General features: G+C 45.8%; 2 protein-coding genes and 1 non-coding gene across 11 annotated transcripts in view; 1 reads left to right on the forward strand and 2 right to left on the reverse strand.

Annotated features, from left to right (window-relative positions):
- The window catches only part of Slc8a3 (solute carrier family 8 member A3), a 134,601-nt gene extending 96,351 nt beyond the window's left edge, over positions 1-38,250 (forward strand). For 2 of the 6 annotated variants that reach the window (XM_021228772.2, XM_040742816.1), the window contains exons 3-8: positions 19,613-19,719; positions 26,649-26,666; positions 31,040-31,164; positions 31,893-31,992; positions 33,595-33,870; positions 36,301-38,250. In XM_021228772.2, the coding sequence (XP_021084431.1) occupies positions 19,613-19,719; positions 26,649-26,666; positions 31,040-31,164; positions 31,893-31,992; positions 33,595-33,870; positions 36,301-36,677 (1,003 nt within the window). In that variant the 3' untranslated portion in view covers positions 36,678-38,250. Of the gene's footprint in view, positions 1-19,612; positions 19,720-21,976; positions 22,081-26,648; positions 26,667-31,039; positions 31,165-31,892; positions 31,993-33,594; positions 33,871-36,300 lie in introns of all 6 variants that reach the window. The other 4 variants (XM_021228773.2, XM_013115416.3, XM_005072713.4 and 1 more) reach the window with 4 other exon arrangements.
- LOC121139617 lies at positions 13,548-13,669 on the reverse strand. Its single transcript, XR_005876527.1, has one exon. It is a non-coding gene; the product is annotated as a small nucleolar RNA SNORA40 (small nucleolar RNA).
- An 11,420-nt stretch (positions 38,251-49,670) lies between the features above and the next one.
- Smoc1 (SPARC related modular calcium binding 1) lies at positions 49,671-209,919 on the reverse strand. 4 transcript variants are annotated; one of them, XM_005072718.4, is made up of 13 exons: positions 209,547-209,919; positions 127,964-128,129; positions 126,756-126,868; positions 99,761-99,860; positions 97,220-97,267; positions 83,377-83,466; positions 81,391-81,471; positions 68,131-68,323; positions 67,514-67,596; positions 65,441-65,546; positions 55,789-56,033; positions 52,026-52,079; positions 49,671-51,555 (listed from the first exon to the last, which is right to left on the reverse strand). In XM_005072718.4, exons 1-13 carry the CDS (start codon positions 209,640-209,642, stop codon positions 51,539-51,541), a joined length of 1,392 nt encoding a protein of 463 aa, XP_005072775.1. In that variant the 5' UTR covers positions 209,643-209,919; the 3' UTR covers positions 49,671-51,538. The 4 variants fall into 4 exon arrangements, with proteins under 4 accessions (XP_005072775.1, XP_012970882.1, XP_040598751.1 ...); XM_013115428.3 differs by having other exon boundaries at positions 83,377-83,433; positions 209,547-209,917; XM_040742817.1 differs by lacking the exon at positions 209,547-209,919 and adding an exon at positions 183,720-183,739.
- Between the last annotated feature and the right edge of the window lie 51,552 nt (positions 209,920-261,471).

The raw sequence follows: 261,471 nt of genomic DNA on the forward strand, positions 1-261,471 counted from the left end.
AGGGACTGAGGGCCCAGGGTCTTTAGTCATCTTGGGTACCAGCATCACCTGGGGTGCTGTCAGGAAGACTGTGAGCCAGGCAACCAAGTCATTACTGACCAAGAAGTGACTCAGAAGAGAGCGGCAGGAAGCAGCAGGACAGGGCTTCATCAGCTGAAGGGGAGAGAGCCATTAAAGAAGGACAGAGCCATTCCCAGCTGCCACAGCTCTGAGAGGTTTGCTTCAGAGCAACACTTAGGAAGGAAACATAAGAACTCATAAGGGGGAGGGGAGCAGATTCTGACTTCCACAGGAAGCCTACCTAGAGGAATTGCGTTCCTAGGGCATGTTGAGCTAAGAGGTCTGTTAATTCTCAGAACACCAGTGTCTCACAGCTTGCCCCACACCACCTTCTGCTGTGGCCATGGGGACCATCTCCACCGTCCGCTTTCTGGTTGTCTTGATTCAACATCACACCAGTCACAATCTTCTCCCACCATTCATCTCACCTCCATAAATACCCCATACTCCTAAGGACCACCTTTCTCAGTTCTTCCAAAATGTTTTAATGTCTACCCGTTGATGGCTCTTTCCACTGACCACATACTTCCCACAGCATCTGCCTGTTCTCCATCAAGGCCTGCCTGTCATGCAGCTGTGTAGCGATCTCTTGAAGGACAGGGGATCCAACTTATACTCGTAAGTTTCTAGCCCATCCCTTCCCTATATAGTTAGGTACAACATGAGTAACTGGGATGCTAGTAAGCTATTTTTCCATTTGGCAGGGGCAAAATTCAGGTTTGTGCATGTGCGTTACAGAGTAGAAATAGCAGATGGGACATGGAGTTCAAACTCTGAAAAGCAAAAGCATGAGGTAGAAGGTGCTGACATTTCCTCTGGATTCTTGTAGAAATTGCTTTGTTTCAGTTTCCTAAGAACTGAAATTGCAAGGGGAAACCTAAGTGTTCTTCCTGTACATCCAGAAAGGAGAATTGAATATTTGACCAGGAGTAGCTTCTTAAGACAAGAAAGGGGGAAAACAGCTCCTGAGATACTTTTTTACAGAAAAACAATAAAAATAAGTGAAGATAAGTGAGATCAAATATCAAGTGTATAAACCTGTTGGACCCAAACTCCAAGGGCCACTGATAGGCAATGCTTATATGACTCCCTGCCCATCAATAGATAACAGCATAAACTTTTAGTCAATGTTCTAAAAATCTGGGGAGATGGGTGAGAGTTGTACAGCAGCCCAAGAGTCTCCTCAGAAAGGCTATAGTTCTCAGAGCCATCTGCCTTTCTGTCCCCTCCCTATTCTTCTCTATTCTTCATATTTAACTGTTTTTCTTTTCCTGTTTTTATGAGGGTTATCTTTTGTTTGTTTTGTTTTGTTTTAAGACATGGTTTCTCTGTGCAACAGCTCTGGCTGTCCTGGAACTCTCTTTGTAGACCAGACTTGCCTCGAACTCACAGAGATCTACCTGCCTCTGCCTCCTGAGTGCTGGGATTAAAGAAGGGCACCACCACTGCCTGGCTATGATGGTTATTTTAATGACACTCTTAACAGACTTTGGCCAGGAAAATTGAAGTTTAAGAATTATCCTAAATTATTTTCCCCTTTGAGCAAATGTTTTAAAATATGTTAGATAGTTGGAGGTATTCAGAGTTTTTCTGATTCTTTGGATACTCACAAGACAGTAAAGTCTGTGTTTTGAGTAGTGGAACATGGTGGTCTAAAGCCCCTAGGTACAGTCAGTTGCAGCCTTTGGAGCTGCAAGGGGCTAATGTCAGGTATCTGTCTATGACCTCTTCCATCCAGGGCTTCTAGCTCAATGCTACTGTCCTGTAATAGGAGATCTGATTTATGTCATTTGCAAACACATGTTCCTGAAGGAGAGTGTTAGGCATATCTACTAATAGAAATACTAATTCCATAGTTACTGGGATCCCACCAAAAATGAGCCCTTCTGCAAGAACAAATGTGGGTCCAAGGAAAGCTTTGAGCTTGGAAGCAGTTAACAGGGCTGGAATCCTGGTTTCATTCCACCTCTCTGGGCTGCTTTAGACATTTTACTGTATCACTCTGATATAATGTCAGTATCTACCTCATCTGCTTGCAAAGGGGAGATGAGTTGGAAGGAACACTTAATAAATGCTGGTTATAAAAATGCCATTGAGAACACAAGGTTGCTGGTTAGTTTCCAGTCAACTTACCACAAGCTGGAAGGAGATATCTCAGTTGAGAAAGTGCCTCCAGAAGATTGGCCTGTGGAACATTTTTTTCTGCTTGATGTTTGATATAAGAGGGCCCAGCTCATTCCATGTGGTACTACCCCTGGACTGTTAGTCCTGGATGGTATAGGAAAATAGGTCAAGCAAGCAATGAGGAGCAAGTCAATAGGCAGCATTCCTCCACTGTCTCTATATCAGTTCTGCCTCCAGGTTCCTGCTCTGAGTTTCTTGATCTGACTTCCCTCAGTGATGAACTTACATAAGCTCTAAGGTGGAATAAACCCTTTCCTCCTTCAGTTGCTCTGGTCATAGTGTTTCATTACAACACTTTAAAACCTAACATCACAAGGTTACAGTGATGCCCCAAACTGCTTTTGCTTCTTTGGATATGGAGCTAGACTTTCCCAGTTCAAATTCTATCTCTCTCATCTATCAGCTGTGTGATCTTAGATGAACTTCTTAATCCCCCTGTGTCTTAGCTTTATCATATGTAAAAGAAGAGGCTAATAGTTTCTGTAATGGCTGGGTGAGTTCATACATGTAAAGCAGCCAGTGCCTGGGCCAACTTAAAGGGCATGGGAGTCTGAGTTGATGTTACTATTAAATGACAAGTGGCATTGGAGATTTAAGAATTCTAGTCTCTGGAGTCCTTTCAAGTTGTATAAATCAGAATGGGTTTATAGTAAAAATGCCTACTTACATATATGCCTTCTCCACCAGACTGGGGATTCCTAAAGAGTGTGATAATTGTTTTATATTCATCATGGCTGGCATAATGTCTTATCAGCATGCCTCCCATTTACCAGGCTCCAACACTGTACTGGGAATATTACAGAAATTTAGCCATCCTGGTCAACGCAGGTTAAGGGTGAGAGAAGAGCCTTGGGGAATCTCACCACAAAATAAGCAACCTGAGCTATCTCCATTGCCTAGGGAGGAAGGTATATGTGATTTTGTGCACATGTTGGTGTCATTTTCTTTGTTATGCATGAAACACAGTGAAAATAGAATTTAGAGGAAGTTGCCAAACATATATCTGTAGGCTATAAATTTGACCATGAGGTATAGTTCTTAATATTTTTTTGGCTTTTCAAGACAGGGTTTCTCTGTATTGTTTTAGAGCCTGTCCTGAACCCACTCTGTAGACCAGGCTGGTCTTGAACTCACAGAGATTTGCCCGCCTCTGCCTCCCGAGTGCTGGGATTAAAGGCGTGCACCACCAACATCCGGCTAGTTCTTAATATTTTAAAGCCATGTCATTCTAAGCTTTTTGAAATGAAGAACATCTTGTTCATGTTTTTAATACCCTCAGCCACTAATGCCTATGACATTCCACAGAAACCCAATAATCATTTGTAAGTGAATATCTCGTTCACCTTTTCCTACTCCTGTCCCACAAGCCAGTTTGTCTAGCTGTGTCTTCCTGTCCACCATCAACCTCATCAGCTTCATAGAAATGTCCCTAGGTACTTTCCTCCCCTACATTGTTCTTTATACTTCCACCCCTCCATTTGTCTTACACGGGAGAAAAGAATTCCACTAAGGAAACGGAATTCTAGGACTCTGAATGCCTGGAGCTCTTCGGCGTCTGCAATGCAGTCTTTTGAAACCCAGCAATTCTGTCTGCTTTACCTCCCAGGATAGTCTCTGATTCTCCACCAGCATGTAGCAATTCCAGAAAATATTCTACAATCCCCTGAGTAAAATGCTCCTAGACACCACACTCCCCTCTGAGACCGAATGCTGGACAGAGTTGGAAAATTACTTTGCGATGTGAGGACCTGGTTCGTGTGAGAGAAAAGGTAATTGTGCCCCATCTGATGGCTTCCTTAGAATCTTGACCAGACAGAGTGTGAGGACAAAATAAAGAGACAGCAATGTGCTGACCTCCACTGAATAATGACCAGCTGGGTGAAAAGGTAAGACCGCCACCCACGCACAGGGTTTCTAGCTCATGATCGAAAAGGCAGCAACAAGCAGTGAGCTGCCTCTCAAAGTGGGGCACAAATAGTATCGATGATAATGAGCGTGAGGAGAAGAGGGAGGAGCACTGTGACTGTTTTAGGAAACAGAATAGGAAAGTTTATCAAAAAGAGGTGACCTGGAAGCTTGTAGGGTGCAAAATCCACCTTAGAAACTACCAAGATGATGATCTTCTTCAGGATCTTCTAATTACAATGGATTCATGATTAATGTCAGCATTGTGGACAGCAACAAAGCAATAAGGATGTACTGAGCATTTTATACTAAGTAATCCACAGGAAAGCATCTCACTTGATTCTCAATGTCATCCTATCATAGAAGAGAAACTAGAGACTTAAAATAACCTGTCCTGCAGCCAGTGATATCTAGCTGTAAGTGGCAGAGACAAGATTCAAGCATAGATCAGTCTATGCACAAGGTCTCTGCTCTTAACTTCTCCCTCTACTATAATATTCTTGGTTCGCTGAAATAGACTGTCTTTACACATCTCTTTATTGCCTTCAGAATGTCTAAGTTGGGATTAGATAAGACTTGTAGACATGCGGGAAAAAGAGTATTGGAAAGATTTCTGACTTCATTAGCTGAAGGCATGAGCCTAATGCACACTGTATCATTTACCAACTGCATGAACTTAGGCAGATTCCTTGACACCCTGCAGCTCAATTGCCACAACCCACAAATGAGAGTGAATCTGATTCTGAATGTCTGTGGAATGTTGTGATAACCAAATGAACTATATTATAATTCTCTAAACAGAGGAGTTCATCGTCTATGCAAATGATTTTTTTCATTCTCTATCCTTTGACAATTAGAGGCTGGTGGTGGGCAACTGGAAACAAAAAGTATGGCTCTCTCCCTACGCGCTCTTGATGTATTCAACTTTGAATACAAACTTGTGAAAAGTTTGTTCCTCTGTGAAAAGAGGACTCATTCCTCTCCATTTGCTCCAGAACTTAAGACAATTGCAGCTTACTCTCCAACAAGAGCCATGCCTCCTTGGGAGGAGGGTACCAGAACTGTTTTGCTAGAAGCTCCTAGTCACAAGTAGGTCAACAGACCCCCATGGGGGGAAGGGTACAACAGGTAGACTTATGGGTAAAGCCACTGGAGATTTCCGGAGCTGAGATCTCAGCCTGGAGGCAAAGCTTACATAATAAATGTACTACAGTCCTTTGTTGTTGTTTTAATAAGATTTTATTAAAGAAAAAAAAAAGACACCAAAAAGCTCAAACAACAACAAAAACAAATCTTCTAAAATTTACTATCAGCTAAGTCAGACCTGGTGACACATGTCTGGGATCCCAGCTACTTGGGAGGCTGGGGTAGGAAGATGGAGAGACTGAGGCCTTCTTGGACTCCAAGGAGAGTTGATGGCTATTTTGGGCAACTTTGCAAGACTCTATCTCAAAATAAAAAGTATAAAATAATGGCTTGGAATATGGTGAAGCAGTTTCCTAGTCTGTGTTAGGCCCTAGGTCCAATTTCAAATAATGCTCCAAAATGCAATCTGCAGAAATGTAAAAACCGTCTTTTTGAAGATACCCCTTTACCCAATACTGTATTTCAGGAACCTCAGTTACACGTGGTCACCACCTCAAAAGAGAAAATAGAAATAATTCAGTACTTTGGAAAAACTCATCATGGGAACTTACTTGGACTGTACATGATTAGTTAATGAATTGGTTTGGGATAAGACTACAAGAATCAAACCACTGAGACCAAATTCTAATTGTATCACTTCCTAGTTGGGTGATGCTGGGCAAAAGTTTTCAGTGTTTCCTGTTTCCTCATCTGAAAAATAGGAATGCTGATGCTGCCTCACAATATTCCAGGGAGGAGTGTACGAACTATTTTTCTTATTTTACTTTTAATTTTACATATCAATCCCAGTTGTCCCTCCCCTTATCCAGCCCGCCTACCTTCCCCTCACCCCACCCCCATCTGCACCTCAGGAGGCATGGCCTCCCATGGGGAGTCAATGAAGTCTGCCTCATGACCATGATGAAGCCTGACCAAGTTCCTCTTCCTTGTGTCTCCTCTGAGAAAGGTATCTCTCCATAGGAAATGGACTCCAAAAATCCAGCTCATGTACTGATAGATCTTGGATCTACCACCAGTTGCCTCATAGACTACCCAAACCACCCACAGTCACCTGCATTCAGGAGTTCTAGTTTGGTCCTATGCAGGTTCCACAACTGTCAGTCTGGAGTCAGTGAGCTCTCACTAGCTCAGGTCAGTTATTTCATGGTCTTGACCTCTTTGCTCATAGTATCGTGCCTCCCTCTCTTTGACTGGACTCCGGGAGCTTGATCTAGTGGTTAGCTGTGGATCTTTGCATCTACTTCCATCAGTTGCTGGATGAAGGTTTGACAATTCCCATGGTCCTCAATCTGATAACAAGGGAAGGCCAGTTCAGTTCCTCTCTCCACTACTGCTTAGAGTTTTATCTGAGAGCATCCTTGTGTATTCTTGGGAATTCCCATAGTGTCAAGTTTCTAGATAATCCCAAAATGGTTCCCTCTATCAAGATATTTCTTTCCTTGTTCTCCTTCTCTGTCCTTCCCCCAACTTGGCCTTCCTGTTGCCTATGTTTTCCCTCCTCCCTTTTCCCCTCCCCCTCCTTCCCATGCTCCTGATTTTCTCAGGAGATCTTGTCTATTTCCCATTCCCAGGGGGATCCATGTATGTCTCTCTTAGGGTCTTTTTGCTACCTAGTTTCTCTGGGATTGTGGACTGTAGTTTAGTTATCCTTTGCTTTATGCCTCATATCCACTTATGAGTGACTACATACCATATTTGTCTTTCTGGGTCTGGGTTACCTCACTCAGGATGGTTTTTTCTAGTTTCATCCATTTGCCTACAAATTTCAAGGTGTCTTTTTGTTTTTTGGGGGTTTTGTTTGTTTGTTTTGTTTTTCGAGACAGGGTTTCTCTGTATTGTTTTGGAGGCTGTCCTGGAACTCTCTCTGTAGACCAGGCTGGCCTCGAACTCACAGAGATCCACTTGCCTCTGCCTCCTGAGTGCTGGGATTAAAGGCGTGTGCCACCAACGCCCAGCTGTTTTTTATTTTTTAACCACTGAGTAGTACTCCATTGTGTAAATGTATCACATTTTCTTTATCCACTCTTTGGTTGAGGAGCATCTAGGTTGTTTTCAGGTTCTGGCTACTATGAATAATGCTGCTATGAACGTAGTTGAGCAAATGTTCTTGTGGTATGAGTGTGTATCCTTTGGGTATATGACCAATAGTGGTATTGCTGGCTCTCGAGGTAGACTGATTACAAAGCTTCTGAGAAACCTCCTTACTGATTTCCAAAATGGCTGTACAAACGTGCGAGTGTGCCAGTTATTTGTGTGTCCCACAATGTCTGGACAAGAGTAAGCTCTTGATTAGAAATGAAACATCATACAGCTTGAAGAAGTTAAGAGACCTAAAAATGATAGTTCAGCCTTGCCTGTTCCCTTCAACAGAAGCATCAAACCCTCCTTTGTCAAATGAGTCTTTCTGTCATTCAGTGGATGAGAAACCAAGTATCTGTTTCCCTGGGTAATTTTCTCAACGTTGTGCTTGTCCAATAAGTATTTTTAATCCAAACCTCATGTGGTACTTTTTAAAAGGAATTTTCATCTACTAAATGCCCTTTGATGCTCTTGAGCAAGGCTCTCTGACTCCATGCTCTCCACCCAGAGACCCCTCCCAAGGATACCTGCTCTGTTAGGCTCAACAGTGACCTAAGATCAGGCAATGTTTGTGAGCTTCTCTAAATGCTGTTGACCCCGTAGATTAGAGCCCAAGTTTTAACAACAGATGGAGGCAGAAGGTGGTTAAGAAAACCACTGAACTGTCCAGCCTGAGTTTTTCCTTTTTGTTTTGTTTTGTTTTTTCAAGACAGGGTTTCTCTAGGTAGACTTGGCTATCTTGTAATGCACTTTGTAGATCAGGCTGGCCTCAAACTTGGGGATCCTCCTGCCTCTGTCTCCTAAGTGCTATGATTAAAGGCATCCACCACCATGCCAAGCTGCCTGAGTATTTCTTGATGTTTGATGTCGGACAAATAAGATATCAGATATCTCCCAGTTGCTAAAATGCCCCAGTAAAATTAGTATTAATCAGAATCTTTGGGTTTTCATCTGAATACCAGCACCCCAGATCTTCTGGATCTGCATCTTGGGCTGGGGCACAGATGGCAGCACACTTGCCATTCCCCAGAGTTTTTAAGATGAATGCACCAGTGACCACATTTTGTAAGGTCCTACCCAGAATTCTCTCTTCCTAGAAATAGAACTGTCCAAGATGAACTCTTCATGATGATAATGACAACTCTACCTTTAGATGCTTTTTGGTTATATTTCATTGTACTCTTTCTTTATATAAATTATATGCAACTTTAATAAATTGTTTTTGATAACCACTGGTATATCAGGATGGACAATGGCTTTGGATTCCAAGTGACCTGTATTCAACTCCCAACTCTGCCATACCGGATGTTAGACACTGGGTAAATTGCCAACTCCCCTAAGTCATTTCATGAGGAGATAATCCTACTTACCCAAGCCATTTCAAAGACTCGGTGAAATGATGCTTTAGGAAAACTGCATCTTTCTGTGGTGCCCAATCCCATCGTCAGCCTGGAGCCTGCCTGCCCACCTGCAAATTCACCAAGTATATCAGAGTTCTGAGCACAGTTTCATTTCTGCCCTTGTGTGACTTTGATTCCTCCTATGGACCCAACCCATGACAGTCCTGGACCATGATGTGGGGACAGGACTTTGTTCTTGAGAAGTTGTCTGGTCCGAATGACTTCTGATCTCCAATACAACTATTGTTACTCATCTGCCCAACCTTACTCGCCTGACTTGATTGATAGTGGAGCCATTTGAGGAAGGCTGCAGGGCTTAAGGCTGTGTTCAGGCCCGTGAAGGAAGCGGGTTTTGGCACAGTCCTCTCTCCCTTCCCTTCTGGCCGTTACCAGGCAATACCTGTCTCCTCGCAGCCTCTCTGGATGAAATGCACAGGTAAGGCTCCTTAAAGAGTGCCGGCTCACAAAAGCAGGCCACAGCCAAGGCTGCTGATCTTCATGGCTGAGCTCCATGCTTTCTTTCAAGCTGTCCTTCCTCCCTCCCCACTCCACCATCACCATAGCAACCCAGTGGTGTAAAAAAGTAAAAGAGCTAAGGCATCTAAATATAGTCCAAGTTTCAACTGTTCCTGCACGGCACCTATTACCTGGGGGGTAGAAGCATCCGAATGGTAACCGGTCCCCAGAAGAAAGGCTAGCGGGAAGGAGTGGAGGTCAAGGGTCAAAAGAAGGGAAGGCACAACCATTTGCTGGGCCGGCTGCCTGTGTTTTCTCATTGAACTGCCACGGCCACACAGTGTGGAAGCTATCTTCACATTGCTGCTGAGGAGACGGAAGCTCAAGGTGCATAGGGACTTGGCCAGGGTCACACATCTGTCAGCAATAGAGCCGATGTTAACTGAGGTCCCCATTATGCCAGACTTTACTCCCTCCACCTTGCACTACACAGACAGGTGCAAGTGGGGGATTTTGCCGGAAGTGCTAGGCTTTGGAGACAGATCCCATAAGCAATTTGAGTCCCGAGTGCAACTGAATTATTGGGTGATGCCAAACGAACTATGATTTCCATGAAGCTGCCACCGTTTGTCTTCAGGAGCTCAGAGTGAGGTGAAGGGGAGGCAGTAGCTTCCAGGGAGCACGATGACAGGACTCTGCACTCAGACCTATGTAAAACGGCGTCACTGGCAGCCCTGACCAGAGAATGCTCACTGTGGCTCCTACCAACACTCATCCCTTCACTCATCCTCTCAACTAAGGCTCTTGTTGAGCATCTGACTTATGCTATCCCCTCGGGAAATAGAGGCAATTAATGGAAACAAACACAGTGCTTGTCCTCAGAGACTTTAGGACAGTGGGAATGACAGGGAAGGTGACAAATATATAACTGATCGATTCTGCATAACTGGGACGTGTAGTGTAAGTACACACCGGAAGAACGTCGCTTGCCCACTGACATTGGTGGAAGGGGATACAGAAGCTCCCACAAGTGAAAGAAGTCCACCAGGTGAGGGACAGAGGCATGTGCACTCTCCAGGTAAACAGAGACTCCTAGGAGCTCAGCCTCCGACATGAGCTCATAGGGTCACTGCATGCCCCAGCCCATCCCCCACTCTGTATCTTTACAACATCATGAAGCCACATAAGTGAGGCTTTACAAAACCAGAAAGTAGAGTCACATGCGATCTGGAAGGAAAGAAATGTACCCCCGCCATTCCTTGGTATCATTATTGAAAAACTGAGTAGGTGTGTGAGGGTGCATGTGTCCCGCCCAAATCCCTAGAAGAGGTAAGCAAGCTGTTGGCTGCTTCAGGTTAGTTAGCAGGAGTGTCCCCGAGAAGTGCCTGTAACCTTTTATGGGAAAGGGAGAGAAGAGAGTTGGCACAGAAAATGTGAATTTCTGTGGATCTGGAGCTTTCCAAACTGCCTGGAAGGCAGCAAATGTGGGGGTTACTCTGTGAATGAGTTCGAATTAGATAATATCATGTGTGTGGAGCTCTTGAGTGCTTCAGAGAAAATGCTGTCTAAATACACAGTGCTCGCATCAAAGATAATGATACAGTGCTCTATTTATAGTGCTCTGCTACCTACCTGCCAGCTACTTCCCAGGGATGGGGAAAGATGAATGGGCAAGATGGAGGGAAAGTGCTTTGAAATCCTTGATTAAGAGCCCTCAGGGCAGATGTAGAGTTTAAAATATATAACATTATTGTCCCCATCGTTGTGTTTTCTTTTGTCATCCGGAATGTCACCTCCTTCTGTTTCAGGTGAATGAGTCTGTCTGACTGTTCCACGCCCATTGTGTCATCCAGAAGGCAGCAGTCCCCAGATGTGCCGTATGCACAAACATGCTTTTTCCCTAGGCTGCCTCCCGTCAGTTGTATTTGGCTGCTTTGTAAATCCAGGCTTCCCCAAGCTCATTTTATTTCTTCCAATAGGAAACAAATATGCAAATGCCCTTCTTAAAGTGAGTGTTGATTGCAAACCTCTGCACATGGTGGACAGATTAGAGCTGTGGAAATGAGAGGAAGGGACCACTGGGCTCTAAAGGGGGAAAGACTCTCACAGCACAGCATCTCACTCACCCAGGATAGAGCTTGAGAGAATTCACCGAAGTTGGGGCAGGGTAGCAAAGGGACTTGAGAACTTGGAAAAGTCTCCAAAAAATCAGATTCTGGGTGTGAGTGGTTGTCAACAAACCCTGATCACTGTTGAAGAACTTCTCCCTACCCAAGCCAGGAGCCCCAGGTATACAAATTGATCTCTTTGGCTCCCTCTCACCATGGAGATAAACCAGGAGCCTGGGAACTGTCAATCTATAAAGGGACATGAATATGCAAATGAGAAAGAGAGCAGAGTTGGGTGGTAGGGAAGTTTACCCTGTGACACAGGGGTAGTAGGTGAAGGAAAAGGTCGGTCCCCATTCACCAAGAAAGGGAAGGCCAATTGGCAGCAAGGAGTATGACAGTGAGACATATCCCTTTATCTATGACTCTTCATCATGCCATCCATGGAGTTTAGAAGGTACCCTGCCTGTCCCAAACCAGCACTGTTGAACTGTTAGGTATGTAACCTTCACATGAGACCATCCTGGGAATCAGAGAAAGAATTGCATCTCCTATAGCTTAAACAGAACATCATCGAATTAACATTTCTGCCTACTTATTCTTTGCGAGTCCCTTGCTGTAAGCTTTCCTTGTGTCCTCTCCTTGGGTCCTCTCAATGACCCTGTGAAGTAGGTCTTACAACTCTGCCCTTCTTCAGATGAGGAAGCTGAGCCTCACAGTCTCACAAATTAGTCAAGAGGTTAAACCTTGTAAGTACTGCAAACAGATGGCTCTGATCCTAAGGCTGGGGTTCTTCACCACGAATGACGGAGAGAAACGTCAGTCAGGAGAAGGAGCAGTGGGGGGGGGGACTGAGGGGTAGAACTGGCAATAATAAGTAATTGAAGGGGCAGCAGAGTGAGGACTCCATACAAGGCAACTCTTTTCATGCATGTTTTGAAGGTTAGGGAAAGAGGTCTAGACTGTTGGGGAAGAGGTGGGGGAAGTATTAAAGCTGTCTTTTCATAGAGGTAGCTTTGTGGTGGTGCTTGTCAATGGAGTAGTGTGTGCAAGAATGGAACCAGAGAGACAGCCAAGGCTTCTTCTGCATCCCTCACAGTAATCGTATGCTAAGTGCCAAGCAGGGGCCCTGTACTCTAATGCCCTGGGTTCAGCTCCTGGCTCCACCACTACAGCTAGTCACAAAGCGTCCGTTCACTAACTATAAATTGCCATGGGCTAGAGTGTGTGCCGGGTGCTGGCAAATGAGACAGACAGGGTTTCTGCTTTTAATGGCATTAGTATTCTGGTGAGGGAACCAGGTAAAGCAGGCGAATAGGATGAAGGTGAGACAGGCTGGCATGGAAAGGTATAGGAGGAGGACCAGTTTGAAAAGACAGAGAAGTAACATTAGCAGAGACTTTCCAAAAGAACCTAGTTATGAGACTGTCTGGGAAGTGACAGTTCAGAAAAGGGAAACTGTTTGTGCAAATATCCTGAGGCAGGAATCAGGGTTATGCATTTTAGGTAAGAGAAGATGGGGATGCGGAGGCAGAGTCAGCAGGGGGACCAGCAGAAGGTGTTCTGTGCAAAAGGCCGGGTAGACTGTGCATGCCCATCAGCATCCAAGCAGTTCCTGGGCGTGTGTCCACAAGTGCACATCCTCAGGGTCAGTGCAGATCTGCTGCAACTGGAGCCTTGGGGATGGAGGCCAGCACGCTGTGCTTTCTCAAGTCTTCCAAACGATTCTGTTGTCTCCGTTTTTCAGCTGGATCGGACAGTTTCAGGGGGTTTCATTTTCATTTTTCCTGGTTTTCTTAAGATTTGTTTTTTATTTGTGTGTGGGGTGTGTATCTGAGAGAGACAGAGACAGACAGACAGACACACACACACACACACACACACACACACACACACAGAGGGCAGGGGAGAATATGCCACAAGTCTGCCAGTGCCCTTACAGGCCAAAGCAGACATCAGATTCCTTGAACTGGAGTTGCAGACAGTTGTGTGCCACTGACATCTCCCAGAGCAGCAGGCTGTCTTAACAGCTGCCATCTCTCCACCCTTATTCAGTTTCAATTGTATTCCAGGTGTGGCGACGTCTGAGTCATGGAACCTAAGTTAAAAAGTGGCACATCAGGATTTTTTAAAACTTTAAATCATCTATTCTTTATTCTTGCGGCCAACTTCTGTACGAACACCATCATCACTTTGAGCTCTCTGTTATCACAATCCTTCTCATATGTATCAAAACTCATTCTGAACAATGAGCCCCAGGCTGCAGAAGAGGGCTTATTTTTGAATCTATCTTTAAATCTTTGGTTGGCAGTTCAACAACACATAACACTAACAGTTTTCTCTTCAAAGCTACAGAAAGACCCTGACTAATGAAAGAATAGACTGTGTCAGGACACGAGGAACACGCACACACACATGCACACACACACATGCATACAGAGAGATGTGCTCACACACAAACACACAAGCATGCACACACCCATGCACTCATGTATACACGCATGCATGCATGTATACATGCGTATGCTTATACACACACAGAGACACAATGAACACACATACAAACATGCACACATTCACAAGCACATGCATACTTTTGTATTTGAATGAAATCTGCAATTACAAAAACCAAGGGAAGAGAGCTATGCAGGTGCAGCTTGGGAACCTGTCTTCATCCAAAACGTGGCATTTCTTTCATGATGGATTTTCCCCATTAACTCTGATTTTTGTAATGTAGTATTATGATGCCATTTAGCTTGAGTGCCGAGATTTCTGTTGTCTCCTTACACTGTGCACCCAAGCCTCCTCAGCTCGTGTAAAGGTCTCATGATCTCTGACTCCCTGCATTTGTGAAAAGCATGTTTTGAGATTCTATTCTTCAAGAAATTTGTCTGTTGTGCTTGCCCCAATATCAGGAGGCTCTGTGGAGCCCAGCGGTCATGCAGTATTGCCAACATTGCTTTAGTTTGGTCCCTGTCTGTTTCAGTCAAGAAAATGTCTATCGTGTCAGCAAATCCCTGATATAGCTGAATCTCTAACTGAAGGAGTCCCTCTGTCTAACCCAGGCACAGCAATCTTTCCTAGATTTTCTATTCAGCAGCATCTCTAGAAAGTACTTGCCTAAAGTGAGAGGTTTGCAGATGCTCGGGTGGGCAAGGGAGTGAAGAGGAAGGTGAAGAGCCTTTGACTGGGCTTGACACGGGTCCTATGGAGCCCGCAGCTCTCTCGTGCTAAGTGTTAGAAGGCTTTCCCCTGAAGTTTTATGTCTATACAATAAAAAATGTTTTCCTGCTTGGATCAAAATTATCCTTTAAAATAAGATCCCCGCCAGAGAAAGAGAGCCAGAAAGAGAGACCTAACATCTCTAAAGCCATGAATCAGATAACCAGCCATTTTCTGTCTGCAGTGTCGGGAGCAGACACACTGTTAAATAAATTATTTTATAGATTAGTCCCCTTGCCTTTCCAAGAAGGGGATTTATCAGTTTCAGGGCACAGCACCATCTATTCCTAGACCACTGCTGCTTTTTCACTTTTCTTCTTGACGTAGAAGGAAGAGGGAATTGGAGCTGTGAATCTTCCTGTCTCCCTCCAACTCCGCTCCCTTGGGCCGATTTGGGGCAAATGTGGGTCTCCAGCAGGCCTATAAATGCAGAGGTGACCTGTGGCTTTGCTCATTGCTACAGAGACTGGAGGCTGTATTGTGCTTTGAGAGTAACTGGACATGACCCTTGCAGAGATCACTTTCCAGGAGGGCCATCACAGGGTGGTTCTCTGATGTATCATTCAATTAACAAATGCCATTTATGCCCCTTTAATCTAAAGGAACTCAATAGTCAAAAAGTAATGAAATCCAGAGGCTCATTCAAATTGGGTGCCCTCCATGCAGAGCAATGTTCTGAGAGGCCAGCCAGGCCTTGGAAATGTTTTCCTAATCCCTCTGGGGTTACTGGGAGATCTCCCAGGAGAGTTATCTCCAAGAGGCACAGCCAGGTCCCAAGCTGGGAACACCACATATTCTGGCAACTCTCAGCAGAAGGCTAGTAGGAAAGGCAGATGTTGGCCCAGTAGCCTCCAATGGTATCACCGGCTCTCCAGACAGCTGATAGCCTGTGTCCATGTCTATTTATAAGCAGCCACTGAGCAGGAAGGAAAAACTGGTAACACAGAATGAAGCATTATGAACTCCTCACCTGAGTTAATGGCTCCAATGTTGGTTGTGGATACCATCTTCCACAGAGTGGACAAATGGAGAATGTTATGTAAGCTTAAGGTCTCAGCTGAGTGGAACTGGCCTCCCAGACATTGTGTCCCACAGAATCCTTGGGCATGCCATCACAGTAACCATCAAAGTATTTTTTACCCTTTGTCACAAGTTTTTATAGCAGAAAGACATGAGACTCTAGGTGTGTTAGCAACCACTCACCAGTCATTACTCTACAAGATCTTTCTGAGGGTGTCTTGTGTGCTGGGCATGTGCCAAGCAGGGATTGAAGCCTCAGATAAGACAGGCTCAGTCCCTGCTCTCCCGGAGTTGACACACAAGTGGGAACGGACTGACAGGAAATGGTAACCAACAAGCTAACTTCAAACCATGAGCACACCTCTGTGTGATGGAATGGAATGCAGTGCAGTCTGTGGTGAGAGGCGATTCTCAGGGCTAAGGTGGCTATGGAAGGCTTCTCCAGGGAGGCAACGTGGACAAGAAAGCCCAACAGATGAGGATAAGTCCAGGGTGGGTGAAGAGCATCCCACACAAGGAACACGAGTAAGCTTACTCTGAGTGGGAATCAACGCCATCTGAGGGACAGAAAGAACACGATGCCTGGGAGCAGAGCAAGGGGATCTTGTGATGAGTGAGATCTCGAGTTCAGTGTCGCTGGGTGGAGAAGCTCCTCTAGGACGAAGGATTTTGCTTACTCCAACAGCAGGGGATACGGCAGGATCTGGACTTGGTGTTTGAGTCAGGGTCTCTTTGGGCAGCCAAGGTTAGCCTGTAATTATGTAGGTCAGCCTGGTCTCAAACTTGCAGTCCTCCTTTTGTCTCTGGAGGGTTACAAGTGTGTGCCGCCATATCTGGCTACACTGCCTTTTAAATCTGTCACCCTGGCTGTAATGTGGGGAAGGAATTGAAGGGAGAAGCAGCACAGCCTAGGACAGGAGAGTCTCTTCAGAGGCTGCAGCCGCTCAAGGGAGAGGCCAGGTGTCCTGATCTTGGTAGCAGAAGGGAGGGTGATGGCCAAGGAATTTGGGGCGGGAGGTGGGTGGGGAGGAGGGAAGATGGAATCAGAGAATGGGAGAGGGGTGATTCCAGGTTCAGGGCCAGAGCCAAGGATAGATGACTATGCCACTGACTGAAGTGAAGGGAACGAGTTTGGAAAGAACTCGAGGCCCAGCTGGTGACTCCTAGTTAGCGTTCTGTGTTCTCACTTGTGTGTGGTACAGAAATGAAAACGTTGCCAGTTTGGGGGAGCTGTGAGGGATTTCTCGAGTCTCCAATCAGGGTAACACCTTCAGTGGGAACAGATGTGATGTCTTTCCCAGGAATGAGCTCCCTGGGGGAACCCCACACCCTGCCTCCTTCTCCCAACCCACCATCCAGCTGGTCTTTTCAGCCAGCTAGCTCCGTTTCCTCCTTCTGCTACTCAGCACCTGTCTTCCTTCCTCCTGTCTTCTACTCTGATGTCCGTGGAGTCTCTTTTTCTGTTTATCTGTTCACTTGACATCAAAACAAACACAAGCCACGTTGTATAACGTGTTCTATCCAGCTCTGAGCCTGTCACTGATGATAGCAGAGGCCGGATTTTGAGAGAATGTGAGTCTCTCCCTGTAGCCTCCTAGCACTCCAATCCCCTGTAATAATCCATTTAGGGATATATTATCTTGGCTTATCCAGCCCTTTCTTGACCTGACTTCTATTTGCCGAAAGTACTATTTTTTGATGCCCCCTTATTTTCTGACTTAATGACTGGAGATGAAAAGATCCCCTTACGTGTGACTCTCAAACTGGATTGTTGCTATGTTCTGTGGTAATTGTTTCCATCTGGTAAACCCTCAGCAGAGAACATACCTCCTTGCTGTTAGGGCGACACTACAGAGCAAACGCTGCTGTGTCATTTTGCACTTGAGACTCCACACTTGGAACATGTTACATCTTGAGGACTTTATCAGGTTACCAAGATTACCCAGATGCTGAGGGTGGAAGAAAGATTTCAACCCAAGCTATCAGTCCCCAAAAGAAGAAAAGCCATAGTGCTGTGGTTTTCATGGGCTGCAAGGACGTTGTTTCCCATGGTAGCTACCCAGGGTTTCATGGACTGCAGTGAGTACAGAGGTCGTCAAGGTTTACAGTGTCATTTTGTAAGCAATTTGTGGTATGGTCCAGGGCAGGATGGGCAACTGTTACACTCACTTCAGCAGAGTGAGTGAGGTTAGTAGAGAAGCCATAGACACGTAAGCAAACTCTTATGGTTGACTTGGGGCGGCTTCGGGGAACAAAGAGTTTGTGTCAAGTTAGGGTATAGAGATAGCTGTGCTTCGTTTAAAAAGAAGAAATATTGGATCAGAATACCTCTGTCTCCTCTGCAAAGGTTGATTTTAGAGGGATGTCTGGAAGGGAACTGCTGATGGGAGCAGACCAAGGTTCTGCGGAGCTCTGCACACCTATGCTACAGATAGGTGAAGTTCTATGCCACAATAGCACCAGTGCCACATTGAGTGGAGGTGACATGTATGGGCTGGGTCTGGCCCTGGAATACCCCACCATAAGCAACAGCTTGGAGGCATAGGCTTCCATGTCTTTTTAAGGCAACTGGAGAAAGGAGAAGCAGGGGGTGGGTGGGTAGGTGGCACAAAATAGTTACCTACACATTCTTTCGTACACAAAGCTATGTGGGATATCAGGGGTGGTGTTGGCCAAAGGATCACTGTAGAACTTAGACACTGGTCCCAACTCAGACAGTTACAGAGTTATGTAGCCTTCCCTCTTGTCCCCACACTATAGCATCACGTTTGTAGACAGCATCTCCCAGTCACTGTGAACTAGACAATGTGTGACGCAAACCAAGCAGTTCTCTCCTGGCTCCCTGTGATCTCCACCACCACACAAAAGGGAGAGAGCATCTACTATTCTGGGCAGGATTCCCACAGGCCTATTTGTCCCTCTCTTTCTGTTCTTTGTATAAAATAAGCACTTTCAATCATCATCTGCTGGTTCTAGAAGTAAAGAAAAAATTCTTCCTTGTTCCAAAAGCAAAGAGATGAAGAATGGGCCTCATAAGAAGCCCTGTGAGAGCAATCTTCTTATGTATGCAGGAGCCTTTCATCTGTCTTCAGAGAGACTATGGGGAATAGGGAGAGAGGAGACGCTGAGACAGGGGCTGTGAGGACTGGATGCTGGCAAGCATGATATATCTGAAAATGTCACAGTGAAACTCACTACTAGATACAATGCATAGTCACTAATGGTTTTAAATTTTAAGTGTGAGGACCAGACAGTCCCTGTTACCTATGACAAACTACTGTCTGAAAATACTAAAGGGGAAACTTCAGAAATAAACCATTCATAAATTTTCAATAGCTTCTATTATAGTGTATTGTGAGTATTTTTGTTTTGGCTTAGTTTCTGAGATAGAGAATTGGTTTTGTAGTCCAGGTTGTCCTCAAACTCACTATGTGGTCCATGCTGGTCCCAAACTCACTGTGATCTTCCTTCCTCAGCCTCTGAATACTTGGGTTACAAGTGAGTATCACCACATCCAACTGGTAACGTTACAATTCTTGTATTTTATCACTAGTTGTTAATCTCATACCATGCCTTATCTATAAACTGAACTTCTAGGTATGCACAGGTAGCATATATGAGGTTTGGTACTACCCACGGTTTCATATGTTCACTGGGGTATTGAAACATATCCCTAATGGATAAAGGGGGTGGTGCACAATCCCTGATACTACGTAAACATTATTTGTCTTGTTCATCTAATGGTTAAATTGTTGGTCCAAGATCACATAGCATTTCTGGGATTGGAACTTGGAGCATTTGGCTTTCCCCAGTCTTCAAGTATGGTTACAACATGCAGCCACATGAAACCCAAGAGGACTTACTGAGGCTGGATGAGGTTCAGGACAGACACCCCTCCATGCACTTTGTGGAGTTGGGGTCAACTTGGAGCTTTCTGGGTCTCTTTCTCTCTCCTTCTCTTTCTGCTTCTTCTCCAGCGACCTTGTCCCAATTCTGCCCCTTGCTTATGATACTTTATTTTTCCACCCACAGCAAAACAATTCACATCAAGGTAATTGATGATGAGGCGTATGAGAAAAACAAGAATTACTTCATTGAGATGATGGGCCCCCGCATGGTGGATATGAGTGTTCAGAAAGGTGTAGTACCCTGTCCTCCACACTAACAATAACAGTCTTTTCTCCTTCCTTTCTTCCTCTCTCCACTCCATTTCCTTCTCTCCCTCTTGCCTTCTACCTTCCTTCGTTCTTCCTCTCTTGTTGTGCTCACTTCTCTGTCCTAACACCTGCCAACCTGTCACATGGTATTCACAGAGGGGTCTTCAAAAATCGATGGCAATTTTTCTGGGGTGGCAAAATGAATATGGGTGAGTAGATGAGAGAGAGAGAGAGAGAGAGAGAGAGAGAGAGAGAGAGAGAGAGAGAGAGGGAGGGAGGGAGAACCAACTCTTTAAGAATACAGCAAATGAGGCTCTCTGTGATGTGCTATGGAGGCAAGAAAGACAGGTAGGTTTACAGACAGAGGAATCATGAGAAACAGACTCTCAGTACAGATTTCTACAAGTAAAATCATTCTCAAAGCTGAGTTTGTGTCCCAGGAAGTTGAAAGCCAATATATTTGGACCATACTTTGTCCACTCTCCCCAAAGAGTCCTTCAGAGCCATCTTACCTGCCACGTCTCGGCTATCAAAGCTTGTTTCTCTCCCTGACCTTGACTGAACTTAAAGTAGAGGTCTTCGTCAAAGGCCTTCTTGCCGTATTCTACTCTCCCTATTAAGGGGAGCTAGACGTGGAGGCAGAGGGAAGAGCAAAGAGAGAATTCTGATCTAAGGTGAAGCTTTCCCTACGAGCCCATGAGACTTTTCAGAATGGACAGAGCTGTGCTTGTCCTTGTGTAGCTGAATGGCCTTGTATGGCTCTGGCCTCCAAGAGGAAGTCAGACAATCCTTTCCTGGGATAAGTTGTGCTCTAACAATGCTGGATGAGGGATCAGTATTCCTTGACCAAACCATCATCATGGCTCTCTAAGCTGGGCTCACTTCAACCTGGTACGAGGTCCTGTGGTAGCAGAACAGGCTCACATGTCCAAATGCTCAATGATTTTGCTCACCCAACAAGGTATATAAAGAATCCTAAGTAAAACACCACACACACAGAAACACACACATACACACAGACACACACACACACACACATGTGCACACACACAGACACATACCACACACACACACACAAACTCAGTACTGCTTGTGTTTTATTGGTAACAAAGTAAAGCATGTCTTCAGAATGTCAAAGGAACATCAGAGGATCTGAGGACATTTAAATTGTCACTTATTCTCTTTTCCCTTTGAGGGAATTGGGTCCCAATGTTCTCCCTGTAACAAATAACCCACAGAGAATAACAATTCCAGATATATCTTTAACTGGCCCTGCTCACCACCACTGTGGTTCTATGACATTCCAAGAGAAGATAAACATGAAAATTCAGGTCCCTGCTGGAACCTCTTCCACATGACCATGTGACTGGATGAGGTTCAAGTGAATATTTGAAGTGAAGTATCTTTCAGAAAAACACAAAAATAAAAAACAAAACTAGCTTTTATTTCTAACTGACACTCCACTGTGTTGATACCCAGAAATAGACAGCTATCTCCCCAACCTTGTGTTCTGAACCCAGATTAATCATCATTTAGGTCAGCCATGGGACACAGCATCCCTCTACAACAGGGATGTCAATAGTGTGGGATTCCTGTATCATATCGAAGGTAACATTTATTTTGGTCCCCACTCCTGAACCTCCTCTAAAGGATAAAGAATGAGAAAGTTAATAGAACTCTTCCTCCCTTTCTCCATACCCTCTTTCTCTCCCCCCTCTCTAATCTCCCTCTTCATAAATACTTTTATGAAGGAAAAAGAAGGGACTGAAGCCCTAGGTTCTGCAGGTGCAGTCTTCATTGTAGAAGGGTTCTGGGTTATTCCCAGTAGGCAGGTCATTTACTTGATGCCTAAAGAAATGCTCCCGTTACCATGTGACAACAATGGAATGTGCTGCCCGACTTAATTCCTACTAACCATTGGCAGGATCTAAAATGACTCCTCCCCACCATGATTCTTCCCCTCCCTTCTTTGTTCTTGGCTCCCTTTGCCCACTTGTCCTTGTCTCCTGGTTCCTTTTCCCTCTCACCTATAAGAACGACTGTGACCGAGGAGACAAGAAAAGCTAAGAGCATTTTTTCTGTAAGACAGCACAATCCACCATAGTCCTGTCTAAGACCACCATGGCAGGACGGGGCTGCATGTACCAAGAGTGATGGGAATGGTTATTAAAGTCTGCGGTCCAGGTGAACAACAAACCTGCCCACCTAGTCGACACTCTCTCTCTTGTTGTCCCTACAGGAAAACCATAAGGGTTAAAATAGTAGATGAGGAGGAATACGAAAGGCAAGAGAATTTCTTCATTGCCCTTGGTGAACCGAAATGGATGGAACGTGGAATATCAGGTGTGAGATTCTTTAAAAATCAAAGCAACAACCAAGAAAAAACAAAGAAAAGAAAAAAAAGAAATTTGAACAAACAAGGAAACAATAAAAAAGAAAAAGTGACCCTATTTTTGCCCCCACCTTTTGTTCCTTTCTCCTCCTTCTCCTATTGACAGAAATTTTCCCTCCTGTATTCTCGCTCCCACCCTGTTTCGGTGTCATCTCTGCCTTCTTAGCCATAGTTTATTTCCATATTCCTCCTTTCCCACCTTCTGGACAATACTGCAGCCTCAACTCCTCATTGCCCTAATGAATTATTTCTGTGTTGTGCTATCCAGTTGTTACTGTCCCCTCCCTGCACTGTCCCCTATTCTCTGCCCCAATGCCATACTTGTCAGTGTGAAAACTCCTTGGTGGGTGGGGAGGAGAAGAAAAAGAAAGGAATGTGATGTTGTGCATGCTTGTGCCCCTTCCTTGCCACCTCTCTGTCTAGCTGGGATTGACAGTGGTTGTTTGGTTCTTGGAGGAAGGGTGGGACCCATGTTGCTATAATGCTTTGACCATTTTCTGCTGCATCCCTCAACTTCTATTGAATGCTTGGCAGGCTGCTCACTTGCAGAGTGGCCCACAGGCCTCTTTGCTCTTCCTAAAGGTAAGTGCATTATCTGGCTATCCCCAGTTGGGTAGACCATGGCATGGGGAAGTATACCAGTTGGCCATGGTCTCAGAGCTCTCTGGGAGATAGCTGGCTTTCTGAAGTAGCCCTGAAACATGGAATTCCAAGCTCTCCTTTCTCCATTTGACATCCCATTCACTCCATTCTACCTTCTCATAAACTAAAGTAAGGTATCTTATGTGGGATCCTTTGGGATAATGAAAACAGAAAATTGAAAATCTGTAAGAGAAAGTAAGTTATTTTAGGCTCAAATGGTCCCTGAACCCATGGATCCTAGTAAAGAACAGACTTCGGGTAAGTCCAGAGTATTTATTTATGATTACCAAAGAAAGGAACTCTCAACGGAGTGATTTTGATTACCAAGATGCTAAAGACAGCCAATGGACAGACAGTTAATGGATACCTGCCTTCACTTAGCATCTGCTAGTGAAGATAATGCTCAGACCTCAAGGCAATTCTCTCCTCCAACTAGAGAAGTAGACTCTCTCCTCGTTTTCTCCGGACATAAGTCTCATCATCCCAGACAAAGGCTCATCCTTAAGAAAATGATGCTGGCATTGTTGCAACCAGGGAAAATAGAAGGGATGCTTTCTTCACTTAATGAAAATGATCAGAAGCTACCACTTTGAAAATGTTGGAGGAGTAGGATGGGAATGCAAAAACATCTGTTTTTCTAGGAGGGGCGGCTATACTTAAGTGGTTTCACATTCATCAACAGGAAGCTACAAGGACAGATCTAAGAGAGTGAGGTCAACAGTGACACTTTCCAAGCGTTCCTACAGGTCTTCTCCTCAAACTTAATGGTCAGTTGTCATCATCCTTTGGAACCATCTGCAGAACTCGCCAGTTCTGGGCCAGCACTGGTTTGGACGCATCTAGCATCCGTGAAGCAAAGCAAGCTCAAACTTCCCTTGCCCTCTGAGTAAGATGTTCCCACCAGCCTGGCCACCAGGGAGTGCCAGAAGAAAAATAATCTCATTCTGCTGCCTCTGACACTACTACAGCCTATCTTCCAGCTCCCACTCTTTCCAGAATTTTCTTAGAAATTGTCTCAGTGCCTGCCCTACCTCATTCCCATCACACCTCCTTTGCGTACTGACTACACATCTTTATGACTGCCTGGAAACAAAAGATCCCCAAGGCCCATGTAAAACAGTTTCACTGAGGGGAAGATTAAAGCACGGTGGAACAGAGCATCTGAGAGCAAGGCAGCGGCTCCAGGCAGGAGGAAGAGATGAGAAGCCCACCCATGACTTTATTTTACCATTATAAGCAGCTATTTCCTGCCTCCTCTTGAGTCCCCTACCAAAAGTAGGCCAGAAAGTGTCCTAAGATAAGCCTTGTGCTCTTTGGGAGACCCATCTGAATGCAAACACCTCTGGCTGCTCCCCTTTTGAGGTTGTCTTTGGCACCGAATTACTTAACCAAGAAGAATCCAGAAAAATCTTTGTGAAGCCTGATCCTGGGGAAGGTGGAAGGAGACAAGAAGACTTTTTGTGTGATACTCCCCCAGATTTTCCCAAAAACCAAAGTGCTAAGATGGAAGTTGTCAGTACGAAATGTCTGGGTTCCCCAGCCTCCTGCCCTATGGTCTAGGCCCTAGACTCTGAAACATTAATTTTCAGTTTCTTTAGTTCTTCCAGATATTGGCATCAGACCATGAGGTGAAAGGTTATAAAACCCAATTGTCTAGATCTAGAGTCAAATGAAAATCCATTCTGATTTGCAGGATGCCCTACTGTTTTCAGAGTGAGAGACAGTACAGAGAAAATTGCTTTTCATTATCACCACTATCTAGGAGAGACTTAGGCATTCAGGCTGGCATCGTCTCTGCATGGTCAAAATGACAATAGGATTTTTTTAAATGACTGGACTTGAAATAGGCGACTCTATTCTGAGCAAACACAACAGCCTTCAGAGGTGATATTAAAGGTTCTGCATGGTCTGTAGCAGGGGAGAAAAAGAGGGGATGAGAGGAAACATAATTGCTCTGGTGTGGAGTGAGCCCCAGAGTGTGGAAGTGGGCTAGTGTGAGCAAAGATGAGCTGATGCATTGTCAGGGCTAGCGGGTCAGTGCCTGGCCGGAGGAAGTCTCCAGTGGGAGATGGAAGCACTAGCCAATAGCAGGACCTGTTTCTTTCTCTTCTTTCCACATCCAGGGACACACCTTGTCCAGGGCCACAACCCCACATATTTCCTGAGGTATCTTCATTCCTAATTGTGTCTGTGGGATGAATAACTCTCGCCCGAGCTTGAAGAGCCATACATAGGAAAACAATAAAAACACCCTGGTGGTAGTCAGTCACTCACTGTTGACCTCCATGGATCTCACAGATGCTTCTGTTACTTCTTAATTAGAAACCTCAGATTCACGAAAACAAGAAGCAGAGAATGTCTGGCTTGCCTGGGTCACTGATGTTTTGGGATCTTCACCCCCTACCTGAACTTTAGGGCCTGAAGTATTCTTCTTGCAGACCAAGCCGTAGAAGAAGCAAAATAAACTATCTACCTGGCTGTCTATGTCAATGTAATGAGAATATCCACTGACCAACTAATTACTTTCATGGTCTAAATGGAAACAACTAGGAAAATCAACTGTTGCTCAGCTGCTTAAACACCATGTAGATTCTGAGTCCACACATATCTTCCGTGGCTGTGGATGTGGAGTTTTGGGTCTCAGGCATGAGCTGAATTCCTTGAGGTTACTGGAAGAATGGATATGCAGATATCCCCGCATATACTCTCTCCTTCCTTGTCAGTCTCTATCAGGAGTCTGTAGCAAGATGTTTCCAGATCTAACAAGAGCCAAGGAGCAAGGGGTATACAATTACACATACAATCAGGATGAAAATGTGGGTGAAATTCACAAGAATTTCCTTTTAATTTGTGCATTTTGAAGTCCAAGAGAGTCTAGCACAAACTAAGCTCTCATTCCATGTGATGAGTCTTTCATTCATTGGGAGAATCTGTCAGGTTACCTTAGAGACAAGAGAGTTTAGCACAAGAAAAAATAAGCTAAAGACATTCTGTGTTGTCTATGTTATTTACTTTCTTCCCCAGTTCATGTAGAGACTTTCCTTTATCATCCCCCATCCCATACAAGTTTTGATCTGAAGTCTCCCTGTGGTAGAATACCTGAAATCAGGACCTCACCAACCCTTTCTGAACAAAAAGACTATCAATTGCCAAAATCACAAACAACAAGCCTTTATTGAGCATTACTAAGTTCAAGAATAAGACTAGACAGGGCTACAAAGTAGGATCCCATGGCTCTGACCTTCAAGATATTGCTGTAACTCATTCAGAGACCACAGTCTAGAGCATACATCTTTTCCTTATATTATTCTTTTAGGGAAAATCAAAGCCCCTGGCCATAACTGTAACTAATGTACCATTTGTGACTATGAAAACCTTATGGGCACTGGGAGGCAGAGAACGGTCCAATTGCAAGGCTAAGACTGGGAATCATAGAAGGGAGCACCACCCTACTCATGAATGCTGCTCGCTGGACCTCACCTTCAAGCCCTGTGTTCTACTTGCCATCAGAGGGCCAGCTACTCTGACAGGCTTACAAACCACACGCTGTGTTCATGACAGCTAGACTGAATCACAGTCTTTTTCACCCCCCTGGTGCTGTCATCCTCAGGCCTCCACCCTTTTTCAGGGAAGGTGTGGGGGTAACTTCCTTGTAAGCTGCTCAGAGGTCGTCCCAGCTTCTCACGCCTCTTGCTGCTGCTCTTGCTGCGCATGTTCAAATGCTGCTGTCTGCATGTGTTCTTGAGCTCTCCCTTACTAAGCCCACTGCCTTCCTTATGCTGCCAGGAACCACAAAGCCTGGGGACACTTTCAAGATGGGACCTTAATGTTCTTTGCTTTTCTTTCTCCCCCTTCCCTGATATTCATTTGCAAACAGCGCTCCTGTTATCTCCAGGTAAGAGGTGTCTGCCTTTCCCTCTGTTATATTCTTGCCAGTGCCTTTACTTGATTTAAGATCAATGTCCACTACGTTACTTAACAGGAACTACAAGGTCAAGATAACCTGACGGGTTCTCCCAATGACTGAGAGACTCCTCACAGAGAGTAATTGTGGAGAAGTAGATGATTCCTTAAGCATCATTTTCATCAGTGAATGTGGGAAAATGTACAGTTAGTCGTTAAAAAATATCTTACCGAGAAGACGGTATGTCATAGATTTCCCTGCATCTCAGTTCATCTGCCTCTTACGTTGTTGGAGAGGAGACAGCAAGAGTTAGGAGCAGAATCTCCAATGGGATTGACATATAACTCAAAAGGAAAGACTGACCCCAGGGACCCAGGGAGAAACAACCAAGAGCTGCTGAGACCAGGAGAGGCAGTTTGTTTCAAAATATATAGAGAGAGGCTTTTACTGACCCTGGAAAACTTCTAACACATCACAGATGAGACATTAATTTCTACATTTGGACTCATTTGTCATTTATCCTTAAAGTTTCATATGCTCCAAACAGCAAAACTATGAGTGGGAACAGGACTCTGGATAAAAAAAGACATCTATAGATTTTTGGCAAGATTCTCATTCAGAATTTAGATCCTGGTAGGATGTGGACCTACTTTGAAAGTTAGCTGGCATGAGTGGAAGCCCATTACAAACAGCATGCAGCCTCAGGACCAGAGAGGAAAACCGCCCTCCATGTCTGGCAATACTGTACTTGATGCAGATGGAGTGGGCGCCACAAGGCAGTTTCAGTATGTTTTAAAAGGACATCTTACATTTCATCTGTTCTTTGCACACACGCACGCACACACACACACACACACACACACACACGCTGTTTAAGAGGCAAAAGATCTTACAGAGTGCACTGGTGTTCCAAGAAGTCACCCACAGGCCACCCCTGGGGCCTCTGCAATGGGTATAGTAAGATCATTTGCCTCCTTGGAGCCTAAAGCAAAAAGTGCACATAGTTAATATGTTTTCCTTTTGGGAAAACATTGCTACGGCCTCTTCATCTTCTTGCCTATCTTTATGCCAAAGGGATAAGGGCTAGCTCTGGCTCTATGCTCTGTACTCTCCTCTTGGGGCATTGGTCTTTCTCTACCCCACATGAATATGTTCAAGTTTCTTCATTCCAGTTCGTGCCTTCACTACCTAACACACACATTTGCATTTGGCTTAAGTTTCGTTATACTTTCAACAAGATTTCAAACACCAGTGGACATATAAAGTGCACAGGGAAGTCCTACAACTATAAACCTCTGATTCAGGAGCACTTGATTAGGCTATCGATCCACCAGAAATCTCAAGTTCTGATTTTGAGCTTTCTGACAGGACAGGAGAACACGATTAACAGTGCCTGGTGGTGAAAGAGAGTAAATGTGTTTATCCTGAGCTATCCCACCAAGTTCAAGGACCTTAGAGTGAGAGCCATAGCCACAGCACTGCTTCTTTGTGGGGATGCTGACAGAGCATTCACAGTCTATACTTGTCTATCCTGGAAAGCTCTTTGCTCTTCCAATATTTGTCCAGTCTTCCATCTTATTTATATTCTACCTCCTTCCCCACCTCTCTCCCTTTCTATTCCTAGAAATGAGAGTTTGTTTAATCAGCCTGCATATCAAGATCACCCCTCCTTTATTCTTTTCAATCAGAATCATTATCATTCATCTTTTAAGTTTGGAACTTGAAGAAATTAACATAACTCGAACTTAAAGTTATGACCATCATATAAAAATTAGAAAAAGGGGAGGATTGCCAAGACACTAAGCCGAGGTTTATAGAAAGGTGCGTGAGTCAATTAACAGAAATGTACAGAGTGCCTCTGTGGAGCTGTGGGTGACTTGATGATAGAGGATTGGTTATTTGACAAAGGGATTTTTGCAGAAGGCTAGATAGAAAAAGTGACTGTCACCACAGGGGTAGACAGGTCAGCAGGTGGATCAATAATATGCCAGATGGATATAGTACTAGATTGATAGCTAGACAAGGGGTTAGACAGGTACATTTATGTGTCACTGGAGAGCTCATTATATCAGTATAAAGTTCTTGTGGCACATGTAAAGTATTACATGAGGGAGCTGGGGAGGGAGGAGCAGATTAACACTGTTACCGCTGAGACAAGCAGTGTTATATGATGCTGAAGCCAAAAGGAAGAGAAAGGGCTACTCACTCTTTAAGGAGCCTGTCTTCTCTAAGGGTCCCTCCCTCCAGATTGCCTTGCAGTTCAGTTTCTAGGGCTGTTGTCCTTATAAATAGTCCCAGCACATTCAGATTCTCAGATTTGCCTTCAGAATGAACTCATCAGAGACCCATATAAAATTAAGTAAGTGAGGTGATACTGTTAGAATATATATATACACACACACACACATATATATATATATATATATATATATATATAGAGAGAGAGAGAGAGAGAGAGAGAGTATAAATATTCCAAGGTGAGTGCTTAGCCACAAACAAGGAATGTATACCACCCCTCTAAGGCTCAGAAAACATTGTGGAAGAGAAGAAGGAAGAATGTAAGAGCCAAAGGATAGGAAGAATGTCATCTCTTGGACACAGTACAGCCATCATCATTATGAACTCAATTCAACTGCACTTGCCTACACTGACCCTGGACAAAAACGGACCTGTCAACAGCCAACCACAGAAGGGAAAGGCACTCAAGAGGACCCTCCCAACCTGCAAACCTGTGATCATGATTCTTGGAACTAGAGAGTCACTGACATCAGTAACCACTGGTGAGCCCACAAGTGTCTAGAAGAGAATTCCAAACCCACCGTTAATGCAGATGACCCAGATTAACTCAGTGGGTCTGAAAAATCAAACTCAAATGTACAAGTATGGAAAGGAGTCTTGTAAGATTGAAAGAGGCTTGATGGGGTGATAGAGAATGATGGAAGGGGTCTAGAGCAATTAGAATGCATTACATGTGTGTGAGAAAATGTCAAAGCACAAATGTAACAGCAAAACAAAACAAAACAAAAAAGACCTAGAGCTTCAAAACCCAACAGAGAGCCACGATGGTGCAGCACTACGGACAGCTCCCAGTCATTGTCAGGATCATCTTATTCATTGGTTGTAGAGACACTGAATCCAGCATCACGCTCAGACACTGGAGCCTGCACACTATCAACTGTCCTCATTCAGGTTAACTAAGGAAATCTTTATATAAATAAGTCTCTCTACTGAAAAAAAAACATTCTTACTTTATTGTCTTCTGTGAGTTGCTTTCACTGCAACCTCATGAACCCAAGTTTCTCTGTCTCTCACTTCACTGATTCCTCCACTACAGAAGTTTTTAAAACAGACTTCCTTGGCCTCTGACCCATTTCATCCTTGGGATTATCCAAGGACTAGAGGATTCCTGTGGGAGGTTTACCGTGTGGAATGAAAGCAATTAAGGAGCTGAATAAAAGAACTAATTGCACGTGAGAATGCAGACTTGGATGGGGAGATGTTTAAATGGGCTCTGAAAGAAACAGGCTGCCAAGAGCGATTTTCTAATCAAAGGGGAATAAAAAGATTCAATCTCTATTTCACTCTAATCCAGAAAACATGTCTTCATGGTGAAGTGGCTGGAAGATGAACTCACCAGCTGAAGTGGAAAACTGTTTAACTCTTCAGCATGAGAAGGGACCACTAGTAAATGATGCAAGATGCTGAGGGGCTTGGAGAATGCTTATAAAGAAAATAAATGAAGAACTTTGTTTTGTTTTTGCTTTCAATGTTTTCTTTTCATTGCAGAAGAAATGACCCTGCCTTATATAGAAATCCTGGGGCATCTGTCATTGAACACGATGAAGCTTCTTGGGAATTGTCCAAGATGCCAATTCACCTGTATGAAATGCAAGATACCTCCGCAAACATTGCCCAGCACCAGCAACGTTGAAAACAGATACCAATGGGAGCCAGTAGGAAGTGCATTTGGACCCATATATCTCCCAGAACTCTTATATAAAGTAGTGGACAACCAGATTCAGCATCTCAAAATCGTTAAAGACCATGAGATTTGCCTTTTCTTCCAAGCTCTGCATTCACTGTCAAAAGTGTTTGAGAGCTTCATTTGGTACCATTTTTGGGAGTTCTTTGGGCCAGATTCCCTACCCAGAAATAAAACAAAAAGAGATATCTCAGGCCCACCAGGAGCATGTTTGAGGTCTGATCACAGAGTGTCCAGCCCTTGGTATAAAGAGAAACTAGAAATACCTCATCCCTGTTCTTGAGAGCTGCTTGTTTTGTACCCACTGCCCATGTCCCTGAGCTATAAAGTCTGGGAGATGAAAAAAGGTGCTAAGGGTAGTCTGATTTTTCTTTTGTTGCAGAGGTGACAGACAGGAAACTGACTATGGAGGAAGAGGAGGCCAAGAGAATAGCAGAGATGGGAAAGCCAGTATTGGGTGAACACCCCAAACTAGAGGTCATCATTGAAGAGTCCTATGAGTTCAAGGTCAGACCATCACTGAGGTCTAATGAAATAATAGCTAACTAAGGTGGGGAATAGAAGATATGAGGCTTTTTCTAATTTCACCACTGAGAATGTGAAATAGAAACTGAACAAATGATATATTCACCCGAAGCTCTCGGTTTCCCCATTTATAACATGTAACAAGCTGTGTAACAAGCAGCACTAGTTATCTGTATGCCATGAATACTACAGGAAACCATGATATAAAATATGATAGTAAGTAGGGAAGAGAACCCTTGGGTGTGTCACCACAATTGCATGTTTTAAAATACTAAAACTTACTACTGCTGGGCAAGGTCTATTGACATCTTATCCTATAGTTACATCTCAAGCCAGGTGTGGTGTGCCATACCTTTAATCCCAGGCACTTGTGAGACTGAATCAGGTATATCTCTGTGAGTTCGAGGCCAGCCTGGTCGATATAGAGAATTCCATGACAACCAGAGCTGCATAATAGAGAGACCCTGTCTCAAAAGACCACAAAAAAACCTCTATAGTTACATCCCTCTGAACACTTCAGTGTCAGAATTTGCAACCAAAGAGAAGGGAACTAAGGGGATTGCCCAAAAAGATATTATCCAAGAGCACCTCATGAAAAAATGTTAGAACCCCTGCAATTCGGGGCATCTTTCATTCCTTTGTAACACGAGAGGCCTCATTGGTTTTGAGAACTCTAATCTTATGATTCCAAGTTTTTCTCTCCATGACAGAGCACAGTGGATAAGCTGATCAAGAAGACAAACCTGGCATTGGCTGTGGGGACCCATTCCTGGAGGGACCAGTTCATGGAAGCCATCACTGTTAGTGCGGGTAAGAGGGCCCTCCGGATAGCCTTGCTAGGAGGGCAGACAGCCCCCAAGAAAGAAGATCATGGCCCCCTCAGTGGCTGATCACTTCAAGGAGAGCTCATCAGTGGGGTCTTCCCAGCTCCGGCTCAGATGTTTACCTATTTCATTGGGGGCACTAAAAGGGAATAGTGACATCAGGTTTCAAATACTGATTCTGCTGTGTCAACTGGTGCAAGTATCCTCTCTGCTTTCAGTGTTTTCAGCCCTGAAAAGAACTACTGTTGCCTTTTTCAGAAGTGCAAGTACAAAACACATGCACAGAGAATTCCAGTTCCCATCATTCCTTACCATCTCACTAGTTTGCTTTTCCTTTTCTGTAAAATGGAAAATAATTCTGGTTTAGAGACTGGACGGTAAGAGTTAGCAAAAGCGCTTTGCACTGGTCCTCTGATGAATCTCCACCCTGGATGATTTCTTTGACATTTACAGGATGGCCCCACCCTACTGTCCCAGCCTAGGCAGAAGTTCCAGATATTGGCAGATACTGGAATGGGGATAGACAGGGTCTCCCAACCGCCCCTGTCTTGTTTCTCAGCAACACTATCGTTCTCTTGAACTGACAAGCACTACTGGCCTTGTCTTCTTCCATGAGGTTTTGTTGTCATAGCAACCCACAGGGTCACATCCCTAAGGTCCCAGAGCCAGAGCAAAAGCACAGCCAGGAATAGAGGCTCGCTTCTGCTGCTGCCCTGCTTTCCCATCCACTCTGCTGTGTCCCTTCTGATGACCCTACTGTGCCCCTCAAGAGACCACAAAAAGAATGTAGGCCACATAGTCCACCTCCCTTCACAAAGGAGGGAACTGGAGTTCAAAAACTATAGGTAAAGTACCCCAGGCTAAGATTTCTTTCATTTAAAATTGGAATTAGAGCCCAGATTCCTGACTTCTGTTCTTTCCAAACCTAAAACATTGAAAGTTACCCTTAAAGGGGCACGGGTAACTCAGCACATTCTCTCGGGAGCCACCGGAGGGGCACATGTACACATAGTGCCTAGCAAAGCCAGTCAGAGACCATCCCTGCTCTGTCCCATGGGATACCTGAGGCAGAGTACTACTGCCATGATCCGGAATGCCAGCCATCCACCCCGGGATGCCTAACGGCAGGATTATGGTTGTCATTGCTGTAGACAGGTTAGAGGAGCCCTATAGGCACTCGGTGAAGAATGATCAAGCACACGGCCAATTTTGTTATCTTTGCCCAGAAAATCAAGCACGTCCTGTCCCTGCCTCCTTTCTCCCCGCCCCCTTCTTGTCCTCCTGCTCTCCCACCCAGTCTCTTCCTGCCATCCTCTCCTCTTTTTCTTTAGTCCACAGCTTGCTTGCTCTCTTCCATGTTTGCTTAGCACCCTGCATTGGTACTGACCTGTGACCACATGGCCGATTTGTTTCCCATTTCCCCACTGTTTGACCGGTGCCCACACCCTGCTCCTCACTTGCTGTCCAGAGAGAGCTGAACCCCCATTCTGGCCCAGGATGCCCGTGTGATGTGGGCTGGACTTGACTTTTTCATGAATGGTGCTCTGACCTCACTTCCTTGTCTCAAGCCTGTTTCTCTTACCCCCAGCAGGGGATGAGGATGAGGAAGAATCGGGAGAGGAGAGGCTGCCTTCCTGCTTTGACTATGTTATGCACTTCCTGACAGTCTTCTGGAAGGTGCTTTTTGCCTGTGTGCCCCCCACGGAGTACTGCCATGGCTGGGCCTGCTTTGTGGTCTCTATCCTCATTATTGGCATGCTCACCGCCATCATCGGGGACCTAGCCTCTCACTTCGGCTGCACAATTGGGCTCAAGGATTCTGTCACAGCTGTCGTTTTCGTGGCATTCGGCACCTCTGTGCCAGGTGAGAGGGAGAGGTACTTAAGTTTGCAAAAAAGGATCTCCCCTGGTTCAAATGACCCCTATACTCAGCCTCATCTCAGAGCTAAAGCATCAGGCACTGTGGGTGATAGCCAATTCACATGTTCAATCCCTGCCCTTACTAGACAGAAAAACTGAGGTCTACCAAGGATATGGCACCCAGCCAAGTAAGTGGCCCAGTTTCTTAGCCTTTGTATTGTATTAATAGGATACAAGCAATACATTAAATGCATATAATAATGTTCTTTCAATTGCCTTTGGTAGCCTCTGAGAGATTAAATATTAACCTGCTTATAAATGTCTCTATAGAGCCCTACAGGGCATTGGTGGTGCACACCTTTAATTCCAGCACTCAGGAGGTAGAGGCAGGTGGATCTCTGTGAGTTCGAGGCCAGCCGGGTCTACAGAGTGAGTGCCAGGACAGACTCCAAAGCAATACAGAGAAACCCTGTCTCAATAAAACCACAAATTAATTAATTAATAGATAAATAAATAAATAAATGTCCTTATAGGAATGCCCACAAACCTTCTTGTCCTCCCCCTGCTCCTGTAGTCATCTATGAGGGCAAAGTGTCTCCTATCAGAGCAGGCATAAGAACCTTAGCTGAGATTTGTTCTTTCGTGTGAGGAATTACATGTTCTTTATTTCCTTCTGAATACCCAAAGGCAAACATCAGTAAGCATCCATTAATTCCTTTAGTAGGCTAATATTTACTGTGCTCCTGGGATGCCTGATGCATAACTGTGCTGGTTGTAATCTATTATGTGAGTGGAGGCAAACATGTTTCCTTCTCAGGCCTCGGCTAAAAATCTAGCAAAGGAGACTGCACCCAAATGATTTTTTTAACTTAATCATATCTAGGAAGTAAAAGTGTCAAGCAGAGAGCCTGAGGTTAAGCTGGGTCAAGGCAGGTCCTATGGAACCAGGCCTGAATGACAAGCAGTAGGTAGGCAGTACAATGTGACTAGATTAAGCCAGGCTCTCCACTTAATTCAATCTGGGTGTCTACGGCATCTGAACTCTGACCTTTTGCTAGCTTCAAGTACTTGGGCTGAACCACACCAGGCAGGAGTCTGCAGGGTGAGCCAAGGACAAACTTCCTTGTAGCAAAGAAACATCCTTTTGGAGATCAGTTTCACCTAATAATTTCTTCAGCGTGGCTGTGACATGTGGCAAAAGTCTCAAGAGGAAAACTTAAAGAAAGAAGTGTTCATTCCACTTACAGTTTCGGGGTGTTAACACAGCATGGCAGAGAAGGTGGTGTGATGAAAAAAAAAAAAAGCAACTCACATCATGGTTGACGAAGGACCAGAGAATGAGGAAGTAGGAAAAGGCCCAAGACAAGCTCTAAGCCTCAAGATATGTACCCCAGTGAGCTTTTTCCCCCAACTAGGTCCCTCCTACCTTTCACTACCTCCTAATAACACCATCATATTGTGACTTCATCAACGGATTTATCCATCCCTTGAGTCACAGCCCTTGGGATCTAATAGTTTCTGGAAACTTCATCACAGATACATCTAAAGATGTACTAGTGATGCCACAAGTCTAGCTATTATGGAAATGAATCTGCTGATAAGAAATCAGATGATGCCCTGTGCTCGCTGTTCTCCAGGCCTTGATGTACCTAAGCTGACAGAGGAAAAGGAGCAGATGTGAGGGCAAAGGCATATGGGAAAAAATAAGGGAGGGTTAGAGCCAAACTGCAAGGTCATAGCCAAGTTGAGGTGAGAAGCTTTCTCTGGGAGAGCTAAGAAATTTGGTAACAGTGAGTCAGCCAGATATACCAGGTGGGGAGATAGTTTGGAGCATTTCCAAGGCCTGGAAATTGGTCCAGAAAGCACCTGACAATACTGAAGCTTTCAGAAGATTATGCTATGGTCCATGCCTCTGGTATCGTGACTTTTGTTAGAGCTCTTTGGAAATGAGAGGATGTAATGGATGGGGCCCTCCCATGGGGATTCTGGAGTCAAGTCTCTAACTGACTTAAGTGACCTTGTGTAGACGCCTTGACCCCGATTCTCCTGAGTGCATGGGCACTGTGCAATCACTTTCAGGGTTAAGCAAGTGCATGCCCATCTGATGGTTACAACCAATCATCTACTCGAGGGGCTTCCCAGGATGTGAAAGTTCCCTGGGCAGATGCTATGAAATGACTGAGTCTTATTTGCTAAAACCACTTGGTAAATATTGGGACAGGAAAAGCTCTTAGGATGCTTCAGAATCCTACAGATGAGGAACAGGAAACCCAGACCCATCACTGGACATATCCAAGGCTGTATAGCTCCTAAGTGACAGAGCTGGAAGTGGTCCCTTTGCCCATGCTGCCAAGCTGCCTATGAGGGATACTCAAAGACAAGCCCTGTGGATCCCAGCCTCTCACAGCTCCCCTTTGTCTCTGTCCTTTTCCAGATACATTTGCCAGCAAAGCTGCTGCCCTGCAGGATGTGTATGCAGATGCCTCCATTGGCAACGTCACTGGCAGTAATGCTGTCAACGTCTTCCTGGGTATTGGCTTGGCCTGGTCCGTGGCCGCCATCTACTGGGCCATGCAGGGACAGGAGTTCCATGTGTCTGCTGGCACTCTAGCCTTCTCTGTCACTCTTTTCACCATCTTTGCATTTGTCTGCCTCAGTGTGCTCTTGTACCGTCGGCGGCCCCACCTGGGCGGGGAGCTCGGAGGTCCCCGTGGCTGCAAGCTGGCCACAACGTGGCTTTTTGTGAGCCTGTGGCTCCTCTACATACTTTTTGCCACATTGGAGGCCTACTGCTACATCAAGGGGTTCTGAACCGCTAGAGCAAGACCTCCACAGGGCAGGCCTAGGACTTCTCCTAAGAGAAGGGCGCTTCCTCACCAACCTTCCCAGGTTGAGCAGCCCCGGAGAAGCAGCATCAGGACCAGAGCCCCCAAGAACATCGCCTGGCCTAGGCCCTGGCACCGCACAGAAAGGCCAAACTCTAACCAATCCAATGGAAAGCAGGAGACACCCACTGTCCAAAGTATTTAATTAAAAACAAACCAACAACAGCAACAAATCCACCTCTACCCCACCCTCCACTCATGTCCCTCTCTTGTGTATTCTGTCACCTGACTATTCCTTTGACTCTAATTCCCTGAGGGGCAGGCTTTCCCCTGTCTCCAGCGACAAGCATCAAGACTCCCTCATTCAGCTGTCGGGGTGTGAGACTGAGCCATCTCCACGTGGCTGGTTTGGGGTGCTCTTTTTCATCGATTTGTTATTGCGATTGCTTTCACCTTCCTACCAAGTTCCGCTTATTGTCTTGTCTTTTCTTTCTGGAGTTAGTGACAAAGGGCCCTGAAGGAACTCCAAGTCTGAGCGACAGACAGACGGAGATGGACTTGCTGACACACACCCTCCTGCTCTCACAAGGCCACAGCTGTCCCTTGGCTCCAACTCAGGGTGCAGGAGGCGTTTCGTCTGCTTGCATTGACATCACACCCAAACCACAGAGCAATCACACGCTTCTTTGTGGAGGTCATTGTACTTCTCTGTGTCGTGTGTCAGCACCTATATGTGTGCCCTCCCACAAGACACTTGCCAAGTTGAGGGTTGGGAACAGAAATGAGAGTGTTCCCTGCTGAGCAAGGGCAGCTGGAAACAGAAAGGGGAAACACCTCTCCAGTGTTCTGGGGTTTGTGTCTGAGGTGGGAGAGAAGGTATCTGCTTGGGGAGGTCTCTAAGGGAGTGGATCATATGTGGAGTGTCTTGTCTCTGGGGTGTGCCAGCATCAACATCCTCTCTCGATAATACACCATGCTCAGAAGGCTAAGGAGACTGCCTGAAGTGATGCAAGAATTTAGAGGCTTGTAAGAGAACAGGGACCTCCTTCCTCCTCTCCCGGCCTTCAGGCCACTTTTGAAAGCATGTTCACAAGGTAGGAACTGGAATCTCTCATTTCCCCATGTTCCTGCTTGTTTTTAAACCCCAGAAAGTTCTCTTCCCAGCCTGTGGGGTATTTTTATACCCCTCCCGCCCCAAGAATCCAAGTCATCACATTCCCAAGGAGCCCGGGCTCATAGAAAATGAGTTCTGATACACTGACACTCTCGCCTCCTGAACCTTTTCCTGGTGTATTTGAAAAGTCCTGGCTTTAATACACACACACACACACACACACACACACTCCAAAACTGCCCACAGGTCTTGAGGCTTTCTGCATTAACATAAATACATTTTCTAAGAGAGAAATAATTAAATTAAAACAACACCTGTTTAATTTTAAACACCTTTTTTAAGAAAAAATAAAAAAGAGAACAACGTTTGTGTCCTAAACTATGTTGACAGTTGCTGGTGGAAATGTTGGGTTGGTTCAAAAAAAAATAAACAAATAAAAGTAAAAGGTCTACTTATATGTCTCTACACATAGTCCACTTCTCCCCATGTTTCTTCAACAAGTGGCCAGGGGCCAGCCATCGTGTGAATCTGCTGAAGCAGATGCAATTGATTCAAAGGTGTCATCTCCCAGCACACTCAAGTGTCAATGTGCTAGACATAGCATCTTTTTTAAGCAAAAAAAAATATGTTCAGGGAAATGCTACCTGTTACAACCCAGACTTAAAGAAGCTGGAAGACACAGGTAATAAGAATTGTGTTGATGAAGGCCAGGGGGCATTTTGTACAAGAAGAGCACAGCAGGGCAGGGCTTTGGCTAGGAAGCCATATTTAGCCAGCGCTCCCCACATAGACTCAGCATCAGTACCCATTTACTCATCACTCATTCAAAAATCAATCCTGCAGTGAACACCCTCCACATCCTCAGTTACACTCTGGTGACACGGTGAAGATTTAGTTCTTCACCACTAGAAAGTCACGATCCAGGAGGTGAAATAAAATTTCTTTTAATACAGTGTTTTGGAGTTCTAAGAGACAGAAACCAATTAAATGGTTCTAGAAACAGAGGGGGCAGCACTGGGATGCCCAGTGGAGAAGGGTTTCTGTGAAACTCAGATCAGGAAGCCCTGAAAAACCAAGATTGCTTCCCCTGCCTCCCATCCACGTCACCTCTCCCACACCCCGTCTCCCTGAGGTCCCCTCTGTCTGGCTTGCCTACAGTCCATCTCAGTTGATAGCCCTAATGTGATTTCATGACCTCGCAACTCCACTCCACAGAACTAATAGAAGCTCTCTTTGGGGATCTGAGAGCAAATTCTCAATTAAGAGAATACAATTAATTTCCCATACCCAGAAGGGCATTTCCAGAAGACAGAAACCTTTGTAGAGGATATCTTGGTGTGTGTAGGTGTGTGTAGTGTGTGTGTGTATGTGTGTATGAGAGAGAGAGAGAGAGAGAGAGAGAGAGAGAGAGAGAGAGAGAGAGAGAGAGAGAGAGAGAGAGAGAGAGAATGTGAAAAAGTAAGTGTGGAATGTGTGGATGGGTAGTTATGCCCTAAGCCCGTTCCAGGCCCAAACAAGTCAGAGCAAGTGAGGAGGTAGGAATTACATGGTGTGTTAGTGCCCCTTCCAAAAGCTAAGTAGTGGAAGGAGCCTATGGTTTGTGAACAAGTGGATGCAAAAAAAAATGCCCTGTACCACACCCAAGTGCTCTAAGTGTGGCATGAGCAGAGGGGCCATGGAACACAATGGTGACAACATGGACTTGGTCTTGAGGAATTGAGAAGGACATCGCTGAGAATGGGACCTTAAAGCAAAATACATAGTCATTTACTTTGATAAAAGGACTCAGCATTGGAAGACAGACAAAAGAACCAGATGGGATCATGCCGTGGAACTCAACAAGGAGAAATGCAGGTGGGTGCTAGCTGCGGCCTGCTTGTGTATCTGAGAAAGGCCAAGGAATGGTCTTGTGTTAAAGACGAAAGGAAAGGGAAGGGATGGGAAGGGAAGGAAAGGGAAGGAAGGAAAGGAAAGGGAAGGAAAGGAAAAAATAAGTATCACTTATCTTGTTGCATTATGGAGTTTAGTCCTTGCCTAGGCTTAAATTTCTGGCCAAACTGGGGTTAAGAAAACAGATTTGAGAATATAAGTCCTTCAAGGATGTGATAACTAGAAAATGATAGGTAAGTAGGTAGGTAGATGATAGATGAGTAAATAGATGATTGGTAGATGATACATACATACATACATGCATGCATACATACATACATACATACATACATACATACATACATACATACACAGGCAGGCAGGCAGGCAGGCAGGAAGATCTGGGCTAAAGACTAGTCTATTTTATTGATAGTTGAGAATGAAAAAAATAAATGTCTTCTAGCTGATTCCATGGGAGAGACAGGGCATGAACTCCATTTGTGCTCACTTGCAGATCACCCAGACATTGAGCTTTGTAGAGAGGTTAAAGTTCATTTACTGTGAACCCTAGTAAATGTGGAGAAGGGTTGAGACTGGAGTCCACAGAGAGGAAGGACCTCAGTGTGAGTCTAGGTACAACAGCTAGTTCTCTGGATTGAGCGGACACCTCTCTTGGCTCACATCAGCCGAAGGCCTCTGAAGCCTATACTTCCAGCACTAACGCTGAGATTCTAGAACATATGCATGGAGGGTGGAGGTGATGTATACAATTGCCTGACAGCCATAACCAGCAACACTGCAGGCATCCCTGCGGGGCGTCCTGGTCCCACAGGTTGTATAAAGATGACATTGCCAGCCAGTACCCACAAGTGGAGCCACGGCTTCCCATCCCTTTAACTCACTTCTTTTCAGGGAATAATAGTTATCACAATAAACCAACCCCAGCATTTCAGTGGCTTAAGAGAAAATGAAGTTCCTTCCCAATTTATGCAATGCTCTAAGAAAGACGTTCTTAGTCAGCAAGTAACATTTATCCACATGATGATGCAGGGATCATTTGATAAGTGCCAGTCTCTGCGAGCCCTCTCCGTTCATCTCAAATGGGAAGTAAATTGGAGGTGGTGTGCACGTATCTAACTGCCTTGGCTCCCAAGTAATGCCACATTTGCTCACGTCCAATTAGTGAAAGCTAGTCACTTTTGCTCATTCAAATGCAGTCCTTGGCTGGGCAGTCACCCTCATGTCACCCCTCTAAACTGCAAAAAGGATCTTTTGTAATAAATCATTCTCCTGCCACAATGCCTTTGCGATTAAGGACAGATATTTTAATATTAATGGCCAAGAGCAATATGACCTATGCCTGTGCAGTTTTCAAAGCCTTTAATATACATCATCTTTCTCTGATAAGAGCCATAAAGGGTAGATATTACCCTTTTTGTCAAGCAGGTTATGAGTGGTTATATGATTAGCCTGGAGAACACAGAGAGTATGGATCGGGTAGAAACATAGGTCTGATTCCAAATTTTGCTCAGATTGCTTGTTCCAGAATATCATGACCTCTTGTAACAAACTCCCGAACAAAGGATGGGAAGAAGCTAGAATTACGGGAGGCTGAATGTAGCCAGTGCAAGAAGCCCACGGAAAGGCAGCAGTGGGCGATTGAGAGCACAAGAGAAGCCAGCCAGCAGTTAGTTCTCTGGTCCTTCCGCAATGTCTTCTCACCTACCTACCCCGTCCTCATCCTTACTGACTGAGGCACCGGTTAGGGTGATGTACCTGCAAAGCACAGGGGCAGGCAAGGGAAATTTCGCTTTGATAAAATCATTTGTATTGATCATTGAAGATGGAGAGTCCTCAGGCCCCAGGCATAGGGCATTCAAAAAGGCATCTTCCAGGACAATAGTATTCAAAAGGATTCCGGGGAAATTGACCTGACAAGTAAGTCACGTGATGCTCAGAGGGTTGTGTCTTAGCCTATTTTGTGTTGCTATAATAAAATTCCTGGGTCCTGAGTAGAAGTATTCAACTCATGTTTCTATTGTTTCAAGGCCATGGTGCTGGCACTTGCTTAGCTTCGACTGAGGGATTTATCATGTGCCACAACATGGCTGAGAAACAAATGAGCAAGTGAGCATGTGCAAGAAAGAGGCATGGGGGGAGGGGACACAGGGAACCAAAGAGCTGACTCACATTATAGCAACCCATTTTCCCCAAAACTGCCGCAAGAACCACACTGATGTCTTCATGAGAGAGCACTCATGGCCCAGTTACCTCTTAAAGGTCATATCAGCACTCCCTCAACTGTTATGTTAGGAGTTAAGTCTCACTGTGAGTTCTATGGACTGTGTGTGTAGAGCATTTGCCGAGCATGTATGAGGGCCTGGGTTCAATCCTCACCAGGCAACAAAAAACACTTTGGTAGAAACAGATCATCTACAAAGCCCAAACCATAAAAGAGAGACTTAAACTGACTCTATAAAAAGTGAAGTTAGCCTTTCCTAATGAACATAAAGCTTCCTTCTTTTGTTTTATTATATATTTATGAAGCTTAATATATGGATAAAAAGTATATATAAGTCATATAATGTATTACATATATTGATGTGGTATACACTATGAAATTATTGTGATGAAACTAAAATTATATAAACGTATGTATATGTGTATACACATATGTATCATATATCACCTCATATCGTCGCCCTGACTCTCGGGGAATTTGAAGTTTATGTTCCTTACGCTATTAACATTGGTCATCATGCCAAGCCTCAGGTCTGCAGAACCTATGCATACATGATTGCAAGTTTGGGTCCTTTAACCAGCATCTTCCTATTCCCCTAACCCTAGGCATCGATGGAACTCTTCGAATTTTCTGTTCCACTAATCTGACTTTTTTTTTTAATTTATTATGTATACGGTATTCTGCCTGCATGTACACCTGCAAGCCAGAAGAGGGCACCAGATCTCACTACAGATGGCTGTGAGCCACCATGTGGTTTCTGGGAATTGAACTCAGGACCCCTGGAAGAGCAGGAAGGGCTCTTAACCGTTGAGCCATCTCTCCTGACCTAATCTGACTTTTTAGGAACATTCCGTATACATAAATGAACTCATGCACCATTTGTCTTTCTGGGGTTATCTCACTTAGCCTGATTTCTTCTAAGTCCCTCCACATTGTGCATAGCAAGATATCCTTCTTTTTAAGGCTGAGTAATTGTTTTGTTTATGTTGTTGTGATTAAAATACTCTTATAAAAAGCAATTTAGGTGAGAAGGGGGTCTAATTTAGTTTATAATCCCAGATTACAGTCCATCATCATGGAGAAGCAAGGCAGGTGCTTCAAATAGCTAGTCCTTATTTCATTCAAAGCCAAGAGCAGAGAGAAATCAATGTGCAATGTTTGCTCCCTTGCTTGTGCTCATCATGGTTTCTCCATTTTGTGCAATTCAGGGACCCCTGACTAAGGAATAGCACTGCCTACAGTGGACTGGCTCTTCCCATATCAGTTGATGTAACTAAATCCCTCACAGACACGCTCACAGTACAACCCAATAGACAATGTGGATGTTCTCTTCCCAGGGGATACTAGGTGTGTCAAGTTGACAATTAATAACTATCACAGTAATAGTCTACAAATTTATTTATTCCTTTATTCAACAACATTCACTTAGGCTATTTCTGCATTTTGGCTATTGTGACTAATCTTGCAATGAATATAGGTACAAGATGTCTCTTTGGAATACAGATGCCATTCATTTTTTATGTACTCAAAAGGAGGATGTACCATTCTTCCTAAAATTTTTGGAATGGGCTTGACCCAACGTCAACTATTTTGGTGCCTCAGAATGTGTAGATTTTGGCTTTTTATCTTAGTTCTTTCTGCTGTGCCTCAAGTTCTTTCTACCTCAGTGGGAGCTGGTTGTCACTCTGTCATCATTTTACAACTGCTTGGCAGTGGTATTGTTTCTATACTGCATGGTAACTATTTATTCTTTCATCATGATAAAAGTGCAACCTCCAAATTGCTGCCATTTCATACTTTGATACATTGAACAGGTATCAGGGTAGCTAAAGAAAGAGGCCAACTAGTGTTCATGGCTCATGTTGTCCATCTGATCATTGAGAACACAGAGCATTATGGATGTTCTCTGGTAGGCATTCATTGGGGGCGCTATAATTCATACTGTGGATCTCAGCCCACACCTACCCCAAATTTCTTCATATCTTAGTCTGTTTTCTAAGTTGGTTAATAAATGCTATAGACAGGATATTTTATAAATATAAGAGATTATCTTCCACTATTGGAGGTTGGGAAGTCCAAGGTTAAAGGGCCATAACTGATGGGAGCCAACTCACTGATGGGAATATTATGCAGAGTCCTAAGGTGGGACATGGAATCACGTGGTTAAACAGTATAAACTTGTTAACTCACTGATGGGACTATTATGCAGAGTCCTAAGGTGGGACATGGAATCACGTGGTTAAACAGTATAAACTTGTTATCTCCTGTCTTTCTTCTTCTTATGAGGCCACTAACACACTCATGGATGCTTCCACCACTTGCTAACATTTAATTCCAAGCAATTCCCAGAGGCATCACTCCAGATAGTACTGATATAACTCTGAGGATTATGCTTCACCATATGTTTTGAAATAGACAAACATCCAGATCACTTAGCCATTTACCAAGCTATTAAGTGAGTTCATAATTAGATCTTTAGACACCTACAAGCCAAAGTGGGCCTGTAGGTGTCTAAAGATCTGTCCACTGAGAAGATTTACAGTCATCAGTCTTTGAGGATGTCCTAGTTAGGGTTACTATTGCTGGGTTGAAACACCATGACCAAAATCAAGTTCAAGAGGAAAGGATTTATTTGGCTCATATTTCCACATTGTAGTTCATCACTGAAGAAAGTCAGGACAGGAACTCAAACAGGGCAGGAACCTGGAGGCAGGAACTGATGCCGAGACCATGGAGGAGCGCTACTGACTGACTTGTTCCCCATGGCTTTCTCAGTCTGCTTTCTCATAGAACCCAGGGCCACCAGCCTAGGGATGGCACCACCCACAATGGGTTGGGCCCTCTCCCATCAATCACTAATTAAGAAATGCCCTACAGCTGAATCTTATGGAAGCAGTTTCTCAAATGAGGTTCCCTTTTTTCATATGACTCTAGCTTGTGTCAAGTTGACGTAAAACTAGCCGGGACAGAGGGTCATCCCCAATAGTGCTAGAGCATGGCACTGTCTAGGTCTGAATGGTGCTGGCTGGCACACTGCACAGAGGCATTCTTGAATTAAGCTTATGGGTTTTTCTTCTCATTTATAAATTCCCAAAGAACGTCTGAGATGGAGGGAATACAGCCACATGGAGCAGTCACCATGAGAATCCTAGCCAACTGTTTATGCAGCCACAGGTGCATCATGACCTGATGAGGCTGTTCTCTCTGTATCTCTTCAGCTTGAAGATGGGATACCATTGTGCAAGTCCGACCTTATAGCTTGTTGGGTAAGGTACCCAGTTCTGCATGGGTAATTTAAATGACCCGAGTTCAGCCCTTCCCCACCAATATCCTTACAACTCCCAATGGAGATGAGTAACAGGGTCATGCTGCCACGTGGTCTTGACCCATGTCCCCAGTCTTCTCCAGAGATATGGGAGAAATTGTGTAAAAGCTTCCTGGGAGGGTCACCCGGGAGGACACAAGCTCTTCACATGCATAGTCACAGCTGCAAGCTTGGAACCCCATGTTCCACCACCACCACCACCCCGCATGCAGCAGACTTGGTGATCAGCCTCATCTGTACACTCAAGGGGAGTGGGAAGATAAAGAACCAAGACAGGAAGTAGCTGAAGATCATCCTGCATGCTCAGTATTTGGCTGGGCTTGGATGGGTGGGGTTCTCACCGGTGAATGGACACCCTAGAAGAAGAGCCTGGTACAGCTACAGTCTCAGTAGGAAAGCAGAAGCAGGGCCCCTAGATCAAAGCTGGCATGGGGTATATTTGTGTGGGAAAATATGAAAGAGGTCACACCAAAGCTCAACTGCTGGTAACGATGAGGCCAGTGTACTCCAGGACCTCACATGTGCCCCATATGAGCTCTATGGGCACAATGGATAAAGAAAGCTAGTATTAAACTGAGATGTGTCTACGTGGTGGTTTGAAAGAAAATGACCCCCAAAGAGAGTGGCACTATTAAGAAGTATGTCACTGTGGGGGGTGGGCTCAAGGCATGCCCAGTGAGACAGACCACTTCCTGCAAGTCTAGATGTAGGATTTTCAGCTACTTCTCCAGCACCCGTCTGCCTGCATGCCACCATGCCACACCATGATAATGGACTAAACCTCCACTCCAATTAAATATTTTTCCTTTGTAAGAGTTGTTGTGGTCATGGTGTCTCTTCACAGCAATGGAAACCCTATCTAAGACAGGCTACAATGAACGCAGAGGGCTACACTGCTCAGAGACCCTCATGGTTTCTCTTCCTTTCCCTCCTCCTGACTCCATCACAAAGAATTATAAAGCACAAAAGTGACTGGCCTGAAGCCAGACTGTAGCTCCATTGTTTTCCTGGCAATCATGGACCAGAACACTGTGCTAGGGCAGGGAGGGGAGGAGAATCTGAGGCAAGTTGGATATTGAGTTGTATGGTTGCTTGGAACTAAGCTTGTAAGTAGTTGAAGTGACCAGAACATCATGGAAATCCCTGGCTATCATTAAGGAACCCACTACACAATGGCAGATGATTCAATAGGGTGGGGATCAAACTAATGATTACAGAAGACACAGAAGTTTCACATGCATACCACAGGGATTCTTCAGCTAACTACTCTCCAGTGTTACCTGAGCCTGCTTTACCCCTCCAACTTCTCTTCTCCTGCCCACACTATGAGGGTGGTGGGGTTCCTACAGGGTTTGAGAGACAGCCTCTAAGTGGGGTGCTGAATTCTCACAGAAGGGACATGTGTGCATTCACCTTCCCACTTTGCTGAGAAGGGAAAATGGTAGTTGTCATGAACACATTTAACCTGTCAAAAGTCATGGGCAAAATGCACTGTGTAAGATTGAATAAGAAAGTGGCTTTATTACTAAACAGTGTAAGCATTGCACCTTTAAAATCACACTAGGGTAATCTACAATACTTCTGACTTTATTTCTTCACTGCTGTGGAGTTGGATGGGGTCCCGTGATTTTCTTTAGTCACCGGAACATGAGCAATGTGACTACAAAGGTTAGTTTTTGTCAACTTGACACAAATCTAGAACATATCTTGGCAGAGGGAATGCCAATTGAGTAATTGCCTCCACCAGATTGGCAAATCCGTGGGAGCATTTTCTTGACTGATGATTGATTTAGGAGGGCCCAGCCCACTGAAGGTGCCACCCCTGAGTCGATGGTCCTGGCTGTATAAGAAAAATAGCTGAACATGCCGGGAGAATGGAGCCAGAAGTACTGTTCCTTGGTGGTTTCTGTCTCTTCTGCTGAGTTCTTGCCCCCAATTCCCACAATGATAAACTGTAATTGGAACATGTAATCCAAATAAACTCTTTCTTCCCAAGGTTGGTTTTAAGCGTGGTTTCATCAACGCAATAGAAAGTGAACTAAAACAGTGATATATGCCACTTCCGGATACATAGCAGAGTGCAATCACCATGCCCCTCTTTCTCCGCTTCCACTATCACGAAGGATGGAGTCTCCTTGACCTGGATCCCTGTATGAGGACAGTATAAAGAAGTGTCCCATCTGACACTAGGTTGTCCCTTGTGTTTTAGCCACAGAAGTCATGAGGAGTACATGCTATTGAAGCTTATCCTTGTCTCTTCTGAGTTATGTTAGCAGTCTGATAACTACCTACCATCTTACAGACAGGCTATGCCCCAGTGTGCAGAACACCCTTCTATCAAGTGTGTAGATTATTCAGGGATGGCCTTGAGTTTGGGGACATGCCTGGCTTACCACGTACAGGATCATCAACCATTAACTAAAATCAATAGTCCATTTAAGAGAATATGGGCAAAAGGGCTTTTGTGGAAATTCTATTAAGAGGGGAATGGTACAGGGCAAATCAGAGTGCTGAGACTACAATGTTAAGGTGGCTGTTAGAGGTGGAAGCACCAGGAATCATTCAGATTGATCTACCTGTGTTGACAAGAGACATATGGCGGGCATACCCAGGCCAGGAAGTCAGTAGTAGACAGGATGTGATCAAGGTCAGGGCCTTCTTGGCATGCCATGAAAGTCGCAGGAGAGTAACAGAAATGCACGCTGAAGGGTCAAAGGGCTTGGTGGTACTTCATGAAAATCTCACTTCCCCTGTCCCCACTGTGCAGCAAGACAAGGTCAAGGCTCATAGGAAAGACCTGAACCTCCTTAGTGGCATATTCATGATCTTCCAGGTCAGTTAGAACTTTGGGGATAAATGGCCAGAAAGCTAACTTAGCTATCTCTGAATTGTTTGTTGTTCTGATTTTTGTATGTCTCTGTCCATCCATCCATCCATCCATCTTTCTACAAAGGTGTTAAGGCTGTCAGATTCCACACCCTTGGGAAGCAAGGATTATCTCTGGGAACCCCAGGGACCTGGAAACCCCATCCTCTGTCAGAACTCAGTGGTCCTGAAAAAAATGGGCAGCCCCAGAGACCTCTAGACCTTCCCGCTGAATATGTCTCCATGTTCCCCTCTTGTGGACATGGAGCATAGCTCTGAGCCCTGAGGTGAGACAAAAACAGAATGGATCTATCTTGTCCCTTTGCCTTGACTCTTGAGCCAACTGTCTTGGAGAAAGCAGAGGAGCAGGGGGTGGGAGTGGGCATCCACCCCCCCCCTGGAGCTCAGATCTGCCCCTTTCTACCCCAGGCTGGCTCTCTGTCAGATCAACTCTGAATTCTCCAGGAGTTCCTGCATAGGAAGTGCTGGCCTGTGGCAGTCCTTAGCATAATAATGGCTTTAGTAAGACCATCAGCTGCTCAGAGTGAAAACATCTCCCAGGGGTGCATCCCAGGCCCAAGGGGTACAGGAAGCAGGACCTGCCACTCTGATGCCCCCAGGAAGCAGTGAGGCGGCCTGAGTCGCTGAGTTATGTCTTCGCCTATGACAGCGCATGTGACACAGCAGACACAGTGTCTGCTACATGAGTGTACAGCTATCCCCATTGCCCTGAATCTGGGAGGAGCTGGATAGGGTACCGGATGATGAAGGATTGTGTGCAAGTCAAGAGCTCAGATCCTTTTCCAAGGAAGCCTAGCAGGAGGAAGGGTTAGGGTGGGGGGCTTCAAGGGAAATTATCTTCTGTATATCCACAGAGGACGGAGGCCCAAAGTGCAGCCAAAAGAATCTGGAAAAGCTATTAAAGTAGGTTATTACAAAGGTTATTTCCAAGGACAACCTTGCATGGAGAGAGTGAAAGGAAAAAAAACCCCACTCATGGGAGAACCAGGCACATGGCCCCTATCCTGGCCCTAGACACGTCATCAACCACTATCCCAAAGCCCTCTGCTCTGAGGGTGGACCAGCTACCTCTATGTATCCACACAGAACTGTGATGTAGACTGCACAAACCCTATTGCTTTCCACATGCATTCCAACCCAGGGTCCAGATCATAATCAACTCAGCCATGCCCACCACACTGAAGCCACAGAGCACACTTGCCTGGGATCCTGGCCCCACCCCAAGCTCCTCCTGCTACATTCCAGTTGTAGCTTAAGGGAAAGCCCCCAGAATGAGGGTACTTTGGGGGCATCTGCAAGGGTGAAGGTAAGAGGGAGAATTAAAATACACACACTGGCAGGCAAGGGCCAAGAGGCCCAGTGGCATCTTCACATAGAGCACACACCACCCCGGCCACCGGGCTCCCTGCTGATGTCCCACGAACAGCAACCTAGCCTTGCCAGGATTGGAGCCTGAGCACCTGGGCCAGGAACACCATGAAACCTTCTAGGAAACAGGGCTTTTCCTTCAGAAGAGGCCACCCAGAGAAAGAGGCACCAGCTGCCAAGTTTACCCATTTTTTATTTTTTATAAAACAAGCTACAAACATGTTTCTTCTCTCCCTCCCTCCCAAGGGAAACCCACACAGCACAGCCTGCAGCCATCTGTGAGAGAAAGGGTGGCTGGATAGGTTTTGAGCTCCTGTGTGGAGGTGACTTCTCTGTGTACATTTGCTTTAGGCCAGGAAACGGGGCTGGAGTCTGCTGTGAGGGGCATCAGCTCCAATCCCAGCACATTGTGTTTTGTTGTTGGCCAAGGCTCCAAGAAAGGACTTCCTCTGCACCATGTCAGGACAGGGCCACTGGTCATCATGTATGACTCTCTGCAGAACAGCAGGAACCTTCTGTAGCCAAAACTTCAATCAAGTCCCAAGAAGGCTGTGTGCCCCACACCTGGGCAGCATGTACGAGGCCAATGTCTTCCGGACCCAAGATAGAATAGGATTTACCAAGGTGGATGTGCTTCCGGGATACTGAGATGGAAAAGCAGACAAGGGCAGATTGCCCAGGGCAAGCCAGCCAGAGAACCCGTCCTGAGCTCCTGACCCCTCACTGCCACCATGGCTGACTATGGAAACAGCTGCTAAGTGTCACTCGCTGCTCTGACTGAAGGCCATCTGAATCAGCATGGCACCGAGACAGAAGAAGCTGCTTGTCTGTCCTGAAGGCTGGATGGCCACTCTGCAATCCGGGTGACAACCTGTGCAAAAACCTAGATTCTCCTGTAGCTGGATAACTCCTCCTACTCCTCCTGGGAAAGCAGAAGTAAGGGACACCACATGAATTCCACTCCTAGAATTGGTCCATAGGCCTGGAAGTCCATGAGAAAAGTTGGATAAATCAGAGGACTAACTCCAGTTTGGGGGGCTTGACCCAATCGGTGAGGATGAGGGTGAGAGACGGCGGGAGAGCACGGAAGTAAAGTCCAGTCTGATGCTACTGTTGGGTGAGACACCCTGTGGAGCCTCTCCTGTGGGTTTGCGGAAGGGCTGGTGCGGGCCTGCCACCTTCACGTTTCTGTCAGATGCCAAACACCTGCTGAAGGAGAGTCCTGCTGGTGTCCTTCCCTCACACGCTCTGTGTGTCCCCTCTGGTGTCCTACGTGTGGCAGGTGCTGAACATGGGTGGAAATGTTTAGAGTAACCTAATTCAGCCCCTTCAAGCATAATTTGCTCCGTTATTTGTCCTAGCCTGCCAAGGGATCTGGATAGTAGGGGCACGTGGGCCACTGCAGAATTTTGGAGTTCATGCTGGCCACCACCCTACCAATGGCCACGCGATTAGACTTTGACAGCTAATGGCATGGGACAGTACACTCTGCCCACCGGAAGAGAGCTGATGGGTCCACAGCACAAACACGGAGCCCCCATCCGCTCTCATACAGAGTCCATCTTCAGTGAAACCCAGGTAAGCTAAGGATGCCATCTGAGAAGCCTGGACTGAGGGTCCAGAGGAAGGAGAGGGGAGGGAGGGAGGGGGCAAATAGTAATGCCAATGCCTGTACAAAAGAACTATACAATTTACATATATATTTATATACAGTATATAAATCTCTTTCCTCTCAATCCCAGTAGCACCCCCCTCCCCAATAACCTAAAAGTTGTCAGTAGCAGATCCAAAAACTTAACATTAAAAGAGAGAATAAATCGCTTTCTTCCCTTTCCTGCCCCCGCTGTGGTATTAGATAACTGGTGTTTACAAATGAAACCAGAAACAAAACACACACATTAAGAGTTATTAAAAGTGCAAACATGGCGGGCACCACTTGTGTTACATGGGCTGCAGCTGGGCGTGGGCAGTGCTGAAGGCTCGGTGTCTAAAGGTCGGTCCTGTCTCCTTGGACTCTCCACTGGCCCTCTGATCTTCTGCTCCTTAGACAAGGCGTCCAACTAGGAGGGGAAAGGAAGAGTCAAAAAAGAAAAGTGATGTAAGCAGAGCTTAGAGCTGAGTGTACGAAACATTCAGCTACGTTGTGAGTTTCTGCATGAGGACAGCCTTTGCACGCTGGATACGGACTGGGTGTGGCAGAGATCTCCTCGGTGTTCTGACCTGTATGTCAGCTCGCAGTGTCTGGAGTCGGTTTGGAATTGCAAAAACCGTGACTCTGCCAGACAAGCACGTGGCGAGGGTGTGTCCTAACCAGATCACACTACGTCAGCCTGGAGGAAAGAGCAGGTATCTTCCACCACAGGTGGGGGTGGCAGAGTCCTTAGCACCACTGCCATCTTCCTCTTAAGCCCCCGCCAAACACCATGTGTGGACCCGTAAGTGATCTGACCAACTGCTTTACTGCTGTGCCACCACAGCCTCAGCAGGGTCCACAGAGGAAAAGGGAGGGGCCAGGAAGAAGACGACTTACTGAATGGGTTTGTGCCTGCACGTTTTCCCTGGGGGAAGCTGCCAAGGCTACCACCTGCAATAAATAGGAACATATGACATGGGAGTGGCCTTGACCCAGAGAGTTGGCAGAGCTTCTGAGCCCCCATCCCCTGTGCCTTCAGAAATGACGGGGGGGGGGGGGAGCTGGAGTGGCATGGCTGTGCTCCCTGTTGTGTGGGTGCCTGTCGCTGTGTTCTGCCTGGTAAGTCATTGTTGTCACTGCTTTTGTTGACACAGTCTTTCTCTGGCCATGAACTCGTATCGTATCGGCAGGCACCAATGGAAGACAGAATAAAGAGTTTTTCCTCACTTTCCTTTTCCCACTGTGGTACAGAGCCCTACATGAGATGCCTCTTGGGAATTCCCTCAGCTATTAACTACTAGGGCTTTAGTGGCTATTGCCGTAATCTTGGTTCTCGATCTCCGAGTCCAGTAATGTCAGAGGTAGGAGGGACCTTGGCCCCTTCACTTGCCAAATCTGGAGGCAAAGGCTCAGAGTGACTTACAGGAGGTCCAAGACCCAGGCTGTTAGCATCTACTGCTGTGTACAGGCTCCCGAGCGGCTCAGGAAACTGGCCATGGTGCTCTGTCAAGACCTGGTCTCCCAAAGGAGGAACACAGGAGCTGGGCCAGTTTCCTGTGTCTCTGAGCACGCCTGTGGGCCTCAGAGAATGGGAGCAAAAGATGGACTAGGATGACACCTGTGCTGCTTCTGCTCTGCCTCCCATGCAGGATTGCCCCCAAGGATCTGATGAATTCATGGAGGTTTGAGGGTTCAGCCCTGCTGAGCCTGAGCTTACCTATAGATCTTATGACCCCACAGCTCAGCGTCTCCCAACATCCCTTAAGACCCAAGAGAGACAAAATAAGGGTAGACGTTGGTACATCCAGGTTTTCAGATGAAGTCACAAATCGAGGACAATAAGAGGAGCAGTCCAAAGGCAGGCAAAAAGAAGAGCCAGGTTGCCTGACCTTAGCTTCCACATTTACTCTGCTCCACTCTGCAGCGGCTGCTCTCAGTGGTAAACACAGAGATCTGTACACAGAGAGAGGAGGCCTAAGGCAGTCCTGGCCCCTGCTTCATCAGTCGAGATGCACAAAACAAAGTGGAAAGCCAGGAGCACATCCCTACAGATTTATATTAAGGAGAAATGAAATCATCCCCATTTAATGAGGCTAAGAAGCCAAGAGGGCACCCATGCTCTGGACCTCAGAGGAAGAAGAGAAGCCCAAGCCCAAGCCCAAGGGAAAGCTGGTGCTCCTGAGCCACCAAGACCTAGTCCTCACACTGCTTGCCTTACAGGATGGCAACGATAATCCTGTGAGTGTGCTTTATGACTTGGAAAAGACAAGGTAATAACGAGGCCCAGGCTCCCAATGTCAGCAGGCTCTGCCATGATGGCGGGGACTCAGCTCTGCAGTGGGAGTTCTGGGAGGTGAAAGGAGTGGTGTTCATGTGGCGTCTCCAAAATTCTGGCCCCTCAAACCCCAAACTACATTCCTCTCCCCACCCGCCTTGGGCCCCACCTGGCATGCATGCCCCTCTCAGGCCACCAGAGGGCACCACACAATACCAGATGACCTGTGCTTGGGTTCCCACATACCACCCAGTCAAGTGGCTTTGTGCGCCTCCTCCCCAGAGGAGGCCAGGGGGTTGCCAGCAGCACCTCTGGCCCATAGGTAGATTCCTCTGCTCCCGACAGTTTCTGTGTGTTCACTGTGCAGCCGGACCCTGCCTCACCCCTCGCCTGCACTATCTTGCTAACTTCTCTTATCACACATCCAAGGCAGACATTACTACCTCTGTTTGGCAGAGAAGGAAACCGAAGTCCAGAGAGGTAACTTGTCAAATAACAGAGCCAGAATGAACAGAGCTGAAATTTAAGTCACGTCGACCTGACTTCAAGGCCTCTGTTCATATTCACATCCCTACTTCCATCAAGACAGTGGTCCTCACTCCTCCCTAGGTTGCTCCAAGGTCCCCCTGATGGCGCCATATGCTTGAAAGCCAGCTTCCTTGTCAGGGTACTGCCTGTGCTCACAGAGCCCTAAAACTACAACAGCACCCCACTGCCCTGGATTCTTCTCCAGCCACTCTCTTGGCTTGCCCAGGCCTTCTCTTCACTGTGGGGTCCTCATATAGAGTGCACAGAAGCTAGACTTTAAAGTCCTGTGGGTGAGGCTAGCACTGGCAACACGGCTGGGCTGCCTTGTGAGTGCAAATCACTGCCCCTCTGCCTAGTCCAGACTCTTCTAACGCAAAGCAACAGAAGTCTTTGGGCTCTAAACTCGTACAAGTAGTGTGTGCTGTGCTGTATGGGGGAATGGAGTGGAAGGAGGAGCCCCATCGGGCTCTGGCTTTCTGTCTACACAGCTCCCCACCCCAGCCGTAATGGTAACCCTACACCTCCTCTTCTTCCTAACTCAATGCTCTACTTCACCCCATCCCCCCCTCTTTCACACACACACACACACACACACACACACACACACACACACACACACGTGCAGAGATAGAGAGTGGGGAGGGAAGGAAGGAGGGAGAGGGAGGGGGAGATCATGTACACACATGTATAGCCGTGTATACATATACATTTTAAGTAGGGCATAAAGGACTGAAGAAATACCTCAGCCCTTAAGAGCACTTGCTACACTTGCAAGAGAACCCAGATTCATCCCAGCATCCACATGGTAGCTTACAACTGTCTGTAATTCCAGTTCCAACGGGGTCTCTTCTGACCTCCGCAGGCACCAGGCACATGAGTACATGGAGGGAAACACTCATGGGGGAGGCTCCCTGAGTTCAGTAGACCAAGTCAACACACTGTCCCTGCCTTGGGTGTTGCATGCACCAGAGCTCCCAACACAAAAGGGGATGCAATGGGACAGGGTCAGGCCTCAACAATCCTCACTCAGCTCCAAGTGTCCCTGGGCAGGCCTGAGATGAGCACTGGGCAGTGTCTTTCAAATATGGCCTTCCCAATCCAGTGACTCCTTGCCACGTATATGAAGTCCCCGACTTGAGTGAAGAGTTGTGTAGACTCCCCTTGCCTCTTGTCATTCTCCTGATGGTTGCTACAGTCCGGTAACAGAGTTCTAGTCCATCAACTATGACACATTATTTGCAGGTCACATAATTCTAAGACTGTCCCAGAGAATTGCCTCACATGGCCTAGCTTACTCTATACAATGGATGGGAATAAATCAGACCCCACAGTGGCCCCAAAGGCCCATTGATGAAGGCAGCTGGATCATTTTCAGTTCAACCCCTTGAGATATGTAGAACAGTCCCTAGTCTTGTTCTGTCTCCTACATATACATACCACATACAACACATGCGCGCGTGCGCACACACACACACACACACACACACACACACAGTCTGGAACTATGCTGTACTACTCCATGGACAAGATAAAAGATAAACGATTTCTGCTAAGCTGAGTTACGATGTGTGAGTTACCACAGTCTGGCCCATCTAACTAATGCACTCTCATAGCACTAATCACAAAGTATGTGAACAACTATCTATTTCATCTCCTCATAGACTGTGTAAGAATAAGAATCCTGTCAGTCAATTCTACAGCTGCAGTAGGCAGGTAGCCCTGAAGCATAGCCCGCTCCCAGCAAACAGCTGGCGAATACATGGATGTCTAGGACCCCATTCCTCAGGACAGCCCTTGATCCCTGTCCCTCGGTTGGGAAGGCATTCAGAGGCCAGACTCACAGGGGATAGAACTTACCTTCTTTGCTAACGCCCAAGCAGCCCTTCAGCTCAGGCAGTGAGATGACCTTGTCCTTGTTGAGGTCACAGTAGTCGGTGAAGCGCCGGGCGCATTTCTTGGGCTTGGCTTTCTTCTTTACGTAGCGCTTGAAGGGCTTCATCTCCCGCTTGTTGATGTCATCGCTGTTGTTGCTATCCAGCTGGCTGAAGTACCAGTGTGCCACTCGCTCCTCCAGGGTGTGGCTGGGATCTGGCTCCGAGAACCTGGGCCGTGGACAGACAACCCCACCCAGGAGACCACTCAGGATCTTCAGGAGCCGTCCACCCACTCTCTCCCAAATGGCCAGAAGCAGGGTACTTGCTACAGTTAAGCATTTGTCCCTGCCAACTTATACTGAAGTTACAATGTGTCTGTGTTGGGGAGTGAGGGTAAACCCTTGACAAGAGAATTAATTACCTTCTTAAGAGAGTGGGTCAGTTCTTACAGCAATGGGTTAGTTATCACAAGAGCAGGCTGCTGTTAAGCAGATATCTGCCCCCTCCCCGCTGCAAGTACTTCCTCCTGCTACTTTCCACATGAGTTAGTTGAAGCCGAAAGAGGCCCTCACCAGAAACCAAATCGATGCTGGCATGCCCCTGAACTCCCAGAACCGTGAACCAAAATAAACCTCTTTTCTTTATAAATTACCCAGCCTAGGGTATTTTGTTACAGCAACAGAGACCAAACCAGCTATCGGGCAGCGACAGCTCTTTCCTTAGGGGTCTCTAAGTGATCATTGCTTCATTGATCTGCCTGGAACAACCAGGACATTTCTTGTGCAGATAAGCACTCGAGACAAACTACACAGATTTAGTCCACCTAAGCAAACCATGTCCAGGATCTAAACTGTCCTTCTCTTGACCCACAGATCACTGTCAAACAGGATGCTTTCCTGAACTTGAGTATGAGACCCAGGGCCGGGACTGGAGATGCCAGCCTAGCCTCCAGATGTTCATCATCTCAGAGAAGCAGAGCCCAAAATATGAAGACTGTCGTATGGGATGTGTGGTGCCCCCATGATCTGTGGCTCTGTGCTAATGAGTGGAAGTTTGGGGCTCATGTCAGGAGTCATCCTTGATCACTCCCTCACTTTATTCATTGAGGCAGTCTCTCGATTGAAGGTGCGTCTCCCCTATATAGATGGTCCTGCTCTGTGCCTACCTTCTGAGTGCTAGAATTACAGGTATGCTCCCAGCATTTACATTAATCATTGAACCCTAAATCTATTCTCACAGTTGCTGTTTATACTTTGACTGCTGACCCATACCCTTCCTCTCCACTATCCCCATCCCTAGCTCCAGCTCCAAACAGATTCTAAAGCAAATAAACTCTAGACCTGCTGGGGTGAGTCTCTATAGCCTAAGGTTTCCACTCAGGAGGTCTGGGGTGGGTTTAGGAGATCATATGTTAACCAGAGCCCCAGCCAATTCTTAGAGAAATTAGTGTGACCAGGAATACACTTTGATGCCCAGTGATGACCACATCTGACATAGTCAATATCTCTGGATCACAAAGTTACAAGACCAGCATCTAAATGTAAAAGTACAAGCCATGGTCTGTTTCATTAATTATTTATATATTGACTTTACTCAGAGAAGTCAGAGTGATACTAATATCTACAATGTTTAAAACCAGAGATAGGTCAGTTGCAGAGGGGTTGGTTGGAGTTTCTGAACAGAAGAAAAGAAACGCATGAGTACCCTGGTTCTAATCCTGGGGCTTGACACTGACTTTGAGCTAGGAACCATATTCAAATGCCTGGGTAACTTGCCCTTGGGGAGAGAAATAAGGCTGTTATTGAGATCCTATACATTTCAAATGACCAGTGTGCAGGGTCTGTGACAAACCATTGATACAGTTCACTGGTGAGTAGGGCTCCTAGATCAAGTAATCAGGACTTGCTATCACACTCGGAAGACGCACCTGGTTTAAAAAATTGTTCAAGGCAGGGAGTGCCAGCCTACAATCCCATGGCCAGAGAGTCTGGGAAACAGAACCTTCATTCAGTGGCTGATGGAAGCAGAGGCAGACTCCCATGGCTAAGCACTGAGCTGAACTCAAGAAAGCCAGTAACAGAGAGGGAGGACTGATGACCAAAGGGGTTAAGACTGGGCTGGTTTAACCCCCCCAGAAACAGCTGACCTGACAAGGGTTAACTCTTGAATCCCAGGCTGATGCCTGGGAATCCAGCATGGGACTGATCAAGACCCCCTGAATGTGGGTGTCAGTGAGGAGGCCTAGGTAATCTATTGAGCCTTGGGCAGTAGATCAGTATTCATCCCGAGTATACACATGGACTTTGGACTCCCATCCAACAATGTGAGATGCACTCTCACCCTGAACTCTTGGGGGAGGGTCTGGGCCCTGCCCTGGATGAAATGACAGACTGTGGACACCCCCATGGAGGGCCTCACCCTCCCTGGGGAAATGAGGGGATATTGGGGGGGGGTTGGGGAGGAGGGGAGGGAAACGGAGAGGGACCTGGAACTGACTCGTGAAGCAACCTTGTTTCTAATCTAAATTTAAATTTAAAAATTAAAAAAAAAGTTCCATAAAAAAAAGATGTTCAAGGCACTTACGGATGTGATACCCCACACCCCTCTCAGGTTTGCTTTGCAGTCTAGAATGGAGGGGACCACTTCTCATCCTTGCCCTAGAACAAGCTGAAAACCCCATCTCGAGTCCCATCGACTCCCAAGGCACATGAGGCTTAAGCAAAAGGAAGCTGCATTCCAAAAAAAAAAAAAAAAAAAGCCAGTTCTCGAGGGCAACTGTCCAGTCCATTCTTAATGAGGTGGCTTCCGTCTTGGGTAAATCCCCAGGCATCCTGGATTCTAAGAAGGATGTCGGTAGGACCTCATCCTGACAGCTTCCACCCGGAGAGAACCTTAGGGAAGATGTGACAGGGCCACGCTGAGTTGTCACTGGCCTTTGACTGCTGGGGAATCTGCTTATTCTGCCATGGAAACCAGGTGCAGGGAGTCTGAAGCAGGCTGACATTCTCCATTCTCCGTGTCAAAGTGTAATTTTACCCTTTCTTTACTAGCTGCAGCACCCGCTCTCATGGCTGCCCCTGCAATACACACAGGGTGGGCAGGCCAAAACTCTGTAGGGACAGTAAGGTGCAGGAAGGGGGAAATCAGGGAGGCCCCAAGCTCTGGAGGAGACAAGAGCTCCCAAGGAAGGCCCTCTCAGAGGAGGCAGTCAGAGAGCAGTGAGTGCCCCAAGGCGAAGGCAGCTCTTCCTTTAACCTTTAGGCTTGGCATAGCGTCATGTCTACCTAAAGGCTGGAATAATAAAGTCTTGGTTGCTGAGACGGGGAAGGGATGAGGTCATCCCACCCAGAGGCCCTGCCAGGAGAGACTTTCTCCCTCCAACATGTGTTCCTGGAGGGCTCGTGTCTCCTGTCTGTTCTCTGTGCTCAGAGCTCTCCTTGCCTGCCTTCAGGGTTAGCACCAAGAAGCAGTTCTTCCTACCTCGCAAGCTCTGAGATGGCCAGGGGTGATCATCACTTCGGCCCAGTTCCTCCGCCCGCCCTCCTAGCTCTCCTCTGGCCCCTCCTTGCTCTCCCATCAAGACCTTCCCATGCAGAGCAGCTGGGCTAAAGACAGGACGCCTTTCAGGAGAGGCCTTCTGAGTTCCTGCCAACCCCCCTACCCACAGCCTACCCTGTGGGGACTAAAGGTTCTCCTCTGTCCCGACCCTTCCCCTCCATCCCAGCTATCACAGGCTCTGCTTTTGAACCCCTTTGATCTCCAGAAGTTCCCTTAAACAACAGAGCGTCAATTCTACCTCAAAGGGTGACAACAGGGTCATACTTGGAAACCCAACACCTTTACCAGAACAAACTCCAAGAACCTTTATACTTCTGACCTATCACCAGTCCTGCATAGCCAAACCAACACCGAACATGTGCAAGAGAAAACACCAGAGACCTCTGTGAAGTCAGCAGTTCTGAGATGTCCCCCCTGCAGGGCTGTGATCAGGTAGGGGTGAGGCAGAACATAGGGCCTCCCCCAGACTTTCCAGGAACCTCTCAATCCATCTTTGTCAGAGTCCCCAACATCACAGACTCCTGACCTTTATACCCTGACCTCAAAGTCGTGTCCCACAGGCTCCCCCAGTTCTCACAACTCTCTGAAAATACCCTTTTACATTTGTGTGTGTGTGTGTGTGTGTGTGTGTGTGTGTGTACATGTGTGAGGTTGCACATGCCACCACATACACATGGAAGTCTGAAGACAACCCAAGGGAGTCAGTTCTCTCCTTCCACCGTGTAGATTATTCTCGGGATCTAACCCGGGTCATCAGCGTGGTGGCGAGCCACCTTCACTCAAAGAGCCATCTTGATGGCTCATGGAAGGCATCGTTTTACAGACATCTGCAGCCGGTACCACAGCATAGGCTGACAGTGGCAAAAACTCAATCTTGCTCTCTCGTGTGCATGCTCACACACACATACACACACACACACATACACACACTCACACACCTACTGGGGACAAGAACTGCTAAGTTCAAAGTCCTTTAGACTGGAGCCAGGACCCTATGCTGGAGTGGCCAAGGGCTCCTTAAGATCAACTGTATTCACTTACGCCTATAAAGACCCCTTCATGGGTCAAGTTCTAAATTGGATACCTGGGTAGGTAGAATGACCAAGTTTTCTCAGATGTAATGTGGAAAAGCTACATCCAAATGATACCTCATTCTAGATTCAGGATATAATAATTCAGTGACTGTTCCTTTGGGCTATTTTAGTCACTTCTGCCTTCAGGGAGAGGGAAAGCCACCAGAGCCAGGTCCCTCCTTGAACAGACATACTCAGCCATCTCCCAGTTTTAGGGGTGGTGAAGGCCATCCTTCCACGGCACTTTCAGTTTTGATTCTGTGGCCTTGGCCATGGCAGGTTTTGGCTATAACACATAGCTGGAGAGCCAAGCCCATTTACCACAACTTGCTTTGGCCAAGATCTGGGTCCCAGTTCTGCTGTCCTAAGCAGTTTTGGAGAAGGTAAGGAAAACTGGCCAGGAGGCCTGAGCCAAGCCAAGCAGACCGACTGAGCCCCAACTGGAGTTGGGTCCAAGCCCCACCAGCTGTGCGGGTGGAGTTGGGAAACGCCAAGTCAGCCACATTCCAGACTCTTCCTTGCAAAGCATCAACAGGCAACCAACTGCAACGGACCAGGAGGATGGGGCCACTCCACTGGCAGACTCCCCTTAGGAAGCATGTGAATGAGTGGGAGACTCACTCAGACTGTGCCCTAGAGGCTGGCACCTAGGTAGATAGCAGTCCTTCTAGACCGACAGTCTAGCTGATGACTAACTGCTGATCCGAGGGAGAGTGTCGCCTTCTAGAGCTCTGGAGGAGGGAACCAAGGGTATAAGTTAATCATCCATCTGGCAAGGGTTCAGTGAGAAAAGGCTGTCATCTAAAGACATTTGAAGTGCCCGCACATGCTCCAGCCACAGATGTTTCCACAGACACCCAACTCTATATTGTCTGATTTTAGATTGGAGCAGCACTGGTTTTGGCCACTGAATCAGGCTAGGAGGCCAGAGAGCAAAGTTGGCACCTCCCTCTCTCCCTCTCCCTGCATCTACTCAGTCTTGAGAATCTATTTATTTCGTGCAGAATGCTTCAGTAAATCATCCCTGGCTACTGAGGTGTGCACCCATCGCCCTCTTGCTGACAACTGTTCCCCTGCCCCCTTTCTAACTTTGCCTGTTTTTGCATCCTAATGCCATCAGGATGGTCATTCAAAAGTGCTCTCAACCACCATGGCCCCTAATGTCTCTGGCATTGACTCAGTTGGCCCAGCAGAACCCGGGCTCTGTCCGGCTCTGCAGTGTCATCTCCTACCCGTCCACACCACACCCCAGACCTAACCATACCACTTTTGTCATTCCTCCCATTATGCCACCCTTGCTCATCTCATTGTCCACGTGCCCCTCTGCTGAGGAGCCCTCACTCACGGTACAACAGGGCTGGGCCTCCCTGTGTAAGTAAAAAGTCACCTCTACTGTCAGCTCTCCCTACCCCGAGCCCTGGAACCTCTCACCAGCCTCTGTGGTCACACTGGCTCTGTAGTAAAGTCTCCTGGGTATATACCTCTCCTCCTCCATGCCAGGGGTAAGGCCCTTTTCTTAGATGCCCCCAGGAAGAAGCACAGAGCTTATAGAAGGGCAGGCTGAGAAGTGAGAGTCAGTGCAAAGCCATGTGTGACAATCACCATGCCTGAGGAGTAGGGGAAGGGAATGATCAGCTTTCGACATTGCCCAAACATCCTCTCTCCCTCCCTCCCGCTGTCTCCATGTGGGACTGTTTCCCACTGCTGTCCATTCACGTACCTCTTTAATTGTTAAACCCTGAGAGGGAAAGGTTGGATGTGTTTTTTTTTTAACCCTCCTGCCTGCAATCCCAGCTCTCAATTCCAAACCCAAGTCCAACCCCGTGAAACTCTGCATATCCTGATTCTCTTCATCAGTCCTATTCCAGATCTACTGCCCAATCTCCAGGAGGTCCATGACCCAGTCCCTCCATCACAGAAGTGGCTGGTGAGCATCTGTCTATACAGCATCCTGAGTCCATCAGAGCGAGGCAGAGAGCTGGAGGGCCCTGCTTACAAAAGAATCACAACAAACTTCCCTGTTGCATTCATCCTTCCATTAAGTCTTGCAATAATCACTGGGCTGTCAGCTCACCCCTCTGTCTACATATCTACCATCCTCATATCTACGCACTCATCAGCATGTGTTGAATGTCTACTGTGGGATCTAAATTCCAGGAACACAGCAAGGAAGGACTCTGAGAAGACAGTCTAACCCTATGCCAGACAGTCACCAGAAAAGGAGTAATGGCATTCTAGACTGAAGGGGCAGCTGGTGTGGGGTCCCAGGTCAACCAGAGTAACCTGTGGAAGGAAGCCAGTGACTGGAACATGATGGTAGAAGGGAAAGGAGAGAGCAAGAGGCCAGCAGGACCTTCCTGAGGGCTGTTCAGATACAAGTCAGGGGAGATCCAGGAGAGCCCAGGAAGCCTGGCAACCCTGGCACCTCCCATACAATGCTTCCCACTTTCTCTCCTTCACTCCACTCTCTTGCCTGATTTCTAAACTATTTCTTGGTCTATCTTGTCTTCCTGTTGATTAAAAGTCCAGCCCTTGGGTAACACATATACCCAAAACCAAGTATGGTCAAGCTAATAAAAGTTTAAAATGAATGTTTTGGGAAGTATTTTTTTAACTTCCCTGATCCTAAATTACAACAGAAAAAAAGGAGTTATTTTTTCAAGTCCTTCCCTAAGGATACACTTGTATGAAAGACATTATAAATTTCCTAGTTTTTATTGCCTATGAAAATCTCTTTGTCCTGTGACATGAAAGCACCAATCCTAACTTTCCTTGGTGTCAGGGCCTGTCTATGATCCCCTTCCTATGGGGGCTAGGGGGGAGGAGTGCTAATATCTTGTCTCTACAGGACCAAGGCAGAACTTGCAGCCAGAACCCCTTAGATGGTGGATGGGCCCACCCAAATATGAGATTTCTGTGCCCACGCCTCCTCCTTATTTATGTTTTTCTCCCTTTTTTTCTAAACAACATAAAAACAGTAGTTCTGCCTTCCACATTCTAAGATTCCCATGAATGCTTGAAACTACTAATAATATAGAAGTCTAAATGCACTGTTTTCCCTAAGATACATACCTGATAAAGCTTAATTTACAAATGAAGAATGTGTACACATTAAGCTTAATAATAAGATCATTATAGCAAAGCATTACCATAAAGATTATCATAAGCTTATAAATTGCTTTCTTTCTAGAATTTTCCAGCTAACTGTTTTGGTCTGTAGTTGGTTGTGAACAACTGAAACCACGAAAAGTGATACAAAGGACAAAATGGGGTTATTGCACATTTTCATCAAATGTCTGTTGCTGAGCAAGCTCCGGGCAACTGCATGTGGCAACATGCATTTGCAACACTCACCCTTCCCTCTTCCTGACGCCTGGGTGTACCCCCTCTGCTTCAGATGCTGAGCTGCTGAGCATGGTAGGAAGCCTCCAAGCAGCTCTCGTGCATGGCCTATCAGACCCTGTCTCCTTTTTGCTCAGATTTTGTGTTGTACTCCCTTAGAGGGAGGGAGGCCTGGGCGACATGCCCCAGTTAAGAGGAAACAGCCATGACCAGAAACCGGCCTTGAGCTCATGGAACCCTGAAGTGCTCAGATTAGACATTCAAACAAGTATTTTAAAATATTACCCCACTGCATGCGCATAGTACATTTCTTGATTAACTAATCCTTTGATGGAATTTAGATTATTACACAGAGTTACAGACAGCTAGGAGTGCTAGAATTCTGACACACTTAAATAGAATTCTCAACCTGGCTGACTTTATCCAGCTGCAAAACCATTACAGCTGTGCTCGTGGTCCAAGTCCCCATCCTAAGCCCCAGTCAGTCCCTTCGAAGAGGACTGGAGCCCTAGACCTGTCTACTCACTGTCATTCTTTGCAGTAGCTTTGCTTCCAGGGGATGCTGGGGAATAAGGTGCCCTTTGGTGAGCCACACAAGCCCAGAGCAGGCTGCCCATCTCATGCCCTGGAACCCCTCCTGCTGCTTTAAGGAACCTAACACCCTCACCTCCCTGCCCTGATGCCTCCAGCCCCTGCTATGCCTTCTCTCTGGCTTTACAACTGCAAGTCTTAGCATGTCTCACAGACCCTTGAGACCAGGATCCGACGCTCCTCTTCCATCTCTTCATCCCCTCATCTTCCCCCAACCCTACCATGCTAAACTACACTTACCATACATTATACATTTCTAATGTCTGTCTATGGTCTTGTATACCCACTCATTTTCCTTCTTTAAGGGGAGGGACATGACTCCTATCCCTGGATACCTTGTCCTTAGTCAAGGACTTGACATATTGGATGTATTCAAAGGATGCTCAGATGAGCTGTGCACACATGATGGATGTTCCAACCACTGACATAATGGGCCCAAATCAGTTGGCTCCAGGAGCCTGGCCACCAGACAACGTGTATATTTCAGCCCTGTGACTACTCTAGCTACCTTATTAACTTCTGAAACAAGTCCGCTTTGCCTATGAAAAGATGAGATTCTACTGTTCACAGCTCTTTGTGATTGCCAGGAGGCCAAAGGGACACATGGCTCCTGACTTCTCAGGAGAGAAAGGAAATCACTAAACGCCTGTGGTCTTCCCTGCTCTGCCTGGGTGCCCTGCCCTCATCAGGTGCCCACCACCCTTCCCGCCATTAAGGATTTCAGTCCTGGGGTGTATCTCAGGGAGAATGCTTGCCTGGCATGTGTGAGGCTCTGGATTCAATCCCCAGTACTGTGGGAAAGACTCTCACTTTTACATCCCCCTTTTGGGTAAAGTAGCCATAAGTTTTCCAATAGGCCTGCAAACCCTGCTGCCAAAACTAGAGGAAAACAGATCAAAATTTTCGGAGACCAGGAAGCAGAGAAATTTTCACCAACAAGAAGAACAAAGCTGTGGGCATATGCTCTGGAGAAGGACAGACTTCCAGACCTTGGCCTCTCTCCAGCCTCCCTTGTATCTGAGGAGTCCAGGACTACACTGTACTGCACCTGAGTCTGGCTCACATTCTCACCTCCCACCTCCAGAGGGCGCTGCTGAGTTAATGGCCTGAACCATGTCTGTAGTGAGGGCATCCAGCAAGCTGGTAATAAATTCCATCTTCTTCCCTTCGGGACAGCCTAAAAGACAAGAGGATACTTGAAGGCAGAATCCAGGTCACTTACCAAGGCAACAGCTTCCTCGACTACCATCCCCTCAAAGTCTGTCCAGCCAAAGACTGGAAAGAGTCTACAATTCAGGTACCGTGTATCTCCTCCATCATTCCCCTTTGCATAATCCACTGTGAAGCACCAGACCAAAAGGCTCAGAATGCTTCAGCTTCCTTCCAGTCCTGCTGAGTACCAAAGCAGGCACTATAGAAACGCTAGGGAGACAGCAGATGAGGTCCCCATCCTCAGACTTCACAATAATTTATTGGGCCAATGTACGCAAGATAATAACCAGACAGGCACTGTTCATATGAAAAACGCTGCTCAAGGGGCAGGAACCAGATGTTGAGGAAGCACCAAGGAGGGAGAGAATCCCCACGGTGCAAGCTGGTGTGAGTGGGCCTATCATAAAGCTCCTCTTTCTGCTCATCTTTTCACAGCTGAGATGATAACTGAGGACTCCCCCATGAAATCCCACAAGTTCTTATTCTTGTCTCACTATTTCAGCAAAAGCCCAAGCATGGGTAAGCCCGTCACAGGTGTGCCTGTCCTGGCTCCAGGCATTGCTGGGGAAACATCCCCTACCACTGCAGAGATGGGAGCCCTGCTCACTCGCACCAAGGGGGCCCTCAGCACAGCTGCAACCCCACCCCTACCCATGCAGCAGCTACGCCCTTCTCCCTCCGAAGCCTGAGGTCTCAAGTTAAATATCACCTCTCAGAGCAGTGTAGACTCTAAAGTAAGTTCTTACTGTTGTTCTCACAGTGCCACACCCTTCTTTTGAGGGTACATGTCCTAAATCCACACATACCAGGCCTTCCTGTATCTTCATATGGCTTGTCTCCCCTACCCTCATGTCCCTGAGCACTAGATTAAACCATATCTGGCATGAAGTAGAATAGCTATTCCCATTCTATTGAGGGTGGCTAGAAGAAGGCATCCTGGCTTCCTTGCCTCCAATTTCATGACACAGTGATTTCTACTAATCTCACAAGGAAAGTACCGGACTTGTGGGACTGCCTGCTTTCAGTTCTCACTTTGGAGTCCTGATGGGCAACAGGAAGATAGCACCAGTTCTCATCAGTACAGACCTAATTTTCCGAGTAAAGACTGTTAGTGAGCACCAGCTTAGATGGCTCACAGCTCCGCAGAGGCATGGGGGTGCCTCTCCAGCAATGATTCTCTACATGAGTGTAGATCTAAGGCAGGTCACCTGTGAGAAGGTGTCCCTCTGCAGCTCCGCAGAGGTGTGGGGGTGTCTCTCCAGCAATGCTTCTCTATATGAGTGTAGATCTAAGGCGGGTCACCTGTGAGAAGGTGTCCCCATGCTTGAGCTTCTTCTAGAATGGTGCACAGAAAAGAGGGACTTGCCAAGTACTTACAGGGGAGAGTCTACAATCCATATACCCAGTATTTAGAATTCTTATTGTGACGCTTAGTCTGCTGTAAATAAGGGGAAACCCAACCCAGTGGCAATTTGGGGGATCCTGGGCTCTTGCCAGTATGTCCCATGTCACCCCTAATGGCCATTTCGTATCACCAAGGACCATCATAGAATCATTCCACACAACAGGTGGCAGACACCACACAGACTCCCCAGGAAAGCCACTCCTGTAAGCTACCTTAGCTTTACAGACCCTAAATTATCATCCCTATTTCACTGAGAGGGAGAATGACCATGAGATTCCAGGGACAGAGTTGTGAGGCCATAACTACACTTTTAAGATGAGGAGGAAAGAGTATGGGACATTCTCAAGGGCACAGGACTAATTTGGGATGCAGAGTCTATGACTTCTGTGATGGGCCTCCCAGCATTCATTGCTCTATGCTGCCAGTTGAGGGAATAGATGTAAAGGAGAGTGTGGCATCTGCGTGGTGAGGGGATGGGAAGCCCAAGGAAGGGAAGGTGTCTACTCCAGCAGGGCAGTATGGCCTACCTGGCAACTCCCTGTCCTTGAAAGGGTCATCCATCTCGGCACTCTTGGCTCTGGCGTCACTCTCACAACTTGGCATCACATAGCTAGGAGGAGAGACAGAGAAAGAAGGTGGGATTGGTAACTGAGTCTTCTTTAGCCATTGCTGCCCAGGAACGATCTGTGTAATCACTATGCCGAGAGCCCTCCGGGAGGAAAATGAAGCAGTCCCTGAACTGTCCAGCAGCTACAAGACAATCAGCATAAATGCTCCCATTGAGACATGTTCAGGCATGTCATTTTAGCCACACAAGCGCGGTAAAAATGCCATCTCCAATCTGCACATAGGACCTCATGTTTACAAATAAGACTTCGTTCGTAACCTGGGCCGTACAATAAGCTTTTCATTAGGTAACTGAGGTCGAGAGAGATAAAGAGGTTTTCCAATGTCCACCGATAGAAAGAAACCGGTCTGTGATCAGAACCCAGGTCCTCAGGCACTTCTACCACACCCTCATCTGCTTTGGAATGGAGACCTCAGTCTCCTGGGACCTGACTTAAAAGAAGCAGGGCAGTGACAACAATGATGACACTATAACCAGGAGCTGGCCCCTGGGTGACACTCTGAGAAGAGGGCTTACCGTGTGGAAGTCCCGGGCAGCGGGCGCCCTGTGTCCACTAGGACACACCAGCAGTAACCCGTGGACTGGTGACACTGCACGGGTTTATAAAGCCCACCAGGGGCACACTCAGGGATCACAATGCCCTCACGGGGGTTCTGCCGGGCCTCTTCCAGGGCACTCTGCCTCTCCTGGTCACAAGAATGGACTTTCTCTGTAAGAGAAGATGCAGCTTCTGGTGATGGTTATGCCTCCTTCTGTCCAGGATCTGTAATAAATAGCCAGGACCAGGCCTGCCCCCAAGGAATGGATGAATCATCCCAGACAACCATGTCTTGCATGCTGCCAAGGTGAAAGCCCCAGAGGGCCAGAGCCTCCCTGTGGCCGCCTACACTGCCAGGGGCTCATCAGCACTTTCACCAAAGAGGTTCTCATGTAGCAACAAGCCAGCCAGGCCTTCAGGGATGCTTCTCCAAGCAGCAGTTTGCTCCGGAGCTGGAATGTTCCTCCATTTTCAGAGTTGTTCCTGTCCAGACACTGTCTATAGGCGTCAGGAGAAGCGGTAGGCAGACAGCCCTGCAAGGGGATGCTGGGATGCTGGGATGCCCATGAAGGGGGGATGCTCCCTAGTCCAGGCATAGCAGGACAGAACCACAACCACCATCCTTGTGCAGGGTGATCTTCTATACCCAAATGAGAGAACAACAAGAGCCAGCCCTGGCTCCTTTCACCCTCCAACATAGGTAGACAAAGAAAGAAAGCTAATGGGCAGATTCTTCCATCAGACGGGAGCAGAAACAGCGGAGGCAGAAGGGTGTCTGTAGTTGGTAGCTGCGGGACCATGTGAACATGTCCAAACAGCCAAACCAAGTCTCTCCAGAGCCAGGCCCAGACTCAGACAGCAACTGGGGCCCTATGCCAGGTGCAGCAACACCACAGAAGCCTCACTCCTGTAGGACCCTTCACTGGAAAACCCTGCCCACTAAAGTACCCTGGCTTCTCTTCCTGATTTCTCCTTTGTTTGCCTGGCAACTTTATTGCGGGTGGGGGGGGTGGGCAATGTTGTTTGATTTTAAAATTCTGTTTTTTTAACTATTTAGAAGATAAAATGTTGAGTTTGTTTCCTTACCACAAACAACACTGATGTGTACAAACCATATGGCCCCAAAGGTAATCCCCCACCATGTCCTTAGATCTTGTCAGGCAAACACCAATACAACTTCAAGGGGATTACACCAGAGGCTTGGGATAGCTCTCCCAGCTCCAATTTGGTAGCCTTGTTTTCCAACCTCATATTTCATGCCATGAAAGAGCTGACCAAGAAACAAAAGCAAAGGAAAACAGCTTTTATGGGCACCACGTTCTTGTAATGACCTCTGACAGGGGCTTTAAATCAAGACTCTCTAAGGCCAACCTCTCCAGCCATAAATCAGACCACGGCAAGATGCAAAGGGAGGAGAACACCTCCCCCTCCCAAGGCAGCAGGCATGATGAACCTAACTTCACATCAGTGGGCTTGAAAAAAGGGCAGACCTGTGACTTGGGCCTCGTGGATGGTTTTCTGGAAATTCTTAAAGGTTTACAGTCAGCTTCCATGGCCAATGAAGAATTAGGTCATAAAGAAAAGGAAGCTCTCAAATCTAGAAAAATACAGATTAGTCTGGAATCAAAGAGAAAACTAAATACAGAATTTATCACTTTAGCACCCACTCTGAAAATCTGGGTAACCTGTAAGGAAAATACAGGAATGACAGAGCAGGTGGGCTGGGGCAAGGGTTCAGTAGGTAAAGTGCCTGCCACACAAGCATGAGGACTTCAGTTCAAAACCCCAGCACCCATATAAAAGCCTGGGTGGGCTGGGTACCACAATTCTATAATCCCACCAATCAGTAGGACAGGACAGATACAGGAGGATCCCTGGAGCTCACTGGCCAGCCATCCCAGATGAGCTTCTTGTTCAGTGAGACAGATTGTCTCAAAAAAAAAAATAATAACGCAGAGAATAATCCAGAAAAACACCTGGCTTCAGTCTCTTGCCTTCACAATGAGGTATATACATGTGCACCCCACCCCAAATCTCTCTCTCTCTCCCTCTCTCTCTCACACACATACACACACACACATGTGAGCACACACACACACAGAGCACACACATACACACACATGCGCGCGTGTGCGCACACAGAGCACCAACCATTTGTGAAAAGTATGCAGTGTGTCTTCCAGAAAGGGGAAACAATCTCTTAAAACGGCTCTTGAGAACTAATGATACAGGCAAATCTCTTAAAATGGCTCTTGAGAACTAATGATACGGGCAAATACCCGTCTAGCCTCTTGGCCCACCTATTCTGGGAACTATTTTGACCCCAGCTTTGTAAACAAGAAGAACACAAACTCTACAGAGCACAAATTTTTCTCAACTTCACTCCAAGAATGAAGCTGGGACTCTGCTTGAGGACTGTGGACAATCCAGGCCACCTTGCTAGCCTCTAGCCACCTGCTCTTCCTCCAGGGCAGGCACCTGATGGACTCCCCAAAAGCTCCGTTCAAGAGCAAATGTGTTCACACACGCATCTCACAGAGGAAGGAGCTCTGCTGAATCAGAAGCGTGCCTCTCTGAAACACTTCATCTCTGCTCAGGAAAACTTGGGAAACAGAGAGGAGATGGGAGGGTATGGCCCGGTAACTATGAGAACGGGCCAGGGCTGTCTGCACATGCCTGGCAGACACAACCCACACCAGACAAGAGGGAGCATGGGGATAGTACCACAACCCTTGTACACTTCCACACAGCCCCTCCCAAACCTGCCCGAGATGATGCTGAGCAGTGAGAGGCTGGTCACTCCACCCAAATGAAACTGACTCAAAGAAGACACACAACAGAAAAGCATCTCATGTAGGGAATGCACATAGTCCTGGCCTTGCCATCAGAAGACACACAGTGTGTCTTTCCCTGGTCACACATGGTAGGGAAGATATTGGGACCACAGGAGAATAACAGTGAGCAAAGCTGGAGACAGGGCTGGGCGGGCCAGGATGAACAGAAACCCACCCTGTGTGTGGGCCCAGAGCCCAGGTCGTTATGTGTCAGCCAAGAGGGGATGAGCCTCGAAGACATCTCTGTCTGCTAGGACTGGCTCAGGTCTCTGTGTGTCATCATTACCCATGGTAATTAGGAGCAGAGGGGAGCGTGGATAACATAAAATCTCAGCTAATCCCCAATATTCACTGGAGTCCAGAGTTTATCCTCTCCTCCAAGACTCTTCTCCTTCTTCATCTTTTCTTTATTTTTACATAGTTTTAAAAGCCAAAATGATCAATAAAAAGACATCACAGGGTTTGGGCTGGTCTTCCTTTCAGGTTATTGACTTCCAGAGAAGGAAAATCTGAGAAAGGGGACAGAGGAGGAAGCTGAGGTCCCTGGGTGACCAACACGTAAGCACCTTTGAAAACCAAGTCATCAGTGACCAGTGGGCTGACCTCCCTGTGAGCTTTGCGGGGAGAGAAAAGGGAGACTTCAGGGTAGGGAAAGCAGAGAGGAGGCTGAGGGGGTTGTCAAAGAATGACTGTAACACCACACACACACACACACACACACACACACACACACACAATTAGAGGGAGATTTTAAGGACTAGGCTCATGAATTAGGAGGATGACAAATCAGTCAGGTAGAAATGCAGGTCAGCAGGATGAGGCGTCTTGAGTCCCAGATCATTAGGTCATGCCTACAAGTGTAAGACACAAAAACAGGGTTTCCACACGACAGTCTCCAGGCAGAATTCTTCTTCGGGAAACCCCAGTCTCTTCACTTAAATCTCAGAACCGATGGCATGAGGCTGGCCCATATTATGCAGGTTAATCTGCTCTAACTAAAAGCAACCGTGGGTGTTCAATGTCACAATAGCCAGTGCTCAGTCAAACATCAGGGTCAGGTTGCCCAGCCAAATGGACGTACTCAAAGAAGCAACTGAGGCGTCATGAGCCAGGGGTGGCGGCACACATGTGTAATCCCACCACGGGGCAGCGGAAGGAGGGATCAGGGGAAGAAAGGAAGAAAGATGGGGAGTTTGAAGCTAGGCTAGGCTACATCATGGGATCCTATCTCAAACAAAAGCTGTAGGCTGGAAGGGTGCCCTGGCCAAGGATACAGATAAAGACCTGTGGTTCTTTAGAGGAGCTACTTTGGCCATCTGGACAGAGTTGCTTATGTTCCTCGTGATAGGTAATAAAAGGCAGCAGGATACTAGCAAGGTTTGGGACAATGTCCTGAGAAGAGGACCCAATGCAAGATTCTGGTGACAAAAACATTCTAGGGCTCAAGAGTAGGTTAAAAAGAATTGCCGAGCACTTTTGTGGAATCCAAGCTATTAAATGGATACATGTGCACCTTAGTCTGGTAGCACATTAGGCCCTGCAAAGGCCAACGAAATTCTGAGAACTGTGGGCTCAATCAGGAAGAACTAACCATGAAGCGTCAGCCTGTCCGCATTCAAGGTCTTTCTCCGTTCCCGAGGCTATGAATGAGGGCTCTTCCCCCACCAACTCTAAGTGCTTAAGAGCTAGCTAGGGTCCATCATTCCTGTCTGGCCCACCACTTCGCCACCCCATCTCTGGTTTGCTCCTTGCTCAGAGATCCATGGAGTCTCACAGAGAAAGAATCCATGAAGGCTATTTAGTCTAAGAAATTTGTTCTGGCCAATCCTCCAGAGTCGAGGCCCACCCACGCAGAGCAAATGCCAGTTCGTTGGGTATGAGACTGCAGGGGCTAGAACAAGAAGAATCTGTGACCCCAACTCATCCTGGGAAATGCTACACTCAACCCTCAGACCATCGAGACTGGATTTCTTATGGGGATAAACATCAGTAAAGGGTGATTTAGCCCAAGAAAATGAGAGTAGTTTGCTATTTGATTGCAAAAAGAATCATTTTGCTGGGCCAAGAATATTAAGGAAAACACTGGCCTTGTGTCGACAACAGTGACCCTGAAACCTCTTCAAATACCTCCCGCCCATCTTGCCTCTTATCAAAAATGAATAAAATGCTGCACGATAACCCACAATAACAAACCGTACATTTCAAACCACCTTTCTAAATAACGACAAGAAATTCCAGGGGCATAAGGAATGGTGTGGCTCCCACCGCAGGTTTCTCCAGGTCTGAGAATACATGGATGTCTGGTCCTGGGGCCAGTGAGGATTTGGAGGAGAGGGCGACTGCAGACGGAAGAAAGGTGGGTCTGGGTTCTAAGGGGCTGGCTTCACTGTCAAAGGGCTGGTGCTGAGGGGAGGGTCCTGCTGGAGTCACGCTCCTTAGGGATGATTTATGGAACATCACTGAGCCACTCTTCCTGTTTTTCCAGCCACATGGGGCTTTGGCACCTATGGTTTCAAGCCAATTATGTGAATGGGTTATTTTCTTACTGTGTGCTTTGCAATTTTTTCACAGGAGGGGCTAAGCGTCCCCTTGAGGGTAATTTTTCCAAGCACCATTTGCCGAGCTGGCCCCGCCCTCTCACCATGACTTTTCCATCACCTCTGTCAGTGAGGGCCACTTGGCCACAGCCAGTTCCTAATTCTCCACATTCGTGTGACTTGGACTCATCTGTGTGGCTTTGAGAATCCCACAGAGAGGGAGATTTCACAGAGTCACTACCCCCAGGACTGATCATCAGCTAAGAAATGATAAGGCTCAAAAGAGAGGCCCCGCTGGGGCAAGGGAAGAGCAGAAAGTCACCTACTAACAGAATAAAATCAGCCTCTGGTTGTGTGGGCCAGTATGGATAGACATGGGGAATCAGAAACAGAATTTGCATAAATTTAATAATATCACCTCTTCCATTGCAAGAAGTTTCCTTGTGCCTATCATTTTAAAAATCCCCCTTTTGCATAATCTGCCACAAAAGGAAGAGAAAAAAATTAACGTCATCCCTCATTCATATCTTGGGAAAGACTGGAGAATGTTCTGGAGGAGGAGCTCTGATGGGCCAACTCGGTCAGAAAGGGCCACCTTCAGGTCTTCCCTAGAGGGAGAAGTTGGAATATTGTATTATCTCAATTAGATAACTGCTTCCCAAAGCCAGAAGGAACTTGGGACATTCAGACGGAAGACTACAGGAGTCAAAGACAGGGTTAAGGAGACCTGGGCTTCCATGGCCCTGTGTCTGAAGCAACACTAAGTGGGTGTCACTCCAACTCCTGTGCACATCATCATGGGACTGACATGGTGGGAGACGTCATAGACATCAGCAGCAGTCAGAATAGAGGCAGTATAGCACAGCAGTCAAGAGCATGGGCTTTTGGTGTCTCTCATATCGCTCTTGACCTTGGACAGTCTCTAAGTCCCAGGTTCCTTATCTGTAAAAGTAGAGTAGCCCCTATATGTGGACCACAGGGTGTTTACGAAGTTAAGATGTAATAGTGTACAGACTTAAGTTGTAGCTCAGTGATGGGGTGCTTACTTAGCATGTTTGAGGCCTTGATTTCGATGGCTAACACTACAAAATAAATGTATATCATTTAACCTGGTGCTACAGTAAGGTGAAGGTGGCAGTTGCTATTATAATTTAATTAACCGGTCTAAGGTGCAGTAGCCTCAGTTACGTGAGGATCGTAGCTAATCTTATTAGGCCTGTGTTCAACTTGGCTCCTCAATTGGCCTGTAAGTCTGGCCAAGAACCAGATTATGGGAGCAGTCTGCCCTGGTTCACACAATAAAGGGTTACACAGTCTACAGAGGAAATTTATACATCTCTGTCTAGCTCCATTTAGATATCGCAAAGAGTCTGCTGCTTTTTATAATAACTTCTAGAACTTCAAAACAACGTCACTGACCATTACACCCATCTCTGCTGGAGTGGAGCACACCACCGCTCCGCCTCTGGTACACTACTGCCCAGTGACCAGGCCTTTCCTTAAATGCTCACTGTGCTGCTTCTCCCAGCCTCTGAACCCTTAGTGCATTACAACTGCTGATGGGCATAGAGCCCTGCACGAGACCTCAGCTAGCTGGACTCTTGTTTTCTCTCTGCAGAGTCAGTGACGGACTGGAAACTTCCCAGGTGCTTCTCCCTCTAATAGCCCATACACTTAGAGTCAGACAGGAACAGGCAATCCTTCCTATGGCTTGGGGGCTAATCCAGACTTAGCTGCCCAAGTCTCCAGAAACAGAACACCCTGAAGGGCTGAGGGCAAGCCTGCTTGGAGTCTTCAGCCTTCCCCTTGTACCTCATACTTCTTGAGATACTATGATGTGGCCCATGTGCCACAGCTAGTTTGCTGTGCCTCCAAAGTTCCACCTTCAGGCAGAACTAACATCCCACATCCTCAGCGCTGGCTGGGAAAAGCACTCCCCCAGGGGTAAACATACTCTTAGGATAATCGTCATGGGTGAAGAGGAATAAGGAGACAGCATAACCAGCCTGTGTAAATAGATTCTCTGAAGAACCTAAAATGGCCATGCATGGCTCACCATGGTCTGAAGTGGTAAACAGTCACTTCCCACACAGACAGATACCAAGCTCCTGGGGAGGGGGATAGAAATCCCACAGAGTACGTTTCTTCTGGGAAGGAGTACTCCGATTTAGCACATGAACATCTTTCTTCTCAACATCTCCCCAAGCATCACTGACTCATCCCTATTGACTCATGCCACAAAGCCAGGAGAGGTACCCTTTCCTCCAAAGGGACTAAGAAATACTTCACAGTTGTTCTGCAATGACAAGTACCAAGAAATAGTAGCCTGTCCCTTCCCAGTTTTTCTTGGTAATGTCACTGACCCTGATCTGCAGGCCCTGTACTAGAAGGATCAAATTATAGAAAACTCAAGTTCAAGCAAGAGAGAAAGAAAGGATTACAGATAAGGGGGGAAGATGGAGAGTTTTATTTTAATTTGTAAAAATTAAGTATATCTTTATTCCTTCCTCCTCCCAAAATACTAATATTGTAAGTGTGTGTTGATAAACTGCACAGCATGATTACTTGCAAAGTCATTTTATAAACACATAATGAAGGCTCTCAGACTAAAGTCAAAGTTGTCATTGGCTTTCAGAAACCTGGAATGAACCACTTACAATACCTACACAGGCTCTTTGATTACAGCTTATTAATGACTGAGGACAAAAGGAAAATATTGGGACATGGCTTTGCTATGGAACATGAAATTGCATATGAATTCACTTCTAGGCCCTTTGATTACCGCTTATTAATGTCTGAAGACAAAAGAAAAATATTGGGACACAGCTTTGCTATGCATGAAATTGCATATGAATTCACTTCTAGAAACAAAACTTTTGCTGGTAGAAGGAGTCCCAGAGACTGAACCCTGTGACTACACACCTCCCATCCCAATACTAAAGAAGCACACAACAGGGTGACATCAAGAGAGCCGATGTCAAAGCAAGGTCAAACTGGCCTATAGACCTGGCTCTCAGGCCCCCAATAATAATCACCTTTCCTCTCAGCAAAGGAAAATAACAGAGAGAGAAAGGACAAAGCCTTTGCTGCCAGAGGAGAGCCCTGGGAAAGACCATCTGGCCCCGTCCTCATCTCAATTCTATTGGCCATGATTGACCAAGGCATCTTCATGATCTCACAGGGCAGATAGCCTACAAGGCCTGTAACAGGATGTGTTTTCATATAGACATTTTAAATGCCCACAAGTCCAGGCCTGTTCCAGTTGCTAATGCTAGTAGATTACTCATTCTTCCTCCCATACACGTCATGTGTGAGATTCCAGGTGGCTGTGGGGTATTTGCTTACAAAGGCTACCACCGGTTTCCTTGCAAGCTATTTATTTTTCCAGCCTCAGGTCATTACATCAGCCCACAGTTTCCAGTTGGGCAAAGAGTATAGACTTGTGGGGGTGGGGATCCAGCCAGGAGGTGCCATTGCCTCCGTGACCCCAAACCCCAGTCATAGCAGCTATCCCTGCAGAAATTTCCTGGGTAGAAAAGCAATCTCAACTGTAACCAGTGGCCCAGGAGCTGGCCTACAAGAAAACCATGCCCAAATGAGAAAGGGCAAGAATACTGCCAACCGATCTATCTGTGACGTGTGTACATGCCTTGAGCACACACAGTCATCCCCGTGCATGAAGAAATGGGAATCTTGTTTCCACTTTGGGTCCCTAATGGTAGTTCTGTCCCCAGGGAACAGAGTGGCTGTAAGGTGCTTCATCTACAGCTGCGCACACGCTGCTACATGGAGGAAAGGGGGGAAAGGCTTTAGGATTGAACGCATGGGGCCGGGTTCTGGGTCCTTGCAGTCCCTGATCACATCATGAAAGACTTGTGTAGGAAAGACGAGAAGAAAGGAAATAAAAAGATATGGATGCAGAGACAAAGACGAGAGGCTATGGGCACTAGCCTGGGCTCCCAGGACAAATGGTAACATGCTGCAGCCCTGGAACATTGCCATGGCACACAAACAGCATGGTGGCCACATCCATGACCCCAGTTCCTGAGAGACGGCACTTTCTCACAAGAGGAAGCACCGTAGAGAAACAAAAAGACAGAAATCATAACGAGACAAAAAGGATGTATACAGTATCTTCATATAGTCAGCGTAGACCCAGGGGGTGAAAATGATTAGACGGAGGCTAATTCTTGTTACTTATCTTATCTCTTTACCTTCTATGAATAGAGTTGGCTTGAGCATATTTTAAATGCCAAGTATTTTAAGAAATGTCTGGATTAAAAAAAAAACCCTCAGCAGTTCACATTTCCTTGAAAAAGCAGCAGAGGCCCTGGCCAGAACTCATCTAGGACACACTGCTCCCAAGGTCTAGGGTGTTAGCTGGCTAGGAACATCATCTTCCCAGATACAGAAAGGATTCCTGGAGCCACGGATGCCTGTGAAGTGAGGTATGAGGGAGGTAGTCAGGGAAGAGGGAACCAGAGAGGCCCATCTGGATATGCTGAACTTGACAAGGACTCAAAAGGCCACAGCAGCCATGTGGACACATGGCAGAGCTTTCCAGAAAGAGTCAGAACCTCCAGGAGGAGAGAAGACTGGATAGCCAGCAGGAGTGTGTGTCATGTTATTGCACAACTTCAGGCGCCCAGTGGAACCATTCCAACATCAACAGTCCCCAGGCCAGAAAACAAACCTGGCGTCACAGGGTCTGAGTGTGAAAAAAGGATGTTTGGGGTGTAAAAGAAGCTGGAATTGCCTTTTTTCCTTCTGGGAGAAGGCTGAGAAGATGAGCTCTCACCCGGGCATAACTCAAGAGTCTGACTCCAACCTCTCCATGCATGTGACTGAAGTTCATCTGAGCCCAGAATCTTCCATCAAATTCGAATGAAAAATGACCTCAGGTGCTTAAGCCTAAGGCTCCAGTCCTCACTAAGAGCCAATGGACCAGACACAAGTTCTCATCAAAGGGTGTCTGACTTGTCACTAACTGAATGTGCCAACGCGCGAGAATGGATAGCACAGCACATAAAGACACTCCACCAAAGCAGCTTCCTTTGGTGTGGTTTGTGTTTAAACCATTTGTGATAAACCTAAGTGCCTAGAATTACAAAAACTGAAGTCTCACAAAATCTTAAGGGCAATAACTTTGCTTCACATATAAGGAACGCAAGAGGAGGAGAAGCTGATTGACTTTCCAAGGCAAGGAAAGTCTGTCTGGGAAACCAGATCTACATGTCCATCTGATTCCAAGCCCATGCTTTGACCAGTATGTGGCTCCTGTGTAAAAGATTCCCTACCCCACTGCCTGGAAATCCAGATTTCAAGATGCTTCCTTGGCAACTGGTTGCAATAGCATGCACAGGATGGTAAAGCTTGAGAAGGATCCTGTGAGATGATGAATCTTGTGAGCGGCCCCAGGAGTTCCTTGGATGACTTACCTGGAACATCATGGAGCCTCTCAGGAGCCACAGCTCCTTCTTCTGCTTGCTCTATGAAGGGGCCAAAAAACTTGAGTGAGACAACCCTGCTCAAGTACCTCCCACTAAAATGCCATGTTCAGATTTTCTCTGTGAAAGATCATAAAGACTCTGGGACAGCTATTCAAGCCTATTTTCATGGGTGAAAATGGTCATAAACAACAGTCTGGCTGTGTGCTAATAAAACTTTATTTACAAAACAGGTGGCCACTTGTTATATGCTAAGTACTCTTGTGGAACCAAGTATTTTATACCTGATTCCATCAATAAGATTAACAGTTATCAGTCAGTATAGCCAGGTAAAAATGACAGAGAATATTCTAGTCTGTTAAGCAATTACTAAAACCAAAGCCTAATAATTTCCTTGATGTGTTTCCTCTAAAGGACAATTAGCTCTCCTGCAACTATCCTGTCCTGTGTACTAACCTTACAGGGTCAGAGTCAACACCTATGGAAAATAAAGGTGGCTGGATTGCTACAAGAGGAAGATAGTTGTACTTGTCTGGAAACAATTTCTCAACATGACCCTATGATCATACAGTAGAAAACTATATAAACCAGTAGGAGTGGGAATCAGAACTTGACCCTATCAGTTTATTACACTCAGATAACACACCTGAGAAAGACATATGTCACTAGCTTCCTCCAGTCTAGCCACAATAAGCACTGTCACTGGTTAAGTATGGTGGCACACATCTGTAATCTTAGCACTCAGAAAGTTGAGGCAAGAAGACTGTAAGTTCCAGACTACCCTGGGTTATATATCAAGGCACTATCCCAAAAATCAAAAGCTGCAGATACAGATCAGTGGTGGAATGTCAGCATAGCAAGCACAGGGTTAAAGCGTGCACACTACCACAAAAAAAAAACCCTCAAATTATTATCACCAGTGTTGGAAATAATAAGTGCATACACCTAACAATTATTCATCTAGCTAGCCATCAGTCAAGAAACACACAGACATTAACTTAGTAAGCCTTTTAAGGGACAGACCATGATTCCATCCTATGGATAAGACCTGAGCCCAGGGAATTCATTTGACTAGAGTCACTCACTGTGTGTTATGCCTAGATTTTGCTGATTCCAAAGCCTGCACTTTAACCGCTGTGCTATTTTACCATACTCTAGCCCAAGGTAGGTCACATGGTCTCTTTTATGTCACCATCCCATACTTTCAGCTTATATGAAATAGTAAGCCAATCACAGGGGAAAACACTGACCATCCCAAGCCATCCAGAAAGTCCACTGTTCACTTCTTTGTCTCATTCCCCAAACTCTAGCCCCCACACTGCCACCTATAGTACAGAGCTGGTACAAGAGTAAAATAGAGGAGTCAATGACAACACACACACACACACACACACACACACACACACACACACACACACAGATCAATGGTCACATAAAACCCTGCCTGTCCATTCAAAGGCAGGAACCCTTTGTTCGTAGTCCTTGCCACTAATAAAAGAAGGATATGACTAAATTAAATTCAGCCAACAAAAGAAATTATGCTAACTGCTAGTTCTCATAATGATGCCTTAAGTGAAAGAATGATCCTCCTGGACAATAACACAGCTCTGGTGTGTCACCACATTTTCCGTTGGTGAATATTTATTCTTTACTGATGGTCAGTGAACTCGGTTGGGTTTGATCTTTGTTGGTGATAAATAATGTTTCAGGTCAATCCTATGAATGTGTTCCCTCTTCAAAATTTATCACCTTTCTACCAAGTCAGTGCCAAAACCTGACCATTCCCAAGACCTCAAAAGATCAAAACAGGAATGGCATGAATGTACACAGTGTGAAAACCTCAAAACAGAGGAATTAAGTCTGTTGGGGATTGAGGTCCAACTTCAGTATGCCCAGCCTCTTCTTTCAAATTCTCCTGCACAGCATTTAGAAAGTCAGTCAAAATAATAAAACGTTTTGACAAATTGTGCCATCCAAACAGATAAACTACTCATAGAAGTTGATCCTGACTATGATAAAAGAAGAAAATAAAAACTAGCGGAGACAGCTCATCAGGTCTGTCTTATCTCATAGCTGAGGAAAATGAAGAGGGTACAAGTTAAATGACTTGCCCCAAACTATACTGTAAAGCTCAGTGGGGTGGAATGGTGAAAGCCCAGGGCTCAGGAGACTGGGGTAGAAAGATCAGCTTGGGCTAAATAATGAGACACTGTCTCAAAAAAGGAGTCAGAAAAGGAGAAGAAAGAAGAGAAGGGAGAGGAGAGAGAGGAGGAAGAAGGGGAAGGGAAGGCAGATGAGAGAGAGAGAAAAGAAAGAAGCAGACAAAAGAAAACAAACCCACACAACGAGTAGTCATGGAACAACTATGGCACCCATGACAGAAAGTTGAATACATACACAATCCAAGGAAGATTGTTTACCTGAATTTCTTATATTGGTGTTATTCAATTTGGAGTCTTTGATTACCAAGTGCTTTATCCATAGGGTAGGAGCTGTGATTTCTAGAAAAAGGGAGAGAGAATGTGTGGCAAAGAGAAGTAAGTGACATGGAGTTAACTCAGACTTGTGATAAGCTTTTTAGAGGACTACACATCAAAGCTTCAGCTATCTCCCTGTTGGCATATTGACCTCATCCCAGTGCCAATGCACTCTCTCTTCCTTGTGATGGAAGTGATTCTCCCCACCAGCTTTAAAGGGACAACCAGGGCATCCTGTGCTGGACATGGAGTAGTCAGAATCCAGAGGCTCCAAGCCACTCCATCAAGGAATAAAAATATTATCCCAGGAGGTGAGGAACATGGGCCAAGCCAAGTCCCTCTCAGCCGCTTCCCTCAGAGAAGATTTAAAGGGGATAAATCAACAAACGAATGCCAAACACACCGCAGAGACCATTTTAGAGGAAACAGCTGAAGCACAGCAGATTTGGCCCGTTGAGTTTCTGCTCCGTGTGGGGGAGAAAGGAGTGAGTCTAACGCGTTTCCAACCCCTTCTCCCAGTCAAACTGAACACATGCCACACACCTTCATCTAGGGCACCCCAGGGGGCCTTCAGGCTCTTGGTACCAGGAGTGCCAAGCAGACTGAAGGTGTGGGAGTCCTGTGGGGTCACCTTGAACATACCAAGCAGCAACCAGATCTTTGACAGCAGCAGGATGGTTTCCCCGGATGTCACCCAATCCTCTAGGACTGGGATCCAGGGGGATGTTTGTAGATTCTTAACCTTTCAGCTCATTGAGCTGAGCCTATACTAGGAGCAGCCCCAGCTGTGGGGCCATGGCATGATTTGGTTTTATTTCTCTATTCCACAGTCTCATCATCAAGATACAGTCAGCTGAGCACTGCCTGAGCACTGCCTGAGTCTATGTCATATACTGAAAGCTGAACTTCATCATCGCACTCTCTGAAAACCTTATTCTGCCAAACTTCCTGTTCCTGTTCATAGGAATCTGGAGCACAAGTCCCTGCAGAACAGAAGCCCAAGGATCCCCCACCTTGAACAGGGGCCAGGCTTCTGCACCCCAGCTCCTCCAATCCACTGTCCTTGTCTCCAGGGGTTCCCGGCCTTTATTTGGTCACCATCCACTATTGCCCTTGACCTAGAATGTTTCTCCCAAATGTCTTAATTCAACTCCCTAAATCCCTATTCCCTAGCCCAGCCAGCCCCGCTTGCCAATCTCTTTCTCTTACTTCCCTAATGGTGATCCATACCCATCACCTTTCCCTCCTTGTCCCTGGACAGTCCTCACTGTCTGGAATACCCCTATTCCTTCCTTCTACTTGCAAAATCCAGCTCAAGTCCCTTGTCTTTCCAACTCTTCCCAGAACAATGCCAACTTTCCCCATAAGCATCTATCGCGATGATAGGACCAGGACCTAGAACTCAGTTCATGAAGCTCTCTAGTTGTTGCAGTGAGAGGAAGACTGGCAGTCAGATACTTCCTTCTCATCCCTCCCCCACCCCCAGCACCTCTGTGCCACTCTAGGCACAGAGTAGACAGTTACAAGTGTCGAGTCACATGCTGCTGAAGATTGACGACCTTCGCCAGCCTTTCTCACCATGGCTCCCTAGTCTTGGCAGCTTGGAGGGTCTGTCTAAACCATGTTTTGTTGGACATTGGGCTACAGGCAGGAACCCTGGGAAGAAGAGAGGACCATTCCAGAAGAAGACAGTTGCCACCAGTCACTTGGAGGCTTCACATTTTTTTAAAAGGTTGAGATAAACCAGCTTGTGCTGGGAAAGAAATTGAAATTAAAAAATAAAAAAATAGTCATGGAACTTAAACAATTCTGAAGTTTAAAAATAAAAAATAATAACAGTGAAACAGACAAACATATAAAGCTACAATCTTGCCCAGCTCTGAACATGAGTGGAGAAGAGTAAGGGAGGAAAGTAAAATGGTATCTTACCATCTCCGTCGAATACAGGCTGGGTCTCCATCGTGGGTGTGGGCTTAGAGCCATCATCTGAATTGAGGGTTAAAAAGAAACGAAAAGAGACTACCATTATTGAGGTAAATACTATCTACTCTCCAGAACTGTTGAATGGTTGGGTTTGTACAAGGTCAGAGAAAAAGGAAGACGGGAGAGGCCGAGGAAGGAAGCAGGGCCAGAGAGAGACAAGAAAGCAAATCCGTGTGTGCGTGCTCATCGCAGGGGCTCACAAGGAGCTGGAACTCAGGGCAATGGAGGCTCCATTCTCATAAGTCTGAGGATTCTGGAGGACTCTTCCGGCCAACCGCACCCCTCCCCCAGCAGCCCTGAGCTTGGTCTGGGTGAGTTAACACTGGCAGCCTGTGGAATGAAAGCCTGGCTACTCCACTTGAACCCCCCATCCTCCAGCACAAGGCAAGCAGTTCAGAACCTTTTCCTAATGGCCTTGGTTTAAAAGCTTAGACCAGGGTGCTACTCCCTTCTAGACTCCTAGCTGCCTCTCAACCCTTGCCTTGAATAGAGGAGATATAAAACACTGCTCTGTCCCATACATTAGAGAGACTCAACAGCATCCCACTGAAGGATCACACTGTGAAGCAGCACACACCGAAATTCCCAGCAGCATGTTGGTGAACAGGATGCAAAAGAACCCGGAAAATTGCTGAGATCACCCAGGCCTCACTGTGATATTCCTATCACAGATGATGGGAGCAGGGTCCTCCCAGTAGCGAAGGCCCAGTGCTTATCGCTCAGTATCCTTGGCAGCTCTTTCTGCAGAGCAAGAAGCTCCATATGTCAAGAGTTAGCGGAGACTTTGTTTATTTACCTGCCAGGACTCTGCTTTTATCAAGGCCCCCAAACCCTCAGCTAAGAAAAGTGTTTTGCAACCATTTTCATTATTGCCCATTCAAGGAGTACTTTTAGACCATTTTCTCCAATCACCTCCTAAGAAAATATTAGTGGATAGAAGATAACAAACAGTCCTGTACTGTGTACACCATTTGTACTATATATGTAAAAAGTGTATGTTTCTCAATCCCTAAGAAGCCACTATTCCACCCCCCTGAGTAAAGGAGGAGGGGGTTATCTTTATCTTCAGAATAGTTTAGAGACTTTTCTTTGTTTTCTCCCTCAGTAGGAGGAGAAAGGTTGGGAACTATTGTTTCAGCCAGTTTGATGATTACACCATGCTCTCCTACCAAGACCCCCCAGAGATCATTTAGAACAGAACACTATGTTCCCTGGGCATTAACTATTTATAGAGAAGCCTCGCTCTCTGATTATCCATGAAACACCAGTCCGACCATCAATAACAACAGTGCCCTACCATCTGCAACTCTGGTACCTACCTCCCTGATCTCCCTGCATCTTATCAGGGGAAGGAAAGAGAGGAATTCGGATCTCTTGCTGGTGTCAACCCTTGAATACCCACACCCTCTCTGGAGACTGAGGCCAGCAATCTGACAGTGCCGGGGCACCTGTCCCTGGTATCACTGTCATCGGCTGACACCAAGACCCAACTCTCACTGGGACCAAAGCAATCCCGGACTATCTGACAACCATCCCAAGGAACAGTAGAAAGCGAGGCTTCAGTACACTACACTGGATATCTTATTTGCCTCAAACTGAATCCCCTAATGGGTATCTTTTGATGGCAAACCATGTGAGCTTGATCAGGAAGTCACTGAGGGAGAATAAACACCAAACAGAGCCACACAGTGTCATTTTTTTAAAATAGTACCACTTCCCCCAACTCTATTAACACCTCTCTCCATTGAATTCAACAAGTCACTGAATGGAGTCCCCAGTAGCCGCAGTGCACATTTGTCTGGTCACTTCTCCAGATGCAGAGTTGAGTGTGAATAGTTCAAGACAGTGCACTCAGCCCCCTCCTCACAGGGTGGCTCCTCTTTAAGAGCCTCGAGAGCTAACAAAGGAAAAGCAGGAGGTCAGAAGACAACAGTGAGAGTCCATATCCAACAGCTTATGAAATATTTTATATTTCTGTAGGCATTAAAATGTCTACACGAGAGCTACCTCTCTATCTGGACTAAAAATCGCCTGCCTCCTTCTCCGGGCACCCAAATGAAAGCCTTGGTCTGGCCACCTGGTCTAGTCATCAGCAGAGAAGGTCTGCAGAGAGTAAGGAGGGCTTCCCAGGGAGGGTCTGCACATCTGCTGGTCGGGGACCTCAGACCTGGGCATGGAAGCCCACAGAGCTTGAAGCTGAGGCAGGGGGTTGAGTCTTCCTGCTGGATAGGGTCACTGAGGGTGAAGAGGTCCAGCTGCTCTGTGCAGGGAGGATGGAAAGCTTTATGGAGTGAGAAAAGTCAAGGTTCCCTGCTGCCAGGAACCACCTGTGAAATGCAGCACACCCCAAATCCAGGAAGTCATGCCAAATCCAACAGAACCCTCCAACCATCATCTCCGGGCACCTGGGCACCTGGCTTCTGACACACCAAATAAGCACAATTTTTTTTTTTTAGTAAACATAGGTCCAAGGCTTGGGTCCAAAGTTCACAGCCATCCTGCTTCCTGGCAATCCTTGGAGAAGCACCAGGCCCCATACTGGGTCCTGGATTTCTACGTGTGCCCTTGGCTTCCAAATCCCTAGTGGAACCTCACACTAACCCTTGTTTACATCCATGCGCTGCCTAACCTAAACATCTCACTTTGTCTAGGCAGCAACATCATCGGCTAACCCTGGAAGATGCCTGCCTACTAAGCTTCAGGACACTGGCACTCTGCAGGCATGAATGATCCTAAAATACTGTTAAAGGAGCTATTCAACTCTGAGTATTAACCATCTTATTTCAATTACTTACTTTTAATACTGGATTTATGAAATTAAGATCCTATCAAAGTTTTTTAATTAGATAAACCTTACAGTTCAATAAGATGACAACTTTATTTTAAAACTTGGAAGAATATTTTAATAAACATTACGCATGTTCGTACACACGCACGCGCGCACACACCCACACATACACAAACACATAGAGATGAGCAATAAACACACTAATCATGTTCAGTGTCATTCATCATTAGGAGGTACAAATTTACACAGTGAAGGTACTTGCCTGTAATCCCAGCATTTGTAAAGCAGAGGCAGGAGAATTACCACATGTTCAAGGCCAGCCTGTGATAGATAGTGAATTTCGGACCAGTCAAGGCTACACTACAAGTTCCTGTCTCAAACAAACAAACCATTAAACCCCACAAGTTATCACTAAGTACCCACAAGGATAGCTAAAATAGAAGACAGATAATAACAAGTGTTGGCAATGTGGAGAAAATAGAACCCTTTGTTCACTGTTGGTGGAAATACACAACTGGACAGCCACTTTGAAGAATAAATTTGGCAATTTCTTTAAAAAATCTAAACACAAATTAAATTTTCAACTCCCAAATTCCACTTCTAGAAATTTATGAAAGAGAAATATTCTAGGAAAGACATGTACACAATTGCAGCAGCATTACTCAAATATAGAAGCTTCTAATTTGGGTTTGTTTGTTTGTTTGTTTGTTTGTTTGTTGGGAGAGGAAAGCACATGTGTGCTATGGTCCCTGAGTAAAAGTCACAAAACAACTGAAAGGAAGTCTATTCTCTCCTTCTACCATGTGAGTCCAGGAATTGAACTTGGGTTGTAGATTTGGTGGCAAGCCCCTTTATTCATTGAGCCATCTCACTGACTCAAAAAGCCTCTAAGTTTTAAGTAATCCAAATGTCTACCAACTGTAGGCATATAAATTATTATATGCCCATATAAAGGAATACTATTCAACCATAGAGAGGAATAACTAAAACATGAAAATATACACCACACCTGAAGGTCTTCAAAAACATAGTAAATGGGAAATGAGATGTAACTGTTGCCTGTGTTAGGACACATTTAGACAGCACAGATTTATAAAAGCAGATGCCTTGAGAAGGCAAGCAGCTCCATGGATATGCTGAGTCTGGGCTCGGGAAAGGGTAAAACAATAAACAAGCTAAAGGTTCTACAGGGAAGTGATGGAAATTGTCTCTGGTAATAGTTGAGTGACTCTAGAAATTTGCTAAATTCATTGGATTTTACCCTTAGAATGAGTGGGGTGCTTATAGTTTGTTTGTTTTTCTGGTAAGTTACATTTCAATAAAAGCTCTTTGAGCCAAAAATGAGGGAGTATCAGAGTCACTAGGGAAAAATCACCCAGTGGAAGCAGCTAGTTATTACAGCAGTGGTTAAATTGAAGGAGAGAATTCGTCCATATATTTTAAAAGATAAGTATATCCAAATCTCTGATTCTTTGTGTGTGTGTGATAATTTCATGCTTGGGGCTTACTCTGGGTGGTTTTTTTTATTCATTAACTCATTTATTTATTTAAATAATAATCTTTTTTTCCTTTCTTTCTTCTTTTTTTTAATTTAAGTTAGAAACAAGCTTGTTTCACATGTCAATCCCAATCTGGGTGATTTTTTTTGAACTTCAAATAGACTTTATTTCTCCTTGATATCAAAATACTCTTCCAGACTAAGGAAGAGAGAGAGAGGCAGAGACAGACAGACAGACAGACAGACAGAGAGAAAGACAGAAAGAGAGAAAATGGTGTTTCAAATAGAGGAGGGTATCAAACATAATTATTCTTATAGGGAGAATGAAAAATACAAATTTGAAAATAAACAAATAAGACAAATGAGAAAATTTCTCAAAGGTAATGTTAAGATCAGCAATCACAATCCCATTACCATATTTTGCAATGCTCAGTTTCTGGCAGGTGGCTTCCCTCCTCCTATCTGCTCCATCAGCCAGGGAGGAGGAAGCCATCAGGCAGATGAAAGGGGAAGTGAGTTTTGGTGTGAGCCAGGCCTTGGAGCCAGAGAGCAGCTTTGGAAACTTCCCAGCCCCAGAGTGGCTGCATTTGGCCTTCCAAGGTTGCCCAGCCCCCATTCATGCCTCATCCCTGCAGGTGCGGCCCCTGCATGGACTGTGGGAGCCTATAAAGACAGTGGGTGTGTGTGACAGCACAATTCCTTCCCTGCGAGAAGGCATGGCCCACGCACAGACAGCTGGAAGTCACTTCGACCCCCGATGACACTGTTCAAAGACTCCTCTGTTTGGCTTTTTGATTTCTGATTGACATTCGCTGGCGAGGGGAGATAAATGCTGGGCTGGAGACAATGTTGATCCGCTCTGACTATTCTCAAGGAAAGACTTTTCAGAATAACAAACAAAACAAAATAAAAACCCCAAAACATTGGTGTGCTTAAGGGACTGAATAGAGCTCAAGAGATCCAGGGAAGCAGGGCTGGCCCTTTGAAGGGCTGGCAAGTCCATTGAGGAGTTAATTGTCTGGGTGTACAATGCGTTTATTCTGGCCACTTACAAAGAGCTTTCTTTTCCAGGTCCTTCAAAAGCAAGTGTGTCAAAGGGGCCAGAGGAGGAATCTGTATTAATGGCATCTCTTGGGGTTTTCCCCGAGGTGGAGTGTTGAGAAAAGAAAAAAAAAAAAAAAACCAACAGCAACTTCCACACCCCCAACCTGAGATTTGAAAGGTTCCTCAATAAGCCCAAGTTCCCTTGAAGTCATCTCAAACCACGTCAACTATGTGACCCTCCTTTATTTTCTTTGACAACACCACTATCTCTCTTGTGGGAATAAACTATAAGGCCTGGTATAACTAGAAGTTCTTGCTTTTGAAGGGACCAAATTTATGTGCTTCAAGGTCCAGTGTGGAAGTGAAGGTGACTTCTTCAGGCATCCTGTTTACAGAAGTCTCTTAGGAAGCTGGCCTAGATCACACCGGGGAGATGGAGTGCTGGCTAGCCTCACCATCTCCTGAGATGCATGGTCCCTAGTTAATGAAGCTCTTAAGTTGCCTGAAAGCTGTCCCTGTGCCGACCCATGAAAGCAGAGCGCACCTGGGCACTTCAAAATTGACTGAAAGCCAGAGGTCTGTTGGACAGCTGTTTCTACCTACCTGAGCACTTCCTCTTCCACTTAAGGAAATGCTGAAAGCAGGCTTTGCAAGCACTTCCCCCATGTCCCCGAGTCATGCATCCCTCTGAATAAGAACAAAAACCCAAGGCTAGCTAGGAATGCAGAGGAGGAATAGACAAAGAGGAAGAAAGGGAAGTTAGAGAAAACAGAAGGGGGAGAAGGAGAGGATAAGGAGAGCAGCTAGCTCCTGTAACACAGGAATTGGTTGAAGCCTGGATCCAAGGGATCTCTGAACTAACGTGTTAAAAACTTTTTATTGTGAAAAGATGTGCTTAAGTTTACACAAATTCAATGTCATATTCTACTTGCTATGAGGGACTTTAACAGTGCTTGCCTTGTATCACAAGGTCCTAAGTTTGGTCCTAAGCACTGCTTAAGCCAAGTGTCTTTGTGTACACCTGTAATCCTAGCACTTGGGAGAGAGAGGCAGGAAGATCAGAAGTTCAAAGCTAGCCTGGGATACATAGGGGAGGTCTACAAACACCCCCACATGGATACTAAAGGATGACTGTAATTATATAGGTGCAAAATTATAGCACAAAATCAAAAAGCTGATATCCATCCTTATCCAGAGCTCAGTAGTTCGGTTCCACTTGTGCCTGTTTGTGTGTGTACAGTTCCGACACATTTTAGCCATGTACAGAGTCATGTCACATCAGAATTATCTCATCAGCTGGGAGGTTGCCATGGGCTTCCTATTTACAGCCATGCTTTCTCTCCGCCACACCTGGCAACACCTGGCTTGCTCTCCAACTCCATAATCTTGTCATTCCTAGAATATGTATAAATGGGATTGCTCAGTCTCTGATCTTTTGAAATTGGTGAGTGCGTGTACGCACTTTGCATAATACCCTTGAGACCTTTCCAAGTTGAGGTTATATATACTGCTGAGTATCATCTGTGGTACAGATTCGACATGGGCTCATTTCACCTGCTGAAGGACATTTGGGTCCCCTCATTTTAACATTATAGATGAAGCTGCTATATATTAAATATGAGTGATTTTGTGGATCCTTGGAATAAAGATCTTAAGAATCTTTATTTCCTTAAAATAATTGTTCAGAAATATTGGGGTTAAGTATATGCTTAGATTTTTTTTTCTTTTACAGAGACTTCCAGCCGGGCACGGTGGCTCATGCCTCTAATCCCAGCACTTGAAAGGCTAAGAGCCATAGAATCATGAGTTAAAGATCTAGCCTGAGCCACATAGCTAAACTCAATCAAATGAATGAAGGAAAGAAAGGAGGGGCAGGGAAGATGGGGAGACGGAGAGGAAGGGGGGATTTCCAAAGCATTTTCCATGGAGACTATTCCATGTAAATCCTCACCAACCGTGTATGTGGGATACAGCTTTCCTATCACCTCACCATCACTGAGAACCAGGGTCATTTTTAACCCTTCTAATCGTGTCAGCTCACCAGTCTCCATTTGCATCTCCTATAATGCTGAACATCTTGTGCAAGTTCTTTGCCTCTGTAGGTCTGCTTTGGTGAAGTATCTGAGCAAGTAGCCTGTCCACTTGTTAACTAAATGTTTCTAACTGTTGAGTTTAAAAGCTATTTGTATGTTCTCGACACAAGTCCTGTGTTGGGTATAAGCTTTGCAAATATTTCCTCACATCTTGAGTAGTAAAATTGTCCCTGGGTCTCTTTCTAAAAGTTGTAACAACTTTACTTTCTATGGCACAGATTATGATCCGTTATGGATTAATTTTTTTATAAAGCATACCATTTAGGCTGAGGTTTTAAGAACTTTCCAGTTATTTTTCTGTTTGTTTGCTGAGTTTTATCATTTTAATGGGGCATCTGTGCACATGTCTGTGTCAGATAAATATCTACAGAAGCCAGAAGGTAATGTCTGATTGGCTGGAGTTGGAGTTGCAGATCTTATGAGGTGCCTGATGTGGGTGCTGGGAACCAAACTCAGGTTCTTTGTAAGAGCAGCAAGCAGTCTTCACTGCTGGACCATCTCTCCAGCCCCCTGTTTTTCGATAGTGTGAATGCCAGTTGCTACAGTACCCTTGGCTGGATGGCCTGTCCTTCCTGCCCTGAATTACCTTTGCCTATCAAACATCTATTCTGGTGCAGGTGTTTCTGGGTTCTCTATTTTCCATTGACTTAAGTGTATCTCTCCTTCCACCAATACCACACTGTCTTAATTGCCACTGTTTTACGTCTTAAGATAAAAGTATTCCACCCATCATTTTTAAAAGTGTTTTAGCTACTCTGATCTATCTCCTTTGCATAGAAATGTGATGATAAGCAGTCCTGAATCTCATCTCTACCCTCCTGCAGGCACAGAATCAGCTCAGTGAGACCTAGGAATGACAGTTCATCCACCTTCTCTGCAGGAACTGTGCAGCCCTCAGAGCTGGGGCTCAGGCATAAGAGATGGCCTTACGACACATCCACGCACATAGTCTCATTCTCGGCTGTCTCTGAGGTGGTGTTCTCAACTTTAAACTTAACTCAGGAACAATGAGCAAGCAAGCTTATTCCCACTGGCCTGAGTTCTCTCACCTGGACTTCAGAGGCTCTGGGAAGAATGGGGCAGAGGGTGGGAAATGTCAGATGAAGAGTGCAAGAACTTGTCAATGTCTAGACTCTTCCCCAGCTGCCCTCTCAGGGGCTTTCCTCAGAGACTCTGAAAAAAACAGCTACCACAGCCAGAGCTGTTAGAGAGGCCACCTGCCTCCTCCTCCCTGGAGAAGTGACATGTTCTAAGAGCCCAGAAAATATTGGTCCCTTTGAGGTCGGTGTCCACTTGAAGATTGCATCCATTACAAAACGCTGAGGACATAATGGTCCTGATGTGGGTGAGTCTTACAAAGTGAGGCCAAAGTTCTTAACATCTTCCTCATGACTATAGCTCAGTGGCTCTAACAAACACCAGTCTTTTTATTGCTTACCCAATAGAAGAAGCATAAATTTCAAGTTACTATTATCACCAAGGACTGAAATACTCATTTGATTGTAAAGCCCTTTCGGATCCCTAAGTCCCGTTTCCTTTCCAGTCCTTGAAAATGTGCTATGACAGGGTTCAGATCCAGCCTAGTCCTGCTCACACAGCTCTCCTTCAGTCATCTGGAGCACGGACTGAGCTATGGGGCAGGGGGCGAGGCCGGGGCCAACTATAGAAAAGAGACAGACATTGTATGTGCATGGCCATTCATGCTCACTTGTGCACACCATCTGAAACTGAGCTCTGTGAAGCTGGTATTTAATGTGTCCAGCTCTGCTAAGGCAGCATAGAGCACAGCACACAGCAGCAACAGACAGCCAAGAGCTGCTTCCCCCACACTGGAGATGAGGAGGCATAGTTCTCTTCAGCAGGATGGTATTAAAATTGATGTATGCAGATCACCCGTTGCCTGTGTCCACTCAGATGCAGTACAGGTTAAAAATCATGTGCACAAGGATGATGCTTCATTTGTAGGGTAACCCTGGACAGTTAACCTGGAACCCCTCAGCCAGGCTCAGGGCACTGGAGCGCTCCTCCTGAAGGTATGCTCACCACCCTTGCCCCCAACTGTGAGGCCAAGACTGGAGGCTGCAGAGTCCCTTTTACCTAGAATACTTGCAACCTATCGCCCCTGCCCTAGATCACCCATCAGTGCGTTCTGACCCACCTCTTGAGGGGCACAGGTCCCAGGACAGCACCATTCTGCAGACCAGACCCCACAAGAGCATCTAAAAATGGAGACATATGCAGAGACCTTGGGGAAATAAATGTGACTCACTCTTTACTCTTTACTGTGGAGTGGCCAGTAAGGGATTAAAAAGAATGCTCTGACAATTTAAAGGTGAGGCAGGCTTTGGGAGCTCTACCCTGTTCTGAGACTGACTTAACAAACACAGAAGTCCTTAAAGGAAAACCGAAGCAGAGAACCTCCATGGTCTTGTTTCTTTCTCGAATTCTTTAAACAGCAAACTCCCAGACCTCTTACAGGAAACTAAGAACATTGAGGAAGCTTTCTCTGATGACCTTCAGTTTTCCCTTGCTGTTTGGCACAGCATCAACCCTAAGGACTGTGTGATGCTGAGCCTGGGGGGGTGGGGGGTGACTCTCCTGAGAACCACTAAAAATCACCATGCACGTGTTGCCTGGGGTCCTGCCATCCACCATTCTTTATCACTGGCCAGTTCCCTCCGGGAGGTTGAGAATTGTCATCCTGGGACCTCACAGGTAGTGTAGCCCGGCAGCCCCCTGCAAGTTCACCTAGAGCTCTTCCCATCTCAGCCACAAAAGGGATAGGTCAGGAAAGCCCACAGGTTTCCACACAAGCAACTCCAGATCAGTCGGTGGCCAGGAAACACAGCCTGCTTCCCGGGCACTGCTCCTTGGGTTACACCAATGAGAACCCCAAACTAACCCATCTCGCAACTCCCACAGCCTCTAACTGTTTAAAGCAGTAGAGCCTCAGAGGTAGAGGGACTGCGTGCCTGGGGTCCTCTTCCTTCCTTCAGATATGCCTCCATGGCATGCATAAAGCACATGTGAGCGCATATGTGCACCAACCCCCAGACACACACCCCACCCCCATCTGTCTTCAAGGACCAGGACCAGAGAAGAGGAGGGGGCAGCAGGATGGGATTGCCCCAGATCAATGGATATTTGAAACTCAAACACATGGCCCAGGACCTACACTGCATGTGTTAATTACCACACATGTGCCCATAAAGGAGTCGGTTAAACGCAAGGGGCACAAAGAACAGAGCAAAGAGAGGACATTCCAGGGGATTAAGTAAATAGTCTGACGTTGTGACCCTCCTCCCCTCCTGGTGCACGTGCATCTGGGGAAGATAGCAGTGCCCCCTCCCCCACTTCTTCCCTCGGGCCCCACACCTGTGAACCCAGGAACCACAGCAACCCAGACCCCCCAGCCTGGCCATGCAGCAGTGACCTGCTGCCGCTGGCCTCCCCCCTCTGCTATCTCTCTGGTCTTCCAGCCCCAGCTCCCTGCACTCGGCCTTTCTCCTCCTTTCCTCCCAAGGCCTAATTCCTGGCTGGCGACCAGACTCTGAGCGGTCGGTCGGTCGCACAATACCACAATACGTCTTTTCATTCGTTCCAGGCAGAGAGAACTGATCCTTCCCAGCCCATCAGTGGGGCATACTCAACAAGGCTAGAGCGTCAGGGGAAGAGAGAAGCGGGGTCCCATCCCTGCCTTGCACACACATCCCTCGCACCCACAGGCCTACGGCCGCACCTCCTTTCCAGCCACACTCTTTGCACTCCCAGGGGCCAGGCCAACATCATTTAGCTGGCGAGGCCCAGCTCTAGAGAGATGCCTTCCGGGAGAAGGCACATGTGGGCATGAGCTCAGACAAGGGGCCTTTGTGTGGTCCCACCTGCTGCCCTGCAGAGCGCATTCCATTCTTAAGTGAAGCTGAAAGAGGAACCTCTGCAGGTTGACACAGGATATTACAAACGCCCTCTCACACTCTGTCCCCATTCAAACTCTGGCTTCCTAGGCAGGTGTGACTTCAAGTGGCCTTTCCTACAGGTGGCCAAAGAAAAGAGGATCCTGCACCTAAACTGATCCTCCAAGTGGAGGGAAAATGAGACCCCTGGGCAGAGTTCAGATCTCCAGGGGAGACTGAGACCAAACACACACCACCCACCCAGCCACCCCCCACTCATCCTGTCCTTTCCCTCCACAGAACCCTGAGGGAGGAAGTAGGCCAGCCATCAGGACAAGGAAGCAAAGAGCTCCAATTCTCAACCTGTGGGTCACAACCCTTTGAAGGTCACAAATAAGACACCCTATATACCAGATATTTAAATTGCAACCATAACAGTAGCAAAATTACAGTTATGGAGTAGCAATGAAATAATTTTATGGCTGGGGAACTGTATTAAAGGGACGCAGCATTAGGAAGGTTGAGAAAAATTCCCTAGGGGGGGAGGCTTCATTCTTTGCATTACCCTGCAGGAGTCAGGCTCCTAATCCCTCCTGGCTGAAGCTGGTTGGGCTAAGAGGGGACAAAGGCTATTCACTGCTATCTACCAAAATGTCATCTGCAGTTCACCTGTCCCTTGTCTAGCTGGCTCAATAGGAAGCGGGGTGACCACAAGCTATCCATCACTGTTACCTGTGGGGGGCAAGGCCACAGCTACTAGGAGAGCCCTTTGCTATCCAGAAAAGAATGCAAACTCTCAACCAGCCTGTCCAAAGCCCGTGCTCTATAAACACCTACCACCACCACCACCACCACCACCACCACCACCACCACCACCACCACCCCGCCCCCCATTCCTTCTGCTGGGAAGCATCACTTCTGATGATGTTAACAGGCTTTCTCTGCCAAAAGGTCCTCACACCCAGAAACAAAGGAGAGGCTCCTGAAGCATTCCATCCTGCAGCAAGTGGAATGAAAGTCAACCCTCTGGGCACATGCCACCAAAAGCCCTGGTGACTTCAGGCCTCTACAGAGACATCCCTGTCCCCATCCCCACTTTCCCACCATAGCAGTCCTGGTTGCATTCCCAACTCTGGGAAGGACGTGGAAAGGTATCTGCTCCCTTCTTCCCACCTTCCTTCTTGGGGGGGGGGGGGGGAGAAGCCACTCACCTGTGGGCCCACTGTTTTAGTCGGGTGAGACCACCTTCCACTTCTTGGAGGGCCACATCTCAGGACAACAGTTCCTCTGGTCCTTCACTCCCACCCTCCGCGATGTGGCAGAAGCCAGTGGCTGCCCTGGTCTCCATGTGACTGTGTGTAGCACATGGCGAACTCTGCACTGATTCATGGTACCCTCCCCACCAGGGACTCTTATGAGCATGCAGTTTCAAGAGCCTAGGCAGATGAGAAGCCTCAAATTCAGCCTGAGGTAGAGGGAACTTTAGCCACACCCACTCTTGAGACAAAATGGAGAGCCAGCCGCTTTCCTGGTCACTGTGTGTGCTGTCCCAGGAGCTAGTGATTATGAGCCCTAGGCCTCGCACTGTCTTCCAAGCCAGAAAGGATGAATCACATACCTCAGGGACTAGATCTGCATGCCAGGGTTCACTAACAGCCCTCAGACAAATACCAGCTATATAAAATAGGTGTGTCTTTTGTTAAAAGGAGGGGGCAAAAGTTGTCATTAGAAGCTTAAAATAGAAAGCTTTACCCTCTCTGCCACAGTCTCTCCCTCCCCCTCCTCACTGCCACAGTCTCTCCCTCCCCTTCCCTATGCTCCCTCCCTCCCTCTCTCTCTCTTGATGTGCAATGGTAGTATTTACATTGCTGTTTAGTGTTCTAGATTTAAACAAAAGAATAAAAACCTTAAGCTTGCTATGGGAGCCAAATGGTAGCATCACACAGACTATGTGATGCTTTGAGGGTAACAAGGCCTGGCAGCAGACACTCATAGGACATGTGTCTCCCCTGCCCCTGATGTCAACTGCACTGACCACATACCCAAGAAGTCAGCCTGGCCTCAGGAAGAGACTCTAGATGTACTAGAACACTATCAAGGTCATGGCAGGGGAGGACACTCAGTTTACACACAGGAGGACCAAGGGTAGATGTGAGTACTCTACCTCAATCCTCCTCTTTGGGCGAATGCTGCCCATGTTGGTAATTGTCTGACTGAACTTCCCAGAGAGCAGAGATCCATGGGGCTCACGTCAGGGTCCTTACCCAACTCTGTCCCACACTCTCGCTCCTTCCTCAGAAACAATGACAGCTGGGTCATCACCACTGTCTGGGCCATCCTTACCTCTAGTGCTTCAGTGAGGAAACTGGAAATGTGAAGAATGTTTAGTTTTCACCCCAGGCTCCTGCTCTCTCAGCTAAGAACCCCTGGCTTTTGAAGCAAACATTTAGACAAAGCATAAAACTCCACTCACCTTTCCTTCCTGAATTACCCTGGCTCAAGGGCTTGTCAGTGACTGGACCTTGGGGAGAGAGGAGACAGAAGCATAACATTCAGATCGTACTGTGGTTGGTTTCCATCAAACACTTGGCAAAGCCTGATGCTATGAGCACATGGTCATGTATATATGTATTGTATACACATCAGGATATTATATACACAGTTAGTGTGCATGTGCATGTCAAGTGGGGTTTGTTTAACATCAATGTCACTGATAACCCAGACTGTTTTGAGATGAACTATGATTTCCAGGTTCCCTGGAACCAATCTTGACTGGGTTTTTATAAAATTCCACATCCATGTAACTCAAACATTCCGGTATTTGTCCCCCACATATACCTCTGCACACCTCCTCTTCTCAACAGCTCCATGCTCTGACCCACATCCAGTCACCAGGGCCAACTAAAAAGAAACCCCCTCTTACTGAAAATGCAGTGATTGACATCCCTTGCTGGTCAGGGCAGGAAATGGGTGATTTTCCATCTGCGTTAAGTAGAAAATTGTTGGCCCAATTGTACTGAATGGGCCAAACAGTCTGAGGCATGGAAACAATTTTCTAGGCACAGCCTGTTCTTCAAGGAGGGGGCAACCTGTATGCTGGCCAAACATTTGCCCCATCTCCTCTGGGATGCCACATGCACACATCATTCAGGCCTGGTGCTGTGACACCTGCCTTCTCCTTAAAGCCAAACATGTCACATGTGCAGGGGAAAACGCACTCCACAGAAAGAACTCTGAAGAGATCCTGAGAATTCTGACTTTCCTAACCCATATTACACTCCTTCTCCATATATTAGTTCTGTGAGAATTCTGTTATCTTATTCTGCTCAGGGCTTGTGTCTAATGCATTTGTTTGCTCTAAATGAAGCCTTCCAGGTCATTTGCAAGGAGGGCCAAGTCCTGCCCCTCCTCACCCTAACCCAATTAAGGTTTCCAGTTTCTGTATAAACCACAAATAAAGTAAACTTCCCTTTTGGCCTGTAAATTTTGTTCCCTAACATACCTTCTTATATACATTGTTATTACCCGTGCCGCTTACTTTCCTTTTTAAACATAGGGGCCAGGGTTTTCTTTTAAAGAGAACAAATTTTATTTTAAAAATTTAAAAATCATGGAAAAGTTAATGTGGACTGAAGGCCTTTGGAACTAGGTTTTAGCATAACGTTTTACACTTTGCTTGCACTTAGAATTGGGGATAAGTAAAGATGTAACCCCTATACACAGTAGATGGCTTGAGACTGGCTGTTTTAAGGGTGACCTTAAGAGAGTTACTAATGAGAGGGAAACATGTGAATCCATACCCCATAATCCCACAAAACTGACCTAACAGCAAACTGTAAGCTTACAAATTTGGGAGTAGAAAACGCAATCTTTGTTACGAATCCACCCAATGGATCATTATCAAGCTTGTCTAATTATCAGAAAAGCTTCATAAAAACAAAGGATTCCAGGTTCATTCCAGATTTAGTACCTACTAGTCAGAATATTCAAAGAGAAGCTTTGGCACTTGGAGTCTGTTTAGTCTCCCAGGCACTGCAGATGACCAGCCAGACATACGATTCACTGTTAAAACAACCTTCCTCCCAGGCTGATGCCTGGGAATCCAGCATGGGGCTGATCAAGACCCCCTGAATGGGGGTGTCAGTGACGAGGCCTAGGCAATCCATGGGGCCTTTGGTAGTTGACCAGTATTTATTCCTGGCATACAAATGGACATTGGGTGCCCATCCCACAATGAGAGATGCACTCCCACCCTGGACTCTTGGGGGAGGTTAGGCCCTGTCCTGGATGAAATGACAGACTATGGACACCCCCATGGAAGAACTCACCCTCCCTGGGGAAAGGAGGGGGTATTGGGTGGATGGTGGGAGGAGGGGAGGGAAAGGGAGAGGGACATGAGATTGACATGTGAAGAAACCTTGTTTCTAATTTGAATTTAAATTTAATAATAAAATTTTAATAAAAAATAAAAATAAAAATTTAAAAATGGAAAAAAGAATCCTACAGCAGTGCCACTAAAAAAAAATAACAATCTTCCATTTCTGTTCATTATACTATTCAAGGATGGCAAAGATGTCAGAGAGAAGCTAATACTCTCCTTGCCTCTTGTCCATGACAGACATCACTAATAAATCACTGAAGCCTTTGGTGTTGAACTCTCATTCAACTTCAAAATCAATACCAATAATGCACTTCCAGGCCTACTACAGGCAGCAAACAACAACAAAAATCCTAGATGTATGCCATGTCAGATCTAAGGTACTGTAGCCAATGCTTAGGGAAAGAGCACTGGACATAAATGTATATAACTCAGAGTAAGCAGACATACACATGCAGTCACTGATGAACATTCTTCATCGAGCTGATGGCAGAGCAAGCATAGGGTGGCACCCTTCTGACCTGGGAAAGGGCTCATTTACCACACCAACCCGTTAAAGATGTGCCTGTAAGATTCAAGCCCTACCAGCATTTTCCATTCAGCCCTTTTCGTTCCTCCCACCCCTTCCTACGGTACCTGAACATACAGGAGTTTTATTCTGCACAGAAGAGCCGCTGATGGGCTTCCCATCTGGGGTGACACACCAGCAGTACCCCGTGTAAGTATGGCACTGCACCTGTTCAGAGAAGTGGACAAGGAGGAGAATTGTAAGTCTCAGGTCACATTCAATCACGCCCTCACCCCTTTCTCAAGCAGCCATACATCAGAACGTCTCCTTCCACCTCCCACTCCCACATCCATCCCAGAACATCTCTCACAGGTAGAACAGTCACACAGATTCAGCATCGGTGTCATTGTTGCTTTATGGCCCCTGTGTACAACCACAGCAATTACCTGCTTCTTTCTTACGACTCCAAAGACTTAACATCTGCCAGCCTATGGGGAAAGGTCTACTGTGGTTACCCTGTGATACCTTACTCCAGTACCTTTACTTTTCCTCAGAGCTGGCATATGCTCCCATCCAACTGTAAGTCAGACTGAGCAGAGAACCAATTTGGCAAGCATCTGCAGGAATGTCACCATTAGGGATTGACAGGGCCTTTCTTGAACAAGTAGAGACAAATCCTAAATTTCCTCATAGGCAACACAGTGGCATAAGCAACACAAGCCTGCCTGGTGAGAACACAGCTCTCCCAAGACAAGGACAGAGCCCCCTGGTGCCCGCAGGATCTTCTGTCAGAAGTCCTGCTGTACCACAGGGTGATCTTCAAGCCTGCAGGATCAGAGCTGGCTTTCTGGGAATGGTTAATTAAAGCGAGACTTTCTTTTAATCTTCCAGAGTAGCTTTCTTTCTCCTCCAACAGCTGTTACCTTACCCACCTTCTCCCCCGCTACCCACTGTCCTCTTCCCATCTGTTCTCTGCAGAGTTACCAACCACCTGTCCAAACAGTTTGCCTCGTGTAAAAGTCCTCAATGGTTTGCTTTTGGCCTGGAGATAAAGATTAAACTCATCTCCATGATACTTAAAGCTCCCTACCAATCTGTCCGTGCCCATCTTCCTGGTGTCATTTTTACACCCAAGGCCTCACAAACTCCCTCCACTTTGGCCACAATGAGCCCTTTGATGTTCCCAAACACAGCCTCATTTCTCTTGGTCCTGGCCTTTGTTGGCCCCAACCACTCAGTTTCTACGCAAAACCATCTCAGGTCACCTACTCCCAACCTTCTCCTAATCCCTTCATGATACACCTTCTCCTCAAAGCCAGTCTCAGTTTCTTCAAACCCTTCCTCAAATTCAGAACTCTTCCCATGACAAGCTAGTGAGCTCGAGCTGTTGTTCATCTGACGGGTTCATCTTGCAACTCCAGATTATAATTTCAAGGACTGCAAAGTAATTATTTCAGAGTCCCCAGAATCTAGTAGGAGGCTGACATCTATTGCAAGTGACTGATGGGTTGAGGGAAGGCATGGATTCTCATATTTCCTCCATTCTCAGGCTCCAATCGACTCTAAAATACAACATCAATTTAAAAGGTCATGCTGCATTAAGTGTATATCTCAATGACAAGATGTGTGCCAATTGCAAAGATATTAAAGTGTGAAAAAAATGTGCCACTTGGGATCAAGGACATATTGTAATTGAGGCCAGGCAGCAACTGCACAGAGGTATAGAGATAGTGGCAGGACAATCTGGCAGCCTGGGTGGGATCCAGATGTTACTTCTAGGGCAAAAAAAAAGCTATGGAAAGTATTGCAAACTTATGTGTGTATCAAACACTACAATTTTCCCCCAAAACAAGTTGTTTCACCCTGAGCCTGTCCACAGCTACCAAGGCAGAATAAAATAGTCTCTTGTTCCTGCCATGGATGCTGTCAAATGGAGCACTCGCTCACATCTCTGCAGGGACACGGCCTAGTGCACGGAACCCGAGCCACACTATGCTTCTTCTTCATCTTATAGTACGATAACATCAAGATGCTCACCCACATCAACAGCCCAGACTTGGTAGCACTACTTCCCAATGAAGTCAATGATAGGATAGAAAGAAATCAAGACAGGCCAGGGATTGAATCCTAGTCTAGCCAGTTACAGATAAGGCACATTCCTAATTCTTTGAGCCTTCTCCATGTAATGTGGGTAATAACTATTTATCTGGAATGTGGTGAAGGCTTCTATGGAGTGGTCATAGCAGTTATTTTGTTCCCAGGCATACCAGCAATACCTGCCAGGTGTCTCCCCACAGGCCAGACCTCCTCTAGTAACCTCCACAAGTGTGGGTGGAAAGTGCCTCTGGAAACTTGGCTTCACCTGCAGCTCACATAAGCCCTGCAGGGGACGCTTTCTAGAGCTCATTCCTATCCAGGGGCAGCATTTAAATGGAACTAATGGGATCTGGCTGGCTGCTTTCTCTACTTTGGCCAGCAGTCACCTCTAGGGAACTGTCCCAAGGGCTGAGATGCCAAGCTGACTCACTCCTAAACTGAGGCTCTCACATGAGGACTGTGCACCAGGCAACATCCAAGGCCACGCCTCAGGCCAGATGTTGCATGTTGTAGGAGGGACATTATGGTGGAGCATGCTGCAGAGAACCAAGATGTTTGAGAGCCCCGTTCCCAGGGTATGCAGAGTTCCGCCTAAGGTTACTAGGGCAGAATGGGACACATGAATAAAAAAGCAAAGCCCAGAGCTTTGTTTCAGGGGATACAATCTGACCTCAGGGCCCAGGGGTCCACAGGCCACATTCTTACTCAGTATGCCCATTGTCTCCCTATGTGCACATGGGTCCTGGCCAGGCCCACAGAACCAAACACAACTCCTTTCTCCCCAGGGTCCTCAGCTTTTTCTTCCAACTACACTACAAGGAAAAGACACCAAAAAGCAAAATTTCCAGACTGGGAGTTGCTTCCAAATTCCATAACACTGAAACCGAATGAGGAATTATTGTCCAGTTCCTTCGAGGCCTTGGGCATGCCTGACCCAGCTGTATTAAAAAGGGTGGCAGGAGGGAAAAAGAGGGCATAGGGACTCTAGCAGAGTCTCAGACTGGGGGAATTGTTGGGGTGGCCAAGCAAGATCTCTTTGCTGAAGGAACCGTAAGGAGATTACCCATGATTCAAACTGAGAGACTGTAAGTTGCCTTGGAGTATTTGTAGTCTGCAGCTATTCCATCTGTCTAGGCCTCAGATAGCTGCATTCATTTTAAAAGGGGGAAATAATAGTAATAACGCCCATCTTGGTTGTTGGGAGAGCTAACGAGTTAATATGAATAAAGCACTGATGTTGGCGGTAAGGACCAGGTGAACCTAGCTGTTTCAGACTGTGTGGTTAAACAGCTTGCCAGGTCAGCAGCAAACGTGAAGACCAGAGTTCTAAGCCCCAGTACTCATGTCCATAGGTGGGGTGGGCAGCCTACCTGTAACCCTGGTACTCCGAAAGCAGAGACAGGGAATTCCAGGGCAAATCATCTAGCTAGACTAGTTGTATCAGTGAGCTCTGGGTTCAGCTGAAGACTCTTCTTCAATGAAAAGAACTGGAGAAGCGACCAAAGAACATTTCCAACATCAACATCAAATCTACACATGCGCATACACTTAAACACACACACACATGCACACACATGCACACACATGAGAGCAAACAGACACACATGTTGCACATATAGACATGAAAAAATAGTTGTTTATTCCTATATTTAATGTATATATGCATACTACCTGTTGATTTTAAAAGTCAAGAACCAAAGAACACACCCTGACCAGCCTGTAAAAAATGAAGGGTCTGAAATCAACAGTTTGAGAATGTTTGGGTGGAAGAAGGAAGTTCATTTTATACAGAAATAGTTGCGATGCATTCAGTTACTCTCTTGGCAAGTCTTCGATAGGAGAATTACTTATGCAAATTTTTCAACTACTTAGTAGCAGCCCAGGTTAAAATCCTGGTCCAGAGAAACACAGCTCCCGGCAGAGAAGCAGTCAGATAAAAGTTCTATTGAACTGATGAGTTTGCTAGACACAATCAAAGCTCACAATATGCCTAGGTTAGCTCTCCTTGCAAAATTATAATTTAACTTAGCAACTAATACTCTGTTTCTTGAGAATCTCTAATTGACAAAGTCCTGACTTTTAACCAACAGGATATGCTCAGGCCAATTGGAGGAATTGACAAGGCAAATGGTCATTTCTAATATCTTGTCATATGGTTGTCAAAGCTCAGGGTTGTTCCCGTCCCACAAGTAGATAAAGTCAGGAAAATGGCCCCCACCCACTCTAGAGCATCCTGAAGAGGCTGAAGTGTCAACTGGAAGGTCCTCCTTTGGAGACAATGTGTACACCATCCAAAATAAGGCTACTTTCTGCCTCTACTCCCAGGGTCCTGTTGGATAAGACTGGTGTTCCTCTAGCAACTTTAAAACACTGTGCTCCTAGATAAATAAGTTCATCTCTGACTCATATGCTTTAATATCATTGGCAAAAAGGCTTTTTGCATAAACAGGCCAGGGGTATATTGCAGTTCAACCTCCATCCAAATTAAGACAAGTCTGAAATTATTTTAAGCCTGCTAATCATCAACATTAGTCCAACTCCTGACCACCCAGTGAGAACGTGGGAGGCCAGCACTTCCAACAAAGGCAAATAAGTGACCAGTGGGTAGAGAAAGCACCAGCTCACAGGGACAAGTGGAAGGAGAGCATGGAGAAAAATAGAGGCAGATGGCAACCATCACCCACCGGTGCCAAGTCCCAAGTGGAAAATACCACCTTCAACTTTGACAACAGCTTTTCAGTCCCTGCATTACCGCATTTGGGCCTCAAAGTTATTCTCTTTGGAAAGTCCTTCATAGGAGAATTATTTATGTAAATTCTGTAACTATTTAGTAACAGGACAGGAAATTAGAGTCCTGATATCCCGGTCTTCATAACATTTCAGAACCAGAGAAAAACCCTTAGAGTTCACCAATCTAGCCCAAATATTTTACAAGTGAGGACGCAAAGAGGCCCAAAGATAAAGACAGTCCAGGGGAGAAGGAAAAAGGAGGTGTTTATGAATTCTGGTGTCTAGGGACCTGAGTCTTTTTTTTTCTTGTTCTCTGGGCATGGAGGCAGATGGAGGCAATTATTCTCATAGAAAGAATGGCTGGATAGAAGCATTTGCCTCCAGTATGGAGGAGAGGAATTTTGAGGAGGCTGGGTAATACCTTGGGGTTCCATGCTGTCTTAGTTAGGGTTACTATTGCTGTGATGAAACACCACCATCAAAAGCAACTTGGGGAGGTTTATTTGGCTTACATATCCCAAGCTACAGTCCATGACAGAAGCCAAGGTGGGACTCAAAACGGACAGGAACCTGGAGGCAGGAGCTGAGGCAGTGGCCATGGAGGAGTGATGCTTACTGGCTTGCTTAGGCGGTTTTTTTATAGAGTCCAGGACCACACGCCCGAGGTTGACACTATGCACAGCAGACTGTGCCCTCTCCTATTAATTACTAATTGAGAAAATACCCTACTACATACCTGCTTATGGTCCACCTTACAGAGATATTTTCTCAGTTGAGACTCCTTCCTCTCAGATGACTATAGTTTGTGTCAAGTTGACATAAAACTAGCCAACCTACATGCCTACTGGCCACCAGCTCATTCTTTGGAAGCTTCTCAGGAGGGTGGGACCTCACAATCCAGAGAATCCTTTGCTGTTGGTCTTTCTGCCCTGATTCCTAATACACACCCACATCTCTGGGAAACCTGTACCTACTCCCTCTGGAGCATGTCCACTTTCTTCTGCCTCCAGCAGGAATGGGATACTGCTGCCAGTACCTTTCCTCCTGCCTTGCAGGTACAATGATGAACATGGTTACTATGAGATGTGAATAGGAATCACCAGAGACAAAGGTGTTCTCTAGTCAAGTGACTTTTGAAATATTGAGATAAACTCAACCAGAAGACTTTGCCACTATCCAATTCCTCCTAGTCTTAACTTGGTGGGTAGTTCATCTGTATAATGAAGATCATGTTTGCAGCAATTCCTAATCTTCTTAAACCAGGGGCCTCCCCTCTGATCTTTGTGTTGAAGCCTTTGATGGCACCAGTGTTCTCAGCACCCTGCTCTGGATTATTAGCAAACCCTACTTCTTACACTCTGGATATTAGGACTACTTTGACTCCAACAAGTCCCATCCCTCCACCCCCACCATGATAAGACTTTCTCAAACTGTATCTCTTAAAATCCACCTTGAATTGCCTCACACCTTCAAGGACAGGTCACTGGATCTCTTCTAACACACAAGACCTTCTCCCTCTCAATCCTTCCTCCCAACTATCTCCTGTCCCTCTTTTGTAAAATGGAAAACAAGGTGCATGTGCAAAGAGATGAGCTGGATTCATCGGTCTTGAACTTGTGATGATGGGATGGCTCTGATTTATACAAGTGTCTTCTACTAGGAAAGTTGAACTGAATGCAGCAGTGTGGGGAAATTTCCCAACTCACTTTTGACAGTGGAAATATGACTACTTTTCTTTTTGCCTGTTAATCCAAATCACTTAGCACTTTATTCTCTGGGTTCCATCTATCAAACAAGGTACCACCCAGTAGGTTACCAAGAATACAAAAGCCTCCCCCCTCCCCACCAATAGCAGGGCCTACAAAGCACCCAGCACAGTGTCTGTCGGTGTTGGGGATGTGCTTGGCCCCTGTGGACTTTGTTCCTTTCCCTTCCCTTTGATGGGAAAGATGTAGACTACAGTCTCAAAGCACTGCTATTCCTTGGCTGTAGACACTGTCTCTGACTCTATGCCAAATCCAGGGAGGATTATCTGTTAGGGAATGAGGAATTTCCCTTTTAGAGTATTTACCTCATCCACCCGAATTTAAGAGAGAAGAAGCAAAGAGAGAGGGTGATTCTTAATTTCAAATCCTTCCAAATATGGGAGTCATTGTTGACCACATTTTTAGTGAGTTGACGATATGTCAAGGCTGCCCACATGACATTAGTTGGAACAAGACAACATCACTCACCCCCAAGTTTCTAATCATATCTGAAAGCCTATTTTTAGTTTGGGGGGATGCTTTATCAGAAGGACCATGAAGATGGGATTCAGAAGAAAACCACACGAGGAAAGAGACATATATCCCTACAGCATGGAAATTGATGCCATGTTAAGAACTTTTTTCCAGGGCAAATAGGAATATTTGTTGGCTAATGTCACAAGATATAATGGTGCCCATCTTCAGATATTTCTAGAAAGTGGGATTTCTTTGGATTCTGTAAGTCCCATAGACAGAAATAGAGTCGTGTGCTGCTGGAAATCATAGACAGAGAACTCCTAAATCAATACAAAGGGCTTGCCTGTGAAGGCCACTCCACTTAAGAGCTGCTCAATGCACATTATGGATTTTGTCATTGAGAGAATATAATCTCCTGCAGGAGATGACAATCAAGCAGAAGGTGGATTGCTGCTTGGTAAATATGAATGGAATAGAGCCATGAGTGAGAGCTGATGGGAAAGAAAGAAGACAACACAGACACCTCTGTTGTCTTCCTTATCTGAAAAGACCCAGAGTTCTACAAACTCTTGCTGCTTAGAAAAGGTGTGGATTTACAACTGACACTTGATTGAAACTGTCGAGACAGCTTTTCCTGATCCACAAGAAATGAACCTTTTTCTAGGTGCATCTTCCAGAAAGTTTGAACACGTCTTTCCTGCATACATATAAAATTTTTTTTCTAAGAGCACACCAGGAGTTCAGAGACCCAAGAAACTTTCTAGTCTTGCTCCTCTGTGCTGTGCCCAGAACAGTACACATTTTGTAAATGGCCAATATATACCTTTTACTCATCTAAATTCTGTTGCACTTAGCAGGGAATATCAAAAATATTTGTACATTTGTAAAGTAACCAAGAAGAAAGTCTCTCGTGTGTAGGGGCTTTGTTCCGGTCAGAACGGAACCATCTGGCTGGTGATAGGCCAAAGGTGAGCTGCAAAAGTGAGAGCTCATTCATTATTCTCATGACCGACTTGACTTTTAATTAAACTTTCCTGCCTTCCCACTTCTTGCCTGTTTTTCTGACCTTTCTCTACTTTAACATGGAAAAAATTCCAGTCCCATTCCATTTTGCAAGTCCATCAATCTTTAGGATCGTCTGCCCTAGAATATTATTCAAATTCACAGTAAAGCAGCAATAGCCCTAAATGTATGTATGTGTGTGAGAGACGATGGCTTTATCTAGAACTTTCTTGAATAAATGTTAGCTATGGGCCTACTCTGTGTGTATCTAACCACCTCCCTGAATGTTAGCTATCTCCCAAAATCCTAAGAATCTAAATCTAACTCCTCTGAGGTCATCAGTTTAATGCCCCTTCTCAGCCCCTAATGGTAGTTCTGTATCTCTGGGATGTTCATGGGGTCTCTGTCTGCCAGTGTCCCAGGACGAGAAGTTAGGGCCTTTTGAGTCTGTCTGCATTTCTCGGCCTGCAAAAAGTTCTCCCCTATTTTTAGTCAAAATATTCATACATATGGATATAAGTGCATATACATTAGGAAGATATTTAGATAAATAGGTAGATAGATTAGATAGATGCATAGACAGATAGATACATGGATACATACATAGATAGCTACCTCACTTCTGGGTCACTTCTGGGGCCATACCAAAGACTATTATCATTTACAGACAAAGATGTGACAATGTCTCTCGTACATCTCTTTGTCCATCTCTTTTCCACTTATTCTTGGTTCTTCTCACCTCTGTATTAGGCGATATTGAGTATCCCTCACATGACATGATTTTGTGGTTTTACCCCCATGGATTGTGCTCCTGAGCGTGCTTCTAGTTTGGCAGCATTGTGGTGGCAGTGTGGAGTTGTGCTTGGAGCCAGGCCACTTCGGTTGGAATACTGACTCTACCTCTTGCCGGTTGTATGACCCTGAGCAAACTACATGATCTCTCTGGGTATCAGGCTCCATGTCTCTAAAGCAGGACTGTAAGAGTATCTGCTTCATAGGTTATAGTGAGGATAGAATAAGTTACTATGTTAGGCATACAACACATTCTGGCACAGTATAAATTCAATATGGTAAGAAAATGGTTCTATCACTGATGATGGTTGCTGCTGCTTGAAAAAAGAAATAAAAGTGGAGAGTGATCAAAGACACCTATCACATGTGGAAGATTGGGCAAACCCTTGCTACACAAGAACAGATCAGGCACTGTTCCCGTCACCACTTGCAAATGTTAATGTATTGTCACCATAGGTATGTAACTTAGATGGCTTACCCACTACAAGTTATGTGCCACCTAGACGGCATACATGAAGATAAAAGACAGACTACCTCCAGGGAAGCCCCAGCTTTGGCATCTGCCCAGGTCTCAATGGACTAACGACCTTAGCAAGCAGAGTATATACCAGTGTAGGGAGAGGAGCCACCACAAGCCCCATGCTCTACTTGAACAGGCTGCAACATGCCTGTGTTAGTTGGTTTCTACTGTCATGATGAAATGTCATGACCAAAATGAACTTTTGGCTGTCAGGCCCCATTCCATCATTGAGGAAAGTCCAGATAGAAACTCAGGGCAGGAACCTAGAGTCGGGTACTCAAGTGGATGCCATAGAACAGTGGTGCTTACTGGACTGCACCCATGGCTTGCTCAGCCTGCTTTCTAATAGCGCCCGGAACTACCAACTCAGGGCTTTCACAGCCTCAAAAGGAGCTGGGCCCTACCATATCAATCATCAATCAAGAAAATGAAACACAGATGTGTCCACAGGCTAATGTGTAGGGACATACTCTCATTGACATATCCTCTTCCCAAATGACACCAGCTTGTATCAGGTTGACATTAAACTAGCCAGAACAATGTCCCTCAAAGGCACCAAGGCTTGCTGCAACCAAAACATTTGCTAATTTAAATAGAAATCTCTTCTCTGCTAGTAGATTCAAAGAAGAAATAACTAGTTTAACAATACTGAGATCTCTTAAAGATACACAAGTCTCAAGGTTGGTGTCTCCTGCCCTAATTTTCATATCTCTCCCTCCCTCTCTCCCTCCCTCCCTCCCTCCTCCCTCACCTCTCTCTCTCTCTCTCTCTCTCTCTCTCTCTCTCTCTCTCTCTCTCTCTCTCTCTCTCTCTCTCTCTCTCTCTGTCTCCCCCCACCCAAGAGGCTTCCTGCCCCTTGGAAACACTAACCCAAACTGGGTTGTCATAGGATCTTGGACCACAGCATAGGCTACAAGTTTCAGAGCATCCATATTCTAGATGTATATGCCTGGGGTGAGGAGCTGGCATCAAGCATACACATGGTGCAGAATGCTCACTCTCACTTGCAAAGGAAAGAGACTGTTTCAAAGGTTGCTATAGCTGACACAACACTAAACACAAAGATCAACAAAATAGAAGCCAGAAGCCAGAAATGAGGCATCACATTTATGGTCAACTGATTTTTGACAAGAACAGCAAAATAACTGAAGAGAGAATAACAATCTTTTCATTAGGTAATCCTGAGGTTACTGAACACACATATGCAGAATAGTGTAGATGGGTCCCACCTCCCACACATAACTAATGTAAAGGACACCAGAGACCTAAATTTAAGAGCCAAAGTCATAAAAGTCATAGAGGAGATAGAAGAATAAATCTTTGTTACCTTGGATTAGAAAATAGTTTCAATGTTATCACAACAAAAGAGGAGGAAGGAAGGAAAGAAGGGAGGGAGGGAAGGAATAAGTAAGATATCAAGTCATAAGGAAGAGTGAGGTTATCAAGTATAGACAGAGAAGTGGAGAAGTGGAAATCTTCATGTGTTGTTGGTGGGGGTGTGAAATGGTGTGGCCACCATAGAAAACACCCTGGTGATTCCTCAACAGCATAAACATGAGGAAGTGAATGACCCAACAATTCTATTTTCAGTATGTACAAGGATTGCTAAAAGCACATGGCACATAAACAGGCATACCAATGTGCACAACAGAGTTATTTATAACCTCTCAAAAGTCAAAACTACTCAAATGTTCATGTACTGATGAATGAATAAAGAAAATGGGGCACAGCCACATGATCGACTATTACTAGATAATAAAAAGGAATGAAAGACCCAACTCATGCTACAAAATGGATGGACCCTAAAATCAATGTGCTGGCTAAAAGAAACCATTCACAAAAGACTACATTTTATATTAATTGTCTATAAAATGCAAACCATAACAATCTAAGGTAGACTGGTGGTTGTCAAGGGCTGAGGAGAGGGCTCCTGGAATGAGTGACTATTAATGGGCATGGAATTTCTTCTTGGGTGATGAAAATGTTTTAGTATTAGACAATGGTAATGGTTGTGCAACTCTGTCAATGCACTAAAAATCACCCAATTGTGTTTTAAAGAGGTGAGTTTTGTGGTATGCAAACTGTATCTCAATAGAGCTTTTTTTTAGAACAATAAAATAGAAAGTGAGACTACACCAACCTCTAGACTAACCCAACTCTTTTAAATTACATCTCATCAATTTGAAAGCTAAAGTGGGAGGACAGCTAAAATTTGTTCAGCAGCAATTATGATATACATATGTACACACTATTCATGTGTAATATTAGGTTTCTTGGAACAAAAGCAACGCAACAACAACAAAACCACACACGCTTAAAACAAGTTGTAGGAGGCCTTAACTATAAATGTGCAAATTACCATTTATACCATCTAAAAATAAAGGAAAGATTTGAATTTTTAGCAGTAAGAGGAAGAGTGAGAGAGACAACTAGAAAGAAAGAGAGAGGCTCTCAAAGAGTCAGCTTACAGACACAATCTGTTCTCATCCCTCTAGCTATAGCATCGCTACACATGGTCTGAGGAGAATCCTCAAGGTTACTCTTAGCAATATCTCACCACATGAATACAAAAGACCTCCAGATTTTTAGGACTTCTAGACTCATCAAAGATTGGATAAATCAGGACTGGAGACACAACCATTACGATCACTCGTTCTGAGAGTCAAGGTTTGGTTCCCAGCACCCAAATGACTGCCTTTATCAAGACATAACCTTTGTCCCAAAGAATCCAACACTCTCTTCTGACCTTCGAGGACACTAGGAATGCATATAATGCACACACATGCATGTGAACAAAATAGTCATATACATCTTTTAAAAATTAAGATTAGGCAAACCCTGTCCACAAGGAGGCTAATCACTCCAAACTGCCAGTGTTTAATCAACCCAGGTAAATTAAGGATCACAGTGCATGTAATAGATTGATACATCCAATAGGCTCTAAGAGTCTAGAAGATGGGAGACCATATACTCCTGGAATGAGCTGGTCCTGCAACAGGTCTCCAGGAAGAATGGCATGTACAGTGGGAGCGCCTGAGGGTGCTACCAAGGAAGAAAACCTCTAGGTCCTTAAGTGGTGTTTTAAGAAACTTCTAGGTCCTGGTGTTTTAAGAAATCTCAGGGGAACCTCCTGTATTTGTCAAAAAGTCACACAATTTTCCCTTTGGGTTTCCCACTTCAGAACAAAGTAATCACCTAGGCAAATTACAACTCCTGGGACCTCTGTTTTCAGAAAAAGTCAGTCTATGTGCTTATATAGCTTACACACACACTGGTGGTAAGAGTGGTAGTTAGAACGAGTAAAATGGGGAAAGTAGTCTCTGGAACTTATCAAGAAAAAATACTTCTGAAACAGGGAGTTCAAAGGTGAGAAATATAACATGTCATTTTGCCTACAAGCAGCATAATGCAAGGTTTTCATGTTTAATGATATTAGAAATATAATCAACACAAAAATTCAAATAACTTGCAACTAAACCTGATAATTACCACTAACAGCCACGATCCTGCTGAATATTTACAGAAAGCAATTTGGGATGCTTGTGTTAAATGGCTTAAAGAGCAAATGTTCTGGACTGGGGATGTGTAAGCTGACCTGGTGGAGTTCTTGCCTAGCATGCATACATCCTGGGTTTGGTTCCCCAGGACCCCATAAAATGGGTGTGATGGCAAATGCCTGTAATCCCAGCACACTACTCCTGATGTGAATGCAAGAGGGCAAGAGGTTCAGAAGTTCAAAGTCATCCGTTCAATGTCATCCCCAGCCTGGGCTACACAAGATGCTGACTCAAAAAAACAAACAAACAAAAACAAAACGAAACAAAAAGACCCCACCAGACCCAGAACTACCAGAAAAAATTTTCAGTTTCCCCTTCCTGACACAACAGAACACAGGGGCTGTTGGGGAAGTCCTGCTATTTGCCTGTTATTTGTCAATAAAGACTGCCTGGCCAATAGGGAATCTAGATAGGAGGGACTAGGAGTCCAGGAGGATTGTGGGAAGGAGGAAAACACAGGAGTCGAGATGTAACCGCCATTGGGGTAGGAAGCTCGGAAACCTCTCCGGTAAGAGACATACTTAGATTAACAATTATGGGGTAAATACTTAAGTCAGAGCTAGCCAGTAAGAAAAAAGCAAGGCCAACAGCTTCATAATGAATATAGCCTCTTGTGTGTTTATTTGGGACTGATGCGGCTCTAGAACCATGCTGGCGCGGGAGAGCCCAGGCGGCTGGCGGGAGATAAACCAAAGCGGCTAGCAAAGAAAAAGCTTCTCTTAACAAGGGGCTACAAAAACTAACTACTCCCATTCACTCACCCACACACAGCACTAAGAAGGGCCTGGCACCTTCACCTTCCAACTCCTTACACCCAGCCAACAACCAACTCAGTAAGTCTTCTTATTTTATTATTTCCTATAATTTAATCTCTACTTTGAATAAGTGTCTCATGATGCTTTTGTTCTCTCTATTCATTGCCCAGTCAGGTTTTAGGACTTTGAATAAGTGTCTCATGATGCTTTTGTTCTCTCTATTCATTGCCCAGTCAGGTTTTAGGACTTCTGAGTTTGTTTCTCCACCCAGGCTACCTCAAGGCATTCTGTACTATATATTCATCTGTATCTCTTATACTTGCCCTCTTATCTTGCCCTCAACCTCCTCCTTGGATCCTTATGTCCTCCTCATTTTACTTCTTAGTTATAAGCTCCATAGCTTTAACAAACTCTATAATCTGGAAACCCTAACAGTATCCCAACTTTCCCCTCCTAGTTACTTGACCCACCTTATTATTTTTTCAGAGTTGATCTAACACTTAAGCCCTGTTCTCACTCATCTTACTTCCATCCCTATCCTAATTTTAATAGCTGAAATCTGAAACTACTCCATGCTACCCTTGGTTATTTATCCTCCAAGAGGATAAACAAATGTTGACTACCAACATTTGCAGAGAAATAATATTCAGCTACTATGGTTGCTCTCGGTTACTATCCTATCCAGGGAACAATATAGAGTTCACAGTAAGTACCTTGAGATCCTCAATTCAGGAAATTATTTTCTGAGCTACATTATCAAATCTACCAAATCCAAGTCCCAAATGAACATTGCAAATACTTCAACTGAAAGAATATATCTGATTGTTGGGCGGTGGTGGCACACGCCTTTAATCCTAGCACTCGGGAGGCAGAGGCAGGTGGATCTCTGTGAGTTCAAGGCTGGCCTGCTCTACAGAGTGAGTTCCAGGACAACCTCCAAAATAATACAGAGAAACCCTGTCTCGAAAAACCAAAAACTATATATATATATATATATATATATATATATATATATATATATATATAATTTAAAAACCCAAGCAATGAAATACCCCAAAATATGTAAATCCCAACAGAATACCATAAGAAACACAAGAAAAAACAAAGCATAACTCTTCCAAAAATTATTATCTCTATAGTGACTGCATATAAGAAGAGTGAAATAAGTGAAATCACAGACATAGAACTCAAAATAATGGCTATCAGTAAAGATATAAAAGGTGGAAAATAAGTTCTAAATCAAGAACACAAGCAAACAGTTGAATAAAACAATGATGGCCATATAAGACCTGAAGAGAAATTCAACCAAAGAAACACTGAAGGAAAAGCTAAAACATCAAAAGAAAAAAGTGTAAAAGTCAAAAACTTCATGGGAAGCCTCAGCAACTGAATGGATCAAGGCAAGAAGAGAATTATAAGTAAAACACTAAATGTACAGAACAAAGAAAGCACCAAGCAACACAGAAGGGAGGCCCATGGAGAGAGCTCCAGATTACTCAGCTGGAATTTTGAAGGACAGAAGCCCTTGGAGTGATGTATTTCAAGTTCTGAAAGACAACAGCTGATCCAGCCTATGATACCCAGCTAAGCTATCTGGCATAATTGAAGAAAAATTAAAACTTCCCTTTATTAAAACACAGATTAAAGGAATTAATGACACTCAGATAACTCTATGTAAGATACTTGATTCTTTCAGAGTGAAGAGAAAAACAATCCTATTCATGTAGCCACAGGAAGAAAAAGCCACACTAGAATAATAGCTAAGCAAGGAATGAAGAGATTTGTAAAAAGCAAACACTACAAAATGACAAAAATATTAAATAATAATACTGAATATTAATATTCTGAATCTCCAATCAAAAGACACAGACTAGTAGATGGGATTTAAAAAAAAACAAGAACTATCTACTTGTTGACTCCAAGAAATGGGCCCTACCACAAAAGACAGATAATACATTAAGGTGAAAGGATAGAAAAAAATATTTCAAGTAAATGGACCTAGGAAACAAGTAGGTGTCCTTGTTTTATTTGAAAAAAATGGGCTTTAAAAAAAGGTCACTTCACACTGATTAAGGGGGAATTCATCAAGAGGACATTACAATTCTAAACACATATGTCCAGCACCCAATTTAATAAAACAAATACTATTACATGTACTTACAAATTAATTCCAGTACAGTAGTAGTAGGTGCTTTGGTACTACAACTCTCTCTCCAATTATCAGGTCTTCTCAACAATTACCAAAAAGAAATATATTAAACAATATTATAGATCAAATATACTTACAGACATCTATCTATAGAACATTCCATCTGAACACTACAGATTACATTTCTTGGCAGACCAAGGAATTTTCTCTTTATACATATAGCAGTGGTTCTCAACCTATGGGTCATGAACCCCACAAGGGTTGCATATCAGATATCCTGCATATCAGATATTTACATTACAATTCATAACAGTAGTAAAATTACAGTTATGAAGTAGCAACAAAATGATTTTATGGTTGGGGTCATCACAACATGAGGAACTGTATTAAAGAGTCACAGCATAAGGTTGACAACCAATGGATAAGGGCAAGGAAGACTTTAAGGGAGCAGACATGATACAATACAGGAGATACAAAGGGGGAAGGGAAGTAACAGAGTTTAAGTATGAACTCAGGAAGTTTGAGAAAGCCATTCAGAAACCTATTTTATAAGCTTCATCCCATTTAATAAGTTACACATATTTAATATATTAATCAATATATTTTTAGTTGGAGTTATCCCACACAAAGGATTCAGTTCATCCAAAAGCCATAGGTTAACAAATAAGAAATTGGCCGGGCATTGGTGGCGCATGCCTTTAATCTCAGCACTCGGGAGGCAGAGGCAGGTGGATCTCTGTGAGTTCAAGGCCAGCCTGGTCTACAAAGCGAGTTTCAGGACAGCCTCCAAGACAATACAGAGAAACCCTGTCTCGAAAAACCAAAAAAAAAAAAAAAAAAAGAAAGAAAGAAATTGGTGCCAGATACAGAATACCTTCCCGCCAGTTGTGGGTCAGAGGTATCACAAACCTCATTTCAGTAGGTAGAAAGAAATCAGGGCAGCAATCAATGAAAGGCAACAAACAAACCATAGACAAACTCAAATCTCAGTGAAATAAAATCCATTCTCTGAAAATATAAACAATATTAACAAACTCTTAGCCAAACTAAGAAAAAGGAAGAGAGAGAAAACTCAAATTAGTAAATTTAGAGATGAGAAGGGAACCATTACAAAGATACCATTGAAATTCAGGAAATCATTCAATCTTACCTTAAAGACATATTCCACTAAACTGGAAAATCTAAAGAAATAGATTAATCTCTGGGTGGCTACTAAGTAGCAAAATGAAATCAAGATGAGATGAGCAGTTTCAACAGGTCTACAATATGAAATGAGATTTGAGCAGTAATTTAAAAAAATCTCCCAACTACGGCAGTCAGATCCAGATAGACTCACAGGTGAATATTACCAGACCTTCATAGAACTAACACCAATACTTCTCAAGCTATTCCATAAAACTGGAAAGGACGAAACCCCGATAAACTCCTTTTGCCAAGCTAGTATTGTCCTAGTACCAAAGGCACATAAAGATGAAGCCAAAAAGGAAAAGAAAATTTCTCTGATGAACATAAATGCAAAAATTCTCAACAAAGTGCCTGAAACTAAGATTACCCACCATGACCAACTGACTTTATTCGAGAGATATAAAGATGATTTGAATACATGTAATGAATGTCTATAAATGTCATAAGTTACATAAGTGAACTCAGGGACAGATGCCATATGGTCATCTCAATAGACACGGAAAAGAATTCTGAGCAAATCCAACATCCCTTGTCTTTGCTTTCTTTCTTTTCTTTTCTTTTTTTCTGAATAGGACCCCAATAACTCAGAGAAAGATTAATGATCAGAAAATGGAACCTCATGAAATCAAAAACACTTTTGTTTAGCAAAGGAAATGATCAATTGTATGAAGAACCTGCCCCCAGAATGGGAGAACATCTCTGCCAGCCTTTCATATAACAGGCTTGGTAACTAGAGTATACAAAGAACTCAAGAAGTTAAACATCCAGAAAGCAAACAATCCGATCAGAAAATGAGCTGTGGGGCTGTGCAGACAATCCCCAAAGAAGAAATGCCACTGTCCACAAACACTTTCAGAAAGTTTTCAGCATCGTTGGCCATCAGGAAGATGCACATTAAAACTATTTTGAAGCCAGGCATTGGTGGCGCACACCTTTAAGCCCAGCACTTGGGAGGCAGAGGCAGGTGAATCTTTGTGAGTTCGGGGCCAGCCTGCTCTACAGAGCGAGTTCCAGGACAGCCTCCAAAACAGTACAGAGAAACCCTGTCTTGAAAAACCAAAAAAGAAACCTACTTTGAGATTGCATCTGACCCAATCAGAATAGCTATCAACAAGAAAAAACTGACAGCAAATGACGATGGTAGTAGAGCGCATTGGTACAATCATAATACAAATCAATGTCGAGGTTTCTTTAAAAAGCTAAAAATACAACTACCACAGCTACCCAGCTACAGAGATATTTGCACAACCGTGTCTGTTCCTTCTCGGTTGACCATTGCCAGCAGAGGAAATGGAATCCACCTGTATGTCTATCAGCTACTGGACGGATAATGCAAATATAGTACATATTCACAATGGAATTTTATTCTGCCATTACGAAAAGTTAAGTCTACAGGAAAATGGAAAATGGGTGGAGACGGAAAATACTATACTAAGTGTGGTAACCTAAGCCCAGGAAGCCAAATATTGCTTGTTTTCATTCATATGCTGATCTTAGTTTTGAATATGTAGAGTCATGTGCTTAACCTGGAGTGTCTGTGGAGGTCAGAAAACTAGAAAGGACCCCGACAAGGAGGGAAGGGAAGTAGCCTTAAGACAGGGAAGAGAAGGTGGAGAATGTGTTATAAAAGTAGTTGGGGCTAGAGGGGTCTCGGCAGCTAAGAGCACTTGCTGCTCTTGTAGAGGATCTGGTTCGGTACCCAGCATCACTTGAAGGTTTACAATGGTCTTCAGTTCCAGGGGATCCAGCACCTTCTTTTGGCTTCTGAAGTCAGTAGGCATGCACACAGCACACTTAAATGCATGCAGGCAAAACATAAATAGTTTTTAAAGCACTTACAGGGGAGACCCTGGGAGTTAAAGGCTTAGGCAGGGACAGGAGTGGGGGTAGTAGTGCTAGAGTGGGCTAACCAAAACTAAGATGTATAAAAGGGCCTTAAGGAAACCCACTAATTTGCAAGCCAATTTTATACATATTAGGAATTTGGACTAAGATACCCTGCATAGGTAAACAATGCTCTCTCCAGAAAACATGAGTTTTTAAATGTAAATCTCAGTGCCATTCATGGGAGATGGCCCTGTGAGCTGTTGGCCACAGACCGCAGAATCCCCCAAAACAACACAGGCTCTGGTCATTGCTCTTGGTAGCTCATCAAAACTAGATGACTAGACCTTCTTTTGGCCCAGTACATGCCTTCTAAAAATTTGATTCCCAGTTTTCCAGGATTCACGATACATTCCTTTATACAATGGGATAAAATGTGGCAATTTTTTGAACTAGATAAAAACATGTAGCTTAATGAAAAGCAAGCCCTCAATACAATTAAAGGAGATGCTATAAAAATAGCGTGTGTTGTTCTACTGCTTTTTGCTACATAACTGCTCTATTGATGAAATTTTTATTGCAGAACACAGAGAAATGAATCTGGAACTGACCTGGAAGCTTCCTCCCTGCTGGCTAGCTTCCACAGTGCTGAAAGCTGCTGTGTAGTCTGCTGGGAGAGAAAAGCCATCAGCCGATTTACCCAACAGTGAGCCCTGCGCACTACAATATCAGCCAGCCAAGCAAGATGTTCCCGCTGGTGCAACATGGCATGAAGATTCAGAGAGTAACCAACTGATTTCGGACTGGACTTGAGACCTGTTTCACAGAAAGGAATTCATTCCTAATACTGTAAAACAGTTCAAATTTCATGGCTTTGGAAAACATAGACCTTAGGAAGGAAATCTACTACTATTGTTTGCTAAAAAGACATGCTGCCAATCTTCCTTCTAAATAATTATCTTTATAGATTAGAGCTTCTCTCAACCTTGGTCAGAAAAGAGTCATTTTGCAGATGAGCATCAGTCAAGGCAGAGATTCAGAATGGATCAACTGCTCAGAATAAGAGACTGTTCTGTGTTTGTCCCTAAATGTGACATCTTTATGAACCTCTACAGGATCTAGGGAACACTGTGGAAGGGGCGGAAAGAACGTAAGATGCAAAGGATGGGGAGGAGTGTTGTGAAATGCCGATATCTGATCACGACATTGCACTCAAACTTACAAAAGCTGTTGCAGTCTGCATAAGATCAAGCCAGTCAGCCAGGAGTTGGTGGCACACATCTTTAAACCCAGCAACCAGGAAGCAGAGGCAGGCAGACCTCTATGAGTTCGCGGCCAGCCTGGTCTACAGAGCGAGTTCCAGGACAGCCTCCAAAACAATACAGAGAAACCCTGTCTTGAAAAAAAAAAAAAAAATCATGCCAGTCAGTAAGTCCAGCATGGATGGGGGAGGGGCTCGTGAGGCTCCACCCCTACTGAGGAGCTATTGGCAGTTGGTGGCTGCTAGGGAAGTGGGAGTCAGTTCTCTTCAAAGGCTTGGCCACTAGGAGGTTGCCCACGTTCATGCAGATAACACCAATTGAACTCAGTGGCTAGAAAGGAGGGAGGAAGGGAGGGCTCAGGAAGGTAGGAATGCCCATGTTGAAGAGCTTAAGTGGAGCTTAATGGGGGGTTGAGGTGGTTATGGTCAAGACGAATCATGTGTGTTTATGAAATTGTCAAAGAACAAGTAAAAAAATATTTAAAAATAAAAGACACCTTCTTTTGGCCCAGGACATACCTTGTAAAAATCTTTTCCCCCGTTTTCCAGGATTCATCCCTTTATACAAAGAAATAAAAATATAGCAGTTTTTAAAAGAGGCAAGCCATATGCAACTTAGCTAAAAAGAGGCCCACAATGGGATTAAAGAAATGTATAAAACAACATGTACTATTTGTTATACTGCTTTGTCCTAAATAATGGTAAATTACTACATACACAAAAAGGTCCAGAGGGTCACAGATTTAATAGTTCCTATTTTAGGAGGAAAGAGATCTCTTATTTTCTCTTCCTGCCATACATATTTCTATGTCATCAGTTTTCAGAGTGTAATATATTTTCTAAAAAAATTCTATTTTTTAGAAAAGAATTAAACATTCTTTTATAAAATGAAATAAACATCCACGCATATACACACATGTAAAGTAAGCCTCTACAACACATATTTTAGTGGTCACACGGTGTGTGCTCTGCCATAATTTGTTTAGACAATTCTCTATTATTAAATATTTAGGTCAGTTCCAATTTTTTGCTAAAACAAAGTTGGAAATCCTTTGTCACTAAACATGTTTACATATTTAAAATTATTTCCTAGAGGAAAAATTTAAATAAAATTATTTCCTTGGAATAAATTCCTAGAAGTAAAATTGCAAGCTCCAATGTGAGCCCATTTAGGACCTTTGACCCTATTGCAAAAGTGTCCCATTACAAAACAGGTGCCAGTTGACTTGCCCAATAGTAGCACAGGGGTAACCCATTTCCCTCCATTTAACCCTGAATGCTGCCATCTTCTCCTATTGTTACAAGTTTGACAAGCAAACTAATCCATCATCATTTGTGTATCTGTGTGTGAGAGAGAGACAGAGACAGAGAAACAGAGACAGAGACAGAGAGAGGAGAGAGTCAGGCCAGTGTTGTTCCTCAGATGCTGTACTGGCTAGTTTTATGTCATCTTGACACAAGCTAAAGTCATCTGAGAGGAGGGAGCCTCTACTGAGAAAATGCCTCCATAAGATCAGGCTGTAGGCAAGCCTGTAGAGTATTTTCTTAATTGGTGATTGATGGGGGAGGGCCTGGACCATTGTGGGTGGTGCCATCCCTGGGCTGGTGGCCCTGGGTTCTACGAGAAAGCAGACTGAGCAAGCCATTAAGCAGCACCCCTCCATGGCCTCTGCATCGTCTCCTGACTCCAGGTTCCTGCCCTGTTTGAGTTCCTGCCCCGACTTCCTTCAATGATGAACAGTGCTATGGAAGTGTAAGCCTAGTAAACCCTTTCCTCCCCAAGTTGCTTTGGTCATGGTGTTTCTTCACAGCAACAGAAACCCTAATTAAGACAGATGTCTTCTGCCTTGTTTTTTGAGAGTGTCCTTTGCTGCCCAGAATCTTGCTGAGTGGATGGGGCTGGCCAGCCATCTTTTATCTTTACCTCCCCAGGGCTGGGATCACAAACACGCTGCCACATGCAGCTTTTTACGTGGTTCTTGGAAGCAAGCTCAGGTCCTCATGCTTATAAGGCAAGTGTTCTGCTCACTGAGCCACTTCCCCATCACCATCTAAATTTACATAATTTAATACATAATATTAACTTAAATTTTACAATTTAATGAGTAGAGAAGATTACATCATTCATATTCATTTACTGGTCACTTCCATCCTCTTTTTCTTTGATGGTATCAGGGACTGAACCCAGGGCCTGGTTCATGGAGGAAATGCCCTGTAACTATGCTATATCCCCAGTCTCATCTCTTTTGCCCTCCTTGTTGGTAGCTCTTGACCACATTTTACTAGCTTTTTATTCGCTTCCAAATTGTAAGAGATACCTATACAAGATCAGCTTCTTTGTCATTAAGGTTAACGTGTATCATTTGCTTTCAGCTTGCGGTGTTTATAATAAAACTTTACATTTGTGTTAGTTTTCTCGTTAACAAAGTGCATCCTGCGTTCTAGTCAATAGACTCATAAGTGGGCTTTGAAACATGCATTTCCAGCTACACACACACAATCTTTAAACAGCTACTTTGTCCAGTGTCTTGCTATCTTTTCTACATAAGGCAGGGGTCACATTTTTTAATCCCTCATAGCAACCAGCACATAGTCCAAAACACAGTAGCGCTCAAAACTCCTGCCTGCCTGGGATAAAAAGATATTGTGTCTGGAGCTCTGCTTTGAAGAAACTTAGTTTGGGATGGGAGACAAAAAATGGGGCAAAGATGAAACAGAATTGGCCACGTGTCAATCATTGTTGAATGAGGTGATGGGTACATGGAGCTCATTATACTATTATGCCTACTCTTTTGTACTTTTTTAAAATTTCCATAATCAAAGGGTTGTTTTAAATGTGTGTTTGATTGATTGGGCAACAAGAGAGGGAACTTCTGGGATAACAATGCTGGTGAAAATGAAATGCATATGCATCAAGGCTACTTCTACACAAAAACATCACGAGCCCCGAAGTTAATCAGCTTGAGTAAAAACCCCTTCTAACTCAGTGACCTCAAACTGCTACTCACCCCTCTGAAACTCAGCTTTTCTTTATACAAAGGCATTAATAACTACGTAGAAAAGGTTACAGTGAAGATCAGTGGGAACAAAACTCTGGCTGGCACCAGCACACTAAACAGTGGCCATCATTGTCATTCAGTGATGAATGATGCTTGACAAACTCCCGCCAGCCCTTTCTGATGGTGGCCATTCAACTCCCAGTCACCACAGCTGAAATTTCAGCTAAACAGCTTGGGCAGAGGACAAACACTTGGCAGAGACCTTAGTAGAACAGATATTAGGAATTACATCCCTGGTATCCAGAGAAGAAATAGACACCACCACCATGAAGGACAAAGCCCAGGTCAACTGACTTCCCTTCAGGTCCCCAAAGACCTGAACCACAGCATCTCAATGATGCATTCAAGAAACTAGAGAGACAAAGCCCTTCCAAAATAGGTTTGAATTTTTGAACAAATACTGACATCACCCCTGGGGATGAGAAGACTAAAAATATACCTGTTCTGAAAGGGCTCAATAAAGTGCTTCCACCTTGCACATACAAGGTCCTAAGTGACCGCAGAACTCACATAAAAAGACTAGACACAGCCGGGCGTTGGTGGTGCACACCTTTAATCCCAGCACTCGGGAGGCAAAGGCAGGCGGATCTCTGTGAGTTCGAGACCAGCCTGGACTACCAAGCGAGTTCCAGGACAGCCTCCAAAGCCACAGAGAAACCCTGTCTCGAAAAAAAAACAACAAAAAAAAAAGACTAGACACAGTGACATGCCCTTGTGACTCCAGTGCCGTAGGGGCAAAGAGACAGGCAGATCCATGGGCTTACAGGCCAGCCTACGCTCATTGGTGAGTTCCAGGCCAGTGAGAGACTCAGCCTCAAAACCCAAGGTGGTTATTTCCAAAAAGAACAATACCCGAGATTTCCAGTGGCCTGCATACACATGCACATATGTACATGAGCAACCATACACACATGTGCTTGCACATGCACATGCACAAAAAGCACATGTACAACCATACATGCATGTATACCTGCCCACACACAAAATACCTGCGTCTGGATGCAAACCTCAGATTTAGTGGCCTGGGGCCGCCCTAAGTACTGAGACCTCAGTGATATACACTCAAAATACCTGCATCTGGATGCAAACCTCAGATTTAGTGGCCTGGGGCCGCCCTAAGTACTGAGACCTCAGTGATGTACAAGCAATACCTCTGCTGTAAACAAGGGTAAGCCATCCCTGTGTGAGTTGAGGTTGGGTGTAGGGAGGAAAGAGGACAGGGGGAAACAAAGGAAAAAGGAAGAAGCCAGCAAAGTCCCCACATGAGCCTCATTAAAGCTCATTCAGTCATGAGGCCTCCAGCTGTGCCTCATGCCAGATAAAGCCAATCCCAGCAGAGTCCCCTTCATTCTCTCCTTGTTCTTCAGGAGAATGACATCTGTAGCAATTCCCAGGGCTAAGTAATGCTACTAACTCCAGGATGCACACATGCCAATATTCTGAGGAATACTAGAGCTCTGGCCTCAGGGGGATGAAAAGAGCTGGCTGAATGATGACGGGCCCTGGGGGAAGGAGGCAGGCATTTGATCTCACAGTACTCTGGCCACTGGTCAGAGTGACGGAATCACACTCCAGTGGCAGTTTTGTGAAGTTATTGCAGCGCCTTTGATGGGGGTGGGGAGTGGGCATGCTTCCATTTAATCATTTGAGCCGGGATGATCTACTGACTGGCTGTCTAGTTGCCCACCAAGCTGAGTCAGCCTAAACTGTGGACACATGGCAGTGCTTAACCTGTCACAGGAGGAAGAGATACCTGACAGTCTGCACTCCAGGCCACTCTCATTTAGCAAGTCAGCCTGGACTAATCTGGAAGTTCCTTTCCTTCGGCAAACACCACCTGGTCGGGCCTGGCCTCACCAGAACAAAAGCTGGCCAGCGGCTGTCTGTCATGAGACAGCAAACACTTCAGAATCAGGAGGGCAGAGGTCAACCATTCTCATAAGCAACACATTCAGGGCTACACGAGCCTGCAGAAGGAAGCAAACAGCTGCCTCAGGCTCTGCCCCCTCCCCATCACCTTTATCCCTCAGGTCTCAGCCCAAAATGAACTTCAGGAAGGCCTCATTTCCCCTCAGAGGGTATGGCTGCTCAGCTGCACTTTCAAATACAGACAAAGGTCACCACACTCTTTTGACTAGAATAAATAGTAATCTTAAAAATTGATAGAAGGAAGGACTCGTGAATCTCCAAGCTTGGGAAGTTTTACCCAAAGGCTTTGGGTACCCTCCCTCCACTCTTAAGTAGCACCACCCATAAGACCTTGGGAAGATCTAGGTTGGAGACCCACAGTGGAGATGGGAATCACAACGAAGACGCTGATAATCGCTTACATTCAGCCCATACATCCCAAGAGTTTCACATGGGTTAGCCCGTCTAACCCTCATCACAGCCTTACAAGGGAAGTGAAATAATAACCACTAATAATAGTAATATGTCATGTATAACATAAGAGTAATATATAATGCTTCTGACATCATAATAATATATCACATATGTATAACATGACAATCATGAAGATGATCGTCTCTGGGCTTTTTTGGGTTGTTTGTTTGTTTGTTTGTTTCAGATAAGCACCCTGGGAAGCTAGGTGACTTGCCTGTGTGGGGTGGCCTCAAGCCCAGACGGTCAGCCCAACCAGGCAGAGTGCACCAACCACAGTCCTAGCCTGCATCTTCCCAGGGCACACCTCAGAGCCTCCTGTGAGTCTGCCAGTTCAGAGAACAGCGGAACTTAGGGATCTTTGGAATGCTCTGGGCTTGAACCCAGCTCTCCACTCCAAGGCATGACAATGCATGCATCTTCAGTAAATAGGGATAATGACACCACCTCCCATGGCTATACAAAGCTTTAAACAGGAAATCAAAACAAGCACCTCCCCTGAGGCTGATGGCCAAGGTCACTTTATCACTCTGCTCTCCAGCCTGGTTACAAGCTTGAGTCAACTGAGAGACATTTACATCGAAGTCCAATCCCCCACCACCATCCTCTATGTTACTACCCAAGAGGGCACTGGTCTGAAATCAATAATGCCCTAGACCTCACCGGGAAATGAAATCTGAAGTCCCTTTGACCATCCCCTCATGCACATTTACAGAGCAGCTTTTAAAACCCTGAGGTTGTCACCTCCATCTCTGAAAGTGTAGATTCCCTCTAAATGCTGTTTTACTAGATAGGACTGTTCTGGAGCATGGGGTGAGGGGGGACATGCTCACACACAGGGACACTCCCCAACCTGGCTAAGTTTACCATGTCCTGCAACTCGCCCTACTCTTGTCACTGTAGCATTCATGCCTCTGCCACAAGTCCAGACTCACTCACGGAAGCCTCTCATCTCCTGGGCCCTGGCGAGCAGTCTAGAAGCTTTCTGAAGAAGCCCCTAACTGCCCCATTGCTGCCAGTACGTAACATACCCTCCCCTGTTTTTTCACAAAAGCATTAATTAGCCAGAAAACCAAGCGGGAGAAGTGGGACTACTGAAAGCGTATTAAAGATCTCAGTTCATGCGCAAGGCCACACACACCGTCGGGGAGCCGAGGGAGACCTCGTGCTTGAAGGGGCGATGCTCGTTCAAGGAGTGCCTGTGGGTATCGATAAATAGTGAAGGGAATACTGGGGTTGCCTGTGGAAACTGGCAGGGAAAAGAGAAAATAATCAGCCCATATTGGACAGAAGAAAAAAAAAAAAACCGCAGGTCTGGCCCTCAGAAAAAGACAGCCAGCAGGGAGGATGGGGACACAGCCATGCCAGTTTCCTGGCTCAGACTCCCATGCGACTTGTCACGGCTCACTGCCAGTTGGCAAGGAGCGTCATGGAGGGCCCAGAAGGGGAGAGGCGGTACAGAGGGGAGTGAAGAGCCACTCACCCAGCCCTTTCCCAAAAAGGGAAGGTGCCCAGTGACCCTAGTGCTCTCTGGACCTCGCCCTTCTCCTCAGCTCAGCAAGCGACCCGAGAAACCCATCTGAGGCCTCACCTGTGTAAAGGAGCCATCCTCGCCACACTCTGGGACAAACACAGCCTCCTGAGGCTTCTTGGCCTGTTCCAAGGCCTGAGCCCTCTCCAGACGACACTTGCTCTGGCCAGCATCTAAACGGGGAGAGGAGTACATTGTATGTTTCCCTTGGATCCCACACAGAAGCCAGTGCCCAAAATGGCTGCCCCATGGCAGGAACACTGTGCAACACCCTCCATCCCGGGGAGGGGAGCATGCCACCAGGCTGATGGACAGAGAGGGCAGTCCCTGTGCCCATGGATGGCTCTTGAGCTCACCTTCCTCTTAATGCTATACTTGAAAAAGTTAGAGGAGAAGCATACTAGCCCAGGTTCTTCTTTTTCCATTACTCTTCCCAGGCTTTACTAAAAGTAATAATTCCAGGAACCGCAAAAAAAGAGTGTGATGATGCATGCCTTTAATGCCAGTCCTAGGAAGACTCTGAGGGAAGGCCTGTAGTCAACCTAGGCTACATAGTAAACGAGTGCCAGGCCAGCCAGGGCTACACACAATACTAGCGCTTTCTTGAGAAACCCAAATGTCTGGGACAGCCTGCTAGCCTCCTGCATCTCCTGTGATGGCTTTAGGCAATTGAGGGTCACAAGCTCACATATCTACAGACTCAGGAAAGCAACACAGATTATGTCTGAGAAAAACCACACTCAGTGCTCAGAAGCCACAAGGAGGATTGGGGATTGTAGCAAACCAGAAAGCAAGCTCTGCTTTAGGGGCTGGAGAAGGTTCCTCAGCTCTGGCTGTGTGTCACTTTGCTCGTGCAAACCTGGCAGTACCAGACTGATGATTTTGGAAGAGAGGAACAGAAAGCCAGATTTGTTGTGGTGGTTGAATCTCCCAATTTTAAATGTTATCTCAAATATTTTTCATGTTTTAAAGCAGATCAAACAAAACACATCGTGGACCAACAATTTGGAATCCCTATTCCAGAGCCAGCAGTAATGTGCTGTGTCTCCATTTTGAAACAACACCGCAAACAAGACACTGGCCAGAGAGCCCCTGGCTCCTTCCTGTGGCCGTGTCTGAAGCAGGCACTGCCCTCTCCCTTTCTTCACACGGATGGAAGGCATAGAGGGACAGGAGAGCAAGGCAAAAGCATTCACGCTCCAGTGAGGATATGACGTGCAGGAACTGCTGTCCCAGCAACCTCAGCTGGCTGAGTGTGGGTCACTCACCTTTGCATCTACCTCGATGGACCACGCCCAGAGCTGGGTCTCGACACTTGGCTCTCTGGAACTCACACATGGACTCATAGGACCTGCCGTCAGAGGCGCAGATGGGTTTGGCTTGAGTCCTGGAGCAGTGGAGGTTGCACTGAGGATCACGGTCACTTATCAGAAACTACATTAGGAGAAAAAAAAGATAAAAAGACACAGAGGTTATTTTTTGCAAGAAAAACTAGGAGAAACCCATGGCTTACAGTATTGGCTTGTTCTTAGTTATAAAACCCTAGAGATGAAGGAACCAAACAGATACCAAGTCTATCTGAGGAAGATTTCCTGTATACATCCTAAGGATAATGAGGCCCATTTACTGACCATAAGCAGGCTGTGCCAAGGGATCCACATCCAGGATCTTGTCAGTCTTCACAACTACCCTGTGAAACAGAACCCCTGACTGTAGGTAAGGAAACCGCAACCTGGAAAGGTGTGACTGGACCAAGGTCTCGCAGCTGTGAGGAGTGGGGATCTCAGGTCAAGCCTAAATCTGTGGGAAATAAAATCAAAGCCTAAACCTGCAAGATAGCCTTCCTTTCCACCAGTAGGGATGGCTACTGCAACCACTATTTAGACTTCCTTAAAAACAGCACTCAGTCTCCAACTTCTGTGTGGAAAGTTTTATGTATTAAATAATAGCATTGAATCCCCCCCCCAGATCTATCACCTGCCTATTGCTCTCAAGGGTAATACATAAAAGCTTAGTGAATTTCTGTAAGAAAATTATTTCCTGATTTCAAACCTGGCACCGATAATAATCAGCTTGGGAAGCACTGAGTCAAACAGAATTCTTCAGGATCAGAATTCTCAGACACCTTCAGTAAAACTTCATGCACAGCGACCCTCCAAGTCCTAGTATTCACCACTTCTATTGAGCTGTAGAATCAAATCTAAAGCTGAACTGACTGCTCTCAGTTATTTATCTGACCAGTTAAAAACTGTGAAACTGATGCTTGGAGACGTCACTAAGTCATACAGCTGGGTTCTTGCAGCTTCTTGCAGAATCCACTCTGGTCAGCGTGTGTGAAAAGCACAGGAAGAAGATATGCCAGGCACAGGAAGTGGGAGTGAAAAAGCCTTGTGATGAGTGTGATCCAGCTGTCAACCAACTGCAGCTACCAGAGATGAAAATGAGGAGGACCACCCAGCTGAGCTAGTCCTGCCACTGCTTAGAGCTGGCACATTTTGAGACTGTGCCCTACAGTCGTTATTAGCAAGACTAAGAAGCATATTTGACAATGAATCTTCCAGACTTATCCAACTAGAGACCCCTTTGTCGATGAACCGCTGTAATTATTCCAGTACATCCTGTGAACTTCTTTCTACCGAGCAGCCAGCTAGGACTGGGTAGGACCCATAGCAGAGCCCTGAGCAGACATTATAGCCCAGGGGTTCTCAATCTTCCTAATGTTGCAGCCCTTTAACACAGTTTGTCATGTTACGGTGACCCCCAGTCATAAAATGATTTCATTGCTACTCCGTGCCTGTAATTTTGCTACTGTTATGAGTTGTAATGTAAATATCTGATATGCAGGATATCTGATATGCAGGATATCTGATATGCAACCCCCAAAGGGGTCATGACCCATAGGTTGAGAACCGCTGCTGTTAAGTTCTCTCAGTAGGACTTGAAGACATGATGCCTGGCAAGATCATGAGCACACTTGTGGTTATGGGCACTGTTGGTGATGACAGTATATATATTTGCCCCAGGCACATAGATGGTAGAAGGTGTGAGTACAGGCATATCTGGGATGCACTGTAGTCCCACTGTGTGAAATTATGGTAGAAGGTGTGAATACAGTTCTATCTGGATGACACTTTCACAGAACCACAAAAAAGAAAATGCTGGAAACAACTGCCCACCGCATACATTTGAAGAACCCCAGGGTGCCCATTATTCCACAGAGCACACCCCAGCTATGGAGTCCTGCCATGACCTTGTACTAGGGCAGGATTTTCGGTGCAGGGATGTAGCAATGTGGAGGGACAGTGTGCTTTGGTCTCTCAGTTCTGGTAAGTCCACACGAGAACTACCCCTAATGGCTACATTCGTTCTACAAACAGTCAAGAAGTCCAGCAGTGTGCTTAGATGCCTGGATGTCTTTTCCTCCAACGTCTTCATGGTAATACAGTAGGCAGAGGTGGACCAGAGCTCCCTGTCTTGATGCCACCTCAGAACAGAAGGCTCTTGAGGGCGGGGTGATCAAGTCTGAGGCTCTTAGTTCCCAACTTGGAGCCAGATCTCCGCAGCAGGGTGGGTGTTCCAGCTTACTGTGTTGGTCTGTAGTGTGAGCAGCAGTGTGGCCTGGCAGTTGGGGGCATGGAGGCAGACCATGGGCATAGATTCCAGCACCTACAAAGACACTGTTGAGTCTTGGGGAAGTTGCCTGTGTTTTCTGGCCCTGAGACAATGTTTCCTCATCTGCAATAATGAAGATATTAACATTGCCCTGCCTTGTGTTATTGTGAAGATCAAATTAGCTAACAGCGCCTAAATCATCTGGAAGTTTTTGCTCATCTTTGAAATTTAAACAGTGTGGTTTTCTTTTTAAGTGAACACACCAAGGGAGAGACAGAGTTTCTTTTTAAACCAGCAGAGGTTGCCTTGTCTGCTCTGCCTCTCACAGAGGACAGCTACAAGCGTCACCGTGGCATTGAACTACAGGTCATAAATTCAGGTTGGAAATGGCTTGGTTTGAGCCAAAAGAGACTCAGGGCACACCAGAGACCAGCCTGACAACAAGGGGAGCACTCTGTCCACAGACAGACAGGTTACAGAGTCTCAGAGCCCCCACCTTCCTGGCCCATGGAGGTGGTCTCAGGGTAGGCAGGGTTCCCACAAGATGCCTGTCTCAAATTCCCTGGCCCCTGAGGTGCTACAAAAACTTCAGGGACAGCACAGGGTGGTGGATAAAGATCATCTTCAATCAACTGTAGACCCTCCTTGTTGTGTGCTTGGGGAATGCATGCATTTGCGACTGCCTTCAGAACACAGGTTGAGCTCTGTAGAGTGGGACGTTAGCAGAGAACCTCTGCCCTCACAGAAGAGATCACCCTTCATCCTTGAATACTCAGGAGGAGGTGGTCCTCCCATCTGCCCATCTTCTCTGTAGCCAGGAAACCGGGATAATGGGGGACACTAGTGGAAGAAGCAACACACTCAACATAGGCTCTGCCCACCGTGATCTTCCACCCTAGAGTAAGACACCACGTAAGCAGTTGCCACACTAACATGTGAGCAGGAAACTAAGAGGGGGTATGTCCTAGACGCTTGCAATACTACAGAGCCACACAGTTCCAAAGAGTTTTCCTGACAAAGGAATGCTCTGTCTAATACACTGGCCACAGAACGCACATGATCATATAGCAAATGCAACTAAGGGACCAAATATATAGTTGTGTTTAACTTCAGATGACTGTGTGTGAACCATGGCTGCCATATGCAGTAACCCAGTCATGAAGTTAGTAAGTCAGGAGGAGCAGGACGGTTCTTAACTGAGTTTTTGCTCCCACTTTCTGAAACATGATCTCACTGTGTCACCCAGTCTGGCCTTGACCTTGCATTCTCCCTGCTTTAGTCTCTATGTGTACATGACCATATCCACTCTTAGGTGAGCTTTTCCTAGAGCCAGGCTAAGACTCACTGAACTAAAGTAAAGAGAGATCTTGAGGATAATTTCTGCATCCTGAAAATGAACAGTAACTCAACTTTGTCAGAGTCCAAATGAATTCCTGGGGGTAGTGTTTTCTCCCATCTTGCAGGTCACATAAGGTACCGGCTGGAATCATTGAATGGAGCCATGCTTATGGTCAGTGCTCACAGCACACAGATAAAACTCAGAAAAACTGAAGCAATTATGATTGGCAGGATTTTTATTTTTATTTATTTTTTTTGGTGAAGGCCAGTTATTCTCCCCCAATTATCCAAACACTTAGTCATTTCCCTTAAGGATGAAAACTACATTTTTATTTAGATAAAAGAAAAAAAACTCCTTCCTAACCAAGAGACAAGAAAAGCAAAATAATAATGATGTTAAATATGATTGCAAAATATAAAAACCAAACAAAGGGTCCTTGACAATTGTACAGCTGGAATTGTCTCTCCCACACCTTCTCCCTGGGGACTAGATAATTCCAAACATTTTGTGTTGTGCTCACATTTGCAAAGTGGAACAGACACTTGACATACATATAAACAAGTCACCCTCCCTATTAGAAAGGCTACTCACCAGGGACTTCCTCTGCCATGGGGAGGAATGAAGGAGGACAAAAATCAAGGTTGGACCAATAATCCCTTCCATCTGAAATGTACAGACCGGTCCCTGCCTTTCAGTCTCCAACAAAAAACAAAAAACAAACCCTGCTTCAGCTTCTGCCCAAAGAGACCACCCCAACACCAAAAGCTGTGTCAGATTTGACTGGCTGCCAAGTCTTCATGACAATGTAGTAAACAACAGAGACAGCCTAAGACTCATTCTGGAAGGAGATGTCCAAGTCTTTCTAACACAAACAGTTCTAGGCCTTAACTCCCACCTGCTATTTTGTTATTTTATCATCATTGTGGTGTGTGTGCATCAGAAGAGGGACCAGTCCATCCGGCACTGGAGTTACTGGCAGTTGTGAGTTGTCTTGTGTGGGTTCTGGGAACCAAACTTGGTTCTATGGAAAAGCCACAAGCACTCCTAACCACTGAGATCTCCAGCCTCATACCCCAACTAAATTTTTAAACAGCTGTTTATCTGATAATGGAGATGTTTTTCTATTATTCTCAGCTGTTAAAGAGGTAGCAGAAGTCATACTAAACAATGTAGTTGGTGGGTTTGGGAGAATGAAGCCTACATTATGGAGTAGGAGTGACATTTCTCTTTGTAATAGCTTACTCAAAAATCACAAAGTTAATCTAACCTGATTTGAGCCTTTTTTTCCCCCATGAATTCATATATAGCACAGCTCCTTTTCATTTCCTTTTCTTTCTATTGTTAGAAAGCAAACCATCCCTGAGTTTAACAGCTTTGAACAATTTGTTTCTCATAACTCTGCAAGCTGACAGGGCTCAGCTGGGTTCTTCTGCTCCACACAGTAGCATCAGAGGTAGTGAGTTTGATTGCGTTTGGCCAGGAGCTTGGCTGATGCTGGGACATCCACCGTGTTTCTACTTGCTGACCTTACCTGGGATGTCAGGAATAGCTATGGACTGGCTAGGACTCTCTTATCCCTCAGGACTCATTTAGTCCTTTACCTCTCACCTGCTTGACTCTCTGACACAGTCTTCCCTTCCCGTTAAGTTCAGGTCCACACTGCCCCTGAAGTTATCACAGAAGCCTCAAACACAGAATGGTAAGGGAGTGACCAGGAGTTGGTGGAGCACCCCTTTAATCCCAGCGCTTGGGAGGCAGAGGCAGGCAGATCTCTGAGAGTTTGAGGCCACCCTGGTCTACAGAGCGAGTTAAAGGCCAGGCTCCAAAGCTACAGAGAAACCTTGTCTTGAAAAACAAAACAAAAAACAAACAAAAAAATGGTAAGAGAGCTAAGCAGGCACTTGCTGTCAAGGCTGATGACCTGTGTCAATCTCAGGAACCCACATGATGGAAGGAGAGAAGGACTACACAAGTTGTTCTCTGACCTCTGTAAGCATGTCCCTTCCCACATATATGAATAAACATATTTTAATAAAACAAAATTTTAAATAGTAAATGCTTTCATGTTTTCAACATTAGCATACAAAAACTCTCAACACACTGTATTATCATTTATCAGCTTACATATCTATAAAAGACTAAGGCTTATTTCTCTTTACATAGGTAAAGCATAACACAACATCTAACCCAAAGCAGTTGCTCAGTACATGTCTGAAGAATAAACAGATAAACATCAAGCCTTAACCTAAGATGTCATAGATAAAAGGATCCTTTCATGTGTGGCCTTGCTGGAGGAGGTGTGTCACTGAGAGAGGGCTTTGAGATTTCAAAAGACTTGTGCCATGCCAAATGTAGACAGACAGACAGACAGACAGACAGACAGACAGACAGATAGACAGACAGACATCATGATTGTGGATCAGATGTAAGCACTCCGCTACTGTTCCAGTGCCATGTCTGCCTGCCTGCTGCCATGCTCCCCACCACAATGGTCACTCTAATCATCTGGAACTGTAAGCCTCAAATAAACACTTTCTAGAGGAAGGAGAAGAAGAAGAAGAGGAAGAAGAAAGAAGGAAGAGGAAGTAGAAGAGGACAAGGAGAGGATGAGGAGGATGACAAGGAGGACAAGGAGAGGATGAAGAGGAAGGAAGCAGGAGCTGCTCCCTTTTTATCACTTGCTGTATAAAGAGATGCTTCTTTGTCTAACCTAAAGTTAGACTTCTTTCCTTTCTTTTCAGAACATGTATCAGGTAAGCAAGTTCATACCAAAACGGTATTTTCCCCATGAATTTAAGGAAACGGAAAACTCCCAAGTCACTTAAAATTAAGGTGTGTGCCACTATGGCTGAGACAGTATGCCTGTCCCAAAAAGCAGTAGTCACTAGATGATCATGAAATTCAGGCTCCGTGAGCATGGCCTCACTTTCCTCATAGAGACCTGGGGAAGTCTATGCACCATCCTGGGCGTGCAACATCTCGCCCTCAAGTTGGACCGCAACCTGAGATACCTCTGCTTGCTGAGCCTGAGATGAGTATACATCACGGTGGAAAACTGACAATTGTGCAGCTAACATCATTAGCACGCTGGCTTCTCTAACAGCTGCAATACACATGCATTTGATCGAGAAACAGCCAGATGATAAAAAGAGATTCCTTTTTGAGTCTGTTTTCTGATGCACTGAATTCATTTTTCCACAGACCCAGTGTTGTCAATACCAGTGAATTATCTGCATCTGCAAATGCCCAGGTTATCTTCCTGGGAGGAAGGGAAGGTGAGCAAACCTGCCTGTCACAAGTACAGCACAGCTAGATTGCTCCTTCCTGCCTCAGGACCTGCACATGCTGAGCATGCTCCCTGAAGCCTCCACCTCACAGACTCCCACATCCTCTCCTCCCAGTACAAATGCTGATGCCTGAGGCATCTCGTGAACCCCTCTGATCTATGATTAAATGATGGGTTTAGCTGCACTTTTTTGTACATTAGGTTGACAATTCCCCACAAGCACCACTGAACGCCCAGTGTCCAGTAGGAACTTTGCCCCACACAGCCCTTACATAAACATTCACTGAATGGCTGAGAACTAAGCCAGTCAGTGATATAGTCCTCTAGGTCTGATGTTAGGGGCCCAGAGTCTTTCGCCCTTCATCACTGGCACCCTCAGCATAGGGGTATCAGAGGTGGGCCAAGGGGCAAGAGCCATGCTGAGCTCCTGACTCACAGAGAGAAGAGGGTGAGATTCTGGAAGGGAAAAGAAAAGAACTTCCCCAAGAAAGGAGTGTTTTCCTCAAAGTTCACCTCAAGATTTTAGCAATTCTTGGTAGTAAATTTGCTACCACAAGGAAAACTGATGGAAAAAAATCCTGGAGTGAATACCGGGAGCAAAAAGGGAAACACTAGAGGGTTGGAGAGATGGTGGTTAATCTTCCAGAGGTCCAGGTTCAATTCCTAGGACCCGCATAGCAGCTCACAACCATCTGTAACTCCAGAGTATCCAACACCCTCACACAGACAAATGTGCACATAAAACAAAATGAAATTTTAAAAGATGGGGGGGACACTAAGTCAGAGAAGCCTAATACTATGGAAGCATAGATATGCATAGTACATACACACACACACACAGAGAGAGGGGGGGGAAGGGGAGAGAAACAGCGATATAATCGAGAGAGCACTAAAATGAAGCCACCCTATAAAAGAGCAGCAATGCCCTACCAGACAATACAGGCTAACAAACAAAAAGCCCAATGAGTTACCTCTTTTAGAGCTGTTGGCAAGAAAGGTCCCATAGACCCCCAAATATTATAGGATATTGCTATTGCCCTTCCTCCGGAACTTGACAGCAAGATCCTAGTGCTGAAGACATTACATATTTGAGTCATAGAACATGGAGAAATCAAATTGATACTTACCTGGAGGCTTTATCACTACTGGCTAGCTTTCATAGTGTGGAAAAGTACTATGCATGCTACCAGAGGACAAAATCAATCATCAGTCTTATCCAGGTAGGAACCCTTCAAAACTACAATAACACCTGGCATGGTTAGTTATGCCCACTTATGGGAGTGACTAAACACTTCCTAACTGTATTTAAATCCTGCTACACAGGCTGAAAACCATGCCTGGCAGCATTATCAGGCCACGAACCTGAATCTAGATAGGTCATAGTCCCTAGAAGAGAGCCTACTACTATTATTCTGCTAAATGGACATAGTGTTAAGCTGACTCCTAATGACGCAGGAGCTATACCCATAGATTAGTGCATTTCTCAACCCTCATTAAAGAAGCTTCTTTTTGAAGCAGATGATGATTAACACGAAGACTCGTGGCTAGTGAACCTGCAGAGAAGGTTCAACCATAAATGGGGCATCTAAATAACACTACCTCCTCCCAAGGCTCCAAAATCATTGCAGAAGAGGGGATGGGAAGAATATAAAAGCTGTAGTAGTGGATGACTACAAGGAACCTGTTTTCTGGACCCAGAAGGGCAGTGGCACATGTGAACTCCCAACAGCTGTGACAGCATGTACAAGATTTGTGCAAACTCAAGCTAGACAAAACCCCACCATGAAGAAATGGGGTGGGCATAGTTACCCCTCTAGCTGAGGAGTTATTGACAATTAATAGCTACTGGAAGAGGAGAGTCAGTTTTGTTTTGTGTTGGCTTTTGTTTTAAGAGTGTAGTCCCTGGTAGGTGGGTCATGCTCCAGTGATAACCGCAATCCAAGAGTGTATATGCAGCACAAATTGGACCGATGGACTTAAAAACTAAATGAGAACATAAAGTTGGGTGGGTAGAGAAGGGGGTATAGAATGGGTCTGGGGAAAGTTGAGCAAGGGTGTGAGTACGGCCAAAACACATTGTACAAAACTCTCAAAGTGGGGTCCAGCTGCAATCTCTTCCATTCCACCCAAAGGACCAGCCGCCTGTTGCCACTGGCTTTGCCATCGGTGACAGCAGACCTTGACCTTTGCCTCCTAGGTCAGCTGCGTCACTGAGACAAAGAGCAGTTTCCCATTAAAGCATCACTCACCTGCCTACCCACTATCAGATCCATCATCCACATTGAAACCCGCATCCCCACTTCAGCCACCTCGCATTCACCCTTCCCTGACCCCACGGCCACTGCATTTACACAGCTGCAAAGGAGGGCCCTGGGCAGCAGCTTCAGAGTGGGACTGGTGGAGATGGAGGAGTGGAGATAAGGAGGTCAAAGGGAAGGGGAGGCCTGGCAACATGCTGGTCTGCTCTTCCTCGGCACCTCCACCACCGTTAAAGGGCTTTTCACACTGCTGAGGGAAAGCACGTGCTCATGCGCGCGCACACACACATACGCACGTGCACACGCGCACACACACCTCCAGCTGTGGGCCAGCTGGAACCACTTCTGTTGTTTTAGCCAGGAGAGGTCTGACCTTTGTCACCCCACTACCATCCACTCCCCCAGGGAAGAATTTAATGTTCACTTCACCCATCCAGCTAGCTTCTCTACTCCACTGTGACCATCCAGAGCCATGAGAGGGCTTGTCAAAGCCAGAGAGATGACACTTTCACCAGGTGCCACCAGAGAGGATCTGAGGAAGCAACTGGGACCCTGAATCTAAAGTGACCCCACATTTCAACTTGTATCTACCACATCTATACCCCTAAACCACACCCCATGCTAGCCACAAAGATAGATAGATAGATAGATAGATAGATAGATAGATAGATAGATAGATGATAGATAGATAGACAGACAGACAGACAGACAGACATGGTCAGGGCATAGATCATCAAATTGCCAATGAATTATTATTCTAAATGAAAGAAGCCAGACTCAAAATCTGGCTACATCATACAAGTAGCAAATGATTCTACTTCTATGATGTTCTGGAAAAGGTCAAACTAAACAGACAGAAATAAAATCAATGACTACCAGGGCCAGGAAGGGGGAAAGGGTGGAAATGCTCTCTGTCTCTCTTTGTCTCTCTGTCTCTCTGTCTCTCTGTCTCTCTGTCTCTCTGTCTCTGTCTCTGTCTCTGTCTCTGTCTCTCTCTCTCTCTCTCTCTCTCTCTCTCTCTCTCTCTCCTCTCCTCTCCCTCTCCCTCTCTCTCCCTTGATTGTACAGGGTCCTAAAAGCCCAAAGCTGCCTTTGGATAGTCATGGAAGGAAAGTAAAGGACCAGATTAGACCTGCGTTCTGGAAATACCCAGCAGGGCCAGGAAAAACAACAAGGAGGTTGACCAGGGAGAGAAATGAAAAGAAGGGAGTGTGCTGAGGCTCATGAAGTGGATGGGTGTCACATGTCATAAGCATGGCAAGCCTGAAGCCATAGGCAGCCTCCAAGAACTGTGATCTCGCCACAGCAAGTAATGCCTGAGGCTCAGTCTGACTTTTGGAGCCCAATGAGCTACCTTCTCCCCAGGGGCTGGTTATCTTAGGCTAAAAAGCAACTGTGCAAGGAGGAGTCTGAAGCCACCAGTCATCCTAAGAGCTCTAGAAACTAAGCAGCTAGAGGAAAGGTCTGCTGCCTCCTAGGCAATGTTTCCATCATGGGGTTCCATGAGGCCAGGAAGGGAACAATGGGAAGCTATAAGCCTGCCTGTTACTGGGTGAATATAACCTCACAGCTTCAACTCCCTTTGGGTTTCAGTCTTGTCTGTGCACCAAAAGGGCAGCAAGCCTTTTCAGCACAGAAGGGGAGCATTTGTTTTCATTTCCTGGTCACAATCCCCAGTCACTAACCACCTAGTTAAAATCCCCAGTCACTAAATACCAACCAACAGAACTCAAGAAACAAGAGCTGCAGAAAGCCATGTGCCCACTGTCTCCTTGTCCCTCACTCTTCCAACAGCATAAATAAAAACTGGTGTTTCAAATCTAATAGACATAGGACTCTCCATAACCCAGGACCCAGGTTTTTCTAATCCCATCAGACCACTAGCACTGGGGGAAAACAAAGATGAAGTTGGGGCGGTCATGTACTTGGTTGGAGTCATCCAAGAGATTGGGGATTATGTAAAGGAGAACTTGGCCTTTCGGGGTGCCGAGACGAAGAGGACAATGAGGGCGTTCCTGGGGCCTGTTTTGTTCTAAGTTCTCTGGCTTCAGTCGTATGACACGCACCTGGCAAAGAGGGATTGCTAAATTGACACTATCTCTCCAGTTGGCAGGAATAGCTTATCCAACCATGACTAGGGCTCCCTACAAGGTTATCCTGAGAACCTCCGCAAATGCTGCGGGGCGATGTGTTCCAAGACTGCCTGGAGCACTACTAGGAAATATCTACTGTGCCACTGAGCAGCCAGACTGCTGGCAACACTGGTCAGCAGCGCTTGTCCCTGCAGCGCCATGCTCTCTCCTACTGTCACGGTGTTTTACTCCCAGAGATGTGTAATGAGCCTTTCACACCTGGGAGACGACTAATGACCATGGCTGGGGTTGATCCCAATCTTGCTGGGTTCTGAGCAGCAAATGAGCCCTGCAGCTTGGAGAATTCAGAAATAAACAGTATTGTTTACATGGGAAATGGACACACAGATGAGATTCTGGGCAAAGTGGGAGGTGTAGAAGCCTGAAGGGGTGTTGAAAAGATTAAAGACCCACTGAGAGACCCTGGGCACCCACAGAGCTGTCTCAGCCTGGGTGACAAAGAGACACAGAAATGATGTAGAACCCTGTTCCCACCTCTGCATGAAGTCCAGGCCACTCTGGCACCTGAATCAACAACTTTAGCAGTGGCTGTAGGTAGCTCCCCTCTCATTTACCTATGCATTCTCATGATGGCTTAGCCAGCAATGAGTGTCCCTTGGGCAAAGGGGAAAGGTGACCTGTTTGTAGAAGTGTCTAAGCCACCTTAAAGTAAAGAACAAGAGGATTTACTGTTTGAACAGCTGAGGGTCTTGAAATCATTGCAATTTGGATTAAATGTGAATGTAGCACCCTGTCGTAACCACAGTTTGAGAACTAGAAATACCAGCTGGGAGAATAGTTGCCTAGGATCACAGTTGTACTTAGCAGGCTATAGAATTCAGACAAGCAGCCTTGAATGTAGGAAAAACTTGCCAGAGACCTGTGTTGGAAATCCTCAAGACATCCACAAAGCCTGAGTCATTTTTAATCCATCCTTTAGGAAATGCAGAGATAAACTCTCCAAAATGACTACATGGGAAATAGTCATCATGCTTTCAGGACAATTAGAAAAGAGAATGCCTCAGGAACTCACAATACAGCTGAAAGAAAGCTAATAAGGGTTGGTCCAGAGTGGGAAGGGGAGGGCTGCAAGAGATAGGAGTTGAACAGTCTCTCAAATAAAAAGGCCTGTCCATGAGCTGAAGCATATGAATATCCATTCTGTGAACACATGATCATATGCACGAGTGAATGTGCACACACGCACACACACACACTTACATACACACAACCAGAACACTTAGAGAAAATCTTTTGAGACTGCCAAGACAATAGCAACGAAAATTTGTCTCCCTGTCCTTGTGAGTCTGTGCCCTTGGATGTAAACCCTTTGAAGTTGCAATATGGTCCCCAAATCAGGTGAAAAGAGATCATACTTAGTAAACCCTCATGACACTCCCAGAAGTCACAGATACTACTGGTTCCTTCTTCACTGGGCCAGCCATGCCAGGTGGGTCCCCACACCATGATCTTCCTACTGCCAGCCCTAACACAGGAACCGTCCAACAGCATCCTATGGACTGGGCCACTTACCCTAAAATACACTCCTTTCTCAGCCTGCCCTTAGTGTTCTCAAGTCCACCACTTGGCACTCTTGGTATTGCTGCTGCTGGCTTTCTGACCTGAGAAGATATGTGTCTGCTCACAACAGAACAAGTCCCTCTCCTACCACTCACTGTTCTCTCTGGCACAGCGGCCTCAAACAGCCTCACTGTAGTCCTCCACAGCAAAAGACTGCATAAATCCTACATGGAATGGTGTGAAAAGAGGGGGGAAATGACACTTTTTCAGCCCCCAGGAATGGTTTCATGGTTCTATCATGACTGAATGGAGAAACTGGTACACATCTGGTGCCATGGGATTGTCATTGGTGCACATTTTATGAGAGCATGATCGGGAGGCACACAGCGAGCCCCATCTTCACTGCACGGTGGAGTATTTTCACTGTCAAGGGGGATGGCAGGGCGGGGTATGCTTTATCCACAGCACTTGAAGAAATCCTCTTGCTTCCAGCCCTGAGTCCCGGGAATGACACTGAGCAGGAGCAGAAGAAAGAACAGAGGAGGAAATCCCAGGCTCTGGTAGCTTTATCGAGGCATTCTGCTGAGGATATATGTGTGTAAATCTTGCTTCCTTCTCTAGCAATTCCCACCATCATCTTAAAACCCTGTTGTACAGGAGCCCAGCTTCGGATCATCAAATACAGGAGCACATGTATGCATGCATCTATGTGCATATAGCCACACGGACACACCCAAAAGGCCTTCAGAGTTGCTTAGAGGCAAGAGAAGGAACCGTTTGGCCCATGTGAAACTGCAATGCACCATAGTAAACCTGGGTCTGTTAGATCGTCTCCAACTGAAAATCCCCACTGTGTCCTCAGACAAGGATTGATTACAGCTATCCAGGGCCCTGGCTTCTCTTCTTCACACAAGTGTGGGGCTGTTCTGAGCAGGAGAGAAATCCTGTTGACCCAAACTGGGCCAAGGAAAAGTAAATAAAACCATGACCAATTCTACAGGCAGGAATGGTGGGGGTGGGGGTGACCGTGGAAATCAAAACAAACCCACTCCTGAAGAGAAGAAGCCAGTCTCCCACATCCTAACCCTTTGAGTTCTTGGCCAGAGAGAGCATCTTTCCTTGAAGAATGGAGACATGGATTTGTTTGTTGAAGACCTGTGGGGTGTGTGTGTGTGTGTGTGTGTGTGTGTGTGTGTGTGTGTGTGTGTGTGTGTGTTTTCTAGGCATGTTAGCTCTAAGGGTCCAGTTCAGTTGCACACAAACAAGGGATTAGACAGTATGGAGAAAATCAGCTTTGCACTTAGCAGGTCCCCACCTGTCAAGCAGCCCTGGGAGGATGAGATGACCAGGGTGAGCAGAAGATGCTCGGGGAGCCTGCAGAGGCACCAAGCAAGACAGCCCAGTCACAAGGATCTGAGCCTTACTGCTTTCAGATACCAGATACAGTGACCACAAGGACTCCGACCTAAAGACTCTCAGGCTTCCGTGGGGATTCCCAAGTCTTTATTAACCAGGGCAAGCTCATACCACAAAGTTAAAAGTCAGAGCAGAGCATCCAACAAACATGGGCTCAATGATTTCTTTGCACTTCTTTGCTAACTCCAAGTTTGTACAACATGCCCTTTGTATAAGGATGAGAGTGAAAGAGACCTACACAAAACTCCAAGCAAATTGACCCATGCTGCCTTTAGTGTGGGTCACTTCCAAAGTCCTATCTGCACTTGCCTCAGGATCACCCAAATCCAACAATCAATGATCCATTCAAGGCTAGGGATTGGAAGACACTTTTCCAAACTTGAGGTAGGAGGAGAAGGAGGTCTTGGCTTGTCTCTAGGAATCTGATTGGGCTTCCTATCTACAGCTAAGCCATCCCTCCAACCTCTCAAAAAGACAATGTTCAAACATTCCCTTATCTCCATAGAACATAACCCTCATGCCTAACGATGTTATACATGGTAGAAGCAGTTTTGGTTTTGATAGGTTCTCTATGCAAGACCTAAATCTATTGGGGGGGGGTGTGTTAGCATCCACCAGAAGATAGCTTCCACACAGTGCACATCAGTACAGAAGCTCCAAGAAAGGAGACTGGACCATAAAACAGCGAATTGCAGGACTAAAATTTCAAAGCATTCTACAAGGGAACTGGAGAGAAAGAGGTCACAATCGAAACAAAGTTTCAGGAGGTTTACTGTATGCCTTCCATGTGCCAGGTGCAGGGCTGAGTGTTTTATGTAAATGATTTTAATGGATCCCGACAGTCCAACAGGCAATCTTTTTAGATTTATTTATTTTATTTTATGTCTGAATATGTATCATGTACCACATGAGTGCCTGGTGTCCACAGACTCAGGGAGATGGCTGGATTTCCTAGAACTGGAGTTACAGAAGTCACCGTGTGGATACTGGGAATTGAACTCAGGCCCTCTGCAAAAACAACAAACGCTCTTAGCCACTAAGGCATCTCTCCAGCACCACCAAAGGCAATGTTTTGTATGCCATTTTGTAGACTGAAAGGTTAAGGAAAATCAAGCAATTACTCAAGACGGAAGCAGTCAGGATTTAAACCTAGACCTGTGACTCCATTATGTCATGATCTTAGAGACCCAAGTAGGACCCAAGGGACTTGGTCCCCAGCCCTGGACTACACAAGACTCAATAGCTTCATATTTTTATTCTGCTATGGTTGTAGCCTTGTGTAAGTAGAGAAGATAAACAGTTAAGAACCCTAGCAACAACATTTTCCCCATCCTCACCATCCACCCCAAACACGATGAGGCAGCACGTCAGACATGGTGGTGTATCCCTGTGATCCCAGCATATGGGGAGTGGAAGCAGAAGGGTCAGGAGCTCAAGGACTGTCTCAGCTACATACTGAGTTTGAAGACAGTCTGGGAAATATAAAAACAAACAAAAGCTAAAAGGAAAGCTGCGGATGTAGCTCAGTGGTACAGCCCTGTCTAGCATGGGCCAGGCCCCGGAAATAATCCCAAGCTCTGGGTGCAAAAGAGAAACAGGATGAAACAATGATTCTGAGTCTTTCTCAAACCAAAACACTTGGATCCCACCAGTGACTTTCCAGAGAGCCATCGCTTCCAGCTCTGTGGGCCAGCCCTGTCCCACCTCTTCTGCTCTCCCCACCCCCAGCCTCCCTGGTTGGACTGGGATTGCTCCAGGATGAGCTGACCTCCAACATGGCAGACAATTTCAGAGTCAATTCCATTGTTCTGTTTCCCATGGGAAAGAAAGGGATCATCCTCATTCGCCGGCCAGGAACAGGGCAGAGTTGGATGTCACACTAACCCAGTACCCTAATTGTTAATCATCTGAACCATTGTTAGCAGACGCAGTAATGAAGGTGTTGCCAATTGGGAAGGCTCTTTGTGCTGGCAGAAAATGCCAGGCACATGTTAAACGTGTTTTGTTTTCTGAGCCAGACCTGACCTGAAATTCTGTTCTTGGACCCTGGGCCTTAGTCAGGATACATCTCACTATGTGCCTCAGTTTCCCCATCTGTTAAAACAATGATACTAACAGTTCTGGAGTGGACAGTTATTCTGAAGACATAAATGTGTGTCAGCACACACAAATATTTAGTAAAGTCTAGGTCTAAATATATTATGACTGCTACTACCAACCAAATTGGGAGTATCCAAACTGTTCCATAGTCAACATACTCTCCCCAGAGTTAGCAAAGATTCTAGAGGCGGGTCTGCGGACAAAGCTAGCTCTGGATATTTTGAGAAATGGTCAGTTTTCCCTGTGGTTCATATTTGTGTGAGTATGTTTCTTTCTAATTCCATATTGCAGGAATTTTCAGCCCACAGCAGTAGAAAGCATCATAGCAGAAAAGAGTAGAAACTATTTTAAGTTCCAAAAAGTTTCAAATTTAAAAAAGAATACAACTGTTACTGCTAACTATAGTGGGAAATGACTTTTGTATTGCAGACATGGCGATAATGACTTTTAAATGGAAAGTCAATGCTATCTCTGTCCTACAATTGCTGTCCCGAATCTTATTACCAGACTAAATATTTTTCTTTTATTTTTAGATCCCATAAGGATCTCTGACTTAAAGTAAAAATTAAGATAACAAAACTTCACTGTGGGAGTGTGAATCAGTGGCAGGGCACTTACTTACCACCGAGATGCCCTGGGTTCTAGTTCTAGCAAGGAAAAACAAAAGCCTTTCTCTTAAAGACGTATTTTGCAGCCAGGTTTGGTGGCTCATGCCTATAATCCTAGCACTCTAGAGACTGAGCCAGGAGGATTATACAAGACCAGTCTGTGCTACACAGTGAGTTCCAAGCCAGTCTAGGTTACAGAATAAGACCCTCCCTATCTAACAAAAGGGGAGGGGGATATTTTGCAGCAAAATTTTCTTTTTTTTTTTTTGCTTGTGTTATGCTATAAAAGCTCAAAGAACAGTTGCAATGTTAAGCCTTCTTTACACACCCTAAGGCACACACCAACATACACTTACCATTACAGTTCCCCCAGCATCCAGCTTCTGAGACTCACACTTGCTTGTCCACGTGAAAGGTTGGATGTCTTCAAGAAGTCTGGAGACTGCTGCTTGGGCTTCTCTAGTCTTTTGCCCGGGGGGTACATTGTGTGATGTTTTTGGCTATTTTCCTTGATCCCTTTCCACCTTATATACTCAGGCAGGATCTCTCCCTTGAACCCAGAGCTTGCCCCTTCGTCCTGTCTGGCTAACAAGCCTGCTTGCTCTGAGAATTCCCTGTCCCTGCCTTTCTGAGTGCTAGCATTGTGGGCAGGCTGCCACATCTAGCCAGCACTTATTTGGGAGCTGGGGATTCAAACGATCTCATTGCAAGCACTTTTACACAGAGCTGTCACCTCCATCTTCCCCACACTAGTCATTGACATCTCATCCCAGAATTGCTCCGATGGCGTGAGCCTTATGGAGTGAGGGGAGATGACAAAAGCAGAGCACAGGTACCAGCACCTCCTACACCTCTAGTCTAACAGACTACCTTTCCACTGCAACCCTCATCCCAGCCCATCACAACTCGGGGTAAGGTATGTGAGAGAGGACCACCACTGCCCCAACAGTTCTCTCCATTTTCCAGCACATGGTGGAGTTCCTAGACCCACAAAGCCACCTTTAAATGAATGGTGCCAGAGCTATTACAGTGTGAAACAAACCTGAATGGCCTAATCCAGCCATTGAAAAAAGAATCGAGAGCTGTAACAATGCGGCTTGTGAAGCTCAAAGGAGCACTTTGTTCCTCAATCCCCAGCTCCTTTCTCTTCCAACCCCAGGGAGACAGAAGGGGGCACAGCTCTGGGGAAACCACCACCTGTGCCTTAGTGGTACCCAGGTTACCCTTAGGCATACCACTGGGAACCACACCCAAGGCACTGAGCAACAGCGTCCCAGCCACTCTTCTGGGCGTTCCACAGGAGGCTACAAAGAAGCTGGCCTAGGCCCCAACATCTTCACATTTTCAGGCCCACCTTAAAGGTCCCGGGCCCACAGGAAGGCACCCTGGGGATGAGGTGTGTCCATTCCTGTAAACTGAGCAACCCAACACACCCAGGCCTGAGCTCAAGAATCACATGGGGATCCAGGCAACAGGGCAACCCACTCTGGGATCTAGGGCGTTGACCTTGATGAAATAGGAAGGCAGGAACCATCCACAATGTTGGAATCCTCACACAGGACATTAAACCTGCTCCATGTCTTTCTGTCCTCCAATCTCTTTTTACAGCTACACTTCTGTGGCTGACACTGTGTCTCCTGACAATGCTGCTGGGGGGGGGAATGTTTTTCATAAACAAGGCCTATTTAGCACTGTCACCACCTCCTACAACAGCTGACTGCTTCCTAAAATCCTTCGGTAAGTCTAATCTAAATCCTTCATGCTATAATTTAAGCTTATTTCCTGTCGGTTAATTCACCAATTATTTCTTGGGAATGCCTTAGACGCCTGACCCAGGTCTTGCCTTAGTCTGTCAAAGAACGTGACCTGCTCCTCCATTCAGAACCCAGTGATCTTCTTAGAGAAGAGAGAGCAACAGGCAAGAGCCAAACACTACTTACTTCATCACTGAACTGCCCAAAGGCCCCAGCAGTGGGCGGGAGGCACAAAGAAGAGGGTGATGTGACTACGGGAAGGAGTAGGTTTGGGGCTGCACCCTGGAGCGTGACCATGGCCTACCTATGCTTGTAGCTGAGAGGAGGAAGCTCTTACTGATGAACAGTATCATGAACTGAAAGGAAGAAAGAGGGACAGACGGAGGGGGAGAGAGAGACAGAAAGAGGATGAAGGGGAAGGGAGAGAGGCGAGAGAAACAGGGAGGGAGAGGAGGAGGAAGGGAGGGAGAAACAGGACGCAGAGGAGGGTTGACAGGCTAGAGTCAAAACTCTGGGAGATCACTAAGGACCAGAAGGCCCCCAGGCCAGGAGGCTGGGGGAAGAAAACCACTCGCAAAAGGGGTGGTTCTGGCTTCTTATTCTAGACATAGGACGACTTGAACCGAAGAGGACAGAGAACCACACATAAAATGGACAGTGTCGAGGCGCTGGCCTGAACACAAGCATGAGGTGTTGACAGAGGCCTGGGCTGCCCAGGGCAGTGAGGATGGAAACAAAGCATCAGCATGGAAGAAGGCTTAGTGGAAGAGTCTGGAAACCTCTTGGGCTCTGGCCCACTTCAGTAAATGCAGTGGAATCGGGTCACCTCCTGCATTCCCTGCTGTGGGTCTAGAACATCGTGGGCCCTGAATGAGTACAATGAGTTCTCAAAGCCCACTGTCCAGCCAGCAGGCTGCTCTCAAACCATCGCTCGAGGTCCAAAAACGTCATGCCCTGACTCCTTTCATAGTGTCCCAGGGATTCCTTCTTCAGACCGCCTAACCTTGAAAGTCTAGCTTTGGACTGCCACCTACCCAGAATGGTACCACCCGGTTGGCTGCTGTGGGAAAGAAGTCACCTTCGCCCAGACTATAGCTTCCTTCAGGTTGTTTAAACATAACTCTCCACAAGAAAGGACTCAGGTTCACCTCACAGTAAACCACACCTATACAGCCTAGGAAATAGGCACAGTAAATGATCCACAGACTTTCACAAGTGAAGGGACCCAGAACAGACTTGTTGGACTCACCACAACGGCTCAGAAACAGGATTGGAGAGGTGTGAACCTAATCAGAGGTGTAGTCAGTGGGGACAATGGGAGGTAGGAACAAGTAATGAGAAGAAGCAGGAACGATGGAGAAACAAGGCAAGAGGCGCACTGGTGGGTTTTCTGGGTACCCCTGCTGTAGCCCGGAGGATGGAGTAGGTACATCTGAGTTAACTAAAACCAAGCAGCTGGGCGCACCTGTGAGGGATTTTTTTTTCTTAATTAAATCATTCGAAGTGGGAGACTCACTTTTAATCCAGATCTTTTGAGGTGGGAAGACCCACCTTTAATCTGGCCACACCTTCTGATGGAAGTCTAGACAAAGGACACGGAAGACGGAAGCTTGCTCTCTCTGTCTGCTTGCTCTCACTCTTGCTGGCAAGCCCATTCTTTCACTGGCATTAGAGCCTACTTCTTTGAATTCTAGTATATACTGAAGGCCAGCTGAGACATCCAGCCTCGTGGACTGAACAACTAGTGGATTCTTAGACTTTCTGTTGCTAAACAGCTGTTGTTAGACTAACTGGACCACAGCCTGTAAGCCATTCTAATAAATACCCGTTAGATATATAGGTAGGTAGGTAGGTAGGTGGGTAGGTAGGTAGGTAGGTAGGTAGGTAGGTAGGTGGGTAGGTAGGTGGGTAGGTAGGTAGGTGGGTAGGTAGGTGGGTAGGTAGGTAGGTGGGTAGGTAGGTGGGTAGGTAGGTAGGTAGGTAGGTAGGTAGGTAGGTAGGTAGGTAGGTGGGTAGGTAGGTAGGTGGGTAGGTAGGTGGGTAGGCAGGTAGGTGGGTAGGTAGGTGGGTAGGTAGGTAGGTGGGTAGGTAGGTGGGTAGGTAGGTAGGTGGGTAGGTAGGTGGGTAGGTAGGTAGGTGGGTAGGTAGGTGGGTAGGTAGGTAGGTGGGTAGGTAGGTAGGTAGGTAGGTAGGTAGGTAGGTGGGTAGGTAGGTGGGTAGGTAGGTGGGTAGGTAGGTAGGTAGGTAGGTAGGTGGGTAGGTAGGTGGGTAGGTAGGTAGGTAGGTAGGTAGGTAGGTGGGTGGGTAGGTAGGTGGGTGGGTAGGTAGGTAGGTAGGTAGGTAGGTAGGTAGGTAGGTGGGTGGGTAGGTGGGTAGGTAGGTAGGTAGGTAGGTAGGTAGATAGGTGGGTAGGTAGGTGGGTAGGTAGGTAGATAAGAAGGCCAGCAGGTAGGTAGATAAGTAGTTAGGTGGGTATAGATGTGGATAGAGCTTTAGGCACATTCTATCAGTTCTGTTCCTCTAGAGAACCCCGAATAATATAAATGGTTACCCAGCTCTGGGCCCTACCTCCTTAATAAGGGAGTCTCCACAAGTATGGTGCTAAACTTGATCAACTTGCTGTCAGATCAGACTTGAATGGCAAACAGTGATTGATCCCAGCTTACCTGGAAAAGGGCTTTCTCATTAAAAAAAAAGTGACCAAGGACCACCCATTTCCATACCACACCAGAAACAGTCCCATATGCCCGTCCAAGTTCCTACTTTGCCTATGCCCACTAACAGCCCCACACACATCTGTCCAAGATCCCACACTTATCATGCCCTGAAACAGCCCCATAGTTGGAATTCAGACCTAAAATCTCTTGATTGATGTACAAGGTCCCTGAAAGTCAAATCTCTCTTCTTCCTTGAGATCTTGACTCCTAAGAAAACCTCCAAGCCTCAATCCCCTGGCTTCCCTGAGCCCAGACTTAACTTTCACATAGCTTCCAAAAGATCTATTTAAACAAACACCCCAAAGTCCTGGAATGTACTCCATTTCTCAGACAGTTCTGTAGCCAATGTATCGTGAGATTCAAAAACATGACCTTTAGAAACAATTAGACCAGAACCTCAAACCCCAGTCCTACCACTCATTATCTAGGTGGCACTAGGGAAATCACCCAGCCTCTCTGAGTCTTGGGCTCTTCAGTTGTAAAATAATAATAATGCCCCTTCCACAGACTGGTCCTGAAGACAGATGAGAAACCGCATGGTGTGCATACTGCAATGCTGGGTAGGTGGTAGCTGTGTTTGTTAGTGCCCCCTGACAGCCCTGAGCGGAAGCTGAATGGTGCGGACAGGAGTAGGGAAGAGAAGAGGGAACCTGGAAGACAGGAAGTGTTCCAGCTAGCTTCCTCCTCTGCCTCTTTGCACAGGTAAAAATCTCTAGGGAGCACTGTCACAGCAGGTGCCAGCCAGTTGCTACAAAGCCAGGTCCCTTCCTGTATGACCTATCAACTTGCCATTGCTAGAGAGGCTCTTCTGAGCGACCCAGGCCTCCCCAGAGTTGTCCTTCAGAGTATAGATTTCAGGAAGCCATGCCCTCTTTTTTGCACAGTATCTATCTCCAGCATCCACTGTAACACCTGAAGGCTGGAGAGATGTGTTTTCCTAACCAGTCTTAGGAAATTTATGAAAATGGCAGAGTAAGAATGAACACAAACTAGCCAGGAGGTGGTGATGCACACCTTTAATCCCAGCACTCAGGAGGCAGAGGTAGGCGGATCTCAAATTCAAGGCCAGCCTGGTCTACAGAGTGAGTTCCAGGACAGTCAGGGCTACACAGAGAAACCTTGACTCAAAAATAAACCGAGGAGGAGGAGGAACATAAACAGAGAAAGTGCTTAGACAGTGGTTAAGCTGCTCTGGCCCTGACAATATGTGATGTTCTATCTCTGGCTTAGTTGGCCACACAAGTTGGGCAAAATAAAGTTGGGAGAACTCTAGATTCACCTTGATTTCCCCCAGGCTCTTATTTCACTTTCAGTCTGAAATAAAAGGCCCAGAAACAAGGCAAAGATCTTAAGAAAAGGAACCCCCAACGTAGGTCACACACACAGATGAAGCCTACAGCACCCAACCTCCCGACCCCCGAGAGTCAGAGGGTGCAGAGAGCTAGGGTTTGCAAACCCCACTATAATGCTGTCTGCTCTGGACAGGACCCTCACTCCTGGCTGGCTCTGGCCCTGGTCTTCAATGCACTGAGCCTGCATAAACAAACAAGGGATTACACTGACCCAGACTATGAGGAGACTGCATTTTTCTTTCAGAAAAAAAGTTGAAATTTGCCAAGAAAAACCATCTCTGATTCAGACAAGGAAAAAAATCTCAAAATAAATCAGAGCTGGACACAGGCTGCTTCCTGGAGGGGGGGAAGAGGAGGAGGATGAAGAGGAGGAAGAGGAAGAGGAGGAGGAGGAGGAGGACTCGGGGTCAGCCCAGCCTCCTGCTTCCCGGCCTGACAGGCAGGTGGCCAGCACCAGCCTTCAGAGTGGCAGGGTGGAATGTGGGCAGATAGAGGGCCGTCAGCTCCCAGACTTTGCTCCTGAAGCCCTTCTCTCTGGCAGGAATTCCACTGCCCAGAGCCCAGCGCCCCTCCTTGCCCTCCTCGCCCAGTTCCTCTGCCATGCTCACTTCCCTGCCCTGACCTCTCCACCCCTGCTCTACTTCCTCCAGGACTCTCCTAGCTTCACTTTACATGACATACTGGAACTCTGCTCCAGATCTCCTGCTGGCCTCTCAGTTCTGGTTCTGCCAAGTGCTCTGTTCACATATGAGCAGGCATGGAAGACCAGGCCCTTTCCACCTCCCTTCAAAAAGTCAGACCGATGACTGGAGGGTGATGCCATACCGGGCAGACCCACACCTTCTCTGAGGGCGTCCCATGCCACCTCCCTCTCCTGCTAACCCCCACACTCTGCAGCAATGGGAAAGCCCTTCTGTCTAGCATCAAGGGGTCCAGCATGGACACACAGCCAATACTCAGAAGGTGATGTTCCGCAAAACCAACCCCATCCCCCTGAAAGCTCCAGGATAAAGCAGAAATACCAGAAGTCAGTCTGGGATAGACAAAGAAAGGATGCTCTGTACAGATAGCTCAGTGAGTCTGTGAAACAAATGCAGGAATTCCATCTCAAGCTCTAGTATGTGGTCTTCCCTGTGTTTAGCTACTAGTACCTCAGCTCTCACACCTGCAAAATGAGTGTACTAGAAGAGCTACCCCCACAAGGATGTTCTGAGCAAAGTGAGGTCCAAGTAAAGACACACAGCTTAGAATCATGCTTGGAATAGATTAAGTTCCCAGAACGTTAGTCATTGTCATCACCATAATCATTCCACATTTTCAGGTTCTTGAAGCAGCCCAGAAACAGTTCTGGGTTATTAACTGAGTATTACGGAGGTCAAGTGACTTCATTATGGTCACCATGTAAACTTGAAGGGATGTCCAAGCATTTGACATTAAGACATGACATCATCTACAAACGTGTTGGGCTGCATTCAAAGTTATCCTGGGAATCACACGGCGTGGCAGGCCATAGACTGAACACACCTGAAAAGAATTCTAGAACACAGCTTTCAATGAAGGCATACAATTCCAACACAGTTCCCACCATTCTGAATCCAAGTCTGAGTTTTCATTGCCTAGGCTGCCATTCTGCTCCAAGGGAGAAGACAGTGACCTAGGCAGGCACAGACCCATTTGAGGAAGAGATTGCGTGAGAAAAAGAGCAAACTGACAGATACGGCCATGCACCGGGCAGAACTGGGGCTCACCTGTGAGCTATAACAGTAACTAACCTGGAAAAATGTCTCCTGGTGCAATCGTGGCACAAACATTACCGGAGCAACTAGCCACTTTCGGGTTGGACTTAAGGCCCAGCCCACAAGACAGACTCATCATGCCTGGTACCATTAGCAGGGCCAAGAACCCGAGGATATGTAGGTCATAAGCCCTAGGAGAGACACCACTACTGTTCTGCTAATGAACATAGTATTAAGCTGACTCCTAAAGACTTATTGTTATCACCACAGAACAGTGCATCCCTCAGCCCTTTTTGCAGTAGACAGCAAATAACAGAGACCCACAACAGGTCAAGATGCAGAGAATAAGGAGTTCCAGAGACGTCAGCCCTAAGTGGGACATCTGAATCACACTCCTGCTCCCAAAGCTCAGGGTCATCACAGGAGAGGAAGCAGAAAACGGGTAGGAGCTGGAGGTAGTGGCTGAACCAAACCAAACCAAACCAAACCAAACAGTGTTTTCTAGACACGGCTCAGCAGCTGCCCACACAGACACTGCAGTGTAACAGCAAGACTGCAAAAGATCAAGCCAGACAAAACCCCAGTGTGGACACAGCCAGGAAGTCCCACCCCTATCTGAAAACCATTAGCAACTGATGGCTGCTGGTAGAGGAGTCAGTTTTCTTCAAGGATTCAGTCTCTGAGGGCCTACCTGTGCTCCTGAAGCTGACCCTACACCCATGTACATAGTTATACAAAAGACTGAATGGAATCTACAGGTTTAAAAATAGAGAAACATGAGATTGAGAGGTAATAGTGGTGGTGAGGATGGATGTGGGGGTTGGTGGGGGTGGGTTTGTAGGGGAAGGAATCAGGACAAGTGGACTTGATCAAAACATGTTATATTCATGAAGGAAAATCCCAATCAAATTTTTTAAAAGGGAAAAAGAGAAATGGGCTTGGTTGTCTCTGAACAGAAGAGCATTTGATCCTCCTCTACAGAGATCCAAGGCCAAGAGAGAAGAAATCTAGTCTCTCCCACAGCAGCTGGACCCCTTGAGTCCTGCTTTCCACACTTCCTTCCCAAGAATCTAAGCCCTGGTAGGCCCAGAAATCTGTCCTGCCCTCAGCCTGACCTGAAGCTCTGGAGTAGGCCACCCTGGCCCCCAGCACAGAACCAAATGCAAAGGACCAACACAGCTGGTCACAAAGTATGATGCGTTCTAGATAAGCATCCTCCTGGCTCCCCTTCTCTTCAGACACAATCCAAAGTTGGGGGCAGAGGGCTTTCCTCATCACTAGCCCATCAAGAAAACACTGTTTCCCCTTGCCCAGTTGTCATCAGGACATGGCTCAGGGATGCTTGTTCCTGGACACACAGCTCCACACCATCAGAGTTGTGGTTATACCAAGTCAGAAGTTGGCTGTCTTTGCCACCAGCTCCTTGGATCTAGTCCAGAGAGCTCTTACGAGTACTGAAGCATATCCTAGGGACGCAGGTCTGGAAGAAGCCAGTAGACTGTTCTGTGTGTGCTTAGCATTTCCCAGAGTCTTCTATCTTTCCCCATGGTCTGAAGTATGAGCAGGAAACTAGGCTTCATTTCCTGCTCTGCTAGCTTTGATAAGAAGGGAGTTGAGAAAGGAACCCCTCTAAGCCACAGTTAACCTTCTGGAAAGAGCTTTGTTGACCCTGACAGGGGCCCTCTAGATTCCAGAAAGCTGTTGGCTCTCACATCTCTGCCTCCATTTTCTTCTCCTAAGAAGCAAGTATTTAGTCAACAATGGTGAACCTACTATGTGCTCACCATTGTGCTTAATGAGCAAGAAACGTTAAATCCCCAGTCTCAATTTATATGTTGGGGAGTCAGGACAGACTGACAATTCCACAAACCAATGGGCAACACAGTTTCAGAGAGAAACTGTGGGCTGAAGAAAATAAGATGGGACTACAGAACAATCAATGACTGGATCATGTGTCCAAGGAAAGACTCCCTTACAGAACAGAGAACATTTAAATACATGAACACCAACTTAATATGCTACACATGAACTGGATAGATCATGGCTCCTTCTTCTTAACTGCCTCCCGATCAGGCAGAAGAGAAAACATGCACAAATCTAAGAGTGACAGCCTACTCAAGCACACCCTACTTTCAGAAGGAGTCTGAAGAGGATGATGGAGACAGACGGTTAAGCACAGTACCAGCCATGATAAGGAGTTGGACATTCATTCCCAAGTACCATGAGAAGGCATTGATGAGCTGCATTCCCCCAACTGCTGGTGAAGGATAAGCAAAGAAGCCAACAGTACAGGGGTGGGAGGTGGTCCATGGCTGTAAACTTTCACTTGGGTAGGAGGACTAAGTTCAGGGGATCTCTCACACAGAACAGTACAGTAGATAACAGTGGATTGTCTTGAAATTGCTGAGAGTAGCTTCCAAATGTTTGTAAGTTAATGCACATGCCTAGTAACCCAACTTAACCACTTCATGACACTTGTGTTTTTCAAAATATCATATGAAAAACCTATGCAAATTTTGTAGACTAAAAAAAACAACCTAGAACCAACACATAGGATATTAGTACCAGCAATTTCAAGTAGATTGGTACATTAGTTAATTTTCTTACCACTGTGACAAAATACTGACATAACAACTTAAGAAGTGGAGATGCATCTCCGAGCAGAGCACTTGCCTGACATGCTTAAGGCAAGGGATTTGACCGCAGCCACTAACATAAATTAAGACAGATTTTCTTTTAGCATCATGGTTTCAGTGGTGTCAGTTCATTGTCATGGTGAGGGTGTCATGGTATGAGGGTGTGGTGGAGCAAAGTAGCTCACATCATGGCATCTAGAAGCAGAGAAAGGGACTTGCAGGAAGAGGCCAAGGACACCTCCCCCAAAACTTACTTCCTCAAACTAGACCCCACCTCTTACCTGTCACTGCCTTCCAATACCATCTTATAAATCCCTTCACAGGATTCATCCATGCATCAGCTGAACCCCTCATACGCTAACAATCCCTGGAAACCCCATCACAGACACACTTTGGAGGTATGCTTCATTAATCTCCAATCCAATTCCTTACTACAAGCAAACTGACACTTAAGATAAATTATCACAGGGGCAAAAGTAGAGGCACAGAACGCATGCAGATGAAATAACTCTTAAAGGTAGATGTGACAGAATTCCTAAAGGAAAAAGGACAGGGGGAAAGGAACCAAGAGTAATCTCTGGGAAACGTCAGCAAACAGGAGAATGGTATGCTATTTGCTTGGATCAAAGAGGCAGGGGAAGGAAGAGAGGGAGAAGTTTGCCAGGGAAGGACAACAGTGGTAGACACTCTGGGCATCCCCCCAGCTCCCTTCCTCCTGCAGGCTGTCGCTATCTCCAGGTGATGAACATCCTGCAGATCTCTCCACAGTACCACCATGAGGATGCAGCCACCCACTAGAGGGTACCTTAGAGGCCACACTGGCCACCTCCCTCCGGTGGATCTGACCAAGGCCAGACATGACAGCACTATATCATTGTTTAGCTGTGTTCTCACCCTCCCTTGCTTCCCCTCTGCCCTTCTCTTTCTCCTGCCCTCAGTAAATCCCATGTATCAGAATCCCTGCCTAAGGCTCTGTATACAATTGGGACATGCTGAAGTGGGGAGACCCGGTAAGTGGTTGGCCATAAGACTCTAACAGCCAGAGCTAGAGGTCAAGTGTGAGAGCCACCAAAGCATACATTTAAAGACAGGAGATTTGGTGGAATCAGACTGTGGAAGAGGATCCAGGACAGGCATATGCTACGAAATAGAAGGAAGAGACAGCACAGGACACCACGAAGGAAAACCCTGTGGTGGAGAAGAGCCAAGCAGCCTCTCCCTGCCCCCAGGTACACCAGCCTGTTTCCTATACTTGCACCACCCAGCCCCTTAGGTGTCTGGATTTTAGAAACAGCAGAAGGGATTCCTTACATGGACGAAGCTTTGTGACATGTATTCAAATGTCCACGGAGCCCTTTATGAGTTAGGCAGGGAGCTTGAAATGAGGGTTTGCAGTAAGATAGCTCAGACTCTGCCCCAGGCCCACCCAGGAAGGAAAGACTGTGGGGGATTGTAGGTCCCAGGGTATGCTCTGTCCTCAGTTTCAAATATGAAATATGTTTGTTCTCTTCACTGCTCTGCCACACACACACACACACACACACACACACACTTACAATGCTGGGAGCTGCAGAGTCAAGTTCATCCCCCTCAATGACCTCATGCTCCCCAGGTGGTTGCACAAGAGGCTCAAGAGGCAAACTCAGCCCTGCAGCAGGAAGTTGGTATGAGAGAGGGTAGTCCATACCCTGGGCACTCTAAAAAGTTCTTGAGCCACCAGGGGGACCATACGTTCCAGACAATCAAGTATGGGCCTCACTCTAAGGATTCGGGGCCTCAGGAGCCCAGGTGTAATAACACAACCCCCCTTGAACAGTCATTGTTAACTGACTTGAGGGGTAGAGGGGGGCAGTCGTGGTTGACTTCACTCTTAACATTGAGGGGGCAGGGACGTGAAGAACATAAATATCAGGCTAGCCTGAGTTACATAGTAGGATTCTATATCAGAAACAGAAGAGGAGAAGAAAGAGGAGAAGGAAAAGAAGGAAAAATAAGAGTGAAGGGGAAGGGAGGGGAAATGAGGGGAGGGAAACTTCCAAATTCTACCTCCACCTCCAGCCACAATGTGCCCTCAGCCTCCCTCTTCATCCCATACCTTCACCCCAGGAGCACCCATTATGGGATCCCTGAACAGTTCAAAGCTCCAAGGCAAAGAAAATCTCCATGACTGTCACCACCAATGAAGTTTCATTTCATGTGGGTGATTATGTCACTACCTCTCCCCTGATGACTGAAAATTACTGTGACAGCAGTTTTGTCACTTTCTGTGGTCCTCATGATGTCCTCTGCTGGCTCTGGGTCTGGCAGAGTGAAAGCCTAGTGCAAGCATGCTAAAGGAATACTTGGATGGGATTTGGGAGGGCACAGTAACAACCTCTGTGTGGAGAGGATCGATGGGATTTGGGAGGGCACAGTAACGACCTCTGTGTGGAGAGGATCTTTGAGATATGGGGGAAGACTGCTGAGATGTAGGCATCCATGAGCTGTCCTTGTTCAACAGTCCTGAGAAGGCTGTCTTCTCAGTAGGAATTTCACATGCTCTGCACCCCCTAATTCACACACCCATCAGTCTCTAGCAGGGGTGACAGGAACAGACATTAAGTTCTCCTGGGCTTTCAGTGCTCACTGGCCCTTGTCCCTTTGCGGAGGAGGGTGGGGCTTGAAGACCTTCAGCCTGAGATGTAGTCCCTACTGGAGGCTCTGGGTCTTGCTCTGCTGAGATCTAGTCCACAGCAACAGTTCAGGCAGTCACTAGGGAGAATGTGTTCACTGCCTCCCAGGAAACAAATGGGTAAGGGCCCTTTCACTTAACGCAGTATGCACAGATTTCAAATCAACTCCAAGGGGGCAGGGGGCAGGGGTACTTGTGCTAATAGGATGAATTAGAACAGATGGTTCCATTAATTTAATATTAGGCAATCTTCATCCACTATATGTTATCCAAATTTATTGTTGACTAATTGCATAAACAAAATTAAGACTGGACTCCTGGCAGATTTCCACTGGTGTTGTTAGGGCCAGAAGAATGAATGAAGCAAGGTCCTTGGAGGTCCACCCGAATCTCACTTCAGTTTCAAGATATTCAAAGCTAAGACCCAGCTTCCCGTTTGCAAGCCAAGTGATCTTGGACTTAGGTCAAGTGTATCCCAGTTCCTCTGCATATTCATGAAACGCAAGGAGGTTGCAATATTATATGTGCCTGGTACCTTCTAGGACTTGGTAAATACTAGTATGGAAGTAATCATTGTTGTGGTTTAAATAAAAAAACATTATCATTATTTAAAGTACAAAAGGGAAAAGGTTCAAGGTGCATGTGGGAAGTACAGTAACTAGCCTCTTGGCTGGACAAGACTCGGGATGGGAGGAGTGGAACAGAGCTGGAGAAAAGGGCTGTGAGAGCTGAGCAGGAAGCCGGGCTTTATTCTCCACCGCCAGTGAAACATCTGGGCTTCTGAGTGCCTCTCCATTCCAGAATATGAGATTGTAGAATCCTAGCACTTCCACGATCTCACCTTGCTGCAGAAGACAACAACAGAGTTTCCCAGTGGTTAATGCGAGCCTGGGAAGAGGACTCTACCCTTTTCTACAAATCATAACCCTGATTCCACAGTCCTCCACCCCCAATGCAGATGTGTGTACTATCCAAGATGACAGCAATATCACACTGACTTAGCTGGCAGAAGCAAGAATCAAATCCTGGACCACTGTCTTAGTCAGGGTTCCTTTTGCTGAGATAAAACACCATGACCAAAAAGCTAGTCTGGGAGGAAAGGATTTATTTGACTTACACTTCCCTATTACTGTTTATCCATTGAATGAAGTCAAGACAGGAACTAAAACAGGGCAGGAACCTAGAGGCAAGAACATGCCTCTAGTTTCCTAGACCATGGAATGGCGCTGCTTACTGGCTTGCTTCCCATGACTTACTCAACCTGCTTTCTTATAGAACCCAGGGACACCAGCCAAAGATGGCATCACCCACAGTGGGCTGGACCCTGACCCACTGATCACTAATTAAGAAAATGCCTTATAGGCTTGCCTACAGCCTGATCTTATGGAGGCATTTTCTTGAGGTTCCCTCCTCTCAGATGACTAACTTCGGTCAAGTTGACATAAAAATATTCAACACAATCACCTACTCAGTTATCCACAAGAAAAAGAAATGGGAGTTTCCTAGGCCTGTATTCTTTTCCTGGTTTGCTATGTGCCCCAAGAATTACCAGAAACTCCTCATGATGCTGTCATCCAGAGAGGACAAAGAAGGTGTGTTTCCCCAGTGCAGCAGCCAATGGCTAGCTGGACAGCATGAAAGTGTTACCTCTTGGAAGGATGACAACAGCAGCAAATTCTATCGCTGGGCACTGTTGTGGTGGGGGGGCGCCCTGACCAGCCAGCCTAGAGTACTGACTGGCCTCAATGAGAGACCCATTCTCAAAAAACAAGGTAGACAGCTTCTGAGGAATGACACCTGAGGTTAACCTGAGGACCTCACTTTCACACCACACATGTACATCTGCATGAACACATACATGCACACACACAATGAGATAAAGTCCGGTAATTTAAAAACCACGTATATCCATCCTACAAACTGAGTCTTCCTTCAAATTAGTCTAGTCTAGCAAAGAGCTTTCCTAGTATTTAAAGGAGTGGAAAACCACTGTCCCTCTGTAAGGCAGATCAGTTAAGCGTGAGGCGTGAGAATTCATTCTCTCATCATGCTGCAAGCAGGTCAGAATCACCGGCCTTGTTCTAGATCTACGCTCTTTGCTCTGGGGAGCCCTTATTCAAGAGAGGCCACAATCAGGAAGTGAGCATGTGTGTCATCAGTCAGGTGGTGAGGAGAGCTGAGGTGGCAAAGGAGCTCACAGCGACACTTCTTATCTACAGGTTGGTCAGGCAGGGTCTCTGAGAAACAGCATTTGAGCAAAAGCCTTCAGGGAGGGAACAACCACAAAAATATCCCATGTAGAGTAAACAGTGAGGGCGAAGACTGCAATGAAACCTCAGGGAACAGCAAGGCAGCCTGTGCAAGAGAAGCATCCAGGAAGATGACTGAGGCAGCAGAGGGGGGAAAGCGGGTGTGGACACTGCCTCACATGGTGCAGCCGAGGAGCACATGGCTCCTCCATGTTATGAATGGCACGCTCAGAGAAAGGAAGTCAGTGTGGCTTGGGTTTCAGAGATGCTGACAAAAGATTGGTCTGGAGCATGTAGTGAGCTGTGGTGCCATTCTGGGTCATTAGAAGGAACTGATGGATACATTTGGGATATGAGAGGTGGAGATGGGTCTAAAGCTCAGGAGCGGCCACCTCAGAATGCAGGATTGGGACCTCAAACTGAGAGCACTTGAAGAATGGCTGACGCAAGGAGGGGCTGTCTCTGAGTTCCATCATCTTGTAAGGAAGCTCGATTTTCAGCAGTCCTCCCCCCCCATCTCTCTGAGTAGGAAGGATTAAACTCTCATCCCGAAGGAGTTTCATGGATGCCACAATCAGACAGACTTTGTCACAGAGTGCCATTCACCCAACCCAGGAATCACCCATGTCATCGATGCCCCTAGTCCCCAAGGAAGAAGCATGCATTTCTAGACCACCCTGGTACTACACGCTCATTTTTCTTTTCTATCATGTCTCTGTAAACGCAATAAAATTGCATATGGCTTCTTCTATCATAGACTCACCCTAACAGAGCAGCTAGACCATCTTCCTACCCTACAGTCATGGCGGGGTGTGGTGATGGTGGGGCTCTTACCACTCTCTTCCCTCTGAAGCAAAAAACTAAGACTTCCTGTGAACTCAGTCACCTGAATCTCCACCATATACTCCATCAGGTAAGGATGCTAAGAGTCTCTCCTTGTCTTCTTCCCTTAGAGATTTAGATTAGCAGAAAAAAGTATTTGTGTGAGTCCAACTCCTGGTGAAGGCACTTCCGTGTTTCAAGCATGTGAATATTCTAATTTTCTTTTCCTCCCACAGATAACCCTAGTTTTCCTGTAACTATGATTCATATCCCTGAATCATGGAAAAAGGGAAGCAAAAACATGGGCACCTGTCACTCAAGTCCACTGCACAAACCATTGACTTCGTGGTCCTCACCTGACCAATGTCTTGCAAATGTTGTGGTAGTTCCCTGTGGAAGTCTGAATGGGAATGGAATGCGCTTGTATGTTTGACAACTTGATCACCCGCTGAGAGAACTTTCTGGCAAATATTAGAAGGAGAGGCCTTGTTGGAGGTGTTGCTGGAGGTGGGCTTTGGAGTTTCAAAAGCTCAAGCCATTCCCAGTATGTTCTCAGCCTCCTACCTGTGAATCAAGACGCAAGCTCTCAGCTACTGCTCCAGCCCCATGCCTGTCTGCCTGCTGCCATGATGCCACCATAATGGTCATGGATGCTAACCCTGTGAAATAGCAACCCCCAATAAACTCTTGCTTCTGTGAGTTGCATTAGTCATGCTGTTTTGTCACAGTAATAGAAAAGTAATGAAGAGAGGAGAGGAGGCTGGGAGTCCAGGGAAGCAGCTGTTCCTCGGGCAGCATCAGGTAAACAGGCCGGCTTCCCGGCCTGTGCTCCAGTGCCTGCAGATCGCCTGGGACCTGCACAGAGCTCCCAATCCCGGCGGGAGCCAAGCACCCAGACCCCAAGTCTTCTCTCCCACCAACGAGACCAGGAAACCAGAGGACCCAGGGAGACCAGGACCAGCATTCGGACAAGGAATAGAAGAACCACCAGATTATTGGACTTGCTAGCACCCACCAAAAGGGAACTCTGGTCCCCAGACCAGTAAGGGGCTCTTTCTGCACCCACTAGAAGAAGAGATGGGAAAGAGACAATACAAAAACACAGTCAGCAACCGAAAAACAAATATGACACTGCCAGATTCTAGAGACTCCACACCAGCAAGACCCCAACATTCCAATGCGGACGAAGCAGAAGAGAACGACCTTAAAAGCACTTTCATGAAAATGATAGAGGCCCTAAAAGAGGATATTAGAAAATCCCTCAAAGAAATGGAAGAAAAAACAAACCAAAAAATGCAAGAAATGGAAGAAAAAACAAACCAAAAAATGCAAGAATTGGAAGAAAAAAACAAACCAAAAAAGGCAGGAAATGGAAGAAGAAATGATGCAAAAAATGCAAGAAATGGAAGAAAAAACAAAGCAAAAAATGCAAGAATTGTAAGAAGAATTATACCAAAAAAGGCAGGAAATGGAAGAAGAAACAAAGCAAAAAATGCAAGAAATGGTAGAAAAAACAAAGCAAAAAATGAAAAAAATGGAAGAAGAAACAAACCAAAAAAGGCAGAAAATGGAAGAAGAAACAAAGCACAAAATGTGAGAAATGGAACAAAAAGCAAACCAAAAAATGGAAGAAAGAACAAACCAAAAAATTCATGAAAGGCAACAAACGGACGAACAGATAAACAGAAAATTGCAAGAAGCAATGCAAACACTGCAAGGGTTGAAAACTGAAATAGAGTCATTAAAAAAAACACAATCTGAAGAAAGGCAGAAAATAGAAAAGCTGGACAAACAGTCAGGCACTACCAATACAAGCATTACCAACAGAATAGAAGAGATGGAAGAGAGAATCTCAAGTGTTGAAGATACGCTAGGAGAAATGGATTTATCAACCAAAGAAAACCTTAAATCCAACAAATCCTTAACACAAAACATCCAGGAAATATGGGACACCATGAAAAGACCAAACCTAAGAATAATAGGTATAGAAGAAGGAGAAGAAATCCACCTCAAAGGGGCAGAAGGCATATTCAACAAAATCATAGAAGAAAACTTCCCCAACCTTAAAGACATGCCAATGAAGGTACAAGAAGCCTACAGAACACCAAATAGAGTGGACCACAAAAAAAATCCCTCGCCACATAATAATCAAGACCCCAAACATACAGAATAAAGAAAGAATATTAAGAGCAGCTAAGGAAAAAGGTCAAGTAACATATAAAGGCAAACCTATCAGAATTACACCTGATTTCTCCATGGAAACTCTGAAAGCCAGAAGGTCCTGGATAGATATTCTACCTGCACTAAGAGACCATGGATGCCAGCCCAGACTACTATACCCGGCAAAGCTCTCAATCACTATAGACGGAGAAAACAAGATATTCCATGACAAAACTAGATTCAAGCAATATGTGTCCACTAACCCAGCCCTACAGAAAATTTTGGAAGGAAAACTCCAACCCAAGGAAGCTAACTACAACCAGAAAAACATAAGCATTAGAGAATCCCTCTCTACCAACAGCCAAAAGAACAAAGGTGTGAAATTCCACACATAATTCCACCAACAACAACCATCGCAAATCGAAGAAGGATGAGCAATCATTGGTCATTAATATCCCTCAATGTTAATGGCCTTAACTCACCCATAAAAAGACACAGACTGGCAGATTGGATTCGAAGACAGAACCCTTCCTTCTGCTGCATACAAGAAACACACCTCACCCTTAAAGACAGACATTACCTGAGAGTTAAAGGTTGGGAAAAATTTTTCAATCAAATAGACCCAAGAAACAAGCAGGGGTAGCAATCCTAATATCTAACAAACTAGACTTTAAAATAAAATCAATCAAAAGAGATGAAGGAGGTCATTACATACTCATCACAGGTGAAACCCACCAAGATGAAGTGTCTATCCTGAACATCTATGCCCCAAATACAAAGGCATCCACATTCGTTAAAGAAACATTATTAGAACTTAAATCTCATCTAAAGCCCCACACAGTTATAGTGGGAGATTTCAACACACCACTCTCACCACTAGACAGGAATACCAAACAGAAACTCAACAAAGAAGCAAAAGGTCTAATAGAAGTAATGACCCAACTGGGATTAACAGATATCTATAGAACATTTCATCCACATAAAAAAGAATATACCTTCTTCTCACCACCACATGGAACCTTCTCAAAAATCGACCACATGCTTGGCAACATATCAAACCTCAGCAGCTACAAAAAATTGGAATAACTCCATGCATCTTATCAGACCACCATGCTTTAAAATTAGAATTCAACAACAACACAAATTGCAGAAAAACTACAAACTCATGGAAATTGAATAATGCTCAACTGCACCATCCCTGGGTCAAAGAGGAAATAAAAAAAGAAATTAAAGACTTCCTCGAATTCAATGAGAATGAAGACACAACATACCCAAACCTATGGGACACTTTGAAAGCAGTGCTACGGGGAAGTTCATAGCGCTAAGTGCTCACATGAAGAAACAGGAGAACAGTTATACCAGAGAATTAACATCACAGCTGAAAGCTCTAGAACACAAAGAAGCACACTCCCCCAGGAGGAGTAGACGCCAGGAAATAATCAAATTGAGGGCTGAAATCAATAAAGTAGAAACCAGGAAAACAATACAAAGAATCAATGCAACGAAGAGTTGGTTCTTTGAGAAAGTCAACAAGATAGACAAACCTTTGTCCAAACTTACCAAACAGCAGAGAGTGAACACGCAAATTAACAAAATTAGAAATGAAAAGGGGGACATAACAACAGACTCTGAGGAAATCCAGAGAATCATTAGGTCATACTTTGAAAACCTGTACTCCACAAAATTCGAAAATTTAAAGGAAATGGATGACTTCCTGGACAGCTATCAATTGCCAAAATTAAATCAAGAACAGATAAGCAATTTAAATAGACCTATAACCCCTATGGAAATAGAAGCTGTCATCAAAAGTCTCCCAACCAAAAAAAGCCCAGGTCCAGATGGCCTCACTGCAGAATTCTACCAGAAATTCAAAGAACAGCTTATACCAATTCTTCTCAAAGTGTTCCACACAATAGAAGCAGAAGGGTCTTTGCCAAACTCTTTCTATGAGGCTTCAATAACCTTGATCCCCAAGCCACACAAAGATACAACTAAGAAAGAGAACTTCAGACCAATATCCCTCATGAACATTGATGCAAAAATACTCAATAAAATACTAGCAAATCAGATCCAAGAACACATCAAAACAATCATTCACCACGATCAAGTAGGTTTCATCCCAGGGATGCAGGGATGGTTCAACATACGAAAATCCATCAACGTAATCCACCATATAAACAAGCTGAAAAACAAAAATCACATGATCATCTCACTAGATGCTGAAAAAGCCTTTGACAAAATCCAACACCCCTTCATGATAAAGGTCTTGGAGAGATCTGGGATAACAGGGACATACTTAAACATAATAAAAGCTATATACAGTAAACCAACAGCCAACATCAAACTAAATGGACAGAAACTCAACGCAATTCCTCTAAAATCAGGAACAAAACAAGGCTGTCCACTCTCTCCATACCTTTTCAACATGGTACTTGAAGTTCTAGCTATTGCCATACGACAACAAAGGGGGATCAAGGGGATACAAATTGGGAAGGAAGAGGTCAAACTTTCACTGTTTGCAGACGATATGATAGTTTACATCAATGACCCAAAGAACTCTACCAGGGAACTCTTACAGCTGATTAACACCTTCAGCAAAGTGGCAGGCTACAAGATCAACTCAAGAAAATCAGTAGCCCTACTATATACAGATGATAAAAGGGCTGAAAGAGAAATCAGAGAAACATCACCCTTTACAATTGCCACAAACAACATAAAATACCTTGGGGTAACGCTAACCAAACAAGTGAAAGACCTGTATCGTAAGAACTTTGAATCTTTAAAGAAAGAAATTAAAGAAGCCCTCAGAAAATGGAAAGATCTCCCATGCTCTTGGATAGGTAGGATCAATGTAGTAAAAATGGCAATCCTGCCAAAAGCAATCTACAGATTCAATGCAATCCCCATTAAAATCCCAGCACAATTCTTCACAGACCTTGAAAGAACAATAATCAATTTTGTATGGAAAAACAAAAGACCCAGGATAGCCAAAACAACCCTGTTCAACAAGGCAACGTCCGGAGGCATCACCATCCCTGACCTCAAGCTCTATTATAGAGCTATAGTCCTGAAAACAGCTTGGTATTGGCACAAAAATAGACAGGTAGACCAATGGAATCGAATTGAAAATCCGGGTATTAACCCACACACGTACGAACATCTGATCTTTGACAAAGAAGCTAAAAATATACAATGGAATAAAGAAAGCATCTTCAACAAATGGTGCTGGCATAATTGGAGACTGGCATGTAGAAGAATGCAGATCGATCCATGTTTATCACCATGCACAAAACTTAAGTCCAAATGGATCAAAGACCTCAACATAAATCCAGCCACACTGAACCTCTTAGAAGAGAAAGTGGGTGGTACCCTTGAACGAATTGGTACAGGAGACAGCTTCCTGAACATAACACCAGTAGCACAGACACTGAGATTGACAATTAATAAATGGGACCTACTGAAACTGAGAAGCTTCTGTAAAGCAAAGGACACAGTCAGCAAGACAAAAAGGCAGCCCACAGAATGGGAAAAAAATATTCACTAATCCCACATCTGACAGAGGGTTGATCTCCAAAATTTACAAAGAACTCAAGAAGCAAGTCTCCAAAACACCAAAGGACCCTATTAAAAAGTGGGCTGCAGAACTAAATAGAGAGTTTTCAATAGAGGAGTCTAAAATGGCTGAGAGGCACTTGAGAAAGTGCTCAACATCCTTAGCCATCCGGGAAATGCAAATCAAAACAACTCTCAGATACCATCTCACTCCTGTCAGAATGGCTAAAATCAAAAACACCAATGACAATTTATGCTGGAGAGGATGTGGTGAAAGGGGACACTCCTCCATTGCTGGTGGGAGTGCCAACTGGTTCAGCCACTTTGGAAATCAGTATGGAGATTCCTCAGAAAAATGGGAATAAACCTACCACAAGACCCAGCAACTCCACTCTTAGGCATATATCCAAAAGATGCCCATTCATACAACAAAGATGTCTGTTCCACTATGTTCATAGCAGCTTTATTTGTAATTGCCAGAACTTGGAAGCAACCTAGATGTCCCTCACCTGAAGAGTGGATAGAGAAAATGTGGTACATCTACACAATGGAGTACTATTCAGCAGAAAAAAATAATGGAATCATGAGATTCGCAGGCAAATGGACGACACTAGAAGAAACCATCCTGAGTGAGGTAACCCAGTCACAAAAAGAGAAACATGGCATGTACTCTCTCATATATGGATTTTAGACATAGATCTGGGGAGTGCCAGCCTTCAATCCTATGGCCAGAGAGTCTGGGAAACAGAAACTTTATTTAGTGGCTGATCGAAGAAGAGGCAGACTCCCTTGGTTAAGTACTGAGCTGAACTCAAGAAAGCCAGTAACAGAGAGGGTGGACTGATGATCAAAGGGATTAAGACTGGGCTGGTTTAACCCCCAGAAACAGCTGACCAGACAAAGGTTAACTCTTGAATCCCAGGCATCAGCCTGGGAAGCCAGCATGGGACTGATCAAGACCCCCTGAATCTGGGTGTCAGTGAGGAGGCCTAGGGAATCTATTGAGCCTTGGGCAGCAGATCAGTACCCATCCCAAGTATACACACGGACTTTGGACTCCCATAGAACAATGTGAGGTGCACTGTCACCCGAACTCTTGGGGAATGGTCTAGGCCCTGCCCTATATGAAATGACAGACTATGCACACCCCCATGGAGGGCCTCACCCTCCCTGAGGAAATGAGGGGATACGGGGGGGGAGGGCTCGGGAGGAAGGGAGGGAATGGGAGAGGGACCTGGAACTGACTTGTGAAGCAACCTTGTTTCTTATCCAAATTTAAACTGGAAAATAAAATTTAAAAAAAAAAGAAGAGTAATGAAGACAGTCCCACAAGGCAAAAAAAACTGTACGGAGTTCTCTTCATGTCCTGCTTTCTGTTCTGAGAACTTGGCTATTTGACAAGTGAGGTTGTGGTCACTGCCAGCTAAAGGCACGAGTCCATTGTCTCAGCAGTTAGTCAAATAGGAAAGGAACCCAAGATATAAGGTGACATGCAGCATTCTCTTTCACCATCATGCTATCTCTCAGGGTGGCTGGGCTTCCTAAGAAATCTATAGGGCCTTTTCTGTCCTATCTGTGTTGCATGGTTAGTGACGTGAACCTCCTATTTTAGTACCACCTGACTAGTGTGACAGATCAGTGGGTGTACAACTAGTACTGTTCCACGTTCTAGGAGAGGCCAACTTCAGTTTCCGTAAGCATGCTTGTTAGCTGCCAGCGGTGGCGAAGGCCTTTGCCTTCTTAATCTATCCACACTTTGGATCATGGGGCTGGGTCGTCTGCATCCTCTTTGGGAAATGCACTTTACAGCCATTATATTCTAACCTGGGGAGTTCCTCCCAGTGTTTCCATGAAAAGGCTTATTGTTTTGAGTCACTTCTAAAATAAATAAGTGTACTGTGTTTTACAACAAGTTTTAGAGAGATCTTATTAGTACCTATGGAAGGTCACATTGAAAAGGAGTGTTATTGAGTGTCTGTGGGCCCCAGGCTGTATGGAAATCTGGGTTGTATCCCATTTGTGGCTAATACACAAAACCAAGTAGGGATCTCTCAGGGGCAATGTCTCAGAGACAATGTCTAGCTGACTCTGGAAGTGCTTGGGTAATGTGCATCTTTCTGCTCCCCAGTTGGGGGAGCCTCATGCACCTGTGGTTAAAGCCAGAAAAGGCTTATTCCTTTGAGTCCCAGGTCATTGGGCTTAGAACTTGTCGTTCCAAGCATGAAGGGAACTTCTGTAAGAAGCCTTCTCTCCTGAGTGGAAGTAGAACTAGGCACACAGAAAGAACAAAAGTCATTTACAAGAGCATTCCGAAAAAGATAAACAGCTAGAACTCTAGCATAGAGAAATATTTTGATTTCCATCTTAGTTGGAAATGTGCACCCTAATATTAAGGAATAAAGTAAAGATTGCATAAAAGGATCCGATCCTTGATATCATGTGGGGCTGCAAGAAAATTCTTTGGAGAATTAAAAATAACTGTTCTCATCTCACCAATTAAGTCTTTAAAGGAATGTGCTTCCAGAAGCAATTAAAGTCGGCCTCCAACCTTATCTACTCATGGTAAAAGGCTTGCTGAAATCATAAAATAAGAAATTCAAACTACTGGAAACAAAAGATTCCTACACTTAAGAAATATGGAAACAAAAGTTTCTTACACTTAAGAAAAATAAGGAAAATGTAATAAACACCTTAGACACCTAGTAGGCAACACAGTCTCAAAACTCCTTGAAAAAAACCCTGCATTCTTTCTCTATGCTCATGAAATTTAAAATGTATACCCTGTCTTACCTAGAAATACGTCCCGTTTGCAAACTTCAGGGAGATAACTCTAAAAGAGAGGCAAGAGAGAGAGACAGAGAGAGACTGATACACAGAGAGAGACAGAAACAGAGACGGAGACACAGAGAGAGAGAGATCAGAACTATTTGTAAAGTAACAAACAGAAAACCTCATAGGCCCAGTTCTAGTAAAGACCTTTAGCCAGAAATTGGATCCAACTATTCTTACAAATGGGTGTTTTATATTGTGCTTGTTTCATGGCTAAAACTTTAAAAGGAAAGCTATAGATCTTATGCTTATGGGTGCATGTATGTTTATATCTGTGTATGTGTATATAGATATGTATGCTATTTAATTCAAATCTGCTTAAAAATAATATGTGTAGAACTGCTGGAATAGAGGAACTAACTCCAGTGGCTTGGGTGGATCAGGATAGCTCACTATTGCTGGTGTCCCTGGGTTGTGAGAGGAATACCTGTATGTTTACTTGCAGGGCTCTTGCCCAGGGAATGAGCTTTAAAAGTCACTAATGAGAAAACAGTGTTCACGAGTAATCCAAGCACGTTGTTAAGAACAAATAAATCAAATAAGATGTAAGTGGGATAAAAGTTTTCGGATGAATGTCTCTAGGATAATTATGTCTTATGTTTACTGAAATTTTTGCCAAATCTCTTTGGCAACCACACCCTTGAAGTTTTGTTAAGTTCAATTAATTGAGAGATATCCATCGGATATTGACATCATTTCCGAATGTGATGAAATTCTCAAACATTAATTGCTAAACAAAGGCTTCACTTTTCTAATTTTGGCTTATTAGAAAGGAACTATAAATATTTGAATCATTAATAAAGAAAAACTGTCCTATGATGAAGCATGTATCTCTAGAAATTATGAAATATATATTCATAAGAGCTAGTATATGACATATTCAAACTATTTCCTATATTTTCACTGAGCATTATGGTTACTAAGACTTAAAGTATAGCATATAATTAAAACTATTAGAATTTAGTATTCTCTATAAAATGAAAAATCTTATAGATAGCACAAATTTTTTCTTTTTCTTTCTTTTCTACCTTTGAGTGATCTGCATAAAATTTGTGTGTATTCTATCAAAATAACTTTCCAGCAAGTGTGATGGCCCATATCTACATTCCCAGCACTTCAGAGGTTCAGTCAGGAGGGTTACCATAAGTTTGAGGCCAGCCTGGGCTACATAGTGAGTTCTACACTAGCATGGGCTACACTGTGACACTCTATCTGAAATATTATGGTGGTGAGGTGGGGGGTGATGTTAGTGGTGGTGGTGGTGACGCTGCTGCTGATGGTAATAGTGGTGGATAATGTTAGTGGTAGTAATAATGGTAATGGTGATTTTCTGTGATTCATGATACATTTTATCAAATCTTTGATAAAAAAACTCATTTCTATCAACAGACTAAGGCTTTCTCCAATAACTATACAATTCTGCATTTAACCTTGAAGTCCAAAATGGCAATAAAGTCACTCTAGCTAAATTAAAGATAGAATGACCTCTGATTTTAGAAACCTTTTTGACATTTCAAACCACTTTCCCAAAATCAAATTCTAAGTTAAGTTCTCTCTTGACTCTGAACTAACTTGGGGCTCTCCTGGGAAGCTCAAGTAGCCCATCTCATCCTGCACGAGTGAAGAAATTATATGAGAAGCTGTATTTTAAAAAAACAAAAAAGCTATTGTAATTTCTTTTAATTCTATTTCCAGATATGTTGTTGATATGATAACCAAAAAAATCCAGATCTTGACCTCAAAGTCCCAGAAATCTAATAACTTAGATATGTGAAAGGGTTGTGGGCCAAAAACCCAAACGACCCTGCAGATGGAGAGTCACAACGGACTCTCATGAGATCTTTAACGATGGCCATTCTGGGAGCTTATCATCCAGGAGTGGTTTTGGTTCCTTTCTGATGGCATTTGCAATTCTTTAGAATCTGTCACGGAAAATACTCTGACAAGGACCCTGCAATGTCAGGTCTGGTTACTTTATGATCACACCATTGAGCTGGGTAAGAATTTCCAAAACTTTAACAGAAAACAGCTCACAAAACCACCAACTCAAAATCAAGCAGAACAAGAATTATTTGGAACTCAACAAGCAAAGGGTTGTGAATTTTTGGAAGACTTTTGCTTGCAGAGTGATGGTTCTTCCTGCTTTATTTCCCTGGCTTTAAAAAAAGATTCTTCTTTTAAGCTGTGTGTGAGTCACAGCAGCATGAAGGATGCTTTTGTAAGCTGAGACATTTGATTTCCCTCCTTATCTTTTCTCTCCAGGATTGTGGGGCCATCAGTCTGAGCCCTTGTTATGCAGCAATAAATGTATTTATACGAGTTCAATTTGAGTCTGCTGTCCTAACATTCAACTGGGAACACTAGCTATACTAGTGAGGCTTTGACTAGAATGTTACTTTCTGATATAGCAGACAGTTCTAAGGAACCACTCCACATGAGTTTATGCCCTTCTGGTTACTTCAGTACTCACAATGCATGGTGCCTTAACAAGTGAGTAAAGAATGTTTGGTACTTCCTAGCAGGCCCAGGAAACTTGGATATTAGGGGGAACCTCAAGAAGAGAGTCACTCCCTCAAATCTGTAGTTGAATAGGCAAAAACTAAAGAGTACTAGATTTGCCAACAGGACTCAGGAGAGATTTGGTGAATAAAGTGCTTGTCATTCAACATGAGGAACTGTGTTCAAATCCCAGAACCTACATAAAGCTATACATACCCAAATTGTAATCCCACAATGAGATAGGAGAGAGAGACAGGAAAATCCCTGGAGGTTCATTGGCCAAATCACCTGGTATACATAGGCACTGAACAGCAAGAGACCTTGTCTCAAACAAAGTGGAAAGCAAGGATGGACACCTGAAGTCATCCTCTGACCTCCATGCATGTACCATGACATGACATACCTTTACACATACATGCATACACACACACACACTTATACCCACACAATTTTTTAAATTGCAGCAAAAACAGTCCATGCAGCCAATTATCAGTATTGTAGCACTTATGTATTATAAATAATCAAGCCAAATTTAATGGGAATACAGTTATTTCTCAAAGAGCAGTCTGTGATTGTGATTGTCTGTGATAAAAATAATTGAGAGTGATGATCAAGAGAAAAACTGTGTTAGGAGAAAAATACAATGCACCCATATTAAATTCTCCCCCCACCATGAGTCACATGTAAAAATGAAAATACTAATTCATTATTTTTGGAGGCCTAATTTACCCTAAAACATGGTAGGATCCTTATTTCTTCCAGTTTCCACAATGATCCTCCAAACAAGTATTTTTCCCACCCCTCTGACTTGGAATTACTGAAAATAAAACTACCTTTTCTTGGAGCAATGGAAGCTGACACTGGACAACTAGATAAGGACTCCAGAAAATCATCACAAATTACGTATGGACAAGCTTTATGCCTGCTGATGTCCAGTCTGCTCAGACAGTTCACTAGGAAAATATTTCCGGTTGTCCCTGCCTTCCCTTATTCCAGTTGAAGATGGTTGTTGGAGCCCAGCATCTAGAAATCTCTCAGCTGGCTGCCCTACAGATAGAGAAAGTACAGATTGCTCCAAACATTAACCTTTGCTTCCATAGAAATGCCTCTACGTAAACAGTGTGCTTGCACCATAGAGAATTCTCCAGCTGGGAATCCACCTGCAGCACCACTTTCTGAAGCGGACCCAGCTGCACAGTTGGGCTGGCTCAACCCCAGACTCTTACTGCTCAACTTCCAACCTGGTTTCTCTCCGCAGACTCCATCTTAACCTCTAACATGGGGAACTTCTGGAGAATTTCAGATGTAAGAAATAGAGGAGTTTAGGAAATGTCACCCCAAAATATATTACTTGGGGCTTCAAGCTTAGGGCAGTCAGGGAACAGTCAGTGCGGGAGGGGGCTTTCTCTGAACTTTTTTTTTTCTGCCTTGGAACTCACTCTATAGTTCAGGCTGGCCTGGAACTCAGAGGTCTTCCTGCCTCCGCCTTCCGAGAGCGGAGATTAAAGGCATGCACCACCACTGCCCTGCTGAAATTCTCTCATCTCCAGACAGAACCTCCAAAGGCAGCTCAATTGTCATGAATTCTGCTATCACCAGGGAAGAAGAAACAAACAAGAAAAGATAGGACAGGCAAACATTGCGCCCAGATCTGTCTCTTGTGTGCCCATTCATCTTTCACAGAAGTCACTTATTCTGTCATAAGCTGCCTACACACTGCACAGAGGGTAAACAAGCTTCTATGTCGCCTAGTATTTATTTCCTGCAATATATATAGCTTATGCACGTAATAAATTCATACATGGTTTTCTCCTAACAATTTGTACCCATTAAGGATAGAGGAAATATTCTTTCTCCTCTACAGCTCCAAAGGCTTTACCACCATTATAAAGATGAAGCTGTTGATTTGGAGTTGGGGGAGACAAAATAAGTCTGGTGTGTTTGGTGGAAAATACATGGAGATTTTAGCTTCATTTTAAGCTTTGGGTGCTATTAAAAATCCATACAGAGGTCTGAGCAAGAAGTTGAATATGAGCAGGGCAGCAGTGGCACAGGCCTTTAATCCCTTTAGAGAGAGACTTTTCTCCATGTAGCCCAGTCCTATTGAACTGGCTTCTCTCCACCCCCTGGGTCCCCACAGCCACTTATAACAACTCAGAGACTTAATATACATTTATAATTGTTTTGCCAATGGCTTAGTCTTATTACTGGCTATCTCTCTCATAAATTAACCAATTTTTACTAATCTGTGCAGTTGCAGCTTACCAGTGATGCCCTTGTATCTTGCCTCCTTGGTGGCTACATGGTATCTCTCTTACCCCACCTTCCCTCTCTCTGTATCTTTGCTTGGATTGTCTGCTCAGCTAAATTTTGTCTGTTCATTGGCCAGCTTTATTCATCAACCAATAAAAACAACACATATTCACAGCATACAGGACATCCCACATCAAATCCCAGCACTTGGGAGGTAGAGGTAGACGAATCTCTGAAATTGAAATCAGCATGGTCTACAGAGCAAGTTCCAGAACAGCCAGGGCTAAACAGAGAAACCCAGTCTTGAAAAAAACAAAAAAGAAGAAAGAGGAGAGGGGGAGGAAGAAGAGGAGGAGGAGGAGGGGAAGGAGGAGAAGGGAAAAGGGGGAGGAAGAAAGGAAAGAGGAGGAGGAGGAGGAAGAAGAAGAAGAAGAAGTTAAGTGTGCTTGTATGAATATATACTAAACATTCTGATTAGAGACATAGGTTGAGATGATTTGTATACAGAGGTTATTCAAACCACAGTCAATAAAATAAAGGAGCAGAGAATTCCAAGGACTGAACTCAGAGGAACTCCAATATTGATAGGTGGAAATTTTAAAATGGTGGAAGAAACAAGACAGAATCCCCATATTTAGAGAAGGGAACAATGAGAAGAAACCAAGAAACAAGGAAGAAGCAGGGGACGAGGATGAAGCAGCAAATGAAACTAACTAGGAATATCCTGGGGGTCAGAAGAGAACCAAGAAAGGGATATGCCTGAAAGTAAGGAGCATTTCTCAAGAAGCCATGGGGATTGACCATGCCAAGTGTTGCTACAGGTCCAGAACACTGAGCACTGAACATTGACCACTGGCATAACCAGCTCAGAGGTCATAGGTGACACAAACTGTTTCAGAAAAAAGAAAATGGTGGAGACAAAAGCCTGATAGGTTTGTGTTTCAAGATATTTGATTATGCTGTGTAAAGATATGACACTGTGACTGGTTCAATAAAAGCTAAACAGCCAACAACTTGACAGAAGGTATAGGTGGAACTACCAGAGAGTTCTGGGAAAAAGAAAGGGGGGGTCACCAGCCAGACACCGAGGGAAACCGGGGTGCAAGATGGAAGAGGTATGCCACGTGGCAGAACGTAGACTAATACAAATGGATTAGCTCAAGTTTTAAGAGCTAGTAGGACGAGCCTAAGCTAGAGGCCAAGCTTTCATAATTAATAAGAAGTCTCCGTGCTGTTACTTGGGGGCTGGCGATCCGAAGACAATCCAACAAGAAAGCTTGCTTCAGGTTTGAGATAAGAGAGATCATGAGAAATGAGGAGGGGCATCCATTTGAGAAAGCTGTCCTGTCAAAGCAGCAGAGAAATTAGAGGGTCACTAGAAAGTGACGCGGGAGACATTGAAGCAGAGCTGGTCCAGCGTGCCATTGGAGGGAGTGGTGTGCAGCAGAGGGGGTAGGATGCAGACGATTCTGTGCTGGATTCTGTGCAATTGCTACAGTAGCATCCTTAGGAGAACACGAGTGGTGAGCTTCATCACAAAAGTAGAAGGGCACAGACTGATACAACATGTGGTCACTGCCCATGATGAGGGGAGGGCGTGGATGTGGACATGGGTAGGTTCAGACACATAGGGATGGCAGCCTGCATAAATTATCTTCTGTTTTATATGACAGAGAAAGCAATGCTTCCCACTGGGAGGGAAGAAGGCAGGCTGCTATGTTTAAAGGTTGAGGAGGAAATATGTAAATGCATCTTCTAAGACAAAGGAAGCCATAAAGAGGTTAGAGAAGGGTGGCACCAGGGTACACAGGAGCAAATTTCTAGTGGGTGAGTACATGAGTGGACAAAGCAACTTCCTCCCAGAAGACATGGGTTATTAAAATATGTCAAGGTCAAGGAGGTCTCAGAAGCATCCAAAACAGCATAGGCTATGGTCACTGTTCTTAGTTGCTCATGAAAACTTGATGTAAAACCCTATTGCTGAAGATATATTGTACTTTTATTGCAAGACATATATAAATCACCAAGCTGGAAATGACTTTTGTTTTCTTTTTTGGTTTTGGAGACAGGATTTCTCTGTGTAGCCCTAGATGTCCTGGAACTTTTCTGTAGATCAAGCTGGACTTGAACTCAGAGATCTGCTTACCTCTGCCTCCTGAGTGCTGGGATTAAAGGCGTGTGCTACCATGCCCATCTGGAAATGTTCTCCCCATTGACTGGCTTTCCTAGTGCCAAAATGTGGAATGCAGGTCAGTGAGGAAGAAAAATCCTCAATGGTCTTACCCAGTAATGGACCCTGCACGTGACGAGACCAACCTGCCAGGCAGGATGTGTCCACTGGTGAAATAGTGGCCTGAATGGTTACAGGTGTAAGTAGCTGCTTTTGGATTGGATTTGAGGCCTACTCCACAAGAGCAGATGGCATACCTGATATTCTAAACCTGAACAAAATCCCATCACTGGGGAGGTCTTTGGGGTGAGGAGTCTACCACTGCTGTTTGCTAAATGGAAATGTTCTCAAACAACCTTCTCAACCTTTGTCAGAGAAGGTTGTTTGTTTTTGTTTGTTGGTTGGTTCTTGCAGTGAACAGTAGTTAATGCTGAAGCTTATAACTAGCTAAAGTGTTGAGAATAAGTGGCTGCTGACTTTTTAGCCCTAAATGTGACATCTAAGTCAACCTCAAGTCTCAGGGAACATCACACAAGAGGGGGGAAATGTGAGAACCTCAGGATTGGGAGGACCGTGGTGGAATCCTGTCCTCTGGATGAGACAGGACCGACAGGACCGTGCATTCATGAGCTCAAGGCAGTTGTGACTGTCTGCACAAGACCTCATCAATCCAAGCAGCATCTCAGTGTGGATGAGGGAGAGATTCATACGGTCCCATCTACAGCTGAGAACCTGTTGGCATTCAATGACCACTGGGAGTGGCACTTTCCTTTGGGGGTGTGGTCTTTGAGAGGATGCCCAAACTCCAGTGGTGGGCCCCACCTCATGCAGAAGTGGACAGCACTTATCAGACTCAATGAGATTTTAAAAAAAAATAAGGACATGAAGTTGAAATGGTGATGTTTAGTGGGGATTTTGGAAGGTGGGGGTGGGCACGTTCAAGGTATGTTGTATGCATGAATTAATCGAACTATCAGAATGTTTTTATTTATTTATTTATTTATTTTTGGTTTTTCGAGACAGGGTTTCTCTGTATTGTTTTGGAGCCTATCTTACAACTCGCTCAGTAGACCAGGCTTGGTCTCAAACTCACAGAGATCCACCTGCCTCTGCCTCCCAAGTGCTGGGATTAAAGGCGTGCGCCACCACTGCCCGGCTGTTTCTAAATATTTAACAAAAGCAATTATTAAAACAGACACTCTAATAAGAACAGCAAGAATACTCTCCATCATGAGCATCAGAGTTACAGATGAGAAGACTCTTCTGGCGACCGGGGACCTCTCAGAGGGTTGAAGCTACGTCACCAGGCCAAGGAAGCTGTTCAGATTTCATTCATTGCCAAGTGGTCAGAAAACTCTTCAGAAAGGACAAACCAGTTGGCCTTTGGCTTTCATCCAGTTTGTTCTCGACTCTTCCTTCACTGTCAGACTGCCCATAATCAGTGTCTCCACACACCAGATTTTAACCATCCCTCCTCCAACTTTTTAACTTGATGCTTCTAGTTTTCAAATGAACTTAAAGACGTGCACGTCTTCAAACTGAGTTTCCACTGGAATTAAAGGCCTAGTTATTTCCTAATGATATAAGGAAAGCCCCAGATATTTCCCCTAAGCAGAAAGCAGTCAGATGTACTGGATATTAATATAAACCACACCCAGGGCAGGATCACAGTGAGGAAAGTGAAGGGATGCATGACAACTTAAAAGACAACTCGGTCAGTAAAGTGTTCACCTTCAAACACAAGGACCTGGGTTGAATCCCCATGGCTCACAAATAAAAGATTTTAAAAAAAGTTAGGCGTGGTGATGCCTGTTTATAACCCCAGTGCTGGGGAGGTAGAGGGATCCCTGAGGTTCCCTGGCTAGCCAGGCTGACCTGATGGGTAAGTTTTAGACCATGGGATGACCCTGTCTCAAAAAGAAAAAAGAAAAAATGGATGATCCCTAAGGAATAACCTCTCCACGTGCACACATACAGATGTACCTGCTCAGAGAAAGAATGAGAGAGAGAGAGAGAGAGAGAGAGCACCTGCATATACAAGGAGCAGAGTAAGTCTCTCCTACCATAACAAAAAAAATGGGAAGAGCCTCTTCCAAGTCTCTCTCCTGTCTGGAAAGTAATGAGAGGAGAGAGAGAGAGAGAGAGAGAGAGAGAGAGAGAGAGAGAGAGAGAGAGAGAGAGAGAGAGAGAGAGAGAGAGAGAGAGAGAGAGAGAGAAACTGGGTCCCTGATGATTTTGTGGAGTCACCTTGCCAGCCCTGAGTTGTCCACATCTGGAATTCCTTTATGTGAATTATGTATAATTATGCCTCCTCCACGGTTGGGATCTGTTAATGGCAGCCAGACACCATTCCTAAATGCCACAGGCTCAGGGTATATTAAAATATAAAGAAACACCACAACAAGGAAACCAAAATTGTGGTAAATTTTAAATACACAGACTTGACAGATAAATGTTTTTTCCATGTACAAAAATACAGCCCAATATAATCTGGCTGGCCATTTCTTTCAGTCCTGAAAACGGTGACTGCATACGTGGACTTCACTTGGAAACATCAAAAACATTTAAATAGAAATCCAAGTTAAAACCACAGTGAGATACCAATATACCTATTTTGAACCCTGAAAATAAACATAAATAAAAATGTTAAGCAATGATATCAAATATATATCAAGGTTCCTCTTGCTTTTTCATTCTTATCCTTCCCTCTACATTTCATATTGTCGCTTAAAATTATATGCATAATGGTAGGAACCAAAAACGGTACTGCTTCTCTGAAAAAGCTTGGCAGTTTCTCATAAAGTTTGACAAACACTAGCCATGTGGTCCAGAAATCTCACTCAAGATGTTGACACAAGAGAAATGAAACTTACCTTCTTATAAAAACCTGTACATTGGGGGCTGGGGAGATGGCTCAGTCAGTAAAGCATGAAGACCTAAATTCAGATCCCTGACACTCGTGTGAAAAACTAGGCACCTGTAATTCCTGTGTTGGAGAGACAGAGGGTCTCTGGGGCTTGCTGTCAAGCCAGTCTAACTGAACTGATAAGCTCCCGATTCAGTGAGAGACCCTGTCACAGAAAAAAAATGAGGTAGGGGAACTAGAGAGATGGCTCAGTGGTTAAAGCAGTTACTGTAGAAGCAAGAGGACCAGAATTCAGACCCTCAGAATCCATGAACATGCCAGCAGCTCACCTAGCACTGGAAGGTAGAGACGGGATCCTCAGAGTAAGCTAGCTAACAAAACTAGGCATATGGGTGAGCTCTGGGTTTGGTTGAGGCACCCTGCCTCAATGAGTAAGATAGAAGAGCCATGGAGGAGGATTTCTGATATCAATCATGGGCTTCCACACACTCATGCACTCATGTGCGTGTGCACCCCCAAACATATCCTGAGAACATCCATACACACATTCGCACACTCACACACATACAGGCCAATGCATGGGTGTTGCTAATAGCTTTACTCAGAATCATCAAAAGCTGGAAATGAACCAAACAACTTTCAGCTAATAAATAGGTAAGACAAATCATAACATATACTATCACAGACTACTACCCAATAAGAGAAAGGAGTGAGTTAATGGGCTGCAGATAGGGCTCAGTGGAGACGCACTTGGTTGACATACGCAAGACTCCGGGCTCAAGCTCCAGTGGTGAAAAGGGTGTGGGCAATCTGGCCTATGCAATGACACGGACAGCCTTCAAATGCACTCAGAGCAGTGAAGAAGCCAGACTCCAAAGACAGCCTAGTCCCACTTAGAGGACATTCTTGTAGGAAAGGCCAAACTGCAGAGACAGGAGAAAGATTGCGGGCCATAAGGTGTTAGGCGAGGCAGGTTAACTAAAATGAACAGCAACAGGACAACTGGGGTGGGAAACAGCCATGGAAGTGTTCTGAATCTGGGTTATGGTAGCTCCCACAACCTTCTGCATGTGTTAAAATTCACAGGCCTAGGGTCTCGGGGATAGCTCCTGCTAAAGCACTTCCCAGGCGTGCGCCAGGCTCTGTGCTCAACCTCCAGCACCACAAAAATCAAATGACAAAAACAGAAACCCCTACAGACCTTTCCACCAGAAAGTTTGCCTCATTTACTATATGTAAGTTTCCATATTTTAAAAGAATGGCCCTTTGAAAAGCAGGCTTGGGTCACATGGCTCTTTGAAGCAATCCACCTTGAGCCCACTCCCCGCATCAATTCCATCTGCTCTATCCCCACCCTCTATCCCCAGGCATGGTCAATGGCCCTCCAAAACTGAATACAGTGGTAGGCAGAGAGGAGTCTCCGTCCAAATCCTGGATACATTTTAACACCAGCCACTCTTGGCACTCCCGAAACCCAGAACAATAACTATATTGTATGCTGCTCCATACTGGTCACTGCATAAACATTAGCAACAAGTTCCATGGTGACTCCCTGCTACTGGCCTTTGCAGCTGCCCAACTCCCAGGACTTGAAGATCTGCCCAGGGTAAAATGGAGTCTGGATACTGTTCAGTGTGTCAGTCTTGAATCTATAGCTCATAACGGTCTCCGTCCTTGGAAACTCCATGGCAATAATATAATCAACATACCCATGCCTACAAAGTCCCCAGTTTCAGGCTTCCTAATAGCTCTCCTTGAGGACCTCCGGGGAACAAGGTACCCTAAAGTTTTCAATGTCCTAGGTTAATCCTTGCAAGTTGGGCCATGGAAAAATCCATCTGCTCAGGAGAGATTCTGACCAGGGACTTGTTTGCCCTGACACCTCTACATAAACACAATTTGTGTCCCTTGACCTGACACAATTGCTTAGTCTGGTTTATTAAAATCCAAGGCTTATTGCAATAGGAGCATTTTTGTAACAGAGAGAGAGAGAGACAGAGAGAGACAGAGACAGAGAAAGACAGAGACAGAGTCAGAGAGATTCTTTCAAGCATAAATCATTTCGGCCTCCTTCCATATTACACGGCATCTTGTAGCTGCCAGAGCAGCTCTACCAGCTTCAAACCTCCTTCCTGGCCATCAAGTATTCCACCCTAGAGGCTCAAAGAATCCTAAAACCTGCACAGAAAGCCACCTTCCTGACTGCTGATTTCCACCCACCTGGCCAGTATCCCAGGCCTGTGGTCAGAAGTAAGTAAAGTCACCTGCTGATGGGAAGTCAAGGTTAATTTGTAACTACACAGCCTTGGGTTCAGATCTAGACTCTTCCAAGGTGCCCCAGGCATTTTTTCAAACATCTCTAAACCTTGGTTTGCCTTTGTGTGTGTGTGTGGTTTTTCAAGACAGGGTTTCTCAGTAGCTATGGAGCCTGTCCTGGAACGCTCTTTGTAGAACTTGCTTTGTAGATCTCAAACTCACAGAGATCCACCTGGCTCTGCCTCCCGAGAGCTGGGATTAAAGGTGTGCACCACCACTGCCTAGTGGTTTGCCTACTCTTAAGTGACAGTGATAATAGGCCCCTTTTGCAAGCTTGTTAATGAAAATAAGAGTCCGTGGAACATCTAACCCAGGCCTTGCTTCTGAGACATGCATGTCACACTAAGTCCTCCTTTTCCCTAATCCCCTCTATCTGGAGCCATTCTGTGAAAAGATGAACCCATGAGTTAACACAGGAGCAAGATGAGTGGCCTGAAGCCACAGGAACTCACTGCCCAGGTTAGGAGATGGGGTGCAAAGGTGTGAATGCTATGAGAGCAAAGACTCAACCTGGTCTCCACCTGCTCCCTTGAGTAATAAAGAAGGCAGGCCAGTCCTAGGCGCTGGGACCCATGAACCTCTGCTCTCTGATCTGCTTCCTCATTCATGCCCACTTGGAAACCTTTTGGGCTCAGCAATTGATAAACAACTAATTAAGTAACCAGCCAATGAGAAGAGAGTTTTCTTGTGTTTTAATTGTTCCTACCTTCCAGAGTGACCTTGAAAACTTTACACAACACAAATTAAAATCCAAGATTGTTTTCCAATGCAAAATAGCTCTTCACAAAAATGAATAAAGTAACATAACAGAGCAGCCACTAAAGATACGGTCGTGGTTCTGCAAAACCTTTGCATAGTTCCCGCCAGAAACTGTGCTTCCTGGTGCTACCCTCTGAGCTGAAGGTGCCCCCCTCCTCAGTCAGACTTTCCCCCACACAAACACTGCAAGGGCGGCTTCATAAGAAGCACTGAGTGTGTCAGCCTGTGAAGTCACAGTGAAGGCCCCTGGTGGCCATGTACATGCTTGGAGGAAGTCACTACACAGGGAAGGGTTCAACCAATTCCTGCTGTAATAGGCACTGTGTCACAACTCAGATCATGAGGCAGCTTTTCACACACCAGAGTACACATGTTCAGTGAGCCAGGCCCATGGGAGATGCCTTAAGATGAAGGCTGCTTGATGCAATTACCAACAGATAACCATTCACACAATGTTGAAACCAGGGGCACAGACACTTAGGCAACACACTATCTTCTGAGTTCTTTTGATGCAGTTGGAAATACAGGCCTCCCTCCCCTGCTCTCAAGGAATGCACCCTCAGCCTAACAAGGCAATGAGACAAATATACAGGGAGCAAGAATTCATCACCATAGAGACTTCAGCACAGGTGAAAATGAAGTGGGCGAGGGTCACTGGTTAAGCTCCTGCCTAACATGCGTGAGGCTCTGAGTCCAATCTCCAGTAGTGAAAACACATGCACGCATGTATACACACATACAATATATATATATATGTATATATACACACACAAACACACACAAGTATACACACATGCACGCACGTATACAAACATACAATATATATAATACACACACAAACACACACACAAATGTACACACATGCACGCACGTATACACACATACAATATATATATACACACAAACACACACACAAATGTACACACATGCACACACGCATACACACATACAATATATATATACACACACAAACACACACACAAATATACACACATGCACACACATATACACACATACAATATATATACAGACACAAACACACACACCCACAAATATACACACATGCATGCACATATGCACACCTACTATATATCTACAGACACAGACACACACACTCACAAATATACACACATGCACGCACATATACACACATACAATATATATATACACACACAAATATGCATGCATATACACACATCACACATACAAATATACACACACATATTCCCACACATAGACACAGAAACACGCATACAAATATACATATACACAGAAATACACATATACATTATTCACCCATACAAGCATACACACATACACACCCTAATAGTTAATTTTAAAAGAAAAGAAAGACAGAATGTTTAAACACAGCAGTAATAACAACAGGAAAATTCTGCTGTTCGCTTCTGACCTCCGTGGGCCCTGAGTTCTAATGGTTGCTGCAGAGGTTTCCACAAAAAGCCAGAACGTCCTCTTCCTCCAGCCTCCAACACCAACAGGAAGAACTGTCAGAGGGCACCGGCAGGCCAGCTCGGCACCCACACAGCCCACAGCTCTGTCAGAGGAAGAGTCTCATCCAAGATATACACTGTTTTCAAAGAAGCAGGAGGATGCTGAGGCCCAGGCCTGGCAGCCCTGCTGCCGGGTCCTCGGGAATCCTGCCAGCTTCTCCCCTCTGCTTTGTCTAAACACAGCCATTCCTGTCCCCTTGCCACTGCCCTGTAGAGCAGCAGCCATTAGGACATCAGCGCAACTGCAGCAAGGGCTGCAGCTGCCTCGGCTTCTGTATCTGCATGTATAGATAACCCTGGAGCAAATATGCAGATTCGGTGAATGCTTCATTTAATGCTTTTAAACACAGAAAATTAAATTTCCCATCATTCTACTTCCCACCATCAGTGTGCCTGCGTGTCTTCTCTGTCTTTGTCTGTGTACAGTAGGACTCTACAAAAGGTTTTGTAACTTAGCCTTTTCCTCCCACACAGTGCCTGTTATGAACTTATCCATGTCAAAAAGGCAACCCTGGGGGCTGAAGAGATAGCTCAGTTGTTAACATGTGTTGTAACCAGTCAGGGGTGGCACATGCCTTTAATCCCAGCACTAGGGAGGCAGAGGCAGGTGGATCTCTGTGAGTTCGAGACCAGCCTGGTCTACAAGAGCTAGTTCCAGGACAGCCTCCAAAGCCACAGTGAAATCCTTTCTTGAAAAAAACAAAAACAAAAATAAGAAGGAAAGAAAGAAAGGAAGGAAGGAAGGAGGAAGGAAAGAAAGAAAAAATAAATGAATAAAATAAAAATAAATCTTGTAAAAACACCCACAACCTATAAATACATAAAATAAAAATAAATCGTTTAAAACACACACACAACCTATTTTTAGAGTTTTTGTGCCATAGCTCGTTCACTTACTGCTGTGGTCCTACATCTATGTTCTTCCACCACCCACATTTGAAATCCCCATCCCCAAGGTGACAGTATTAGGAAGTGGGCCTTTGGGAAGTGACTAGATCTCAAGGGTAGAGTCTTTGTGAAAAGGATTAGTGTCCTTGTTAAAGAAAACTGGGAGGGCTTCCATACCCCTTCCACCACCTGAAGTTAGTGTAAGAAGACAGAGACCTTCCTAGGCACCAAAACTACCTGTTCTTTCAGCTTGGACTTCCCAGCCTCCAGAACTGTGTGGACAAACTTCTGTTGTTGATAAACTACTAGGCTGCGGTATTTTGTCATAGCAGCTCCGTGGATCTAAGACACCTAGTCTAGCTAAAACTTATCCTTAATCCTCTTCTAATTTCCATTCCATACATTAGTTATAAGATAAAATGGAATGTAGAATTCTACTGTTCTGCACAGGTCCAAAGAAAGGCCAAAGACAAATAAGAGGAGACTCAGAAACATTTAACAGAGACAGCACTCACTCTGTAGCCAAGCAAGACTGCAGATGATCTGCAAGAATGTCATGGAAAGAATTTATCAGTATATAGCCAAACACAATTATAGTAGACTTTATCAATAGTGAAAGCTAATTAACTACGGTTATCAAAGCACTAATATAAGTCTTCAATGACTGCCATTAATTGGGCTAGTGAGATGATTGGGGGTAAAAGGTATTTACTGCCAAGCCTGATGACCTGAGTTCAGTTCCCAGGATCTACATGGTGCAGGGAGATAACCAACTACCACAGGCTGTCCTGGGACCTCCACATGCACTGTGGCATGCACACACCTGTGCGTGCTCACACGCACACATAAATAAATGACCTACTATTGTATGCAGCAGCCCTTCTTCCTGATGACAGTTCCCACAGGCTAAGAAGAGTTTGCTTGCTGCTTGCGGGAGCCAGGCAGACATAAAAGCAACCTCAGAAATGATTGCCTCCACCACCCAGGAGTTCGCCTTCCCTCTTCACCACAGTTGCTCAAGGCCATTTCTGCATCAATGTGATTAGTTGCGAGTAAGCTCTCCTACCCTTCAGGATATTCCTCCAATAAGTAGCCTTCCTTTCTGTGTCTCCCATCTCATTTGCCTATCATCTCTCCCTGTCATCCTTTAAAGGAAATTCTTAACCTTCATCATCATACCATCTGTCTCAGGTTTCATACCATCATACCATCTGTCTCAGGTTTCATGGACACACTTGGAAAAAGTACACTGTAGTCAGTTTCCTCCTTTCTCCTTCATGGCAATCTGACTTCGGACCTCACAATACCCAGCAAAGTGCCACAATACCCAGTGAGGCCACTGATGGAATGCAGATACTGGATCTGGCAGATGCCTCTTAGATCTTAGCTGTCCCGGCATTCCTGAGGCTTCCCTCCCTCTCTATTATCCTCCCACCTCTTTTGATGTTTCTTCCTTGGTCCCTCTTATCTAGTTCTATAACAAACTGCCTCAAGACATGGTTGTTTAAAGCAAGTTTTATGACACTCACAGAGTCTGTGGACCAGGAAGTTAAAAGACACGCAGAAGAGATGACTTAGCCCTGTTCCACGATGCTCCCAGGCTGTGGGTGAGTTCACAGCTGGGGACAGAGTTCTCTGCCGGTGCTATCTGCTATCGAGTAGCTGCTGATACTGGCTATCGTTAGGACCTCTGGCAGGACTGTTGGCCAGAACATCTACACAGAGCTTCTCACTTTGACCTGAGTTCTTCAAATCATGGAAGGCCCAGATTTTGCCTCTACTCAATGCTCCAAAAACAGATATCCCAGAACCAGGAGAAGTTGTATCTTCTCATATTGCCTAAGCCTCAAGACTCACAGCATCACCCCCACTGGAGCGATGACCCTGGTCATGGGAAATAGATATAAGACCTCTTTAGACAAGAGAGTCAACACTGCACTGTGACTGGAAAACAGGAGGAGGTGTGTAGTGGTGTGACACCACCCAATGGAGCTTGCCTTGATCTTCCAAGATTCTTATTCTCAATGGCAGCATGCTTCAAACTCTGACTGCTGGATGATGTTCTTCACACGTTGTCTCTGACCAACTTTATCCACACGTATGACTTAAATCCCATTCATGGATTTGTGGTGTACATCTCAGTTAGAACGTATGCTATTGTATTAATTTCTTAAGGTGCCTCAAATTCAGTATATCCAAAACAGCCCTCATCAAGTGTGCTTCTCATCTTCACTATGATTTACGACCTCATCGATTTTTGAAGACACCTAAGTGGTAAGGAGAGCAGGCATACATCTTTCCTGTCTTTCACCATTACCCTTCCATGCCCAACTGGCCACCACCTGTTAAGAGAATATTGTTACTGTTGGTCTTTCCTTTTCTCCGACGGTTACTACTTCAGCTTCCTGAACTTATATCTTCATCACCTCTAGGAACTTCTGTAGTAAATCTATGACTCATCCCCAAGCCTCTAACCTTGTGACCCTCAAAAGCCCTTACAACCAGATCTTTCTCATACCCATATCCTCTCTGCCTCGTGTCCTTCAGTGATGCCCACTACCTACATGATCAAGTCTAGATTACCTGATAGGCGGCTGCGCTGTCACGGAAGACTGGTCTGTTCCAGTTTCCTTCCCTGCTTCCATCCTTCCATCGTCTCAGTCACCCTCCAGCTCAGTACACTGAACTTTGTAAGTCTAGAACACACTGCGTTGTTCTTCTATTCTTCCGTGCCACCACACATGCTGTAACTTCTGCTTGAAAATTCCTCTCCACGCACTCATAAAAACACTACTCTATCAACAATCCACACCAGGTGGGGCTGCTTTGACTCTGCCCTCAGAACAGCATGAGCCACTCTTTCCTTGGTGTTGTTTGTAAAGGATAAGGGAGCCCCTCAGAGTGCCGGACTGTGTCTCCTGTAGCATCACCTCTGACAAACACCACGCTGTTTCCTTCACACACAGCATTATCACCTGTATTAGAACTTGGTTATATTTTGTCACTATTTTGGTCGCCATAACAATATGTGCCTATTTGAAAGGATTTGCTACCAGCAAAAGTTCTCCTCATCACAGGCGGCCCTTTGCAAATCTGAGAGATAACCAAGACATGATTCTTTGTAGCATTAGAAAGGAGATGGGACCAACAAGATAGCTCAGCTGGTAAAGGTACCAAGCCTAACAACTTGAGCTCAATTCCTAGGACACATGTGGTAGGAGAGAACTAACTCCTGCCAAGTTGTCCTCTGGCATCCACATGTGTACCAACACACACACACACACACACACACACACACACACACGCACGCACGCACGCACGCACGCACGCACAACATAGCAACTGGTTTCATTTAGAGGCCAAATTAAGTTTACAAAAGCATATTTTGGGGTTCAATTTACTACAGTCAGAATACTGTTGCAAATGACCAAATAGAAAAACCAAAGTAACTTACACCAAAAAAAAAATAAATAAAGTGCATCAGTTACTCATTAATATGCAATGAACCACCTCAAGATTATTGGCTTAAAATAGTAACTCTGACTCCCAGAGTTGACTGGGTGGTCCATGCACTGCTCCATCAGTAGATAGTACATGCACTGGTCTGTCTGGGTTCACCAATGCAACTGCATTAAGCCAGAGGGTCGGTGAGGCCAGAAGTCAAAGATGGCTTCTCCATCACGTATGGCAGCTGATGCTAACAGTTGTCTGGGGACTGCGACTCTCCTCCACAGGGCCCTCCCTGCTACAGCAGGCTGCATTGCCTTTCTTGATTGGTAGTCTCAGAGAAGAGAACAAAGAGGGTGAAGGCAGAAGCAGGAAGGACTTTGAGACCTGGTCTCCATAACTGTTACTCTGACCACTGACTAAGAGTGTAATCACACATCAGGAAGACAGCTACAATTCAGAGATGGAGAAATAATCCTCTCCCTGGTGGTCCAGTGGCTAGAACCCAGAGATGAAGAAATAGATGTCACCTCTTGACAAAAGGCGCCCTGAAGGAATCATGGCCATATTTAACTTACCACAGGAAGTCACTGCTCTGTACAAATGGGAAATTCAAAGAAGTTTTGGGCATAGCTGAGGCCAGGTGCTCACAATATGTAATTAGAAAACCTCTCTTCTCTCTTTCAGCTTTGTTTTGCTGGGTTAGCTTTATGTCAAGGAGGAGTATTGCTTCCTGGTGACAAAATGACCACCAACCATTCAGACCTCTGTTTTCAGAGTATAACAGCCCCCAAGGCTTCTTTTTCCCAAAGGTTTCAATGAAAAGTCCTAGGATTAAATCTACTTCCTCACATTGTGTCACATGACCATTCTTGACCTAGACACTAATTACCTGGACTGGATCATGTGCTCACTGGAACTGGGAGTATGTCCATTGAAGTTATGGGGACTAAAGCTGAGGGAAGAAGGGTGTTCCCTGAAGGAAAGAGAAAAGAGACACTCAGTGGGCCAAATCAACAGATGCTTCCTACAATAGGCCCCTCGGATGGTGACAAGGCAAAAGCCACCACAGAAGGCCTTCAGTTTCCCTCTCCTAATGCGCAATGCAACTCTGGCAGCTGACAAGTCCCAGTTACCCAGCAGGATGCCATGTGCATCGCTGAATAACTTGTTATGTGTTTGAAAACAAAGACACAGAACAAAGCCTTTTGCAACACCCACTTACACAACTCTTGTGTCTGGCAAAAGATGTCCTTTCTCAGACATTTGTCAAGTTGCTTCTGCAACACCCCACCCTAAATGGAATCAGAATGCTTTGTCTTTTAATCAGTGGTTTTCCTGGAGGAGAGCAAACACCACTTCCCCCTTGCCTACCACAGCCATTATAGGACAACTCATACAATTTTGTGGAAGTGACTGTGCCAACAGTGACAGACTATAATGAAAATCTGTGCCCTCAATAAATTAGGGTCAGGGTTAGGGTTAGGATGTAAACCTCAGATGTTTACATCCCCCAAAATACTACAGCATAACCTGAAGAAATTTAGCCCTCCACAGCAACAACAAAAACTGAAGGAATGAGAGAATGAATCCCAACACTCTTCCTAATTATAGCTGTACTTTGAGTCCAAAGCTCTCAGGTCCTGAAGCAAAGACTTTCCGAGGAGCAATGAACCTGAGCAATCAAACCCATCCAGCTGCCTCTTGGGTTGTTGCTGACCCACACTGTAACTTGTCTTCAGGTCTGGGCATGCTATATTTTGGGGTGAGGCATCCTATTTAGGTCCATGTGTTAAAGGTTTGGTCTCCAACATGCTTTCAGGAAGTCAGACCTACTGGGTGGGAAGTCTACAGGTCTTTGGAAGAGTGGCCTTGAAGGAGATTGAAGAACCCCAGCCCTTTTCTCTTTTCTTTTCCTCTTTTTCTTCCATGAGGTAAGCTGTCTGCTATTCCACATGCTTCCCCAATGCCATCCAACACTCCCTTCTGAGTCCCAAATCAACCCATCTGCTCAGTCAAGACTGGAACCTCTACAACCATGAACTAAACCTTTCTCTTTGAAAATTAATTAGCTCAAGTATTTTGCAATAGTGGCAGACATATCACAAAAGCCACGTGGACACCTTCAAAGACCAAACTCCCTAAAGTCTAAACTCCCTAGAACATAAAATCCTGAAAGACCAAAATTTCAAAAATGTAACTCAGAGTAAAGCCATTTGAAAATTCTTTTTTTCGAGACAAGTTCTCATTATGTAGCCTAGGCTGGCACATGCACCCAACTTCATAAAATACCATGTAGATAATATGTCTTCATACGAGAGCAATCAAAAATCACAATGGGTCACTACCTCAAACACAATCACCAAAAAAAAAAAATCCAAGACCTTGAAGAATTATTTTCTTTCGCAAATACACATAATACAAACAGGACATCTTTCATTGAGGAAGACACTGGAATGAAACAAGCCTGGGGCCCCAAGGTCATTGGCTCCAGATCTGCACACAGTGCAAAGGCTGGACCTTGCTGATACCCATGATGCACAAGAGAGCTGCCCCAGCTCTCAGAAAGAGACCAGTTCATCATCTGGGTTCCGACTCAGATTCACACACCAATCTCCTCTGTGAATCCTACCTGGACACACCCAGCATCGACATGAGTGGCTTTATATTCATTCCACCTAACTCGATGCAACAGGGTAGCTTGCGTGCCGTGGCCAACCCACTGATTTCCTTCCGCTGGAATCTGACTCACTCCTCTGTTGTGCAGTCCCTTTTTTTTTTTTTTTTATTCCCCAACAGGAGCTGTGGTTTATCAAGACAGGACACTTTGAGACTTTAGCATTCAGGATTTCAAACTGTTTTCAAGATGCCGATTTTCTAGACTTTAGACTTTAAGCATTCCGATCTTTGTGATTTCCCCATTTGGGATTGTGGTCGTCACACATGCTGAGTATGGGACAAGGCTGAAAGGAAATTCCCACTTTAAATCTCACTGCACAGAGTAAGCAGCTGAAAGAAGATTGATTTAAAATGTAAGAGTTAGCTAGTAACAAGCCTGGGCTATTGGCCAAGCATTTATAATTAATATTGAGTCTCCCTGTTGGTTATTTGGGAGCTGGTGAATGAGAAAGAAAAGTCCACCTACCGTCAGCAGAGCTCTTCTCCCAGGAGTTTGTCTGGGTATGTGTAAGTAGCTACTGGCAAGAACAAATCAAATTGTTTGTTTCATGTTCAAGACAGGGTTTCTCTGTGTAGCCTTGGCTGTCTATATAGACCAGGCTGAACTCTAACTCAGAGATCCACCTGTCTCTGCCTCCTGAGTACTGGTATTAAAGGTGTGCACCACCAGGCCCAGCCAAATTTGTAGCTGTTTGTGTTCCTCCAAATCACATTTGCACAGGCCATGGGTTGCAGACCTTGCCCGGGAAGTTTTATTCCCTTCTGCCATTTTAGCTTGAAGTATGTTGTATACTGTTGTTTGCCTAAGAATCACCTGTGGGACTTTTGAGACATGTGCTTTTCTCACTCTGCAAAGTTAGGCTGCTCTTCTGCAAACACACTCTGTGAAAGATATTGTAAGACCCCTAAGTGTTATTTCAGCTCCTGGAGAAGGGGCCAAGATGTTGCTAATGGTGTCCAGCCACAGGCTGACATGACTACAGAGTCCATGAAGGACTGAGCCACTAAGACTGTGGTCCTGTGTCTTATCAGTGACGGTGAACACAAGGATATGGGCACATTGTTCTCTGTGGTTCACTGTTTTGTATAACATAAGGAGAGACTCTTCAGTCATGGAAGATGGAGAAAAGCATGCTTAGCCTCTCTAGTCTTTCCTCTGACACCCAAGGTGAACACCTCAGAACAATGAAGCTTTCTCTGCCTCGGTTTTTCTCATCTATAAAATGGGGATAATAATGATGCCTTCCTCATAAGGTAATAATGAAATGGCTTGACCTGTGAAGGGCTTAAAAAAGCACTTGTAACATAAAAGCCAAACTAGTGTCATCACACACAACTCAATAGATGTTTGCAGAGTCTGATTCAGACAACAGTAAACCGCAGATTGTGCTTCAATGTGAAGAAAATAAGTGTGTCATAGTCTCTGCCCTCAGCCATGACCCCCTGAACAAAGGAGCTAGGTGGCAGCTTCTGCTGGCACCAGAGATAGCCAGACTTCCCACCCTCCTCCCTAGCTTCCTCCACACTGACAACCTTTGCAAAAAGCACATCCCCTGAGCAGCAACCAGAAGACATCTCTGAGGCTCACTGTTAAGCATTCTCTCTGTGTGTATTTGGATCAATAAGGTGATCATGGTAACCAAAAAAGGAGCTCACAGGTCTCCATTTATCCTAGCAACAAGGGAGAGTCTGAATGAATTGAAACCCAGCAACTCTTCTTAGCTCTTCCAGAGAAAGTGGGTCTTGGGGTGAAGCACTAGCCTCAAAACTGGAGAAATGGGCAGGCAAGTAAAGACAATCTCAGCTCACAGGGCAGAGACCTCCACAGCAGCCAGGGAGGTAGGAAAACCTAAACTAATGGACCACTTGCTAGAGGCTCTGTGTGGACAGGCCCAGAACTTCAAACTCCAGAGACATAGGCTTATGGGGATATATACACTTCGGTGGGTCAGTGTGGTTTGGTTTTTGCCTCCAGGAGCCTTACCAAGCTCTCACAGTGATATCAGATAAAAATACCCCCTTGCATTTCCAACAGAGAAAGGAGAAATGACCTTTGAAATATCTCAGAGCATTCTGCTTTCTTAACAAGGCTTTCTGGGAAGAGAAACTACAAGCATGTGCATTGCCAGGACCAAGGAAAAAAGGAAGGGAAGGAGAAGGGATGGGAGAGGGTTTGAGAGATGGTTCAGTTGGTAAAAATGCTTTCAAGGCAGGCATAAGGTCCCAAGTTTGAAGCCCCTTAAAAATCGAGGTGTGGTGATGTAGCCCTGTCATCCAGCACTGAGGGGACAGAGACTGAAGGATCTCCAGAGACTGCTGTCCAGCCAGGCTAGCCATTCAGTAAGCCTGACTCAGTGAGAGATGCTTCTGGAAAACACAAGGTGGGGAAATAATTGAAGAAGACCCAGGACATCGACCCCTGAGCTCCCATACACATGCATGCATACACAGACAGAGAAAAGTGAATCATAAAATATTCAATAGAAACACATGGGACAGAGAAAGAGTAGGGAAAAAAGAGAGTGCAACAGGAGCAGTAAGTAGAAAACAGAAACAGACAATAGGTATTCTCTGGCCTACAACAGTCACCTAGTCACCGTCAATGGCAGTCATGCCCACCCAAGTAAGTTTCTAGAAAGTAAAGAAAGTAGGTCTAGCCGGGTGGTGGTGGCGCACGCCTTTGATCCCAGCACTCAGGAGGCAGAGGCAGGTGGATCTCTGTGAGTTCGAGGCCAGGCTGGACTGACAGCCTCCAAAACAATACAGAGAAACCCTGTCTCGTAAAACCAAAAAAAAAAAAAAAAAAAAAGAAAAGAAAATAGGTCTAACTGGTACAGTTACCTTTTCTGGGAATATTCCTATAAGAGATTATGCTTCCAGAAGCAGTTTGTGTCTGCAAGCAACCCAAACGGCAGTCTGGAGGTCCTGCTGCTGCCAGCAGCATCCTAACCCCCGGGAAAGAACAGGCTTGCTGGGGAACAAAGAGGAGGAGAGGCCTTGCTCCTCCATCCAACTCCCTGAGTATTCCTGGGAGTGCATTGGGTGATCACCAGCCAGATCTTCCAAGCCTGGAAATTACCAAGAGGGTACATCAGTTGGCAAGACCTCAGAACAGCAGCCTGTCTCCCAGACTTAAAAAAAAAAAAAAAAACAAGAAGGTGGCCACCACTCCACCAGCAGCCTTTAGATGCTGAATTTGGGGAAACAACCTGTGGAGACAGAGACCGTGAAAATAAAAGGCAACATTGGAAAGGACAGGGTGTATACTTGCCAGGGGGAAGACAGTCACACTGCCTGTGGAGGAAGACCATGCTGAAGGGCATCCTTTTTCCACTGACTTCCATCTAAGGAGATATCCTAGACCCATCTAAGGTGGACAAAGGGAAGGAGTTCTACGTATCACACACACACACACACACACACACACACACACACACACGGGTTTGTTTTAGGCAAAAGATAACAGAACCACTGATTATATATTTCTAAGGGACAGGGAACAAAGGAAACAAAACGTTATGGAGTTTTTATGAAAATCAGTCATGTTTTTGTTTCATCCATCATTTTTATGAATAGTTAATACTTCCTGAGCACCCAGCCATGACTTCATTTGAGTTCACAATGACCCAGTGAAGTTAGTAATATCCTCCCTGTACAGATAAGGATGGTAAGGCTTACAGCTTTGTTAGTTTACCCAAAAACATACGGCAGAAAAACAGCACAGCTGTGACCTAATTAATCTCAGGTCACTTTGACCCCAATGCACTCTGTCCCACTGTCTTCTGAGAGGCTGAGAAGCAGGCAGCCAAGTCAAAAGCAGGGGGGCCCAGGCCACCCTGATGCCCAGCTGCCCAGCCGTGAGATCAGAGGGACATTTCCTTCTCCGTGTCACTGATGCTTAAGGAAAGAAGACGCACCTGTCACCAGCCACAGATGGGCGGGACTGTGACAGTAAGTCTGAGAGTTGTCTAAGCCTCTGCCTGGACGGTTGAGAACATCCAGCATCACACTACCAAGAAAGTGCCTGTGGTCATCAGAGGCGGGGAGAAGACGAGGGGTGAAAATAGTGAATAATGTCAGTCCCTGACATGAGGGTTTTCTGAAGTCATTGCCAGAAAGGCAGACCCTTCCAGACCCCCAGCAAGAAAACAAGGGGTTTCACTCCTAACTTCAATCAAGGAAGACGGTGGTTACTTTTAAAAGGGCCTCTCAGGAGGCCTGTGCCAGCCCCCAAGCACAGCCCCTGGGACGTGTTGTCGTCCCAGATCAGTTGGGGTGTGTCTGCATCCACCTCCTGGCTGTGAGCGAGCTCTGTGAGCCTGATACCCAAATCCAGCTTTACTTATTCACTGCCCCTAAATGAACCCCCCAGTGTTTGCAGAAACCGGCAACTCACCCCAGAGAGGGAGGCGAGAATACTGAAAATGCCTGTGGAGTCAGGTGGCAAAGGAGGTGAAGATTCCACGTGTCCTGAGGTTTGAGCCACATGTCCCGCCCCGCCCCCAGCATTGGAGATTGCTGGACTAGCCAAAGGCAACCCAGAAACACAATAGCCTGTAAAAATTCAAGCTATTTCCTCCACTTGACTGGAACCCATCCACTTTCTAAGTGTTCCCGGACATCTTTGAAAGGAACAGTTGAGGACGGAGCAATGGGGTCTGGGGGTGGAGGTGTCTGTCCTGAGTTCTGGCCCTAGCTAGCTGTGAGTATTCAAGATGGCCCTTAGCCTAGTGCCAAAAAGGAAAACTAGCCATGAGACTCCTCCAGCTGTGGGCTTACATGCTCATGATTTCCTTGTCTCAGAACTTCTGGAATGATCTTCACATGGCCCATCCATTATAGTCTGAAAGTTTTCAGTCTTTGCACATTCTTTTTGTTTCCATTATCTCTTGAAATATCTACACCAGGACTAACTGTGGAAGACATTCAACCTGAATTCAACTGGTGAGGAGACCGGTCACTCTTGAGGACAGCCCATTTGCTGGCTCTGACTGCCACCCCACCCACAGACCTCTACATTTTACAGAGACCCCAATGTGCGCTGTGCTTGTGGCCTGGGCATCTCTTCCATTCTCTCACCATGACTAGCAGCCCTGCAAAATTCTGAACTTGGGCTAAAACGGGCTCCACAGAAGGCAGGGAGGAGAGAGAGACAAGCTCCACAGTATTCAATGTCACTCTGGAACCACTGAAGTAAACAAGCCTTAAGGCCCTGTGCTGGTCAGCTGGTGCTGCCAGAACAAAAGGCCATAGCCAGGGCGACTTTAACAACAGAAAACTATTTCCCCTCAGTGCTGGATGCTGGGAATCCAAGATCAAGGGTCTGGCAGGGTTGGCTGCCAGACACCTCTCTCCTTTGCTTACCGACAACTGCTCATTGGCTGCCCCTTTGCAGGGCTTCTGTGGCCCTGGTGTCTCTACGTGTGTCACCTCCTTCTTCTCCTCTTGTGTATCCCAGGATGGCCTTGAACTTGATACAGCCAAGGTGGCCTTGACGTTCAGATCCTCTATCTGAGTCCTGGGATTGCAGGCATGTGTCCTCACTCCTACGGATCTAACTGCAGCTGGACAAGCACTCATCAGCTGAGTTACATGCCCAGCCACTAACCCCTGCTTAGAAGGACTCCATTCAGGTTAGTGGAGGGCTTGGGTAAACAGCTCAGTTTACCTTAAGGAGCTTTGTAAAAGCCATATTTTATTATAATTAACTTGACTAAGTTTCTCTGTCATTTTAAAATTTTATTATACTTAAGATTTATTTTCACTGGTGCATAAAGATATTAATGTTACATGAATATTCTTCATATTAGTGTGTTAGTATGTCAGATTTCTCTATATAGTATAATATTAAACTGCACAAATTTAAAATCAAAATTAAGTTAAAAGACCCTATTTCTAAGTATATTCCATCTAGAAACTGGGGGATGAGGCTTCAGGGGACTTGCAGAAGTCACCGTTCAGCCCACCACACCTGGCGTACCTCTATACCTCAGAGCCTTCTGACAGCTCAACTGTGAGCTGATCCCTCTACCGTCTAAGCAAGTCAAAAAAATGCTTAGACAGTAGAGGGATCTTAGAACATGAATTCCCACAAACCAACCCAAGGCTCACAAGCTGCTCTAGCCATACCTTGGAGCCCTCCCAGTTCACAACAGCTCGCTTCTCCACTCTCTCTCAGCTCCCTCCAGAAATCAGGAAGCTCCCCCCAGAAATCAGGAAGCTTCTTTTCCACAGCCAACCTTGGGGCAGAGCATCCGTCTTACAGTTCTGCAGGCACATCCAGCCTGCCCATCTAGACCACTAGGAAGGGGAAAACAGCACCAAGCCCCCCTGCACCTCCACGACAATGCCAAAGCGACAGCAGCAACACACAAAACCAGAGACCCATTTTGTAGAGCCTGTTCCAATAACTGCAAAAGCCGCTAAACACAGGTCTCTCCGTGACGGTGGGTGGCACTGGTGTGAGGCAGACATTACCTGCCTCCTGGTGGAAATGTACACCCATTGCCCCAAACACAGGTCCAACCTGTGTTAAACCTACACATCTGCCATTTTACAAGTAACATAAAGGATAAAGGGACATAGTTAAAACACAGTGGGAAGCTGGGTGTGGGGAGGCTCTCACCTGAATCGCAGCACTGTTGGAGAAAGAGGCAGGAGGATCACAGACAACAGAGAGTAGCCTATTGTTCACAGCAGGGCTACATGGCAAGACTCTGGCCCCAAATAATAATAATAATAATAAGACAAACAAGTACAAACACAGTGGGAATGCAAGCAGTAAACCCAAGGTGAAACTACCCGCTATTCAAGCAAGCAAGTTACAAAGGAAAGAAGGAAGGAGCCACGCAAGAACCCACAGGGCAAAGAAGATTTAAAGGACAGAGCCACTGAGCACAACATGTGGCCCTAATTCAGATCCTGAATGAAACAAACAGGGGAAAAAAGTTTTGAGATAATGTTCGAGATCTGAATGCTGATTGTTTAGATTATACTAAAGCACTATTAATACTCTTTGGTTGTGATATGCTTCTGTGATTAGATTTTATTAATGGATCCTAATCTTTTAAAGGTATGCAAGTATCCCTTGCCTTACTGGGGATAAAATTCGATGTCAAGTTCACTTCAGAATAATCAGAACTGGGGACTAGGACGATGGTGAAAGTAAGAAGCCTGACCCTGAGCTATCCATTACCAAAGCTGGGTGGCATTCCACAGGAATTCACCACACTCCTTATCTTCTCTATGTATACTTAGAAGTTTCCTTGACTGTCTTTAAAAAAAAAAAAAGAAAAAGAAAAAAAGCTTTCTCTAACAAATGGAAAGAACCCAAAGACAAAGCCTGAGTCTAAATTCTTTACCTAAGTTCTGGTATTATTACCAGGACAACTGACTTGCCAATTCACACGTTTTACAAATATGAACTTTCCAAGAATACTTACAGATGACATGGCATACGTTCTTTTCAAATGCTACTAGGAAATTTTGAAACACAGGCCAGGGACGTTCTACAGGGTTGCAATAAGGAGTTTAGTACACAAACAAATACTACTTAAATGCAAGAATAACATACTGAGTGTTGTTGATGCAGTGCAAGTCTTTAAAAACTTACTCATCCTAATTTCTCTGATCTTAGTAGTAGATGCCAGAGACCCACAATGATAGACTAGTTACATAAGAATGTGAAGGTTTTTCATCCAGTGACTGATGGAAGCAGAGACAGACTCCCACAGGTAAACACTGAACTGCACTCCTGGAACCTAGTGACAGAGATGGAGGAGTGATGAGCAAAGGGATCAAGACCATGATGGTGAAACCCACAAAGACAGCTGACTGGATAAGGAGGCGCTCTTGAATCCCAGACTGATGCCTGAGAGGCCAACAGGGGACTGATCCAGACTCCATGAATGTAGTCTCAGTGAGGAGGCCACAGAAATCACTGGGGCCTTGAATAGTAGATCAGTGTTTATTATTGTGTATGAATGATCTTTAGGAGCCCATTCCAAATAAAGGGATGCTCTCTCAGCCTGGACACATGGGGAAGGACCTAGGTCCTGCCCTGGATGAAATGACAGACTTTGAAGATTCCCCCAAGGAGGGTCTCACCCTCCCTGGGGAATGATGTAGGGATTGGGTGGGGGGCTAGGGGAGCTGGTGGAGGGACTAGGGAGGAGGGATGGGAGAGGGAGCTGGGATTGACATGTGAAGCATTCATGTTTCTAATTTAAATTTTAAAAATTATTTTAAAAAATAAAAAATAATAAAATAAAAAGTTGATAAGTTAAAAAAAAAAGAATGTGATGGTTTGCTATAAAATACCCAAACACAGATATTTGTCAGCTCTTATAGAATAACATATTACTCCCTTTAATATTAAAATATACTGGATTGGGGATATAACTCAGAGGTAAAGTGCTCATCCACCATGTGCAAGACGCTGAGCTCACTCACCAGTCTTGCAATAATAACAATAGTAATAATAATTAATAATAAATAATTAATAATAATAATTTCTATACTTATGGTAAGAGTCAGGGAAAAACAGTAATGTAGTAGCCTTTGTTACTGTAGACATCCAATTAAATTTGCATTCAGAAAAATGATGAGTAATTTTTATCTGGGTCATTCTTTACTATTGTGGTTTGAGTGAGAATGCCCCCATAGGCTCATATATTTGGATACTTAGTACCAGGGAGTGGCACCATTTGCAGGATTAAAAGGATTAGGAGTTATGGCCTTGTTGGAGGAAGTGTGTCACTGCAAGTGGGCTTTGAGATTTCAAAACCCCATGCCAGGCCACCACACACACATTCTCTTACGAACACACACACACATACATGGACAGACAAAAAGATATTTCTAAGTATTGTTTTTAATATCAAAACAAACTTATTGTGATCAATCTAAATGCATTATAATCTTTTATGAACTTTCTTATGTATTATTGAACATATGTAAAGGGATCTTTAAAAACCCATGGACTTATCACCCAATTACAAACAAAAAGAATTGTCAATTCCTTGCAATTCTTCCGTGTCCCTCTAATATATTCTTCTCCATCCTCACCCTAGGGAACCAGAAATATGACCTTAGTATTATAAATTATCCTTGCTTTTCTCAAACATTTTCACATCTATTTATACCCCTAAATAATGTATGGCTTTTCGCATACCTTTAACAACCTTCACATAAATAGTAGCTTGGTCTATGCACTCTTGCTCAGTGCACTGTTGTTTGAGCTCCTTTTCAATAATGAAATTAATCAATTTAATCAATAAGTCATTAAGTCATTGTGTTTGGTGCTATGTAATAGTCCATTATTTGGTCATACCATAACTTTTTTTCTATTCTTTTGTTGATAGTCATTTAGCTAGTTTCCAGTGTTTGCCTATCACCAAATGGATATCCTTGAACACATGTCTTCATACAATTTAAGGGCATTTCTCTAGGGCATATAACAGGGCAGAATTACAAGGTCAAAAACTGTGTGCAACTCCAACTGTAATTCTACAAAGTGATCGTACTAATTTATATTCCCACCAGTAGCAATAAATAATTTTTATGGTTACGTCCTGCTGAGGCTAATTGAAAACGCTCCTTTAAAGTAGAGTGGGTTCAAAGCCTGCTCAAAATGAGCAGGAGGCCTAATAGTTCCAAGCCTTCAAAAGCATGGCTGACAACGATGCAGACTGAATCTGCAGGTTATCCATGGATCAGCCTGGACTGACACTTGCCACAAGGCACATGAGGGACAGGAAGCAGCTGCTGCACCTGCCATGAGCTCAGAGGGCCTAGGGAAGGCAGGAGGAAGGAGGCCAGGTAGGAGAAAGGCTGCAGGTTTGAGCACTGCTGAAGGTAGACACATTCTGAGCAAACATTGGCAGAGGGTCCAGAGAAGTGGCACTGGTGTCTCACCCCATGCCTGTTTTAATCTGTATTGTTTTCTTGTAGGATTCAATGACGTTCGTTGTACATAAAACTGGTCTAGTAGTTGCTAAGACGCTTCCCACCTCCAGCACAGCACAACCCACAGACTCTTCTTACACAAATGGACTTTCTTCTTTTTGCACAAAGAGAGTTATATATTCTGGTTTGCAGTTTACTTTTTTTTAATTGTCCAATATATCTTTATAAAGAAAGAAACCATCCACATTTATTGAAAATTCCATTAGTCAATAAATGTTCACTAAGCACCTGCTCTTGGGTAAGGCAGAGTCCGTAAAAAAAAAAAAGCAACTTTACCATAAGGGACTGCAGACATAGGCCACAATAACAACCATTTGTTACATGCTTTCCACGGGCCAGCGGGCCAGCATTTGTACTAAACCGTTAATGAACGTGGCAGGCAGGACGTGGCAGGCAGGACAAGCCCCACTCAAGATGCTATGTTCTAATGCTCATACTGCTGTGTTGTGTGGCAAGAAATTAAGGTTGCTAATTGGACATCCCTAAAATTAGTCTGTACCATCCAAGGAGACCTGACACTATCACCAGGTCCTTCATTAAACTGCAAGAGGCAGCAGATGATCAAGACAGCCCAGTGGGAAAAAACTTGACCATCGTTGCTGACTTTGAAGGTGGAAAGAACTGTGAACCAAGAGTTGTGAGCAGCTCCCAAAGCTGAAAGGGGGCAAGAAAATGGATTCTAGAACCAAGCATAGTTCTGTGTGCCTGCAACTCCAGCACTTGAGGTAAAGACGGGTAGGTCAGGAGTTCAACGCTGGCCTCAGACACATAGGGCATTCATGAAAAGCCTGGGCTACAAGAGACCCTGCCTCAAAAATAAACATCTATGTCACCCCCTCCAGGGCTCATGGAGCATTGAAGGAAGGGAGGCAGAAATAATGTAAGCGTCAGAGGATGGGGTAGAGAGTGACAGATCATCTCCATCTGGGCATGATGCAGCCACTGCACTTTTAAGTGCTCAGCGGTTGTGATTATCCACAGAAGATTGGGCCCAGTCCCCCCACAGATATAAATACCAATGCTGGAGGTGACTGAGAGGTTTTCCTCAGGGTGTAGCCACTGGTAGGGTAAGCAACTCCTGTGAGCCAATAACTGACTTAAACTCATAGGTTGGAGAGAGAGGAGGGGAGGGAGGAGGTAACTACAGAGTGTGAAAGAGGAATGGGGTTAGCAGGAGTAGGCTATGATAGTGCAACTCTGATCACAATGCATTATATACATGTTTGCAAATGTCAAAATGAAGTTCATTGTGTGTAATTATATGTTAATCAAAGTCCCATCTGGTCCCTTGGGTCCACTAACCACATTTCAAGTGTTTAATAGCTACTGTAGGTGTGGTTAATGTCAAACCCCTGTTCCACTGAACAGCCCACAGTCATGGCTTTTGAGCTGGTTGGTGGCTCTGTCCTTTTCTGACACCCAGCACCTCATTCACTTACTTCCTACTTTTATTTCCCTCCGCCGCCCCAGGGATTCAAGAGCAGATACATTATGAATAGCCACAGCAGTTACTTCAAACCCTAGGCTCTGTCCAGGAGAGATGCTTGGGACCATTCTCCTAGGGCTGGGCAGGTTGTTCGATTCCTACCAGCTTGCCTTGCAAGCCAGAACCTGAATTGGATCCACAGAATCCACATTTTTAAAAAAACAGCTTGGTATGGTGATGACTTGTAACCCCAGCACTGAGGGAGACAGAGCCAAGAAGACCCCTGGGCCTCCTGGGCCGGCCAGCCAAATCCACTTGACAAGTCCAACCTAGTGAGGGACCCTGTCTCAAAAACAAAAATGAGCTGGGCGGTGGTGTGCACACCTTTAGTCCCAGCACTCAGGAGGCAGAGGCAGGCGGATCTCTGTGAGTTCGAGGCCAGCCTGGTCTACAAAGCGAGTTCCAGGACAGCCTCCAAAACTACAGAGAAATCCTGTCTCGAAAAACCAAAAAAAATTTTTTAATTAATTAATTAAATTAAAAAGCAAATAAAGATGAAGCCATGGTTGTCCTCTGGCTCCCACTTTCACATGCACAAAATAACCCCTGGGTTTCTTACTGCCAGTACCTTAGAAAATATCAACCTTGTAGAATCTTATCTTCTACCTACAAGCTGATTGGAGCGGGGGTGGTATGAGGTATTGGTCAGGTTTCAAGTCACCTGACATACTGCCTGTGAGAAAGCTCCACTGAGAGCAGAGCTGCCTCCTCTGCCGAGTGAAGGGTGCCCCACACTGGGCCCCCAAAGGGAGGTGGAAGCCAGCCAAAGCATTACTGGGAAGTCCACGGAGCTCCAGACTGAACGAGCTAAGGCAGTGGCCACAGGGAAGACTATTTTGTGATCTAGCAATTGAGTTCAGAATGACGTCAGACCGAAGGAAAAGCCAACTCTCCTCCAGAATGACCTGAGGTGTGTGGGTCTTCATGGAAACGACTGGAAGCCTTCGTAGAGACCCAATTCCCTCATCCCCCTGGTGACTCGAAGCCGTGCAGAGCACATACTGTGCACAATGCTAACTCTGTTTGGCAGGCTTTGCGGCAGCCCCGATCAATTTCTCATCAGCAACTCAACCCTTGTCCCCTTCCAAACAGCTCAGTGACAAACACCGAAGGAGGGGGCCTGCCACACTGACAGGCCTTGCCACTGGCAGCCATGCCAGAACTTGGCCGCCTGAACAATAAATCTTTATGTGGTCTGGAGAGAAAAGCCACCCTGTACCTGCTCTATGCAGGATTAGACATCCAACTCAGCCCCTCCGAAGTGGAGAGAAGGGAGGAGGTGGGACCCAAGGCCCCAGGCAAATGAGAAACAGGCCTCCAGCCTCCACTGCTCAGAGACAGGCAGCTCAGGAGCCACACCAGCTACTAGACGTCTCCAGTCAGTTGAGCTCAGGGCTCAGACTTGTGGTTGGGATCCATCCCAGCCTACACACTGAAAGGGGCAACATGGCATCTTCTATAAATTTATAAATTACTAAAAAAAATAAACTTCGTTTTTAAAAATGTCTTCAGCTACAATAAAATTATCTTGGGCTGAACTAGCTGATGTCCATGTATGTGCTGGGACCTGGGCCTGTTCAGGTCTAAACAGCCAATAACCGAATCAATGATAATACTCATTTCCCAGTGAGATCCGTTAGATAGAGGCCCACCTGGAAGAGGAGGGAGAAACAGAAGGAGGGAAGGAAGGAGCCCCCCACCCTGAGAACTAGTATTTGACCTTGGGTGCAAAGAACTGAATTAATCATAGCCCTTGGTTCATGACATCCTTTGATTCGTGCAGGGCTTGCTTTTACCTTTTAATCAGCTATTAGAACTTTAATAACTGAATGAAGAGCTTGGAGCACACCCTTTCTCCTCACTAAAAGTACTGAAATTGATCATATGTTTTCCCCAACAAATTAACCCTTTCACCGCTTCACCCATGACTTCATTCCAAGTCAGCATCTATGTTACTTTGATTTTCTATTTAGTTCTTTTTTTTTTTTTGTAGCTACAGGTATTTCCTTAAAGGTTTTTCTTTTGGGGAGTTGTTTTCTTGTTTGTTTGGTTGATCGGTTTTGGTTTGTTTGTTTTCCAAGACAGGGTTTCTCTGTAGCTTGGGAGCCTGTCCTGGAACTCGATCTGTAGACCAGGCTGGTCTCAAACTCACAGAGAACTGCCTGCTTCCACCTCGTGAATGCTGGAATTAAAGGTGTGTGCCACCACCACCCAGCTTAAAGGTTTTTCTAATTCAGTTATTTATAGATTTACAAAAGAAGTCACACAGCCTCTTTTGGTATGCTTCTTTCATCTAATATCAAATTACTAAGAGAAATCAACTTCAGTCTTTTGTGTGTATGTACAATGTGTGTGCAGGTGTGTGTGTGTGTGTGCTGATGCACATGTTGAGGTCAGAAAACAACCTCAATTGTCAGTCATCTTCCACCTTGTGTTGGGGGGTGGGGGGCAGGGTCTCTTTTTTGTTTTGCCCCTATAGATGCCTCAGCAGCTGGCTCGAGAGTTTCTAGCTAGTCTCCTGTGCCTATCTCCCATGTCTTGACAGGAGCATCAGAATTACAGACACACACTACCAAACTGGGCTCAAAGTGGGCTCTGGGAATTTGAACTCGAGTCCTCAAATTCCCACGGCAAGCACTTCACCCACAGAGCCGCCTCCCAATCGATTTTACTTGCTGCTGTTGTCCCTGTGTTTGTCCTGAGTAGAATGTTTTATGGTATGAATTCACCCCAGTTTGCTCATCTGCCCCCTCCACCTGCCACTAACGGGCAGCTGGGCTCCTTCCAAGCTTGTGGTGATATCACCACCAGGGCACAGAGCTGCAGCCTGCTCAGCCGTGTCTCTCTAAGGCACACATGCCTGGGAGTAGAACTGCTTGCTGGACCACACCAAATGTGACTCCTCAGCCTCAGAAGAGCAGAGGGTAGCAAACTGACTATGGTCTCTAGCACTTAGATGCACGCTCCCTCCCCCAACCCCTTCAGTTTGGTTTCTTTAGGTATCAAATATCAGCGCTACCAAAATATTTAAATCAAGTTCTTGTCTTAACCCTTGTGCAGCATCTCAGGTGAATTCTCCTGTGTGGAAAAGAGGGCTAGACAAAAGGAAGAAAATCTAAGTGGAAGAAGGACCCTAGTCTAGACAGTGCGGTAGGATAGCCTAATGGGAAGAGACACCCCAGAAGCTGATTTACTTTTGACAAGTAGGAGACAGAAATGGAGGTTTAGGGTAGCGCTAAAGCCCTTTTCCCATCTACGATGCTCACTCAGCCTCTTCTGTCCCATTCTCACAATCACTGCATGTGAAAAGACCAAAAACTTGGAAACCAAAAGCCCAGTTTGTAAGTCGGTGATTTCAAATGACAGCGAAACACCACCACACAGTCTGACCAGTCTCTGTGCCCACAAGCTGAGTGTTTCCCGGCCTGACCAGCTCACAGATGAACCGGATCCCTGTTCTGCCTCAAGGAGCTTGGAGTTTCCTCATTTCTAAGACAGGATCAGGCATGAGGTGCCCAAGGGATAACAGCGCCGAGAAAGAAGAGATGTCCTCTGTAGAAGGACTCAAAAGTTAAGAACTACAGAAGCCTTCTCGGAGACCCTTATGAAGAGGAACAGGGAGCAAAGAATATACTTAAAACAATTATGAACTCAGTTTCTGACTCACATCCCTTGACGTTCCCATAGTCTCCTATTTCTCACTTTGGGGGTAGGTTGTTTTTTTTGTGACAGGGTTTCTCTGTGTAGCCCAGCTGTCCTGGAATTCACTCTGTAGACCACAAAGATCCGCCTGCCTCTGCCTTCCTCGTGCTGGGATTAAAAGCGTGTGCCACCAACACCTTGCCTTTCTTAAATGTTTCCAGCCTCTGGTCATAGGCAAGCACCAGAGGAGCTCAGGGATCACCACTAAACATTCTTATCTGCATTCTCTTTAGTTTTCATTCCACATACACGGACAGAGCCAACCTCTACCAGGTACCTTGACCTGTACTGAGCTCTGGATACATGGAAGGACAAGACGGCTCCGGTCTCAGCCTCCATCCCACACCCTATCTTCAAGGGTGGACAGAAGATTTAAAAAGACTATTCGCCCATCACTCAGAATTCATTAGGCAGCCACAGCCTCTCCCTTTTCCCCCTTCTCCCCTGAAACATTTTCAGGAAATTCTGCAAGATGAAAGAAATGACTGCTTGCTGCATAATTGAAAGAACCGGGACCAGCTTCCCAGGTAGCCAAGTGGCTCTCAGACCTCAGAGACCCAAGCCTCAGGTGCTTCCCACACATCAGCCTCCAATCTGATACTTGATAGCTGGTGGTTTCCAGAGTCAAACAAATGTCAGGAGTTTTATGAAGGAAGGCAGGAAGCAGAAAGGGGGGCAAGGACTGGGGTCTAGGCCTCCAGGGAGCTCAATTAGTGAGTCAGATAGTTAAAGCGAAAGGGTATGTTCTCAGTTTCCTAGAAAGCCAGCTGGGGAAGATGGCAGTGCCTAAGCCTCTGTCACTCAAAAGACTACGAGAGGAGACCTCACGGTGCCCAAAGGGAATTCGGCAACAAGCCAGATGTTTCTGCTCTTCCTGTGAATCCACTGCCCTCAATCCACGTTTCTGGGGCCACCAAGAAGCCACGGAAGAGAGCTGGTGTCTCTCGAGACAGGGTTGAAACCCAAACATAACCCTTTATCAATACAGCTAGGAAAGATTCCTCCGCAACCTCCCCTGGTGTGTTGGGGTTTAGAATTTTCTCACGGAGTCATCCTTCCCTTTAGCTGGGCACACACACTAGTCCATACAAACCTCCCAGAGCCATGCACACACCATGTGGAATTCAAGTAAGGTAGTAAGCCCCGTGTTTCACTTCCCTGCCTCCAAAATGGGTCTAAAAAGACTGCCTCTTTTATACTTAAGAGATTGTATAAAAACGCCAAGCCCAAATGGCCCTCACTGTTGCTCATAATAGCTGTTGCTCACATAGCCACATGCCTAAGGAGTGTTCCTTCCAGTCTAGAGATGACTCAGTAGTTACAAGCACTGGCTGCTCTTTCAGAGGACCCAAGTTCAGTTCTCTGAACTCAAGTAGTGCATCTCACAACTCCAGTTCCAAGGAAGCTGATGCCTCTGGCCTCTGAGAGCACCTACACTCACATGCCCATATTCACCTACAGATATACACATGCACACGTAACTAAAAAGAACAAACAAATCTTTTTTTAAAAAAAGAGCCATGTCTCCTTAGTACATTCTAAATTTCAGTGTGTGTGTGTGTGTGTGTGTGAGAGAGAGAGAGAGAGAGAGAGAGAGAGAGAGAGAGAGAGAGAGAGAAAGCGAGAGACAGACAGACAGACAGACAGACGGTGAGCTGGGATATAAGCAAACCTACTTACAGGTCCTGCTTATGTTCCATCACTTTTGTCAAATTAGCAAACTAAAAGAAGTTGTCGGGAAACTTAGAGTCTGTTTGCCCTAAACTCCTAACTTTCTCCTAAAAGGTGCTTTCTCCAGTTCCAGGAGTTACGGAAGGAAAGCCATATGGCTTGAGACATTAGACATGCCCAGCAGCAAACAAGCCCCCCACCATTTGTTGGAGGGCCTCTCTCCTTTCGACCCTCGTGTGGGCGGGCATCCAGATTGCAGTCGGGGTGCTCTGGTCTGCATCTCTGTCTTGACTGTTCCTAATTATTGGAGGGAACGCCGTGGCTCTCTCTTGCCTGACCTCAGAATTTAAGAGTTTCAAGTCCTCATATCAAGCCATCAGCTTCATTTAAAAGGCATGCTCATCTGCATCCATAAAAGTCGCTCCTGGAGCTCTGACTTGCCCCAGCTTTGGGAATGCTGTCGAGGATTTATGACACACCCTGGATCTAATCTGCTGCACTTTAACTGCTGCTGTTGCACATCTGGTCATAAAAGCAAGGGCCGGCCCAACACGGGGACAAACACTTTTCTTTCCTAAGTGGCTGCAAATCTGATTTCCCAGTGATAGGTGGGCTCAGATGTAATCAGTCGGCATCTGGGCAGTCATTAAGTCAGTCAGGTTTTGCAAAGTTTTTCTTCCATGCAGGACAGCTATAAAGATGATCCCCGCATAGCAAAAGCCAGGAATAAAGAAGAGCCATGGGAACAGGTGGTAATGGGGATAGCCATCCAGGAAATGGGGCCACAGGATATCCAGGAAAGAAAGCACACTTTGGTTGGGAAGCCAACCCTGTTTGTTCAGAGGTCCAAGCTACTTTCCCAGGAGGGTTCCCGCAGAGTGCGGGCAAACTGCTACCCGGAGGTCCAGGCTCTATCTGACTTACTCTGATGCTTGCCCAGAGATTGCCTCCCTTATGTTTTGCCAAAGGAACCACTAGGTGGTTTAACAAATACAGTTTTAAGGCAGTGAAAAATTTTATTAGACCAATAGGAGGGGGCAGGGAGAGCAATAATTTAGACCAGAAATGAACACAATGCTGTGGGTTCCCGTTTTACAATGCCCTGGACAATCCGTCCTGTGCACAGAATTGGCACATTTCGTGTGGTTCAGAAACTCCAATCAGACCAAGGTTCAACCGATCCAACCCAGGGGAGGAGATTCTGGAATACTGTGCAGCTCTCCCTCCCGAACTTCTCCACAGCTCCCCACCCACCCTGCCACTCCTCCAGGGCCAGGCCGGCAGGAGGGGGCATTAAAATTATCTGCTGTGGGCTTTACGAGCGAGCGGCAATTGCTTTTTAAAACAACAACAACACAAGGTCCTTGTGTGACTCGCGGGTAATCTAAAACTCTAGGCAGAGTACCCTCCCGCCCCCCTCCACACACAGACACACACACACAGAGACACAGACACATACACACACACACACACACACACACACACACACACACACACACACGCACGCACGCACACACCCTCTGCCAGCCAAGAACGCCAGCACGGGGGACCGGTGCAGCGACACCATGGGGAAGCTCTCCTCCAGCAAAGGCCGGGCTCCCACCGACCTAGGAGGCGCCTCTGGAGGGGTGGGGGATTCTTGAAGGAAAATACTCGGGAGGAGTTAGGGGAAGAAAACCCATCGGTGACAGGTCGTGGGAGTCGGTGCTGCTAAAAAAGGCGGAGGGGGGGGGAGTGAAATTTTATTTCAGCAACTTCTCCAAGAGGCCCGCAAGGGACTAGACAGTGGAGTCAGGGACAGGTCTGTCACCTCCCTTCCCCCTCCTGCAGATGAAAGACCCCTCTCCCCGCGCAGGTGGGCGCGCGGCCGGCCGGGAGGCGCACTTACCCTGGGGCCGGTGGTGCGGTGGCCGCCGGCCGAGGACAGCTGCACCACCACGAGCAGCAAGTGGGGCATGAGCAGGCGGACGCGCGCGGGCAGCATGGTGCCAGCCGAACCAGGCAGCCGCTAGCGGGCAGCGGGCAGGGGGCGCGGGCTGGCTTCGAAGCGCTTGGGGCGGGGGCGACCCTGGCGGCGGCGGCGGCGGCGGAGTGCGGCCAGAGAGCCTGTAGCAGGGGCTGGCGGAGCCTGCGGCCGGGGGTCACGGTCATGAACGGCGGAGTCCGAGAGCTGGAGCGCGAGCGTGTGCTCTGCGCGTGGCGCCTGCTGCGCTCGGCCTGGCCGCGGCCACAGCAGGTTGGATGTCGGAGCCTGGGCCATGGGAATTCCCGTTATAAACCCCGGGAGGGGAGGGGCGGGGCCCGGCGGGGCTGACTGACGGGTCCAGAGGCCTGTAGCAGCCGACCCTCCGGCAGGTGGAAGCCAATGGGAGAGAGACGAGAGGGGCGGTTCGTGGTCAGCCCCCCACCTTGGAGCTACACTGGTCTCCCGGCCCGAGTGGACTCCAGCAGGGGCTGGGATACAGAGCAACTTTCTCTTGCCAAGTCCTCGCTGGGAACCTCCGAGCGCTCCAGCAGACTCAGCCCCTCCAGAATGGTCACCTGGCTAATAAGGAAGCCTTAAGCACTTACCGGGTTAGCTCGTAGGCTTGAGTTGTCGCTACAGCTCCGTGAAGAAAAGCAGGGAAAAATAGCTCGGTTTTCCAAATGACACAAAGACCTTGAGAAATGTTTCCCGGCGGCCACAACTCTAGAGGACCACCTGGGAAGCCACCAGGTACCGCCCACAGCGTGGGCTGTGACATTCGTTGGCAAGAGGAGTGGGGACGTTCACTTCTTTCAAAAAATAAAATAAAATCTTCTTACGGGTGGCATCCGAGTTCCACAGCGGGTGCCTGAGGGAAGTCTCACAGAGGCAAAATGAGGCCCCCTAAGGGTCTGGTAATGCGCACCTGTGGCCCTGTGGTCCACGTGACCTGGGATCAGAACCCGGGAACCCTGTTTTACCAATCTAGCCTAGCCTCTCTGTGGCCTGGCACGCTGAAGAAAACGATCAGAGGAGCCCTGGTCTCTTATGGGGAGGAGGAGTGGTCTGTAAGAGCAGAAAATCTAGACACCTCCAAGGAAGGAGCGATCTTTCCTGGGAGCCTAACCTTGGAGAGGGGAGGCTAGCTTGGCCCTAAGCAGACCCGCCAGGAGCTGGAGGTCTGCCCGCAGTGGTCCCGGGGACCAGCCTGGATGTGGTCATCAGCTCCTTGACCCAACAAGGTGTCTGAGCCTTCCTCACAAGGGACCCATGATAATCTCCAAATGTGGAACACGGTTCTTGGTATTGGTTTCCACCAGTCTAGGCCGGTCCCTTGATGGGGGAGAGATCCATTTCTCCAACCAGAGTGCAGTAAAACGCAGGCTTCGCAGCTCCCTGACTGCCCTGAGAGGTCCTGACAAAGACTAGCTCTGCTCCCCTCCAGTTCTCTTCTCGGTTATATGAGCAAGCTTCTCAAGGAGCACACACACACACACACACACACACACACACACACACACACACCTGGCTGCGCACACACACACACACACACACCTGGCTGCACACAAATCTCACTCTACAGCCAGTCTTTCTGAACAACAAACCAGAATGCACCGCTCTGCTCAAAGGGCTTTGCACCACCCCCATCGGCCTCAGACAGAAATGGCCAGGCAAGAATAACGGGTACTCCAAACAAAATAAAGATCATCTCTAAAAAGAAGTGTCAATTTTCAGGCCTGACTCTAGAGCAAGATCCCACCACCAACACGGGGGTGAGGTCTCAGGTCTGCCATCTAGTGGTAAAACCTTGAACAGGACTCATCTGAGATCTAGTTCCTCCTCTGTAAAATGGGAGTATTTAAACAGCATCCATGCCATGTGAGTTACTGGCAAGACTAAAAGACATGGGGGTGAGCAAAGCCCTTGTAATGACATATGAAGAAAAAAACCTACTACTTCACGGTTTCTTTAAGATTGGGATGATTCTACACATAGAGCAAATATTTCTACTTTACCGGCAAGTCAGCGGGCAATGCATCAGATTGACTTGTCTGGTGGCCTCATCTTGTTAGTAGACGACAGAGCCAATTTTCTAGGCTAGGCTCTTGGATTCTATCCTGCCTACGCCACATGCAGTCTCCTCTCGCTGTATCCCTGGGAATTTCTCTGGAGACTATGCTGTATCCCTGGGAATTTCTCTGGAGACTATGCTGTATCCCTGGGAATTTCTCTGGAGACTATGCTTTGGCAAGCACCAAGTGGGAAGGCATAGGCAACAAAGGTCGGGCCCTTGTGATATGGAAGACTAAGGATTTAACCAACTGGACTTGGGACACTTGTCCAGCCGCAGTTCCCGTGCACCTTCAGTGTTCCCCCACAGGGGGCGCAGCAGGCTGTAGGCTTCTCCAGACTGCCACCTGGCCACATGCAGCCATGGAGCTGATCCACAGCCTTCTGGTGTTGGAATTATTGAGAAAACTGTTGGAGTCAGCAAGCATGCTCAGATGGCCCCTGGTATCTGGCAGTACAAAGCCCCCATGGGGAGCATTGCGGTAGTGCTTTCCATCCCCAACCCCACACGCTCCTTTCCAGCCAGAAAACTCATTTCCAAACAGTCACTGGTCCAAAAGTCGACATCGGGCTGGCCTTCAACCATGGAACTTAATTTAAAATACAAGCAACTGCTTTCCAGATACTTTGCTCAGTGAGGATTTTCTTTCCCGTTGGTCGGCATGCAGGGCCTGTCATGACTCTGGTCACCATTCTTGCGACACATTTTCTTTCCCCAACTCCTCCAAAGCCCAGAGAGACTCAGAAATTTAGAACCCCTAGTCCTAAACAGCATCTCTCTGCCAACCAGGCTCAATCTTGTGATCCAAGCAAAAAAGCAAAACTAACAAGTTGTCTTGCCCTGGAGGCCAGGTTTATGACCCCATAATAAATCTAGCTGGCCTGGCAGTTTATTTGTCCAGTTTTAGTAATACTCTCTGCCCTTTGTGACTTCTCTTTTCAAGAGGATATTTTAATTGGAGAAAAATAATTCTTTATATCATAGCTCAGGTCTTTGGAGGGCTCAGGTCTGTAGTGGGGAATGGCAGTCTGAAATGTCTTGCTCTTTTGTCCTATTCAGAACAACATGCTATTCATTCTAGCAAGCACAATGTTCATTGTTAAAAAGATTCTTTGCATACACACATTGCCCTGCAATTTAGCTAAGACATAACAGATAGGTACCTGGAGACCATATCTAAGAGTAAAGCTTGCATTGTATGGGAACCCAGAAAGCAAAGTGCTGTGTATCTAACAGGCAGGAAGGACCCCTGAAAGCAGTAAATCCTGAGGGGGTCTGGGGCAAAGTGTCTCTACAGTGTCAATGATGTCAGATTTGTGTTTGCTTCGCAACCGAGCTAAGGTGTCCAAGGTGAGGACCCTTGTCAAAAGCGCTTCTGAACTCAGTCAGCAGTTTGGAATACTAAGACTAAACTTATAATTTGGTTAAGGTAGGTTATTTATTAGTCTTACTTTACAAATGAGGCTTATCCACAGAACTTAATCTTACCAAGGTTCTTGCTTGAATAGAACAACAAGTAATACAGAAACTTATCTGCCTCTAGTCTAGATTTCTATTGACATTCAGTCATAATAAACAGCTTCCATCTGGGGGCCCAAGAGGGCTGCTCAAGTCCTAGCCATCATATCTGTTTTCCAGGGAACAAAAGGAAAAAGGGGAAAGAAGAATATGTACTTTCCAGAAGTTACACTGTATTTATTTCCTTGACTACAACTCTATAGGTATCCAGGAAAACACAACAGGTTACTAAGTAAAGAGACACAGTTGGCAGTAGAGGCTATCAACATTGTGATACTCAGATGCCAGATGAAAGGTCTTCAGATATAGATATATATAGAGATATAGATATAGATATGGCTGCTGAGTATTAAATGTGTTCCCCTTCCACAAAATTCATCTATGGAACCCTGTCTCCTTCATGTAGAAAAAAAGGACCTTCAAGTCATTGGGACTAAATGAGGTTATGGAAGTGGAGCCCACAGAAACAAGATTAGTGCCTTCATACAAATCATAAGAGCGTTTGCCTCTCAAGACTGTCTGATCTTCACTTTGTAAGGCTTTGAAGAGAAGTTGGCACTCTGGCTTCAACAAAGTCCAACTAGGCTGGAACCTTGGTCTTAAATTCCTAGGCTGCGTAATTTAGAGAAATAAGTACCTGATGTTTAGAAGCACCTAGTCCATGACACAGCAAGATTCATAGAGGAGTGGAAGCAGCCCAGGAAAAGAATTGTGTTGCAGTCAACAGAGCTGAAGGGAATGGGAGACATCAGGATCTGGAGTTTGCCCTGGTGGCTTTCAGTCTTGCTTGGGTCCAATGTCTCCTCAATATGCTCTTATTCCTCCCTTTGGAATGGTGATGCATATTCTGTGTCATTGTATGTTGGAAGTATGTAATTTTGACTTTGGTTTTACAGGGAGTTATAGTTTTCTAGAAAAGAGACTTTGATTTTGGACTTTTAGACAGTGTTGAGACTGTGAAAGACTATGGAGACTTTTGAAGTTGGACTAAACACATTTTACATTATGATATAGCACTAAGTCTTTGAGAGCCAGGGAGGGAAATGTGGTGGTTTGCATAAGAATACCTAGCCAGGTGGTGGTAGCATATGCCCTTAATCCCAGCACTCAGGAGGCAGAGGCAGGAGGATCTCTGTGAGTTGGAGGCCAGCTTGGTCTACAGAGTAGTTCCAGGACAGTCAGGGCTACACAGAGAAACACGGTCACAAAAAAATAAAAAGAACAGTCTAATTCTTGGTCCCCATATTGGTAGAACTGTTTGAGAAGGATTAGGAGGTGTGGACTTGTTGGAGGAAGTGTGTCACTAGGGGTGGGCTTTGAAGTTTCAAAAACCCAAGACAGGCCCAGTATCACACTCTTTCTACCTCATACCTGTGGATCAGATGTGAGCTCTCAGCTACTGCTCCATGCCATGCCTGCCAGCCTGCTACTACACTCCCCACCATGACAGTCATAGACTCACCCTCTGAACTGTAAGCAAGACCACAATTAAACACTTTCTTTTACAAGTGATGACCTGTATAGGAACTTCCCACAGCCTGGGATTAAATACTCCATTTGGTCCTAATTCATCAGCACTGAGGCAAGCCACTGAACCCCTACTGTGTACCAGGCACTGCATGTACAATGTGAACCAAGTAGGTACCCAACCTGGAGGAGTTGACAATCTAGTAGAAAGGTAGACATTAGGCAACCAGTTGTCAACAGCTGAATCACTAACTGCAAGTTTCCACAATGCTGCAAAGAGGTCCAGGATGTTTAAGGACTTTGGTGTAAAAGGTCTACAAGTTTAGTAACAAGTTTCCTGAAGAAGTGGCTGCAATAAAAAAGCTCCTGAGCTTAAGCTAAGGGAAGTGTTGGAGGATAGAACATTCTGGACACACCAAACACTTTGTGCAAAGACACTGAGGTAGGAGAAGACGGATCTAGGTCTATGACTGCTGAGTTATCTCTAACCCTTTAGCCACTGGCAACCCATGAAAAACAGTGGTCACCATCTACAACCCAGGTCTGACAGTCATTTTCAAGTCCTTTAGTGACTAATTCACAGAAGTAGGCATGAAAGGATGGTGAGTTAGTTATCTATTGCTCCAGAACAACTTCTAAAACTTTGTAACTCAGAGCCATGGGCTCTTGTCACCTCGCTGTTTCTGTGGATCAGGAATGTGGGAATGGCATCGTCGAGTAGCTCTGACTCAAGGGTTCTCACAAAGTTGTGGCCAGGTTCAACTTCAAAGCAGGCCAACTGCGTAATCACAGAAACTTCATACTTGGCTTGATAGTCTATCATTGCTGTCTCGAATTTTTTTCATTAACAGGGAGCCTCTATTTCCACTTAGCAATGGACCCCTAAATTATGTAGCCAGCACCAGCTGAAATCAACTTATCAGAAAGGGCTACAAATATCTAGAACTAGTGGTTCTGCCCTGAGCTCACTTACACAGTTGTTAGCAGACCTCAGCACCTCCATGCTGTTGTCAGGAAACCACAGTCCCTATCCACACAGGTCTCACAGCACAGTGGCTGTCTGCCCACCCGGAGCACAAGACGAGACAGGGAGCTAGGATGGGAGCCAAGGACTCCTCTAACCTGTCCTCAAGGGTTCCATCACTTGTTCCATGTTCCATCAATTATGTTGAACTAAACAAGGGTACCAATGCCAGGAGGACAGGATCTTGGGAACATGCTAGAACCTGACTATCACAGATAATTTTTAAAAATCACCATTAGAAATGACAATGAGAACTTATGTATAATAAAACCAAATTCTTCTTATACTTTTTAAGTAATGGGCACCGAGCAGGCGACTGACTGAAACCGCGATCTCAAATGCACCTCCCACAGGTTCTGGCACATCATTCCCAAGCCCTTCTGTGTTCATTTGTCTGTATCATCCAAACAAAACTCCTGGAACTTGACAGACTCATAATTACCACTATTTAGCATGTGTGGATGCAGGCACATGTGTGCCACTGACCCCGATTTCCGTCTTTTTGAAGCAGGGTCTCTTTGTTGTTTTTCTGATGTAAGGCCAGGCTATCTGACCCTTGAGCTTCTCTGGATTCACCTCTCTGTCTCCCATGGTCACATTCTTGTGGGAAAACTTTACATAATGGAACTAGCCTTTCTGAGTAACAAGCTGGATGAAGACTTATTTCCTCTGTCCTTAAAAGCATAACCTCCATTCATTATTTCTTGACTTTGAGAAGAATCATCTAGGCCATCCCCTTGTATAATCAATTATTTCTTCTCTCATCTAAGCTCTTGTCTCTTTGAATTCATCTGTTGTCAACCTAATATTTTTATAAATCCCCCCTCTAGGAATTTTCCTCTTTTCCCATAACAGGCAGAAAATAAGAAATTCAAATTTCTCAACTCTGTATAATGAAAGCCAAAAAGTAGAACTTAGCCTTATTGAATATGCGCTTTAAAAAGAATATGACATTTTAGGCAATACAGTGAACACCTTGAAAGATGATACAATTGCAATGACAAAGTACATTTGTTACATTGTGAGTGCTTTCATCTTTGTTTCCTTTTCTCGTTTTAGAATTCCTGGCATCATTGGAGGAGGAGTAAAGAGAAATAATTTTTAAATGAAAACTAAATGTGTTAAGACATAGGAAGAATAAAATCACTAAGATCCCATCCTGCAGAGTCTCCAATAGTAAGAAAGGACTCAGAGTTCATTTCCTCATAGTTGTGAGCAGACACCCGGCAAAAGCATCTTGAGGAGGGATGGGTCTATTTTGGCTTACAGTGGGAGGGGACACAGTCTATGGAGAGCATCCTTAGCAGAGACTTCAGGCCTAAGATGCTTTATTCAGAGAGTGGAGCTCTAGAACACATCTTGAAGTTTCTCATTTGGGCAAGATTCTGAGACAAAGTGTTCCTATACAAGCTCTTGGTTTGGAGATTGGGAAGCTCATTGAGAGAATGGAGAAATGCAACAGGCAGGAAGGAAAGCTTACTGGTGTCCATTCACAAGATACAGGAAGGAAAGCTTACTGGTGTCCATTCACAAGATATGTACAGACAGGAGCAAGAGGGGCCACATGGTCTCAAAAAAAATCCACCAATTGGATCCAATGGACCCAGATAGCCTTAGCACACTCATGGAAGAATTAGGAAAAAGATTATCACTCAGGTGATCTGATAAAACACTATGTCTTACTCGTTTCTCTCCTCAGGCCAAGGGTTCTCCTCTGTGCCTAACAGCACAAATCAAATGTGTCTTCGCCCTATGCACAGGACATGTGAGAAGTGCCTGGAAGGTAAGAATAGCCCTCACACCAGAATCGATGAATCATTTATTCAGTATCCTCACTATTCTGCAGGGAATTTTCTCACTGGGTTCCCAGCAGAACTGAGCCCCTCAAGGACTTGTATTGGAACACTTTGTCTCAGAGCTTGCTGAAACCATAAATGCTTGATCTGTCTGCTAGGGATAACTGTCTGGTCATGATGAAGAAACAGCCTGGAAGGGGATGGGAGTGATGGCTCAGCAGTGAAAATCACTTGTTGCTCTTGCAAGGAACCTGGCGTTGTTCCCAGCACCCACAAGGCAGCTCCCATTGCCCATAACTTCAGTTCCAGGGGATCTGATGCTCTCTTCTAACCTCCTCGGGCACTAGGCACACTTGTGGCAGACATGCAGACAGAAATATGCATGCACATAAAACAAAATAAGTAAATGGAGAGAAAAGAAAGGAAGGGAGAGAGAGGGAGAGGAAGAGAGAGAGAGGGGGGAAGGAAGGAAGGAAGGAAGGAAGGAAGGAAGGAAGGAAGGAAGGAAGGAAGGAAGGAAGTCCAGAGGGCCATCAAAATGGCTCCACCAATAAAAGGCACCTACCATCAAGCTTGATGACCAGAGTTCAATGTCCAGGATCTTCACAGTGAAAGGAGGAAACTGCTCCCACAAGTTGTCATCTGACCTAAACAAACACACACATAGATAAAGAAAGAGACAGACAGAAAAGGACACACACACACACACACAGAGTGTGTCAAATTTTTGTAAAGAAAAACTGCACACTGGGAAGGAAGAGGGACCCTGAGAGACTGTGTCTAGCCAGTGAGTGACAGGGCTAGGGCTGTTCAGATCTGCTCCTCTTGATGCTGCATTACCCAGGGAACAGCTATATGAATGAACCAGGGCAGATTTGGAGAGCTGAGTAACCAGGGCACAAGTCAAAGGGTGAAGCCCACTCTGAGCCTGACCAAATGAGGGCACCCTCTCCCTAACACACAGTAGCATCGAATACTCATCACCCTGGCCCGGCTTTGTCCTCCACCAGAGAAGATTCCTTCATTCCCTTTCCTGGGCCACTTCCTTGCCAAAGGGACAAAGTCACACTGCTGTCCTCTTCAGCCCCCACCCCCATCCCGACAGAAATGGTGATTCGTCCAATACTCAGCAATACCAAGCGGGTGGTGAAAGGCACTCACCTGGCATAACTCGGCCTCTGTCCCCATCTGGGACACGTTTTCCTGCTCAACAAAGCAGGTCATCCTCCACAGAGACTGACCGTGAGGGTGCAGCTGAGCCAACACAGGTGCTCAACAAGGAGGAATGAGTATAAATCTAGTAGTTTCCTCCAGGGTTTACTTTTATGGACCTTAACGGTTTGCTTAGTGAACACTTACAGAGTATGAAGTACTTTATGAATTTCTTATTTCATTCCACTGACAACCTCATTATCCCAATATCCCTCCCATATTTCAGATGGGGAAACTGGAGTACAGAGAGACGAAGTCAGTCCCTGTGGCTACACAGGCTCCCATGGCAGTCTTATTTTCAACTCAGTGAGTGTGCCTGACCCTGTCACCAGCCCGGTTGGAGCCAGATAGCGAGATGGGATTTTCTTCAGAGTCCCCCTAAAGACTCAGCTGGCACTAGAGGAAGGAGCCAGAGTGTTCCCTTAGGAGCTACACTCAAAGTCAATGGAGCATGGGGCTGGAGAGATGGTTCAGCACTGAAGAGCATGGCTGCTCTTGCAGAGAACCCGCGTTCAATTTCCAGCACCCACGTGACAGCTCACAACCACCTGTACCTCCAATTCCAGGGGTCCAGTGCCCTCTTCTGGAATCCGTGGGTACTGGGCACTAGGCACACTTGCAGGCAAAACGCCCAAACATATAAATTTAAATTTTAAAAATACTTTTAATCCAAGTCAATGAAGCAAATGGATATGGGCATAGCCTCTCAGCAAAGCAGCATTCAAGAAAGAGCTAACTGACCAGGGCCTCCTGTTTCAGGCTGTGTTTTATGGGCTTGTGCCAGGCTGTGCCTTATGGGCTCGTGCCAGGCTGTACACCCAGCCAAGGACGTAGCCTTGCCCTGGGCCGGAGGAAGCTGCCCCAACTCTTTTTTACCCCTCCATGCTTCTCACTTTCCTGCGCCCAGCAGCCGGGTTCTTCCTGCGGTCCTTGCACCTGCACTCTGGGCTCCCCCACACATAATTGTCCACTCTCCTCCTCCGGGCGGCTGGGTGCTTTGCACACCTGTGCTCTGGGCAAGGCCTCTAAGGGGCTGACGTCTATCTGACCAACTGGCTGCAAACATCTTATCTCCTACTTTCTGGTTCACTATTCTCTCTTCATACTCCCAAGGTCAAAGCCTTTCCCAGATGCAGCTACAGGCCATTAGGAAGGTCATTTGACATCAAGGTAGAGAATTGCAGAGTAGCCCAACTGAACAGACTATTTTTTTCAATTACTAGAAGGAAATGTAAATTAAAGGGAAATTGTCTGCCATTGCTGTTTTCCCTTGTGTGAGGCATAGCTTCAATAAGAATACACAAAAACTCCTCAGAAGTATTTTGTCCTTACACTTGCACCTTTACCAGATGTCCTGTGCAATTAGACATCTGTCCAAAGACAGGAAAAAGTTGTGCTTGGATAATTGTATTCCAGACAGGAAATGGGACGTAATCGTTAAGAGCTCCAGTTTGAGAGTTTGGCAGCCTTTGATTCCAATACCATCCCTTGACTTGCTGGCTGATGCTGGACCAGTCTTTCTACCTCCCTAGGTCTCAGTTTGCACATGTGAAAACAGTAATTAAGAGTCCCTTCCTTCTTTCTACCTACCTTGGATGGCTATCATCCAAGGGGTGGAGAGGATGTTGGCAAGGGTGTGGAAAAAGGGAAACTCTTGTGCGTTGCTGATGAGCGTGTTGCTAAGAAAAATAGCATGGCAGCGCCTCAGAAAAATCAAACACGGATTTAGCATATGACCCAATAATCTCTCTGCTGGCTATCCACCCAACAGAAATGAAGGCAGGGACTCAAATCACTATTGGTACCCTATAGTGCATAGCAACTTCATTCACACCAGCCAAAGGGTGGGGATTATCCAAAGATCCTTCGGAGTGTGAGTGGAGAAGCAAAATGTGGTCTCTGCATGCAATGACTATGATTCAGCCTTTAAAGGGAAGGAGATTACAATGCCTACAACAACCTGGACTCCAAACAATAAATATTCTAAATGCTCATTGACTATGGCTATAAAATTCCTAGACATAGGAAGCAGAAAGCTGGCTGCCGGGGCCTCCAGAGATAAAAGGGAATAGGTTTCATGCATCCAGGGTTTCGATTTGAGAAGATGAAGAAGTTCAGAATGGTGGTGATGACTGCTCAGTGTAAACTTACTTAATGCCATTGAGTTGCATTCCAGAAAACAGTTAAAAGAGTACATTAGAAATGACAATTTCCTTACAATAAAAATTATCATCCTTATGCTTACAAAGGGTATGTTATTGACATCAGTGAAGCAAATAACGGTGCCTAGAGCACAGCTTGGAGAGGAATGTCAAATTTTAGGTTCCACCCCCCTCACCTTCAGTAGGTACCACACCCAACACCTTCAGTAGGTACCACACCCCTCACCTTCAGCAGGTACCACACCCCTCACCTTCAGCAGGTACCACACCCCCCTCACCTTCAGTAGGTACCATCTCCATCACCTTCAGCAGGTACCACACCCCTCACCTTCAGTAGGTACCACAGCCATCACCTTCAGCAGGTACCCCACCCCTCACCTCAGTAGGTGCCACACCCCTCACCTTCAGTAGGTACCACAGCCATCACCTTCAGCAGGTACCCCACCCCTCACCTCAGTAGGTGCCACACCCATCACCTTCAGTAGGTTCCATCTCCATCACCTTCAGTAGGTACCACACCCCCCTCACCTTCAGTAGGTACCATCTCCATCACCTTCAGTAGGTACCACACCCCCCTCACCTTCAGTAGGTACCACACCCATCACTTTCAGTAGGTTCCATCTCCATCACCTTCAGTAGGTACCACTCCCATCACCTTCAGTAGGTACCATCTCCATCACCTTCAGTAGGTACCACACCCCCCTCACCTTCAGTAGGTACCACACCCATCACCTTCAGTAGGTACCACACCCCCCTCACCTTCAGTAGGTACCATCTCCATCACCTTCAGCAGGTTCCACCCCCATCACCTTCAGCAGGTACCACACCCCTCACCTTCAGTAGGTACCACAGCCATCACCTTCAGTAGGAACCACCCCCATCACCTTCAGTAGGTTCCACCCCCATCACCTTCAGTAGGTACCACAGCCATCACCTTCAGTAGGTACCATACCCATCACCTTCAGCAGGTACCACCCCCATCACCTTCAGTAGGTTCCACACCCCTCACCTTCAGTAGGTACCACACCCATCACCTTCAGCAGGTACCACACCCATCACCTTCAGCAGGTACCATCCCCTCACCTTCAGCAAGTACCACACCCATCACCTTCAGCAAGTAGCATCCCCATTGCCTTCAGCAGCTACCTCCCTAGTTGGCCTTCAGTCTTCAGAAGGCTAAACCTGAACCCATCCAGGATCTACAAATACATGAATAAGAAAGTAGTCAGGTAGAAAATGACCCAGAGAATGTAATGGAGGGGTATAAGAAGACCCCTATAAGAAATGTAGAGGAGTACAGATCTCAAGATGTTAGGAAGTGCTCCAGAAAGAAGACAGAACTTGGAAGAGACAGGAAGGGGCAGGCCAGCCTGGGATTGCAAGGAATGTCAGTTTGAGTGGATGGTTAAGCCTGCAGGAGATTAATTAAGCAAATCTAGGCTGAGGGCATTTCCAGAGAGAATTAACTAAGGTGGCAGACCCACCTGAACATGGGCCACAGGCCACACCAGCCCCAGAATCAGGATGGAATCAAAGAAATAAAGGAGACAGCCAAGCCTCGTGTGCATTCCCCCCCCCCCCATGTGTGTACGTGTCTGCCTGCCTGTCTGTCTGTCTGTCTGTCTGTCTCCTCGTGGGCATTCCCCCCACCCATGTGTGTACGTGTCTGTCTGTCTGTCTGTCTGTCTGTCTCCTCGTGTGCATTCCCCCCCCACCCATGTGTGTACGTGTCTGCCTGCCTGCCTGTCTGTTTGTCTGTCTCCTCGGGTGCATTCCCCCCACCCATGTGTGTATGTGTCTGTCTGTCTGCCTGTCTGTCTGCCTGCCTGTCTGTCTCTATATCTGTCTCCTCGGGTGCATTCCCCCCCCACCCATGTGTGTATGTGTCTGTCTGTCTGTCTGCCTGCCTGCCTGCCTGTCTGTCTGTCTGTCTGCCTGTCTGCCTGCCTGTCTGTCTGTCTGTCTGTCTGCCTGCCTGCCTGCCTGCCTGTCTGTCTGCCTGTCTGCCTGCCTGTCTGCCTGTCTGCCTGACTGTCTGTCTCTATATCTGTCTCTGTCTGTCTACCTGTTTCTCTATGCCTCTGTCTCCATCTGTCTCTCTTTCTCTCTCTGTCTCTGTCTCTCTCTCTCCCCCTCTCCCCCACCGATCCATCATCCAACCCCGCCATCGTGATGTAATCTCTGTTCTGCTGCCCCTACCACATATACACACATGACTGAAACCATGAGGAAAACAAACCATTTCTCCCTCCAAGTTAGTTCTATCAGGTATTTGGCCACGGTAACAATAAAACAACTGACCAAGAGAGAGGGCCAGTCGAGAGCTGCAGTTCTAAAGCATCTAAACGTCGTTACACAGAAAGAAACTAGCAGCAGGAGTGTGTCCTAAGCCTAACTCTCTTTTATAGCATGAGACACACTCAAGCTAAAAAAAAAAACATTTCCTTGTTTATCTGAAATTCAAACCAAATTGAATCTCCTGTGTTTTTCTTGCTAACTCTGGCCATCCTAGGCCAGAGGCCCGGCTCACCCTTCAGTACTGTCTACTATCTGCACCACAACCACAGATTCTAAGATAGCTTCACATCTGAAGATACTGACAGAGACGATCTGGGAGATGGGACCCAGTGCCCTGCTTCACAGGGGCATTCTTCAGTGGAAGGCCTGTCGACAGCAACGTGACATGTTCTGGCGTAGAAATGACTATGTAAAGAAGACTAGAACAGGCTATGGGCCCCAAGGCTGCGATTCTTCTGGATTCTGATAGAAGAAGAGGGGGTACCTGACCCTGACTCCATGGCAGAGGAGGCCAGTAGCCACTCATCTCTATCTGTGCCCTTCTAGTCTCCGGCCCTGGCTCCAACATCCTGACCTGTGACACTCCAGCCGTTCTCCTACAGGACTGACACAAATCCTAATTGCAGAAGCCTCGGAAGGGACTTCATCCACACATAAAACCAAGCACTTGGGTAGGAAGACTGTGTAAGTCCCAAGCCAGCCTAAGCTACCCAGCAAGACCACACCCCACCCCCACCCTCGAAAATATATAATTCTCCAGCCTCTGCCATAGCCTGACTGAAACTGGAGTCATTCGTTTTGTTTTGAGAAGTGCCAGGGTTGAGTCCCTGCTTCCCTCTTCACTGATCCCAGCTGCTGAGGCACGTCAGTGTGCAGGACCACACACCAGCAGCCCAGAGCACAGGGGCCTGGCAGAGATTAAAGCCCAGGCAGTGGTGGGAGGGGGGAGGGTTGGGATTGGGGAGGTCCCGACTGCCCAGGGAAGGTCGGTGCATAAGGGAGAGGGCCACCCATGGGACCCTGCTCCTCAGTCTCTCAGGTCCATCATGCAGTCAGCTGGGGGAGGGGTGGCAGACACAGCCACAGGGAAAAGAGCCCCTCCCCGGCATTGCAAGAGATGAAAAGTTCCCCCCTTTTCAATCTAAACAAATTCATTAACCACACAACAAACCTAATCCCGGAGGAAGTCCTGAGGGAGGGAAAACAGAAGGGGGGCAGGGAGTACAGTCTAGGTTTTCACCCCAAGCCCACCTGCTAACCGGAAGATTGGGCCTAACTTGCTGGCAACTGGCTTTTTGATCAGAGACCTGGGGCAGGGCTCCAAAGCAGATTTGCTCTGTTTAACACCGTGCGGAAGAAGCGGGTTTGTCCACTGTCAGGCTCACCTACCCCAGGATGTCTGTCTCACTGCTGTGTCACTCAGCATTGGAAACCCCACAGTTAGCATTGAGTTTCCCAAGACGACGGAACTAAGTAGGCAGGGTCCACCCAGGGAGGACAGGCTTGCCAGTTGATGGGGCAACACACCTTTCTTTGCCTGGTGACACTTTTTTTTTTCAGGATCAGAAGTATCGTGCCTCAATGCCTAGAGCTCTTCTGCTTTTTTTTTTTTCACTCCAAGTTTCTAAGCAAATGGGTATTGGACATATGGTACTGGCAATGGTATCTCTGTTCTCCTCTATCTTTGGAGCCTACTGTCCTCACTGTGGACTGCAAGATCGGCCTTTCTGAGGCAGCAGCTAGGGCCCAGCCAGCCAAGCACCCCACCAATGAAGCAGGGTTTGTCAAGGGCTAAAGAAAATCAGGGAGGGCAGAGGTCCATGAGAGAGTGTCACCCAGGCCGTGTGGTCTAGTCTAGTAAGGCTTAGAGGCCTCCTGCCTCTCAGATGACTGTGCGCCTCCCCCACTGCTCCCCTCCCTGTCCACTCCGTCCCCTCCCCACCTCCAATGCTGTAATGAGAAATTCATGTTCAAAGTTTCACATGAGATCTGATTTTCAACACTTTAATTGTATTAATAGAAGCAGGGAGTGGGGAACCAACAGCCCTTCCTCCCACAATGCACCCCTCACCCACCCTATCTCTTCCTGCCCCCTCTCCAGGCTCTGCTCTCTTCCCTACTCCCTCCCTTGCCTCCCTTCGTAGGATGTCCCTCTAGCTCCATGCTGTCCCTGTCTGCAGTCTTCCCTCCAGCACAGGCTTAGCAGGGCCTCCTCCTTGCTCCGCACATATTCTAGGCTCAAGCAAAAGTCTCTATTTCTCCTTTAATCACAGGATGAACAATCTGGTTGTGTAAAAACACTAATGAATAGTGTATTTTTAGAGAAATGTCATTTTATTCAACATCAGAATATTCACTGCCTGCTAAGAGATAAACAGAATATCAGCTCTGAAAGTTTTTAATAGATACAAATTAAATATCATCCACGTATCAGTTATTAGTGAAGAGTAAGATTTGGGTTTTGTTATTGATTTGTTATTATTGATGTTATTTGTTTTGTTCTCACAGTGTTTTGATAATGGGCACAGGCCAGCTTTGAACTTGAGATCTTCCAGTAAAAGCCCTCATTCTTCAGATGACTAATACTTAACCAGAATTCATCTGTGCCTTGGCCAAACAGATACTGCTAAAATACAGGGAGGAAGGGAAAAACACCAACACTGTAAACTATTTTGTGGGCTATAGCAAATGCTTTGGGGCAGGAAGGTGTTATGTTGCTAGTAAAAAATGAAAACAAATCTCACACTGCTAGAAACCCTGGCCATGTTACATGAAGAACATATCAAAAATGTTTACAGATAGGAGCTGGAGGTGTGGCTTAGCATGTAGAGTGCTTGCCTGGCATGCACAAGGCCCTGGGTTCAACTCAGCGGGTGCAGTGGCTCCTTTAATCTCTGCACTTTGGAGGTAGGAGCAGGTCATCCCGGATTTAGCGAATCTGAATCCAACCTGAGATCGTGAAACCCTGTCTCAAAAACCAAAAATGTGTTTGATTAACCATGGTGGCTTCAGTGTCCACTCGGTGGCAGTTCAAGGCAAAATATTTACTTATGACAAGACCCATCGCTGATGATCATCACTGCTGGAAATCTGTTCCAAAAAGACTTCAGATAGTTTTTTGCTGAGGGTGTGGCTCAGTAGTAGAGTGCCCTGCCTTCAACTACTGATAACTCATACTCACACCCACACACGCTCACATGCTCACACTATCACACACATACTCACATACACTCTTACATACATACTCACGCACATTCACATACACTCACACTATCACACACATACTCACATACACTCTTACATACATACTCACGCACATTCACATACACTCACACTATCACACACATACTCACATACACTCTTACATACATACACACACACATTCACATACACTCACACTATCACACACATACTCACATACACTCTTACATACATACTCACGCACATTCACATACACTCACACTATCACACACATACTCACATACACTCTTACATACATACTCACACACATTCACATACACTCACACTATCACATGCATACACTCTTCCACACACACTCTTACACACATACTCATACACACACACTGACACACACAGTTCTTTTAGTTTGTTTTAGTCACTATTTTGTTTTCATTTCTTAGCAAATTGTTGTTTTTGCCTCGTGCCGTGAAGAAAGGAAAGGTCATAAGAGAATTTAGAAAAATATCAGCTCAACCACTGGTATGATTTGATATTCTTTTGCAGTTTTAATATTTTTTTTCGTTCTTGTTTTTTTCAAAAACCTTGTTCAGTTGGTTGTCCATCTTGTGAGACTAGGCATTGGGCAAGCCTAAATAAGATCCCCATAAACACAACTGCACTGTGACTGTTATCATTCAGGCACACCTTGGTCCCATCCTTTGGGGTGCATGGCTCTGCCTACTCCCGTTCTCTCTTTCTGCAGTATCTCTGAAGAGGCAGACAGGTCTCTATCTCCCTATCTCTCACTGTCTCTTTCCCTTTTCTTCTTCTCCCTCCCCCCTCTCTTCCTTTCCGCCCTTCTTTCCCTTCCCCCAATAAACTTCCCACATAAGTTCTGCCTGTATGTGGAGTTTGTCCCTCATCCGCCATAGGATCTGTCAAGGTCCTACCTCGTGCTGCATGTAATAGTGACTCAAGCCGGGCGTTGGTGGCGCACGCCTTTAATCCCAGCACTGGAGAGGCAGAGGCAGGCGGATCTCTGTGAGTTCGAGGCCAGCCTGGTCTACAGAGTGAGTTCCAGGACAGCCTCCAAAACAATACAGAGAAACCCTGTCTCAGAAAAAAAAAAAAAAAAAAAAAAAAACAGTGACTCCTCACATCAAAGCATGGTGTGTGCGTTGTCTGATATATGGACTGCACCAAGTGGTAAGACCCACTCTGATAAGCAATTTTGTCTCCATAGGTAGACTTCAGATAGAAACAGAAGACCTCTGTCAAAGATCTTTGTTTCTCCAATATATCCCTAGATGGAATCTTCCTTGACACTTCACTCCACCTCCTGCTGAGCCCAAGCCAAAGGAATGCCTTGCTTGGTCTGCAAACTGTAAAGGGTTGTGCATCTGGGTGAGTAGCAGTAGTGCAGTTGTGTGCAGTAGGCCAGAGCATGTGGGGACCCTGCCCTTGTCACTACCCTCTACTGCTCTCTCCGCACACCCAGTAGGTCTCTCCCTCACCAAAGAAAGTGTCCCTTTCCCTGCTGTCTCCCATCTCACCAATTACTCTTACGGAAAGGAAGTCACAAAACCACTCTATGTCAAAGCCAGAATTTGAAGTTGATGTTTAGATCACTCAAAATCCCATTCTGTTTTTGATTCTCCAAAAGCAAAGAATAACTACTGTTATAATCACATGTTCCCACAAACGCACATAAGCATGTGTACGTATGTCTACAGTCACAGATGTTACTAAATCCAGGGCCCACACAGACAAAGAGCTGTAGTCAGGCAAGACAGACATGTCCCAGAGAAGTCAGAGATCTGCACGTGGCCTGCTCAGCCTCCAGCCCCTTTGCCTGAAGCCAGCACTCCGTCATAGGGAGAGGTGTGTCCACTGACAGCAAAACAGAGAACAAGATTCAGGCTTGTGTACTCCTGACTCATCTGTTCCGTCTCTAAGGGGACAGTGTTAATCTGCCCTTGGAATCTGATTCCTCATTGAGGTGATAATGACCTAAATACCACTCAGGGACCTTCTACATCAAGCTGGAGGGGACAGAGTTGGTGAGGAATTTGTGGTCCTTCTGTATCTACATGACTGTGTGACTGATGATGACCAAGAGCAAGTTTCAAAACTACAAGAGCAGAGAAACACACAGCAGGGCCCCTGCCTTCCAAAGAAGGCCTAGCTAAGGGAGTAGGTCCAAATAAAAGCCTGACCTCCCTTTTGCCACCGACCCCATGTTATCTCCGGACATACTCTTAGATAAGGGTAGGCGGAAGGGCCTTGGCATCAAGGTAAAATTGTAACAATAATGGTGATAGCAGTGGAATCTATCTGTTCTGCACATTGTGCGAAGGCTTGTTCAAAACACTTGTCAAACATTGGTTTGAGTAAAAATGGCCCCCATAGGCCCATATGGAGTGTTGCTATTAGGAGGTATAGTCTTGTTGGAGGACGTGTGCTGCTGGGGGCAAGCTTTGAGGTCTCAGATACTCAAGCCAGGCCCATTGTGGCTCATTGTCTCTTCCTGCTGTCTGACCATCTATATGTAGAACTCTCAGCTACCTCTCCAGCATCATATCTGCCTGCACACTGCCATGATGATAATGGACTAAACCTCTGAAACCGTAAGCCAACCCCAATTAAATGTTTTCCTTTATAAGAGTTGTGGTCATGGTGTCTCTTCACAGCAATCAAACCCTTACACCAACATGGTGTCCATTCACTCAGTAGTCCCATGAGGTACTGAGCATTCTCACTGTCAGACAAGGAGCTGATGCTCAGAGGTTCTTGGTAATTATCCCAAATCCATGCTGCTCAGGAAGGGTCAGGATCTAATCCCAAATCTACCTGCCTCCAAAGACCATGGCCATGTCATGCAGTATATTTTGATCATATTCTCCCCTCCCCCAACTCCTCCCAAGATCCCCCCTCTCCTCCCTAACCACCCACCCTTTCAAAAAAAAAAAAACACAAAAAAAGTGAAAGCAAACAACAACAAAAATAAGACAAAAATGCCAGAACAAAATGAAACAAAAAAAGCCCACAGCAAATAAATAAATAAATGTGGAATTCATTGAATTCATTTTCCATCCTGGATGTGAGGCCCCAGTGTGGTTAATATATCCAGTGACACTGCATTGGAGAAAACTGCCCCCCCCTTTTCCAGCCAGGTATCAATTGCAAACAGCTTCTTGGTTAAGGGTGGGACCCTGTGTCCACTTCTCCCTCGCAGGGCTTTGACCCATCTGGCTGGGCCTGTGCAGGTCTCGTGTGCTGCCACAGCCTCTGTGAGCTCACTTGTGCAGCAGTCCTGTTGTGTGTGGAAGATGCTGTTTCCCTGGATGTCATCCATCACCATGGCTATTAGAATCTTTCCACCTCCTCTTCGACATGGATCCCTGAACCCTACAAGGGGAGGGGTTTGATGAAGACACCCCGTTTAGGACTAAGTGCTCCAAAGTCTCTCATTCTCTGTATATTGTGCAGTTGTGGATTTCTGTGTTAATTCCCATGTACTGCAAGAGGGACCTTCTCTGACGATGGTGGTGTGGGTATAGCAATATTTCATGAGTGTCTTCATCTGCACATGGCTCTGGAAATTCCACATATACTACTGATTTTCTGCAATCCCAAAATTCAAGATAGGTCTGAGGACCCAGGCAAACATCAACCTGATTCCCACTTGAACCAAATGATGTGCTTATTAATAAACTCATTACACTCCTACCCTCCAGGAGAAATTAAACTCCAAGGGAGACCAGAAATCCATTTCTCAAATTCTCCCATAGCAGGACAAAACTCATCAGCCCCTCAGGTTAACAGGTTCAAGGACAGTCAACAGATGAGGCATGAGTCTGATTGGGAACTGTCAGTACTTAATGCAGAAACGGGTCTGTCAATGTACCACTCCCCCCGACTCAGGAAAACAAAATGAGGAGGTTGAAAACAGAGAGAGGAACGGAATAGTGTTAAATTGCAACTGCAGTCTGCCTCTCCTAACGGTAAGGGCTTCTGTCTCAGTGTCAACAAATATGCAACCAATTAATGCAATTGCAGAGTTATTTACAGCGTCCAGCAAAGAGCAGCTGCATCCTAAAAGACAAAGTTGGAAGCAGGTTGGGGGCAGGGCACGACTGTGGGCATCGGGGGTTTTCTGTTTTGTTTTGCTGTGCAGTTCTACCAGTTGAGCTTTCTGCAGGGTCCCCTCCACCCCTTCCCTGTCCTTGCAGATGTTTCAGTAACTTGTGGTGTCCATGTGTCTGGTGGCCATGGTTCCCCGCAGTCACTTTGCAGGTGTTCCTGCTGCGGTGGGGGGCGGGAGGGTAGTGAGGGGAACCTAAGGGGGGAAGCTAAAGGTCTTCTGACTTCAAACTGTGACCTGACATCCAAGACTTTTTCAAGGTTCCTTACTCTGGCTGTGCCCCTGTCTTAATCCCCCTTCCTTGACCCTTTCCATAACAACACCACCGAAACTCTCGGCAGAGGCTCTCTTCCTCCCGCCCAGCCATGGGATTGTTTGGAGCAGCAGCTGTGTTCCCATTCAGCACCTCCTACAGGACAGGTTCTAATTAGAGTTATTGACGGGTTTGAATTGGCACAATTAGGGCCATCATTAATGGGGTCTCCATGTGTGCTTTTGAACAGTTTGGCCCTATTTTTTTGTCCCGGGGCAGGAGGGGGTTGCGGCTAATGAAGTTGGAGAGTGTGAATTATCTCAGCAAAAGGAGGGCAAATGGAAACCACCCAGGGGAGGGGAGACACTCAAAGGGAAGGGAAGAAAGAAAGCAGTTACACATGTTGGACACACACATTCTCACACACTTATTTTGGTGTCTTCCTTTTGTGAGATGGTCCTTGCAGAGGTCACAGGCACCAAATGTGCGCTACTGCCTAAGAGGGGACTTCAGAAACTCTACAACAAACTCACCAAGGGTGTTTGCCCGGAGAGTGGTGGTGACATAGGGTGCACCTACATACAGGCTTTTATGTGTATGGTGTATATGGACGTATATGGAGAAGACAGACCAATGAAGACAGGCTGCAATTATCAAAACTTCTACTGGGGACAGGGGCACAGAACTGCAATTCCAGCACTCGTGAGGCTGAGACTGGAGGACAGTGACTCTGAGGCCAGTCTGGGTTACACAATGAAACTTTGGTTTTTGTTTTGTTTTGCTTTATTTTAAAAAAAGGGGAGGGAGTCTGGAAAGATGGTTCAGTGGTTAACAGCATCAAGTGCTCTTTCAGAGGACCTGGGTTCAATTCCCAGTACCCACATGGCATCTCACAACTGTCTGTATATAATTCCAGTTCCAGGGGACCCAACATCCATAGCAAAACACCAAGGCACATAAAATAAATACAGTCCAAACTGCTGGGCATTGGTGGCGCACGCCTTTATTCCCAACACTTGGGAGGCAGAGGCAGGCGAACCTCCGTGATTCAAGGCCAGCCTGGTCTACAGAGAGAGTGCCCCGTGAAACTCCAAAGCTACACAGTCTCGAAAACAAAAAAAAAAATCAAGAGTGTTGATTAAGGGGCTGGGCATGGGAGTGCACACCTTTAATCCGAGTACATAGGAGGCAGAAGCAGGAAGATCTCTGGGAGTTCAAGACCAACCTGGTTTACATAGCTAGTTCCAGCTCCAGAAGAGTCAGGGCTCCATAGAGAGACCCTGATGTTGTGTTTACCTAAGTTTACAATAAAGACTGGGGAGTCAGATATTGGGGTGAAAACCTGATAGAAGCAACAAAGAATGGCCAGCTGACCTTCTCTTCATACTTCCCAGATCAAAGAGATCTCAAAATCTCTAAGTCCCTCCCTATTCCTTCCTGTTCATCTTCTCTATCTATATTCCTGGCTTCTCTATGGCTAATTCCAGTCAAATAGCCACTAATTCAAGGTTAACTTCATTAACATAGTCTTGGGGTGTCACAATGTGATCAAATATCCCGCAATACCCTGTCTCAAAAAAAAAGCCAATTCTCATAGCCCTAGGGTCAGCCCCCAGTTCAAATAAATAAATAAATAAACAAATAAATCCAAAGCTAAGCTTTGAAAAGTTTACCCTGAGCTGCTCCTGGCCTCACTAACCAGCTTTACCTGAATACACTGAACGACTGTCAGTCACCTTTTTGGTAGAACAAGAAGCATCATCACACATATTCAAAAGTACCGCTTGCTTCTTGGCATGGATACGTTTGTCTGTGAGATACCTCCAAAAAGAAAACCCTAACCTTTCACCCTATCATACTTCCTCTCCCGCTCTCTTTGAGGCCCTCCTGGACTCTGAGGGTTCAATCCCCTGAGCACCTTCAACCAGATGTAGTCCAACAGGATGCAGCCAGGAGGCTGCTGATGAGGAGCCTACACTTTGAGGATCCCTGGCGCCTGTCGAGTTCCTGTGGAAAGGACCTCCCAGGGCTGCCTTTAGTGGATGGCCTTTCTATCAGATCACCTGAATGGGAATATGAATTCCAAAATAAGGAATGTAAACACACTGAAGCACAGTTGAATAGGAGAAGATGAAGCAGTTGAACTCAAGCAGGCCTCAGGTCGGTGTGGCCCTGGAGCCTGGAGCTGGCTTTTGAGAGGAAGCTCTGGGACCTGGAGAATTGGACTGTTCAGTAGGTTACAGCCACAGTAGATCGGGGGAATGGAGGTGGAAACATGGGGAATCATTCATAAGTTGCAGTCAAACATGAAAATAGGGTCATACGTTCTTCCCGGCATGGTGGGCCAGCGACAGGCTGCCCCACATGAGCTCCCTCCTTACTTACTTCAGTGCCAGGCTGAGGCTCTATTTTGCCCTTGTTTTGTCCACTTCCTTCATGCAAACTTCACCAGGATTTTCCCTCGTGTCTTAAGCTTTTCCAGGGGCCAATGCTGGCCAATGTGCCCTACTTGGGACAGTCTTAGAATAGAGAAATGGAGGGGACAGTTGGAGGGACTGACTGTATGTGGCCATTCTCAACCCAATGTGGCCCCTAAAATGCAGACAGACACCCACCCAATTCAAAACGCCTTGTAGTCTACACACCTTTGGATTCGGTACAAAATTTAGCCTTGTGTAATTCTGACCACACTTCTGCCACAAACACTATAACCCACTGGACTGAAGTTTTAGAATCCAAGAGGTATCCTATTGTTTCCTTAAAGATTAAATGAATGAGCCAGAAGAGGGCTTGCTTGACAGCACATGCAGCATGCTGGACCGTTTTAAAACAGTGGCTCTCTGCAGGGGCAGCTCTCCCCCGGGGGGCTTTAGACAACGTCTGTCTGAACACATGCTTGGGGGGGTCACACCTGAAGGGCAGAGGCCAGGGATGCTGTCAAACATCCTGAGACACACAAGACAGTCCTTACAAGAATGATCCCAGCTAAAATGTCAACAGTGCCAAACACCCAGCTTTAAAGTCATCAGCACCTGGGTTCAAACTCCAGCTGTACAAACTCAGCGAGTTAGTAGCCTTTCCAGCCTGGGTTCCCACATCTGCAAAGGTGAGTAAACATTGCATTTGTAGTTAAAGCCATCTCTGTGCTGGGGATGGTAAGATTAAAAAAAAAAAAAAACAGAGTACACTCAAAGACTTAAGCTAGTCATGATGGCACACAACTTTAATCCCAGCAAAAAACAGGCGGATCTCTATGAGTTCAAGACCAGCACAGCTGCATAGAGTTCCTAGAACTATCGGGGCTATATAGAGAGACCCTGTCTCAAGAAGAAGAAGAAGAAGAAGAAAAAAACGTAAAGGTTGTGACAATTGGGTCATCACACATGAAGTCGTCCAGCCCGGAAATTGTATTTGACACCTGGAGCTGTCACCTGCCTGTTTGTTTGGGGCTGATAGCCCTTAGGAGAACCCTTCAGGCCTCCTTGTCTTCCCTAGTTCCCTAGGGCGTCGGAGCCTTCTCCAAGTCCAGCTGCTCAACGGTTGGGTTGTATCCGCAGACCCATGGTGCGGGTGGACATGGACCGCGGCCCGGTTTCCGGTGACAGTGGACTTGAGCAGCCTGCGTCTCCCTTGGAACCGCACAGCGGGTCCAATGCCAATTAGCTGAGCCTGAAAAATAAGTGTGCTCTCCGCTCTCCGAATGGAGGCAAGATGCCCCCAACCCGGCCTGGGGTTGCTGCCCCGTTCCCCCTATTGTGCCTCCAACAAGGGCGTTTTATTGAAAAGAGCTGAGTGCATCTAATGCAGTTATCCGTGTCCGCCCCATCGAGTCGTGGGCTGGGGGCGAGGCGCGCAGCTGCCGCCGCCTCACACGCTCGCAACAAAGGAGAGCGCCGTGGAGAATTTGCTCCCCTTTGAACGGCTCATCTGGTTTCCATTTCTGAAAGGTTCCCCAATCTTTGCTTCCACCCAGCCCCCACTCCAGTGCGCGGGCGGGGGGCGGGGGGGGGTCCGCTACACACCTCACTTCGCTCCAGCTGTGCCCCTGGGGCAGGGTTTCCGTGGTGTTCCTTTGCAATCGCTCCCTCGTGCCTGTGGGAGGCGCGTGTGCATCTCTCTGTTCGCATGGGCCAGGACCAGTTGGGCAAACACACCTGCTTTACCATCGGCCTGAGCCACCTTCCCAGATCTGAGACTCAGTTTCCCCATCTTTATAATGCCTTGTTTGGAAGCCGCCTTGATGGTTTTCAACCCCAAGATTGAGAGGGAGCAGATTCGTGAAACATTTGGCAAATGCATAATAGAATAATTAAGACAATTTAAATAGCCTTTAATGTCACAGCCCAAAGCAAGCCATCAGCTTGGCAGAGTATTTTTCCTTAGTCTTCTTTGAGCATTAGAAGTCATGAATAAAATTATCATTGTATAATTGGAGTCACATTGTGTATCTGGTTTTATCTCCTGTCTTTATTTATATAGGGGCGTTTTTGTGTGTTCATAGTCTTTGAAACTGTGATATTTTTAAACAGCCGCAAAATACAGCATCATGGGTTTTACCACAACTGATTTAACCCTTTCCTCCCTCTTTTTTTAAGCTTGCCCCCCCATTTGTTTAGGTGGTGGCAGCTGCTCCTCCCCCCATACCACAATTTAGAGGGGTATTTTTTAAAAAACCAAATCTTCAAGTGGCTTCTCAAATTGACAGCTGGATCTAAGTCTGTTCCCCACTACAAATCAAAGACATGAAGCAGGCACTTGCATGACTTCCTAAGACTGTGTCGGAGGGGAAAGGTCATCCTAGCCTCCTTCCCCTGCCTGACACCCCCAGGCACCTGCAAGATGGAAATTCACATTGGAATCACGGCCCCTGTAAAATTATAGCCCTGGTCAAACAATATAAATCTCAGAGCCCTCAGGTGCACAGCAGACTACATCACACCACCCTCAAAGGGCTGCAGTGAACGCCACCCACACAGCACTGAGCGTATGCCGGGATACACTGTCCCACTTACTGATGATGTGGCACTAGTCAAGTGTCCCAGTCCCTCTGGCTGATTTGTAGAGTAGGATAAGCATCCCCCAGAATGTCTCTCAGGACCAGCCCCTTCAAATCCCTTATCCATAGGTAGTCCTTACTCAGAAGGCAAGACCTGGGGGGATGGATGCTGGTACCCAGAAACATCCTCCCAGATCTCCACCTACAGCACAGCCTTCAATTCTGGACTCAGCATCTCCTCTGGCTCAAAGAAGGGGACAGGTAGAAGTGAGGCTGCTGTCTTCCCGTGGCCACCAGGCTCCTCCCTCACCTTCTTTGGACCTTCTATTTATTTGTCCAGATAAGCGATGTCATTATTAGCAGCTACCACTGACCAAGTCCCCACCAGATGTTAGAACCTGCAAAGTGTTATTATAACATCTGTGAATCATCAACCCACCAGGTCACTAGGTATAAAAACTGAATCAAATGCTCACATAAAGGACTGGCCTCATGGCAATCTGACCACAAAGTCCTCCTCTTCCCAGGACACTATATGACTGTGGTTCTATTACCCATAAAAATGAGTTGCAGAGGCACCTTTCAGTACATGTCCTGAGGAACCTCAGAAAGGGAGGACAGTGTTGAGGTGAGGTTGCCAGATTTAGCAAAGAGAAAAAACAGATCATCTACCTGATTAATTTGAAGCTCAGATAAACAGTTAATAGATTTTTTTTTTTTGGTTTTTTTTGAGACAGGGTTTCTGTGTGGCTTTGGAGGCTGTCCTGGAACTCGCTTGGTAGTCCAGGCTGGTCTCGAACTTACAGAGATCCGCCTGCCTCTGCCTCCCGAGTGCTGGGATTAAAGGCGTGTGCCACCAAAGCCCGGCTCAGTTAATAGATTTTTAATATAAAAATATGCTACCACGTGATATTTAAAATATGTTCAAAATTCTTTATTATGTCAGGCATGGTGGCACGCACTAATTCTAGCACTCTGGGGATAGGAGCAGAAGGATCTTTATGAGTTCAAGGCCAGCTTGGTCTACATAGTGAATTCCTAGACAGCCAAAGCTACATAGTGAGACCTGGTCTCAAAAAACAAAAAGAAATTCCTCATTACTTATTTGAAATTCCACATGAACTAAGTGCCATATGTTTTATCTGACAGCTCTGACTTGGGAGATATTTATAGTCACCGGATGATTGTAAACACTTCTTAGCCTCCAGATTGCATCACAACGATGTAGTCATCTCTTTTTAAAATTGATTATTATAGTATGCATTCATGATGTGTAGGAGGTACAGATGCATGCATGTCTTAGGTATGAAGGTCAGAGAACAACGCTGGAGAGTCACTTCTCTCCTTTCACCTACACTTGGGTTCATAGGATCAAACTCAGGCCTCCAGGCTTGCACAGCAAGCGCCTGATCTGCTGTGCCATTTTGCCAGCCCCTTATAGCTCAGGTGTTAACTGACTTGCCAAGATCTGAGGTGCACACAGTCCCAAAACTTCAGAAATTGTTAGAGTCCAATAAAGTGCTCACTATGACCTGATAGAGAATCTGTGCCTTCCAGTACAAAATTGTCACTCACCTGCACTGACTTTACAAAAATGTGAACAATGTGTGCAGGTTTTCACAAGTAACACACCCAAAAAACCATCTCTTATTTTAAAATACATTAAGAATCTTCCCAGCTATAAGTGGCAAAACTCTTACCATAAACTACAAGAAGGAACTGACTGCTCATGTCAACTGAAAACTCTGGGTGACCATGTTGGTGGGAGCACATCAGAAGGACACTGTCAAGATCTCCCAGTGCTCAGAGGTGGGACAGCTTGAGAGACAGAACAATGGGACACTGGACAATAACTCAAAGATCAGGCTGGAATGTGGTTCAGCCAATAGAGTGCTTGCCTAGCATGCACACAGCCCTGGGTTCCATCCCCAGCACCCCATGAACTGGGCATGGTGCCACCTGTAATGCCTGGGAGACAGTGGGGGGGAGGAGGATCAGGGAGTTGAGTTCCTCCTCGGCTACACAGGAACCTTGAGGACAGCCTGGGATACATGAGACCTTCTCTTAAAAATAAGACGTAGGTAAGGAATGGAGAGATGACTCAGCAGTTATGAGCACTTAGCTGCTCTCCCAGAAGGACCTGGATTTGATTCCCAGAGCCCACATGGCAGCTCACAGTCAGTTTCAGAGATCTGACTCCCTCTTCTGGTCTCTACAGGCACCAGGCATGCATGTGGTGCATGCCAGCAAAAAACCACAAATACAAAATTAAAAAAAAAAACCCTAGGAGTCCTTATTTACATAAAGACAACTAAACAGATGATATTGCAAAAGAGAGCAGTCTCCTACTCAGAAGCATGACAAATAATTAGGGAAGGAACATAACACCCATTGGTTAAAGATTGAACTTGATTAAGAACAGGATGGGCATAGTGGCTTCCTTCCAAAATACAGTATGAAGCAGGCCACAGGCAAAGCAACATGATAGTGGACAAATGACAGATCATAACTGAGCCAACATCAGCAGCAACAAGCCATGTTCATGTGATGTGGTCATCATCCAGTAATAGCCAACTCCAGTCCAATTATGAGGGAGAAACATAATAAACCTCAATTGAAGGGCATCCTACAACATTTCTGGCTATCATTCATCAATACTGTCAAAGTCAAAAATAAGGAAAGTTCTAGAAACTGCCACAACCAAGAGGAACCCAAGGAAGCTTGATAGTGGTGGCTTGAAATAAAATGGCCCCCAAAGGGAGTGGCACTATTAGGAGGTGTGGCTTTGTTGGAGGAAGTGTGTCACTGTGGGGGTGGACTTTGAGGTCTCCTTTGCTCAAGCTTCACTCAGTGTGACACTCAGACTACTGCCTGCTGCTTGCAAGATGTAGGACTCTCAGCTCCTTCTCCAGCACCACATCTGCCTGCATGCCACCATGTCCCACCCACCATGATGATAATGGACTGAGCCTGTGAACTGTAAGCCAGCCTCTCCAGTTGTTTTCCTTTAAGAGTTGCTATGAGCCAGGCGGTGGTGGCGCACGCCTTTAACCCCAGCACTCAGGAGGCAGAGGCAGGTGGATCTCTGTGAGTTCGAGGCCAGCCTGGTCTACCAAGCAAGTTCCAGGACAGCCTCCAAAACAATACAGAGAAACTCTGTCTTGAAAAAAAAAAAAAGAGTTGCTATGGCCATCATGATGTGTCTCCTTACCATAAAAGAAACCCTAATGAAGACACATGATGAATAGGGGACCTTGATACAGAAGAAGGACATGGGGAGGGAATTAAGAAAATTCAAATAAAAGATGGACTTTACTTAATAATAATATCACTTCATTAATTCTGACAAGATACAACAACAAACACGATGTATAAATAGCAGGGGAAACTAGATGCAGAACCCCTTGGAACTATTTGTGTTCTCTCTATAAACTTAAAACCATCCTAAATACAAAAAAGGGAAAAACTATGTTGGCATACGGCTCTTGCAGAGTTCAGTTCCCAGCACCCTCATCACTCCAGCTCCTTGGGGAATCCAAGATCTCTGACCTCTACGGGTAGCTTTGGTCACATACACGACCACTCACCTACCCACCCTTCACACACATATACAAATAATTGAAAATAAATGAATATCTTTTTTCTTAAGGAGACCTAGAACTCAAGCAATGTCTTCTCTGCTCTATCCAAGGCTTATGGCAGAGTCTGGTGACAGTGCCACCACTGTGTCCTCTCTGGTTAGAGGTCAGCAGGGCAGAGCCATCATCCAAGCATTCTTGCAAGTCATTTTTCCTGGCTGAGCACATGATCAGTCACTGGGACACAAGGAACAAAAAAACCCCAGTTGACTTACACAGCCATCTGTTGAGCTGTGAGGCAGGGGCTGATGAGGGGAAGGGAGGGGGACACACACAAAACTTGAGCTGTTACCCAAAGCAAATCTGGTGGTCAAAGTGACAAATGTCTGACACCAACCTCAACATTTTGGATTTTGCTTTTTGTTTGTTTTGAGGTGGAATCACATTGTGTAGCCGCAGCTGGCCTGGAATGAGTTATGTAGACTCACAGGGATCCACCTGCCTCTGCCTCCCAAGTGCTGGGATCGGTGTGAGCCGCCACAGCTGGCTACTCAGGTTTTTAACTTCAAGTAAAAAACTTGAACTTTACAGAGGGAACAAATAAGTAATCTTACTATAAAACAGTGGTTCTCAACCTTTTTTGGGGGGGTCACATATCAGAAACCCTGCGTACCAGATATTTAGTTTACAGTTCATAACAGTAGCAAAATTACAGTTATGAAGTAGCAATGAGGCTTTCTTGGCCCACATGGAGAGCAGACCCAACTCTGCCCCATACTGTTCAGACCTGACAACTTCATTTGCCTTTTTTTTTTTTATTTTATCTAGCCTTGACTTTCAGAGACCCCTTGGCTTGACAAGGGTAAGCCAGAAAACACACGTACACATACACATAGCATGAGGGGACTGCGTGGGAGTGTGACCGGGCGTGGAAGGTGCCCTCACAGCCCACTCCCAGGCACTCGGGCTCTCCCATACTGTTCCCAGGCACCTCCTGCAGGCCAACCTCCACCACCTCAACAGTTTCCCAACCGCTGCCTCTAACCAGGTCTGGGAGTAGACCACAGTGGGGCTGCAGCTCACTGGCTCCTGTGAAAACAGCCCGGGGTTGGCCCCAGCACCTCAACAGTTTCCCAACCCAACCGCTGCCTCTAACCAGGTCTGGGAGTAGACCACAGTGGGGCTGCAGCTCACTGGCTCCTGTGAAAACAGCCCAGGGTTGGCCCCAGCAGCTCACACCTGCACACTCCATTCTTCCCTGCTGTTTACACATTGTCATCCGCAATTAATGCTTTCTAAGGAGCTGCAGGAACTGATTGCCCCCGCCACCACACAGGGACCCCATTCAGAGCCCTTGTGTCGGCTAAATTGAGCATGGGGCCCTGCGATTAAATTAAGGCTTGTGGCTCTGGCCCTCCGCTCACACCCCAGTCCCTCTCTGCTCTGATTCTGCCTCCCTCTCCCTCCCGCTCCTGGCTCTGCCTCTCCTTCCAGCCCCGCCTCCCATTGCTGGGCCCCTTTGCTGTTTGATAGCAGGAGGTGGGCAAGGAGGAAACGGCCTGGACTGTGGATGGCGAGGAAGAATAGACGCTCATTTAAATTGAGGATAAAAGGGAACGAGGGCCCCCCTGGAGAGAAGGCTCAGGAAGAGGAGACAGCTGACACTCAGACATAGACCCGGGAAGGAGGACAGGGCCTTGGCTAGCTATGGAGGTATCAGTCTCTACAATCAGCACAGTTCAGTGCTTAGGAGCTCAGATGCCCACATCAGTTATGCCTGAGCTTGATTCGGGCCCTGCCCCTGTTTAGCTCTGGGATCTTAAATTGTGTTTTGTTTTGTTTTTTCTTTTATTATTATTATTATTATTATTATTATTATTATTATTATTTTGTTTAGGTTAGAAACAATCTTGTTTCACATGTCAATCCCAGCTCCCTCTCCCTCCCCTCTTCCCCCCCTCCCCACCAGGTTCCCCAGCCCCCCACCCAATCTCCACTCAGATCCCCAGGGAGGGTGAGGCCCTCCATGGTGTATCTCCAATGACTGTCATTTCATCCAGGGCAGGGCCTAGGCCCTCCCCCCAAGAGTGCCAGCTGAGAGAGCATCCCTCATTGTGGGATGGGCACTCAAAGTCCATTTATATGCCAGGGATAAATATTACCCAAGGCTCCATAGATTACCTAGGCCTCCTCACTGACACCCACATTCAGGGGGTCTGGGTCAGTCCCATGCTTTCCACACAGCCATCAATCTGGAGTCTAAGAGCTCCCCCTTGTTCAGGTCAATTGTTTCTGTGGGTTAAACCAGCCCAGTCTTAACTACTTTGCCTATCAGTTCTCTTTCTGACACTGGATTCTAGTTCGGTGTTTGTGGGTATCTGCCTCTGCTTTCATCAGTCGCTCAATGAAGGTTCTGTTTCCTAGACTCTCTGGCAGTGGTATTGTAAGCTGGCACTCCCCTGATTCATGTCTAAAATCCATAAATGAGTGAGTACATACCATGTTTCTCTTTTTGTGACTGGGTTACCTCACTCAGGATGGTTTCTTCTAGTGCCATCCATTTGCCTGCAAATTTCAAGATTCCATTGTTTTTTTCTGCTGAATACTACTCCGTTGTGTAAATGTACCACATTTTCTCTATCCACTCTTCAGTTGAGGGGCATCTAGGTTGCTTCCAGGTTCTGGTTATAATGCTGCTATGAACATAGTGGAACAGACATCCTTGTTGTATGAATGGGCATCTTTTGGGTATATGCCTAAGAGTGGAATTGCTGGGTCTTGTGGTAGACTGATTCCCATTTTCCTGAGGAATCTCCATACTGATTTCCAAAGTAGCTATACAAGTCAGCACTCCCACCAGCAGTGGAGGAGTGTTCCCCTTTCTCCACATCCTCTCCAGTATAAACTGTTGGAGTTTTTTATTTTAGCCATTCTGACAGGAGTGAGATGTTACCTCAGAGTTGTTTTGATTTGCATTTCCCAGATAGCTAGGGATGTTGAGCACTTTCTCAAGTGTCTCTCAGCCAATTTAGTCTCCTCTATTGAGAATTCTCTATTTCATATGAAAATCATCAATGTAATCTACCATATAAACAAGCTGAGAAACAAAAATCACATGGTCATCTCACTGAATGCTGAAAAAGCCTTTGACAAAAAATCCAACACCCCTTCATGATAAAGGTCTTGGAGAGATCTGGGATAGCAGGAACTTACCTCAACATAATAAAAGCAATATACAGCAAACCAACAGCCAGCATCAAACTAAATGGACAGAAACGCAACGCAATTCCTCTATGATCAGGAACAAGACAAGGCTGTCCAGTCTCTCCATACCTCTTCAATATTATACTTGAAGTCCTAGCTAGAGCAATAAGACAACAAAAGGAGATCAAGGGGATACAAATTGGAAAGGAAAAGGTCAAATTCTCACTATTTTCAGATGATATGATAGTTTACATAAGTGACCCCAAAAAACTCGACCAGGGAACTCCTGCACCTGATAAATACTTTCAGCAAAGTGGCAGGATACAAGATCAACTCAAGAAAATCAGTAGCCCTACTATATACAGATGATAAAAGGGCTGAGAAAGAAATTAAAGAAACATTGCCCTTTACAATAACCACAAACAACATAAAATATCTTGGGGTAACGCTAACCAAACAAGTGAAAGACCTGTATAAGCCGGGTGTTGGTGGCACACGCCTTTAATCCCAGCACTGGGGAGGCAGAGGCAGGCAGATCTCTGTGAGTTCGAGGCCAGCCTGGTCTACAGAGTGAGTTCCAGGACAGCCTCCAAAACAATACAGAGAAACCCTGTCTTGAAAAAAAAAAAGACCTGTATAGCAAAAACTTTGAGTCTTTAAAGAAAGAAATTAAAGAAGACAACAGAAGGTGGAAAGATCTCCCATGCTCTTGGATAGGTAGGATCAACAAAGTAAAAATGGCAATCTTACCGAAAGCAATATACAGATTTAGCGTAATCCCCATTAAAATCCCAGCACAATTCTTCACAGACCTTGAAAGAACAATAATCAACTTTGTATGGAAAAACAAAAGACCCAGGATAGCCAAAACAACCTTATTCAACAAAGCAACATCCCTGACTTCAAGCTCTATTATAGAGCTATAGTCCTGAAAACAGCTTGGTATTGGCACAAAAATAGACAGGTAGACCAATGGAATCAAATTGAACACACTGATATTCACCCATACATGTATAAACATATGATTTTCGACAAAGAAGCTAAAAATATACAATGGAAAAAAGAAAGCATCTTCAACAAATGGTGCTGGCATAACTGGATGCTGGCATGTAGAAGAATGCGGATAGATCCATGTCTATCTCCATGCACAAAACTTAAGTCCAAATGGATCAAAGACCTCAACATAAATCCAGCCACACTGAACCTGTTAAAAGAGAAAATGGGAGGCATCCTTGAACGAATTGGTACAGGAGACCGCTTCCTGAACATAACTCTAGTAGCACAGACAATAAGATAGACAATTAATACATGGGACCTCCTGAAACTGAGAAGCTTCTGTAAGGCAAAGCACACAGTTAGCAAGACAAAAAGGCAACCCACAGATTGGGAAAAGATATTCACTAACCCCACATCTGACAAAGGGTTGATCTCAAAAATTTACAAAGAACTCAAGAAGCAAGTCTCCAAAACACCAAAGAATCTGGGGGCTGGAGCAATGGCTCAGTGGTTAAGAGCAGTAGCTGCTTTTCCAGATGACTTGAGTTCAAATTCCAGCACCCACATGGCAGCTCACAACTCTCTGTAACTCCATTTCCAGGGGATCCAACAGCCTCACAGCAATGCACATAAAATAAAGTTAAATGAAACTTAAATTTAAAAAAAATTACCTATACACCAAAGGATCCAATCAAAAAATGGGGTACAGATCTTAAATTGTGTTTAACCATTCTGAGTCAAGCAAATGACTCCCAACAGGCAACAAAGGGCCAGGCATCTTCAGCGGACAAAAAGCAGGCCTTAGTCCTTGTAGAGTTCTACTTGAGTGTGATAATCTAGTAGCCATGAATCCATGGAAACTAAGAGCCTAGAGCCAGCAGAGGGAAGGGGGTGGATTATGGCCAGATAAAAGACAAGGGCTCTGGGTGGTGGTGGAGCACGCTTTTCATCCCAGTCCTTGGGAGGCAGAAGCAGGTGGATCTCTGAGTTCAAGGCCAGCCTGGTCTACAAAGTGAGTTCCAGAACAGCCAGGGCTACACAGAGAAACGAAACTCTGCCTCAAAGGGGAAAAAAGAAAAGAAAAAAGACATGACTACATCTTGGAGTCATGGTTCTCAAACACCACCAGGAATCAAAACCCACCTGGAATATCTTCAAAACATGGATACCTTGGTTCTGAAGCCATCATGGGTGTCTGCATTTTAACAGACATCACAGGAGAGGCCAAAATACTAGCCTGGAGAGACATAGGCAGGAAGGTGTTAGACGCCACCCTGAGACTTTCACAGTGGGAGAAGATATTGACATTTGTTTTCTGGAAGGGAAAGTGGGGAACTTTGGCTTGAAAAAGTATGAGGATCCAGACAACAACAGAATAATGAGGATTCAAATGCTGGGGGGTGGGGAGGGCTGGGCAGAACCAAAGCAGGGAGGGTGGGGCAGAGGGGGTGCATTTGAGAACTGGCAGGGCAGTGTCACCAACTGGGTATGCAAGAGAGAGAAGGGAGGGGCCGTGCTGACGGCCCGGCCACTATTCTGTCAGCCTGTGGCACCCAAGGTTCCAGTCTTAGAGTGAGGAGAGAGAAGCAGAGAGGGTGTGGTCTCCTGCAGACTTCTACTACTTTGGTCTGTTGACTTGAGGCTCTGGGGAGGCATTCAGTAAGCAGATGGGAATGTGCTGTGAAACTCGGGGAAAAGACCTGAACATAGCTCCACCAGGGAATCAGAACACTTTTGGAACCTGCCCTGCTTCCCAGCTTTGAACCTGGCTTGAATATGTTAAGAAGGACTGACTTCACAGGTCTAGGAAGGACCTGCATCCAGCTAAAACCAGATGGTCCATTCTGTTCTCCTCAGGTAGAAAGTAGTGGCAAGCAGAACAGAGCATGAGCAGCTAAACCCGGCAGCCCTGAAAAAGAGCCACCTAGACAGAGCAGTGGGGAGGAAGAAAGGAGCCGGTGAGAGGAGCCTTCTCCCCTAGAGTGTCAGAAGGAGGACGAAGACTAGTGAATATGTGATTCTTTACGTGGCAAGAAAAGTCACAAGCTTTCGAGCAGGAAGAAGGGACAATAGCAAATCCAGCTGTTGTACCTGGCTTTCTCCAGATGTGTAATGGAGGCAGGAAAGAGAAAGGAGAAATGGGAAGCAATCTGCATGGTCCTGTCAAATGTTCAAATGTGTTTGTCTGTAGGATGAGAAAGATGCATATTCGTAGGTGGGGAGAAGCAAACAGTGCGGAAGGAGGAAATGCAAAAGCAGAAACGGATGAAACAGATTCTAGAGGAGGTGAGAGAAAACATCCTCCTGATGGTCTGACCTAATGAGGAGAATGGCCCAGATTCTAGAGGAGGTGAGAGAAAACATCCTCCTGATGGTCTGACCTAATGAGGAGAATGGCCCAGATTCTAGAGGAGGTGAGAGAAAACATCCTCCTGATGGTCTAACCTAATGAGGAGAATGGCCCAGATTCTAGAGGAGGTGAGAGAAAACATCCTCCTGATGATCTGACCTAATGAGGAGAATGGCCCAGATTCTAGAGGAGGTGAGAGAAAACGTCCTCCTGATGATCTGACCTAATGAGGAGAATGGCCCAGAGAAAAAGGCAAGAAAAAGAAGTTCTCCAAGATGAGAAAAAAGAAAATCGAGAAAGGAGAGTGATGGGGGAAGTCCTGTGTATTTGTCAATAAAGCACTGCTGGCCAATAGGAATCTAGATAGGTGGGACTAGGAGTCCAGGAGGACTCTGAGAAGGAGAAACACAGGGAGTCAAAATGTAATGCCATGGGGTAGGAAGCCCGGAAAGTTCTCCGGTAAGAGACATACTTAGATTAACAATTATGGGGTAATTACTTAAGTCATAGCTAGCCAGTAAGAAACAAGCAAGGTCAACAGCTTCATAATTAATATAGCCTCCTGTGTGTTTATTTGGGACTGATGCGGCTCTAGAACCAGGCTGGCGGGAAGGCTTCTCTCAAGGAAAAGGCTTCCCTTTACTGGAGAGAACGGGGAATGAGCAGGTAGAGAGAAGAGGCGGTTCCACCTGGAATTCAAAGGAGGGAAATAAGGAACTGAGCCCTGCTGTTCTCCATTTTCTTGGGGAAGTGGGGAGCCCTTGCCGAGGGTATAAGAAATAGGGTTGAGTGTAAGGCAACAGCAGAGAACAGCCGTCACCCAGAATGGGAGTTTACCAATTCACACTGAGAGCTCAACTGTCTCTCTGAAGAAGAAGAAAATCAAGGTGGCCAAGATTATGACACTCACTTCTCCAAGAGTGGCAAGACCAGAGTACACTGGGGATTCCTGGCTATGGAATCTGGGCAGGAATGAAACAGGAAAGAAGTGGTACCCAGAGAGCATAAGGAGGTCATAAAGGAAGAAGAGCTGTTCACATCAACAATGATGTGCACAGATCAAAGGAACCCAAAGCCCACTAAAAGAGCTCCCAACACCCCAACCTGCAGCCCTGTGAACAACAAAATAAACTGTAATTGTATTCACCGAAAATGCAAATAGTCAGAATTCTATGCTGGTATGAATAAATTATAGAAATTAGGAAGAAAACAGAGATTGCCCCATGCAAGAGAATATAAAATAATTTATTTAAGAGCATGTGACAGGATTAGTGGCACAAGCCTGTACTCCCAGGCACTTGAAGGGGAGCTTGAGACTGGAAGGGTCACAAGCTTAAGACCCCCCTAGCTACAGAGTACATTCAAGGCCAAACTGAACAACTTTTGAGACCCTATTTCAAAATTAAAAGTCGAAGAGAGCTGAGGAAGTAACTCAGTCATAGAATGATTGTCTGCCTAGAGTATACAAAGACTCAGGTGCCAGTATCACATACACAAGAAATGGACCTTATGCGTCTTCCAAAGCACATTGTATGAGGTAGTCCTGAGAGAGAAGTGTGTGTGTAGTGAGCGAGTGTGTGAGTGTGTATGTGTGTGTGGAGAGAGAGAGAAACCTGAAATGGACCTGACTTTAAAAGAACCATAGAAGACAGAGAGACTCATCAAGCAATTCAATAGCTATGAAATCAGCAAAAAAGTTGGGAAAGAAATAGCTTATTCAAGAATAGACAGAGAAGACAGGAAGAAATAAAACTAGACACGCAACTTATAGATTAATAGCTGCTAAGAGCCATGTTGAACAATCATTGGATACCTTTCTGAACCCTGATTCCCAATAAACTTGGAAAAAACAGTTAAGGAGGTGTATGTGTACTGACAGCTGACGACAAGTAATAACAGCTAACTTATCTGGGTGTAAAAATAGTGTTGGACACTTTGCTTGCAGGACATATGAGAGAAATCAAGGTGGAGTCGACCCGAAAACTTCCTCCCACTGGCTAGTAGGGTTATATGAAGGCCACTGGGTAGGAAAGTTGCCAATGGCATCAACGGTGTCACCCAGCAGTGAACCCTACCACTGCAATACCAACTTGGCAGGCAAGATGTCCCCACTAGTGCAACAGTGACACGGAGGATATGGAGGAGGGTAACAAGCCACCTCCTGAGTGGGCCTGAGGCCTCCGCCACAGAAAGGAAGTCATGTCCGGTACTGGAAACCTGGTCCAAGAGCCCACAGCTCCGGAGAGCACAGGCCTAGGGTAGAGCTGCTGCTGTTTTGCTAAGTGGATATAATCTCAAACTGCCTTCTAAATATTTATATTTGGCCTGAGAGATGGTCTGGCAGCTCTTCCAGACGACCTGGGTTTGATTTCGGGCACCCACTTGGTATCCCACAAGCATATGCAACCCTAGTCCCAGGAGATCCAACACCTTCTACCTGCTTCCTCCAGCACAAGGCATGTGTATGTATGGTGCACAGACATAAATGCAGGCAAACACTCAAACACATAAAAATAAGTTAAATGGTGTGTGTATGTGTTCATATCCATGGGTTAGTGTACCTCCTAGTAGTGGTCATTCCACCATAAGGACTCGTTCCTGGTAAAAACGCTGAGAATAAGGAGACAGTAAGTGGGACATGTGTAGCACCGTGCCCATTGCTAAGGAAAAGAGAGCAGAAGGGAGGTAAAAGGCAGAGGACAGGGAGGAGTGCTGTGAACTCAGTCTTCCGGATGTGACACGCGGTTGCACTCGGCAGCTACATTTACCCGCACAAGATCAAGCAAAGAGACCAGCAGTGTTCCAGAGAGCTACAGAACTGGACTCTGGGTTAGAAGAATGTTTTTTCAATTTAAAAAAGTAGAAGACAAGGTTAGTGGTGTCACACACCTTTAATCCCAGCACTCAGGAGGCAGAGGCAGGCAGAGCTCTGTGAGTTTGAGTCCAGCCTGGTCTACAGAGTGAGTTCCAGGACAGCCAGGGCTACACAGAGAAACCCTGTCTCAAGAAAAACAAAAGAAGGGAAGAGAAGAAGGTGTGACGGGGATGGGTTGAGGTGTCCAGGGTGAGTAGAAAGGAGGAGTTAGGTGGGTATGATCGATGTGTACATGTAGAAACTGTCAAAATAAATACAAACATAATAAAATGGGCTGGACAGGCACTTCCATGGTTAAGAGCAGGTGCTGCTCTTTCAAAGGACCCAAGTTGAGTTCCTAGCACCTGCATGGCAGCTCACAATCACCTGTAACCCCAGTTCTGAGATATCCGATGCCCTCTTCTGGCCTCCACAGGCTTCAAGCATGCACAGGTGGTGCTTACACGCATGCAAGCAAACATAAAATTTTTAAAATAAACCCTCTTTAAAAGAATAAAAAAAAGACAAAATTTTTAATTGGTGTTAAGTTTTTAAAGTCTTTTTTAACTTTTAGAGACGCCTAGTGGAATACTTACAGATAAAATGATAAGACTGGGGTTTGTGGCTGGGTATTGGTGGCGCACGCCTTTAATCCCAGCACTTGGGAAGCAGAGGCAGGGGGATCTCTGTGAGTTGGAGGTCAGCCTGGCCTACAGAGCCCAGCAACCCTCCAGGCCTTGCTCCCTAGGAGATGGGGTTACAGGAATCTGTGGGCACACCGGCCTGCTACGTGGATGCTGGGACCCTAATTGCATTCTCCTGAGCAAGCACTCTCAACCACTGAGCAATTTCCCAGCCCTGGTTCTGTTTCCGATGAGTTGGCCAGCTGATATTTGCATTGATCCACAATAGAGTAAGACTTTGCATAAACTGTCAAATGCCTAATTTAATTAACATAGTAAACCTTCTTGAGATTTCAATTTTAATGGTTAATAAAGAAAATACACAGTTGCTGCTAGGGGCATAGCTCAGTGGCAGAGCACTTAGCTCACACACCAAAGATTCAACCCCCAGCATAGTGTAGCAAAACAGAAAATACACAGAACACAGGCCATGGCACCAAGTTCATAAACACACACACACACACACACACACACACACACACACACACACACACACATTTACAACAATAGCAAAACACGGAAGCTTTGCACACGTTGCATATATCACTAAATATATAAATCTCCCAGAATATGGAAAATTTAAGAGCAAATTCCGGCTAATGAAAATATTATGCAAATGTTAGCCCTTGAGTGTTGACCATGACAAACCAAGCTGGCTTTCCAATCCCATTTGCCCTCACTCCCACCCCTCTGCCTTCTCCACGCTCCGGCCTCGGGAGCCTCTTGGCCAGTGCTGGCAGCACATAGCTCTGCTCCAGCCGTGCGGAAGCACTGATGAGCCTTGGCAGCGAGATCCAGCTTACGACTGGCCAAATGAGGTCTCAGCGTCGGTCCAGTGTGAACTGTCTCCAAGCAGCTGGGGATGCAGGTAGAGATGAGTCTAAGACTTGAAGAAGCCTCAGGCTTCCACCCACCTCCACCTCCAAAAACAAACACATCCAGAGCTTTGTGTGCAAGCCCCGGGAGATATGGAAAACTAGTCCTAGAGGGACGGGAAAGAAGGGGAAAGGGAGAAGAAGGCTTCATCCTGGAAATGAGAAAGACTAGGTACAAGGGAGGAAGGCTGCAACATGCCTGCAACTCTGGTGAGAATCCCTACGGTTTGAGAGACGAAGGAAGCCATAACACTGCAGTACTATATAGCAGTGGTCTGCAGCCTGAGGGCTGTATCCCCTTTGGGGTCACATACCAGATATCCTGCGTATCAGATATTTACATTATGATTCATAACGGTAGCGAAGTTACAGCTATGAAGTAGAAACAAGATAGTTTTATGGCCGGGCGGTGATGGTGCACACCTTTAATCCGAGCACTCGGGAGGCAGAGGCAGGGGGATCTCTGTGAGTTCGAGGCCGGGCTCGACCGATAGCCTCCAAAACAATATGGAGAAACCCTGTTGTCGCGTCTGCTGCGCGGCCTGTGTCCGAGAACGTGCGGAGGGTGTCGGGGATTGACAACACAGAGACTTGTTCAACAATGTAAAGAAAACTTTAAACAGGCTCCAAAAAGGTTCAAGAAAACTTCCTAAGAAAGGCTCCCACCAGAGAAGCTTCTGCTCTCTCCTCTCCCCTGGCTGGTTTTGCTCTGACCCCAAAAACTGATCTGGGCATGGCAGAAGAGGCGGTTAGTCTTTGGACAAGGTCGAGGTCAGGGTGGTTTCTGTGGGCAGGCCTTTATCAGGAACTTATTGCCCCTGGGCATTGTATTGTTTTTAGTAAACATGTTTTTAGTAAACATTGTCTTACAGCTGCCTACTCCCAGGCAGAAGGGGAAGTGGGTCTCTGCTCAAGGTCTGGTGTTCCCACACCCTGTCTCGTAAAAACCAAAAAAAAAAAAGATAGTTTTATGGTTGGGGGTCACCACAACATGAGAAACTGTGTTAAAGGGTCGCAGCATCAGGAAGGTCGAGGACCCCTGCCCTAAGCATTCACCTCAACAAAGAGTTATCCAGCCCTGATTATAGCAACAGTGCCAAGATGGAGAAATGCTATGAGAGGCAGGTGATTATGGAGGCCAGTCGATTGGTTGTTCAAACCAACTCTGCCACTATCTTGTTCTGGAACGAATTGCTCGACTGTTCCCCACCCCAGTTTCCATATCTATAAAATTGGACCAATAGCAACTATTTCACAAAGTTGTGTGAGAAATCACAAGAACTCAATATATACAAACTCCCAGGACACAGCAGGTCCTCGGTCATTAAAAGGGGTCCTTAAATGGGGAAGAAAGAACGCCATATTCTTAAAGGAACGAATTAATTAAAGAGTCTTGGGGCTTTGAAGAGAATGTCTGAGCTACGCAATCAAGAGATGTATGTATTATTTCATCACTACTCTGGATAAAAGATTATAAGAAATGGATAGATGGGTAGTATAGACACAGAAAAAAATTACAAGAAAGTTGTTTTTTCACAATGCATTAACCTGTACTTAGAACAGAATCCTCTATGTTCTGTCTGTGGCTCTCCCATCTCCAAACCTCATCCCAGCCCCTTCACCGGCACCTGCCCACCATGGACATGGCCTAGAGAAATCCATCTGTGTGGCCATGCCGCCATCTAGTGGCGGAATTGGAAATGGCAGTTATGATTTTTGTTCCTTGATGTGTGGAGTATGCACCATGCATGTAATCATTTATTTAACAACATCCATGGTGGAGCTACTTGAACACAGAGACAAACCAACCCATACTCTTTCGCAGAACCACATGGAGACAGGGTGTCTTAGTTTGTGCTTCTATGGCTGTGAAGAGACACCATGGCCACAGCAACTCTTACAAAGGAAAACACTTAACTGGAGCTGGCTTACAGTTCAGAGGTTTAGTCCATCATCATCACGGCAGGAAGCATGCAAGCAGACATGGGGCTGGAGAGACAACTGAGAGTTCTACATCTGGGTCAGCAGGCATCAGGAAGTGACAGTGACACACTTCTTCCAACAACACCACACCTCCCCCAACAAAGCTATGAGCCTATGGGGACCATTTTTTTTCAAACCACCATATTCACTCCCTGGCCCCCATAGGCTTATAGATAAATCATACTGCAAAAGGCCCCATAGTCTATAACACTCTCAAACTTTTTTAAAGCACCAAGGTCTCTTCTGAGACCCATTCAATCTCTTAACTGTAATCCCCTGTAAAATCAAGATGGAAAGCAGATCACATTCTTCCAACAAACAGTGGCACAGGATGTACATTACCATTTCAAACTGGAGGACAGGGAGCATAGTGAGGAAGTCCTGGACCGAAACTCAGCTGGGCAGACTCCAAACTCTGCATCTCTGTGTCTGGTGTCTTCGAATCTCCAACTCCTTTCAGTTTTGTTGACTGTGACACAATTCTTTCTGTTGGGCCAGCTCCATTCTCCGTTAGCAGCTCTCCTCAGCAAGTATCCCACACTTTTGGCATCTCCAGTATCTTGGGGTCTCCAAGGCAATCCGGCTTCGCCGTCTCAGCGTCCTGCAACGACCTCTCTGGGCCTCCATGCAGGGACACCCCGACACGTGTCTGGCCTCAGCAGCTTTCCTTAGTAATGGGGGAAGATTTCATATCCCCTTTCTTCTATCCTTGACTCTAAAGCTTAGGCCAAAGCCGCCTAAGGTCTCCTGCTTTCTGGGGCTGGGACACAGCCCTCTTGTTCAATTTCATCCTCACCAGCTTCCTGTTTGCCATGGTCTCCTTCACCGCCCCGCCTAAGCTTGGCTGTCCTAAAACTCGATTTGTAGACCAGGCTGGCCTCAAACGCAGACATCTACCTGCCTCTGCCTCTGGAGTGCCGGGATTAAAGGTGTGTGCCACCGCTGCCTGGCTCTAAACTTAGTTGAGCTAGGTGGGGTCTTGCCCTGTGGTCACTACTCCCCTTAGTCCATTTACCATCAGCTTTTCTTTAATCTGTTTATCTCCTCTAACACTGGACTTAGCTCCATGCCACTGCCCGACTCCTGTTTCTCCCTGAACTGCACATTTTGTATTTTTTCCTTGCTCAGCTTGCTCCTTTTCATTATAAATCTCAAGAGTGACTGCTAATAACCACATGACAGAGTCAATACTGGGCTGTTTTGAAATTTCCTCTGCTAACGCAATTAATCCAACACTCTTCAGTTTATCTTCAGGCAGTCTTTTTGGACAAGGACCAAAAGCAGCCACATTCTTAGCCAAAATATCACAAGTATGGTCTCAAGGCCACATACAAATATTCTTCTCCTCTGAGACCTCGTGACCTGGGCTCCCACAGTTCAAATCACCCTCAGCACCACTGTCTTCCATGCCTCTACAAGTATTCGACTGCTTTTCTAATGCAAAATCCCAAAGTTCATATTCCTCCAAACAAAAACATGATCCGGCCTATGCAGCAATACCCCAGCCCCTGGCACCAGCTTCTGTCTTAGTTAGGGTTTCTATTGCTGTGAAGAGACACCATGACCATAGCAACTCTTATAAAGGAAGACATTTAATTGGGGCTCATTTACTTTTCAGAGATTTAGTCCTTTATCAAGGCAGGAAGCACAGTAGCGTGCAGGCAGACATGGTACTGGAGAAGTAGCTGAGGGTTCTACATATGATTGGCAGGCAGCAGGAAGTGATAGTGGCACACTTCTTCCAACAAAGCTGCACCTCCTCCAATAAGGCCACACCCCCTCCAATAAGGCCACATCCCCTCCAATAAGGCCACACCCCTCCAATAAGGCCACACCCCCTCCAATAAGGCCTCGCCTCCTATGAGCCCATGGGGGCCGTTTTCTTTCAAACCACCACACAGGGCTTCTGGGAAGCTGACAACCAGCCTGGGGACTTCTTCAATTTGGTACAATATATGCTTAGCTGGAACACATCTTTCTTATTGTTTAGTGGGGTGCTTTTTTCTTTGATGTTTCATTATTTTTTTTCCGTATTTTGCTTGTTTGATTTTGATTTGTGGTTTTCCTTGGGTTTTTTTTTTTTTGATTGTTTGATTTTTTAGAAACGCATCTCTCCTGTAGCCCGTGCTGTCCTCGAATTCCCTGTGTGCCTGGGGTTACAGATGTGCAGCCCCTAGCTCAGTTGGACTGGGGCTGTCTTTTAAAAACATACGTCACCCATGTTGCTTAAACGAAGATTCCCAACACCTTTCCAGAGGCAGCCCCTGCCGTTTTTACAGAGCAAAGGAAACCATCTCAAGCACTGCAAGCAGTGACTATGTTGATATCCTTATCCTCCCACTGGGAATGTGAAACATTTTTAATGTAAGACAAATAAATAAGGTAACTGCCATTTCATCGTGTGTTCTATAGTGTTAAAGCATCAATGTGATTCTTTTATTTTCTTATTTGTGTACTGCCTTTGACATTCAGTGTGCATTTTATACCACCAGCATAAGTCAGTTCAGTCTTACATTGGGTGGACAGGGCACAGTCGAAGCACCCTTCATCCTACCTGGGCTACTGAGATCATCCTCCTGCTTCAACTCCAAGTCTCCTGAGGGAGTTTTTTGTTGTTGTTGTTGTTGTTGTTTAGTTTTTGCTTTGCTTTGTTTTTCTTCTGGGAAAATCTTATTGGCCTTTTATAAAATTGGTCTTCCAGGAATGATGGTCCCAGCATCCTTCATCCAGCGCAAGGCTTCCATTAACGAGTCTGTGTCTGGATCCACCAACCTGTCCTGTGCTTGTGTCTGATGCTGCAACCTGGCCTTCCCAGCAACACAAAGACGTCCATGATAGAACCCGATGCTCGGTCATATTTGACGCCCTGATCAATGAGTTCCTGGATCCCAAAACCAACAGTTCCAGCATCCGAGAAGTTGTTTTCCATAAAAGTCTTACTTCCACGCCTTCGGACCTTTCTCCAGAATCTCTTCTGCCTTGGTTCCACAGACCGTGCAGTGAACACCAGTCTCTTCATTTCTCCTGCGACACGGGACCTAACCGTGCATCTAGTTTGGGAAACTGCAGGTCCCTGGCCTGTGATCCGCGCCAACTCGTTGGCTTCCCCGGGGTCGGTCTCTGATCTCTCCCACACACATGCTGGCTGATACCGAGTTCCCACATGGGGTTCTCTTTTCCACCTTGATCCTGTGACACGATGGAGAACGGAAGCTGCTGTAGGAGTTTTAACACAGGCGGCCAGGGTGGAACAGCCAGATGATGTCACTTCCGTTGTTCAAAATCTTCACTGATTCTCATGACTCTGAAAATAAAATCGCCATTTCCTTGTCACTTGCTCCTTGTCCTCCGCTGCTCCCAAGCCTCGCCCCCGTTGCTGTCCCCGCCCAAGCCCTCTACAATGACTCTTCCGTTTTTTTCCAGAATAGTCTTTCAATCTCAGTCATCCCAGAACCTTCCTATCATCATCTTCCATCCAGGAAGCCCCTTCAGAGCCAACCAAGGGCATGCCCTGGAGGCTGCAGGAGGGACCGGCTCTGCCCATATGTGCCACCCTGCCATCTCTACATAACGAGGACTGGCCTCTGAAGGTCTGGCATACCAAACAAGGCTCCCGGACCACACCTGAGAGAACAAGTCCTCTACACTCAGAGTCCCCAGATTTACCCAGATGACTGTCCCCAACCCAAGTGGAAAGTGGGGACAGAGGCAAGGACCTTATTTCCCTGTCATCTGACTTCCTTTCTCTCCCTTGACTGGCTGTTGTTCTGAGACCATTGGTTAGACCCTCGTTGTGTTCTTTTGTTCTGTTCTGTTTTGTTTGAGACAGGGTTTCATTCTGTAGTCCAAGCTGGCCCAGAACTTGCTATGTAGACCAAGCTAATTTTGAACTAGAGGTGATCCTCCTGCCTCTATGCCCCAACCTCCACCCCTGGGTCAAGAAAAGTCTTCTTTCTTCTTTTCAATTTTGGCTTGTTTGGTTTTTTGTTTTGGTTTGGGTCTTTTGTTTTTTTGTTTTGAAACAGGGTTTCTCTGTGTAGCCCTGGCTGTCCTGGAACTGTCTTTCTCTCTGTAGTCCAGACTGTCCTTGAACTCACAGAGATTGACCTGCCTCTGCCTTCCAAGTGCTGGGATTAAGGCGTGCGCCACCACTGCCCAGCTCATTTTTATTTTATTTTATTTTTGGTTTTTCGAGACAGGGTTTCTCTGTGGCTTTGGAGGCTGTCCTGGAACTCACTTTGTAGACCCGGCTGGCCTCGAACTCACAGAGATCCACCTGCCTCTGCCTCCCGAGTGCTGGGATTAATGGCGTGCGCCACCAACGCCCGGCCTTCATTTTTATTTTTTAAGACAAGGTCTTATGTAGTCCAGACTGGCTTGAACTTAGTACATAGCATGTACAGAAGAGCAAATTCTGAGCATCCAGGCAACACTGGGAACTTCTCACTCACATGTTGATAGTTGCAATAAACACCAAGATGTGGCTGGAGGCAGACTGTGGGACACAAATGCTGGTAGTCTCTCCAAAACTGCTGCTCATGCCCATATCACCTGTGCATCTGCTTAGAGTGGTTTTCTGTTGTTGTTGTTTTCTTTTCTTTTCTTTTTTGAGACAGGGTTTCTCTGTATTGTTTTGGAGGCTGTCCTGGAACTCGCTCTATAGACCAGGCTGGCCTCGAACTCACAGAGATCCGCCTGCCTCTGCCTCTCGAGTGCTGGGATTAAAGGCATGCGCCACCAACGCCCGGCTTTAGAGTGGTTTTATACAGCCCAAATCTCCACTTTTTTTTTATTATTAAATACTAAGTCGCAGAGTCTCAGAAGGCCCCCAGAGTCCCAGTGCTCCTGAAAACTCAGACTGGAACCACCAAACTCAGACAGCTTTTTGGGTGACAATATTTGTGTTTTGCATGTCATGCTCATGTTCATCTTCCACCACCTCTAAACCCAGCCACTGTAAGTCACCTCATTTTATGTAAGCCAAGGGAGAAGATCAATATTTGGAGAGGACTTCTGACTCCCTGGATCATGCTGCGGCTAACCACCCACCCCCATGACCTCTGCTCCCGCCAGACCATGAAGCGCTTGCTGAAATTTGCAAGAGGGTCAAGGCACTAGGGGTGAAGCTCTCCTCGCTGCCCCAGCCTCATGGAAGGCTCATGAGAACAAGCTTCGTGCTCCTGGTCCTCCTGCCTCATGGAAGGCTCATGAGAACAAGCTTCGTGCTCCTGGTCCTCCTGCCTCTGCCTCCCAAGTCCTGGGATTTCAGGCGTGTGCCACGGCCCCCGGCTTAGACCCAGGCCTTGAGAGCTGTTGCAACTCCTGTCCAGTTGGGCATGGTGGTGCACATTGTCTCAGACCCAGGACTCAGGAGGTGATGGCAGAAAGGTCATCATCCAGGCTAACTGGTAGAGGATCGGGGTGTGGTAAAAATCACAGCTGGGGTGATTCCAGAATAACTGAGAGAACTTGCTCGGTGAAAGTATTAAAGGTTTGTTTCCAAGGAGGCTGGAGAGTTTTACAAAGGGGTAAGCCCCGTGAAAGAGCACACATTCGGCATGGCCAATGTCCTGGGCTCAAGCCTCGGCACTTATTAGTTAACTAGGTAATGAATGAATGAATGAATGAATGAATGAATGAAGAACAGCTCATAGCAGTTAGGAAGCCCTGTGCATGGGAAAGAGGATGCTGGCGCATGCCACAGAGTGCACCGGGCATCAAAGGGCTCTCGTCCAGCTGGTAATCATCGAATCAGGCAGCACCTGGTGTCCCTCATCCACCACTACCATCCCCTCTGCCCTCCATCCACCCCCTGCCCTGCCTTGTCAGGATTTGCTGGGCTGACAGCTTTCAGAGATCAATATCACTGCCACTATTGCCTGTTGCTCTAGTCCTGTCTGCTCCTGTAGCCGTCTTACTGCCCGTGAGACCCAAATAAACACACAGACGCTATGTTAATTATAAAACTGTTGGCCAGTGGCTTGGGCCTCTTATTGGCTAGATCTGTCTAATGATTAGCCCGTAACTACTAATCTATGTATTTCTACGTGGTCTCATCTTACCGGGAAACTCCTGTTGTGTCCTTTCTTCCCTGCCTTTGCATGGCTACTGCGTCTGCCTCCGTTTCCCAGAGTTCTCCTCATCCCCTAGCCCTGCCTGTCTTCCTGCCTTAGTGGCCAACGGTGTTTTATTCATCAACCAATAAGAGAAAAACACATATATATAGAAGGACTTCCCCATCAACTGCCTGAACTGGTGTTGGCCCCAGCCTTCTGGATCTAGACTCTGGCATTTGTACATATATTTTATGGGACACAATTCAGAAGTGCCTTGGGAGCGAAAGCAGTGTGCCCAGCCACGGGAAACATACGGACAAGCTAGCTGTCTTAGACCTGGGGACAGGTTCAGCGCTGTAAGATGTGTGAGGTCCCCAGCAATGCCTCTGAAAATCCAAAGAGGAGGGGCCAGTTCTGGCTGAAAGCTCCTGGCCTGTTTTCCTCACAGCACGGCCCAGTCGCACAGCAGACACCTGCGCTCCTTTTGACAGACAGCTAAGAGGCAGGGCTTGGAGTTATGGGAAGCCATCATGCTCAGCCCTCTTCTCTGGCTGCCAGCTAGTCTCACCCTGTTCCCTCAGACTGGAAGATGACTCGAGTCTTCCTGTCCCGCTCCCCACTTGAAGTGTGAGTCCTGCAAAAATGGTTACCTCACTTTGACTCTCTCCCAGCCCCCGAGATTGCCATTTCTACAATGTTTCACGTTTCTAGGGAGTTCTAGATTAGAATTTTTCCCTTATGTGAAAACAAATAGGGCTGCTTCCCGACTCTGAAAGCCCTGAGTCGAAAGTGTTCTAAAACCGTTTTCTTGTGACTGTTCAAAATCTCCATTTACTCCCACTGTGTGATTCACAGCAAGGACCATCCTATCCAGGCATGGCGACACCTAGAGGCCAAGGCAGACAAGCTCTAGGCCAGTCTGAGCTACATAGCAAGACCCTGTCTGTCCCCCCCAAAAAATAAAAAAAAAGCAAAACAAAACAAAAGAATTCATGCAGTTTACATTTGCACCCAAATGAGACATGACATAAGACATAATATACAGTGTGTATAATATATCACCTTTCTCACTTCGGGGAATTATGGAACCTGCCGAGATTACTTAGCTGCTAAGAAAGTGTGTGGTGCGTACCGCCTTTAATCCCAGCACTTGGGAGGCAGAGGCAGGCGGATCTCTGTGAGTTCGAGGCCAGCCTGGGTCTACAGAGCGAGTTCCAGGACAGCCTCCAAAACAATAGAGAAACCCTGTCTCGAAAAACCAAAAAAAAAAAAAAAAAAAGAAAGAAAGAAAGAAAAAAGAAAGTGTGTGCACTTGCAGAGGAGGACCCAGGTTCAGTTCCCAGCACCCACATGGCAGTTTCCAACTGCCTATAACCCAGTTCCAGGGGATACAACACCCTCTTCTGGCCTCCAAGGGCGTCTGCACACAGACGGTGCACACAAATCAGACAGACAAGATTACATCCATGTAAAGCTGTTTTTTTAATATAGCATATTATTAATTTTTTAAAAGGAGAGACTGCGAAGTTCTTTGGAAGGGCGACAACAAGCCTCTCCATCTCTGTGAATATGTTTAGATCCTCTGCATCCCAGCTCACTTTTCCAGTGATCTCTCACTGGTCAGAGAAGTGAATCAAAGTCTCCTGCTATGCGTGTGCTTCCCTGCATCTCCTACAATTTCGTCTTTGTAACTCTTGCACTTTGTCACTCGATGTGCAGATGACCATTTATCCAATTATTGCTAACTGCATTATAATAAGCCTTCCTTCATCTTCACCTTAAATAAAATTATGAGCAGAGCAGGGAGTGTAGTTAAGTAGCATAGTAGATGCTTAGCACACAAGAAACCCTGGCTTCAATTCCCAGCACCATAAAGAAAAAAAAATTACTGGACGTTGGTGATGCACACCTTTAATCCTAGCACTCCGGAGGCAGAGGCAGGCAGTTCTCTGTGAGTTCCAGACCAGCCTGGTCTACAAGAGCTAGTTCCAGGACAGCCTTCAAAGCCACAGAGAAACCCTGTCTAGAAAAAAAATTTTTTTGACCAAGCATGGTGGTGCATGCCTTTAATCACAGCATGTAAGAGACAGAGGCAGGTGAATCTCTGTGAGTTCAAGGCTAGCCTGGAGTAGATAATGAGTTCTAGGGCAGCCAAGGCTATATCATAAGACTCTATCTCAAAAAGAAAAGAAAAGAAAAGAAAATTCTGGGCTTCATACACACACACACACACACACACACGTAATCTTTCTGAAAACACCTTCTCTTAAATGGTCAATTGCTTGATCCCAGTATAAAGGAAAGCATCACTTAGATATATATCGGTTTTCTCTTGATACGTGAGTTAAAGCCAACTTCAGCATCTATTGATAGGACAGGCACCTTCACCTTAATTTAGTCATGCTAATATCGTGTTTCCCCTTCTGTTTTGTAACTTTGAAGAAGTGGTCTATTATCATTGCTTCTGTAAGTAACTCTCAGATCTCAGAAGGGTTTTTCTAGTTGCTGTTTTTTATGAGTTTTGATGGGTTTGTTGGCTGCTTCGTGGTACTAGGTGTCATAGTTGGGATTACTATTACAGTGATGAAAAACCATGACAAAAAATCAAGTTTGGGAGGAAAGGGTTTATTTGACTTACACTTCTGCACTGTAGTCCAACATTGAAAGGAGCCAGGACAGGAATTCCAACAGAGCAGGAACCTGGAGGCAGGAGCTGATGCAGAGGCCATGCTTACTGGCTTTCCCTTCATGGTTTCTTCAGCCTGCTTTTTTATAGAACCTAGGGCTGGGCCCTCCCCCATCAATCACTAATTAAGAAAATGCCTTATGCCAGGTGGTGCTGGCACATGCCTTTAATCCCAGCATTTGGGAAGTAGAGGCAGGCAGATCTCTGTGAGGTGGAGGCTAGCCTGGTCTACAAAGTGAGTTCTAGGACAGCACGAGTGGGATTCCTTACAGCTGGATCTTATGGCTTATGGAGACCATTTTCTCAGTTACTCTAACTTGTGTCAAGTTGACATAAAGTTATTCAGCACACTAAGCATGGCATCGGGACCTCATGCACATTGACAAGTACACTACTATTGAACTATATGCACTTCCAGCTTTTGGAATATTGTAATCTTTGTTCTACTTATTACCTTTGTA

Source organism: Mesocricetus auratus, unplaced genomic scaffold, assembly GCF_017639785.1.
Source record: "Mesocricetus auratus isolate SY011 unplaced genomic scaffold, BCM_Maur_2.0 Super-Scaffold_15014, whole genome shotgun sequence".
Taxonomy (NCBI): Eukaryota; Metazoa; Chordata; class Mammalia; order Rodentia; family Cricetidae; genus Mesocricetus; species Mesocricetus auratus.

Excerpts from the sequence above, each read along its gene's own strand:
- Smoc1 (XM_005072718.4), bottom strand. The coding sequence starts at position 209,642 with ATGCTGCCCGCGCGCGTCCGCCTGCTCATGCCCCACTTGCTGCTCGTG. Across the intron at positions 126,869-127,963 it reads CCATCGAGGTAGATGCAAAG|ATGCTGGCCAGAGCAAGTGT; the intron begins GTGAGTGACCCA and ends CTCCCCGTTTAG. Across the intron at positions 52,080-55,788 it reads CTTGGGCGTTAGCAAAGAAG|GTGGTAGCCTTGGCAGCTTC; the intron begins GTAAGTTCTATC and ends TATTTATTGCAG.